This window comes from Corvus moneduloides, chromosome 18 (assembly GCF_009650955.1).
Source record: "Corvus moneduloides isolate bCorMon1 chromosome 18, bCorMon1.pri, whole genome shotgun sequence".
In the NCBI taxonomy this organism is placed as follows: Eukaryota; Metazoa; Chordata; class Aves; order Passeriformes; family Corvidae; genus Corvus; species Corvus moneduloides.
In genome coordinates this window covers 12,975,326-13,263,683 of record NC_045493.1, presented here as the reverse complement: position 1 = coordinate 13,263,683, position 288,358 = coordinate 12,975,326, and the positions used below count along the sequence as shown (strand labels likewise).

The following is a 288,358-nucleotide window of genomic DNA, read 5'->3' as shown; positions in this document are numbered from 1 at the left end:
AGCAGGGTTCGTTTTCCCTGTGTGTCTGTGGCATTACACAAGGGATGGTTCTGGCCCAGTAACTGAGTACCAAACGTTCTGGTGACCTGCAAGCAGCTCCAGACCAAAGACAAACTTGCTTGCTTGGGGCAATTGGTTACCTGCAGAGGAAAACCACATTTGCCTGGTTCTTTGGGCAGCACTTTGGATCGTGTGAGTCCCTGGTGAGTGGGTTTAGAAACGCAGCTGCCAGTGGAGAAGCCCATTCCTGTAAACCACAGCAAAGCAAGCCCTCATTTCAGTGGTTTTACGAACCAGGAACATTGATCTGTCCTTTATATTATTTCCACTGACGGCTGGATCTTTGAAGTGATGCTCACTGGTTTTCTGCTGGTGACAATCAGCTGGAAACACACCTTGTGGAAATGCTTTAGTGCCAGATGAGAGATCCTGACAGGCTGAGGGTCCCAGCAGCTCCCCAGGCTGTAGGTCAGAATTTTATTCCTCAGGCATTAATCCAGTTCCCAACATTAACAATCAATACTTTATTAGAGCAGTGAGGTTTCCTGCCTTTATCCATTTTTTTCTGTGTTGTTGCACTGAGTGGATGTATGAATCTGGTTGTCTCGAGACAGGTTGGTTGGGTGAAGGTAATCACTTCCTAATTTACTAATCATATCTACAGCTTAAGGGGAAAGGCTGGCAACCTCAGATGGAAGATTAAATGAGTGAGACTCCCAGAGATTCCTTTAGTTGGAGAAATTGATTTAGAGCATGCAGGAAAATCTTTCTTTTGGAAATTGAATGAGCAGGTGGCTGCAATTTATATAAATTAAACCTTGGGTTTGTTCCTCTGGCTTGAGTGGGGTTTTTTTCCGTGTTTTTAACAAAGCTACTGGTGCATAAATAGCGTTTGATTCTTCTTCTAAATGTTGGTTCTGTACAGTTGTTTTTAATCATTGAACCTTTTGGAATCAATGGTAGGATTAATCTAATTGCAGGTTCCTTGTGCTGTGGAGCACAGTGCAAGAGAAAAGCTGTGGCCAGGGAGGGAAACCACAGCTTTGCATTCTTGTCTTGTGTCACTTTTCTCAACCAGTCTCTGCTCTATCATTACAATCAAAATTCTTTATCCTGAAAATTGCAACATGAAATTTTAGAGCTTAAAATAGCACTTCTGTAAGGCAGAGATTAGATTATGCAAAGTGTTAATGCAGCATCAACTGAAGAGTCCCAATTAAATAATTATAAATAGTTCCAAGTCTAGTCTCTTTCGTTCCAGAGCACTGGAGTTTAGAAGTTTTGCACTCTGACAATGTTCCTGCCAGTTAGGAAGGACCAAGACCTCTGCAGCATTTGGTTTTTCTTCTTTTTTAAAATGGAAGACAGGAAATTTCAGTTTTAAATCTAACAAGTCTTCTCTTCAAATAAAGTGATCTCTCTCCCTGAGGCACAGTCAGCGGTTCAGACTGATTTTCAGAGGCTCAAGAGGTGCCTGCTGACCCTGGATGGTGAAAGTCCAGCACAGTGGAAATCATGTACGGTGAATAACTCATAGACATGGACAAGGTCAAGACCAGAGCTCTGCCTATTCAGTTGCCCAGATAAGATATTTTAAAACCATGAAGTGTTCTGGATTTTGAGCACCTCTTTCAGACCCTCCAGGCACTGTTTCAGGGTCAGGAACACGTTCATACACGAGGCTGCAGGTGTGGGTGTGTGCGCTGCAGGCATCACCCATAAAGCTGAGCAAAGCCACATCCCCACGCTCCTGCTTCCTCAGGGGCTACTCAGGAAATCCCAGGAAACAGGAGGTTCTCGACATCCTGGGAACGGGATCTGAGCAGGAAACCTCTGAGGTTGTTTCCTGCCTGTGGCTGTTGTTTTTCCATGGTCACACACAGCTCTGACTGTTTCTTCTCACCCTGTTCCTCACTGCACCCTACCCCAACAGAGCATTGCCCTTTCAGTCTGGACCACGGGGTTTGCTTGTCTTATTTTAGGTACTGAAAACACCTTTTTATGACTCTTAGGGAGTGGCTGACGTGGCAGTTGCCTACTAAAGTGTGCTTCTGATCTGATGGATTCCTAAGTTAAACCCAGCTGCTCATGTATGACCCTTTCCCAGCTTGTTTCCTTTCTTAATCTATGCAGCAAAATCAGAAAGAAACATTGAGATGATTGTTTTACTCATTAAACTAAAAATCTAATCACAGAAGAGTATTACACGTCAGGTTCAGGAATCTACAGCATTTTTGCAGGCTAGCAAACCAGTTCAAGCGAAGAGATAATTCCTTTTTTTAAATTCAGTGCAAACCAAATATGCCTTGAATGCCTGTTTCATCTTCCTTTGCTCATGGAATATACATTTAAGTAACAGTTTCCTGAGCAATTAGAGCACAGTCATTTACAAATATTAGCATTAATATGAAAATATGGAACTCCTCATCTCTTATTCTCCCTGCTGGTTTTTGGCCTCAGTAGCTCTGCTTGTGCCCCAAGGGGGAGCAATGGGGAGTGGTTGCATGCCTTTGGAAATGCCCCCAAAGCATTCCCCAAGTTCTTATGGTGTTTGATGGTGGCTGGATCACACCTGGCATCGTGTCTACACTGCCAGGACTTCTGCAGACTCTCCAGGGCTTGTCCAGAGAAGCATCAGCACTGCAGAAATACCAAAAAAGAGAAAAAACAGAAGTTACTTGTTCCAAACCCTTGCACCTCATGGTGCAGGGTCAGTCAGATGCCACCAGGTCTGTAAAGAGCCAGGGCCAGTGGCCACTGCTGGAGGCTCCAGACAGCTCTGGTCACTTCTTCAGTGCTCTCTTTTTGTCCCTGCTTCTCCACTCTGGATGTGCAAGAGGAAAAGCTGTTCTATCCTTGCCCAGTCTCTGGTGAGGTCAATATCCCTCAATGGTGTACTCTCCCTGCTGGGAAGGAAAAGCAATTTCCCTTCTCCACCAGCCAGTGATGTCTTGAAGACACACAATTAACTGTTTCCCTAATCTCACTAAGCATTAGGTGAACACTCTCTGCACGAGATCACTTCCCAATTATTTAGCCAGTAACATCAGCAGCACAAGCCCACCTTGCCTGGGAGTGGGAGGTGCTCAGCCATCACAGAGCCCTTTGAAGCAGGCTCTGAATCCTGCCCAGCTCCCTGAGGAGGGCAGGGCGATGATTTCACATTGCTGCAATCACGGCTTTGGCACGAGCAGCCCTTTTATTTTTTCCAGTGGTGGGAGAGACCCGCTCAGTTGATACACTTGTTATGACCCCTTGCATTCCATCAGGGGTTCCAGTCAGCTGGAATATCATATTTTCTTTTCTGCAGAGCCAGGAGAATAAAAAACAAACAGCAGCACGGGCTGTAATCTGTTTCCCCCCCATGGATGTCTGAGTTATGCTTGAACGATTGTTTTTGGCTGAAGCATGACAAGTCACCTCTGATTCACACCTTGTCATGGCAGAAGGCAAGACACTAATTATTTACCTAAGCTGTTCCTTGTCTCATAATAATGTACTTCACAGTTTATTATCCTTCCTCCTCTCTGCAACACCATCTTCCCAAGGCCAGCTTTTAAAGTGGTATCTAAAGATGTGGTTAACCACGAGTCATTACCACAACCTTACCACAGCAGAGAAAGAGGGGGAGAAATCTGATATCAGAGGGGAGATGGGACAAACCAGAAAATGAAATTTGCATTTAGCATTAAGAAACAGGGATGTAATTCCAGGTTGGTGGATAAAAGCAGTGGGATGGAGAGTGTTTGAACTCTATTAAGGCAATCACACAGGCTGCTGAAACATTTGCTTGCTGGTAAGACATCTTGCTTAATTGCTGAAGTGAAAACTATTTATAAAATGGCCCTGTTCCTGGAGGCACAGGTAAAGGAGAACAGCTGTTCTGCAGGAGAAAACTTCCCTTTTTTTTTGTGTTTTGTAGAAGTTTCACCTCAGAGATCCTGATGTGTATCTTGGTGAAGGCATTGTCTCAAGTAATGTAATCGGAGCACGCCAAATGGAATTTTAGGACTCCCCTCCTGGGGCTCTGGGTCTGTGGTACCTGGGAAGGCAGGGATGCCAGTGAGGCATTTACTCACTCAACCTTGGTTGGTATTTTAGTGGAAATGGTTGAGGGTGCAAGTGGACACGTTTCCAAACAGAGCTCCCGTGGTTGTTCCCGTGAAATTGTCACAGCTGGGCAGTGCAGGGCACCTGTTGCCTTCCCTTCTGCTGCCTCTGGAACTGCCTTTGTGGAGCACTATAGAGTGCATTTTGACTTTCCAGGTAAATGCATTTAAAATGGCAAAAAGGCCTCTCTTGAGTCTTTACGGTGGAAAAATTGATTAATCAAGTTGAGGTGGGAGTGGGAGAAAAGAGGAGACCTTGCTTTGAAAAGCAGTGCAGTCATTACCATTGAACTAGAATCTGATAGTTATCAGAGTATTGAATTCTGTCCTTTCGGGGGATGGATTTAGTTTGTTGGGGTTTTTATCCCGGATAGCAAACATTTCTCAAGTCCTCTTATGAGGAATTTTCACATTCTTTTCCAAACCCACATTCCTCAGGGGACTGCTGACCCCTTTCCTTCCTTCTTCAAGCTGGATCTCCAAAGGCAACACACGTCTCCCAACACATCCCTCCCCTTGACAGGGAGCAGTTCTGACAAGATGGGAAAGCCTGGGCCTGTAACTGGTCCCTGCTGCAAACTGGTGTGTGCTCATCCACCAGTTACCCACAACTGGGGTTTATTTCTGGGGCAGTGTTATCTCACTGATAAGGCTCCAGGGTCTGGTTCTGGTACCGAGCTGCTGTGGGACATTGGCATTATCCCTTCCCTGCTCTGCCTCGGGTTAGGCCTTAACCCTTTTTGGCTGCTGAGGAATGAACTGTGGTGGAATGAGGGGGGATTAAAGGGTTTTGGGTTTGTGGTTGTCACTGTAACACTGATAGTATGTGAAAATAGAGCATAGAAGATGATTACACCGAAATAATAAGATAAATGATCTTGTTAAATGCAGTAAAAGGCAATGCAATGGCTGTGGGCTTTATCATTAAATTAACCCAGTGTAACTTTGCAATTTTGGGGGATTATTTCCTACAAGCAGTGAAATTTCTGCTATTTGCTTCACCAAAACTTAGGTGCTGCATCATCTTTCCTGTTCCCCTCTCGGCAGGACAAGATAAATGGTCATAATGTTTTCTCTGTAGTGAAATTTCAAGATGTAGCGAAATATGCTTGAGGGCTGTGAACTGACTGACCTCTGGAATACTGTTTTTCTGCCTGACCTTCTTTTAAAAAAGAAAAAAATCAATTCTGTTGTGTCTAAACATCTCAAGTTTGAAGATCGGCATTAGATTGTCATAATCTTTATTTAGTACAGTGTTGTGTTGAGTTATTTGTTTAAAGCTGACACTTCCTGACAGTATTAGGTTAGGTCTTAGGGAGATGCTGTGAGTTGTGTTTGAAGCTGCATCTTGGATTTACTGCAGCTGCTGTAAATACCAGCTAAGCAACCTTCCTAAATTATGCTAAAGGAATTTCTCAGTTATATAAGAATTATTCTGGTATGGAAATTAATATCTGCCATCAGATACTTGCAAACTGAGATAAGGCTAGTGAAAATACGGCATTGAGACTCAAATATTGAGGAGTCATTGCAGTTTCCAGCAGGATGAACACACACGTGCTGCGTTCTGTGCACCCGCGCTGGAATCGACTTTGCCACTGGTGTGGCTGCTGCAGCCTGGCACAAACTGCAGCTGCATTAGAAACTGGGAAGGTTTGTAGCTCAGTTGGAGGAAGAGGTTTCCCAAATCTGCGTTATAAACACGCTTCTCTCTGGGCACACAGAGCTCACCAGGCAGCGACAAGCTCAGTATTGCAACAAGCAGACCCGGGTGCTTTTGAGCTCACTGCTGGGTGAAGCTGCGGGACAGAACCCAGCACGGCACAGAAACCACTGCTCAGCTTCCCTTTGGGGTTGGGGTGGTGCAGCCTGAGCCATGAGGTGCATTTCACAGGGCAGGGCCAACAGAAGTTCGGCAACTCCTCAGCTCCAGCAGGAGCTGCCAGCCAGATCCCAGGGGTCAGTCATTCCCCACGGACAATCCTTAGCCCCACCATCGAGGGGCTGGAAGGACAGCTCATTGCTGAGTGCCATCTGTTGAAAATGCAGGGCACTGAGCTCAGCCCTGTGCTGCTGGAAGCACAGGTACGCTCCCACAGACCGCACTGCGTCGCTCCCTCGCACTGGTTTCCCTTCTCATCTTTCACTCTCGTTTCTGATGACAGGAGAGAAATGACAGGAGAGAAAGAGCCTCGGGTCAGCTTTGGTGTCTGAAGACACAACTGATCAGCTGGCAACAGATGTCCCCCAGACAAAGTGCCCTGTGCTCTATCCCAGAGAAACAAGACAGTTTTATTCGGCTGCCCCGGGCCTTGCAGCGGCCTGAGCTCTGCTGCACAGCTCTGGGAGAGGCTCCTGGTGGATGAAGGGTCCAGTTCTGGATGTTGCAGAAGACACTAAGAAAATACAGGCACCAGGTTACTCAGCTTAATACAATTTTGGGCCACCCGGGTATGTGTAGAGAAGGGATTTACAAGGCCAAAGACACCTGCTAGTGGCAGACATTGTAGGAGCCCTGTGACAGTCTCGCTGTAATGAATCCTGTCTGGCCCTCCATTATCAGAAAGAGCAGACTGAAAATGAGCAAGAGATTGGAGCAATAATAGACTCTCCAGTGACACAGAAATGATGGCAGCTTAAAGGCAACTGCTGGCTGGCTGGCCAGGGAAAGCAAATATTCCATAAATCACCTGGCTGCAGAGCTGGGCTCCAGGCTGCTCGCTCAGGCACTCAGCACTGTTTACTTTCACTCCCCCAAAAGCTCCAGTGGCTGCAGTGATTGCACAAGGAGTGCGTAATCCTCTCTTCTTGTCCATCCCTTTCCACTGGCAGCCCTGGGATTTCCAAATATAGGCCAGGCTCTCCTCCTCTGCCTCCCCTTTACTGTACAAAACAAGGCCAGACCTCAGCACTGCCCTCCTCCCTCCTCTGGTGACAGAGCAGCCTGGATCTGTGAGTTACCGGCCCCTCATGCCATCAAACCACATTATTTTATTGTAAGCAGAGCTCTGTGGAGAGGCTGACCTGCCTGTGCCTGCCTCTGCCACTGCGAATCTGCACTCAGGGATAAATGAGATACATGGATTGCCTCTGTGATGCATTTCAGAGCTGCCCTTGCACCGAGGGAACCACAAATCCCAGCCCAATACAGGGATAAGAATTCAGTAATTAAGTGCAGAGACACAAAATGAAAACTTTGGAGTCATTGCAAAGAACCACCTGCCCATTTCGCACCCACTCCCCAGTCCTGTGGCTCCTCCAGCCCTGGCTGGGCTCAGGCTGTGCCCACACGTCTGCGTGTGTAAGAGCTGGCAGAGTGAAATGCCAGGAGGCTCGGAAATAAATGGGAGGAAAGGGTGACAGTCAATTATATTTACAAAGGGCCTGATCCCAGGCCCATTACAGAGCCTTTCTATTAACTTCAACAGCAGCTTTGGACTGAAGCCAGGCATATTTGCAGTGGCAGTGAATCTGTGATTGCATCTGTGTGAGAAGGAGAATTCTTGCAGTGCAGAATGTACCGAGCCATCACCTGCTTTTGGCAAAACCCTGTAATGTAGTTTTCCTGTAATAAAAACAATAATAATTCTTCAGTCATAGCTTTATGATTAAATAACACTGAGGCAGTGCTTCTTCTCTTCTCTTAATTTGCATAATTCCCAGGCTGCAGTGCAGAGAAACCTTTCGAGATATTAAGTATATTATAAAAACGTCATGTCAGATTTGAAAACTGTCATTAACACGGGACTTTTAATTATGAATAAATTAAAAAAGAGGCACCGCTTTTCCCGTGGCCATGAGCTTTTGTGTTATGCACAAACACTAAAGCTTAGAAATGTTCAAAAGCTGAAAAGTAAAAGTGAGATAAGAGAATGGATTATTCTGGAAAACAGGCAAAAGTAAAACTGATAAAACATTACTATTCAAATGATATCTTTACAGGAGTCATTACAACAGAATTACTGTTGTTGGAACACAGAGAGAAGCAAGGCTATAAACCATTCAAGCCCTTCCACCAGAGATTTATTTCAAGAAATGAATCCCCGTGCTTGCAGCAGCAGGCTGGGGAGCAGAGATCCAGCAAGGCTGTGCAGGAAATGCACAGGATGTGCAGGAAAAGCACAGGAGCTTTCCCCCAGAGCACTCACAGTGCTCAGCAGTGAGGAACTCCTTCCTGCCTGGCAGCAAGAGATGGTCTGAGAGCTGGGAAGGGTGGGAAGGGTGCTCTGACCCCACTGAGGCTCCTCACACCCTCCAGCTCGTTGCCAGGCTCCGATGTGTGTGCCTGGCTCTGCCCCTGAGTGTTTGGCTTCCCTTAAACTTTTGGTTTCCCTGGACATTTATCTGAATGGGACATGAGCTGCCCCACTCCTGCATCTGAATTAGATCAAATCCGTGTTCTTGGTGAAGGCAGGAAAGATCTGCAATTGTTAAGATATCCGAGAGATGATTAATTTAAAGCCCCCAAATAAATAAAATCATTAGTGCCACCTCTTCTCCTGACAAAGATTTTTCACCACAAGAGACTGAGCACTAGCAACCCCCCACATTCAGGTGGGAGCTGCAGTATCTGCTGAAGTGGTATTTCATGTTTAAACAGACTTAAATTTACCAGATCTAATGGATAACAATATTTCAAAAGAGACTTAATCTATTTCATTGCATTTTATATTACTTTGTTTAATAAATCATCTTCCGCTAGAAGCCCAGTCTAAGATGAATTTAACAGACCTTATAAATGATGGGTCAATATCAGCTTTGTCATAAATTCATTTTTACTTTGGATACAGGCCTGGTGGGTACTTCTGTATTGCTTTATTTCAAATGATCCATAATTCATAGTTAACTTTGACTTTAAAATGTGACAACTTTTTTTTTTTTTCAAGAATGGGGTCTTTTCCCTTTTTCACTGAAGAAAAATTAATACCCCTTTAATTAGAGGTTTAGATAATGCTAATTTCAATTTATTTTTCTTTGTTGCATAGGGTGATTTGAAATCCATCCAGCAGCAGGAAAAACAGGATTAATAATGAGCACTGGCAAAAACAGTGCATGAAGGAACAAGGGTAATGATTGTCAATGGCTCGGGGAGCTGCAGGGGGAATTCAAGTTCCTTAATGCAGACAGAAGTGTTTGTTTCAGTTCTCTTAGTACTCAGATACTGGCTTTTACAGCAAACTTCACCATTTTTGTATTAGCAAGGAGATGAGGTGCAGGCAGAAGGGTTCTTGTACTGATGAGAGCACTGACTGGAAAAATTCCATCTCTGTGGAGGACTGGAGTGAATGGGTGGTGGCACAGTGCGGAAGGAAAGTCACCTAAACAGATGGAATATTGTCTTCAACCATGTGTTGCACAGGAGTGTGGAATGGGAACAGAAATAAATGTAAAAACAACATACAGAAATCTGCGTGAGGAAATCGTTTGTCAAAGGACAAAGTCACAGAAGTCGACTGAGATCTGAATATCCTTTTAGGCTCATCACAAGACTTGAGCAAAGGCTGAGTTCTCTGCCTAACAAGGATGTTCATTTAGTTTAGAGAAAATTAATTGCCACATCTGAGAGCAGAATCTGCTGCAGGAAGCAAGGCAAGGTCCCCCAAAGGTGAAAGGACGCGCTGGAGGTGTTGCTCCATGGCAGACCCCACAGGCAGACTGTGGTGTTTGTACCAAGTTCCAAACAGAAATGGAAACAAAGAAAAGAAACCAAAGAAAAGCAGAAATACAGAGGTGCAGAGAGGCAAAGCTGGGAGCTGCAATCACCCTGCTGCACGCTGCTGCCTTGTTCTGCTCACAGTCATCTTCTCCTCGGTCAGGTGGGGAATAAAAAAACCCGGGAGTGATGTGCTTCACACTCAGAGAGAGGGCTCTGGCAGGGAAATATCGAGTGTGGGGTTCAGATGAGCTGTGCCGCAGGTTCCTCGTGCCTCGGTGAGCACCATTCCTCTGCTCATTGTTCTGCTCTGCCATCCCACACCTCCCCAGGCAGCTCTGAACCACCCCACCATGGACTCCATTTCACATTGTCCCACATTGTGCAAAACGCCTTTGTTGGTGAATGGTTGTAGGAGCTCTTTGATCCTTTGCTGAGGTGGCAGCCAGTAGCAGCTATCAGCACAGAGATGACAAAATCCGTATCACATTTTCTCACCTTTTTTCTGGTCCTTTTTAAAGCATAACGTCTCCGCTTTCCTCGCCGCAGCGACTCCACCTGAAATGAGAGTGGTTTGAGGTTTCCTTACCTTGTTATCCTATTTGGCTGCGCTTATCAGATCACAGCCTGGGAGGGATTCTCTGAGGAGGTCTTTTGGAGGGGTGATGGATGAATTCCAGAGGAAATGAGCAGGAAGCTTCAGAGGGGCTGGACCTGTTGTGTGCTCTCTTGGCTGGGGCACTGATGTGTTCCGAGGCTTTTTTACAGTTCCCCTACCTGGGCACTAATGCTGTTTGGCAGCAGCTCTCTTTTCTCTCCCATTAATCATCTCTGGCACAGCACTGCATTTTGCTTTTTCCCCTGTGCTCAAGGACAGCCTTATCCCACGACAGAGAAGCACAGGCTGTGTCTGTCAGCCGTAGATCTGAAGCTGTGTGGAAGATGTGCAGCTTTATTTCTGAATCTGTTTCATGCAAGAAATGTTCTGCTATTGCAGCTGAACCTCCTGCACAGTAAGTGCATCACAAGCACATCAGCAGACACTTTCCAGCTTTTTTTCCCCAAAATTCTTTTCTTTTCCAAGGGAAGATTTGGCTGAGGTCAAAGCTGTCATTTAGCTCCCAGGCCCTCATGGAATGTTTGCTGGTGAATCCTGCAAGAGCTTTGAGATGGATTTTCCCAGGTTTTCCTGCTTGAATTGGATACAGAAATCCCTGGCAATGACTTTATGTGCTCCCTTACTCAAGGCTTGTATTATCCAGCGTTTATATCAGCTTTTAATCTGAAGACCCCAAAAATGCAGGACTTTAAAACCTAAGTCAGTTAGGAAAATCCCATGTCTTGGCCAAGGATCATTGCAGTCCTGTGAGGACAGGATGCTGTTTAGATATTTCTGTTGTAGTTAAACATCATGAAAAAAGTGTCTGAGCAAACAAACACAGATCCTTTATAATCTAATAAATAACACCGTAAATATTATTTATATTATCTATCAGGTTATTTATACATCATAAATAGTATTTGTATGAATACAGAAACTGATATTTCAAAATTCCCCAGGGAGTTTCGGGGAATGTGCTTCTTATTCCAAAGACCTTTGAACAGAGCTACAAAACTGAATTACCAACCCTTTTTCAATTCCAGAAAAAAGTTTAGTTCAGATTCTTGGACAAAACCTCTGAGGTGTTGTTTTGTATTCCTGTCACATTTCAGACTGGCTTGGAATGTCATATTTAAACAGGAGTTCCATGTAGATTTGGGCTGGCTGCCATTCTCCAGGCAGGATTCTCAAGTATCCAAGAGGGAGGCCCAGCAGAAAGCAGCCAGGCAGAGTCTCTGGAATTTGAATAAGTGACAGAAAACCATTTTTCCCCCACTTTTTGGAAAAGTCAGACAACATTCTACAGATAAAAAGTGAAAATGTTCTGCCTGATAACATAAACAATTGATTTTGCCAACTTTCCAGCAGCTGTAATGGGGAGAAATATTTTATCACCAAGGGCCACAAGCTCCTTTGGAGAACTTTGCCATTTAATAGCTCCTAAGTCAGGAGAGCTGAGGGAAGGCAGGGACGAGATGTGACAGGCTGGCACAAGTGCTGACCCCGGGCTGAGGTGATTCTAATGCAGGGAAGCTTTAGAGCTTTTCTCTTTCATTAATATAAATCCAAATCTACTGAATGAATTCACCTGCGCTCCTGGATTTGATTATTCCTTGGCTGGATGAGCAGAGAAGAAGTGATTAAATTCATTGCTGATTTTTAGGTACACAGTTTTCCTTGTGCATCGTCCTTCACTAACCAAACTTGCTTGTCTCATGGTGTTGAGCAAATCAAAAATAAATGGAAACCAAAGAACTGGATAAACACTATCAGTGGCTGGCGAGTTGCTGGGTGCAGTTATGAGTTGCACCTATGCAATTGCTCACTTGTGGTTTTATTGGGGTTTTCTGTTGTTTTTTACAATTCCAAGCTCTCTTCTGCCCTCCCTGGATTCACTTTCTTTACTGGAAGCAATAATGAGCTTTGAGATATTTGTACCGTGACAGCCTTTTTTCCCCAAGTCTCTCAGATATCTTGAGAGAACGGTCCTGGAAGGGAAAATGTGTTGTGCTCCTAAAGTACAGGAATAGATACTTCACACTGGGTGCTACCCTCACCTGCAAATTTGGGATAATATTAATATTAATCATTCCTTTTCTCCTGTCCCTGGGTGTTTAGGTACAAAACTCAGGAGAATAAAAGTGCCTGTGGTTTTCCTTGTGGACGATGGGACTTCGATCCCGGTGAGGCCTCAGCAGGCTGTGACCAAGTAAAGAAAATTCTCTCATCGTGGTTATGTCAGTGGTGACTCTTAGCCTTGGACAGGCCCCTCAGAAGTGCTCTGCTTCCAGCTGGAGCTGTTCAAACTGAATGAGTGAATTTTGGCTTGAAGGGGATATAAATTACTTCAATGGGAGGCAAATTAGGCCAGCTTGAGAGACGTTTAGGAATCCCAGTAATGAGGTGCCACACCAGCTTTCTTCTGAGGTACCAAACTGGGCTCTACTGGTTTTGTTTACAGGTGCCCAGGGGTGAATTTCACTGTGCTCTGGTATTGCAAACCCCTCGTGGATACTGCAGGATTGGAACAGCAGCATGGGAAGAATTCAGGCTGTGGATTAATGGATTGGGTTCTGATGGAGCTGATGGGCACCAGGTTTGAGTAACACCTGCAGGACTTGGCTGCAGTGTTTGGACTGTTATTAATTTGCTGTTGTGTGTAGTAAGCAATTTTTCATCCTCAGGTTTTGTGACATCTTGCCATGTCAGCAGAGACAGGATTGATGCAGGAAAGGACATTTCAGTTATTTTCCCTCTGACTGTACAGCTCAGGAGTCTGGCATTTCTGACATGAGTGAAGGATTAAAAAAATGAGGAAGGTTTACACTTTTACTCACAATATGCTACACACAGCAACCAGCAGATAAATTGACATATATTAGATTTCACAGTTAATCATATCCCTGGCTCTGTGCTCAGTCATGAGGAAACAGCTGAGGATAAGGGTGACATAAATCCAATGGCATTTTGGCCATACTGTACCTGTGTGACACAGGGAATAGGGAAGGGAAGAGCACACGATAGGATGGGACAATCTCCTGCTGGGCAGACTGGATTCTTCCCACTGTAGCTTTTTCTTCCTGGGTTTGTAGGAGTGAGATTAGGTCTCACTGCAGTATTGGTTCAGGCTGAACTTTACACTGTGTGATAGAAAGTGAGGTTTAGTTACTGGGAGAAAGGAACAAATCACATTTACCGCGTTCTTCTGTTGACCTTGTGAGCATCCCAAGGTATTTTTAAGGTAATTTGATCTCCCTCATTCCTGGTTTATCACCTCCTTTCCCTCTGCAACACAAATAATTAATAACTGCACTCTGCCTCCACTGAGAAGTTTGGAGTATTGCAGAGCTGAATTTGTGCTCAAGGATCTTAATGCTGGAGTACCGAGGGGTTGGGAGAAGAACGGTTTTCTCAGAAAATCGTGGTCTCTGTGGTTCAGCCCAGCATCATCATAATTATTTGGGCATTTAGGCATAGGCATTAAGTTCATTAGAATCTGGGTTTTTTCCTCTGGCATGGAGAGTGGAAAGCATTGTGATAAACAGCTGAAAGCAGAAGCATCTGCTGTCACAGTCCTGGTATCAAAGTAGGCACCAGGGCAGGTTCCATCTCGGACACGTGAATGTGCTCCCCGATTTCCTGAGTTTCTATCTTCAGTGAGAGCTTTAATCATCAGGGGCTGATGTGGTCTGTCCAAAGACTGGCCTCACTTCCAGAATGACAGCAGCGTGTCCCAGACAGGGAGGTAACCCCAGGTGCTGCAGGCACAGCAGTTTGTGTTTGTGGGGTCACACAGGGACACAAACCAGGAGCACAGGTCCCTCTGAGGGCAGGGGGTGACAGGAGCTCTGTCCCAAGTGCCAGGGCAGGATGAGCAGTGGGGAGGCACACTCTGCATCCTGACTGTAAGGCTGTGCTCCAGGGCTGCCCTGGAAGGCAAAAGGACAGAACAGACTCCATTTCAGAGAGGATTTCTTCTCACTGTTATCATCTCCTGGCATCCGCGGCAACAGGATCCTTGGCTAAGCAGGTCATGTGTTTATTTAAGGGATGGTTTCCTCTGTATCCATGGAACATCTGGCTGAGCACATCTGTCCCTTAGCCAGAGGCTACAGGAGGGTTTGCAGTTCCAGTTGTGAGCATAAATATAGCTCTAAATAGCATCTGGACCGTGAAACCAACTATAAAATACTGAATTGCAGGCATTTAGGGAGAAGGCAGCTTGACTAAGGCTCAATAATCACCAATTTCAAATGAGAAGGAAAAAAAAAGACGAGAGATTATGGAGTGATTCTCAATTTCAAAGTAATTGTCATAGCACAAACTCTGGCAAGTGAATTCTGTTTGTGACTGAAATTGAAGCAAAATTAAAATTTTCTTATAAAATGTGAATTCCTGTAGCTGGCTTCATCCTTTTCCCACATCAATGTAACTTTCTGTCCTCAAGCTACAATCTTCCAAGCAAAGCACAGAGCAACAAAATAAAACTTCAGAAAAAAAAGCTTATTTCTTTTTTTTTTCCAAAATCACAAGCCCTGGTTTTCAGAAAAAGAAGAACAAAAGTGATAGCTTTAGGACAAAGGTAGTCAAGATCAAATGAAGCCAATTTGAGACGTGAGTAAAATTAGAAAAAAAAGAGAAAAAATAAATAGAAATCTTAATGGGAACATTCAACTTTTTTCCTAGAAGAAGGGTCAGTGGATTTAATGGAAAATATTTTACTTTTAGATCTTTGTACATGGATATCAGTAATAGAGCCAAGCAGCAGCACCCATATATCATGGTGATGGCAGCAGCTGGGTAGAGAAATGTAAGAAAATTCTCTGTATGTGAAAGTTTGTTCCCAGTAAAATCAGAGAAACAAACCTCCAGTCAGCTGCAAAGGAAGGGAGGAGGAAGATTTGACCTGGAACAATTTTTTAAGGCCCATTAGAAGAAAGGTTTCCTACTGCTTATCCACAGTTTATGAAGATGGACTTTAAAAAAAATCTTAACTAGAAATGTCAGATATCCTTAAGGAACTCACTGAGATGCTCTTGTTTAAGCTTTAGCAATTGCACTGAAATTGTGGGTGCTGATCACTTGCTTCAGCAGTAACCTGTGCTTCCGTCCTGTGTGCACACAGAAATTCCGGTGCTGCCTGGCACAGGCACAGCAATTCCTCCTGAAATTTAAGGAAAACCGTCCCCTCTGAGCCCACTCTTCCTGTGCTGCTGAGGAACAGGAAGTTCAATAGGAAATCTGTTCCTGGACACAGCCAAACAGATAAACCTCTGGCATCTTCCACTGCAGAATTTATACACCCTTAAAATACGCTGTAAAAAAAGCTGAATTTAAATCAGGGAGAGGCAGTGGAATATCAGAGATTTTACACGAGGTGAAGAAACTTGGAGCCCGTTGCTCTGAAGGACTGTGAAGGAGATTGTCTTTGAGCAGCTCTCCCTAAATCGTGGGTTATTTCCTTTTCCAGCTACGAGTCCCCGAGCTGGATGTGAGGTAAATAAAATGTTTATTGACACACCAATGTGCCACTCTGGGATTTTCTCTGAACGTTTGGGAAACCCGCAGAGGAGTTTCTAAGATCTCATTATATGAAAGAAAAAGTGGTTTTAGTTGCAAGATGTGAGTTCTATGGATGAGTGAGCATCAGCAAGCAAGCTTAGTCTGAACTGCTACCTTGGAAAACCAGCTTCTAAAAGCAATTAGTGATGAATTGCTCTCAGCACTTGGGAAGGTCATTAAACTGTGTTCCCAACATTAGCAGGTACAAAGAACATTCCCAGCTCAAAGATGGGGGTGGAAATCTCTCAAGCATTTTCCAGCCGAGGAAATTTTCAGCTCGGGAGCAGGAAACAAAGAGCGTTCCTGCATGTGGTGTGAACAGCACAGGAGTTCAAAGGGGCCAGAAGGTCCATAAAACAGCAATGCTTTTCAAATCCTCCCACAGCTCTCAAGCATCACATTCATCTTAAAAATATTTCAGGATTCCAAATGGACCGAAAATTGAGGTCAGTATTTTTGTGCCACTCCAGCAGTTCCAAGCCTCGCCCATTTGCACCCTTCCTATTTCGTCACCACCTCGGCACTGCTGAGCCAGAGAGGAGAAAAATGGGGAGCCCATGGAATGAGTGCAATAAATGCACAGTGGGAATTGCAGCTGAGGCAGTCAGTTTGTAAAATGGCCAAGGAGGGGATCCCAGGGAGGGAACCTCTGCACGGTGTGTCTGCTGCGCTCGGACCCTGATGCACCATTTACAGGACTCAAGGCCGAAGCAAGGAGCCACTTGGATTTGTTTGGTTGGTTGTTTCAATAATTCCAGTTGGGCTGGGCGCTGTGATTCTGAAGGAAGCAACGCTCTCTGGACTCAGGAGCCTTCAGATGCAGACTCAACAAGTTCACTGTGAATCAGCAGCGTGGATTAAAACATCAAATTACTACCCCGAGTAAAGAGGGCACTTATGGTTAAAACAAGGGTGGGGAACACAGCTCAAGTTCTGGGCTGAAGCTGCATTTTTGTGTTCCCTCAGACTTCCTCTGTGACCTCCCTGGCAGTGAGAAGAGGCACAGGAGCTTCGTTTGTCCAGGGTCACGCCTTTGAGTGCCTTGGGTGTGTTTGGATTGGCAGAGGGGATCCTGCCCCCAGGGACAGCAGCTCAGCAGTTAATCCAAAATACCACCAGTGTGGGCTGCCCCGGGGGAGCTCACCTTGGGGTGGAGAGAGAGGCAGAAGAACCTCACCTGAAGAACCAAACCCTTCGGTGTCTTTGTGCCACCACAGACCACAGGGGCAGGACTTAGGAAAAGTTCCTAGTTCAGAGCAGGTGCTGCAGGTGTGAAGTCCATCTGAATACCAAAAAGTTTGGACTTGTGAAGGCAACACAACGTTGTCACTGAAACCCAAAAACTTCCTGGAGACCCCAAAAAAGCCCTGGAAAAAATCCCGCAAGATCTCTTGGAGACCCCAGAAAATCCCTTGGAGAGCCCAAGAAAATCTCTTGGAGATCATGAAAAAGAAAAAAAAAAAAGCCCTGGAAACTCCAAAAATCTCCTGGAGATTCCAAAAAATCTCCTGGAGATCACAAAATACCCCAAAAACATCCTGAAAAAACCCTGGAAAAACCACCTGGAGGTCACCAAAACCCCCTGGAGACCCGAACTCCTCCATAGGACCCCCAAAATCCCCTCTGGAGCCCTCCTGGACATGGAAAACCTCCCAGAGAAACCTCTCAAACACCCTCTAAAAACCCCCAAAACTCCCTGAAAAATCCCTGGAAAACCACTTGAAAAAAACCCAAAATTCCTTGGAAACCCCCTGGAAATCCCCAAAACTCCTGGATTCCCCACAAATCATCCCGAAAGGCCTTCAAATCTCTCCTGGACATGGAAAACTTCTTGGAGAACCTCTTGGAAAGCCTCAAAATCCCCATAACAAACCGTGAAAAAACCCTGGGAAACCACTGGAAACCCCCAAAACTCCTGAATTCCCCCCAATAGTCCCAAGAAAGGGACCAGATCTAAGTCCCAATTGAAACACAGAAAAATCACAAACTCCTCAAGAGGCTCTGCTCAGCCAAGGGGTCTCTGGTATGTCTGTGAGAGAGGGGAGAAAAATGCAGCTCTCTGGTTTTCCTAAACATTGAGCAGTGCAGTTATTCCCATGATAGTCTCCAAGTTCAAGCAAAAAAATAATTAATTAATCTCTGATTACTGCAAACTGTCCTTTATTTTTTCTGCTTGGTGACAGGCAAGCACCAGTTTATATAAGATTCAAAAGACTTCACCCCTTGCTTCAATAGGCTGTAGTAGTCACTGAGTTAAGTCTAAAAGTAATGAGGTATTTGAATGAAATTTAGTCCAATTGGAGAGGTAAAGCCAGAAGAAAAGGCAGTTACAAGGCAGAAATCTCTCTACAGCTGTTACCTTCTGGTCTAATAGATTGTAATGTCAGAGGATGTTCTGATCTGACCATACATGAGAGCAGGGGATGTTTAAAAAGTTCTCATTCCTTCAAAAGTCTGATTTAAGTTGGCAAAAAGACAGCAGTGAAATTTTCCCCAAAGCTCCTGAGTGTATGTAAACAACTTGGTGTCTAATTCCATTCGTACCTCTGACACTGGCTCTTAAAAGAGCCAAATTGGGCAGTTTTTCCTTGGGTAAAACACCCAAATAAATCAGCACGTGGAAGGCACAGGGACAGAGGAAGGAATGAAATCGAGATCCTTTGGGCTACAGAATGTATGAATTCCTTTTAATGAGATTTTGATTACCAGCAGTAGTGCCTTGGAGCAAGAACTACAGCAATAATCTCTAATGTATTATTTTGCAGGAGAAATTTAAACATTCTAATGTTAATCCAATGAATGTCCATTTAGGCTGGCTAATGATGAAACACTGGATATTACACAGTGCTCACACGAAGATGAGGAGAGATGTCCTTTATGGGATCATATAAAAAGAAATCAGTTTCATCAAGAATGCAGTTACTCACTTGGAAACCTTCTCATTTACTGAGGCTCAAGAATCATGGGGGATCAAAAACTGATATAATGAGATCATTTCCCCCAAGTAAAAATGCAATATGTGATTAGCCGTTATTGACTATTACACAGAATGAAAAGGAGTTCAGTCCCACACCCCTATCCTCTCACATGGTGAAGTCTGGTTATAGAAAGAGCCCTATAAACATCATTTTTTTGACTGGAGCAGCCAAGGTCTTTCATTATGGAGACTTATTTTAAAGGGAAAGTGGTGTCATTATCCAGTACTGATAGCTTTTTCTGAGAGGAATTCTAAACTTCCAAAATAAACCCCAAAATGTGTGAATTCTCAAGGAGTCGATCACACCATTTGTGTAAATGGGAGTACAAAAACCCCCGAGCTGCCTTTTATTGCTTACACTGCATTTTCTGTGTGGCTCCAGGTGAAAGCTGCTGATGTGGGGTGTTCTGGTCTGGGGGTGTGTGAACTGAACCAAACCCAACCCCGCAGCCAGGCTGTGAGGCTGTGTGATGTAAAAGGGTGCGGGGACAGAACGAAGGCTCACCTGAGCACCTGACCCCGAGCTCCAGACCCAAACCCTCCTCTAAGAGATCCTGATACAAATCTCAGAGCTGGTACCCAAAAACACAGTGTTAGCAGCATCCTCAAACGTGGAAAGCCTTGCACTGCTGAAGGCTAATTCCTTTCTTTTGTTCATTTCCCTGTGTCCCCACAGCAGCAGAACGAGTACCCAGAGCTATTTCAGCCCACACACCCCAGCAGAGTAGGAGCCATAGGACAATTTTTCTCCTGCCTCTGCCATTCAGAAAAGAGGATGAGGGATCCAAGGATCTGGACCTGGACCAGGTCTTGCAAGGAAAGAGTCTGCAGCAAGGAAGAGCAATTTAGCTTTTTTTAAATTTTATTTTTACAGCCCTCTCAAGCTGAATGAAGCAAATAGAGGAGAAAACTGCACATCTGCCACGAGAGAATAAAACCAGAACGAGTTGCCATCTGACGTGCCTGCAGCAGGCCCCAGACAAGAGCTGGAGCGGGCCAAGGTGTGTCTGGGCACCCTGGGTGTGTGTATGACATCCCGAGCTCTCCTTTTCCACGGATGTGCTTTCCCCTGGCACAGGGAAAGGAATGGCTTCCCCATGGTGGCTGAAGCAATTGCTCCACAGGCCTGTGACTTTAGGGAAATATTCGCTGCTTTTCTGATTTGCTCTGGTAAGGTTTAACTGCTGGGGATGAGGGGAGCCACTGTGTGCCTGTCAGAGCACTCCGGAATGCTGGGGCTCCTCTGGAAACCCAGCAGAGTGGGAACTGCTGGTGCTGCAGCCCTGCTGCTCGGAGCTCATCGCTCTGCTTATTTAGTGCATCACATGGGGCACTGCTGAGGCTCAGACACGGAGCCTGAGCTCCACACGGAACTCCATCTGCATCCTGCAGCCCCAAATCTACAGCAAACGCGTCCTCACACAGCTGAGTGGGAATGACTGTTGCTCCTGTATTAAGATGCACTCAGAGACGTAGTGAAAAACACTCCTGTGCCTCTGGATAAATTAAAAAAATAAATGAAGGAGAAGAAGGAAAAGAAAAGCTTTTATTCTGTAGGCAGTGAGTGCAGAAGGAATGAGAGGAGCGCTGTGCCAAGCAGGAGATGCTGCAGGACATCAGAGGAGGCCATCAGTGCTCTGTGACCACTGACACAGTGGGAAGAAATGCTGGGGCAGTGCCCACGACATTCACTTGTCAGGTCCCTGCTTCCCCCCCAGAGGGGAGTTCTGCCCTGGAAGTCAGGTTTTGGTTGGGTCACAGCCACTCTCCTGTTGCTGTTAATTCTGTAGGAAGCATTTTGCATCACTCTCTGAGCTCTCAGTCTGTTTGCTGCTGAATTTTTAACACATGCAGTTGGTTTTGGCTGGAGAATCTTTAAGTGGGATTACACCTGCCAAAAATCAGAGGCTGAGGCAATAAGCAGGCAGGTGTAGAGATGGGGGGAGCTGCAGAAATTAGGGATATAACTGAAGTCAGGCACGCCCTTGGCAGGTGGTTTCCTTCTCATGCTCAAGGCCTGGGTGAGAGGTGGGGGTGATGAATGAGTGTGGTTTGGGATGCTGGGCTCTGGGGGGTGGGAGTGGGGACTGCAGCCTGGACTGGGCTCTCTGCCTTTTCCTGTGCTCCTGCTCTGGGCTTCCATGAGCTCCAAAGGTTGGAAATTGTCCATGGGATGGCACATTTACTGGCAGTGTCAGCTGATGTTTTCATGATATAATTAAATAGCAATTATTTCCCTTCCTTCCTTCCTTCCTCTTCTGTCGTCCTACAGCGAGCTGTGAATAGAGCATGTTGAGATCTATTCTTGGTAGAACTACAGTTGTGCTTCTTTTTTTTAATTATTATTTTAGCAGACACTTTCTCTGCATAATTCCAAAATAAGAAACTCGGCAGCACATATTTGAGGCTTCCAAAATCTGACATTCGCTCTCCTGGGTCAGAAGCAGTGCATTAGTAATGACTGAAATAGATATTTGTTGGATTTTTTTTTTTTTCCATATTTGTATCCTTTTACAAAAATAACAGCTAATTCATTGGATATTAATAGACTACTGGTTTTGGAATTTTGTTCTTGCTGTAAAATTTGTTTATTTGGGTTAACTTCACACCCAGTTGTGCTTGTCTGCAAAGTTCATGGAGGTTTTGTGTTGTCAGATGACAAATTCAAGGTAGTTTGTGATGGTCAGACTGATTTGCTCATGTCACACAAGTGTTTCCATAGATGCATTTGTGTGTGTATGACCTGATAAGTAGAACTTCACTCTTACTGGAGTTTATTCCTGGGCTTACTTACCTCACAATCAGAAACAAGGAAACTTGAGATCATTTGTCACAGAACTATGACAGGTACGAAGTCTGAAAAAAAAAATATAAAGCCAGACTGTGCAATGTATGAAGAGAAATGAAGCTCACTTACCATCAAGTCATTAAAAACAATCCCAGCTGTCCTCTTTTCCCAAGAGTTAAATCCAGGCTGTTATTCCTGACTGCTCTGAGCTCCCCTGGAGGCACGGCAGTTTCTGCCAGTTGTTGGTGTTAGGTGTCAAGGTTTCCCTTTCCATGCAGAATTCCCTCATCTTTCATTTACCTTGTGCAGTTCTTTAAATGAATAACCCTTGTCTACAAGAAAAAATGATAAAAAAAAAAGGTGCTTACATCCTTACCCTCGAGGAAAGAGCTGTCTTGGAATGGAAAGCTCGGCCAAGCTGGGGCTCAGCGGTTTTGTTTCTCCAGCGCTGCAAAGTCACATCAGTTTACCGTGCAAGGCATCAATCCTAAAGAATTTAGCCAGAACAGGCTCCAAATCAAATGTTTCCAACCAATCCAATAGGAATGTATCAGTTATGGGGTTTCTCTCTGCTGTGTCCTGCCTGAAGGCTGCAGCACTGTCCGCGTTTAGTGCTTGGTTTCTCCTCTGGGCTTCGAGTGAGGTGGAAAATGAAAGAAACGGGCAAGGTATCCTCAGAGTCCCTGAAGACTGAGCAGAGCCAGCTTTTGGAAAAGGTCTCTCCTGCACCAGGACCTGTGGTAAAGCCACATTTGGTTTGTGGCTGCGCAGCTGGAAGAGCCAGGGGATGCTGCCAGAGGGGAAATTGAGCCCTTGAAATTCTGGTTGTGATTTTATTCATCCCTAGGACTAAAAATTCCCGAAATCCAATGGCTCCTCCAGAGGAAAAAGGGTTTCTAGTTTCTCTCTCAGCTCATCCATGAGCGCTAAATGAACTTTTACTTTCTAGACTGGATCTCACTGGAATGTGTGGAGGAAGGAAGAAATACATTTCAGGTTCAGTCTCTGAAGGAAAAATATCCGTGCCATGACTCAAAAACATGACTGTCCTAGACAGGTTTAGTGACTATGGGAATAAATTTTTCTTTTTTGGTCGTTTACATTCTTGTTTTATATCTGAAAGGGGGTTTATGTAGCATTTGTCTTTCTCTGTATCCGAGCATTTGGTTTTCCGTGTTTTTTGAGCTGAACATTATTTCAGGGAAGCACTGGCTGTGGTTGTGTCTGTCACTGAGTATTTGGGATTTCTCTGCCCCACTGAAATTCCTGCCATTGTGTATCAGCAGTCAAAGTGCTTGGGTGCATCTGTGAATTTATTGACTGCACAGGTTGGTGGGAGCGCCAGTGGAACAGCAGCAGGAAGATTCTCCCAGCTCTCATTACCCCTTCAATCAGAGTGAGCAGAAATAAATATAATGGAGGCTGTTCAATCAGACAGGAGCAGTGCTAATCCAGCATTAAGATTCCTCATTCTTTAATGACAATCACACAGTGCAGGTACCATGGATACATCTCATTACGGCTGTGACAAACACATTTGTTTGCTCTGCTGTAATTTACCAAATTGGCAGATTCTAGTGGAGGACAGAAATGATAGGTTAGGCAGGCGTGCTGTTTGTGGCATTGTCCATAGAAATGCAAAGTGGAGCAGAATGAAAATGGGAAATTTTTTAGCTTTGTGGAAACGATGAAATTCAGACTGATTTAAACTTTTCTTTAAAGTTGCATTCAGGAAATGTAAACTTCTTCCTCATCAAGGTTTTGTTTTGAGAAGCTTTCCTTCTTTGATGTCTTCTTGCCTTATTTTTTTTTTTTCAATAAAAAAGCAGTAAATGAAAACTAGAGCCAAAATAATTTCAGAGAAAAATGTTAAAATTTCACTAGAATACTTTTGGAAGAAGCATTTTTGCATTTTCAAAAATGACTTAAATGTGAAATCTGGTGGAACACTTGAAATTTCCCATCACTGTGTGGAATCAGCGTGGTAATTTTCTGAACAAATCTTATTAAAATTTTTGGCTGGCCAGATTTGATTTTGTAGAAATACAAAGAGAGAGAGAGAGAGATCCTTGACAAAATGATGTCATCCCAATCCCACTCCCCTCAGAGACTTCCTTGCTTTTCTAACCCTTCCAGTCTTGGTATTCCACTTCCATCTCTCTGCTTTCCCCTCACCCAAAGCTGTAGTTTGGCACCAGGAAAAAAAAAATATATGGGAGATAAAACTTTTAAAATCTGTTCATAGAAATAGTTTAAATCACAGGAATAACTCTGCACAGAATGTTCCTGACTGCAGGAAACAGAATCCAAGTCGAACATTGTCAGATTTCTGGGATCAGAAGGAGGGATTGAATGCTGGAGGGAGTTCAGAGGGAAGAGGGAGCTGTGGGGACTCGGATAAAAGCAAACATTAGAAGAGTGGAATACACAGAGTTTGGCTGAGCAGAGGCTGCAGAGAGACAGAAGAGCACACAAATGTTTGAGGCATCGAAGCACCAGAGAGGCAGTGGAATTCTGAATGCTAAAAAAGGGACTTTTCTGGGAGTAATGGCTGAGGCTTCGTGCACCACTTCAGGAAAATCTGAGAGCCCTCAGCTCTGCAATGCTGGGGAACGAGCACACCCAGGGAGCTCTGAAGAACCACGGGAGAGGGGCCACCAGAGGAACTTTTCACTTTTGCTTTCTGACAGGTTGAATTCTCTGGATGTTGTTTGTTGCTCAGTTTGGGGGGAAAAAAAATGGGGCTGCCACCTCAATCAGCTTCTAAAATGTTTTTATTTTAATTGTGGAGTCTGTACCTCCGTTAATTCCAAAGAAAGCTGTTTTGGTGGTGGTGAACCAAAAGAGTCTCACACAATCCTTTATCCTGTGCCAGTGCAGGGCCCCACTGACCCCCACCATGAGGAGGTGCATTAGAGACGCAAAAGAGCACCTGAGCTACAGGATTTACCCTGAGGATGGAGATGAAAGCAACCACCTGCAGCCCCTCTTTAGGAAGGAGAACACACCAGCACCTTTTGAGCTACAGAGAGCCTTCCAAGCCTTGAGGACTTGACCTTTAACTGAGATCAGCATAACTTTGTGGAGTTTCCAGGGAGGGGTTAATCCCCCTGACACAGGATTCTGCTTATTGAGTCATGCATAAAACTAGACAAAGCCCTGAATGTCCTGCTGGACCTGTTTTTATTGTCAGAACTGTTCCATCTGATTTGTGTAGGTGGGTTTGTGTGTGTATGATGGGCTTGCATCTCTTTCAGGAGCAGCTCTTTTTAGCAGGACATTTTCACAGGCTGGATAAGATAAAATCTTGCATTACTTCAATGGTTGAATTAGTAACAATTCGGCAACTGAAGGAGAACAGCACTTCATTGTGAAAACGCTTCTGTAACCATTAGCAACTCTGATTTGGTGTCAGGCTTAACTGTTCCCTAAAATTGAAATTACTTGTCCTTGGAGATGCTGAATAATAGCAGGTGTCTCTGGGAGTAAACCATGCCTGTCTGTCTTGATATTGTGCCTCTTTTAAAGGTAGAGGGATTCTTTGACATGGTAAATACTGCCCACAAAAAATGTGCAGCAGGAGAGACAATCTCAGATAAAAATATAAACACTTTCTACTTTGATCTTTCAGTCACTTTTCCAAGGTATTGACAGAACAATAGATTCATTAGCAAGGATGGTTTTATTCAGTAGATGCAAACTGCCTGAAGTCTTCCAGGGAGTCTCACGAGAGAGAGATTAGTGGAAATAGGTGGAATGGGGATTTAAGAAAAAAGGCAAATATCCAAAGGCACGCAGGAGAAATGCGACTCTGTTGTCAGGAGAATTGTTCCATGGAGAAGGGCTGATTCCTTTCGAAGGAAGCTGGGAAAGCTTTGCCAGTAAATTCACTGGTAGCAGAATTTGTTGCCTTTAGGATACAGGGCAGTGCTCCCACCCAAAGATAACCCATCCAGTATAAGAACTGCTGGGAGCAGGGCTCCAGAAAAGTGGGAGTTCCGTGTGTGAGGAGTGGAGAATGTCTGGAGCAAGCCAGGCCTCGGGTCAAGGAGCTTTGGCATTGCAGTTGTTGAGTTTCCTCTTTGTCCTTCGTGTAGCACAGAAAACCTGTAAGTGTGGAAGCGGCTGGGCAAGGAGACCAACTTAGTGAAAAATTATTTGCCACAGATAAGACTTCAAGTCCCTTTTATTGGTGGGTCTATAGCTATACTATCTTTCTTTCTTACTAGAGGTCTCTCACCTCCTTAACTTTTACTGGCAAGTAATTTTTTTGGAGGAGAATCAACTTTTCAAATCAAAATAAAGGACTTAAGATGAAGATTTTTTTTTTTTTTTTTTTTTTAATGCTTCAACTTCCCCATTGAAAAGTTGAGGGCATAATTTGTTTGCTAAAAGCTATATTTTCCTCATTGAAAATCGAGCATTTGGCATCATTTTGGCTTGTGTTTTCATCCACAAATGGAAAGGCTTTCATTGGAAGCTTTAGGGACAAAACCAGAAGCATTTAGAAGTTCTCTTGGAAAATGGTATGTGTTGCTTGGCCAGAAGTCTTATAATGCAATTAAGACAACTTGTTCAGGCAGAGAATTATAAATGCTGATCTCTTCATGGTCTTGTTGAAAAGCTATAATATTGCCCTGAGGTTAGTGGTAAAGTTTCAGCTCAGTGTTTACCCTTTACTTTTGTTCACAATGAAGCTTTCCAGAAATAGGGAGAGATGTCTAAAGTGTGTTGTCTTTAAAACGCTATTTATAACACACACAGGAGTGTATTTATAGTCTTAGAAGCGCATCTGGAAATAAATATTGTCCTGAGAACGGCCCAGTTTTGATTTATTCTGGGTGCCTAATAATGAGTCCACACCCTGTTGGGAAAGTATCAGGGATTTATCATCTGCCCTGGCAAAGCGGAGACAAGGCTGAGGTGTGGACCTTGAACCTGCCTGCCCTTAGTTATGTAGGTCAGGACAAAATCCAGGGGGAGGAGCACCTTCCTGGCAGGTTTGATGTTGGTGTTGCTGCAGGGGGGGCTCAAACCTTCCCCCATGCCCGATGGATAACCGCGGCCGTGGAAGCAGAAACAGCAACCGGGAACGCACGGGAGCAGCGTGGGGAGCTGGGAGGGGCCCTGGGGACAGCACACGGAGCTGCCAGCAGCAGAGAGAGGGGAAAGCAAGCAGAACATTCTGCCCAGTTCACCTAAGTGTGTCACAAAAGGAAAAGGAGTCTCACTTCTGGCAGCAGTGCACCCCCAGTGCGTGCACACGGTGATCGAGGGCCGGCACGGTGTGAGAAAGGGAAGGGGATGCTGCTCTTGGGGATGATGATGGTGCTGGGAGCTTGGCTGGCAGGTGTTCCCTTGGGAAAGGTCGTGGCTGAGGGCTTGCATTAGGGGCTGAACAAATCAGAGACCCTCCGTTCCTCTCCTCAGGTCTGCTTCTAATCAGCTGAGCGTGTTTTCCCCAATATGTGGTGTTCTTTCACTTTTTGCCTCTCACCTGCCTTGTGTAAATCTCCAGATCTCTCAGGGAGCATTTGATTCAGGTGGCTTCAGCCTTGGCTGGGGCTGGAAAGTGTCGTTATAATACAAACAATAGCTCATAATTAAGAAATCCGAGATAACGATATGGTAAAAATTACCCTGAAAAATCTGTCCAAATATCAAAATAATATGGACAAGTAAGATAAAACTTTTTCAAAGCATGTGATAGCTTTTTGGGAAGGAAGGGGTCTTGCTGAAGTCCTGTTTGCCATTCTTTAACACCACAGCTGGCAGAAGTTTGGACATCTGTCTCATGAGATGATGTAAAAAAGTCACAGATATGGCCACCTGCAACCTGTGAAGTGAAATTCATAAAGCAACTTTAGATTACAGAATTTACAACACAGACTTCTTTTTTCTTTTTTTTTCTTTAGATGTTTCTTACCTGGGTACCCTGAAGGAGAAAAGAATTTGTGGTGCAAATGAGAAGCAAGTCTTGAAATACCAATATTTCCTGCAAGCTGAAAATCCTGGAGTGTGACTCAAGCCTGTGGTGATCCAACCCAGCACGGGGTGAGTACTGCATGTTCCCAGGCCAGCATGTGCTGCATTCTTAACCATCCAAGCTATTAGCAAAATATGAAGTAAAGTTTAAGTTGTGAAAGAAAATGGGCTTTGGATTCAAATTAATGATAAAATTAATTTTATATCCAAACTATTGGACAATGGCCCCCTGGAGAACAATGAAGAGAGTGAAAATCCCTCAGACAATGAATGTTGAAAGCTGCATAATAGTCTTATCATTTCTCTACAGCCTTGGTTGAGACAGCTGTAATTAATTATGAGAAAATGACAAATGGTCAAGGCTGTGCTGAAGGCAGTGGCCCTGGTACTTGACATTGTAATGCAACTGGGGAAAAGCTTGTCAAATCAAGGTTGTGTTAATTTATTAGGCAGCCATTTGTGTCAAGTTGAATAAAAGGAAGAAAAAAATAAGAGGTGAAAAGCTACTGCAAATATGAGGTATTTGGGTGGATTTTCATACACTGTAGACTGTAAGAATGCAGTTATTTCATTCATCTGACTTCTGCTCCAGGTCCTTGTTCCCTTGTCACTCACCCCTCACACAGTGAGCCACCGCTGGAAATCCATCCAGCATTTCTAGTTTGTTGTACCCTACAGGGCCAGTGGAGCCAAATCTTAGTTTGGGGTTCCTCTTCAGTAAGCTACAAGTCTTTCCTACTCTTTCCAGTTTAATTTCTCGTCAAAAATATATGTTTCAAAATACTCCCTTCAGCTCCTGGGATCCTTCAGACCTGTGCTGAGCAAAGCAGCAGCAGAGTCCTGTGGTCAAACTGTTGTATCAGTGCTCAGGGAAGGGGGATTTCAGCCTTGGCTGGGCTCTTGACTTCTTCTGTGCACTTTTGCTTCCTTCTGCCTTGCTTGTTCCAACCATAATTCCTAAAAACTGAACTTTCTTTAGTCCTTCGGGTCCCAGCAAAGCTTTCAATTGGTCCAAACTTCTGCAAAAGATTAATATTTGTAAGTCAACTGAAATTTGGTGTTTGCTTTCAGCACAGCCTAGCAGCCTCGTAGGGGGGATTGGGGTTTTTTGCAGTCACTAACAAACATGGCAAGAGCCACTGGCTGTGGCCAAGTGAATAACATGTGACAGGCAGTGTCCAAGAGTCCCGGATCCCTGTCTCCTTCCAGCATTAATGTGCAGGCCTTGGAAAATGTCACTGTGCTGTCAGTCCCCAGAGAGCATCAGGACACTGCCCAAATGGGTTTGTGTGGGAAATGGGCCCTAAAAGGCCAGGAAACATCCTGGTAATTCTCCCTGAACATTAGCATATGGGCATTCAGCACAGATGCTGCTCTAATTATGATGCATTAAGAACTTTATGTCAATAGTCCTGGGCTCCGGTTACACAGCAGAGAGTAGGCAGCAGTTGTTACAAAACATAAGGGTTCTTAAGAGACCCCTAATCTTCATTAATCTCTGCATCTTGGGTGTTTTTTGAAACTTTAGAAAATGCTGTAAGGATAGAAAAGGACCTTTATATATAAGAACACACTTATAATTGTCTTTATTTTTCTCTGAGCGGTGTTTTTTTGGCTATTTAACCAGTGAACTCCCATTTGACCCTTAAACCTTAGAGCAGAACGTGGCAGGGTGTGATGGTGCTGCTCTGCAGCTCTCCAGGTGGCTGTCCCCAGCTCATCCCCCCTGTTTGCACCATTCATTAAATTATGCTGGGAAGAGGTGACTGATCTAACTGCAAAATAACCCCTCCTCAAAAAATCAGTAATTTTTTGCTCGATCAGTTGATTGCTGAGACTTGTGTCGTTTTGTAGCACGGATCTGATTAGAGACACCTTTGGCTGAATGTTAAGCATTTATCTGCTGTGATGCAATTCTAAGCAGGGCTATAAATCTGGCTGTATACAGATGTTTAATGTGTTAAAAATTGCCCGAGGTGCCGATTTATACCCTTTTGCAGGTCTTTGTGTTCAGAGGATTCATCCCCCACTTGGACCCGGCCTGGTGTGGGCATTGTCCTCTGGGCTGTGGTGCTTGGTTATATTTTATATATTTATGTGTTTGTGTGTGTTATGGTGCTTGCAGATAAACGCTGTGCGTGCACTGCTTTGGGATAAACTGGGATGAACTGGTGGGGAAATAGCAGGGAATGGTGCCACAACCCATTCAGAGCGTTCAGCCAAGGGCGTTCTGGACGTGGATGTCAGTCCTGGTGTGGGGCAGAAGGACCTTCACATCAGTGGTGCCATTAAAGTTGGCCCTGAAGCAACTGGCGAGCTGGGGTGAGGTTTATTTTCCTAGTCCAAGTTTTCTGACTGAAGATGATGAGTCTGTGGTTTTATTTTTTGTTGTTGAGGCTCAAGACATGAAAACGTGTCTGAAGTCTTTCATTTCCACCTATTGAAAGTGCTTTAAAAGGGAAAGGAATAAACAGATGGCTCTCATTAACACAGGAGTGCTTTAATCTTTTTGCACATTTTAAATTTTATTTTCCTTTCAATGTTTGTAAGTAAATTGGTATAAAATTAAGACTTCACCAGAGCAATTGAATTTCACACATTTCAATCCATGAAAGGAGAGGTGGACTCTGTCCAAATTGTGACAACTGATGTAATCCTGGCATCACCATTATCTGTTATGATCCACGAATGCATTCGGAGTGAATGAAATGCAGCGGGGCTGGCCCTTGCACATCTCCCTGCAGCAAGCCTCCTTTGAAAGCCCCGTTTACAACTGGGGATCTCCCCTGTGCCATTCCACCAAACAGCTTATTTTAAGCTGCAAAAATACAGAGCTCATGGTTTAGAGGAACACGTGCAGGAACTGTGGACGAAATATGCTCCAGGTATAAACTGCAGGGACACCGATGGAGCTCTGCCATTTCCACCACTAAACAATCTGTAATGTGCTGGGGCACCACCTGACAGAGGTGGTGAAACACCACCACTTCTCATGGCTCAGGAGCTCAATGGTGGTCAAGTGACTCCATCCCGAAGAAGCAGAGGTTGCTGCAACCTCCAGCTTCAAAACTTTGTGTTTTCACCTCGTTCTTCTGCGATTCCTGCTTAGCAAATTCTGTTTCAAGCCAGGCTGCAGGGCCAGGGCCGGACCAACTGCTGCCACAGCTTCTGATCCTGCATCAGTCAAAGGTTTTTCAGTCCAATCACAATTCTCAATTCAATTAATAGGGGATAGGTACCTGTTCTGAGGGACTGGGAGGTCATGGCTTTGCTCCAAGTGCAGGAGGTGTCGGAGTGCCGAGTAAGGCTGGGCCAGATGAGTTTCCTTGTGGCACTGAGGAAATCCCATTGTTTGTGACATTGGTACAGAGCAGTGACATTGGCACAGAATTGCAAATGCAAACAGCAGATTTCTGATATCTCCCCTGTAAATAGAATTACATTCTTTAAGGCTTGTTTTGTAAGATAGAAATCAAGGTCTGATCCTCTCCTATTTATTTTCGGAAAAAAAGATGAAAATTGGAGAGCTGCTAGACTTGCAACATCAAAAAATGAAGACTCTTGGGGAAAAAAGATTTTAATTCTGTTCCTCTTAAAAGAGAATTGTGTATAAAGTGGCTTTTCTACTTCCTAGGAGCTTTCTTCATTTCTGAAAAAGAATGTTTATTTTTGGTGGCAGTGTACAGCATACTGATTAAAATAAAAAAAAAGGCTTAACATTTCCAGTTATGTTGAGGAATTTTGTTTTGAGCCTAACCTTTTCAAATAGTAGATGTTTTAACAGAAAATGGAATACATCTCATTCTGGAAAGTTATTTTTAAGTGGGGGAAAAAAGAGCATTCTCACTTGGCTAATATACAGTTTTTCAGGTTTTCCTATCTAAATTGGATGAGGGAAAGTGTTTCAAAAAATAGCGTGTCAAAATCTGAATAAGTTGAAAGGACTTGGAGTGTTGCTCCTTGGCAGACTTGATATTTAGACCAAAAAATGTTCTTTCCTAGATGCTTTGCACACACTTCTCAGGACAAAGTCAGCTGCTTTGTGTGGGCTCCTGGAAGGCCAGAGAACATCAGAATTTATTTTTTTTTCTTTCAGGATTTCGATCCAGAATGATTCAGGCATGATTCACACCAGGAGAAATTATCTTTGCTGCCTTCCTGTTGCTTTTTAGTGTTTAAAGTCAGGTGTAAATGACACTTCTGCTGGCATTTCTCTCCATGGGAGGAGTTCAAAAGTCATCCTGGCCATTTTCTAGGCCTCACAGCTTTATGGATGTCAAGAGGTCTTTCTTAGACAATCTTTGGGGGTTTTGGCAGCCGAGAGAGAAGAGTTTTAATTTCTTATTCCTAATGCTCTGCAAAGGTGAAGAGTCCACCCATTGTCTCCAGCCAATTTGTGCCAGTGCTGAAATAATCCTACATTTGAAAGCTCTTCAACCTCTCTGCCCTGCAGCTTCTTGGCTCTGTTTTTTTAACCTTATTGCTTTTGTTTCATCTTTCACAATGAATGTTCTGATGCCCCGCTCTTAACAGATTTCAGTGCTGCTTGCAGATTTATTGAGCAGGCTCAGAGGGGCAAAGAGAGGAGGAGGAGCACAAATGAGGTCCTTAAGAATCAGAATTTCAATTGGAATAATCGATTTTTTCATTTTGTCGGGGAAAAAAAAGAGAATTTTGAAAAGTCTTCTTCCTTTCCCCCTTCTCTGCTCCTGTTAGCAAATAGAAAGGAACTACTTTTATTTCCCTGCAGGTGTCTGTGAGCTCATGAGTTCATGAAAAGGTAACTGAAATGATGACACCTGAACCTTTAAGGGTAACAATTTATTAAGACCTTCCCACAAAAGACTGGCAGTGTCAGTTGTATTTGTCATAGATATTTATAGAGGGATTTTTTGATGGAGATTGGCACATATTAAGCCACAGGCCCAAATGTGTTTCAGGCACGCTCAATTGAGGGGAAAACGTGCCCCGAATTTTGCAAATGTCACAATATTTTACAAACCTTATCCAGATAAATTTCATTTATGAGGGGAATTTGAACCTTTAGAATGCTATGTTTGAATACCACACTTGATAGAAACCATCTATGTTTCCTTTGACCATACTGAGAGAAAAATCTGAATCTTAAAATCTGGGAAATGGGCCAAAATCTCAACCCTGCATTAAAAAAGTTCCTGCATGAAAGCAGCTGGGAATGGTGACTTGAGGGTCTGTCTGATGGAGGACTTAAAGCAGTGACCTTGTCACCCCTCCTTCATTCGTTGTCAGAAAATTTTGCACTGATGGTTTAAGTCAGGACTGCTCTCCCCATATCTGAATAGTTTGGTAGATGTGGATTATCAGCGAGGTTCCAGCAGATGCCAGAAGAGAGAGTGGGGAGAGAGGCTGGAGCAACCAGAGTTTTACCTGGCCAAATATCTCTGTTTAAACCAATTTACTGCTTAATCATTAGTAAGATGTTGAGAAGATTCATTCCTCAGTGTCAGAGACAGTTCTGAAGTTGGGGCAGGTTCCCTTTCACGTTTCCCTGTAACTCAGAATTAACTTTCAGCCTAAATGCTGGGGCTGGTGGTGCTGGCTGGGCAAACACTGCTGATGCTCTGGAGAGAAAAATGTGTCTGTTCATCCTCAGCCAACACATCTGAACACTTGAAATGCTGAGGGGAGTGAACGCTGGAATTAACCCCTCCATGGCACTTGGAGGGAGCACAGACTCGCTAAAGGAGCTCTTTCTCTGGCCGAGAGATGAAGGATGGGAGGAATCCTTAACATCTGGGAGCACAATTTCTGCAGGTGGTGCTGGAATGTAGAAGACCTTGACCCCCAAGCTGCCCCTGGCCAGGCGAACAGGGTGTCCAAAATGTGCCCTCTGCAAAGGGCACAGCTGGAGCTGGGCAGGAGCAGCACAGCCCCTGGTGCCCTGGGTGGGGAAGGGAGCCAGCTCTCAGGAGAGGGCAGCTGCAGGCACAGGGCCCCAGCCCCTCACGTTGCTTTAGGAGAAGAAAATAATACTTTAAAAAAAAAAAATTAAAAGGGCTTGTACTGAACCTGTGTTGAAGTTCAGCCCGAACCAGCACTGAGCTGTTAGGTCTGGTCCAGAAGCAGCGTTTCAGGCAGCTTTTGTTGCAACAGTGGGTCCCTGAGAACAGGGATGGGAGGAAATGAGCAGAGTGTGCCAGTGCCTCTGTGACAAAACAGCAATCCCACCTCTTCTTCAGGAGTTGTGACTTTCAGAAAATAGTTCAAATCACGTGTAGAGTTTGCCCCTGTCTTTTTTTCCCAGCCAGCACTAACCAGTGCATTGCAGTAATGTAATTGGATGGGTCCACCTTTGTGTTGTGTCCTTTCCCAGCTCAAACATAACATCAGTTATGGTTTGTGCTGGAGGCTATGATTATCCTCCACAGATAGAAATGTTCTATTGCCTGAGTCAAAGGCGTTTAGTTCGTCCTGAGAAGTTATTGTTTGGAGGCCAAAATGTCTCCAGTTCATATCCTAGTTCTTTTTTCCATTATTGTATGTGTGTGATATTAATTTCTGTCTTTGAGGGGAAAAGAAATCCATCCAGTGCCATGAGAAGAAGGCAGAAATGAAAGGAGTGTCTGAGGACATCTCCCCTGGCATAACTCTTCATCTTGGCAATAGCATATGTTGAGGGGCTCCATTTAAATTCATAAATAATTTTTTCAAAAGTGTTGGAAGGTATCCCAGATTTTATCTGAAATAATTTTATTTTCTTCACTAGGGCTTTTTTTTGTGTTAAAAACTAAGAAATTAAATAATACTGAGGAACCCAAAAATCCACCATGATGGATTTTTGAGTATGAGAGAATTAACTTGCTCTGGTGGGGCCTCTTCTAGAGGTTTAATCCAAACAGAAATGCAGAATTTTGCTACAGGAGTTGGTAAACAGAAACTGGGAAACAGTTAAGCTGAGTTCCAAAACAACTGCTATGATTTATATTTACTTAGGGAAATGCATTATAGTCATCATTGCCTTTTATCTCAGCCATAGTGTAGAAAATTACCTTCCACTGCCACAATTTATAAAATACTCTTGGAATGTTTATCACCAGTGCACAATCATAACAACAGCAGCAAATGGCAGGATTCTCTTAACGGCCCTTCATGATATTCAAGAAATCCATACTAGAGGTAGCCAGTAATTGGCAGAGATGGAAAAAAAATGGTAATAAAGTTGTTGAAGTTACTTTCCACTAATGAAAACTCCATTACTTAAGAAACTCAGAACTTCCTGCAAAGGGTGACGCTTGTCAAGTAGGTGTGAACACTTAGAGAGAAGTGTGAGACAGAGGTCCCAGAATGTGCTCAGGATTGCCAGACTGAGCAGCTGCAGATCCTCAGAAGTCCAGCTCCCAGCTCTTTCCTCAAGCAGGCTTTCCTTGCCATCTCTTGGCGTTACTGGAAAAAAAGATTTTCCTTTTTTTTCCAGTAATGTTTGCACTTAGAAGCTTGCAAATTTGGCCTTAAAAGTTCTACCTCTGCAATACAAATCTGCTTGTTTGGCATCCTTCGCCCATCCCCGTCCGCATTGAGGTGTTACTGCCCAGCTGCCAGCGAGCCAGAGCAGCCTGCTGGAACAGCCCCACACGCGCACACCCCACCAGTCTGAGGGCACAGAGCACTCCAGTGCCACCCTCTCCTGCCTCTGGGGAAGGCAGCCAGGTAATTTATTTAAAATAAAATACTTCAGCCAGCTGCATAGTGGCACTTGGCTGCCCTTGCAGGGCCTCCTTGGCATTTACTTCAGCCGTGGGTAAGTGAAGCATTCCGAGTGCGTGGAGGTAGCTGCTGCCCCTCAGGCTGTACATGGGATGGGGATATCCAATACCCTGGAAACGAGGAGTTCAGCACAGGGGACTCAAACACCCCAGCCTGACCCTTCTTGTTCAGCCAGAGCGTTTGTGCTGCTGTTGGAGTTAAAGGCACAAGTGCCTGACCACCCCCAGCTCCTGAATATTCTCTGTTCTCTCTTGCTTTGTGTACGGACAAAGCAAAGATTCCTGTTCTTTCATTATGGGATTCGTTACAAGGGCTCCAACCTTTAAAAGTGCATCACAGCACTGAAGTTATTTAAGCAACTATTACCCCAATTTCTCCTGTTCCTTAGGAGAGATTGATGTATTCAAGGTCAGCACTCATGCTGCATCGATTTCTTGCCAGGGGATTTAGACTTGAAGTGATGGATTGTGTGGCGAACTGATAAATTTTTTTAAAATTAGTAAAACTTCACAGTGTAGCTTTAATTGTTAGTAATTTCTGAGGAGGGAATGTATCACAGCTCCGTGCCCTGTTACTGCTTCCTTCTGCAGAGAGCATTTGGAAGGCCAGAGCCGTGCTCAGTGGCCTCCCACACTGTTTGGTGCCTTTTGTAAATGTTTTCAAGAATTATGAACACGATGAGCCAGGTCTTTAGCTGCTGTCAGTCATGGCCACCCCACTGGGTTGTACCAGCTGCTGCTCTCCACGCTGGGGTCCAAAAGAGCCTTTCCCTGGCTCCTGGCAGGTCCAGCTCGGTCAGTCTGAGCTCTTGGTGGCTCTGCATGAGACCCGCCCCACATGGGCTGAGTTTTGCAGCATCCAGCCTCGATTTTGGGCACTGGGAGGCTTTGTGCAAGCCAAAACAGGACCAAACAGAGCCTCAGTGCTGCTCCAGCCTCTCCTGGGAAAGAAACTCCTGCAGTTTCTTTGGGTGGCTGCATTCTCACATGGAAATACAGCAGGAGTGTGGCCCTTGAAAAGCAAAATCCCATTCTCCTCCTCACCTACTCACTGCTCAGCATTCACCACCACGTGTGGCAGTGCTAAGACTCCAATAAGATTTCATCAGTCATGGTTTTGCAGTCCTGCTAAAAAAAAAAGAAGTTCAGATTTCATTAAACAATGCTGTGCAATGAATGGATAGGGTAAAATTTAGTGAGATTAACTGGGCTGTATTTCAGATGCCAGTCATCTTTAAAGCAATGAACAATGTCAAGATAGATGAAATAGGAAGTCCTGGAGAAATGTCACCATTGGGAATGAGACAGGGACTTCCACGTAGAGAGGGGGATGTATATATTTGCTTTAGTAATGTCTAAATGAGAATCTCAGATTTAATTTTTCATAGTATCATTAGGCAGCTTTTGAAGGCTGATGTTATTTTTCAGAAGAGCCTCATCTCTCTTCTTCTAGAGGTGAGCAGGAGAGAAACCCTTCACCAGCCTGCTCCTGTTAATTGTAATATTATTCACATACTCTTGTAATTATTTCAGGATCTGTTCCAAATATTTTTTAGCTGGAACCTGATGATAATGAACTTCCAAGGCCTGTTTTCCTCCAGCTTGCAGTGTCATGCTAAATGGACTGCAACAAGAAGTGTTGCTGTGCCTGAGCTGTACTAGAGCCAGATCATAATTTGCAAATGTGTTTTTTGGGAGCTGCTGATATTTCTCACCACCTCCTTGCAGAGTGAGCAGAACACTTCCCACTGCTGAAATCTGAGAGTGAGAACTTTTCAGGCTGATCTTCCTGACAGTGACCAGTAAAGCATAAACCCCGGCTTTAAAGAGGGTTGAGGAGTCTGGGGTAATGCAGCTCCCTTTTGTTCTCTGGCAGCCACTTGAAGAGGCACCTGGTATTTTGGAAGGACAGATTATCTGCCTTCTAACAAATAAACTCCACCTTTGCTATCTCAATTTCCCCACAGAAAGCGTCTCCAAAATCAGCACTCTTGTAATCACAATATTACTGCATTATTTAGTTCTTGCCTAGCCAAGTGTGTGTGTGTGTCTATATATAACATTTTTTTTTCACACTAGTTTCCCTCTGTTGGCTAAGATTGAGGCAGAAACGGTGAAGAGTAGAAGTAGGCAGTTCAGGGATTAGAGCACTGATAGAAGGTGATTCATAACTGAGATGCTTCAAACCAGATGGAGTCCAGGAGGCAAACTGTGAGCTGGAGCTGCCCTGCTGCAGCCAGGGAAAGGTTAATGCCCAGGTGCTCAGGGGTGCCCCAGCCTCAGCTCCTCAGGATCAGGGCACGCTGTGGGCACAGAGGAGGGACAGGCTGTGGGTTCACCATGTGTTTCATTGGCAGCATTATAGAAGCTCAGGTTTCTGCAAGGATGAGGAGGATCCCGGAAACCATTTGGATGGGAGCGTCTCGAATTCATTTGGAGGCGGTGTAATTATCTGGAATGTCATTTTTTTTTTTGTCCTTCTGAGGTGGTTGAAATCTTGCACATTTCCCAAAAAAAATGGAGCCAGCCACACGCAAAAGAAAACAACTTGATTTAGTCTGGTGATATTTGCAAAGTAATAAAAGCAGCAACATTCTTAGGTGAAGTAATATAATTAACATATTCTTTCTGTGCGAGGACAGCATGTTTTTTCTTGTAATGACTTGGGTTGCTTGATGGCAAAGTTATGGGAGGAAGGTTTATTCTTGCTCTTCAAGGGCAACAATATGCTACAGTGAAACCATGCCATCATTTTTTTTCCTCCCCCTTATCAGACATTTTATTGTTCAAGAAAAAATGTTTCAGGGAAAAAAAAAAACCGTAACATGGGGTGAATGAACAATGTGCCTGCTGTTTGTGGAGATAAACACCAAACAGACAGAATGGAAATTAAAGACTCTCATCACAAGCGTCATTTTTTACGGCAGCGGAAATGTTTTCTTCAGCACCACAATAGAAACTCCTAATGTCAAATATTAAAACACTGCCTCAGAAATAAATCCCAGTCACTTTACAGCAGGTAGATGTGATTTGATGGCTCTCAGCACATGGGCCAGAAATGCTCTTTAGTAGCTGAGCTCGTTATTGTTGCTAATAGCACCTTGCCCATGAGTTTTTCCTGGGGATGCTCACTCCCTGTCCCTGCAATGGAGCCATGCTTTGGGATCCACCCTTCAGGATTTTGAACTTCCACCAGGAAAAGCAGATTGACAGCTCTTGTTTTCAGCACTGCTCTATTCTTAGAGAGGAGCTGCATTAGGAGGATGAGTCGTTTCAAAGAGTTTGCCAGCAAATGATAGATCCTCTTCTGGGTCACGAATTCTTGTCACCTTGTGTATTAATAGGACCTGCCAAGGATTTTTCCTGAGTTTCCTTGCTTGCAGTCAGTCACATGGGTAACAGAACCACGAAGAGCTGAGCATCTGTGACCCATATGCTGGGGAAGAGAAGGGAGGAATAGCCGAACAGGGACACAGTGCTGGAGTCAGGAGCTTGATTGGTTTGGCAAAAATGCTTGTGCAATGCTCTGGGAAATCAGTGGGGAAGGGCTGTAGAGTGCGAGTGGTGTGGGGTTACCTCAGACACCACGTGCTGCCCTCACACCAATCTGTTTGTGCTGTGGGAGGTTTGGGGAGTGCCACGCTCAAACTTGGTTTTCTCCTGCTTCAACGAACAGGAATTTATGGAAGCCTTCAGCAAATGTCTCGTGCGTAGGGTCACAGAAGCCAGCTCCAGGCACTGACAGTCCCAGTGCTGCTCCAAGTGGTTCATGCTGCTCATGCTGAACAAGAGGAAAGTTCATTTCTTGGTTGTGTTTGCTGGCACTGTGAAGGGTCAGAGGGCAGGAATGGTCCAGGGCAGGGGTGGAGCACCCTCACCCCTGAGGGACTGGCAGTGCCGGTCTGGGGCATTACCTGGCTGCCAGCCCCTGGTGCTTGTTGCCAGGCAGCCAGAATGCTTTGTACCGCTGAGAGACACAGCAGGGAAAGACTTCCCAGCAGGGACACCCAGAAGGCCAAACCCTGCGACCACAGTGACACCAGTGACTTGGAAATTTGAGGTTGTGGTTGAGTCACTTTGCAAATCTAATGGAAGCAGCAGAGTGTGCCCAAGGCAGAGATCTCCTGTGTTAGAATGAGGGTTTTTCTCTTGGTGGTAATGCAGCTGCTGCTGAGCAAGGGACAGATTCTCCACTGCCCTCCATGGCATCGCATCCTTCCAAATTATGGAATAACTGAGACTGTCCTCTCCTCACCCCTGGGCACCACCAGTATTTTTCCAACCCTGACGACCGTGGCAGTGCTCCAGTGTCAGAGATGGGATTGCCCTGGTGCAATAACCTTCCCTGAGCTGTCCAGTGCCGGCATCCCCCGCCTGCCCCTCCTCAGCAGCAGGAACAAGCAGTCCCTCAGATCTATTGATTGGTCTTTGGCATTCACGACCCAAAACATCGTTCCGTGGAATAAGCCTGCCTGTGGATGGCAGTATGTAGCAGTTAGCTTTTAAATTGAACGGTAAAGAAACAAATGAATAATTAGCATATAGATAATGTGAATTAGCCCTTATGTTATACATTAAATTCTGTTCCAGTTACTGCACTGTAGTGCTCTGTTGCAAAGTACTAAGCTGAAATCCATGCCCTAATTATTTGCCATGATGTGAGTGTCCCGGCTTTTGTACTAAATGAATGTAGGTAAAGATAAAAACGTATTACAAAAAGCTAGGATTCTAATGTAAGATAGGCCAGTGCTAATTACTGGCTAATCATTGTGTTAGAGTAATTATATTACGTGCTTTCAAAGCCTTGGTTAGTGCCAAGCTGAACACTAGCATATAATTTTTCAGAGAGGAGTTAATTTTTCTTGTTATCATAACAAGAGAGCATTTTCCCTTTTTTTCCTCAATACTTTTCAGGAGTGTATGATTTTACCACCATTGTGAACGTTTTTCCTCTCTCGTTAGACTTAAGGAACTGTTGAACAAATGCTGTTGGGGTCTCATTTAGGGCAGGTTTCCTCCTCTGCTGCACTAACGGGACAGAGCCCTGTGGCTGATCAGTGCAGTGGATGCGATCATTATATTTTTTCAACACGATTACTTTCACTCCTGGCCTCCTTGCTGGAGCCAGCCAGAGCTTTTCCCAGGCAGGTACAATGGCAGGGAGCCTTTTTTTTTTTTTGCATAGCCAGTATGGAAAGCTCCCAGGCCTTCCCTTCCTGGGCCCAGAGCAGCGTTGTCCTGTGCTTAAAACACACTCAGCATCCCTAGGTACCTGAAATAAATACAGTCATGAGAGCTGATAGCACTGAAAGGCAACACAGTATTTTTAAATAGCTGTTTACCACGATAGCAATTATGGGAAGATGGATGGTTTGAATCTCTAGAGCAAGCAAATAGTTAGAAATAGCTATATTCTTTGCTTAACTTCTGTTACCATTATTCCACAGACATGTGGAATATATCATTAATTTTAAAGAGGGAAATAAAACCAAATTGAAGGGCCTAGATACAAAGGCAGCACCTAAGCATCACCATTTATTCTCTCAGTAATGGCTCGAAAATCTGTGTTGAGCTTCCTATGACAGAGCTGGCAGAAGAGTGCTTCCAATTAAATACAGATTCTGTGTGGATCAAATTTAGCAACTTCTACTAGTTGAAGGCGCCTGTTAAACTTTGTGGGGACAAGTGATTCTTGGATCCCTAAAAGTCACACTGTATCTGCTTTTTATATATTTATACAGGCAGTTCTTTCTGTCTGGTTCACCTAATATAAAAACCTATTTTTTTTTTCTTCTTATTCAAAAATAATGATTTGATTCTGTTTAATTTATTTCCTGCAAAATCTTTCGACATACCGAATCCACTTCCTTATTTAGACCTCTGTGATCCTGGAGAAATGGCTGGGTTTTGGTACATTTTTTACAGTTACAGCTATACCTGAAAAGTAGTTCTGTTTCTGAAGATTTTGGGGCAGGTTTTCTGCGTGTTGCTCATGATCTCTAATTGGAATTAATCTTCAAAGGAGCTCAATATCTGGCACTCTTTTATGAGAAGCTGGTCCCTTATTTTAGTGCCTGAAAAGATGAAGAGCCCTTTTGAGAAACCTGGCCCCAGCTGTGAGTGCTGATCACATTTCAGGGTCTGATTTGTTGTTTTCCAGCCTGCAGCCAGTGAGATAATTCCCCTTCCCTGGCGTTAAGAGTGAGGGAGAACCAGGGCACTGCTGCTTGGCCACCCTGAACGTCCCCTGGTGAGGTTGGTGTAGCCTGGACTTGCTCCACACAGGACCTGGCCGGGTTTGGAGTAGCCCAGGACCACTTCCACTGTGGACAAAGCTAACTGATGTTGTGGGACAAGGGAATTAGTGCAGGAATGAGAGCTTGTGCATTTCTGGGGTGAGGGGAGCAGAGGGAGGGGGAGAAAGGCAGGGTTTGTACGAGCTGGTATCCAAACAGGCTGATGGATCAGCCAAGGAACTGATGGGCGATGATGCTGTTACTGGAGAACTCTGGGGCCTGATTTAGCTTTACCCACTCATAATGATCGATTCCTTTGTGTCTGCCTCTTCCTGAATGATTTATTTTTTTTGTGAGAGGAATATGCTCTCCTAACACTGAATGAAAAGGCAGCTGCCTTCCCGGATTTGTGGGGAGTACAAATCCAAACTGATGTCCCAAAGGCGGCTTTTAGAAGCTCTTCCTCACTTTGGGAGGCTTCCAAGCCTCCATGTCCAGGGTGACATGGAAAGCTGGTGGTAACGGGTGCCCTAAAGATATCACTGGAGGTGGCTGCCGTGGCAGGCAGAGCGTTAGAGCTGTCTGTTTATATCTAATATTGGTGCCTCCACTTTGGGAGAGGCGGGGTAGAATCCAGGCTGTCAGCAAAAATGCCCCCCTTCCTCATGTGCTGCATCTAAAGAAGCGTCTGCACCTGCCAGGGGAATCTCATTAACGGGGAAAATGCTGACTTGGGAAGGCTCAGACAAATCTGCGGTGGGAAATCTCACCTCTCTTTCATGTTTGTGTTCTGAGCAAACGTCACCGCCGAGACACCACGAAGTTTTGCAGAGACGTCAGAAGCACCCTCTGTGCTATGGGAAGTGTGTGGCAAGGCTCAGGGACTGAAGGTTTGGGTTTTGAAGAGGCAATTGCTGTTGGGTGTGTAGCCCCATCAGCTCACACAGAGGCGTTCGGTGCTGCCTCTTTCCAGCTCGACCCTGCTGATTGCAGAAACCGTAGCAAAACGTGAAGTGGCTTTTTGTGAAAACAAAGGCAGGCCCTGAGACACAGTGAGGGCTGAAGCAGTGATTGCTGTGGTGGGAAAGGCTGGGCTGTAGCGCTGACCTGCAGGAAATTCTCGGACAATCCTTCCCCACTTCAGGTTTCCATTTCCTGTCTTCCAGTGTTTGCCTGCCTGGATTGCCAGGCTCTGCAGGGCAAGGACTGGTTCTCATAATGTTTGCTCTGCCTTTTCATAATAGAGTCTGGCTCTCAGGTGGCTGCTATTAATCATGAATTATGTATTAATGGTAATGTTGTGGAGTCAACTCACAAAAGCTTACAGTAACTGGCACAGATGAGCCTTGCAGGCTGTATTTTACAGGTGTGCAAACTGCGCTGGAAGTGGCAGAGCTGGGGGATTCTGGGGCAGCAATAGCGCAGAGGGAAGGCAGAAAAAGGGCCTTCATGTTTTATATAGCCCATTCTCATGCTCTGTGATGTGAAGAGGGCTGGAAGATCAGTCAATCCACCGTGCAAGGTCATTTTAGTAATGATGGGAGGGAGTGGGAGAGAGGAGGTGACTCCCAAGGCTGTAATTTTGAGGAGTTGCTCCAGAGTCAGCTGTTGTGGCTCTGGCTGTGGAGCTGCTGCACAGAAATGGCTCTGGCACATATGGGAAGCTCTGGGAGGGAGACAAAATGCAGATTAGTGTCTGGAGTTTGACACAGATACCGAAATAAGGGAAGGGAGAGGACACGCAACACAGGGAGAAAGAAAAGGAGAAACCTGCTCCTTGTTGTAGGTTCCTGACATCTGCGGGTAACTGCATCAGAATTCTGATTTAGATTTGTGTGTGTTTCCTTTGCCGTGGAATTAATGGAAAATATTATAAGCAAGGAAAAATGTAAATGAGCAAAAAGGAAAATGGCTGATACAAATCAAAGTGGAAGCAAGGAAATCTGCAAATAACATCAGGAAATAGATTAATAGAATCACCTTTTCCTGGAAGAGGTGTCCTGTTTCATTCTGACAAAATTCCCTGGCAGGTTTACCCCTGGGTGGAAGTCCCAGCGCATGGACCGAGCCTCTGGCCCCAGTGCTTGTCCAGGATTCCCCCTGGGGGGAAGCTGGGCTGGATGCAGGAACCCCTCAGGCTGCTCAAGCGCAGGAGAATGGAACAAAGCAATCTGGAATTGAAAAAATATTTGGAAAGCCACAGTCAGACCTGAGATTCTGCATGTTCTTATGGGTAACAATTAACAAAGTGTTGTCAAGGTGTGTATGAACACACTGAGGCCTTTGAAAACCAGGAATTCCTGCACTCTGCCTCAAGCAATGGGCTGGTTTGATGAAAAAATGAGCACCATACAACTCCAAAAGGTATCTCTGATACAGTGGGAATCTACAAGGAAAGCCTGGGCTGGGGGATGCTGTGCTTAGCAGCGTTTGCAGAAATGGGCCCTGAATATGACCTGCTGCTTATCCGCGGCTTTCGGTTCCGTTTGCTTCCTGAATTTATTAAGGTACCAATGACACCGGCTCGCTCAGGAGCAGCAGGCAGCCTGCAGCTTATAGCCAGCTCTTCAGTGGAGGTTTTAGTGTCCTGCACTTGATCCGGGGCCTGGCTGGTTGCTTGACACCACTGGCACAGAAGAGGACAGAAACCACAACACTGATGTGGCGGTGAAGGTGGCTCTTTGAAAACACATCTCAGGGCCAGCTGTAGTGGCACAGGCGAAGAGGGTTGTAGGAGTAAGTGGAGGGAGCAGAGGGAAAGTGCTTGTGCTGCCCTCAGTGGGTGCTGCCCCCATCCCCGGCTGGAGGGCTGTGGCCAGCATTTGCCACCACACCTGGACAGGGACAAAAATTTGCAAGGCAGAGAAGATGGTCAGGGGTAAAATGTGGCTTAGAGAAAGGGAGAAATTAGGGCAAAACTGGAGCTGGGATAGGTGAGATGTGTAAAATTATGAAGGAGCTGCAGAGAGAGAGAATAATTATTCTTTCTTTTTCTTTGTGGCACAAGGCACAGGTTCCCAGTGACACTGCCGAACTGTTGGCTCAGAATTAAAAAGAGGAATTAATATTTTTTACAAATTGTGATTAAACTGCAGATCTTGGTACCACAGGATGTGGTCAAAGCCAAAAGTGTAAACAGTGTCAAGAAAATTCATGGGAGGCTGGCGGGGTGCAGGTGGCTTTTAAGGAAAATGGTCTGGTGGCGTTTTCCAGCTGAAGAAGTCATCGAGCCACGGACTGCCAGAGGGAGCTGAGAGGCCTTGAAGGGGATGGGATCACTTGTCTGGTGTTCTACAGACTCTGTCTGGGCCGTATCACTGGCCCTGAGAGAGGCAGCCCTCTGTTGTGCTGCCCCGTTGCTGTCCCCATGCTGTCCCTGCCCATGTGGCCCTCGGGTGGATGTGGCAGCGCTGCGTTAACATTGGCCTCAGTGATCTCAGAGGTCTTTCCCAACCCCACTGATTGCACCAAAAATCCCAACTTTGGCCTCCAACTGATCAGCAGAGATGAAGACAAAACCCCCTAATCATTTTGACTCCAGAAATGTAACTCAGAACTGTATTTTCCATGCTCTGCTGTGGGGACGGAGACAAGGCTGGGGTGGTCTCTGGTGGATAACGATGACAATTAGCGAGACCCCCTCTCTGCAGGGCTGTGGCTGCTGGGACAAACCGGGCAGGACACTCCTGGTGATGGAGGGGAGGCTCTGGAAGGCTTCTCCCCCGCAGGATTTGGGGCGGTGGAGGGGCAGGACACGCCCTGAGCCCCTTTCCCCGAGGGAAGATGCGTTAACCCCGGTGCTGTGCCGGCTCCGGGCCAGCCGGCGCCCGGCAGCCAGCGGATGGCACTGTTGTTGCAAGGAAACTTGGGGGAGAAAAAAGGAAAAAAAGGCAAAAAAAAAAAAAAAAAAAAAAAAAAAAAGAAAAAAAAGAAGCCATTTAGCACTCCAGAACTGTTTGGATGGAAGTTTTCCACTGAAAACAGTTTTGCCGAAATGGAAACGTTTCATGGCACATGCCTCTTCTCCATGAATTTTTAATGGAGCAAAATGCAAATTAATTGGTTTGGCTGTTTAATTGTGATATAGCTTGTTTTTCCTTATCGTGTTGAATCACTTTTTTATTAAAAAGCTATTATTAATTTATATGGGTACACAATTTCAATATAATTCTTGGTTTTATAGGGGCTTTTTATCCTAGTGATACAAAATCTCAAAAAGTGAACAGAATTGTGTTGTAGAAAGGAAGAAACATCTTGGTATTTTTAAAAATAATAATACCAACAACTTTTAAAAGCCTTTCAACTGCTGTCCCAGGGAAAAAAAGTCATATTTGATGCTTAATATGAGCCAAAAATATGTTTCTGAAGGGTTGGATATTGTATGGGCTGGGTGATCTGTGTTTGGATCTGCTCTGAATGGGTCTTCTTGCCACAAAAAAGTGCTTTGAGAGGCTGTTTCTTGGTGCCATGAGAGGGGCAGTGCTGCCCAGCAGAGCATGTGCTGCAGAAGGACATCCCAGAACAGCCCTTTATGCCCCTGTGGTGCCACACAAGGGGACACCATCCCCTGGCATCTCTGTGAGCTGGCCAGGGCAGGAAATGGTGCCAAGGTGGGGCTGCTGTTTTGGGAGTTCCTGCTTTCTGAACACAAACCGTGGGGTCTGGCTGAGAGCAGCTCTGTTGCTGTGGTGGCGGAGCGAGGGCTGCCTGCAGAACATCCACGGGACAGTGGAGCTGGGAGGCAAAGGGAAAGAGAACTTGTCAGATTGGAGAGGGAACACCTTCCCTTTTCTGTCTGCCAGGATTAAAAAATACCCACAACTTATTCCTCTGTGGCCTGTCTGGTGTGTGGTGGCAAATGAGCCAAACACGGGGCTGTTCTGCACAGACAGGGTGAGTTATTTATAGGGACTCCTCATCCAGTCTCCTTGGAGGGAGCCCAAATTCCCCATCCTGCTGTGTGCAAAAGCTCCCAGAGTTATTCCAGACTTCTCAGCTCTGCCCACTCCGTGTCAAGGCAGCCTTGCTGCAGCTCCTGTGTGCAGAGCAGAGGGCTTGGAGTGACACTCACAGAGCCCGGGGACAGGGCATGGGCTGCAGGGCTGCAGCCAGCACCCATAAATACACCTGGTTCCTAACTGGGAGTGAATAATGGCCATGGTGAGCAGGCTCTGTCCCTCTGCAGTGCCTGGCCCCAGCCCTGCAGCTCCTGCTGCAGCCACCTCGCTGAAACCCAGCTCCCCAGTTAGGTCAAGGCGAATTGCAGGGAGGTGTTCACAGTTAGTGTGTACACAAATGGTTCTTAGATCAGGGTGTGCAGAAGGACCTCTGGCTGTCCCACAGGAACACCACAGTTTCTGTGCTGCCTTCAGGGGCACGGAGCTGTGCTTTTGTTCCTGGAGGTGCTGCAGAGAACCCTTTGAGGAGGCTCAGCAAGGAAGAGCAGCGCATCCTTTTTTGGGTTTGTGTGCCACAGTTACTTTGGTGACGGTGTCAACAGTGCAGAAGGAACCAAATCGTGTTACTACCTCTGTCAGTTCTTAAACAGCACTGCAGAGTCCCCTGTCCTCCCCAAATGAGGGAGAGAAATTCACACTGTAATATTAATAACTGTGGGGGCCTTTAGCCTTTAATAATTAACAAAGTGCTAACTGTAGCTGAATGTTCCTTTTTCTGATGCCAATTACAGACCCATTTGGCCCAGGCTCAGCAGAGGGAAGTGGCTGAGCAGCAGTGTTATAAGAGAGACCCAGAGCTGAGAGAAATTGTTCTCCTTTGGCCCACACAGTAGATTAAATAAAGCTTTGGGCTCCAGCAGTGGGGAAGCCAAAGCATCAGGTGCCACAGGAGGCTAAAGTCCTTCTGTACCCCTGCCATTACAAACCAGGGCCTGCTCTAACATCAGAGCCCATTCCTGGAGCCTGCTGACAGATAACCTCACCTGGGCTAAGGTGGAATGAAATGTTCCTCTCAGTAGGTGACAGCTGCTCATGCCCTTGCCACTTTTCCCCAGAGCTGTGCCGAGTAGGAGTCTCTTGCTTGTATTTTCTGTCTGAAATAGAGTTGCTAGTGCAGCTCTAACGAGAAGTTCAGCATTTGGAAAACCTGCTATGATCTTTGCAAGGTGATTTACAAGCCTTGAATAAATGTTGGGAGTGTTTTGCTGCACCACGGTGCTGTTCTGGCAGCGTTCCTGCTCCCCCAGACACTGCTGCTGGCAGAGAGGCCGATTGCACAGGCACAGCTTCCTCAAACCCTGCTTCCAAAGGGCCATTGTGCAACCAGAAGGGAAGGGAACCAGTGAATTCCGAATTGTGGTTACCTAGCAGCCAAAACGGAGTGATGGAGGCTGCCGTGGATTCTGCCCTCCTGCCTCTGGTTGTGCAACCCCACACCTTCCCTTCCCTGACAAGCAGGAAGGTGCAGAGGGCTAATCCAGCTGGAAACCAACCCAACAACAATAAAAATAATCAGGTTTTGTTGGTATGGCTGCCCATCCCTGTTTAGATCAGCTCAGGCAATTATAGCATCATGCCCAGAATTCATCAAAAGAGGCCTGGAATGGTACTGGATACATCACATCGTGGCTGTTTTTAATAATTATAACTCTCAGGGTTACAGCATCAATCTTGTCCGATTCTTGGTGCAGTGTTAGCTCTCATTGTGTGCCATGGCCATGGCTGTGCACTTTTCCAGCCTCCTGTTAGCAATTAATGAACCTCTCAGGGGATTTTCTGATTTTCAATTTGTTTTCTCACCGCTTAAATATGAGGAGTTGTGAGGTGGAAGCAGAGTAGGGATAGAGTGAGAAATCCTCCTGAATCGCTCCTGAGTTAATGAGGGATTATAAATGGGATCTTCACCTGGATGCAGGGAGGAAGTGGAATTCACCTTCCTTTGCAAGCGTGGAATTTTCAGTAAAAAGCTGAAATCAGGTGTTCTATCCCTATTATTTAGATTTTAGTTTTATTTTTGTAGGTAAGTTTCTGCTGGCAGGGTTTGTTCAGGGTCAGGCTGTGCCTCCCTTGAGGGATCCCTGCTCAAACCAGAGCCTGGGTAACAAATCCTGTCTGGCAAGGGTCCTGGAAAGGTTTGGGCCAGGAGAGCTCCAGCCATGGAGGAGAGCAGGAAAAAAGCAAATAAACTCCAGTTCTCTAAGGCACAATTGCAGTATTTCAGAATTAACATGTACTTCGTGTTGGTGCTTCAGCCCTTCAGTAGAAAAGAGCATTTTCTGCAAAAATGTTGCTTGAAACTGAAATTTCCATGGGAAATCTGGCTCTGATGGCAAAATCTCTGATGGATCTGTGCTTAGTCCTTCTCTGTATTTCTTAAGCAAGAACTGAAATTCTCACCAGTTTCAACAACAGTGTTGCTCAGTGGCTCAATCTGTAAATGTAAATGAGAAGTACAATCACAATTCTATTCTGTGGAAATACAAAAACCATTGGAATGGATGGAAATCAAGAATCTAAGACGGGTTAAGCTTTGAGGATGATCTGATAATTCTGAGAGGACATTAAAAAATTTTAGTACTTGTACAGAAAAATCCAAAACAAAAGTTTTTCAGGTGTTTTTTATCAGAAGAATTCCAGCAAGCTCTAGCTGGGAGAAGTGAGTACTCATATGCAACATCAAAATAGACAGGATTGCTTCCCACATTTTGGACATTTTGGTAAAGATCATGTTTTGGTTTCTCCAAGCCTGTTCACCCATCTGTGATCTCTTCAAATGCCATTAATTGGAAATGTTGCACCAGTAGTGAGAGAAAAACCAAAACCAAACAACTTGTTTTAAAGAAAGAAAAGCAAGTTGTTTGCCAAAGTAATAGAGCAGAAGAAATCTGACTCCACAAGAGTGCAAGAGAGAACAAAACTAAAGCTCAGAGGTCACCAGGCTGATTCCTGAGTGCCTCAGAGCCACTTTGCATGGTCCCACTGCTCCTCCCACCACTCTGGGTATTCCAGACACAAGGAAACTGGAACTTGGTTCCAGAAGGAACCAAATCCATGTGAATATTCTACCTGCAGAAATTCCAGCAGAATCCTGGCTTCTCGCTGTGAGTGTGGGGAGCAAAGCTCAAGTCCCTGCTTTTCTGTTCAGGTTCCCACAGCCCCTGAGAGGGGAGGGGCAGCTGAGCTTTTGCTCCAAGTTTTGACCAGAAATTCCAGCCCAGGCTTAGCCAGCTTTCCCATAAAACTCATCAAAACCAGCCTTTTGTTTCTGAAAAGGCATCTCCTAAGAAAATACTCAACCAGCTTCTCTCTGGGTATGTGGCATTAACTGTAAGCAATAATTATGAGGAGAGGATTTAAAAAATCTCCGCAGGTTCTGATTAGGATAAAGACCTAGATTAAACTTGCCTGGAACACTGGAACCCAGTAGTTAAATTCTCTGATAGCTTTGTTGTGTCTGTTTCTTGGCCATGAAGACCCTGGAAAAGGAGAGGGTCAGGAGAAAATGCTAAACCAGAGAGGAAAAATTGCTCTTTAGGAGACATTTGAAATTGTTACACCAGAGTTATCCTTGGTGAGAGCAGAGCTTTCTTTGACTCTGAGATCTGTGGCATAAGATGTTTTGCCTAAATTTTCTTCCACAGCTTTTCAAAAGCCACAAGAAGGTGCAAGCCACCACCATGGGAAGTCAGGAGACTCCTGAGGAAAAGCAGCCAAGAGACATTTTTAAGATAATCAATGAAGAATAACCCATGAACATAAAAATGGCAGCTGCTTAGGAGGCGGAGAGTTCATTTTTAATCCTGATCTCTTCTCCCTGCAGAATCTTGCTCCCATCTTATCAATATTTTAGAAAAGAAAGAGAAACCTTGTGCAGCTGCAAAGGCAATTTGGAGGGATTAAAAATTTATCCTGTTTTGAGCAAAGCTTTCAGCAGGTGCTGGAATCACTCAATCACAGGTGGGTGACCTGCACAGCCCCCCTTTCCCAGGGCTGAAACTGGAGTGAGGGTCCTGGGAATTCTTCTGTCAGGTCCCACTTCTAACTCCAGCCATAGTGAGTCACACACTTGGCCTGGAACAGCAAAAAAAATCAAGTCTAGGATGGAAAAGTGACATTTTCCCTTCTGGTTTCTTTCCCTTGGTGAGGGAATGGAGTCAAGCAGGTTACATCAGGCTTTGAATTTGGCTCAATAATTAAAAGGGCTGATTAACATCAGCTGAAACTCAGAATTTGGGCTCTGCAGGAAATTTGGACAATCCCATGTTGACTTTCATTCTAGAGTGGAAAGAGCCATGTGGATTAGAAATTTCTCTCCAAAATATCCCCCTCACCAAGCATTTTATTGAAGTGAAGAAGGAAAACAGGAAACCTCCAGCTGACACTCAGAAATCAAAACAAGACTTTAATTACTAAAAGCCTTTAAAACATACGGGGTTTTTTTCCCCATTGCTAAAGGAAACCTAACTAAAACATTTCCTTTCCGGAGTTTTTCAGGGAAATTCCATCGTGATTATGATGTCAAATGGAACATTTTGCTTAAACAAACCAGGTGTAGAAAGAGGCCCCACCTGGGAGCTGGGGAGACTTTTTCCTTTATTTCCTTGGTCCGTTTGACACTGAGACAGTTGGGTGACAAATCCCTGAGCAAATGCTCACGGCCAAGGACAGAGCCTGGGAGTTTTCCCTGCTCTCAGGAGAGCAAGTTGGATGTGACAGAGATGGAGGGTGCAGAGTAACCCATCCCCTCTGTTTGCAGAGCTGCCTGTAATTTCCACCCACCAGAACTAATTGCTTTTATCAACACCAATAACAGAGGCAGCAAAGAATCATCAGATTTCCTGCCTGGGCATGGTGGAAGCTGGTGTGTGACTGTGCTGGGACAGGTCAGACGAGGGCAGGGTGCAATTTGGAGAGAGAATGTAGGCAAAGATCTTGCTGGGACATGGAAAAGTGCTGATTGCAGCTTCCTGGTGGGAAACCAGCCTGGAATCCATTGGTACTTGTCATGGTCATTGTCCTTAGAGCCCTCTGTGAGCACACGCTGGGATTCACAGGGATGCTCCCATCTCGATTAACCTTTTGGTGGGAAAGGTTTCTCAAGCAGAGAATGGCCCAGCAGATGGGAATCAGTCTGGGCCAGGGGGAACAGAGCAGCTGGGAGGTCAGGAGAGCCAGGGGGAGGTCAGGAGAGCCAGGGGGAGGTCAGGAGAGCTAGGGGGAGGTCAGGAGGGCCAGGGGGAGGTCAGCAGAGCCAGGGGGAGGTCAGGAGAGCCAGGGGGAGGTCAGCAGAGCCAGGGGGAGGTCAGGAGAGCTAGGGGGAGGTCAGGAGAGCCAGGGGGAGGTCAGCAGAGCCAGGGGGAGGTCAGGAGCTCAGGGCACAACCAGCCCTGCAATGTCTCCAGGCACACAGGAGCGTTTCCATCTCAGGGGGTGCAAACCCTGTCCCGTGGTGTCCATCAGCTTTGATAAAATAGGGATGTGTTGGAGGGCTGGAAAACAATTCCCAGCTCAGTTTGGGCTCAGTGAGCCCACGAGCAAAGAAATCCCCTCCCTAAACCCTGTCTGGGAGGACAGATGCTCTCCTGGACATGGGAAGTGCCCAGGCTCTGCTGTTCCACACACCCAAACTGCAAATGGATCCAGCCTGGGGAGAAACAGTCCAGTGAAGGGGGGAAAATACAAAATAGGTATTTTTCAGGCAGAAGATTTTAACTTTGTCCCTCAGTGCTGGGCAAGTTTCTGCAGCATTTGTCACAGGTAATAGTGGAAATCTATTCCTGACTAAACTCTAAATAATTGCTGCCAGAATGGCATCGTGGTGCTGATGAATATTTCTCCAACAGAAGAGAAACAGCATGTTGATTCTTGAACCACAGAAAGCTATAATTGTAATTTAAAATCTGGCGTGTTGTTTAAAATACTAAATTCTTTATCTTTCAGAATCTTTATAATTATACATCTAAACTGTCACTCTGAATACATTTGCAAGTGTTGTTCCATTTTTAAGATCTTCCCCAATTTAAATATCAAGGCCCGAGAGAAAAATGAAATTAAAAAATCCTACCTGCACGGAAAGCAAAGCCCATTCTGTTTCAAAGCTATTCATTCCTGTTATAGTTACAAAGAGAAAAAGAGTTATAAAATTGTAACACTTATTTGAAATGTCTTTTCTCACACAATAGCAAATGTTCCTGCTCCTCCTCTCACAATAAAACCACCATATCAAATACCTTTTTTCATGAAATTGCAGAAGTGCTAGGGGAAAAAACCCATAGAATATTAAAACTTCTCAGCTTCAGAGATGCGAAACTGTTATCAAGGACTGTGAGAGGGTATAAATTTTCAGAAATATTGAGAGGAGAGGGGGGGAAAAAAACCAAGCTTTGACATTAACAAGATGATAACAGCCATTGGCTCTTGTTCACACCCCAGAATTTCAGCAGTGAGATAATCAGGCTTTCAGTGACTCGTATGGAGATGGCTCTGACATGGATCAGACTCTGATCTTTGGCCTGGCTGTTATTATGTGGAGTTATGCGCTGGAAGAGTTTTGACAAAAATAATAACCCCCCGAGTGGGGCTTTCAGGAGCAGAGACTGTGTCAGACAGGTAAATCACAGAGCCCTGAATTAGCTCTGCACTCGTGTGATGTCTGGGTGTAAGCAGAGCTCTCGAAAATCCAGAGCTTTGGAAGTTTGGGAGGCTGGAGGATCTCTCTGGTGCTGATCTCAATGGGAAACGTTCTGCCAGTAGGGAAAAAAGGAATCAGACATTGCTCTACTCTAGAAAGTGTTGTGGCTTCATGCTTTAAAGTGGTATTGCAGGCATGGAAGATGCTGTCAGAACCTGAGGGTTCATAAAATTAATTTCATGTAATTTCTACCTGTGGCAAATAGGAACCAAAAAGCAGTGGGGAGAAGAGCTGCAGATCTTCTTCCAGATATTTTTCCTGATCTGATTTCTGACTCTGTGGGTTATCTATAACCCAGTGGTTAAATGGTAACAGTCAAAAGGTGTTGGGTACCTCTTCTTGTTGTAAATAATTGGGACACTGGTGCACATTTGCTTCTTTAATCAAAAATTCCTGGTTTTGCAAAGCTTCCTCAATGCAGCAACACCTCAGTGATGCTGAGTTAATTAATAATAACATGCAAGCCCTGTGTTCAGTGACTCTTGAGCAAGGAAATTCACGGAATTATGTCCCCTGAAGTTTTCTCTTGCTGCCTGTGCCCTGCGTTCGGGCAAACCCCTGGAATGTGCTGTTCCATCCCTCCACCTGCAGAGCATCCCTGGCCGTGGCTGGAGGCGGCAGCTCAGTCAGTCCTCGTGCCCATCCCACTGCCCTGCTTCCCGCTTCCCTGCAAGGAGAGTTCTTCCTTGGAGAAGCCTCCTGTTCCCTGGAGGAGCAGCAGTTTGGGCTTTAGCTGGGATCACCCTGACCATCCACAGGGCTCTGCTGTCTGTGACTGCAGCCCTGGGGGGAACGGGCAGCCGAGCTGACCTCGGCTGGCTGGGTGGTATTTACCAACAACAGCAACTTACGGTGCCCAGATCAGTGGCAGGAACGTGGCCGGGGACTCTCAGGATGTGTCTCAGACACCCCTGTGTGCTGGGCTCGCTGCAGGCAGGAATTTCAGTCTCCTGTGGGCTCACAAAGGCTGCAGCATTTTAGGCACCCACTACAAGGTGAAGCCCTTGGCACAGCCCTCTGCATTCTTTGTTTGCCTGCGCAGCAGGGAAAGGTGCAGCTCCTGGAAAAATCACATCAGTGCTTGTGAGAAACCTCAGCCTCACTGCTGTTGATCATGAATTTTGTGATAGCTGTGTTTGGGTTCATTCATCACTGACACTTAGCCCTAAGACACAACCCAGTCTGCCATGGAATATCCCAAGTGCTGCTTGTGTGTTCCTGGTGCAACCCAGGCATTTTTGGCTGATTGGAAGAAGAGAAAATACCATAACACTTTGCTTAAAGAGAAGTTCTTTCAAAGTCGTGATGCATAGGAGCAGTTTATGGAGAGGAATTGAGCTGAAACCGTCCTACAGTGACATGCTTGATTGCTGAGGAGAGGAGATGTAATGATTTTGGACAGCAACTGTCAGGGTTAAGAAAGTTATTTGTTCCATTGGTTTATGGCACAGACTAGTAGTATTTTACTGTCAAACAGAATTAGTTTTATATCAAGAAGAGTGATTACTTGGGTTCACTGTGTTTGAGATTAAACTTGATGATTTCATGTCCATTATTGATTTAGGCTTTACATTCAGAGGAGTAGCGGTTTATATTTTACTTAAGGGGATTTGATCACAGTAGATGGAATCTTCAATGGTTTCTGCACATAAATTAGTAAAGTTGCAGTGCCTTTTACAGTAAATGGAGAAGAAAAGAGAAAGGGGCTTTAGCTCAACAAAAAAAAAGTGCAAAAAAAGGTGCTGAAAACGCTGCTGAGCTTTTGCAGAATGCAGGGGACGGGGTGACACCTCAGAACAGGGTGCAGAAAAGCAGGAACCACCCAGGGGATGCTCAGTCAGTGGCACATGGCAGCTCCAGGCCCAGATGATGCAGGACTGACAGACCTCAGTGCGCTTTATCTCCTGTAACTTATCCTGAAATTACACCAAAGGAGAGAGGGACATCCAGGGGGCTTCCCAGGGTCAAAGGATGGCCACATGTGGGTGGGATCTGTAGGAGGCAAATGTGCAAAGCGAGTAATACCTGCCACTAAAGACCTCCCCCCCTGAAACGCTGTAAATCTGACGGGGGTTTAGAACCAGCCAAGGATCTGGGTCCTGCTTTGCTGCTGCTGCTGCTGCTGAGAATCCGTAGCCCAGAGAAGACAGATGGTTTGTGGCCAGCCAGGGCTCTGCTCCCCTGGGCAGCAGAGCATTCCTACAGCAGCAGAGGAAGGGTTTCATGGGAGGACTGTCAGAAGTAGGGAATGCCAGCCTGAGAGCTCCACGTGCAGCGCTCCCCGGGGATGGACGGTGTGGGATGTCACCCACTGCACCTCCACCCCGAGCACCTGTGGGAGCACAGACAAGTCCTGCCAGCTTTGTTTAGAGCTGTCACATTCAGACCATCAGGATTCCAGCTCCTGTGGCTTTCCAAAGCCGTGCTTTGTGTGAGCTCTCCTCAGACACAGCTGTCGGGGTAGGTGCTGAGCCAGCACTGCTCTCGCACCAGGGCGGGCGTTTGGGAGCACTGAGCAGTCCTCACTGCTTTCCTCTGGCCACCCTGTTGGCTTGAGCATTGCCTGTGCCCCAGGCACTGTCCAAATGCACATTTTTAAAGGCATTTAGACTCACCTGGCAGCACTGTGCACAGGTTGTCACCTGCACGCTTGCAGGGCCTTGGCCTCGCCAGCATCGCTCTGCAGCTGCCCCAAAAATCCCCCGTGCCTGCAGCCAAGTCTGGCCCCGCGTGGGATGTGCTGAGCTGTGCCTCAGTGCTGCATTCTCAGCTCCCAGGAGTTCTCCTGGCTCCATCCATGCCTGTACACTGCCTGTTACTACGAGATGGTGATTCAAGGAACAAATCCTGTTTTTTCAAACACCCTCTGTAACCAGCACTTGTTGCAGCTAAACATTCCCAGCACCAAGATGGATGGCAGCTGATGCTGGCCAGGGCTCAGGTAATGATGTTTTCCCTTCTGTACCTCGGGTCACTCGCAGTTCTTTGCTCTCTGCAGTGTTTGGTTCATTAGGGACACAACAAAGCACAGCTCTGCCTCGTCTGCAGTGTCCCCAGGGGTCAGGTGTTTACTGCCTCATTTTTTTCTGAGTTTCAATTAGTGCCCTTTGCCTTTTGTCCTTTTGCTGAAAGACACAGAGGAAAACCTGGCTCCCTTTCCTTTGCTCCTTCCCATGCAACACTCACAAACATTGTTAGGGTTTCTCCTGAGAGCCTGAGGCTGCTGGAGCTCAGCAGAGCAGCTCTCAGCTCCCTGCACGCCTCAGGTGCTGCAATCCCTCAATCATCTCCGTGGCCATTCCCTGGACCAGGATGACCTTGTTTTAGAGTGGGGCATCCAGGACTGGGAACAGTTCTGCAGGTGTGGTCTCACCAGTGCTTTTCCTGACTTTAGAAAGATGTCTCCATTCCAGTAGAGAGAGAAAAAATGAGGAGGAAGCAGATGCATGGCTTTGAAACTACTCGGATGCATTCATTGAGATGGGTGTTAAAAAACTGTTGCCAAAAGCATTTTATTTCTTTTTTTAATTTTTTACTAATATGGGAGCTTGTTTATCATTTTAGTTTCTCTGTCCAGTGAACTGGTTCATATTTAATGGCTCACTAAGTTATGCCTACAGTGGAGATGACAGAGCATGTGTTTTCTAATTTAGGTGGCTGGACAAGTGCCCTTTTTTGCTGGAAGGAGAACAAAGCTCGTGTTGCTCAACAGCAAAGTCATTGACCAAAAAGCTGCTCAGGATAGGGGGCAAAGTGTGTGGCAGGTGTCTGTCACTGTGCTCTGAGCAGCTTTTCTTGCTGGAATGCTTGAGCACAACCCTGCACTGTGACCAGGTCCCTCCTGATGGGCAGGACAAGGCCATCAGTCACTGGGGTGCTGTGGGGACCTTTCCCAGGGCTTTCAGGAAGGTTCCACCTTCTCCCCCCCTCGCAGGATTTGTTAAAGGGATTTGGGTACTGTAGCAGATGCCAAAGACTGTTCTAAGTCTGAGCAGCTTTTTGCTGGTGTCCATTCCCAGCTGGGCTGGAGCCAGTTGTTGTCTGTGCTCAGGGCGCCAGGCTCTGGTCTCCACCTCGTTTCTCCCTCCCTGGGTGCTCCCCTTCCCCTCCAAGAGCAGAAGGGCCATTACTGACCTTTCTCTGGGGCACTGCAGTGTGGGAAGGAACTGCCACAGATTTTGTTTGTGAGTTCACTTTTCTCCTCACTTCAAAGCCAAACCACCCTCACCTTGAAGACAAGCCAGGTACTAAACCAGGCAGAAATAGATTCAGTAAAAAGCACATAGTTCTAAGTAATGAGGGGACCTGGCCCACCTCTAAAACACTTCACCCACCCCAAAAACCCTGCACAGTGAATCTATTCTTCTGATTTCCTTCCTTACACTGTGCAGATAATTGCATGATGCATCATTTACAGGGTGTGATGCTGTTTTTCAGAAAATGCCAACCATTCCCAGCTCCTGTGCTGATGTTGCTCAGTGTTTCCCTGTTCCTTCAGTGTTTTATTCCCTGGCAGGAAAAAAAAAGAAATGCTTGTCTAGTGCTCCACATTATTACTGTTCACAAAAAGAATTTCCAAAAATGATGGCAGAGACTTTTTTTTTTTTTTTTTTTTAAATCCATGAAAATTGCTAATCCTTTAACTGCAGAACCACCTAAAAGCTACAGAACCTGCAAATCTGAGGCATTTAAATGTGAGTCATACCAGCCTTCCTAGCACAAGCCATCCTCTGGCTTGCATTTTTGAATAGGAGGGATGTTGTTTGCTAGAGGCTAACCCAGGTCCTGGGAGAGGGGCATTCTCTCGGGGAAGAGTCCTGGATCCTTGCAAATATCTGTGAACATAAGCAGCAGGGGATGAATTGTAGGCAAAGAATCCAAATTAATGGTCAGTTTGAATGGTTCCAAGGGCCTGTATGAAGTCACTTCAAAATTTTCATCTTTAGAAATGGTAGAAAGTGGAGGCAGAAGGCAGCCCCAGGGGCTGGGGTGTCCCTAGGTGGGGACACTGCCAGCTCCTGGCAAGTAAAGGGAAGCAGCTCCCTTACAAACCCCACAATACTGACAACAGCAGACTCCCACTTTTTGGGTTGCTGGTATGCACAGAGCTGCCTCAGATCACTCCCATCTCCATTTAAAATACTCTAAATCCTCATGAGTTCGGTGACCAAGAGCATGACAAGGTAAGAGGCAGTGAAAAACCAGCAGCACAGCAGAGTAACAGCTGAACATCCAGCGAAATCCTGGCTGTGATCCTTGTTTGCCTTCAGAAATACAGAGTCAAGAGTCCTTATTTAAATGAAGCTTACTTTCAAGTGGCAGCAGTGCCTCAGGAGTGCCTGGCTGGCTCCTGGGTGAGTGACAAACTCAGAAAGGCAAGGCCTGGCTGGTTTGTGGGTTGTTGCTGCTGTGCCTCGCCAGCACGGGAGGCTGCTGTGCTTCTGAGCAGGTTTTGTTCTCTCCCTGTGCTGCCCCTGCCCGATTCCTGCTGCCCCTCACAGCCACTCCTGTGGGCAGGTGAGTGCCCCTGAGGATGCCCAGATCTCTGCAGGTGGTTGGCATCAGCGTCTGCCTATTGGAGAAGTAATCAGGAATCCCAGAAAGGCTCCTTGCATCCCTGCTGTGATCAGGGACCCTGCCAGGTTCCCATTTCTGATGCACTTTGTGCTGGGGGTGTCAGGGGAAGGAAATGCAGCCAGATAGGATGAACTCTTTTCAAATTAGGGAATGCCTTGAGAAACTTTGGCTTTTAGAAGCCGTATCTAGAGGAAAGCAGCTTCTGTGGGGCAGCAAATTAAATGGCTTTAGCTGTGTGCTCAGGTTCTTCTGGCACAAGCCCTAAAAGCCTGAAATCTTTTGCTAGTCTACACTTGGTGATGTGATGTGTGTTGTGGTGCTTTTAAAGCATTTGTAAGTTTTGGTGATGCATTAGGGATGGCTCAAAGCCAGAAAAGGGCTTGAACAACCCTGCCCTGCACGGGCCAGATCTGACAGGAGTAAACAGAGGCCCCCCACACCATAGGTACAGATGTGCCGGACAAAGGAGCTCATTTTAGGCATTTATTTCCACTAATCCTGTACCTCAACAAGTGTCTCCCCCTCCAGGTTTTACCTCATGAATGGAGCAGTCACTGCATTTGCTGTGTTGAGACACAGCCTGTATCCATCCAGCACTGGCTGCAGATAAACACGGGTTTATATTGGTTTTGCAGGTCACTCTGACAGAGATGTCATTGCACACACCCTGCTGCAGCTTTTGTGACATTTGCTGACTGATCTCCCCGTGGTTTGGGCTCCAGCAGGATGTCAGTGCTTGGTGGCCACTGCCATGAGCCAGCAGCAATTTTCAGGTTAGGTTTTTGTCTCCGAAGCCTGACCTCTCTGCCATTTTTGTGTCACACACTGGGACCTTCAGGACACTGAAATAACACCAGTCTAGACCCCCAGACAAAGACCAAGAAACAAAGAGCCACACCATGGCAGTGTGTGCCCCAGGTTTTGTTTCCTGTGGCATGGGGCACTCAGTGGCATCAGCCTTTATTGAAATGGCTGAGGATTTTTCATTTTAAAATCCCACTGATTAAAAAAAAACATTCCTACAGATAATTCCATGGTATAAAGCGTGAATTCTGCTCTGCCTACCACAGGTTTAAATTGGAGGATTAAAAATATTCATTCTTCATTTCCACTAAATCCTAAGCTCCTTATTTGGTTTTTGTGTCATCAGATCCCATTGTTTTTTAAGCAGACTAACCCAAGATTATCAGAAGGAATGGTACAAGCCTTCATCTGCATTGGTTTAGAAATCCTGATTCTGATTTTGGCATAACATATGTTTTCGGAAGCAAGTAACACTATGATACCCTCTGAGAGTTTCAGAACAGGTCTCAAAACATCATCCACTCTGCTTTAATTTCTTAAGCCAGCTGCCTTTCTCACAATAAGACAACTCAATTTTATTCCCTCAGTAACCAAACTTTTGCAGAAACTGGCCAAATGGATCAGTGGAACAGAAAGGCAAAGGAATACAAAGTTCTGCTGCAAGGACTGCATGGGCAGGGCGCAGAATTGCTCATTTTGCACATTGGTTCCACTTTCAGTGCCCAGCATCTCCTCAGCCTCACACATCCTGCCCAGTGCAGCGGGTCCCCAGTCACACAGGCTCTGAGCAGCATCCCTGCTCTCTCTGGAGGTGCTGCTGATGGGAAGCAGCAGGGGCTGGGGCTGTGTAACACGAGGACTTCTCCAAGCTCCGAGGCGCCAGACCCAGCTGTAATTGTCTGTCTCTGGTCCTGTCTCAGTCCAGCTCCTAACAAGACCAGGGGGAGTTTCAGCTGAGACAGCCTTCAGGATGTGGCCTATTTAATTTGTGACAAATACCACTCTGCAGAACTCCTGCCTGCCAAATCCTGAGGGCTCCCCTTTTTTGGAAGGAAAAACCCAGTTGTATTTGTTGGGCTGTTTCTTTCCCAGATGAATGCAGGTCGTTATTTTCAGTTACACAGTGCACACGTATTGGTGGTTAAAATGTACCCCTGTCAGGTGTTTTGGGCAGTTCAGTGTGTGTGTGCATGTGTTTGTGTGTGGATAAAATATAACTAAAGACAGTTTTTCTGTAAAAGATCTTTGTCTGGTAGCTTCAGCCATCCTGAGTAGAGCACTGGGTGTGAGTAAAGCCCCTGGCAGCTCTTTAGTAGGATGCTGCTAAGGGGATGGATGTCCCAGTAATGGTCAAAGAGGGACCAACCAGAACTGCCAGGACACAAAAAGTGTTATTTCTGAAAAACATTTCTTATTTCACTGTTTAGAAAACACCAAGTGGGGACCAACTGGAATCTGTGCCTGAAGCATGCCAAAGAGTTGGTTCTCTGAGGCACTTCCTAAATCACATTTTTCAATCCATTTGTCCAACTGGCTTTATATAAAAACACATTTCAATACATTAGAAATTCCAATAGTGCTCATTAAATCATTCAGGTGATGGTAAATTGCTCCCATTAGTACAAAGGCAGCCCTTGGCTTTGCAGTGAGTTTGGACAGCCAGATCTCAAGTGTGGGCCAGCTGAAACCAGCAAAGGGATGAAGGAGGCACCTCCTGAGGCTGATTCCCAGTGCCAGAGGAGGCCCAGCTCCTGAGGTATCAGGGGGCTCTGGGTTTCTGGCTCTGCCAGAATTTCCAACGCCTTGAGCAAAAAGACTGAGGCTCAAATTTCCTTTTTTAGCATTGGCAAGGTACTTTCCTGCAGCTCTTATGATGAGGTCAGTGGTCACTTAAGAATTCTGAGGCTCTTTGAGTCTAATGGGAACATCAGAGAATTCAGAAGGCTGAATCCAATATCTGACCTGTGCTGATTCCCACTGGAGAGCTCAAGGGACGCATTTGGTTTGTTACCTTTTCCTTTAAATGTAAACATGTTCTTTGCAAGGCTCTGCTCATTTGGGACGTTCTGCTCTTCACTTTTGGTGCAGGGAAAGGATGGCAGAGCTGGAGCAGCTTTTGTAGGGAACGCTGGGTCAAAGCCTAGGGCTGTGTAATCCAGGGATTTGTGTTGCTTTGAGCAAGGAGACACATGAGCAATCCACGCACTGGTGACTCTGCTGATTCCTGGTCACCTGGCAGGGGCACACCACCCTCAACCCAGCCAGCAGCTCACCCTGACCAGCATTAACACAAAATGGTGTAGTCAGTTTAAAAAAAAAAACAACCACATGAACATTATGTTTATTTCTTCAGCAAAATCTGTTTCTTTCAGTCTTTCATTTGCTTCTCCTCCAAAGACTCAAGTCTTTATTTCAGACATCTGCCTATAGAAAATAAGTATTTTTTTAAAGGGCACATTAAAAGATGAAAACTGAAGCTTGAATAACTTAATCAGCATACAAATTACACAGATATAAAAGTTCTGTTTCATTGTCTTAACTTACAGTTTATTTTGTACAGAATTCATTATGTTATACATCTAAGACTTATTATATCGTATAAATATCTCGGGTGTGATGTATATACATATCCAGTGTTATAATTCAGCAATTAATGTATGCATTTCACAATACACTGTCGTGTATTTCAATGTAGTGCACATGATTTATATTCCATAAAAGAGCACATCCGCTATGAAAAATCAGCATTTCATTCATAGGGTGTTTATTCCACCTTGCAATACAAGGGTTTTCTCCATTGTATGATGGACTCTTTGTACTGTGTATGGCTGTAGGATCTTCTTGTACATTCCCCAAGATGAGTTAAGAACCAGCAGCTCCAAACATGAATGTGTGAGTGTTGTACAGCGGGAAGAGAGCGGGGCAGGGTCCCTAAGCTCTGCCTGGGGTGGGAAGGGGCACAGACAGGCCCCGAGAGCAGGGCAGGGTCCCTAAGCTCTGCCTGGGGTGGGAAGGGGCACAGACAGGCCCCGAGAGCAGGGCAGGGTCCCTAAGCTCTGCCTGGGGTGGGGAAGGGGCACAGACAGGCCCCGAGAGCAGGGCAGGGTCCCTAAGCTCTGCCTGGGGTGGGGAAGGGGCACAGACAGGCCCCGAGAGCAGGGCAGGGTCCCTAAGCTCTGCCTGGGGTGGGGCAGGGTCCCTAAGCTCTGCCTGGGGTGGGGAAGGGGCACGGCCAGCCCCAAGAGTGGGGCACTGTGGGATGAGTGAAACAAAAGGTTCTGCACACACGAGAATGTCCCGCTCTTGCTTCCCTGTCCTCTGCACGCCAGGGCTTGGCTGGCACTGCTCTCTCAGCTGCCATGGCCAGAGCTGAGGGCTGGCATCAGCTTTGTGTTTAAAGTTTGCAACTCCCCATGTCCCATTAATCCACCCTTTGCTCATAGGGCTGTCCTGGGTGTGTCCCCCTGTTGGATTTTCCTTGGGAGCAGCAAAGCTCCCAAAGTCCTCTCTACACAGGCCAAAAGTGAGATGATGTTTGTTTGGTATTAAATTACAGGTATTGCTTCCCTAGGCACCTACTGAAGCTTAATTCTAATTAATCTGACAGTACAGTTCCTATTGTTCAGACAACTCTACTTTCCTGCATACATACTTACATACATACATTTTGTGCCTTTTGATCACTTGGCTACCATTGCTTTGTTCTCTCAAAAGCAGAGACTCTTTTATCAATGTGTAAATGCTGTTCAGTTAGCAGCAAAGTGGAATATTAGCTATTCCATGAATAAAATATTTTATTTAACAGCTTCACTGAAAAATATTTAGGTGAATAGGAAAATTGAGGGGGCGGTGTTTAAAATAATTTAAAACTATATTTGCTTAAAGTATTTAATTTTGAAATTAAAATTTGAGATATTTAATTTAAAAGGAACTGATCAATTCAGAACTATTTTGCATCAAATATATCCATGTTGGATATATTTTCCTTTCATCTTACGAAAAGTAGCATAAATGCTCAAACCGGGATAACTCCAGAATAACTCCACTTTATTGGTGCTATCCCAGTTTTACTGAAAATACAGAGTTCTCTCTTCCCCCTTCTTTTCTTTTTTTGTATTGCTGTTTTCCCATGGTTGTATTGCCATTTTTCCATGTAAGAGCTTTCATGTAATGACATGTGATGGAAAAGAAAAACGTAAGTTTATGAACTTGCAGATTTCCCTTTTTTCCCCCATTGCAAGATTTGGGGATTGGGTCTTTTTGTGGACAGCTGTCCCCAGTTCCAGTGTTTAACTGGTTCCCAGTAGCAGCTGTGTCCCTTCCTGATGGGCTCTAATTGTCATTTAACTTGGGCAGGGGATGACACCTCTGTCTGCAGAAGTCCTGGCTCTCAAACCACCCCGAATTCAGCCCCTGAGCCACCAAAAACTTCCCTGGGGACCTTCACAGCCACACTGAGTGTCCCCAGCTGGGACTTCACCCCTCGGTGGCAATGGAACACAGCCCCAGGCGCCTGTGACCTTCCAGAGGAGATTTGGGATCAGCCAGAGCCCGGGAGCACCAGGAAAGTGCTGGAAAGGCCGGAGGCATCCTCCGGTGGCTCCCACAGTGCCCACACTGCCCGTGGCTCTGGCCTCCCTCCCTGAGTGCCCAGCCACGGCAGACAGCCGGGGATTTGGCCTCAGGGACAAGGTCAGGGACACCCCAATGGGACAGCAGGGAGCCCCTGAACTTTGGGGTCCTTCTCTTTGGAACCCTCCAAAGGAAATCTTCCGGACAAGTGAAGGCGCTGACTTCTGTTACCGTGGGTGAGGCAGAGGAGCAACCCAGGAGCCCTGCGAGTCCCTGAGCTGCTGTGGCACCGAGCAGGGACCCTGCAGCCGCTGCTGGAGCCTCAGCAGGAGGGGAAGGAAAGGTTTCCATGGGGAAATGGGGCCCTCAGCAGGAGTGGGAAGGAAGGTTTCCATGAGGAACCGGGTCCAGCAGCGCCGTGCTCTGCTGTGAGGCCACGGCTTCCCTGGCACACTGAGGGGTTTGCACTCAGGAAGAGTTGGGCTCTTTGCCCTCTGCAGCTGCCAGCAGCACCTTGGTTCCTCTGATTTCAAGACTAAATCTATTCATGGTCAGTTTATACTAACTGTGCAAAGAACCGTAAAGAGATTTTTTTGGTTCTGCTCTGTGGTTGGGCCAAATACAAAATAGCACGTTGGGAAGAGAAGTTAAATTCCAAAAAGGGGTTTTTATGTTGTTAGTGGTAAGAATCATTGTAGGAATTCATTTCTCCTTGTTTCCTGGATCATTTAAAGGGGAGAGAACATTTGTTAAACAACCCAAGACCTCATCTGACGCAGAAGTGCTGCATCCCTTATGAAACAGAGGCAGATCTGTGCTCTATTATTTTCTCTCCTTAAAATTAGATTATAACAGATGCCATCCCCTCCCTGTGCAGTTCAGTGCCAGCAAGTTTCTAATCACTTAGATAAGCATGGTGTCCTCACTTTTGGGCTCAATGTTAAAATTCCTGTATTTTGCAGTAGTTACATTGAACACGTTCCCAGTTGTGGATTAGGACCCAGATGCAGAACTTCCCAGTTTTCTGGTTTGTTCCAGTATCACCACTAAACTATAAATTCAAATTCTGCTTTGATCTACCTAAAAGATGGGAACTCCAGTACGTAAGCTGGTTGTAATTTGGCTCTTGTGGTTATTGCACAGGATCCATGACAGGAACATGTGCTTTATTGGGGGCGTTAGGTATTCTGCAGATTCAGGTTTTTCCTAAATGTAATTTTCAATTTATCGCAGTCATCCTTCAGTAAAAAAATACATTTAATGCATATGAAATGGCAGCTTTGAACTTCCAGCATGTTTTCCTTGCTAAAATTGGGAAGTCACTTGTGTGACTGCAGCCCCAGAGTGTCTTTTCTTCCCTTTTTAATGAAAGTTTTTCTCTTTAATGGCTTCATGGCCAGGGATGTTTTAGACGAGGTCTGGGGCTGTTGAGCATGAACCTCTCTGGCCTGCTGAACTCTACCACCAATGGATTAATTAATACAGAGTAACAGTGACTCCAAGCTTTGCTTATTTCCTAGGAAATTTCCTTCCTATTCCATGCATTTCAATACCACTTTTGACTTTCTCACTCAGATAACAACATGTATTGACAACCAAGCTGCTGTTTCAGCAAAGCATTTCCCTTTGAAGTATGTGCTGGTTTTTTTTACAAGTTATTTTTTCATATTTGCAATGACAAAAGTGAACCCGGGGCTACTCCTTGATTTTTGTTTTCCAGGGTTTATTATTATATTTACAGTTCCCTGTAAGAAGACACAACCCTTTTCCCAGTAAGAGTTCTAATTCCTTCCTATGTTTCAAATACTAACGACCCATGCACCCATCTGGAAAGGGGGAAGACAATCAGTGATGAAGGAGATACCTCTGGGGGCTGAAGCAGATGAATAGAAAACTCAAATCATTATAAATATTACCATACTACACTTTGGTACAACTGAAAAAAAAAAAAAAAAAACCAAACCCCTTCAAAGAAAATATTTAATGTTCCCTAAGTCAAATAAAATTCACAAACAATATAAGAGGAAATTAACCACATGGGGTTTTTTATAGCTGTAAAAAATAATAAGACTACTTGGCTGCATTGCACATAGGCAATAAAATGAGATTCATTCCGATCCCTTTTTCCGGGAGCCTCCTTGCAGGCTGTAAGCAAGAAATGTCCACTGTGCTTTACAAAGGACGACGACTAGAAAAAATCAATGCAAACAAACATCCCTTTCTTTTCTGATTTACCATTTATCATGAGAGATGACAAACAAATGAAGTCTCCTCTGAGTCTGAGCGCAGTTGGATTAGCATTTCGCTAGTACCAGGCAGTATACAAAAACAGCCATCGTGTGTGACACCTCCGACACCTACAGGGAGCTGTTTTAGGGGCACATCCTGGTTTGTGGTGAAACAGGATTAACTCAGCCAGCCTCTTGTACCTGCTCTCTGATATCAGGTTATCATCTCAGTACCTCCAGGGTTGGACTGTCTTGTTCCTATTGCTGACTGGACTGACTGCTCCACCATCCATAAACAGAAGGCATAAAGGTGATTACAAACATAAGAAAGTAGTTTTACATATTGTCTTGCAGTCTTTCCATATAGTCCCTAAGTTCCTTGGAATCACCAAGATTCATATCTTGGCATACCCATTTAATATTATCATCACTGTCAAATAGAATTGAGTTGGTGTAGGGGCCTCCATCCTCCGGCAGTATTGTTGTATATGAAGTGAACTTTACTCGCTTCTGCTTTGGCCCAGAAGGATTTATAGGTTCACTTTTAACTTCTTTTTCACAAAGGTACTCAGAAGATCTGAGGATATGATTATGAAGAGTCTTCTGAGAGCTCCCATTAAGGAGAAAGTTGCTTTCTTCAAACTGCATCCCTCTGTCAATCATAGTAGTGCACTCCTCTGACGGGAGTGAAATGTCCACTGGGTTTTCCAGCAGCTCCACCTCATTTCCAAGCCAGACCCAGTCATGGGAATGGGGGATGTTGCCTTGCTCACTCACAGCAAACCTTTTGTGCCTGTACTTCCAAGCAAATGCCACACAGTTAATCAAAAAGACCAAGATTGCCAAGCAGAAAACACAGAGCAGTGCGTACATGCCAATCTCCAGGTCTGTCAATCCTCTGGAAGTCAATGAGAGATCACTGGGATTGTTTTCTCCTGGTATTTCTACTTGTGTAGGGAAACCTGTGAAGGCAGTTGGGTTATTTTGGAGCTGGCCATCCTCCAGGGACTCCTGATCAATGGGAGATGTGAAAGTTGTGCTTTTGTTTGCATTGTCCTCAGGACCGGACATGTCCTCATGGTTTTTGGACCAGTCTTGTGCTGTCCTCTCTTGTTCTGCAGCTTTCTCTATAGAATTGCTTGCATGGCTTTTGAAATCTTTCTCCATGTCATCAATGTCGTTGGTGCTCCCTTTTTGGTCCGAATCTTTTTGACCAAACTTCACTTTGACGTTTCCTTTCCCGACAGCCAGGACGCTCTTCCGCTTGGTCTTCTGGCAGGGCTCACTGATGACCATCTCAATTTTAATCAGAGGCCCCTGCCCGTCCCCTTCCGCCACCACGACAGGCCAGAGCGACTGAAGGTTCTGGTGTGACGACACCACCATCTCATCCAGGGAGGTGATGGAGATGGAGAAGTCCTTGGAGTCGTAGATATCTAACGGCGTCACCGACCCGTCGCTGAACAAAATCCAAGCACTCACCACGGCCTCCTGGTGGGGAGAAGATGAGGGGAAAAAAAGGTGTGAGAGAGAGAGCACAGATCAGACACTCTGTTGTTAAAGTCTGGGAAAAAATACAGAGTTTAACTTTGGGGTTTTCTGAAGAAAATGTAAATGCCTACTCTGCTTCTCATTTTCTTGCAGGCTTGTGTTCTCTAGACCACTGAGGCATTCACCTCATCTTCAGGAACTATCAAAGAAACACTTCATGTAAATTTAATAGAAGTGCTGGAAAAAACAATTGACGGTTCTTTTTTCTCAGTCTGAAGTGAGAAGCCTCTTTTGAATGCCAGAGCCTCATGATGAAAATAATCATATTTCCAACATCACAGTTAATTAGGTTTATAAAGGACCTATAATGGGGAATTTCTCTAATGCTGCAGTTCCAGTGCCTTACGTAATACAGGGAGCAGAGCTGGAATGTGTTGGGCCAGTGAGCCCATCCAGCCCATGGAACAAACTGGGATGAGAACAAATCTCAATGCAATACTTTATGTCTTCTGTCATGCTTTCAAATATGCAGGACTTGAGATACGCAAAAGTGATTGTGGTCTTTCCTGGGAACTACAGGAACACTCATAAAACCCACCATTTTTAAGGATGTTTTGACCAAACCAATTTGTCTTCTTTCTGCAAATTGCTAGGGCAAAAAATATAGTTACACTTTCTGCACTGATGTAGAACCTCAGTTCTATAAAATTTATTAAAAATAGGCATGGAATTCGTTCTGTGGTCTCATTAAAAGCTATTTAATTCCTCGGATTATATGGTTCAAAGTAAGCACAAACTGATCAGTTTTCAGCAACGCAGGTCATGAAAACTTCTGTACCTGCAGCCAGAGGTCATTTTGGCTGAGCTGACTTTGTGAGACAATTAAGGCATGGGATTCCCAGCTGTGCCTGCACATCTAGGCTGTGTTTTCCCCCAGAAGAAGTGTCTTTTGCGGCACATCCATGCTTTCCTTGGCACTGTGCATTCCCAGACATGTCCATCCCTTTCCCTGTGCTGTGCAGGTCTCCAAAGCAGCTCTGGAGAGTTTAATGGTCATTGTGAAGGCGTGTTGGCACCGTGGGGTTGGTGAGGAAGATGAACAGCCTTTACTCCGAGAAGTGACTGCTTTTCACAGCCATACATTCATTATATCTGCTGCCAAAAATTTACAGCAAATTCCTCTGACAAAGCAGAGCAAACACATTGATTAATTTGATCTGTTTTTTTGGAGCATACCTGTTTGGGACTATGCAGGATGTCGTAGGCAGAGGTGGTGGAAACGATGGCTCTCTTATTTCCTTTGCTGGTTTGTAAGGACACAGACAAGCCTGACACCAGCTGCACTCCCAGGTCTGTAATGGTCACACGGTCATCCAGAACTATCACTGTCTTCTCTGCCAGGATGGAATCCGAGAGAGGGGACAGAACCTGGGAAGAGAAAGGAAACACCTTGCATGAAACAGCAAGGAATTGTTCCCTGAACAGAAAAGCAAGGTTAGCCCCTAACCAGCACACCAGATTAATCCTGGGTTTGTCACGTCCATGTCTAAGCCAGAACTGATGTTTCCCCCAAGACATTGCACTCATTTGCTGCTAAATCACTTTATCTAAAAAAAAAATTTAATAAAACAACAAATCACTTCAAAATTGCAGCTTCATCTCAACAAAATATATATAATATAGAATAAATTAAATGGATTTCTTTTTTTAAAAAAGAGTCATTTTTGTGGGGTCTGTAAAACTCCCTGGGAGTGCAGTGCAGCACAGGACAGAGTGTGAGACACTGATTAACACTGGAACTCAGTGAGGGGATAAATAAGTGTACAAAGCCTGGCTGATAGGAACTTGGCCTGTTGCCTTCCTAGGGACAGAGGACCTGAATGAAATGAAAGTGAGACTTGCAAAAGAACTTTGAAAATCCCACTGGGTGCCTGCCTGCATTTTTTCAATGCCAAAACCCTCCTGCCAGCTGCTCTAAGACCTTGTTTCCAGCATGCTCAGAAAGAGAGAGTCATCTTTATACTGGTGACAGAAACAGCTGGTTCGAGCCCAAAATACTTGAGGTGTGATTTGTCTAAACCTGCACCACAGTTCCCTGCACTGGAGCTTCCTGCTCGGTTAAAGTCTCTGGAGAGAAAGAGACATTTTGAGGGCAGAAATCCCTTGACCTGTCTATCCCATTTATTTTAGGTTGAAGGGAGTAGAGCCCTAAAATCTCTGGGGTTTTGTGTTGACTCCAGAGGGTGACTGGAGCATTACAGTGTTTGCAGCCCCTGAGAAGAGCCCCAATGCTTGCATTCCTTTATTTTGATTAAGGAAGGTGCATGAAGTTGGACAGAGTGAGGTGGGGAACATGAACGCTCCCTGAAAGGAGTCCAAAGATTACTTTTGTGTCCATGGTTTGTGACCAATTTTGGGAACTTAAAGGGACTAATTTTTCAAAGCTGTTTAAGCATATAAAGATGAACGTAGATATTTGGTGCAATTTCCCAACATTTATGCTGTTATGGCCCCACTAAAGTTAAAAGGAGCTGGCTCTGTGCCTTGTGTCACCTCTTTCACCAGCCAGGAAAATCTCACTGTGTTCCAGTCACACTAAGATGGATAAATCCCTTCAAAAGCTTCACCTAAGGGTATTTTATGGAAGTGACAAATAGCCACAATGAAAACCCATTCAAACTTCCTTTTATGTTTAGCATGCCCGGTTTTTTTTCAGCTTTTTTTTTTTTTTTCTGAGATCAATGAATTTTCTAAGCTGACCACAAGCCATGATCAGGCCCCCGTGTGTGCACCCTGAGCTCTCTCTGGGGGGCTGCAGAGGGCCCTGGGCTGTACCTGCACCGTGGTGATGCCTTGCTCACGACCAGCCAGGACTCGACCCTCTTGCAGCTTGGCAATCCTGGGTTCTTCCACCTTCATGAAATCAGCCACGAGGTCGGTGATGTCGAACTGCCACTCCGAGCCCAGCATGTAGGTCAGCTGGCCCCCAAACTCCGAGGATTCAGCCACAAACTGCGTGAGGACTCTCACCGTGGCGTGCTGGTACTGCAGGGTGCAACCTTTGCCTTTCTTCTCGTCATCTTCTTCATCCTCACTGTCACGGGTGGGCCTGTGAACACATCCAGCTGTGTTACCTGCAGGGCCCTGATCCTCCACAGCCCTGCAGGGCTTCAGCTGCACCTCATTTTCCATGAGATAAATGTCATCACCTGCTGCTGGGTGAGACAGGAGACCAGGCTTTGGATGGGCAGGTTACTAAATCTTGGGGAGATGCTTGTGCAGCTTTTTGGTGCTGTGCAATTTAAAAGCTACTGTCACTTCTTCCAGTAAATCCTTTGTTTGTGTGGCACCTCCCAGCAACTTGAAAATCTGTCTGTCATTGCTGGGATCTCAGTGGAGCCACTGCCTGTTCTCCAGGCAGCAGTGAAATTGTGCAGAGGGCTCAGGAAAGCAGTGAAATGTTTATGAGAGGGCAGCTGTGGAACAAAGCCCTGTAGCAGCTCCTCAGGGGTGGGAGAAGGTGTTTACATCCTTTCCTCCACCTTTGCCCCTAACATTCGTATCGCTGTGCTCATCCCTTCCAATCTCCTCTAACACCCCTGGCATTCCCTGCTGAGGCAGAGCTGCCCCACCTCATCCCCATCCCCATCCCCATCCCCATCCCTGCTGGGGTTCATTGAGTCCTCTGCTTTTGAGAAATATACCTTGATTTCACCTTAAATCCCACACAGTTCATGCACTGTCTGCTGTGTTTAGTCATGCACTGACCTCAGGTGGCTTCCCAAAAACCAAATCAGGCACTCAGGCTCCCATTCAGGGCATGGGTCACTCAGATTACACAGTGCAGAAACACCTGCAGCATCACACACACTCCTTCAACATTTTCTATCTGTCCCCCTTTCAAAATATAACCTGTGAAATAAAACAGCTTTCCCTAAAGCTCGGAGAAGGCATCACAGTGATTTGTACATGATGGCAGCACTGTCACACCTCACAGAGCTTTGTCTGCTTAAAGACCCAGTTTACCACCACTATTAATTTTTTTTTGCTCTCGTTCTTTGCCTGGAACAAACACATGGATCCTCTTATCTCTTCCAAGTCAGGTATTAAGCACTAGGTGGTCACACTTTTACTCATTATGCCCCCATGCTGTGGACTCATTGCTCAGAAATAATTTGCCTCCCTCCTTTATTTATTGAGCCTGAAGCCACCTCTATATCAAGGGTGGGAAATACAGGGTAAGTCTCTTATTTTTCAAAGTATTGTGGGAGGTATTTTTGTGGTTACTGTGTTCCTTTATCGTCTCCTTTGAAATAGCAGCTATGAAAAACTATTATAAAACAGAATTGCTTCTGTTATAAATTGTTTTATGACAAAGTTGGCAGCCAGTAAGCTGAAAACACATCTAAGAAAAACCCTTTTGCTCTTCAAAGTGATTGAAAGTCCCAATGTTACAGAACCTAATCCACTGGAAATACATTTTCAATGCATCACTTGGTAGCTGAATATTTATATTCAGCATCAAGTAAATGGTCTTTGGTACCTTTTGGTTTTGTGTGTGTAAAACAAGTGTCCATCATTACTTGCTGAATGAAACATCATTGAATAACAATGGAATTGTTAGGGAAAAAGACAAGGCTACCAAAACAGGATTTAGATTTCCCAAATAAATTTGAGTAGCTGGGTATTTCAGGGAAACTTTCAGTTGTTCTCTCTTTGCCAACACTGGTGTCAGTCTGAAGTCAGCTCATAGTTGGCAAAACAGCCCCAAGGAAAGTTCTAGAAGGGGGAATATTCACAGAGCTTTTGTGGCCCATATCCATCTATGCTGTAAAAGAATTCATGAACTCCTTAACATTCCCACTTTCAATTTGTTCCTGCATTCTGCCCCTCTTCAACTCAGCTAAGCCACAATCCAGCCCTGAACAATCTCAGACTTTGGGAAAACCAAGTTCAGCTCAGGGATTTTGGGATTTGGACCCTCTTAATTATCCAGATAGTAACATTAATGCCTGTGCAGAATTGGAGAAAAATGTGCCAAAGCTGCTCAGCTAAGGAGCACTTGTGGGATTTGGGGCAAAAGAGCACAGAACTGACGGGAACCAGTCCTGTTACGGGAAAGAGACCCAGAACCAGTGTTCTCTGCCTTGCAGGAAATGTCCACATATCCATTCCCACCAGCATCATTTTGCACAACTCCCTTTCTGCTCCTGTTACACAAGCTGCTGTTTGTCCCTGCCCAGGGCAGGGGTTGGAACAAGATGATATTTAAGGTCTCTTTCAGCTCAAACCATTCTGTGATTCAATGTTTTATTCAGATCCAATGAGTTGCTGTTATATTTATTTATGTGCTTGTTTATTTCTACTTTCACTGTTTAAAACTTTACACCACTGGATTGTCCAAGAGCAAATCTATTCAAAACAACTGGAGGGAATCATTTTTCAGCCCCAGCTCATAAATATGACCTGTGGAAAGAATGACCAAAGGGAAGAATTGTTGCACAGAGGAACAGAGGGAGCACTCCAGCCCTTATCTCCAGGACTGTGTGGGCAGCCAGCATTTACCACAAAAAAAAAGATGATTCAAGTCTAACCCTTTCCTCGGGGTATCTTTAACAAACAAATGCAAAGGCTCAATTTCAGCACAAAAACATTTAGAGATGTTTATATACTTTTCCTCAGGAATATGTTTTCTATGGCAAACAAATGGAGAGCATCAGAAAAGCATCTCCAAACCACAGAATGAGCAAGGCACGTTCTTATGTCAGTGCAGAGGACAGGGAGGTGTCTGAATTTTCAGCACAAACTTTGCAAGTCTGCTTTACCAAGTACCAGCTCAGGTTCTTTCTCTTTTTTTGAACAAAGGATATAATTTTCCACTCTAAAGCCACAAAACCAAGATTTAGGCAGTAAGTCAGTGTTTTGTCTCCGTGCGTGCAACAAAATGTTTGAGATCCAGTGAATTGCACAGTTCCCTTTAAACTCCTCATTACAGTGTTTTCAGTAAGCTTAAAATCCTTCATTAAGCAGGGAGCTCATTTTCTGTGTAAGACCAGTCCTGGTGAATATAAGCTGTTGCTGCATATTGTGCTTTTCTCCCTTGGTCATCTCTGAAAATCTCTCCGAATCCTTCTTACCCTATTTCTTGCTGCTTGGCAAACTTGCTTGGAAGGTTTTTGCTTTTCTGGAGCGAGCCAAGGTTGCCAGAATTACATTTAATTTACATTTCACAGAGAGAAAGGCTTTGCCAGAGAGCTGAGTTAAACCAGCAGCCCTGTTCCAAGGGTGCCTGCGAGCACTGATCTAATCAGTGATCTGTCAGCTCGACATTACAGACATTGTCTCTGAGCAGTTGAAGTGTGTCTCTTTTAATTTGCACCCCTCTCAAACCAGGCATCAGTTCTTGGGCCAGATGCTAATTTTCTGTTTAAAAAAACACCCTAAAGAAATCAGTTTTGCTGGGTTTGAATTTGAAATACTCATTACAAAGAGTTGTATATTTAAAAAACATTTGCAACGCCCTAATTGAAAAAAAAAAAATCTCTTTCAGATACAAATTACAAACCACTAGAAGTTGATTTAGTGGAAGCTACAGAAAGAAGCTGCACATAACTCCACTCATAGTTCAAGAAGAAATGTAATTGGGTACTCTTTCAGATCTTGAAAATACAGCCTACCTATTAATAAAAATCTCCCAGGCCTTATCTCCATAGGACATTAAAGTCAATTAACTAAAGGAGCAAATTTACAGCATGTTCAGGCTTCGTGCAGATGCTGTTACCCACAAATGGAATGGTTTGAATCCAGTGTCACTTAATTTGCCCTAAAGTGCAGCTTTACTTCTGAGGGGCAGCACTCACACAGGGTTTAACTAAAGCAGTTTATTTTGTCCTGCTTTTAACTCAGGCCAACTTTCCTGCTTTTGTCTCCAGAATTGGACAGGACCAGAGCAAAGCTGGTCAAAGCTCTGGGCCTGAAGTGAAGCCCCTGCTGGTGGTGTTGGGAGCCTCCTGAAAACAATGTCCTATCCCAGCTGCAAATATTTACTGAAATTAAATTTCCAGCTTGTTCTCTGAGATTTTAGCCATGCAATTCCTATTAATGCAAGCTGAAGCCACTCATCCCATGTAAATATGTGTGCACAGAGCTGGTGCAGGAACCTCAAGAAGAAGGTAATTATTTTGCAGATGCACAAGGAATAGAAATAAATGTTCTTGTTAGACTAGCAGTGTCTGCCTGGACCTCTTCTACACTCTAATATTTGACTTTAATTTAAATATACACCTATTGTTTGCTGAGGCTGTGGGTTTGTGCAGCCCGTGCTGGCGCAGGCACCGCGTTCCCTGCCTCAGGCAGGAGACGATCGTGGAGCTGAATTTCACCTGCCAGGGGGCTCTTCCTATCTGCAGCAGCGCTCACCAGAGATCAAGTTCTCCTCTTGATAACATTAAAGATTTGCCATACATTTTCAGGCTGATCTGGTAAATTGTATTGCTGCTCTTACACAGGGGAGATGAATTGGGTTTTTTTCCAGTTTCTGGCATAAAACCAGCCTGTCTTTTCCTTTCTGTTCTCTAACAGGTTCCTGCTCTTGCAGCTCTTCAGACCAGCTAAAAACCAACACGGTTCAAACTGTGCATTTAGGGCATTGTAAAGGTTTTGTAAAGACCCTGGGTTTTCCATTGCTTTGTGGAAATTGTTCAAGAAGTCAGATAAGCAAACACGTCTGTAATCACATGTATTTTACAATTACAAGCATGGCAGGGTTTATAGGGAGAAGCAAGGCATTTTATTGGATCAACAACCATCACTGGAAGGAACAGATGTGATTTGGGGCATATAAATTCTTTTTCAGGTCTGAAAGAGCAGCTATATTCAGAGGAAGAACAGCCATGCTGATGCACTGGTTTCACAAACGTTTCTTTTGTTAACAGCACTAATAAAACCATTTAAAAGATTATTGTAAACCCAGTTCTATTTTGCCATCTGGCTCAGCCCCTCAGACAACTGAACCAGCACAGCCACACTGTGGGTGTGGGAATAAGGCCCTGGGGCAGCCAGAGGAGCTGAAAGAAAGTTTGGAGGTTGCTGAAGTGTCTCTGCACAATCCCCATAAAAATGCTCCAAAATTTTACCTGCTGTATGGTGATGAATAACTTTATAGCAATGTTTAGTTCCTGCTGAGAAGACAAGGAGTGGTGTGAGGGCACCAGCCCAAGAGGATGGGAGGAAAGTGGAAAATTGTTTTGCTTGTGGTGAGGTGAGCTATGAAGAAGCCACACTGCAATCCTGCCATGACCTGAGCAGTGACAGTTTCAGCTGATTTTGGGCTATGTCTGACTGAACCTAAGTTTAAGGCTGCCTAAGGCTGTTGTCAGGGACTTTGGAAAGAATCCTTGAGTTTCCTTCAAGGGCAGATATCAAAAGCCTCATGCAAATTGCCAATTCTGGCTCTTACATGAAGGTGAAGTTGAAACAACACAATGCTGTGGCTTCACAGCTGCTGGGAAATGCTTGGATTTGGGGTTTTTGCAAAGATAATAGCACTCTGCTCGCTCTCTTTCAAACCTACATCTCCTGACTGCAGTCCAAATGTCTTGAGTGCTTCAGTTTATCACTCAAAAACTCATAAAAACTCTCCCATGTTTAGGATTTGGGGAAACACATAGGAGATGGAGGTACAAGCAGATTAAAAAGTAAAGAGAAAAGTCATAATAATAAAAAAGAACCAAAATGAAAAGCCACTAAATCTCAGGTAAAAATCATCCAAATCTAAAAATAAAGGAAATGTAAAAACCTTATGTACAAAGTAAATGTCAGAGTGAGCACAACTAATGCTATCTCTGAACTATTGGTTTAGAATAGCCCTGCAAAGTTAAAAAATCCTCATGAATGGTCAATAAAACAAGAGATCATTTATTTCCTGTTGAAATCTTTCCTGTTCTCATGGGCACGGAGCTACCAGGGGGATGGCACAGCATCCACACTTTCTGCCCCTCCTCCATGGAAAATGCCAGCAGTCCTGGCACAATCCAAGCAGCAGCAAATGCTTTGCACCAAAACTCTGTAAAGCCTGCCAGCTTGCAAGCAGAGCAGACTCTCAGACCATTCTCTTTATTTCAGCTGGCCAAATAAATCAGGAGACACCGGGGGTAAATTTCCAGCACTGCCTCTAATGGGTTTAACTTGAGGATGCCCACGACTGCTAAGCACGGCTGAATGTCTCAGTCACTGCAAAGTTTGCTCCTGCAATAAACACCAGCCTAATCCTGCAGCCGTTTGCTCAGCAAAATCCCTGCTGCTTTTAGCAGGATCTGTGCCTCAGGGGTGGGACAGACAGGCAGAAGAAGGGAAGTTCAGTGAGGATGTAAGCAGTCAGCTTAAATCCTTTCATTCCTCACCTAGCACAGCTCTTCCTGCCACGAACAGCAACGCTGCCTCTGTCACTGAAGCAAACACACCGATTGCTCTTGCGCCAGATTCTCATCACCTCTTCTGTCATAGCCAAAAAAATATCCACATAATCAAGCAGTCAGTCATTCCCCTTCTCTGGAGCTCATTATCTGAGTATCCTGCAAACTGTGTCCCATTGCCCTTAGGTTTATGCCCTCATAAAGTGCTGGGTAATTCTCCTCCACTGTTGTCTCTCTGGGCTCCTTAGGCTCTTCAGTAGCTGAGATGTTCTCCTGGGCACTGGAGAGCTTTAGCTGGAACTGCCACAGTGTTCAGCACTCCACTTCCAGCTGCCAGCAAGGCTTTTTCACTGGGTTATAAATCTGAGCTGCTGTCATGCCTTTTCCCCGCTAATATTTTTCAACTTCGCCTGAAATCCACCAACACAGCAGCGTTCCTGGAAGTTCTTATCTTGCAAATTGTGCAAATGGTGGTTATTACAGAATGGGCATTTCCAGCAGGGAATGACGGGATCAGAGCTCAAAATCCCCACTCCCTTCCCCCTCCTTTTTTCCTGGTGGAACATGGCCTTCAGTAGGAGTGCAAGTTCTTACTTAATTCAGAGCTGCTAAGTAATGCTGCAGCCAGGTGTGCTGTTCAGTGCATGTGCACAGACTGAAAAACCACCCGAATTCATGGAATCACAGAAGGTTTGGGTTGGAAGAGACCTTGACTGGTGACCTACTCCAGCGCCGTGGCAGTGACATGGACCTGAACCCTTCCTTGGCCCTGTCATCTGTCACAGCAGACAGGAGCTGAGGGCTGGCAGTGCTCAGTGTCTCTCACACACACAGAGCTGTGTTACACCAACCAGACAGGTCCAGGTCCTTCTCCTCAGCTTTGCACATCGGAATGTGTGATACAACTTCCTGAGATTGTGTGGAATTGATTAATGCTCCGGGCAAAGCCACTGACTTTTAAACTGTACAGATCAGGACAAAATGCAGCGATTGTTGGATGTTTTAACAAAGGCTGAGGCAGGCTGTAAAGCTGATGGCAAACAGGAGAATTTAGATTCTGAGGAATGTTCTAAAAATGGCTGTGTTCTAAAAGCAGAGGCCCTGGCCACGTGTCTGGAGTGAGGCAATGCTGTGAACATACCTTTTGTTGGAGGTGACAGGAATCCTCCAGCCTTTGATCTGGCTGAGCTCTGTGTCAGAGATCTCAATCTGCAGCGGGAGCCTGGGAACCCAGACCGTCACTTCTAACTGGGTGGTAAAATGCTGATAAGTGAAGTTAACAATAGTATCCACTTTGCTTTTCATTTCCTTGCCATTAACGAAGATGGAGTCACAGCTGTCAGAAACCTTAAAAAAATTATAAAAAATTAGGAAATGAATAAAAGTTCCTGAGGAAGAACAAGGATGATACATCAGTCCTAAGACAACACTGAAAATGTAAGTCATGCATATTGCATTTCCAGTTTTCTAATTAGAAGCAAACAGTGATAAATGGACCCCAGGGAAAGAGTTCTGCTTTCCTCAAAGGATACTACTCAAACTACAAAAATAATTTAATGATGTTATATAACCTGTGTGAATCTTTTATACTAGGCAAATTAAACTCTTCATGAATCAAACTCCATGTGCATCAACGTTTATGTTTACAACTTGCTTAAAGAACCAGGGAAAAATGGGGCCATATGTTAGTAAGAAAAAGACTGACTCAGAACCATAAACCAGAATCCTTTCCCTTTTCCTTGAGCACTGTAATGCTGAAAGACAAATATCCCCTTATGGCTCATGAGCAGAAGTGCAGCAGAAGCATTATTTTTTAGAACTTCTCAGTAATTGTTTTAACAAAATGTATTCATAGTTGCTTTGTGGCATCCCATGAAATCACAGCTAAAATGAGCATGTGGGCTGTGTACTGCAACTCATCTGCCCTCTTGGGTTCAGGGATCTTCTGGCACGAGATCAAGGTCCTGAGCACAGATCTTACTTATATAAAACCACGACGTAGCAACTAATTTAATCTTCATTCTGGAAGACAGGACTCCTTCTCTGTCATATTTTTATGTTTATATATTTATACGATATATAAATATATCTCTGATATATTTATAAATACGTGTGTGCATACTTTTAGATTATATCCACAAACACACAGTCATGTGTAACATTCATGTGTACTGTTCATGTGTAACATTCATGTGTAACATGGATTACACACCTGAGTACCTGCATGTGTACACGTATTTGAGCTAGTTACAATTTATCTACATACAGGTTTGCATTCTGCTTCGAAGAGAGAGAGGTGATCGTTTCCCACAGAGCCCATGTAGTGTGGTTTTAATCTTTTAAACCCACAGCTCATGGCATGTGGTTGTGTTCTTGAAATGCACTTTGTTCTCCTGTCAGGACTGGTCTGTGTCACGCTGTACAAGGCGCTGGGACCCAGATCCAGAGGGATCCTGGCTAAGCCCGTGTTTAAGTTCTGATTTCCTGGAACTGCTGAAACACAGGTTGTTTTCCCTCTGCAAACTTACCTCAAATCTTTTCAGATATTAACAGGGATTAGGGGTTACTGAGCCAAGAAAAATTAGAGAAAATCTCTGGCAGATGCTTTGTTTTGCTCAAAAAATACACACTATTCAGATACGAAGTAAAAGATCTGTCCTTCCACATTTGCCATTTTCAGGTCAGCTTCTCAGATCCTTCTCAGTCTACGGAAACTACAATTGCTGATTTACAGAGGGGCTAAGGCAGGTGGTGAGGGGTGGGGCAAAGGAAACTGAGTCACTCTTCTGCAGAGAATACTCCTCCACGTAAATGCCTAATGAGCACAAGAATATAAAAATATTAAATCTAGATAATCTGATAAAGACCTTAAAATGGACTTGAGGCTCAGGAGTACCACAAATGAGATGGTGCATACTTGGAATCTTTTTTCCCCTCCCTCATAATATGTTACAAGTGTCTCTGGAAAGTTTAAGCACATTAAGCAAGCCCATTAATTGAATGAGCAGTTGAGATTCTAAACCATAAAGCTTACATCTAGGGAGTTATGTGAGAATTAAGACAAGACAGAAATAATTAAGGAAACTCAAAGAGGGAGGGATAAACATCAAGGCCGGATCAGGGGAATAGCTAATATCTGACAAGACAGCAGCTAGTTTTTCAGACTCTCTTCTTGCTGCATCAAATGTTCCTGTCAGCAGGCAAGAAAGGTGCTAAATTAGGGAACTGAAAGACGGACATTAATTGTAGCTATAAAAATATCAGTCTAGGCTTACAAATTTCACAGATTTTATGTCTAGACAGAGACATCCAGTCATTTATATACTGACCAAAAGGTAAGTACAAAGCAGGATATATAACTATGCTATAGTTCACCTGGTGGTCTTGTGTATTGTTTAGAGCCCAGGATTCACTGAAGTGTATCTTCCAGAAAATAATCCAACCTGGATAAGAAAACTTGAAGAGAGCCATTGTCGTTTCAGTTCTCTAGCTGGAATTTGGGTTTACTCTATTAGGTACAAGCATACCAGATAATGCAAAGGGAAATCCAGCTGAATCCCATGATAAAGTAGGACAGACTAAAGCTCACATGAGGAAGCCTCTATTTCACTCACACATATTTAATTACTGCCGTTTCCTTCACTAACCTTACTACACTTGGTACTAGAAAGTAGATTTGGCTCATCGGAAGGAAATGAGAAACCTGTGCATGGATAGAAAATGTCCAGCACTCCTGTTTCACTTGGGACCCGCTACAGACCCAGGACAAAGAACTGATTCCATCATGGGAGCTGTGATTCCATGCCAGCACCATGGGACACTGCTCTGAAGAGGGAATGAAACACCCGCTGAGCCTTGGGGACTCAGTGCCAGCTGTCCTTTCTGGCCAGTGGCCTGCAGCAATGTGCCCCTGCTCTTTCTCCCCTTTTAGTCCCCTCCATGCTTTTCCAGCCACACTCTGACTGTCAGAGCTGGCTGGTGATGCTGCTGGAAGGGCAGCTTGTCCAAGGGCTGCTGGGGTGTGGGGAGGGCCTGCCTGTTCCCAGCAGAGCGTCCATGGGTTTGCCATGGGCAGAGCTGCCTTAGCAGGTGACTTAACACAGAATTCTTTTGAGCTGCTGCTTCTGAGGGAACAAAGAGGGAAAAGACTCTTAAATCTCTCTTGCAAACACTACACAGTGAGAAGAATCAGCAAAAGCTTAGAATGCCACCCTCTCATCTAAAATGCACGGAGCCAGGCTGTTTAAAGCAGTCTGTCACCATCCATTGTCAGCTGCCTGACAGCACCAGAAAGTGCTGTTTGAGACAGTTTGCAGGGGAGCGGGCCAGCCACGATGTGCTCCCATATGCAGGTCAAGAGAAAGAGAGCTGCAATTAACCTCTCTGGGCTTTGAAGCAGGTGGTTGGCTCCAATCCCCACCAGTAATTGTAAAAAAGCACAATTTGCCCTGTAGAGTCTGTCACAGCCTCCTCATTTTAGGCTAATCCAGAACAGAAGTAGATAGCAGTTCAGGAGGAGTAACTGGGAAACCATTTGATGTTCAGATCACAAAGGTTTATGCACCCTTTGGGTGAGCAGGTAAAACAGAGGGAATATGAACTGACAGGAAAACAACCAGTGCTGCTTGTGGCTCATCTTTGCATGCAGGGTCAGTTCCCAAGCTCATACCTCACCCTTGACCTGCAAGTCAGCTTGTAAGAAGACCTCATGAGACAGAAGACAGTCACATCCCTTGTGGCTGTTTACTGTTCGGGAGTTTTTGGTCAGGCTGAAACCCTGCTTGGCACAACCATTTTTCTCCACACTTTTGTGGGGGGGGAGAGAGCAAGATGCTTCAGCAGAGACCCGGCCACAGGGGCATCCATCTCCTGCCAGCAGCTCTTCAGGGCATTCCCAGCCTCCACCTCATCTCCAAGTTCATCTTTTTTCACCTTCAGCCAAACACTTCTCACTGATATTTACATACGCTGTGTATGGACATGGATAATGAATTATAAAGGAAAAACTCCTTCCCAAAGGAAGGAATTCTGGTTAATGCAGTGCAAAGCACCAGTGACTAAGCGGATGTAAGTGTGAGACCAAGCACAGTGCAAAGCTGTCTTGTGGCACTTTTCTTCTGTGGATTTTTGACACACAAACCCCAAAGGGATGGCGGTATTTCACAACCCATTTAAAGAAAACTGAGGCATACACGATGTGTATCAAAATTTGGTCTAACACAGCATCTTTTGAGCTGAAAGACACAGACATTTGGTTACCCAGTCAGGTCCCTGAGTGATTTAAATTTGAAGCTCAAATTCACCCTTGAAAAGAGGTCCTTGTTACACTTGCTGCCACAAGAGCATTCACCAGCACTTCAGAAACACTGGATTTACAAGAGGAGTTTTTTGCTTGGAGTCAAGATCTACTTGTCTTTAAAAATACCTGAGTTTAATGGGATGGGCGTGCAGCCCTCAGTGCTGTAACCCTGACTTGTCTCATTCCAGTGCCTGCCTGACAGAGCCATTTCTGATGCCCAGCCCAGGAGGCAGAGCCCAGAGCGGGTCTGGCTGCAGCCACCTGCATCCTCTGCACACCTGCCCACCCAGCAGGGCTCTGTGGAAACAGGGGCAGGAGTGACTGGCCTGGAAGCTGCGATGTTCAGGGCAGGGCAGGAGGAGCAGAGCACAGCGATGCTCTGCAGCCAAAGTGTGGGGATGCAAAGGGTCATTAGTGGCTGAGGCTATAAAGAGAACAATTGTGACAAGATTATGGAGACCAGTGCTGAGAGTGAATGGCTCCTTCTCATAATAATCTCACAGCTGTAATTTTGTGGTATTTCCTGAATGCTGCCTTTTCCACCTTTTCTGTGGCATTGTTCCTGACATTGTTGTTACCACATTAGGAAGGACTTGCTGAGCTACTTGCTTGCTCCTTCAAACCCTTTCACTGAGTTTATCTTTTGCCTCTTGCATCTTTTCATAAGGCTGTAGCATGGCTGGATCATATTTTTTTCTGGTTTGGATAATTTTCTATTTTATTTTTATTTTTGCTACATTTGCTTTAGAAGCACAGTCTCTGAAATCACTTTCTCAGCCTGAGTCTTAGTGTTTGAGTAATAGTTGAAGACAAAAATAAACATCATTCTTCCCACCCTTTTATTTCTCCCTCTATCAAACCGCTGGTACCCCCATGCCTTCCCTGCTCCTGCCCCTTCTGCACCTGAAGATATTGCTGCAGTCTCTCCTAAACCAGCAAGGGGCAGAAGAATGTGCCTCATAAGAAATGCTGGGTTTATTTAAATTCAGAATGATGCCTGGCAGCAGTCAGTCTAGGAACTGCCAGGCTTCTTGTTTTGGCTGCAGCTCGTGTTATGTCACGACATGACAATTAGCCAGTGCACAGGATTTGCCCATACTCCTGTGTCGAGTGATACAATCAGAGTTTTTCATTAGATTTTGTTACCCTTTTAAAGTTAAAGCTAATTGGCCACGTTTGAATTACAGTTCTGCCCACAGATGACAAACATATTGTCCCCTTTTGGGTGTGTGTGGCAGTGCCAGTGCACTGTCCCACCCTGTGCTGTTGTCACCTGCTGGGGCTCCTTGGGCTGAGCCCTGGGGCTCCTGTCCCACCTGCACGGGTGGCTCAGAGCGTGTGGGGCTCCCAGAGCCCACCAGGATCCAGCCAGGTGAGGGGCACCGTGTGCTGAGGAGGCATTGCCCTTGCCCTGGCACCTCTGCCCATGCCCCATGCCCCTCACACCGAGTCCTGGGTCCAGTGCCCCTCGCAAACTGTGAGGATCAAAGCCCTGGATGTGGCCTGCCAGGCCTCACAAGGATCTATTTCAGCCTCTTCCACAAGCACAGATTTTTCCATGCAGACAATTCTCACAATAGTTCTTCCTCCCCCTGCCCCAGCTCATCTTGTGCACTGGGGTCTGCAGATATTGTCTGCAAGCAATTTGAGGCAAATGGTAGATTAAGAATATATAGAGTAAAGGATAGCAAATGACAAGATGCTGGAATTTAAACTAATAAAACAAGAGGTTTTATTCCCTTTTAATCTTCCACATGTGCAGAATAGTCTTGGAAGTGTCATTTTTGAAACATCCTTTTCCCGTTAATTTGTTTTTATTGGCAAATCAGTTCTCCAAGTACTGTTCTCTGGAATAGCTGCTGTAGTTTCAGATAGAAGTGTTGGCTTTAGGAATCCCCTGAGATATATTCTAAGGTTTGTTTCCTACTTAGAAACAATAGCAAGAGTTTAAGTCGAGTATTCCCCATCCCATGTGTTCGATCTGTGTTTGTTTTTCATCTTATCATTGAATAATAACATTACACAGAAACAGGATACAAACTGCCCGACTCAGTGCAGTCCAACAGCTACACTTACAAACAGGATTAGCCTGATTTCCCCCTCTCTACCACCAGCTTTCACTGGAGAAAAGGCAGAAAATGAGATATGTCAAGGTGAGCCTGAAGCAGTTCCAATGCTCTTCATCCTAAGTGGTCTTTAATTGCAACATCTACCAAGAATTAAATCACATACTTCACACTGAAACAAGAAATTTGGATGGAGGCAGGGGAGTTTGTTCAGCCCCGTCAGCACTATGGTATCCTGTAAAAACTGGCTGGCCACATCATCTGTCACAGGAAGAGGGCTGTGTTTGGGTTGATTATTTCAGATACATCTGCTCTTTTTTTAATTACCCAAAGGCTTGATCTTAAAACTGCTGAAGTGAATCCAAACAAATCAAGTGGAGGATGATCCAGCATCAGAGGCCAGAGTTTCCCTGGTTAGCAGGCACTTCCAAAACTACACAATCAAACCCATTGGGAAGTCCAGGCCATTTTGAAATCCTCATTTTGTAATGGTCTTTCTTCCTAGCTTTATTGTTGTAAAGGACTAAAGCAGGAGACTCAAAACCCATTATCTGGACTCTGAGTGTCTCTCATTAGAGACAGAAGCACAGCCTGGCAACTGCTTGCCCTGACAGGAGTTAGGGGGAGCACACAGCCCAACACAGACCCAGTCTAAAGCCCCCAAAATAACCCCCATGGCTGCAGTGAGCTGCAGGAACATCACAGATACAGACAGTAACAACACCGTAACTGTGTGTGCCAGACAGGGCCTGTCCTGAAGAGCACTTCTGGCAGGGGTACAAAATCCAATCTGGGATTTACACTCAGGCCTCACTGTAACGATGAGGAGTTAGAAGCAAGATTGAAAGGAAAATCCTTCATCCAGGAAAGCACAGATCTGGAAAACCAGATAATTTACTGAAGTGCTGTGTGTTCAAGAGACCAGAAAACCACGGTGGTCTGAGCAATGGGTTTGTGGAGGGGGAGCAGCAGTTACACAGAGCTCCATGTGGACACTGCGGGACCGTCTGAGCAGCACAGGGTCACCGACACCTCGGCGTTGTGGTGAAGAAGCCACAGCTCCTTTTCTCCATGGGTCACTGTTTCACACAGCTGAGGAAAAGAAGCAGGAAACTGAGGGAGGAGGGAGATGAGCCCAGGTGTAGCTGGTGATGATGTGAATGGGTGTTAAAGTTTTAGAGCAGTTTAAGCATTTAACCCCCACTGAGACGCACTGAACTAGAGGGAAGGACAGCATGGCAGGCATTAACATTTTGGTTTAACAATGCAGACAATTGCTGAGGCTTAGAGAAGGTGCAGTGATCCATGAATGCGCGATAGAGTTTAAAAACCTGCTGAACAGAATGAAGTGTGTGCTATTCAAAAACTGTTGATCTGTGCAAAATTATTAAACAACACATGAGATGTGCCAGGATTCCAGTCCCAGGTGCAGAGCAGCTGCTCCCGTTCCCTGCCTGGCATCGTGCAGGGGCGTTCCTGCTGCAGAGGAGAAGTTTGGTGGGGGCACGGGTTGAGAGGGGAGGGCCAGGGAAGATGGGTGTGTGCTCAGACTCCAGCCTGCTGCTGAATTCCAGCTCAGCAACAATCACTGAGCACCCACAGCAGCGGAGCGAGGGCAGATGCTCCAGTGTTTCCTCCTCATTGATTATGGAGAGGAAATACTGAAAACAAGTAGGGGGCAGCTAAAGCAGTACATGGGGGCTGCCAAAATGTTCTCTGCTTCACATAATGAGGTCCTTTACCCATCAGCTGAGCTTTTAATTGCACTTTTTCTACAAAAAAAAAAAAACAAGTTGAGGAATTCTGTTGGAATTAAAAGTTACTGTTTCTGCTCTGCCCACTGATTTATCATCACGCTGTGCAGACTGAGAAAGAGAGATCATCTTCATTGGGTTAAATCCATGGCCACGTTAAGATGCTGGTGTCTTTGGAGGATAAGAGAATGCCTTTGCTCACGGCACCTGGAACAGGCAGTGGTTGGTCCCCCAGGAATGTCACCTCCCCTGCAGGAGAAGGAATGCTGCTTGATGCCAATAACTAAATGACAGTGGTGGCTGTGCTGCTGTGGGTCTGAGCTCAGGCATTCTGCAGTGGGTTGGGAACAAGATGGGACTTGGCTTTGATGTGTGAAAGAGAAATGGGATGGAACTGGGAGGGGATACAGCCTTTGGAAACTTGATCCAACCCTTGTTGAAGTGAGAGACTTTCTACTGCTTTACTGGCCCCAAACCAGGAGTTTTCAAGGCTGTGAGGACTTCACTGTCTATTGTAACGCAGTGACAGCCAACTGTGACACAAGCTTGGAACAAAGACTTGTAGGCAGTGTGCTTTTGGAGGCTCAAGTTCTTTGGTATGTCATACTTCAAGTTGTTTGGACAAACTGCAATTATCCCTTGATAGAGCAGCAGTTCCACTGCCAGGATGCAGCAGAGCAGGTGCACATGAAACTTAATTTGTGTGCTTCAAGCTCATTTCAATCTCGGCACAGTTTGTGTTTGGGGAAAGCTTCAGGAATGCTTTTTTTTTCCCATTCAGTCACTACTTTTGTTGATAATGAGAACACATGGAGCAGAGCTTAGAGCAGGATCTCCTTTCTTTCTTATCCACTTGTGATCGAAATCATGTCAGTCCCATTCTCGCTCCACGAGTTTCTGTTTCTTTAGAGTAATCTCGTATGCAAGTCAGCCAGGCTCCTGCTTGCCTTGTCACCATGATGCAGTGCCTCTCCTGGGCCAGCATCCTTCCCAGCCAGGCCTGCTTATCTCCAGACAGACATCTTCATTCTCTGCCCTGAGATAAGGGATCTCTCGCCAGCACAAATTCCAAGCACAGGCTCCTCTGAGGTGGAATTGCTTAAATATTTGATCCTTCCACTTCTACAGATTAGGCATTACCAGCACTTGTTAGTTTATGTAAACATCCACATTCTTCATATTCATCAGCTGCTATCCCAGAAGGGCTTAGGAGCTGTTTATCTGGTGAAACCCCAGCAGATGGTACCAGCTCTTTCTTGCACCCATCTAATTGCAAACACTGAACCTGCTCTGTAAAAGCTGTTAATTAGGTGAAAATAACACATATGTTTGGGCTATAAGCTAAGGTGGGTTTTTCCCCCCACTTGAGTTGCTCTCACAAATGGGGCTATAAACTGACAGAATAATTTGCATGTAGGTGAGAAAAGCAAGAGGGGAAAATATTCAGGCAGCATCAGATGTAACGTTCTTTATAAAATAATGTGCTTTAAAAGTAATTTTCTGAGCACTAAGTAAACTTAGTGTTCATGATTCATGGCTCTAATCCCTGTGACTGAAATTTAAGACCTAAGGCTCCATGAAATTAAAGAAAAAGAAACAATTACATGCATATTCATTCGATTTCATGTATTGCGTATCCTTCAATTTTTCCACTGTAGAAACAGAGGTTTCTACAGACTGCGTACTTGAGCAAACCCAGCAGATCCGCTGTACCTGCTGAAGCCAACCCACCCTTCTGTGCCTGCTGGCTTCTCAGCCTTCCTGGGGAATGCAAATATTCCACAGGTGTGACAACACGGAGTGCAGAAAGCTCAAGGCCACCGAGGGTGCAGAGCCCTGGTGCAGGACAGCGGCCACTCAGCATCCCCCAGCTGCATGTGGAGCAAAGAGGAGGCTGCTACAGCAGGGCCAGTGTCCATCGAGCCCCTGTGCTGCTCCTGGATTAATCCTCAAGGAAAAGGAGCCCCATGCGCTGTTCCTCCCACCCTGGGACAGTGCATCCCTTCCCTAGGGATGCCACGGGAATAGATGGCAACAACAACAACACTGCAAAGCCCCCACGACCAGACAGACAAGCTGTAAAGCTTGGGAGCTTAACAGTATTAAGAGGAATGTCTTAAGTCATGAATATTTGCCACACTAATCTAGCCCTTAATCTTGTCCCAGTAACACAAGGATACACCATCGTTACCCCAAAGGATCAACAGAAAAGCAGAAAAAATCCCCATAAAGCTCTTAAATACACAGCAGCACACTTCTGGTTTGTAGAGAAAACTCTGGTCCTACGCCTAGACAGTGCTGCATCGACATTCATAAGTGTTCCCAGTTAGTTTTTAGTCTCTGAGCAACAAATAATTCATTAATTAAAAAAGGAAAAATGGGACATTCAGAGACACAACAAAAGCAGCCCTTAAACTGCATTCATTCAGCCAAGTGCTTCAATAGAACTATTTGGAGAGAATGTCAAGAGTCTTTACCTAAGAAATTACTTTTCTTCTCTGGTCCTATGAGACTGGACTATACTGGACTGTCTTGTTCATCTAATGCACGATGGCACAGAAGATCAGCTTTAGGAGAGGCTCCCTGCTCAGAAAAGGGCTCTGGGAGTTTCCCACTGGCCTGTGCCAGGCCACATCCTCAGTGCCTGCCCCGAGCTGTGCTCCAAGGACAGCACCACAGAGAATATTCCTGGGTACTCAGGGAAACACAGGGAGCTCCTTTGGACGAGAGCACTGGAAAGAAAAAGTCCCCATGTATCAAAAATATGGAAAATCTGATCTGCTCACGCCAGCAGCTGCCTTTGTGTTCTGCACCTGGAGCAGGAGAGGAGTGAAACGTCCCTTTGAGGCTGGAAGGAGCAGAGAGTGGAACAGAACAAATCCTGCAGGAACAGCCCCATTTGAGGACAAAGCTCAGGGTGACCTCTGCTCTGCTCTCTCTGTTCTCTCACTTTCATTGTGTCAGTAAATCCAAACTCCAACAAGGGTCAAAGAAGCACATCCCGGCCTCTGCGGAGCAGAATATTTTAATAATTACAAACAATTATTTATAATTACATATATTTATAATTATAAATGTAATTATACAGGCATAATTACAAATGCCTGCTGCAATTGTAATACAAATGTTTGGCTGCTGCACTGACAGCAGCGAATAAGCTGCACTGGAGAAGGGAATGTTCTGTCACCGCCGTGCACCGATGCTGTGTGTGCCTCCGTCGCGAAGGCCTGCAGGAGTGAGGGGACACTGACACCTCCTCCCACCCCCCACCTTTACTTCCTCCTGCAGTGACAGGCTGCAGCTGCTGACCTTTAGGTGCCTTGCACCACGGGCAGGGGACAGTGTTGGGGAAATGGCCTTGCCAAGTACCACAGCTGTCCCTGCACACTGCTGCCCAAACCCACGGATCCAACCCCACGCACCCGCCACGAGTCACCGAGCGGTGCTTACGTTTCTCTGGAGGTTCTCTGCAAGTCATCCCAGTGTATTTTACAAAAGAATTAACTGGCACAATCCTTCTTTTTCCCAAGAAGGGAACACAGCCTATCAAACCCCTCAAGCAGAAGAGGAGCCCTGAGGACACACCATGGGTGGCTCAGAGGGACATGTGTGGCCTCTGGGCAGGTGGTCCTGCACTGGCAGCACAGAGGTGGCAGGTCCAGAACTCCCAAAATCACAGCAAAATGATTCTGCTGGAGGTTGCAGACCTCAGGGCTATGAGGGTCTGCAGAAAACAAAAGACACCACACAATTTTCCTCTTTCGAGGAGAATTTTTAAAAACCACGAATCACTGTGAGAAAAATGTCAAAATGCCACATTCTGGATGACACAAAATTTGCCTTTTTTCACAGAGCTCTTCAGAAACCATGACTTATTGAAATAAATACTTTGCTATTGACTTTCCCTTAAAGGCAGTGATTGAATTATCAGAAAAATCAGTGCAGAGCTACCTGACTCCTCCACTGTCCTCTTCACTGGGTCATTTTTAATCCAAAGCCTGCATAACACGGGTGGACTGGGCTTCTCTCTCATCAAATAACACCCTGTTCAAATCCAGCTACAAATGAGTTGGCCTCCCTATCTGTCAGTCTATCTGCCATCCCCAGCCTCAGTCATGGACTTGTATGAACCCTGTCTAAATGCCAAGACAGATCTGTAAAGTTCTTCAGTTTCCCCCTCGAATCTGGGCAAAAAACAACCATTCCCACTCATGCATGGAAGGGAAGTGACAAACTGCAGAGTGCTGCCGTAAGTCTTCTGTTGTACTTTAAGGGTTTTCTCTTTTCATTTGTTTTTCAACATCTTCCCTCAGGGCTGTGTGGATACAGAAAAACATGCCACAGTGAAAGAACAGAAAAACGTGGGAACAGTGGGAAAAGGTTTCTACCTTCTCTTTGCTTCATCACAAGAGAAGTTTATGTAAAAGCTATGTGCGACATAAAAATATGTCCTTGGAATCACCAAAAGTGGATGAATCTGGCTCTTTTACTAGAAATTATGAGTTCTCTTTCCTAACTAGAAAAACCTACAGGTGCCACGCAAAGAGATTGTGTCTGGAAAGGAAATGATGTCATTTACAATCCCCAGGAAAACACATAGGAAAAGCCTATGTTAGAAATGCCTAGAAGAAGAGGCAGAGAAAGCAAAATGAAAACAAAGCAGCCAGGAAAGCAGAACACAGAGCAGGCTGAGAGCACCAGCAAAGGTACCTGAATGAGCTGGACATTGGTCAGCTTGGATCTGGGTAAAAATGGGTTACAATTTTCCAGGTACTGCAGGCTTGGGTCCATTAGCCCAAGGTGAATTCTTTGCTGTGGGTGCCACCCAAACTGGTTAAAGTAGCAGAGATTTTATACAAATTTTTGTCACATTGGCAGGCCCAAGAGGCTTTGCTCAGAGGGACATGATCAGAGAACAACCACAGAGGTGCAATCCAGATGTGAATATTCCATGCACAGATACAGAAATTACTTTCCCATGAAATCCTAGGCCCCTCTCTTACTTTCATCTCTGACTTGCTAGAGCTACAAAAGAACGAATTAATGTGAGGAACAGATTCGATTTCTTAATTAATGCACAATTTTTCACTGCTGTTCTCTGGAGACACTTCCTCCCCCATCCCTCCAAACCGAACCGAGACAGTGCAAACCAGTGCTGGGACTGTCACATTTCTGCCCCAGCAGAACACAAGTCCTGTGCAACATTTGCATCCCAGGCATCCCCACTGCAGGGTAGCAGGTGCTGCACTGCGCTTTTATACTCTGTGCAATCAGCACTGAAGGCTGAATAGATTTTGCCTTTATTTTCTTTCAGGAACTCATGCTCCCTCGCTTCTTTTAAGTTTTTCTTAATAGTGGCTTCTCAGCTGACATCACATGGATTTTTTTCCCCAATGTTTGTGCTGCAGGTGCACTTTGGAGGCTGTGGTAGGACAGCTGTCATCTCCTCCTCTGCAGCTTCACTTCCTATTTCATCCTTAAATCTTCAAATAGTTTCTTGCCTTGATCTCCCACTTCTGTGGAAAAGGAGGGTTTGGTGAAGTTTTGTTTGGGAATTTAATCACGATTGCTGCCAAAACCCATACATCTTTTGCTGTCCATTCACCTTATTCTGAGATAATGTCATATTCTTCCCAGGACTTCAAGGAGAGCTCAGGAGTTTTAAGGAAATTCTCTCTGCCTGCCAATAGTCTCATCTTTATGGCACGACACCCCCTGCAGCAGGCAGCTCTGAAGTCAGTTTGTGGTGACCAGAGCTATCAGCTCATGTTCTCAGGAATAACTCTATTAAAGGCTCATGTTTTATGCAAGTCAGAGATGCAGCCCTATTGATTTCACTTGAGAGAGAACTCTTTTTTGTGGCAGGGAGATGTTTGTTTTTCACCACTTTGCTGCCTTCACTGTTGCCCAACAGTGCAGCCCCTGCAGCTGGTGAAGGTCACCAGTCCTCAGTCAGCTTGTGTTCAGTGCAGGGCATCTGCACTTATTGATTCAGCATTTGGGGCCATTCTCATGCAGATGGATTCTGCCTTCCAATGCCCATCCATGGTGCACCTCATCTCTGGCTACATGCTCAGGTTCAGGGGGATTATGCAGACAATATTTTACTCAGAGCAGAATAACCAAAGCTCATTCTGTGCTCCCGTGCTCCTCAGGAGCTGCTGGCTGGAAAACACACTGGCACTTTGAGGGTGCATCTCACACACCTGGCAGTACCTGAAAGGAGCTTCCAAGAGCCTCGAGAAGCCATGGAAAGGATTTTGTGCAAAGGATCCATTTCTTACGAGGTCAAACAGCCACCCTGGTTGTGACAGATTGTACTCAAAGGCATCTCCTGCTCCTTGGAGAGCAGCACATGCACGGTGCCTGCAGCTACAGCCAAGGGCTTAGGAAAGGTTGCACCAGCGTTCTGAGTTAGGGAGTTAGGAAGGGATGAGCTGCTCCAGTAGAGTTCTTGCTTTTCAGGATACTTTATGTTTCTTTTCCTTATTTCTCTTCTTGCCTGTCTCATCCCAGCCTTCTTTATTTAGAATCACCTTCATTTTCAGGTACCCCAGGCTTTTCCCTGAGCTTGCTGCAGCTCTCCTGAAGTCCCAGTGACAGACAGAAAAATAATTGTTTGAAAGGCAGCAGCAGCCCCCTCCAGGATCTCTTCAGTCTCACTGAAGAGGAGCCCTTACTCACACAAGGTCAGCAGCCTTCCCCAAGGAGCCACACTCCTGTACAAAACCATCTGTGCATTCCTCAAATGGGCCAAAGCTGGAGGCATCTTCTTACAAGAGTTAAGGGGATCAAAGTTGGCAATAATATATTTTTCCTCAGCAGAATTGGTTACACAAGATGAAAATATCAATAATAACAGAAGGCGATTAAACAAGCCCCACTGTCAAGTTAGTGAGGAACAGAAGGTCTTAGCAAATGGCTGTCTGTGAGGCTTCAAACTCACCAACAGCACTGCAAAGCACAAGCAAGCTGCAACTTAAACAATTCCAGTGGCGTGGTGTCCCCAGCCAGAGCTGGGGAACAGCCACACACCCTGGGCTTTCCCTTTGCTCAGGAACAGCACACGGGAGAAGCCTCCCGGTGTCTCAGGGTCTGGCTGGACCCTCCCCATCTCCCCAGGGTTATGTGCAATCAGGATCCAGCTGTGCTCCTCTGGGTTCCTCCCAGTGTCACCTTTCAGAAAGAGACCAAAAGGCACCGCTGGTGCTCTGCAGGAGCAGGGTGACTCTGGGGGTGCTGCAGGGTGGGCTGTAAGGAGGAGACACAACTCTGCTCCAAGGATACAGCCCCGTTTTTGCAGCTGCTGTTTCCCTTCTACACTTCCCTTGCTTCAGTGTCCCTTTGCCCCTGCTTTTTGTACTCAGATCCTCATCTTCACTTAGCAATTTTGAAATCATTTACTTGGCATTTATAGTGCACAAAATGTGCTTAAAAACACAGCAATGAAGCATTCGCTCCAAGGAAGGATTTTCTCATTTCACTCTGATAATCTCTCATGCTAAACTCACGGCAGGTTGGGGAAATCTAAAAGTCTCCAGCTTCTGTGTGGCAGGAACTATTTAAGTCTGCAGTTTTCCAGTATGGGTGTATTGAAATCTTTTATTTGTGGGGTGGCAATAAAAGCTGTGGAGAGAAAATCTCCCCTGGCAACTCCAGAACTCTTGAAAGGCCCTTTCAAAGCAAACATTCCAGCAGTAAGAAACACTTCAGCACGCCGCGTTCCCATCTTCCCCTTCCTTCCCTCTCTGCCTCCCCAGCCTGTGCTCTTAGCATTGGAATAATAAATTTCTTTGTGCCCCATCTTACAAAAGCGTTTCACATCACCTCCATGCACTTGGCTGGGGAAGACCTCGTAATCACAGGTTATATTCTCTCCCACAGCACTGCAAGTATTTCGTGTTTCTTTGCAGCCAAGTGTTATCAGCTGGCCATGCAACAGTCAGATTTTGGGGGAAAAAAAGATTATTGTATTCTGAAATACTGATTGCATCAAATGGCAACTAGATTGCGAGACAGTAATCATGCTGAGCTCAGGCAATTAAAAACTCTCTTGGAAAATTGGTGCTTGCTGAGCCTTTATGGAAAGAAATGAATTAAGAAGCAAAACAATAAGGAAGGGCATACATTAATTTGGCTCTGCAGTGCATAATGCTGATTGTAAGCAATCCTTTAAGGAAGAACTGTGTGTCTTAAGGATTTCCTCTTACGTTTTCAGAAGAAAACCTGAGAGCCACCAGAGGGGGACTGCAAATTAAATCCTAACAGTAATCTCAGGAGCAGCAATTGGGAAAGAACACATAAATAAACTATATGAATAGGAGCTAGCATTTCCTGCTAGGAACTTCTCTTTTGTGGCAATGCCTCTCAAACAAAGGGCTCCCCTTGCTGGCAGTCCTGCTGGGCCACCTCCATCTCCGTGCCCTGAGAGCTGCTGCTCCGCCCGCGCTGCTGAGCTGCGCTGGGTGTTTGCACAAGTAACTCAAGAAAGGATTTCCTCCCTCGTGTCTGTACTGCAGCCAGCCCCGTGGAGCTCCTGTGCAGCTGGGAGAGCTGCAGGGTGGGCACTGTGTGCACAGCACTGCCACGCAGGGCTGAGCACGCTGCGGGCACTCCGCAAACAGTCCATGCAAATAAACGCCCAAACCTCTGCCAAGAAGGGAAATGTTCATTTTACAGCCCCTTCCTGACACTTGCACCAGTTCAGGTCTCTCTGCTCATTATTCCCCTCTGGCCCACAATGGATTTTGGGCCAGGCTTATGTCTGAGGGAGGTTGCAACTTCCAGCCCAGGAGACTCCATACCCGTACCTATGGCCTTGCATGTACCAACATTTTAGCACCTCACCTTTTGCTGACAGACTCTGGTTTTGTTCCATATATTTGCTTTTGAATCTAAACTACCACATTTTTAAATGAAATCAAGTTTTTGCCATTCAGTTGTGAACAGAGTTGTACCAAATGTAAAATAAAAGTGCTGATCAGCTGTCTGGAAAAACCAAGGCGACTGAGGCTGCTGTTTGTTTTCCAGGGCCCGGGCTCCAGGAGATGGCACTGCCAGAGCCCAGGCTGGGAGCTGACTGCTTCAATAGAACACAAGCACGATGCCTATTTGTTCTAGAATCATGGAGCACTTCCAGTGCTTTTCCTCAGGAGAAATTCATCAAAGGAGTAAAATTCAACAACTTAATATTAACAAAAAGTGACTCATTTTCATAGTGAATTCGGTGGAAAGCTGCTTAATTCCCCAGCCAAGCATCACAGAGTTCCAAATCTGCCCCTTAACTTCTTGTTGAACAGATGCAAGTTTTAAAGCTTAATCCCTGCTTAACACTTTTGATATTTTTAACGATATACCTGGACCATTCTCCAATAGCCTGGCTCGACTCACAAAAACAACTCTAGCAATTCGAGAAGTCTTAAATGTGGGAATAAATCTTGGTACAGTGCCATGAGTATAAGTCAGACTTTAATAATTGACAACAGCAAACAAAATGCTAAATCCTGATATTTAGTTAACCACTGAAGCCCCTGCTCCCACTGAAGCTGAGGGAGCCTCTCACTGGAGTGTGTAATTACTCCTAAGAAGAGAAAAACCACACCCCAGCGCGACACTGCCACACTTCAGGCAAATGGAAAAAGAAATTCATTTATAACTTCACTTTGTTCTTCCACCCTTATTTAATGAGTTGTCTGATTCAATAATCCAGCATTAACTACTTGCTTTAAGGCTGGGTTTTCCCCATTCCCCTCAGAATCCCACACACACCCCAATCCTGATGTACAAAGGCACAGATCTGCCAAGGTATGTGTTACTTCTCCTCCTGTTCCTGATCCTATGAAGAACACCAAACTAGTTTTCACTCTGAATTCCAGTGCTGTATAATGGGAATGCGAAAATATAAATAATTAAAAATCTAGCAAGAAAAAGCCTGCCTTTGCCCACAGCAGAGAAAGGGAGCTGGTTACTGTCAACAGTAGGTGCTTCTTCTGCCAAATAAATTAACTGTACTTCAAAATGATGGTGCCGTGTCAGCCTCCTCTGACATCTCCAACTCCAATTCCGTATCTCAAAGGGATGCATCTCAGAACACTTTACTAAAACACAGGTGTGGGTGAGTTAAACCACAAAAATAAATACCCAAGCTGCCTTCAAAATCCACTGTGACCCACGGAGCAGGGGAACACAAAGGTTAGGCTGCTGCCAGTGCAAATCGCTGCTGAGCTGCCTCAGCACAAGGTTCTGTGGCAATGAAGCCACCTGTGGGTGGATTCAGCGCTGTGGGTGCATTTTAACACTCGTGGGTGCTGCCCAAACCCCTGCTCTGGGTCAGGATGGGATTCTGCCACCCAGGCAGCGCCGTGTGCTGCCCAGTCCCGTTCTCTCAGCTCTCACATCAGGGGAGAGGGCAGCAGATAAAGACTTTTCTCTCGTCCTGGAGCTGACAGCTAATGGCTGCTGTAAGTCTCACACGGAGCAAATCCTGCCCTCTGTAACGCCGCTGTCACTCCAGTGCCTGTCAAACACCTCCATGACTTCAGCTGAGAGCACAGCTTGGCCCCAGGGGTTTTGATGACAACGGGAATCTGAATTAATTTGCCCAGCCAGAATGATAGTTCAAGAGGTATAAAAGCCTCAGAATCATGAGGTTCAGATAGCTGCAATTAGAATATTTAAATCGCCAGCTACAATAAAGTTTACAAAGCAGAGTTTAGCATTGATTCTAATGAATTTCTACAGAATCTGGAGAAAAAGCCTGCAAAAGTTTGTCATTTTCTCCCAACAACAGCTACTTATTGCTGCATTTGTTGAGCCTGGACTGAGTTGTTTATTTACTCTGTGCATTTCTCAGTATAAAATATTCAAGAGTTTATCCTAAGCAATCCATGGTTTGGTAATGATTGTTTCCCAGGACTGGGATCCATGCCCTTTGCAGTTCTGCTCTCAGAGCAGCCAAATGCTAAGCCATAGAATTGTTTTCTTCCTCTGAAGTAGCAGCTGGTGCCTTGGAAGACACCATAAGCATCTCTGCCGAAATCTGTGTAATTGCACATGTTGGTGTGGTCTGTTCTGAACGTCTCCTTCTCCCAGACAAAACACTCTTTTCTCAAGCTGGCTTTGAAGACTGCATGTGTTCAAAAATAGCTTCAGGAAGGCACACACATATATTTTGCTATAAACTGTGTACAACGTGTGCTGTATACAGAATATTAATTCCTCAATATGTGATTTTGTGAGACTGCCTCTCTGGCATCATTATTGCTATACATGGAGCTGGTTTGTGTGCAAATATAACTCTAAACACGAAGTTTTAGCTTGGCACCATCCTGAAACAATATAGATTTCCACCTGTTGCTGTGTAACAAGAGCGGCTGTTAAGCTAAATCTTTAATATGCAGTAAGTGGCTGCGGTCCTCTGTTCTGATGATATTTTGTCAAGGTAGAAAACTAATTAGCAGAATCTGGTGACCAGGATGTCAGAACCTCTGATATTCCAACAAAGAGCAAAATCCTTAATTCAACAGCAGACATATTGTAGAGAGAGCTGATGGACTCTCCTGCCCATCTCTAATGACTCATAAAGATGAACTTTGCATGGGGACAAAGAGAATGGGGTATTTTGTCCAAAATAACCAGAAATCCTAAGAAGCTCTAATTTTTAAGTGTGATGAATTGCAAACAGCTCGATGATAATTCATTATTGCTCTAATTTAGGCATATCTGTCTACAGATACAAAAGACAAGATGTTAAGACAAGACAACTGTTTCTTGCCAATAAATCCTCCTGAGCCAGGAGCGTCCCTGTCATCGCCATGGCACTACTGAGACACAGACAGCAGCTCAGGGCAGGTCTGGAGTAAAGCACAGAGGTAAACCACAAGTCCTCAGTCCCAAAAAGACTCCTCTCCTTCCAAGTAATCCTCCTGCTCAGCTGAGGAATGTTTCACTGCCATAAACCTCCTGCCCCTGCCAGGCACCAGGGGAGTCATTATTTCAGGGGCTGAGCCCTGCACTGCAGAGCCCGTTCCCTGCCAGCTCCCGGGGACAGATGGGCACGGAGCTGGCAGTGACCTGGGGCTGCTCACAGCTGGTCTCATGGAGCTGGTGGCACTGACTCACTGGCACTAATCAGGTGAGATTAAAAGGACAGGATGGACGGGGAGAAGGACTCACCAAATTAAACACTCACACTTCAAAAGCTTTTTAGTGACACAGCCCCAGCCTGGCCCCTGCTCCGGGGCCGTCACGTCTCCAGGGCTGCCAATCCTGAACCATTTCTCTGAAGAAAATGATCACTTAGGAAGTAAGATCTAGTTCAAAATTAATTGTGCAACAAGCCAAGTGGCACCAAAGTAAATCCATCATATAAACAAGCAGAGAGGATTTTCACTGCTTCCAGAAAGAGTTTGGCCTCCTGGAGGAAGGTAATTTCTGCACGAGTGACCACAAAATAAAGCTCTTAGGTAATGCAGTGATAGGTACTCAAAAATATGATAGATGGAGGAACAAGATTAGCTCTACTTTATGTACAAGTCCATTACATTCTTGAGCACATACTTTAATAGCAAAGCAGCTGCAGAACTTGCAAATTACAAGCTCTGGCTTTGTTTTCAGAGCTGCTGCATAAATAGTTGTATTTAGCAACTCCAGGCAGGCGCTCCTTTGTGTAAATTGTCCTAAGAATGTGCTGTGAGTCTGCAGCAAGGAATTGCTCCCAAAAATTCAGTATCATCTAAATTGGAGAAGCTCAGTATCCTTCCGTTTCCCTGTTTGTTTTTTCCCCGTGGATCCCTGTAGCAGTTATTGTGCTGAGGTTGGAGATCTCTGTGCCCAGGGCTGTTGGATAAGGTCCTCAGTCACTCATCTGCTTTGTCTGGAATAGGGAAAAACTCTTCTCAGATTCAATCTATTTCAGCTATTACCCTTCATGCCTTTGTTACACTGTTTTTTCTGCACATTAGATAAAGCCTGGCTGGCTGCTGCCAGGAAAATTAGGTCTTCTATTGTTTTACCATTAATTATGGAGGGTTCAAGATAAGGTTTGTGTTCGGAAAGTAGAGGGCAGGAATGGTTTGAGTTTTACTTTCATTACAATTAGACAGGAAATTATGAAAAGGTGAAAAATAATTCATTGAAGAGCTTTCCTGTAGCAAGATAACGAGGAAGGCACATTCTGGCACAGATGGAGTTCACGGGGTACTATCGAACACCATTGTTCTCAGCGTGTGCCTCTGCTGGGCACGGGGAGCCTGTTCCTATTGCCACTCATGGGGGCAGAAATGGGCAGGGGGAGGCCCCTGACTCTGCTGTTCTACTGAAGGCCTTTTCTCCTACAAAAACCCCAAAAAATTAGGCTAAATTAGTCGATGGTGTGAGGCATTGAGTGACTGCAGAGATTAATTGGAACAATCAGTCACTTTCTGCGTAACTTGTGAAGGACATGGAAATATGAATAATCTAAGGATGAGTTAATTGGCAACTGTCTCGCTTTCATTTGAACACCACCGAGATAAACATTTGCACTAAGAAGCTGTCCTCATTAGAATTTCTTCACTTGATGCTGATGGCAATGTTTACAACTACCATGAAACTACAGAGTTTTCAGCGTTTTCCTTCATGTGGAATTACTGCGGTTCAGGCTTTTAAAGGCACTTTTACAAAGGAGGGCATGAACCTTGCCTGGAGCTTCTAACTGCAGGCTGACCATGCCAAAGCCCCTCAGGGTACATTTCCTTCTGCGATAAACCTCCTGTAATCAACTTCTGCCAAGTCTCCGCCATTTCTTTCTTTTCAGCTTCACAGCCCGTTGTATTTATTTAGGTTTCGCAGGAAAAGCAGGACCCTGGGAGAGAAGTCCTCCAAGAGAGTAAGTCTGTGGCAAAAGACCACTGAAGTCGATGAGGTGCTAGTGAAGATGAGGATTTTGTCCACTCAGAGTCCATAGAAGATTTAGAAACCACATAATGCAGGTGGAGGAGGGGAGAAGGCTGTATTTCTCTGCCTTATTAGCAGATAAGGAAGCGAGATTCCAAGGGGAATGAGTGATTTACCCACAGTCACACAGGAAATCAGCAAGAGATATGGAAATGAATGCTGAGAAGCATTTCAGTGTCTTAATCATAAAGCCAATCTTTTCCCTCAAATGCCAACAGCATTAAATGTTCCTTTTAAATAATGGAATAAGCATAAGACTTTCATTGACATACAGGAATGTTTCCATCAAAATATTTTAGAGGGCAGCCAGTTCCAGTGGAAGGGTTGGTCAGTATTAGGGCTTAGGTCCGGTTGTAGGAACCAGGGATTGGGATGAACTAAAGCAAGCTCAGCTGGCAGACTCCTTTGAGGATCATATCATGCTAAGGTCGAAAAATTCAAGGTCAGAAAAACTCTGGGTGTGTTTAATTATATTTAGCGCTAATTAGGGAGGCTTCGGAAAAAGGGACTGAAATATTCTCTCGTTGGGAAGCCATTAAGCTGTTAGGGGGTAGATGGTGAGAATAGGGAAGATTCACATCTCTGGCATACAAATCAATCACTTGTTCATCCCTTATCTCTCTGCCCATGTCTGAGCAGTGTCAGGTGGTACCGAGGCACCTGCCCAGAGAAACACATTTTGTATAAATACATAAGAGCCTGGGTGGAAGCCTGTTTTTATTTAATCTAGCTTCACTTCGTTGTGTCTTAATTGAAAATAATGATGTTAGAGCAGTGATCAAAGAATTGTCTCATTAATTGGCTATTAAATCATTAGCTATTAAACAGAAATAAAAGGTTAAGAATGCAACACTCTACTCTGCCCAAAAGAATATGAATATGTCACCAATTACAAAGAAACAATAAAGGCAGAATTAACAGTGAAAAGAAGCTTAAGATAAGGCAATTAGATCCAAAATGCCTGACAACTCTCATTAGAGGGTTTAGCAGTACAACCTACATGGAAAAGGCAACAGAAATTCAGAAGCAAAGTCAATATTGACTTTACCAAAGGGGCTTGTAAAGGGAATATGCATTTTTCTGAAAAAATATAGGCACATAAACCCTGTACTAAATTTTAACTCAGCTAATTAATTGTAATGGATTCAATCTTGCAACCAATACATATATTTGCAGTTAAAAAATTATGCCTGAACAGCATTCGGTCTGAGAGCCCCTCTCAGTAATTTGTGACTGAAATCATGCAAGTGTGCTGCAGTTTTCACAGAAATAACATTACTCCTGGTTTATATCACCAGGATGAGGCAGTATCAACAAAGACCGCATTCAGACTTCTCGGGTTTTCTCCTTGTGTCAAAATATGAGAGAGACAGGTACCAGGTTTGGGAGAAGGTCCCAGAGGCATTGCCTCTGTCAGTGATTTGAGACCCAAATAATTTCATAAAGCAGGCAAATGAAGACCTGATTTGTATCAAGTCACTACCAAAAATAAATAAATAAAAATTACAGTGCAAATCCTATCTGGTTCAGTCCAGTATTCTCAAACTACAGCAAGTCCTAGAAACACCAGAAACTCAATTAATAGAAATAAAAGTCCCCACACAGCATCTTTGAGATCTGGATCCGGTTTTCTGAAGCACAGAAAGAAGACGGGCTCAGCAATACATTTATGATGTACAACTTGGTGCTTGAGTTTATATATGAACAATTCATTGTTCATATTTATCAACAGATAAATAATAGTCACTAACCAGATAACAGCTGCATGCTGCACAGAGAAAAAATAAAGAATAACAACATTTATCAAGGCAGTCTTTTCCTTTGACAATTAATGTAGTCATAAACAAAGATATTCATCCATGTTACTCTGGGAAGGACCTTCAAAGAAATTTGGTTTCCAGAAAAAGAAAATGGGATTTTTTTTCTTTCCCTATGGATACATAAAGGAAAATATGGAACCCATAAATAATACCAAAAAAAACCCCCATCCCATACCAAATTCTCTGTGGTCAATTTTTAAGTTCACTTAAAACAAGAACACACCCAAACCACATAATAAAACAAATTAATCCATTAAAGATATTCAAAAGCATCTCTTTTATGCCTAAAAATAATAATAATGAGCTAAAAGCTGAAAGCCATGCAATGGTGTCAGAAGTCAGGCAGGCAGAGTCTTGATAAAGTCACATTAACGCAATTTTCATCACAGTGTCAGGGAGACAGAACCAGTTGAACATAACATTTAAAAAAAAAAGCAACACTAAAAAAAAAAAAACACTAAAAAACCAGCACAGCATTGTTTAAAAGCTCCCAGCTCTCACTTTAAGATTTTTGCAATATTGTTGTTATTTTCCATTCCTGCCACGCTCCTCCAGATGTTGGTACAGTTCCGAATCTTTAGTTCTAAGAAACTCTTGACTGGCGATGCAGCCAGAGCATGAAGGAACCTCCCTGCCCTCTGTTCAGTTATTCTGCATTATTGCTGTGAAACGATGGACACGGAACAGCCACAGGAGAACACAGACCCCTCTGGAAGGAGCTCACCTTCCTCTCATCAGCACTGGCCACCAGAGAACACCTGGGCAGCTCTCCCAGTCCCCCTGGCCCTTTCTGCCCGTGGGACAGAGCAGCACAAACAGCTCTGGATCAGCCACGGGACCGTGCTGACCCTGCAGGACCTCTGGAACCTCCCTCCTCACCACACCATGGGTGCCACCCTCCACCACAGCAACATCCAGCACTGGGAAACAGCTGGCTGATGGAAAATCCCAGTATGGGGGTGCTGGAGGGGAAAAGGGTATAAACCCCATTCTCCAGCTCAGGTGGGTGCCTCACCTTTACGACGTCTTCGTCAGCAGATCTGCACTCGGTGGAGTCCGAGACGTCGACCACGGATCCGTCCTCCTGCACGGCAACGACCTTGACTGGCACAGACACCATTCTGCCCGTGAGGATGGCCGTGTTGAGGATCTCTGTGTCCTGTGTGCACACACAAACACAGGATGGGTGTTAGAGGAGCACAACACCACAGGAATGCCACAGGGATCATGACAGTGACAGGTGCGAGGATGGGACCCTCCCTCGCACACACCCTTCAAACTCCCTGCAATGTTTTAGCAACTTTCTAAGCCAAAAGTTGCATCTGGACCAACAAGTCCTCGTTTTGACAAACGTGGATTTACTCTTTTTGAGCCCGTTTACAGGTTTGGCTGAGGGCAATGCAATCTGTAAGGCCATGAGGCACTAAGGGCTGCCTGCAGCTCAGCACTGCTCAGTAGGCTCTCCAGGGCATCAGCAACTCCTCCCACTCCTTTGCCCCAGTTCGTGCCAGTGATTTGGGAGCTGATTATCCACCATTACAACAACAGCATTTCTTCCTTACTGCTCCACTGCTCCAGCTAACAGAGCTGTGAGTTGACCATTTATTTCCATAAATACATTATGAGAAAAACTATGCATCCATCTACAACTTTTTTAGTCTTTCCCCATCAAAATCCCACCTAGAGATGCTTAACCACATTTATCTGTAATCCTGATGAATTCACAGTGCTGGCACTCTAATGACTCCATTAACACAGCCTTCCTCTGTGTCTCATATGGCTGCAGTTTGACTAATTACTCCAAATGAGTTGCTACAGAGGCCCCTGCCTGGCATAAGCAGGTAGAGACTGGAGGGGAACAGCTTTTGCAGAAGCAGTGCTGACTGCCAGCCCAAAAGTTGACACACAAGTGGGGCAAGGAATGATCTGGGATTTCACAGGAATTCATTCTGGCCATCTCAAAAAGCCTGTGATAGGAAATACTGCTCTGAATCAATCCCCTCTTCATTTTTCAACTTCCATAAAACTAATTGCTTGCCAGTTGGGGGGGGGGGGGGTTGGGGGGAGAATAAAAAAGTTGCTTCGAACTAATCTAACTTTAAATTCCATTATTAGAATTGGTGGAAGAAGAAATGGATTTTAGTGAAAAATTTGATGGCAGCTTGTATAGGGAGATATATTCACTATCATTTGCTCTGGCTGCTGGCTAGATTGATAGAGAGTAATGGGCATTGACCACAAGCTAAGGATAGCTGGAGAAGACCAATAAATACTTGCAACTAAGATGTATTATTAATCAATATTCAGAACCTTCTGCAAAAAGCGGCCTGAATTAAATGAGCTGGAGCACTAATAACAGCAGTGCAGCTACCTCTGAGAGCCCACGAGATGTTTATGGGCAGCCACAGCCCAGAAAAGCATCGAGAGCACACTCGAGTCCATTTCTGGTCAGAACAGCACTAAGAGGACGTGCTCAACTTCACACTCAGACTTCAATGTGATTTAAGAGTCATCCTGAGCAGAGATGCCTTTCCAAATAACACCTCAGGAAATAAGTACAGGCTTTGTTCTGTTCTCTGCGAGGTACAAACCAGACGTTTTACACAGTAAATGACTGTCTAGTTTTTGTTTCTGCTGAATGGGCTCATTTATTACCAGCTGCCAGCCACGAGAGAGGGACACTGGCAAAGAGAGAAGTATGTGACAGAAGTGGAAGTGTGAAAAAACAACCAGAAATCCTTTAGAAAGACTGAGATTTGAACAAGGCTGAGAAAAAAAATGTACTGCCAGGTGAAAGAAAGCACTTAGGTACACCTCAGGTGGAAAAAGGTTTTATAAGACAGACAAAGAGAAACTGAAGCTAATTCATCCACAAGTCAGAGAAGAGGTAGTTAGATTTCACCACTGTAAATATCCCATATATACTAAGCCATCAAATATCAGATGTTTGATGAAGACCTGGTGGTCCTGTGTCAAAAGGCTCTCAAGGAGCAGTTCTCCAACATTCACCAACAACAGGTCTCCTTCAGTGCATTTGGGGAAAATCTGTTTTGGCCAAGGTCACAAACAATGAAAACACAACAAATTCCACTTCCAAACTCTCTGTTAGCACAGCTGTGAACTCCCCCAGGTCAGGCAGGCAGCGCTTGTGTGCAATCACAGCCTGATCCAAAGCTCTACCGAGTCATGGATTAAAGGATTCTTTGGACTTTGGTGGACTTGGAACCAGCTGCTCAACAGGCCTGATCTATTTCTCGTTAGTTTTTTGTGCTGTTTGTTCTCTCACCCGGGTGTTGACCGTCGTGTGTGGCAAAGCACAAACAAACCTCCAGCCTCCCTTAAGTGCTGTTTAGCTGCCAAAGCTGCAGTCAGACTTTGATGCACTGAAGGACAATGCAAAGTTTATAAAAGCATTTGCATTCCTTTCATAAACTCCCAGTGAAGATAAGCATGAGACAAGCACAAGCACCGCAACTGTCCTGAACTTTCTCTGCTTCCCAGCACATACAGGTACCCACCGTGCTAATTAGCTGGTGCCGCCTCACAAACCGTGCAATTCCACCAGAGAAATCAATATTTCAGATGCCTGATGCCTGGACTGAGTGTTACACAAATATAAGAGGCTGTGTAAAGGCCTTTTTAAGAGCTGGCTATTTATAGACTGCAAAAATATATTTCCTCTGAGGAAGAAATATGAACTAATTGACTGTCCAGTAGATTTATAAACAGACTTTTTAGTGCTTCTTCAGCAAGTCATAACATTTCATGTAAATTCTGTAAAGCTTGGTTTACATTTCCACAGTAGGGTTTACTGCAGAAAAAGAGCTACTAAACTTTAGATACCTGTGCTGGTGATTACTAACAGCACCTGAAATGTAGAGAGGGGTCATTGTGTTGATTTACATGGGTAGGTCCTCCCACGTGGCACAGTGAAACATCAGACCCAGGACCACCAGCACAATCCTCTCACTGTGGGCACTGCAAGGGCCCAGGTGAAAAGCTGGAAATCCTTTCCCATCTCTTTTGTTGAGGGTTTCAGCTGTCAGACCTTGACCAAAACCCTCAGCTCAGCAGCCGGGGTGGGAGCTACACATTCGTATCACAGGCCCCATCCCTGAAAAATAATAATGTGTGTGTTTATCTCCAGCTCTCTCTGTACCTGAATGCATTAGCACTTCAGCAGAGCTCTTCTTAATTACAACTGTAACCTGCTAATAGCATTTCTTTGTTGTCTGAAGGAATCTACTTCTTATGCAGCCCAGGCTAAATTAAAATTTAATACAACATCAGGTCGCAACAGAACTAGGAAGCAAATGACAGCTGTTTAATTAAAACCTAAAGCTGATTAGATGGCACTACTGAGAGAAATACTCAAGAGGAAGAGCTGAAAACTACTGAAACTCAAGGCCAGGATAATGGCTTTATTTAAATATGAATAAACGCTGCACACAGCCGTAGTAAATGTTTGACAACTGGTGGGTTTGGACAAATGGGGAGGCAACGTGAATGGGAGAGGTGTCAGGAGTCATGAGAGAGCTTTGACTGCAAACACTGCTGTTACCCATGGATGTGGCCTGAAGCTGGGATTACTGAGGAGTGACTCCAATGGGAAGGCACAAATCAACTGAGGAACTCCAGGCACAGAGTTCCCAATAATTATGCTTTAAACAACACCACAGTGACCTAAATGCTCCTTAGGCAGGTGGTGACTCTATGGCAGCTCACCCAGCTCCCTTGAGCTGACACCATGCAGCTTCTTCGCCCTCTGTTGTTGAAAAATAAAGACATGGAGACATAGATGATACATCTCACAAGAAAGCACCTCAGGAGCCAGGAGCTGGGCCCAGGTTACCCAGACCCCAGTGCCTGATTGCTGCCCCTGTGGGAGCAGCCAGCATCCTTCCCACAAAGCCTGGCAGGCACTGCAGTCCCACACCAGCCCAGGTTCCCGTGACAGATATCATCCCTGTGATTAATGCACGAGCTGCCTGTGTTTTTCTAGAGGTTAACAAAACATGCTACAGTACACTAAACCCAATAAACACTCAATTGTAAATCAGGAGGGAAACCTAAAGCCAGCCCTATTCCACTGACAAATGCTACAGTTAAATGCCTTTTGGCATTTAGCTGAAATGACTGTCTTTAGTGAGGAAGGCAGAGAGCTGGAACATTTGTCTGTAGAATTGCATTCCTTCATTATTATTTCTTTCCCCAGAGTGTAGCTCACGAAAATACATTTGTAATATTAGAAGGAGTCTTTTAGGAACCAGTTCTTCTGCCTGGAAATGGCATCTCTTAAAAATTGTAAATTACAGGGCAGATTGTGACGTATGGGCTGGACTAGGGGAGGTTCTTTATTTGATAAATTATTCACCACCTTTTGCTTCAGATCAAAGAGCAAGGCAATATAAATCCATTAAGCAAGCTTAATATATAAATTAGATGCTTTGCTGAAATTATTATAACCCACAGCAGTTCTGTACTTTTCCCCCCTCGTGGCTGAATACCATTTTGGGTTTCCAATACATATTAATGAAGCCTGGGTGTGAGAAAACGATCTCTATTTCCCACCATTATATCAGGTAAGATACACCATTCTGTCACCCAAAGGCGCGCACAGACAGCTGGGATTATGTGTTTATGAAACATGAGAAAACATAAAGAATCTTGCAAAGAGACGACCTTCTTTGACCTTTTTTCCTTCCTCATTTCCTCTCCTTCCTCCCTCCTAATAAAGGGCTGAACTTCAGCTACTTCCTTACTCTGCAAGCATCATTTCAGTGGAGCCACTTGTGGAATCACCTCTTTCCCCCTGCCCTGCCCAGCACGTGTGCTGCTAGCAGGTCATTCCCCCTCGCCTCCAACATTCCCGTCTCTGCCTGTCTCCTCATCCCAGCCTCTCATCCAGCGTATCGCTGCTAGGAGGGATCAGTTCTGACAGATGGACAATCACAAACACTGCAGCCTCTCGTGTCCAAGGTAAAGGTCATCCTCCTTTCCTTTGTTTACCTGCACAAAGGCTTTTCTTTTATTTCAGATGGGGATCCCCAAGGAAGGGCAGGCAGGTGCATGTGTTCTGCAGGAGGAATTAGCGCAGACTGAGCCATACACAGGTTCCTAATCACTGCTTCTCACGAACAATGTAAGCAGCAGCCATTAGCCTAACTGAATATTATTCTAGATGTGTATCGGTGCTGCAAAAAGCAATTTGCTTTAGCACAAAAAAGCACAGTCCAGAAATTCCAGAGTCTCATTTCAGAACTTGTCTTTTTGCCACAGAGACACTGAAGGAAGCTCTGATCTTAGCAGAGTGTACCTGGCACACGCAGCCAGCAGGAGTGGTAATTCTGTCTGGGAGTTCATGGAGACCAAAACTGAGATTTACTCCATTTCATGTTTTTTTTATGACGGATATTCAGCTCATTTTGAGGTTTATGTAGGATGAATAAGCAAAACCTGCTGCTGAAGGTGAAACCTGATTAGACGCAGAGAGACTGTCAATTCTGTGACCTGAGGCAGTTTTGGGGTTTTTTTCATAACTCAGAACAGATCTGCCCCCATTAAGCAAAGGTTCAGAACACAGCCTGGTGCACTTGGCAGAAGTAATTGCAACCTGTCAGGCAGTCTCCACTGTGCCTTCTGCACGAGCAAACGCCCTTTCCTGAGCCTGGGCTCGTGTTACTTCTCTTCAGTACATCATGTCCAAACCTGCTTTGTGACACCATCGCTCTCCTGAGGTTGGAGGAGCTGGGGAGCAACTATTGTGTACCTGATTTTAGTTGTCTGCACAGAGGACAGACAGCAAGAGCTCCTGACTCATGCTTCAGGACCTTTTAGCCAAGAAACACAGGGCCTAAAGTCAGCCTAAAGGTCTGGTAAACTCTGCCAGTCATTCACACTGGAATTTGTGCTGTATTCAGAAATCTGTGCAGGATCTGAACATTCTCCTGACACACTCAAGCCAGTCCTTCTCAACAGCGGGTGATTGGGAACCATTTTAAAGCATATTTAGAGTTTCTCAGTTCATTTAAAGATATTGTTTTTTCTGTTTCTGTTCTACAAAAACATAATCATGTTCTGACTTAGTAAAATTGTGGCTCCCCTCCAACTGAAATCAAACAATATCCCCCTGCAAGTGGACACAAATCGGGCAGAGTCCTCTGCTCAAGAGCAGCGAGTATCCAAACTGATACACTAATGATTGTTTCAAATGGCCATGAAATAATTAATCTGAACATTCCTCAAAGGCATTGTTTTCTGGACAGAAGTCTAAGGAGGCCATGCCTTGCCATGGAACATAATTATCAGATCCACTTGAGTACCATCAGTAGTCAAAGATACAATTTTCTGGCTCTGTATGTTTGTCCCACAGACTCAATAATATTTAACGACATCTGGGATGGCCATTTTGAAAAGTTTCCTTCAGGCACTTCTCTAACTCTTTTCCTAGTCTTGACAATTTCTTTCAGAGTGGGTTGGAGGGAGGGTTTTCTAGAGGGAATTCTATGCCACTGGTGCAATGGGAGAGCTGGCAACTCAGTGGCTTGAAAAGGCTGCAGCTTCACAAGTGCAAAACTACAGACACTGGAACATAAGGTTGGGGATCACGTGAGTTTAGCGCCGCAATCTGTGTGCTCATCTTCTTCCACGAGCACTACCTGGGCAGAAATCCATGTCCTTCTGTAATAACAGCTGTTTAATGCTATAGAAGGTTGCACAAATTAATTACAGCATGTCTACACTACATCCCAACATGCTGCAGGAGCATCAGCACGGAGGGAGTGGGGGTTCTCCCCCTGCCCTGGACACGGTGACTTGCTCTGTTCAGCCATTCGCAGTGGCTGTGGCTTAGGAAAACCTGTTTATGAGCAGAACAAGATCCATGGGAAACCAACCATAACATTATGCAAAATCCTCTGAGATTTCCTGATAGCAGACAGGTGTCCAGCATTCACTAGACAGGGGGGTCAGAAGAATTTATGGATCTTATGTCTTCCCCCTCAGCACAGCTCAAACACTGGTGTAAGTGCTGGCCAGAGCAGGATGTATATTAACTATATATAATATATAGATAATATATATAGTTAATATGAGAAGTGCATGATGGAGTTTAAACTGGAACAGAGCTCTGTGAGATGCTTACATTCATTCTCCTGCAAAAGGAAGATTTCATTTTCTGAAGAACATGGATCTGGCAGGAAAGACTTGTGCCTTGCCCAAAGAATTACTATTTTTTGTTCTTGAAGAGGGGCTGTCTTATCTGTCAGGACCAGGCTGCTGTACTTACTTATTTCACCCATTTAAGTAATTTCATGGGCTTGCAGTGGACTTCTCTCAGATGTGCAGGGCACGCTCCCCCCTGCAGGACTGGCTCTCCACAGCCTGGTTCCACTGGGTGCTCTCTTTTCCTCTCCTCACTCAGGCTCCTCTCCTCCAGAGTGCCTGCACTGAGTGATTCATTCCCTGCCACTCCACGGCCTGGGACAGCACCAGAGACACTTTGATTTAACTCTCTCCATCACCTATTAAAGGGCTCAGATGTCTCTTTATACTCTATGTCAAGAATTAGGGGAGAGAATCTCTATCCCTCCCTGCTTTCAAAACTATAAACAGTCAGTACCTACACACAACTGTTGGTTCCTTACTCCTGGGAATTAAAAGTGCTCCCAACTCCCAACAGTTTTTTTCACCCCTGCACAATCCACGCAGTGACACAGACTCACAGATGATGCACCTTTTGCCTGCTTCCCTTAATAAAGCTTCCTACTGCTCTATGGGATGCAGGGAAGATAAAAAGAACACATCTGGAGCCAGTCCAGCTATCAGCCTTTTCTGTCCTTCCATGCTCAGAGCTTCCTGCCGCTTCTCTCACTGATTTTGGGAGCACCCGTCCACTGCACATTGCTCATCCTTGCACTGCTCTCCACTCCAATGAAGTGCTGCCTTTCAAGTCTTCAACACTGAGCTTCTACTTAAACAAGCACTAGAGAAGATCTCACCTGTCTGTGTTTGGCACTGCCTGGGAACACTCTTGGCTGGGACAAAACAAATTAGCTTCTTGACAAAACCGAAAAGTATAAAGAAGACAACTTTGAGAATATTTTCTTTGGAAAGAACCCTGAAATTAAAAAATGGGGGTTTTTTTTCAAATCAGAACATTGATTTATTTGAGGTGAGTTTTTGAGAATTTTCTGACTAATCTAAGAACTACTGGAGTATTTTTACTTCCTCTGCCTCTTCTCGGCTTGAGTTTTGTTCTTCACTTTAATTTGTCTGTCTGCTCACCTTGTGTGACGCTCCACCTTGTTCTGACATGCCCCTATGTCTGATTATTTCTTTTACTTCTCAACTTTCACAAAGAACAACCTCTTTTTTATTCAAGTTCAGAACAAAATCCCCTTTTTGTTTCCATGATTGAATTTCTCAGTGAACTCTTGTGCAGTGTATTTATTTCCTGCAGACTAGGACAATATTATCTGTGTTTCAAAAGCTGAGCTACTGCTGTCAGAATATCAATATTTTTCCAGAGCCCATCAGCTTTTAGGAAACACAGTTCCTCAAATGAAAGAATGTGTTAAGAATCTGTGAGAAGATAATAAAAGAACCCCAAAGGTTGACTGGAGGTAGTAACTATAATAAAGGCCAAGTATTCACACAAATGTGAAAGTGCTGTGAAATCAGCATCAATCTATTTAATTTTTCGTCTTTTCCCATCTCTCTTTCATCTGTTCTAAGAATTAGATATAGAATGATTTATTTAAACCAGTGCTTCCAGTATCTAGTCTTTCCACAATACTTCAAAACCAGTTCTCAGCTCTGCCAAAGACAACAGGACAGGGATTTTCATTACACATCTAAAACAGCTGAGGCAGAAGAAATCCCACAGGCCAGTGACAGATCAGGGAAACGATTCCATATTCCCCGGTCCCAGGTCCATGCCTTTTCCATGCTTACACTCAAACTTGCTGTCTTCAGGCTCCTGGTTCTGACCACTTTAAATACCAATTTCCACATCTTTCCTACTAAGTGGCCTTTTTGCATAACAAGCAAATGCTAAGCATGCAGCTCCTCAAATGCTGCTTTTATTGGCTGGCTCGCTGAAATTCAGCTGTGCAGAAAAATAGGTATCAGTGGCTGCAAGGAAATACAGAGGGCTCCAAATGCAGCAAGCAGGAACAGATGAAAGGAAAGGAAGAAATACAGCATGACTTGCCACCCTTTTTAAGTGGAAAATAATAATGGCATATGAGTTTATAATGCCAGTGGCAGCTGCATGAGTTCAAGGGGGAAATCACAGAATATCTCTTAATATGAAACTACTGCAAAATGTTCCACTTGGAGGGGGCTTCCAATGTCATCTCACAGGTGGTTTGAAGTAGGGCAGGGGGGATGGCATTAATGTTTCTCAGGAATAGAAAGTGACAGTATTATTGGTTTTCAATAGAAGTATTCTGTAAACAGACTTACTGTAAACAGTAAGTCTTCCACTTACTATTCTATAAAGGCAAGTAAATATGAAAATCACAGCACATTTCCTTGATAAAGGATTTTAACACTGGTTCCTTGTCCTTAGCCCTCAGCACCAAACCAAGACCAGGCTGGGATTCTAAGGTAGTTTTACATTTTTTCATTTTAAACTGTTTGTAAACTATGTGAAAGAGTGGCTGACTTGGTTTTCCAACAACAGACACTGAAGGACAGAAAGTGAAAAAAGACTTCCATCTTTGCTTCCAAGGTATTGTCTTCATAATTAGCCTCTAGAAGTCATTAAGACATGATTGAAATGCAAACCTCACAATCTGTTTCTTTAGAAGCCGTTCCATTATGAGAAATGGGAAAAGCACCGATTTTCCAGGAAGACAAACTAGGTACAGCAAGAGGGGAAAAAGAGAATTACCCAATTTGTGTTGAAGGACCCATCTACAAGAACTAAGGGAAGGAAAGCCTCTCCCATTTTCTGCTGTTTACCTAATGTGAGACAAAAATGCACACCCTGAGCTGCAGAGAGAAATCAGGTCAGCCCTGCTGGACTGTTCAAATAGAAGGAATATTTGCTATTCGCCTCCATTAAGGAAATTTATCTTCCTTAAAATTGGCTGTGTTAACCATTCATTCTTTACTTTCTCTCTAAAAATTGGCAGGTTTTCAAATGATAATACATTTATTTCATTTTCTGCAGTACCAATTTCAAATTGTTTACTGCTGTAAGGTGGGAGGAAGGCCAGGTGTGAGGCCGTGTCCTTTCCCTCCTGCAGCTGCTGGGGTGCCCTCACTGCAGTCATCGCTCCTGCTAAATGGACAGATGAACACAGCAGAAGCAGCTTTTTGCAGAAAACACAGCTGAAGAAAACACATGGTTCTCTGGCATTCTGACACATGATTTTAGCAAAGAATTGACAAAGGTGGAAGAAGTGCTGCACTTAAAGGCCTCCATAAACGTGATGCAAAATTCCAGCAGCAAAGTGCTTTCAGTTGAAAGCACCCCTGCACAATTACCACGCAGAGGAGAGCAAGCTCTCCTCACCTTCCACTTCTTATCACTTTGGCTTCTTTCCTTCTTTTCCCCCACCTTGAAATATTTAGCCATGTCCTCCCCTCCTGGTGACATCTCACCCCCTCGGTGTTGAAACACACTCGGCACAGATGTGGGGCAGTCATTCTTACAGCTTGTTTCCAAAGTGTTCCTCCAACAAGGGAGGTGCTTATCTAAATCAAGTTAAACATGGTGATTAAAGTATCTCATTTGAACTACTGCATTTTCAATTTTCCCAGGCAACAGGAATGATCTGACAATGGATAAGCTGGACCTTGAAACAAAAATCATGTTTCTGTGTATCTGTGCTCCTTTGTTACGATGCAAGAATTTTCCACAGGCCCAAAAATTGCTGCCAGAAGGCCCCCCTAATGAAAAGCAAAGCAAGGTAATCCAACATTTTCCTCTGCATTCTCTTGTGTTATTCCAAGTTCGTTTTCATGGCCAATATGATATAAAGTGATCAACCAGGGCCAAGCTTCTGAAGTCAGGGCAACTATATCAAACACACCTTTCTATTTGCTTTTAATTTTTTTGTTAAATGACACTGACATTCAGCTACCTACCCACCAGTTACACTCTTTCAAATGTGGCACTTCAGTGCTGGTTTTCTTCCTGTTTATTAATGAAGGCAGTTGTGCAAGTTGTTGTTCATTTAGTTTGGGATTTTCTCCCGGCAGTGTTGCAATTAATCCTGGTACACAGATCCAATGCAATCTGACAAAAGCTATTATGGACAACAACTTGGAATAAAACTGCATCTGTACTTCTTCCTAAAGACAAGTTGTGGCAGGAGTAGAAGAGAAGATGATGGTTCCTGGCCAGGTAATGTTGGGCTGTGTCACTGATGAGGCTGAGAAGCAACAGCCTGAGACAGACCCAGCCTAGAAAGCTGAGCAGGAGCATCTCAGGGGGCAGCCAGGGCTGGCAGCAGCTCCTCCTCTGCAGCAACATTCCTGGTTTGGATTGGCTTCTTTTTTCTTCTTTCTTGGAGAAGAATCTCAAAACCAGAGTTTCAATCTAAAAAGCCTCACTCCAGCATGCACTGCAATTCAGTCCAGAGGGGAATAAACCTATAATCTGGGGAAATCAGGGCAGAGGAAAAGACTTCAGACTCTATTAAGCATAGCTGTGTGTAGCTGCTGTAGTCTGTATTTCACCAACTTTTGTGATAGCTCTTCCCACTTATTCTGTGTGGTCTCTTGGGGTAAACAAAGCCAGAAACCCTGCATTTGACTGATAAAACATTGACATGAAAGGTGGCTTGGGATACGATATATAAAGATTTTGCTATTTTTACATGTGCAGTGATATTTAGAAAGGTTGGAAATTATGCTTAGATCTTACTTATTTCTGGTCAAATGGATTGCCAGAGGATTTTTCTGACAGTGGCTGTCTACAATTCCATGGCAGTGAATATGCAGAAAACGTGCGAGGTGCTGGGATTTCATTCATAAAATGCTGCAAAGTGAATTCAGCTGAGGTGGGAGCTGTAGCCTTTTCGCGTGTGCATGATTTTCAGAGCACAGCACTCCTGAGAACACACCTCTCTCCGGGGCAGATTGTTTGAGTATTGCAACAACCACATCTGTGTTAGTTTTACCACATCTTGTCCTCACCTCTGCAGCACCACGGGAAGGGGGTCAGTGTGTGACTTCCAGCTGCTCCAAGGGAAGCCCCCGTTTATCTCCCCAAGAGCCAGCGTCACTCTGAAGACAGAGTTTTTCACACAAAGTGTTCTGACAGGCGTTTCACCAATGAGTAAAACTTTACATTCAATATTTTGTTCACGTGCCCACAAGGAACAGTACAAACATGATTATACATTGAATAAAAATACACAATGATTAATTGAGTAGATTAACCTCCAAAACACTTGGACAGCTGTTTCAACATACTGTCTTTGAGGGCAATATGCTGAAACAGCTGTTCTTACACATAAGGTAAAATTGTCCGCTTTGTTTTGCAATGTGAACACTCAAAGCCTGTCTCGTGTCTTAGTGACTTTAACGTACACCTGGAGCATTGCCAAGGTTCTGTACAACTTGCATACATTGCTTTTTTTCCACCTTATTAGCAGCTTCACCAATGTCAACTCATTTGCTCAACAATATGCTCAAGTCAAGTGGCTTTCAGTCATCTTTACATGGGATCTGCATTCTCAGGCTGCTCCGTGCAGCAAGATCCTCACGGAGTGGATGAATGAATTTGATTATTTTTGTATGTGGTTTTACAATGGCACAAGTGTTCTTTAAATGGAAAGCATGTCCTGGTTCATGGCGCTTTCTCTCCTTGTTTCCAAGGCAACTCAATACACAGACACACGCAAACACACGTGCATGCTATTAATATTCCTTCTGGATGGGGGAAATAACTTCATTTATCAATGAAACACTCGACAGCTTCTGTAGGAGTGAAAGCCTCAGACAAACTTCTCACAGAGTCATTCACAGCAGGAAAACATTCAAGAAACTCTTTCCTTTGATTGTACGCTTAGACCACGTGTTTTGGAAAGTTTTTGCATCAAGATCTCCTGTCTCCTGCAGCCACATAAACACGGAACCCTGAGTCCACCTTGCTGTGTCCTTGTGCTACAATCAAGCCCCTTCAGTCAAGCTCCTTCAAAGAGAAGGAAATGACCTGGGAGCTTGGTTAGCACATTCATGTCCCTGTATTGCCTCCCAGGAATAAGAAGCTGACAAAAATGGTGATACTTTGTGCTTCAGGAGAGGTTCTGCAGCCTGTCCAGCCTTGCCAGAGCTGAGCTGCAGAGGCTGCACCTGACACTTGGCACTGGACCACAGCTGAACCAGTTCTGTGCTTCCAAATGAAACTCATTTCAGAACAAGTAAGGTCTAGGCTCAGAAATGATTTGTCATGCTCAGCACTCCATGCTAAATCACATTTATACCCTCTAATTCTCAATTGTAATCCTCTTTGGGATTCACTTAATTGTTCTGCTTTCCAGAGCGGGGGGTCAGGTACAGACACCGAGTGCTGAGTGAGAACTGCAAAGTCTCTGTCTGACTGATTCAGCTGTTTATCTGAGAAGGGAGATGTGACAAAGAAGGGAGGCAGCTGGAAATGGCAAGAGATATTTTCAAAGAAAGCACTTTGAACCATTGTCGGTTTATTGTTGTTCCCATCTATCTGACTTTTCCCTCAGCATATGAAAGGCCTGATGATTCCTGTTACTGCCTGGGAAGTTGGACTTGTCATTCCCACACTGCTTTGTAGGGTTTCAGAGCACATCAGACTTGGAGCCAGAGCTGGCTCTCGCCTATCTAAACGCCCTGTTAATGACAGCAGAATCTGGTGTCTCTTTAGGGGTCAGGTGCCAAGTCCAAAATAAAACCCACTTGCACAGTGCACCTCAGAGGTATCTGCAGTAACACTAAATCCCATGGCAGTGCAAACTCAGGGCAAGGCAAGCTCAGGCAAAGGGTCTCACTCACATCTCCTTATACCAGGTAAGGATTTGAAGGGACATAAATGTGATTTAGCTCCGAGCTTAACAGCCAGCAATTGTGCTGAAATGGGACGCTGCTTATACTGAATTCAGTTCAGTTTGGGGGTTGATTTAGAAACAGCCGGCTGTGATTTATGGTATAGGGAATGCAGCAGAATTCCATTAACATCAGCAGAACACCTCTGCATTTCACTGGGGAACCTGGACCTCTTTTCCATATGTGAACACAGGATGTTCCTCCTCCTTTGCATAAGTATTTGAAGCTGTACTTGACACAGCTCTACTCTGGAAAAAGAATTGAGCTTTATGTCACCTCTTGTTTGTAAATGAATTTTTACACAGAGAAAAACCTTCATTGGATGCTATGAGAAATCCCTGACTTCAATGGGAACTCCACCATCCCGTACTAAGAAAACAGTTTATGAACCCAATTCCCTTCATTCATGCACTCCCTAATTTTTCAATATTGCTACTATTAACTTGCACACCGTGTAGCCTTAATGATTTTAGGTTACATTTATACTACATGCTTCTATTTATAAATGGTTTCTACGGGAGAACAATCAATATTTAACAGACATTTTAAGTGTGCAGCAGACATGAGCAGCATGTGTTAGAGAAGGTCAAAGGCACATCAATAGCAGGGTTACAAACATCTATGAGCTCTGACTTGCAAATAACCCACTGGGCCAACAGGATTCTGTAACAATATTAATAGCAAATTATCCAATTAGTGACAGTTTCTTTAATAACTGTGTCTATGTAAACTATTTTAAATGTAATCCAATTACACAAGGAAGCAATTCCATGCAATTCCTGTGTGTGAGGTGACCTATCCCGTGACAAGCATTAGGGAGAAATCTGTGGGTTGGGGTTTTAAATGCCACTCTTGTCCCATAAGCTTGAACTAATACTGTAACATTTCCAATGCAAACACCATTACAGTGTTATTTTGGGATTTGGGCATTTTATCAGACATCCTTAGGGTTAAACTCTGCTCTAAGACACATAAATTCAAGTCTCACAGGAGCCTAGAGCTGCTTGCTGGGCGTATCTGTGCGTGTAGGAGGCCACAACTTAGCCTTTTTATTTACAGAACCATTAATTAAATTACTGCAATTAAATATCAAATCAAATTGCATTAAGATAACATTAAGCACACAGGAAGTCAGAATCAGAACTTGTATTAGGGTTAATGGGAGCTGTACGTGGGTAGTTTTTAATGCACCTCTCCAGAAGCCAGATCCCAAAGGATGCAGCTGACATACACAAAACCAACACTTTATGCAAATATTCTTTCCCAGTGTCCTAGTTTTTGCACCATTTCCAATTGTTTGTGTAGATTTCCTGCTATTTTCCTCTTCAGGCAAGTTACCCGAAGCGAGATGGACGAGCTTGATAAATGACAGTTTCTGATCAACTCAGAGCAGCTGAGAACCACAAAACTCCCAGCTTGCAATTAGTCTGCAGGGCACAAGCTTCAATAACAAATCCATCTGAAATTATGACTTTTCGACTTTATTTTCAATCTAACTCTTTTCTAATTAACTGTAATAGTAATAGAGATTTCTGGGGGGGAAAAAAATAGAAGTCAAGGGCCTAGAAATCCCTGTTTTCTTCATTATCACACCCACAGAAGTGACCAGCAGCTCCACCCAGGAGATCCCAGCAGCCACATTCCCCAGGCAGGGGGGAGAGGAGATCCCTCACTGCAGAGGTCCTGCATTGCCTGGGAAATGCAGGGAGTTCCCCCAAAATGTTGATTTTTTTGCCAGAGCGGTGAAGTGGGAGGACTTAGGTCTGCTCCCTGCACCCTGGGGAGCACCTTACAGCAAACTGCCACCAAGCACAGTCCTCCTCAAGGATCCAAACTTGCCAGTGGAAAATCATCACTGAAACAGAAGATATTCCTGCACCACGCTCCATATAGATTGTTGCTGTATTCTGAACTTAATGGTTTTCTTGAGAGTTTTACAGCAGAATTAAAATAATAATAATAATAAAAAAAGATGTTTGCTTATGCACTGATCAAACTAGCACAGAACTCTGTGTGCCTGTATTTTCAACTGGAGAAAAAACATTGAGGAGATTCAATATTTATGTAATGTTTTATGGAAGTTCAATAGAAAAATCCAATATAATTTCCCAATTAAAATCACCTGCTAGTTGAGTTACATCCATTACTATTATCTCAAGCCACTATATACTGAACCTATTCACACAATAGTGTTATGTGAACATGCATAGGTTAAAAATTAGTAATTACTGTCTAGACAATTCACTGTTAGCTATAGTTGAGCGAATATAATGAATAATTTATTTGATTAATTTTGCATTCCTTTTCCTCTTTGTGAATTGATCATGACCATGGAAAACTTGAAAATGTACTCATTTATCAGAGTAATTTTCTGTGAATAATTCTTAGCCTGAACATTTTCCCACAAAACAAACTATTCTTACTTGTGGATTGAAATTCGCATTATGGGATAGAAGCTATGGAGACCACTGGCACTGTCGTTCCTTTTTGCTTAAGCAGATCATCATGGAAATAGCAGCAGTGCTAAAGTGCTTTTACAAAAAGAGAACCCAAACAGTTTGATGCTCATTTTGCTGTGTAAGTTACATAAGAAAACTTACGCAACTTACGAGCAATAGCTAATACTTAATTTTAAACTACAGATGAGGTGGGAAGTCCAACATCTTTACTTTGAGTTTAAAAGCCCACAAGCAAAGGGGGGAAAATAAGCCCCAGCTGAACTGGGGGAACAGTGGGAAAAGATGACTTGCAGGACTTCACTGTCACGGGGCCATCACTTCACAGGGCTGGAGGGCTGCTTTTAACAGAAATTGCTGGGCGCTAGAAACCAGATAATGGTACAGTGTAAGCATTTCTTCTGATCTCTATGGGCAGAGTTGCATTTGAGCTGGCAATCTAGAGGCAGGAGACTAAACAACCATTACAGATGCCTATTCTGACATGGAATTTAATAGCATGTTTTTCCCTTTGAAATTTGCTCTTCATTAGGTGAGCTTCAAAATGGAGCCTGAAACAATGAGGGGCTTTAACTCTGCAGCAGATCAAATGCATTTTGACATCCATACACTTAGGAATAAATGACACACTAATGAGATACAGAGATCAAATGCTCTGTTTGCCACTTAAATCTCCAGCAATATGAAGTGCATCAAGGTTGTTAACCCATGCCTGGCACTCCAGGATGCTGCAGGGACCAAATGGCCCCACATTTTCTTTCTATCAAACTTAATTCTTGTTGCTCCTCCTCTTTCGCAGGGTCAAGGCAACGCTACAGGAATTATCTTGCTCCTGACCACAAGGAAACAAGAGGAGGAGAAAGAGGAAGGATTTGTGAAGGAATGAGGATGAATGAAGTTTGATTTTGGGATTATATTTTCTGCCTTTTTCCTTACACTCTTTTCAACATCCTTACAGGGAGACAGCACAAGCAGCAACAGCAAACACTGGCTGGGATCAGTGTGGAAGTCAGGGCAAGGAACTGAGGAGGGCAGGAATGGAGGAGAGCAGGAATTGAGGAGAACAGGAACTGAGGAGGGCAGGAATGGAGGAGAGCAGGTTTGGGTTCTCCCAAGCATGAGCACAGCAGCCTCACCAGCACTGCTCTCATGGCACTGAGGTTTTGGGCAGTGATATTCCCAGAAGAGGTGGAAAGCAGCTGGAATAATGAGAGTTGTTGCCATTCCAGTGCATTTACCAGCCCAGAATTCCAAGGTCCCAAAGATGATGCAAAACTCTGTTAGCTTCTCCCTGTCCTTGTTCCCACATTTGTGTGATGCCAACATTTCACCCTTTGAAACTCTCTGGATCCATTTCTTCCCCTCCAGCCACAGCATTTATTCCCTCCGGAACACCTGGAATTTGCAGTGCCTGCTCTCCCTGCCCTCAGCAGTGCTGGTGCCTCTCTCCCACTCCCCATGAGTGAGTGCTCTCTTCTGCCTCTGATGGATCTTGAAAGAGCTCACAAAAAAGTGCCAACCAGCACAAAATGCAGCTCGGCCTCCCAGCCCCACAGGAGGCAGAGCCGGGAAACTGCGAATTCACAGACTTCAGAACTGAGCAATGCAGAATATTCCAAAGCTGTCCCAGAGCACTGCACTGGAGCATCCTGGTTATATTAATAAAGCTGCAGCTTAGCATGTGCAGTGAAGCTGAGGCACCTTTGGAAGCAATTTCTTTGCACGTGATAGCTGCTGATAGGCTCCATTACAACTTCTAAAGCTCTTGGATCGCTGCTCTGCTCCATCTTTACGCTGCTGTTTTAATTTAATTTAAAAAATAGAAATTACATGAAAAATAATTCCTAAGCCCAACCGATACCGGGGCCATGTAAATCAGAATAACTACACTGAGGTCAGTGACAGCTTTGAACACAAGTTGTGCAGAACACAAATTTCCTTTAAAAAGGAAAGCATTCTCTGCAGCATGTACATAAGAAATATAGTGTGTGTATATAAAAATATATATCTATATATCTATTTCCACACAATACAAAGTTAATTTATGTAGAAAGGACTCATCTTGCTGTACGTCTTATAAATGCAGGCTGACTACCAAATACTTCTAATAATGCTTCCCCTCCAGCTAGCAGAACAGCTCAAAAACAAACATAATTTTGTTCATGTATGTCCATTATATTCATGTGCTGATTTAATTAACAGTGATTTCAGTATCTTGCAGAGTTTTTCCCTGTTTTACAAATGATGCCCTTTTGATGAGGGCTTTGGTTTGAATTACTGGCCAATCAGCTGTGGACCCAGACTGGAATGCTAAATTAATTGGCAATAAAAGCAGAGTGAGCACGCTGGAAAAACTTACAGATGAGCCAAATTATTGGGTAATTGCTAAGGAACATGAAGAGGTTTTAAGGCAGATAAAGTAAAAGCTTTGCAGCTCCCTCCAGCACACTCTTTCCTGAGTCTGGGTCTTGCTTGGAGCCCCTTCAGGCCAGCTCAGCTCAGCTCAGCTCGTCCCTCTGGCCATCACCCTATCAGGAGGGTCACTGTGCCCTCATTCCTGCCCTGCAGGAGCTCCCACCACTCCTGATCCTCTGTCAAGGGATGCCTCCCTCAGCCTGCACTGAACTCCCATCAGAAAATTTGTCGCAAAAGGAAGCAAACCTAATGGAGCAGAGGTATCCTCAGCTCAGCAGAAGACACCTCTTAGCATTTCCCTCTGCACCTTTATTATTGGAAACACTTACTCCTAACAAGAATTTAGTGCCTGTGCACCCTTGGAGAGGATTTTCTAAGAATAGTAACTGTCCACATGGATCAAAGAGACCTGAGATCATTCTGGCTGCAGGAATGCCTGGATGTCCTCCTACCCTTGATGTATGGTCAGCACGTTACCTCTTCCAAACACAGCTTTATTTAGAAACCCCTGACCAAAGCTGCTCCAGATATTCATCAATCAATTCTGAATCACAGCTTCTTTCCAAAAACAGGCCTGTGTGGTGCAAAGTTGGGGCATCATCAGTCTGATCTTCAGAAAGAGCTATCTCCAGAGCACGGCACTGTCAGTAAGAGGGCAGGGCAGGAAGAAGAGCCTCTGTGCCAAAGGGAGTAACCCCAGGAGCAGCTGCAGCATCGGGTGGGAGCAGGGGGACAGGGCCCTGCATCCTGCCAGGGATGGCCACCTGGAGGAGGTGTGATGCTGGGAGCAGGAGGGGGAAGAGAAGACCCCTTTGCCTCTCCCAGCATTGTGTGTCTGGGTGATCATTAATTAGCTCCAAACCTGCATTTTACAGCGATGACAAAGAGGAGGAGCAAGGCCAGACTTAGGACACCCCAGGGCCCATCATCCAAAGGCAGGTGTGGGTGTGAGCCCAGCGCAGGCATTCCCAGGGCACGGACAATCCTGCCCCATTCCTGTGCTGGGAATGCTTTAAGGACAAACGTGGGATATAAAAAGCCAGCCTGCCATGCTGGAAGAACCTTCATTCCATGAGGTAATCACCTGCATGCATCCAAACTGCAAACAGCTGATAATGTGTGGTCAAATCACTGTAATTTGGGGAGCTTCAGAGTGACTTCCAAGAGGTGGATTAGTGGGAAATGCTGCCTGTAGGACTCGATCCTAAAGGATCTGGAGCACTTGGCATCAGCCTTCTCTGCATGTTCATTAATATTTTGGATATGATTGTAACGAATATCAGCAAGTGTATCTAATTTGATGAAAGCAAATTATTGGTTCACAGTGGAATAACATGGTGCTTTACTCAAGCAAGCATAAAACATGAGGATGAAAACCTCGTATAATCTCCAGCTTTTGTCATTCAATGTTTATCATCCAACACAGTTGAATACAATTCTTATCTTTGATGGATGTGGCACACAATAGCTGTTTTCTTGAGTGCATCATAAATATTAATAGTATTCACAGAGCTTCTTAAAATTTGTCATGTCACATTGCTTTCATGGAAACATTTAAAATGCCATTATTTTTGTCCCACCAATAGCAAATTTTCCTTTCGTTTCTTTCTTTCTTTTTCACTCTCGAAATTAAATGGTAGAGGATGTTTAACTGAGCAGAGGAAAAAAAGGGATAATGGTTCACATTGAGCCATTCCAAAACCTACTTCAGATGCCCAGAATTAGACTGAAAGGGGAAAAAAATGTATTATCCTTTGGAAAACACAATCCAGTTAAAAACGAAACACTTGGTGAAATTGAGGAGATTTGTCTGGAATTTCATTTTTGGAAGAACACTGAGGAAGAACGCTGACATTACCAAAATGGGCGTACTCCACCATATTCAGAACGGGACATTTTCACTTCAGAATAAAAGTGCTTTTTTTCTCCCAAAATAAAATACTTGTACATTATTGTATATATCCTAGGCTGCATCCAGAGCAGTGTGGGCAGCAGGTCAAGGGAGATAATTCTGCCTCTCTGCTCTCATGAGGTCCCACATGGAGAGCTGCCCCAGCCCTGGGACCAACAGCACCAGCACCTGGAGCTGCTGCAGTGACTCCAGAGGAGCCCCCAGAGCTGCTCCAGGGCTGGAGCCCCTCTGGAGCCCGGCTGGCAGAGCTGGGGGTGCTCACCTGCAGAAGAGAAGCTCCAGGGAGAGCTCAGAGCCCCTTGCAGGGCCTAAAGGGGCTCCAGGAGAGCTGGAGAGGGACTGGGGACAAGGCGTGGAGAGGACACAGGGAATGGCTTCCCAGTGAGAGACAGCAGAATGAGAAATGAGGCAGAAATCCCGCCCTGGGAGGGTGGGCAGGCCCTGGCACAGGGTGCCCAGAGCAACTGTGGCTGCCCCTGGATCCCTGGCAGTGCCCAAGGCCAGGCTGCAGCATCCTGGGATAGTGGGAGGTGTCCCTGCCCACAGCAGTGGGTGGCACTGGATGATCTTTAGGGTCCCTTCCAACTCAACCCATTCTCTGATTCTATGATTTAATCAAGTTGAATCAAACACCTCAGTTCTACAAGGAAATAAGTTTTTCTGCTGTTCAACAGCTTTGGTCACTCCAGAATGGCTTTTCAGGGTGTCTGTTCCCAATGGAAGCTGCAATCCCCTGGCCTTGCTCAGTCACACGAAGCCCACGTGGACGTTCTCACAACATCTGCTCCCCACACATTTCTCTCCCAGCGTGTTTTAGAGTCAAAAACTTCCCCTGATCAAACTTAATGAAATCTTCAGTGCTTTGTGTTTTGGCTGATGTGTTTCAAGAAATCTTTTAAAATTTCATCTTTCTCCATAAAATTCACCCTGTGGCTTTCAGAGCATCCTGACAAAACAAAACCATTTAATTCTCTACGACAATTAATTTGGGGATGGTAATAATTGCACAAGCTCCTATCTCTGCCACAGAGACATAAAACACTCGCTATGGGCATGGGAAATAAAGTAATACAAAAGAAGAAGCTCTTTTTTCCTATTCTGTACTCTCTCCACAGTAGTTAATTTGCTCTGAGTTTAAAATCAATCCTTCCAGTGTGGGATTTTGGGAAAGCTCAAGGCTTCAATCCTGCTGCCATTAATCAGTGTTAAAATTCACACTGAAACCTGTGATCTGGGAGCCACAGATTCCAGTTTTATTTAAAAACAATGTTGATAATCCCCTAATATTTCTGGGATGAAGATCTACTCTATATTGAATTTACATTTAAATATTTTTTCTATGAAATGATGAACGTTGGGGAGGACAAAATCCCATTCTGAGCAGGTTCCTTTGCATGCAAAGTACAACAGAAAGGCACTCTTAAAAGGGAACTGCAGGGCCAAAGGTCAAAGTGATTTCAAGTAAGAAATATGCATTAAGTGCAACGGATAAACACATAGGGGACGTTTTTGCACATCAATGCATTTAACCAACTTCTAAAAAATATGTAAATCATCTGGGTTTGCTAGAAATTACTGATCCTATCCTGGTTTTTTTGTACATCAGGATTAAGTGGGTTTGGTTTTTATTTCTGACCCCAGAGCAAGCAAAGAAAAAGCTGCTAAAGTCTGACATTTTCCCATTTAGTTGAAGGGGAAGGTAAGCTGCTTTCTGAGTCTGGGTCAGCTTCCACCTTGGACTGAGTGTGCTCCTTTAATTGGTGTCTCAATATAAGTCCCATGAGCAAACCATGATTTCTGTAGGAAAAATAAATTCTTTAAAGTTTTTTTCCTCAAACAAATCAGGCAAGTGTTGCACCCAGCAACCCCATTTCAACCTGAGTTATAGAAATGGGCATCTCTAAGGACAATTTTTCTGGGTGTTCTTGTCTGGCAGCAGCCAGAAATGCAATTATCCAACGTCCCATTTAAAGGAAACCTCAGCAGAGCAAACACAGCCATCTGTGTAAGCAATTCACAACGTCAGTAAACCATTACTCAACCCATAGCTCACATTTTTGGGGGAGGAAACAAAATTCCTGAAGACATAATTCAGATACTATTCAGATTCAGATTCATAGTTGGAAATACAGCAACGTTTGAGGCTGAGGGGAGCAGAGTCCTGGGGAAATATTGATTGTTGCATTTGAAAACCGCTTTGGAATAATGACAGTCTGGGACTTAGAATTCCATTACTGCACCAGAAAGGATCTGCAGCATGGACATCTAAAAGAGCAGTGCTGCCAGTCACAGACCAAGCCATCATTTTCCCAGATAAGAAGACAATGCCAGGTATTTTTCTATTATTAAGTCTATTGTTCCTCAAGCCTTCAGCCTCAGCTGGAGCCCTCTTATAAGAAACAGCTAAAATACATCTCTTCAATGTCTTATTCTTTACTTTGACTAAGTTCCTGGTTGCCTAGAAACTCTCTAAAAGACCTGGACTTTAATTTTTTCTCTTTTTCTTTATATTTTTGCCAACTGTTAGATAACAGATTAATCAAATCACATTTGTTTGTGACAGAAACCTGGATGCCAGACTCAAAGCTGGGGAAGTGTTTGTTTCTTGCATCCCAGGAGTGCCAGACTCCACTGACGACCTTGCTACTAGCAACTTTCCACAGCTATGGAAATTGCAGATTATGTCTGCTTAGATCAAGAGCAATAACTGAGAATTATGGAATTGTATCATCACTGGACAGGACAGATTTATCTGTGGATTTATTCTGTAATTAGCAGGACACCCACTTCCAAATAATCTTTGCAAGATTATTATATCACATTTTTATATTAAAGCAAATCAAGGTTTAGAGCCAACTTTAGAATGTTCTGATGGACCTTCTGGATGTCTAAAACACCTTCTGTTGCATCAGACATCAACCAGATTCACAACTCCCATCCTATTTTAATGCCATAAACCTTATTTTAAAATAATCACCTGCTGTGTTTAGGGTCAGCTATTCTCACAGCAGAAGGCAGATTCTTCCCCTGATATTCGGTAACACAACAAACAGTGGAACCAGAAAGAGCTTTGGCTCTGCTCTCCTCTCCTTGATCTGCTAGTCTGCTGCATTTGGTGGAAATGGATCACCTTTGCTTTGGGGGACATTAGTTCCACGTGTTAATCTGGACACCAGGTGTTGGAAGAATCAATTAGCAGAGATGTTTATCACCAAAAAGAAGAGGAGATAAGCTCCCAGGAGCAAAACGGCTGATGAATTCAGCTGGCAGTGGATCCTGGAACGTTAAACTGAACAGCCAGATCCTCAGAGGTTCTCGGGGACATGTTTGTGCCCCACAGGAGGATGGTGCTCCAGCCAGAAACCTGCGTGGATCTCCAAACTTCCCTCCTCAGCACCTTCCAGACCCATTTCTAGAGCTAAAATCTCTCATCAACTCTTTATCTCAAGAGGTTATGACAAAAAACTTAGGTAAAACTAAATGTTCCTTCCACTCTCCTCCAAAGAAACCTCCTGGAATCCAATATTCCAGCTCCTGAGTAATCCTCCCATCCATGCTTTTTCACCTGAATTAAATCAGCCTAAAGTGTTATGCAGAGTTTAGGTGACAAAACAGCATTTACATCCTTCAAAGCCACTCATCCCTGCTGTCAGTTGCTCTTAAAGGTATAAATTCTACCTCTTTTCTAACCAAAACCATTTTTAGAGATAATAAGCAAGAGCACTGTAAGATTTTTAAGTGTTTTTAAAAAGTACATTTAAGAATATAAAAGGGACTTAGAAGTCATTCAGAAACAGGTAAAACTAAATTAGACTGACTTCATTTCCATTTAATTTTCTATTCTCATCAAGCTTAGTTTATTCAGGTCTGATTAATTAATGTCTGCAAAGAGTTCTGAAAATATAAAACACTACATAAATACTAAATAATAATAGAGTGCTTAAGGAAAAGCTCATTTGTTAATTTGCATGGAGTTTTAGGAATTAGCATTTATTTATTTCCTCTGTGCAAGCAGGCCCATCCAATCCCTTTTAGCTTTTTTAGTAGAAATTACTTTAGCAGCTACAGGACAATGCATCTTCATGGATTTTATGTGTTCCAGGTCACAGAAAATGCATTTAGGAGGACTTGCAAAGTTGTACAAAGTCAAACCCATGTCCCATCCATCCCACGTGGCTTTGGCTGGTGGCTCCAGGGTCCCTTCCCCCTCCAAACTCCTCCCAGCAGCTGGGAATGAGGGAAATGAGAGCTTGGCTCTGGATTTGCTTTTCCTTTCCATCCATGGTGCTCTGCACCTGAAACCACAATGCCATGTGCAAGATGTTCCTGCAGCACATTCTGTCATTTTTATATCTGATTCACCATTACTGTTTGATAATACTCCATCCACACAATTAGAGTTTTGTTTCATCTCCTACATGCTTCAAAAAAAAGGGAACAGAAGAAAATTCTCTCTTGACTTTTCTGCACATAATTTCTGCCCTATCACTGGGCTGCCAAGTGTAGCCTTTGGCAGTAGGAACTGGAAATTAAAATTATTTGGGGCCTTGTTTCCATTACAAGCATCTTTCCTTGCTTCTGGTCAAGCCAGTGGCCATGCAGAGGAAAACACCAATATTTGGGGGTTGTATGGTGTAATAGAATCAGCACAGACCAACTCAGAAAAGAAGGGTAAATGTTCATGAGGAAGCAAGTAAAACAGGGTGGGTGTTTCTGAGGGAAGTGCTGTAACATCCAGACTCTCTGGCTGTTTCTCTGGTTTTACACCTGAATTTCCCCACTGAAATCCCTGTTCATGTGTAAAGGTCTGGTACTAAAAAGTCCATCAGGCAAAACACAGGTCAAAGGTCCCTCCCAGAAAAGGTGCCTCTGATTTTACCAGGAGATATTTGCACTTTCTAAATAAATCATCAGCTTCAAGTTTCTGCACACGTACACCTCAAACCTTCTGGACACCTCCATCTCCAGAAAGTATTTTGACCTTTTTGTGTAACTCCAACCAGACCTTTTAATAAATTGACACTTTGCAGCTCACTGGACTATTGGGCTCTTTTGGGGAAAAGCAGAGCAGCAAACAGTCCAGTTGTTTGGTTTAGCAATGAAGTTTCCCACACATGCAATGCTAATTTATTTCATTGAAAATGTCCCCACTAATTACAACATTTACCCTCGGAGCACAGGCATGGCAGTGCCATTAATACAGCAGAAGACAACGGCTCCAGAGGAGCTATTTCCATGTACCAGGCCAATAACCCACAAATGGTAAAGGATTTTCACAGAAGACCCAAATGGTTTCCAAGGAGCCATTACGGCACATCAGGTAAATAAAATATTATTGAAATGGATTTTTTGCATTTAAATCACTTGCAGCAGGTGCATAGGAAGCAGCTTATAATAAAAAGGCTCCCATTCCCTGGAATACTAACGAGGATCAACGGAAACATTCAGCAAAAGGAAGCAGGAGCAGGTTCTTACCATGGCCAGAGGAACGATTCCCACAAACATCGTTCGGCTGACGAAGATCTCGGACACCATGAGCTCGCTCACGGAGTCATCCCGTGGATATTCCACCTGCCAGGTGATCTGCTGGGCCCCTGCCAGGCTGCTGGCGTTGTCAATCTCAAAATCCATCTGCAGGATCTCGTAGGAGGTCATGTTTGCTCTGGAAAACAAGGCGAAATTCCCCACAACATCATTAGGATGTTGATAACAAAATGGATTTTCATTTCTCTTTCCTACCCACCAGAAGATTCGCCATTAGGTTTAACATGCAGGCTTGAGACACTGACAGAAACCAAAATAAAACTGCATGTGGGCAACTGCAGAACTTTCTAAGTGAGGTGAAACTGGATCTTTTAGTTTCCTGAAATGGAGGCATTTTTCCCATTAAACTCAGGCATTCATTCTCCATAATCACAATGAACTTACAGAATACGCCACAAACCCTTGGAAAAGCATTGCACAGATGTTGCTAAATTATTTAATATACCATTATTATAATTTTGATGCTGCAGAACAACAGAATACTTGGCCATTCCTCATGTTGTACCAGAAATGAGCTCTTGTGGGGGGAAAAAAAGTCTTTCAAACCCAAACTCGTCTTTATCTCAGTGAAAAAATGGATTTGCAGAAATTATACATGACAAGAAATGAGGGGTAGATTATCTCTATTTTCAATTCATGCCAACATTCTCCTCATCAGTGGTGCAGACTTGTAATTATATGGCAATCCTGTATTTCTCATCTGGAAATAAAAGTTTAAAAGTAAAGAAATGGATGTAAATGCACAGCATTCAGAACTGAATTTAAGAATTACTTCTGCTTCCTTTCTTAACAACAACTCTTAGCACTTCCCTCAGGTCCAAAACTATGTAAATATTAATAATTAATCCTCAGGTTAGAAAAACAGATCTTGTTTTTGTGTTACAGAGAAGCAAACAGACGCCAAGATTTAACCAACAGCACTCGGCGTATCCACAGCAGGGATCTGTTTAGAAAGCAGACCTTTGCTCATCTGAACTTCCCCAAAAATTGAGTTGTTTTACAAATCACACAAAGTTTACATACAAATATTTACAAAGCATACAAGTTCCTGCCCCACCCTCCCAGACAGACCCTGCAGTGCAGAGACCTGGTGGAGGTTACAAAGCATGGAGAGGGGATGGAAATGCAGCTCTGACTGCAGAGGCAGCTGCTTCTTCTGTTGGAGAGACAGCTGATTTTATCAATATTGCTGAAGTTTTGGGGTGAAATCTGAATCTGCTGTATGCCAGGCCAATGGTACATTCATCATCTGTGTGCCCCTTCCCCAAAGCAGGCACTCCAAGAGCTGTGCTCACAGAAAGTTTTAGCTGTTGCTGCAGACAAGAGAGACTCAAAACATCCTTTTCCTCTTCCCAAATGCACAGAGGCAGAATCTGGGTTTGCCATATGTTTTTGAAGGAGCACTGTAAAGGAAAAAATCTGAGCAGGAATTATTGATTTTCGTGTTTTCTTTCTGACAACAAACTACCTAAACATATGCTTCAGTGCCTGGAGGATGAATACTCTCCACGCTGACAGAAAGATAATATCCACCTCCAGGCAAAACTAGAAGCTATTAAGGCATCTTTTGTGTGGCCAACCAAACAACCAGCAAAAACCTTTTAAGATAAATTTTATTACATAATAATAGGGATGTAATTAAACCGTTTCTGTTCAAAACATAACCACTGTGGGCACCAACTCAACTTCCTAGTTCTTTGTGTATCACCTCCAGCAGTCTGTTTTATCTAAATGACATAAAATTAATTTGCTCACAACACAGAAATAAGATTTAGATATGAGCTTTACACTAACTATGGATTTAGATACTGGGCCTGTCAAGGTGTGTTTAGGTTTGCAATTTCACTTCAGTCTGTTCAAGTCAATAGTTGCCACTCATAAAAACACTGAGGAGTGGTTTCAAATTGAGAACAAAACCACCAATGGAGGATTTGGGTACAGATCCACCAATTAAATAATAGGGCAGGTTAGCCTGCAGTGACAAATCTGTTCCACAGGTCCCACTGACCAGCACTTCTTTGAGTTCAGTCCACCACGCCCTCAATTTCCTTTCCTGTTTTTCTTTTTACACATCCAGAAAGAAACCACAACTGTGGGTTTATACCTTATACATAAACTTTCCTCAGGTCCACCTATATTAACTGTGAATTAAAACAAAGCTGCTCCCCCAGGCCTCGATCCTGGTTCCAAAGAGAATCCTTGTCATCACTTGGAAAAACAACGTCAAATGTTTGGCAAAGGTTTTCTGCTTTGTCTCAGAAGCCAATTATGTAGCATGACATGTTAATATTGATTAAAGAAGGCTCCACTGCTCTCTTGGGCTTCTGCTGAAAGAGATGGCCTTGAACCATCTTTCACCTACAGAGCCTCCCCTGAGTGCACAGCTTTAGCAAACCAGGATTCAGCCTTCTGCACTCTTATTCCCCAGCAGGTGAATGAATTTTCTCTAAAATTATGGTCTTCTTTTGTCCTCTTTAGAGATTCAGCCTTGGAGCAATGCCAGGTGCTGCAGTATCTGGGACACCGAGTACCCCACGGACGAATTCACCCTCTTTGTTCTGAGCCTCTTCCCCGGTTACAACTGTAACCAACTCGTGATAAAACCTGCAAAGTGAATTTCTTTCATGCTCAGACTAGTGCTCACCTACTGGCTGCTGCATCTCTTATCCTACAGAGGTTTCCTAGTAGAAAGACTGGTATTACATTCATAATTCTTGCAATTTATTAACCACCCTCTGTAATACCATGTGGGAGACCACTGCCTTTTTCCACTGAAATTGATGGAGGTTGCTAAAGTAAAACCAGAGATAAATTAAACCATAATCAAGACCTCAAATGCCAGCATTTACTTATGTCAGCTCCATTAGCTGATAAATTCACATCCCAACACCTGCATTTAAATTTCTCTCCTGGCTCTGCAACATATCACTGAAACCCGTTTTAAAAGCAGGAGTTCCACCCTGCCATGGCAAACCTTCAGCTTTTGGTCTGATTTGTGACTGGGGGTCAGAACCTTGGTCTTTGTAGCCGCTGTCGATCTGCAACTGCCTGGTGAAGACAAAATGCCACCAGTGGGAAAATCCACAAGCAGAGAAGACAAGGACTGTAACTCATGCTGTTATCAGCCATTAAATCCCGTTAAACCAAACTTTATTCTATCAAGATTTTTCAGCTTTTCCTGAAGACTTATTTCATTTTTCTCTTAAATAAGTTTGCACTCTTGGGGAGAGTCTGATGGAATCCAAGGACTATAAATCACTTCTCCTTTTCACATCTTTCCTCTCTTTTTAGTTAAATGTTTCTATTGTCCAGTGAAGTTTTTTCCCGGTTTAGGATTTTGCCAAACTCTGGTTTAGAGAAGCAATAAAAAATAAAAAGTCAAAATTACTTTTATAAAAAAAGATTATTTCCTGCAAGCACAAGGAAAAGACCTTATAATTTTAGGCAGCTGGCATGCTTGCTAATAAGTCCATTTCTATGGAAATGAGTTCATAACTATTAATTTTGCCTGCTCCTGATCTATTCTTGATGAGCCTTTCAAATTTAGAAAAGCGCTTCATGATTCTCTCAATTTGGTAATTACTAACTCCCTTTGATGAATCCAGCCCAGTGTTTCAGACGTGAGACATTCATTACACATTTTTCTCTCTGGTGAGAGGAGGAAAAAAACCCCATGGGTCTTTTTGGATTTATTTCCTCTCACAAACTCCTGTAAGTAGGTCCTCTTCTTCAAATGGTGATTTATAATCCTATTTGTGTACTTTCACAATCCTGTCTCTGCTAGGGGCTAGAAGAGTCCCCAAATCCATGGGATTTCTGCACAATCTCCCATTGTCTGGCCTCATATCTATCTAATGCATTTGAACCAGGTCCCAAACAGCCCAGTCACGCTTTGTATCACGCACAGTCCCCACTCCACACCCAGCTGTTGGGACCTGTGGTTGGGATCCCAGTGTGGAGTAGAGTCTGAGCACAGAAAGGCAAATCCATTCCAAACAAAGCCAGCCTTAGCTCCAACCAGCTCCAGAGCAAAGAGTTACTGGGACAGGAAAGTGTTTAAGTCCCAGAACTTTCCCAATAGACACATCCACGTGGGCAGTATTAAGTGTTTCTATGGAACTGGACAGCTCATTTTTATAAAATATTAGCTCACTGTGAGGGTCCAGCATAGCTCTGATGTGAGAGGTTTTAACCAGCACCATGAAACCACCCGACACTGAAATAACGACGAGTTTAATTTGTCCAAGCCCAACATGGAATTACTGAATTAATGGAATGATACTCAGTGACTGATGTTAGGGCAGCAGCAACAGCACAACTGGTTCGTATTTACCTTAACTAAAGAAATGCCTGTGAATCACTGTTAAGAAAGATTTGCATTGCTGACCAACCTGAAGGGCGTGCCCTGTGTGTTTGGGGGGAGAGAGATGCAGGATGACAGCTCAGGGCACTCTGCAGTGCCACACTGATGCCATGATGATTTTTGCCTTTTCTTTTATACCCCTGTTATACCTTTTTACAACTTCTGTATTCTCAGTGCTTTTTGCCTACATTCTTGGACTTGCTTTTTCAGCTAAGAGACTAAACATTTTAGAAGCTTCCTAGTTATGGATCAGTGTGCCCCAGAGCCCAAGGTCCTCTCCAGAACACATTCTGTAAACTGAGATAGAACCATCCAGGGGAAGGCTCCTTGGGGAGGGGGGCTCATTTGAGCCTCTCATTGGGGAATCCTTGATAGATCTGCTAATTAGTAACACCTAGAATGTTAGACCTTTTGGGGGTGCGCTGTGGTGTGCATTTCAGTGCATTCAACCTGGACATGTGCACCTAAGGATCCTTAAAATAAATACCAAGGTAAAATCCCTTTTTCCCTTCTAACCGTGTTTGACTCTTGATTTTAAGACCAGGAAAAGGCATCAACACCGAGGCTTTGCTGGCTCACACTCAGGGGTCAGCAACAACTGCGTTGGTAAAAGTCAGGGCCTTCTATTACTGCAGTTGGCTGTTACAGGAAATCACGAGTTCCATTCACTCATAAAACAATGTTTTCAGTAAATGGCAATTTGTTTATGAGACCCACAGCAGTGTTAACAATACCCTAAAAAATGGAGGTATTGGAAAATAATTAAATGTGTGGTATCGTGTTGCTTGAGAGTCTTTTTGGGGTTGATAATGGCCAGTTCTTACTCTGACAAAATGTAACCAAATTCAGTAAGAATTCAGTGACCTTACATTAACAAGGCACGTTAGTTTATAAAATACTTCAGTGGAAAGGTCTCACTTCTTTGATCTCAAGAGATTTAATTTTGTAAGTATGGTTTACAGAAGAGCAAACACTTACAAGAGGAGGCTTTTCAAAAAGTGATTGAAAATGCTCAAGACCCTAATTTCTTGCCGGAATCAAATGAAGCAGCAGATGGCCAGGACCTCTCAGGGAAAAGATCCAGACTAAAGGTCCTGACCTTCTCCCCCTGAGAAAATTAAGATCCTAGCAGCGTGAGATGAAGGAAATGAAAGCAAATACCTACCAAGGGCAGCATGCAGTTTCTGAATTATGAAGATTTGCATATTGACAATCCTTCTACCTCACTGGGTGCTGCCTTCCTGCACAGGGGCACCTCCGAACAGGAGCTGGCAGCAGCTGCCACCTTGAACACCTGGGTGTGTTCCCACAGCTACAACATCCTTACACCACCTCGCTGAGGTGAAGCACCTGGCGTTTCACACAGGGTTTGACTTTAGGAAGGCTGTCAAAACCTCAACCCTTTTCTCCCAGCATAAATAATTCCAATGAGGCTGTAAGGACACAAAGCTGTGCCAGAACTTGGAGCTGCTCTCCTGCCAGGGTGGTTTGCTGAAGAAGGGCCCTGGAGATGGAGCCCTGCAGAGATGAGAGCAGGGTCCTGCCAGAGCTGCAGTGAGGATGCACATCCCCAAAACCCAGGGCAAACCCCACACACATCCTGAGCACTCCTGCAGGCTCTGGCACCCACGTGCAGAGGTTCAGAGGGCACAGTGCCACTGTGCCCTATGCACAGCCCCCACAGGGTTTGTTCTGAGGGACACCAGGCAGCAAGGGAGACACAAACCCTGAGGAACGCCCTGCTCGTGCCTCATCCATGCCACAGCACAGCAGGGCAGGAGTCCCAAAGACAGGATGGCTGGAAAGTGGAAATGAAGTCTGCAGGGATGGAAGAAGTTTGCTTGGTTTCCTCTCATGATGCATTTCAAAAACTCAGTTTACCATTTGCTCTGCTGTCTAACTTGCTTTTGTTGTCCATATTTTCCCAAACACTTTTTGGTGCCTCATCTTGGTTTTCTTCACTGCCCTAAAAGTTCATGCTCTTCACAGATATATGGGCAAAGAAAATGGCTACAGAGGACAAACCCAAGCTGCTAAATCCATTAAGAATGTATGGATTGACACAGCAAGTTTTAATAATCCAGTAAAAGCCATAAAAACAATGAGAAAATATTTTTGTTCAAAACACACCACCAAGAGCAGGTATTATTATGTTATTTTGCTTAGCCAACATTTTCCCACCACTGAAAACAATAAATCTAGATAATGAGCAAACCTTTTAAGCTCCTCAGCTTCTTCCACTGCCAATTCACAACTGTGCTGCTCACTAACAATGTGCAATAGCTTCCACTTTATTTGATTTTATCAACATCATCATGACAACCCTGGAGACAACTGAGACAATTGCTTCAATTATTTTTATTTGCTTGCACCCTTGTGACAGTGCACAGAAATGCTTCTGGTAAAAGAGTCCTTAGATACTCTTTAAGCCAAGCTTTAACAAAACAACCTTTAGGACTGAACTCAGGATGAGTGTAATTGGTGAGCTCCACTGGTAGCATTGCTGGGCACTGGGAGCCCATTTGTACCTTTGTCATTACTCTCCCCTTTTGGAACAGTGTGCAGTCTTTTGGGGCTTAAAAAAGCATTTTGATTGCTCTGGAATATTTTTCTGACTACTATTTAGAACTTCTTTATTGCTGTGTTGTGTATTTCTTAAAATAAAGATTCTCTGTCAGGAGGAAGTATCTTGTTGGGAAACACAACAAACACATCCAGTAGGAAACTGGGGCCAGGGTTTAGCTGATGTTGGATGCAAATATAGAGGGAGCTATTGTTGTTTAAAAAATAAGAATGATTTTATGATGAAAGACTTCTGCTGAAACCTATCCAGTTAATAAATATCAACAGCCCAAATGGTGCTTATGATTTTTCTTTAACTATTGAGAAATTCTTACATTTTTTACATGCCATAATCACATGGTCTATTTTCAACATTGCTGTGAAAGCAGCTGAAATATATTATAAAGCAGAGATGAGTTTTTAAATAACCAATGACTGAAAATTAAGGATAATAAATTCAGTGACATAAGAAGCTCTTTGCAGCGCAGGAACTCACATACAAAGATCTCAGCAGACTCTCCAAAGGCCTTTAAAAGAAGCAGAGTGGAGCTCAGGGAGCCTGGATGACCCAAGGCACAGGGAACTTCAGCCAAGCTGAGCGTGAAGTTAATGCAGCAAACATTTCACTGCACCTCAGAGGAAACACAGGGGAGGGGCAGGGGCATCCAGAGGTGGAGATAGGAAGTATTCCCTGGAAATGCTTGGTGACACACTGGGCTGTCCATATTGCCACCACACGGGCAAATCCATGAGTTTCCTGCAGGTAACAAAGCAGAAGAGAAAGGCCACTCCTAACCCAGCTCCTCTGCTGTCCCCACACCGGACACCAGCTCAGCACAGCTGAAGATGCTTCATTCAGACTCTTGCTCTTCCCCAGACAACTGTTAAATGGAGACATGCAACAGTTTAATTTATCTGTACCTCTTCCAGATTTAGTGTGAGCCTCGGGAGGAGTGCTCCTACATGGCAGCTCCTGAACATGCACAATCACGTGAGGCTCTGGAGCTCTGCGTTAACAAATACTCACACAGCTTCCTCACCTTCCTAGACAGAGATGAGACCTGGGTAAGTGACCTGGAGACACCCTAACAGCTCAGACCACATCTCCAGCGAGATTCCTTGACATTTTAAACACTTCACTATTTTTATGTGACATTAGCATTATGTGATCGGACTTTTCCCTACCCAGCGATCCCATGAGAAAGGAAAACCCCTACTAGAACTAGGAGGAAGTTCCTTGCAATCCCGTTGCTGTTTTGATTTCAGAATTACAATTGAGGCTGACAGCTCAATCTCCCTGGGGAGAAAAATCAACCAGAGGGGATGTAGAGATGCAAATTCCCCACGCACCGAGTTTCTGAATGAAAGCAAAAGGGAGCCAGGCTGCAGCCTGTGACACGAGTACACCTAGAGTGCTGCAGGATACACGGAACGGTGACAAATGGGGCTCTCCTCCTGAGCATTCAAAAAGTCTGATTCAACACTTTTGAACTTAATCCTTTGCTTAATAGGCAGACTGTGTAAAAGACTAAATAACCAGTGCCAAACAGCAAAGACAATGGGAAGTTAAAAACCAGTCCATATATTCCTTTCTACGGCTTGCTAAGGCTGCACAGAACTCACAGATCTGCTGTAGAGGCTGCTGTAATGCCACCTGCATGAAATAATTAAAGAAAAACTCAAAATAGGGGCATGGCAAGAATTATTTCATGCCTCCTACCTTCTCTTCAGCTCCAAACAGGTTTAAGCACCTAATGAACTAGATGTGGCTTTCTTTGAATCCAGTGTACTCTTAGATGGAGAGGGAATGTGCAGGGTGTCCTGTGGCCAATTCACACTTGTGCTAAGAAATAAATGCCCATGGCAACATCCTCAAAGCAGTGAGGGCAGGGAGCAGGGCAGCAAATTAACATCAGCACAAGCAGGACCTCCTCTCTCCCCACTTCCCTGACAGACACATGGTGTGCACAAAATTGTTTTATTTTAAAGGCTGATAATTATGTTTTACAAAAGAGTTAAGCTCTTCCTCTCGCTGTTGGTACCAACTGAACAGACAGTAAAAACATGAAAGTGAAACTGGCACAGAAACACCAGTTTCCCATGTTTTAATTAATAAACAAGATTAATTCATCCAGCTGAGCAAACACAGGGTGGATCAGGGGCTGCATTCAGTGTATGAGCAGAAAGAGCCAGCTGCAGTGAGTCTCTGTACCTCCACCCTTTGCTAGCTGAGTTTAAAGTCCTGATCTTCACACCAAAACTACAAGCAAGAGATAAACAAAGAGTTCTAATGTAAATCACCATATTAAAAAACTATTTTTGTCCTTAAAATGAATCAGAATTTCCCTAGACACGCAAAGATAACTCCAAATAATAATGCAGAGGGGTGGATTTAATATTTCTCCTTTTAAAAATCATTCCACAATTATTTTTGAATGGCACAAAAGTAAGGTCAACACCACAGTCACCCGAAACATCTCCAGGTCACCTTTCCAAAGGGCAAGCACGACTTTGTCACACTTGCAAGACAGCGATTTTCCAGTGCAGTGACAGCTCAAGGGGAGCTGCTGGGACATTGCTCAAAGCCAAGGCCATACCCTGAGCAAATGGGGGCAGGCACAAGTGAGGAATAAGGGAGGTTAATTCATTCAGCATCTGAAAAGGAATAATTAGAAACAGAAGGGGGAAGTGGTGTTCCACCCGGCCTATCCTGCCCCCTTGGCTGTATGGTAAAAGCCAAAACATGATCCCAGAACTTCATTCCAATGGATTTCCTCAGCAATGAAGCCTTTAACAACCTGAGATGGACTGGGCTGGGTGTCCAAGCTGACCAGACACCTGAAGGTTGGGAAGAATCACACCGAGGACATTTCCATCCCAGCTCTTCTCAGGGAGTCTGAACAATGACCCAAAATGGCAAAATGACCCAAATACAACAGTAACAACAACACTGCTGTGGTAGATGTGGACATTGACTCCCTTATTACCCACTGTAATAGTCACACAATTTGGGCCCAGTTTTGCATTTTCATTTTCCTTGCTACTATCAAAAATTTTACCCAAGCAAGAATACCAGCTGTCATAAAGAACAAAGAGCCAGATAAAAGGATTTCTAGAAAAAGAAGGCAGGCTCCTGTAAGCACTGCAAATCATGCTAAACTACATAAAATATCCCTAACATCACGGGTTAATGTAAAGCAGAATGTACAAAATCATTCTCCTTCTATTCCTCTCTTTTCTGAATCTCTTCAGGATTTCATAATCTCTTCCCTTCTCCCGCCCCTCTCCCAACTCCCTTCCTCCCCATACAAGAATATGCTCAGCCCTGGAAAATTGTTTAGCTGAAATCCTTAGATTTTGTCGAGCCCTGGCATTCTTTGGACAGCTGTATTTACACCCGTGGCTGCTGGGTAGTCATGCTGGAAGCAATTAGCTTTCATGCTTTTTCAATATCGCCTTTCAAAAACTTTGAGATCCCTCATCTCCATTGATTTAGATGTAGAGAAGCACAGAAAAAAAAAATTTAAAAGAGAGTTCATCCATATGCTGAGCTCCTTTAGTCGAATTCAAATGCAGCAACTTCAGCTCCCCACCACCTAATGAATGCCACCACAGACACGTTCCCAGCCCAGCAGGGGAAATGCTCAAAGGCCTTGAAAACCATCACCACAACACTCAAAGCCAGCAGCTTCCAACACTGCTGGGTCCAGGAAAGGTTCAGCAGCCAGCAGCCATCTCTCATGGAGTGGGACAGGTCGCCTTTGAGCACGTCTGTGGAGTTTAACAACACTTTCAAGTGTGTCCTTTATATTTTTCTAAGAGAAAAATCTGTCACTGCTGGACTATTTAAAAGAAGAGAAAAAAAGGAATGGAAAGAAAAACATAAGACCGTAGCTAAATGTATACTGATTGCAGTAATTGCATCCATTCCTCTGCTGGAAATCTTACATTGTATTTCTAATATGTGCTGATAAGTGCATTCACAACATGATTAACTGCCTCCAGACAAGAATGGCTATTATGTTTAACAGACTGATTAGCAAGTGACATAGCTGCAAACTGTACTCCTGGTAAATTGGCTGCTTTTAAATTACAGCAACTTTTTTATGGTTCCATTTTTAAAATTCAATGGCTTGTTACACATATGCAACGTAAATTCCTATCTGACAGTAAGTAATAGAGGATACTGAGCTTTTAACTTTTAATCTTCAGATCTCAATTAAAGCATTGCTCATTTTCTTTTTAATTACACTGAAATCTGCACCATACATGGCTCTTATCAGGCATCATCTCATTTTCAATATTGGTCTCTCAAAACCTGCCCTTAAACACAGGGACAGTGATTTCATTCCATCTCTTTCAGAAGTTCTGCCTTATTTTTGCTGGTTCTGTAAGCAGACAACTAAGACAGGATTTAGTGTATTCTTCCCAGGATTTGATTAATTCCCTCTTCTCACAGCTACAGGCACCTTTCCCATGGACTCTCACAGAAGCCCTGGTGCCCTCAGAGCAGGGCAAAGGGAAGAAGAGCCAGGTCTGTCCCTGCTCACCTCCTGGAACTAAACCACAGATCTCAAATCCAGCCTCAGTTCAGGCTGGCCACAGCATGAGGCTCATCCCTGCTACAGCCGGGACTGTTCCTGCTTCAAGTGAAATGAGCTCCTTATTAATTCCCTGTATTTTATCCCAACAAAGAGTAGGATTTAGGCACCCAGCTCCTTGCAGTGCTACTGCAAATCCTGGCATCCAATACACGGCTCTGGTTTTTTTGATTGCTCTTATTTTTATCTCTGCAATGTATAAGAGCACCAGCCTTGTTTTGGGCTCTGTGCATTTCATACAAACACAGCTATAGAGACAGTCGCGACCCCAGAGAGTTTGCAGTCCACAAGACAGAGAGAGAAAAGAGATTTAACAATCTGCACCAATTTAAATTCATACAAAAGGCACAAACTCTTTAAGTATAAATTTATCTAGAGACTTTCAAGCTCAATGACACCATGTACTTCAAACCAACTTATTTATAACATAAAGCTTAGTATAACTTGTAAGGAGATAGAATAAATCAATTTGCTCTATCACAGAACTTCATCAGATACAATACAGATGGCTCTGCTACCATAGTTAAAAATAACCTACACATTTTTAAATCAGCTCAAGGCATTTATCAAACCAGGAAACTGGTGGAGGAGGATGCTGTCTAGCTTGTACACAGTAATGGGAATATCCACCCAGCAGTTTGGGGCTTTTATTAATCTTATCTCACGTGTTTATAATTTTATTCTGAACGGGGAAATTCAGTTTCCAAAATCATTAATCTTTGCTAAGTACCAGGACAGAGCAACTTGAAGTTGTCTACTGAATGTAGATTAAGCAGGGAAAAAATAATCCAAAGGGCAGCCTGATTGTAGAAGGGGATAGAAAACACTCGAGTAACAAACCCACTGTACAGCAAACCTGGCGTCCTGGCTGAGCATCCCACACTTCCTGCTGGGTAAAAAAGGATGATGGGAATTAGCAGACCCTGAGAGGTAAGCCCCATAATAAATTAATTGTCAAGAGAGATTGTGCCAGAGAAGTGGCTCTGCAGATCCTGGCATCCTCCTGCACGGTCCTCAGCCACTCAGCTTGTGTTTCCCATCTAATGTGCACCAGGCAGGGAGACAGAGTGCAAAAACCACACAGCCCTGCAAATAATGCTGTTGCAAGAATGAAATTCATTTGTTTCTCAGCTTTCGTCGCTCTTGTTCTCACATTCCACCCACAGAGGGAAAATTAGGTGTTGATGTTTGCTCAGGATTTATTTACTAAAGGGTTTACTGCAAGGTTTCTGAAGGAGAAAAGAAACAGATTCAGCTTTTCCCATTGGAAGGAAAACCATGATATCCCAGCACAGAGGGGACATAAAGCCACCATGAACGAAGGGCTCAGGATGCAGATGCCCAAAGAGACATTCTCTATGCTGGGAGGAAATGCCAGTACCTGTGCAGCCCCTGCAAAAGGAGGAGGGAGAGCTCATGCTGTGACCACTTTTTTACTCTTTTTTAAACCAGGTATAATAAGCTCCTGGGTCAGCCAGGGCTTTGACATCCACTGCCTAAGATTTTTCTTCATAATGAGCTCCCTAAAGAAGACCAAGAGCCTTGGTAGCTCAAATAAAGGCAGATTTCATCACAATAAACCTCGAATATGTAACTTACTAAACAGGGAAAACTCCAAGCGACTGGATCAAACAGAAGGGAAACCAAAAGCCGTGTACACAGCCCTCCCCCAGGCCACGGTGTCACTGCAGGCAGGCCCTCCACACTTGTTCCCAGCTAACCTGGAGGTTCCTGGGGTGCAGCAGAGCCTGCCTCTCACCTGGTGGTCCCCAGGGAGATCCCTCCATGCCCCCAAGCCTCCTGCTCCCTGTGCACCCCTGCTCCAGCCACCCCGACCAGCTCCCAGCCGTGGCTCCCCTACACTTCCACATCCCCCCTTCCCTGGGAGGTGTCCTGCAGTTCGTGTTCAAGTCTCAGGGCCAGCTCACCATTCGGAGCCTCCTTATTCCGTTATAATTTTGGCCTCCCAGTTCACCATTTTTATACATCAAAACACTGCCCAAAGTTAAGACCTAGCAGTTATTTGATCAAGAATTACCTGGGCGATTCCTCCCCCAAGCAGATGCTCAGTGCACAGGGCAGGAGCACACAAGAAATTGAACTCTCTGAAGGCCATTGAGCTTTACAGGCTGCTTTCAGTGGGCAGGAAAGGAAGATCTATTTCCAATCTAATCCCTGTTCCTGAGGACAGCCATAAATTTAAAAAGCAACAATCAAAGTATAAACAAATTCTGGCTAGAATATCAAGTTCAATGTTTACTTCTGCCTTTAGAAGATAAATTCAAGAAAACAGAGATACCACTAGAATTCATTAGATACACAACTTAAACTTCTTGCATATTAAAATATATATTAGTTGTTCCCTGCTACATCACTTTATCCACTGCTCCATGCCTGTATTTTGTTTTCCAGAGGATTACAACAGCACATCTAATTATGTGAATGCTTCTGCAGGCTGTAATTGGGAGTGAGATCAGTTGATTAATTGCTTTTAATAGGGATTCAAACAAGTACTGGGAGAACATGGGAACATCCCTCTGAGCAACCTGGTCTAGTGGAAGGTGTCCCTGCCCAGCTGGGCCTTGGAACTGTATGATCTTTAGGGTCCCTTCCAACCCAGGCTATTCTATAATTCTGTGATCTCATTTTGGTAATCTTTAGCATCTTACTTTCTCATCTTCATTATTCATGAAATTATCATGGATAATAGGCCCATGTCTTCCTCCCCCTCCATTTCATTATTATTTCATTCCATTATTTACCAAGCATCCAAAGCCCAACTGGAAATCTGCTCCCAGAAATGAAAAGATCACAAATCTGCTTCCTGAAATGAAAGAATCACGACAGGAAACAGCTGCAAAGAAGATGAATCGTACAGAGGTCTAGTGAATAACCCAGCAGGCCACAATGCTGCTTTGGAGATCTGCAAGCAGCCAAGAGATGACAATACTCTAATTAAAACAGCAAACTGCAAAATGTATCCAAAAGGTCTTCCTCCCCACCCACCCCTGCACAGATACCAGGCAATAAACTAAACATCAAGTTGCTCTGGGAGTTGTTTCCATAAACAAAATACAGATAATGAGGTATCCCTCAAAACTCTTCTCTTTTTTTAAATTTTAATTTAAAATTGAGAGGAGCATGTGAATAAAAGGGAAGGTGTCTGAGGCAAAAGGACAGATGGTTCTGCTTCCAGAGCAGTGCACAAAACTGAGGTCTATCACCAGCCTTTTATTTTACTTAGAGCTTTTTTACTTACTCTTCTTTCTCTCTTCACTCACCTATTCATCTCCCCCTCAGAGTACTGAAAACTCAAGCTCCCATTCTTCCGATTCAAATTCAAATTGAAGCACACACAAGCACAGCCCTGCTTTCAGTGCAGAAATTTGAAGGGTTCTGTTGCAGACTTTGGGGGCTTTTTTTTTTTTTTTTAAGTGTCTAACAAGCCAATTACAGTGGCTGAATCAGTACCTTTCAGATGAATACACAGGAAATGAGAGGAACATGGCAGTGGTGACACATCTTCCAGCCTGAGCGCCCTGGAACATGTGGCATGTGCTATTATTTTATGTATAATGAGTAACTGCTACTGTGTTTATCTCATCAAGAAAACCACTTTCCCCCTCGCTTTTGCATTCCCTGGGTGCTTAATGAAGTGGTTTTGCTTTTGATGAAGGTAAAGGCATAAATAATCTCTCAGAACGATGCCTGTGCTTTGGTCATGGTCTCTATGGAGGCACTCACATCCTTGGCTGCCAAGAGAAGCAGCCGAGGCCACCTGTTCCAGAGCCCGGGGTGCAGGAGGTTTTCCATGAAGCAGGGCAAGCAGAGAAGAACCCGTGCCACTCTCATTTCTGAAGATGTGCATAACATTATTCCCTTTCTATTAAGTCCCTGTTCAGTTAAACCCTCTGAGACCCCACTCACACAACGATGTTTAATGGGTTCATTGACTGGATTTCACCTGGCATGTTCCAGTGCAATAAAATGCAATGCTCCAATTCAGAGCAAATTTCCCTGAAATAAGGCAGTGCATGGATATCATCCTGGCTGAGCACTAAACACTTGAAGAAAAGCTGAGGTATCCTGGATTTCCTGTTGGAGATCCTATTGTTGAGCAGCTCAAGTTACCCCAGGGCTGTTACTGAGGTGGGTCCTTCAGCAGGGCTTTGTACCTTGAGCCCACAGGCTCTGGGCTTCTGCCTTGGTGGCCACTGGCACCTGAGTGTCCAGAGGGACTGGTTACCATGGGAGGCATCAGCCCCTCAGAGCCACACTGAGATATTCCACATTCATTTAGAATGGGAGTGATCATACCCCACAGAGCACAGAAAAGCTTTAGGGACACAGACATCAACCAGCTCACACATGGAACCAACAGCAGTGTTTGTGTGAGGAGACCTGCACAGGGTGCACCAGGCAGGAGAGCCATCATCTTCTGATTGATAAGGGAATTGTTCTGGTCCACCTGGGTCACTGCTCCAGTTCTGCAACAGCTGAGCAATTGTTACCAGCTGAACCATCAGCACCAGGATCAGTAGCATCAACACACTTTTCCTCTCACATCTAACATATTTCCTTCCTGTACCTACACTTTTTGGTCTTTAACCTTGGGGGGAAAAATTATGTGCATTATAATTAAAAAGAAAAGGAAAAAATAATTTAAAGCTAACAGTCATTGCAATCACCATAATAAATTTATAGGAAATACATGTAACTATTGCCATGGCAATCAGGAAACTGTTTTGTTATAATTAAAAGGATAATTACCTTTCTCTATTTTAACAAACTCATGAATTAAAAATTTAGGAGAGCTTTGCCAGAGTAAATTTATCTGCATACATTACAAATAACACATTCTCATGGCATTTTTCTCTTTAACTCATCGTGTTTTCTATAGATCTCTTTATGCCATGTTGTAGAATTCAAGGTCAGGTTGGACGGGGCTTGGAGTAACCTGGGATAGTGGAAGGTGTCCCTGCCCATGGCAGGGGGTGGAACTGGATCATCTCTAAGGTCCCTTTCAACCCAAGCCATTCTATGATTCCATGCAGTAAGAAAACTCCAAGTGTCTTATTTACCCACAAATCTACAGAATAAAGGAATTTGTGAAAGTTACTTGGCAGATAATTTCAAATTACAATAGCGTGCTCAAATCCCACAGAGCCTGGGAACAAAGCAAGCAGAGGCAAAGCAAAGCTTTTGCTACAAATTGTACATCCAGCTCAAGAAATCAGGTTGAATAACTCACTGTTATGTTTTGGTTTGTCACCTCTTATAATACAGCACAGAGCAAAATTCCTTGCTGAAGAATGAATGTAACCTATTTAGAGCTCCTTTCAGCAATGATTTTATGTTGTCTGCAGGTGCAGGTCACAGGTGAGATATAGACCATGATCCCTTTTATTTGAAATATAGATCTCTATAAACTGTCTTACAAAACAACAACTGTCAGGGAAACTGCCTCTTCTTTTTACTTTTTGTTGGTAGTAGAAAAAATAGACATATGCTTGTTACTTAGCTGAAATAAAGATGCTTCTGAAGACCATAAAGGGAAACAAATTGAAATTATAAGAAAGCGTGAGCTGTAAGGATATTTAGTATGTAATTATTTAAGTAGAAGACCTTTAATAAACTGGATGCTCAACCTCAGTTTATAAACTCAGTATTTAAAGACCAGTTCCCTTTCTGGGGAAAAACAAACCAGGACTGGTGTTAGATCAGTAATATATTTTAGCATGGCTTTTTCTTTTCTACTGTAAAAATGTCTAATATTAAATGTACAGTATTAAATTGGAAGAAAAGCAAACATTAGCCAGGGCAAAGAATCAGAAAAAAGCACCTAGAGAGATAATATACATAGGCACTAAATAACCAGGCAGAAAACTAGAAATAAAGGTGGTGCATCTCTGCTACAATAAAATCAAGAGGTCCAGGGAGCAGCGGAACTGATGAAAATGAGTTTCAAAACGGGATGTAGCAAGGTCAAAGACATTTCCTGGCTGTTCATAGCAGCGCTCTCCTTGGTGGCTTCTCTGGTACCCAACAGGCACAGAGATGAAAAGCTGTTGCTTTTCTGTCTGAAGGATTTTTAACCCAGACACTCCTCTCTCTCTAACATTTGTATTTCAGGAAAGATACAGGAATTCAGCATCTTGGAAAACCCTACCTTGGTCAAATTTGGATGAAAACAAGACACAGACCTCTCTGGGAAAACAGGCCAAAACCAAACCACCAGATTTAGATGACACCAAGGACTGAAACATGATTTTCAAACAGACTATGTGTGCCAAGAATGGATCAGCCCGAAGCTGCAGCCGTGGCAGCCCCGAGATCGGACAGTGACTGCCCAGGGGGCAGCTGAAGGGCCAGGCCCTGTGGAGGTGTGTGAGAAACAGGAATGGTGTGGCTGCAGAGTGCTGCAACCAGAAATAAAGGCAAGCTGAGCCCTGCTCCTCTCCAGAGCAGCCTGGGTGCAGGGGATGAGCAGCTGCACTCGAGTGCAGCATCTCTGCTCCATCCACCACGTGCTTCACAGCCAGCCAGCGTTTGCTGCTGCATTTCGGTGCTTGCAGCCTCCATCATCCCATGACAACGAAACAGAGAGGTTTAAACTTTCCTTCCAGGGATTTTCATTAACCCAGGCATGCCTACATCACCCTGGTTCTGCTTTAGAATTAGAGCTTTGCCTCAGGAAAATTCAAAGCCCGTGTCAGCAGTTTATCAGATGGCTTCAAGCTAAGGGACACAGTAAAGGACAACACCTGAATCTGCAGCCAAATGGCCCCGTGCAGGCCAGCGACCTGCACACTATAAATATAAATAACCAGTACCCAGCTAGGCTGAGGGGAGGGAGAGCTGCAAACATCCCACATGGAGCAGAATCTCCCAGTTGCTCAGCTGCTCCTTCCTTCTGGAGACACTGAAAGGAGAAACACTGTGGATTCAGCAGCTCACAGTCCCAGCTCATTCCACCATCTCAGAATAAATGAAGAAACAGGCCATGCTGAGCAGAGGAAGGAATGGGGACTATTCCTTTTACCTTACACCAGGTCTGTGCTGGTGTCACTGCTCTGGTTAGGGGGTCCAGTCAGATATCACTGTCCTCCTGTGATCCCAAAGATACGTGGGGAATGATGTCTACGGGAGCGTCAGGGAAAGCAAGCAGTGACACACGTGGGCAGCCAGCAGCCCACAGTGCAGGGACTCAGGGGGAAAAAAAAGAAATTTTTAAAAAAGGGAATTTTAATATTACTGCATAGGTTTTTCTTCTGCAAAGATGCCCCTTTCCTTTCCAAACCCACACAAACTTTTATAATCTACAACATCCTCTGGCATGGACTTCCCCAGGGTGTGCAGCTGGTGAAGCAGCACCTCCTTTCATTTTGAATCTGCCAGCTGCCAGTTTCAAGTGATATCACTAATTCTTTTTTGGAAAAGACAGTAATTTCCCTATTCACCTGCCACACCTGTTAATTTCTCCAGACCTGGCTCATTCTCACTGAGATGGGCATCTTCATGCCAGTGGATATATTCCCTTTCCTGCAGAAGAACACAGATGTTGCCTTCCTCCCTGCTAATTTTTATCTTTTCTCTTAATTGAAATTACTGTCTGCATCCCTAATATTATAACTAAATGTCCCATATGTTGATTATAGTGCAGTTTGCATAAATCCAGTTGAAGAAAGTCAGTAAATTTCTTTAAATAATAATTATTAGAAGAATATCCATTAGGGTAAATTGAAATTACGTTAGTTGGAAATTATATAGTTAAAATTATACTTTCTTTCAAAGTTACAAATTGTGACTGAATAATCCTTCAACCAGGCATTACAAGACAGGAATTCAGTGCTCAGCACAACGTAATTTTAGAGTGATGTGATATAACATAAGTGAATATACATGACTTAAACCTCTCTAACAGCTCCTTAACTATAACGTGTATTAAATGCTCAGAGAAATTCCTTCAGGTAGCAGTGGTTCAATGAATGTAAAATGCTTGCAGATCAAAAAGTACATGAAACTGTCTCAGGATCAGGAAGGCAGGGACACCTTCCACCATCCCAGGCTGCTCCAAGCCCCATCCAGCCTGGCCTTGGACACTTCCAGGGATCCAGGGGCAGCCACAGCTGCTCTGGGCACCCTGTGCCAGGGCTTGCCCACCCTCACAGGGAACCATTTCTGTGTATCTAACCTGAATTTCCCCTTTTCCGGTTTGAACCCAATTAATATTCCTTATTTAAACCTTGCTACTCATTTCACTCGAAGGTGAAATACAAAGCAAACATTGGGGATGTAACTCTGGGCAAAGCCAGAGAAATATTTGTACGTGTTAAAAATATTATCTACAGAACTACTGAGTTTGATATGGATGATTTCAGGAATGTGAGCTGTAACGAGATGTTCAGTGTAATAAACCTAATAAACACTACTGCCCGACCCAAGCACCTCTGGGGACACATGTGCGGGAGAGAGAAGCAGCCACTGTCCTCGACACCTCGGAACGAGGGCACGGAGCACTGCCAGCCCCAGGAGAGAGGGACAAAAGCGAAGCCTCGTTACCCGTGACTGCCAGTTGGAAGCAGACGGAGAGAAGGGGGGGTACTCCAGGCAGTGCTCGGGGGCACGGAGGGTGCCGCACACGGGCTCATCTGTGTTCCCTGCGCTGCATCGCGGCACCGGAGCGATGCCCGGCACAGGAGCGATGCCCCGCACAGGAGCGATGTCCAGCACAGGAGCGATGTCCAGCACAGGAGCGATGCCCGGCACAGGAGCGATGCCCGGCCCAGGAGCGATGCCCGGCACAGGAGCGATGCCCGGCACAGGAGCGATGTCCCGCACAGGAGCGATGCCCGGCACAGGAGCGATGCCCGGCCCAAGAGCGATGCCCGGCCCAGGAGCGATGCCCGGCACAGGAGCGATGTCCCGCACAGGAGCGATGTCCCGCACAGGAGCGATGCCCGGCCCAGGAGCGATGTCCCGCACAGGAGCGATGCCCGGCACAGGAGCGATGCCCGGCACAGGAGCGATGCCCCGCACAGGAGCGATGCCCGGCACAGGAGCGATGCCCGGCCCAGGAGCGATGTCCCGCACAGGAGCGATGCCCGGCACAGGAGCGATGCCCCGCACAGGAGCGATGCCCGGCACAGGAGCGATGTCCCGCACAGGAGCGATGCCCGGCACAGGAGCGATGCCCGGCACAGGAGCGATGTCCCGCACAGGAGCGATGTCCCGCACAGGAGCGATGCCCCGCACAGGAGGGATGTCCCGCACAGGAGCGATGCCCCGCACAGGAGCGATGCCCGGCACAGGAGCGATGCCCGGCACAGGAGCGATGTCCCGCACAGGAGCGATGCCCCGCACAGGAGGGATGTCCCGCACAGGAGCGATGCCCCGCACAGGAGCGATGCCCGGCACAGGAGCGATGTCCCGCACAGGAGCGATGCCCCGCACAGGAGCGATGTCCCGCACAGGAGCGATGCCCCGCACAGGAGCGATGCCCCGCACAGGAGGGATGTCCCGCACAGGAGCGATGCCCCGCACAGGAGCGATGCCCGGCCCAGGAGCGATGCCCGGCCCAGGAGCGATGTCCCGCACAGGAGGGATGTCCCGCACAGGAGGGATGTCCCGCACAGGAGCGATGCCCCGCACAGGAGCGATGCCCGGCCCAGGAGCGATGCCCGGCCCAGGAGCGATGCCCCGCACAGGAGCGATGTCCCGCACAGGAGCGATGCCCGGCCCAGGAGCGATGTCCCGCACAGGAGCGATGCCCCGCACAGGAGCGATGTCCCGCACAGGAGCGATGCCCGGCACAGGAGCGATGCCCGGCCCAGGAGCGATGTCCCGCACAGGAGCGATGTCCCGCACAGGAGCGATGCCCGGCCCAGGAGCGATGCCCCGCACAGGAGCGATGCCCCGCACAGGAGCGATGTCCCGCACAGGAGCGATGCCCCGCACAGGAGCGATGCCCGGCCCAGGAGCGATGTCCCGCACAGGAGCGATGTCCCGCACAGGAGCGATGCCCCGCACAGGAGCGATGTCCCGCACAGGAGCGATGCCCCGCACAGGAGCGATGTCCCGCACAGGAGCGATGCCCCGCACAGGAGCGATGTCCCGCACAGGAGCGATGCCCCGCACAGGAGCGATGTCCCGCACAGGAGCGATGCCCGGCCCAGGAGCGATGCCCCGCACAGGAGCGATGCCCGGCCCAGGAGCGATGCCCCGCACAGGAGCGATGCCCCGCACAGGAGCGATGCCCGGCACAGGAGCGATGCCCCGCACAGGAGCGATGCCCGGCACAGGAGCGATGCCCGGCACAGGAGCGATGCCCGGCCCAGGAGCGATGCCCGGCCCAGGAGCGATGCCCCGCACAGGAGCGATGCCCGGCCCAGGAGCGACGCCCCGCACAGGAGCGATGCCCGGCCCAGGAGCGATGCCCGGCCCAGGAGCGATGCCCGGCCCAGGAGCGATGCCCCGCACAGGAGCGATGCCCGGCACAGGAGCGATGCCCGGCCCAGGAGCGATGCCCCGCACAGGAGGGATGTCCCGCACAGGAGGGATGTCCCGCACAGGAGCGATGCCCGGCCCAGGAGCGATGCCCGGCCCAGGAGCGATGCCCCGCACAGGAGCGATGCCCGGCACAGGAGCGATGTCCCGCACAGGAGCGATGCCCGGCCCAGGAGCGATGCCCGGCCCAGGAGCGATGCCCCGCACAGGAGCGATGCCCCGCACAGGAGCGATGCCCGGCCCAGGAGCGATGCCCGGCCCAGGAGCGATGTCCCGCACAGGAGCGATGCCCCGCACAGGAGCGATGCCCGGCCCAGGAGCGATGCCCGGCACGGCACCAAACGCGGCTTTGGGGCACTGGCCCAGCCCTGCCGCTGCCCCGGGCACCTCTCACTCGGAACACCGGCACTTCTTCTTTGTGAGCAACCACAAAACCCCCTCTTTTCCGCAAAGCTGCTGAAATGTTCCAGTTGCGAGCAGTGCAATTCAGCCCCTGCTGGTACTCCAAGCTGTAATTCCTGTTTTCCTGGCAGCTCAGCACCTTTCCTCCTCCCGGCTGCCTGCTCCGTGCCCCCTTGCATTCTGCCTCACACCAAGTTCACAAAAGCCTAGCAGTAGGGATAATATTTTTGTTTCTACAGCACTTGTCATTTATAATTGCTCACCTCTCCAAGGGTTTGGAAGCACTACCTGCTGTAAATACCAATTCCAATGACGTTTAATTTTTGTTACCATTACAGTTCTCCTCTGTGACTTTTTTTTTTTTTTAATTTTTCTTTCCAACCCCTTAAATTTCATTTATTTTTTAGCTGTAGTATGTTTTCAAGAAAAAAAAAATCTGTATTTTCTTTCAGATTAAGCCAGTCTTCTGCACTACAAACCGTAATTATTTCATGTAATACACACACCAGCACACACATATTTCTTGTCACCAAGTACCTGACAGCATTTCAAATGCTGGGAGAAGTTTTTGCATTTAATACATGGAACAAACCTGCCATAGTTGATTTTATGTAACTTATCTTTATAAGTTTAATAAAAGAATCCCATCCCACATCTAGACCAAGAAATTTGGCTGCCACATATCTAAATTAAATGCCCAGTGGAGCAAACCAGCAGCAGATTTACTGAAAGCAGTAATGCTCAGATAGCCTGAGTGGGAACTTTTAATTGAGACTTATTAGAATTGGAGATGCAGGAAATGGAGGCCTGTGGATAATTTAGAAACAATTTTAACTGCAGAGCTCCAGGTTCTGGCTGGCACACATCACAGGCTGTCAGGGACTGGTGTCACTGCAGTCCCTGTCAAACTCCTTCCTGATGGCATCAGCCTGCATAAGCTCCACCCTCACAAAGCTCTGAGCAACGGGGAAAATTTCAGCATTAAAAATGAGACTCCCCCAAACACCTCTTTGCTAAAGGGAAAACCTCTCTGACTTTCAGGATAGTCAATAAATTAATTTTTCTGTTCCACTCAGGACAGAGAGAAGCGAACTGGCAGGTCAAAGACCAAGGCAAGGCACATTTTGCTTTCCCCAATCTGTGGCACTGCGATGTGCTGAGCCCTGAAACGGGTGGAAAGAGAAATCAGTGCCTAAACCAGCAGAACCACCCCATGGCAGCGCTTCCTTCCAGGCTGGCTCCTCATCCTCATCCCAGGACTAAACTGCTTCCTCTTGCACCTCTTCAAACAAAAACCATATCTGAGGTCCCCTCCTAGCAAAGCACAGGGACAGAGCTGGGCTCTTTAAAGATTCAACTCCACCAACCCTGAGTGCCAGGGAAATAAATATATGGTATTTTAGAGGCATGGGACATAAATTCTGGCTTGGTTTAGAACCCTGTGGGCAGTAAAGTGCTCTGCCCATTAAAACATAAATTATCATCTGAGTGTAGCTGATGAGAGGCTGGGACTAATAGGAAGTGGTGCTAAATAAGAATTATAGGAATGCTTTTTCCAGTCTGACTGCAGGAATTTACTCTCCTCCCTAGCACGCCTCAAGATGGCAGATGAAAATTAAGGCTGGTTTGTATGGGAGCTCAGAAGCAAATTGTTACCCTTCCAAACACATCCTTATCAATCTAATGTCTTCTTAATCCCATCAACTGTGATTGGAGAACACCTGTTATCCCCAAACTTCCAAACCTTTATGCCAAGAAATATCCAATCTCAGACCATCCCCTGGGTCAGGGAGCAGCAGCATTACCAGTAATGGTGGGTGTGCCAGGGAACTGGGCCTGAGCTGGGCTTTCAAACAAATCATTCCGTGGGGTGGCTCTGAATTTCCTTTGAGATTCTGAGCCTGTAACACAACTGAATCCCCTCAGAAACCCTGGCCCTGTGCAGCAGGATCCAGCACAGCATTAAAGACCACAATAGACCCAGGAATTTAATCCAGATCATTTCAACTTTTCTCTACAGTTTTAGCCCAGACCAGTTCTGAACTCCTCTTCTGGGAATTAGGAAAAAGTGAGCCTAACAAGTTAAAAGTGCTTCACGAGATCAAAACTGCCAGCTTATTTATGTTCTACAGATAAATCAATATATTCAGATAAAGTTTCTGGTTGCCAGTAATATTTTCTTTGACTCCTGAATTTACCCTTTTCTCCAGATGCTCATTTCTTAAGAAATACTAACTCACCTCTCTTATTTATGGTCCCCCTCTGCCATTTTTTGCTCTCCCTCTCCCAGCAGGGCTCACAGACACCCTGAGATACGGCTGCTGGAGAAATTCAAAGCATTGGCAGTGTCACAAAGAAGGATTGCACGAGGTCCCACTGCTGCAGCCTGCAATGCCTGGGGCTGGAGCTGTGTCCCTGGGCATTACTGAGAAAACAGGATTCTTGACACACATATCTATTTTTTAAATGAAGATTGAAAGCCAAAATAAGTGGACTGTCAGTGTCTAGGAACAGGCAGTAGCTATGGGTTCCCAGAACCCACGGCTGCTCTGATTGACTGGGGAGGAATCCTTTTAACTCCAGGTTTGGCCTCTTGCACCACATAGCTGAAGTTATTCAGACTCTGCTGGAGACCTATCTAGAGCCACAAGCTAAAGCAGATTACAATGGCTTCTTGTTTTCTCCCTACCAACACAGCGATGGCCTATTGTCCATTATAAATAAAGTGGAAAATCAGTCCTGCATTGAAACAGCAGCCTCTGCAAAGTGCAGCACAATTGGACTCTGTTTCCCTCCCATCTCAACTAAACAGGAGTGGAATTGTTACACAAGTCCCAAGGTGCCCACTGACGGGAGATGTGGTTTTTATGTATTGGAGAAGACACCTGCATACTCTGGGAAAAACTTATTTGCTGGTCTTAAATCATCCATGCAGGAACAACTAAAGAAAGCCTGAGAATACATCAAGAAAGCATTTAGGATTGAATAGGGAAAGACAGGACTGAAGAGCCCAAAGAACATGAGTGAAGAGAAGTTTAAGAGCCAGGGGTGAAGAAAGCCACGTATTTTAGGATGGAAGAGCAATCTTGCCTCCAGAGCTGCCCTGGGCACTGCACAAAGTCACTGCCACTGCCAGGGCAGGCACCAGCCACGAGGGGCACAGATTTGCCCCCTGCCCTGTGCCAATCCTGCAACAGGAATGGCACATGGAATTCCATCCCAGAGAGCACAAACCTGCCTGGCCCTGATATCATTTCCTTGTCGTTAATTCGGCCCCAGCACATCACAAACTTTTATTGGAAAGAATGCATTGGGAATTTAGAGGAATTCTGAAATTCAGCAACACCCAATATCGTGCTCGCTGTGTATCCTGCATGATACACATCCTGCATGATGCGTTGTTGTGTCTGTTTGCTGTTGTGAAGTGGCAACCCATATGTTACTCATATCAGGAAGATATTTAATGTATGCCCTTGGCAAACAGCAGACTATGGAGCATCTGAAATAAACAGAGCCATCGCCCAAAGATGAGACATATTTGTGTAAAAATTAAAAAAAAAAAAAGTTTCTTAAAAAAACACCAAAACAAAAAAGAAGTAGCTATTTACAGTAAATTAAAAAGATATCTATCAAGTCTCACTTATGGTAATAGAAAACTATTTCTGAACTTTAATTATTATGACAAACTGGTCTCCTGTGGCTTGTTCATTTCACGCAGCTAAAAAAAATTGTTAACAGTCTTCTAATTATATCAGTTTTCTGTGTTAAAAAAAACTGGCTCACACTTATTACTCTATCTAGAGAAGCTATGGATCATCTTGCTATTCACTTAATGCTTTTAATTTACATATCAGAAATACTAATAAGTGTGGTGCTATTAGATCACATTCCCTTTTGCTTCCAACCCAAGAAAATGGTTCATTTTGTTTGGCTGCTACAATTAAATTAATTTATTTTCCTATGGCATGGTTTTTGATAAGGGCCTTTATCAGAAGTTTGACTGTATTAAGCTTAATAGGACATCTCTCATTAAAACAAAATATGTTTCATTAAAATCAAACAATGGCTTTGCCCCCCCCACACCTCCATTTTGGCTTCATTAGCATATTTAATAGAGGAGATAATTGTGCCTTTCACTTGAACAAGAGGCACAATCTGAAGGCCTGGATTTGTTTAAAATTCAGCAGATTATTTCAGTCTCACGTGATGAGGGCAGTGCTTCGCCTGGAGGTGGCCAAGGTAGAAATCTGACAAAGAATTCAGATTTGGCACATTCTGGATGTGTTCCACATTCCCTTTCCGTGGTGTTTAGCAAAGTACCCAAGAATTTGCCCTTAAATTCCTGGAATATTTATAATATATCCAAATGATATCAGTTAAAAGATATCCTTTAGTCCCCTGTAGCCACTCCTGGAAGACATAGAAGAGTCTGTTTGAAAAGGAACTGATCCATAGCCTAGAAAATCAACTTCTAAATGCTCTGTATGGGGACAGCTGGCTCCTGTTTCCAACAGAAACAATCCTGATGATCTTTAGGATCATTAATGGTTAGGCCTCCAAAAGGAACAGAAAAATACAAATAATTTTTCAAAAGACATAAAAAAACCCCTACCAGAAGAAACCTCAACTTTCAGAATAAGAGAGAGAGACCAAGGTTTTGACCTCTTGCTGTTTCATCTGATTTCAGCTCCTGCTGTTCCCCTGTTTTGTGCAGGGGGACACAGCATCCCCTGCCATGCCTGGCTCTTCGGTGGCTCTGTGCCTTGGAAGTTCCCTTTCCATTCCCACTCACCAGGGATTGGGCACTCACCCCAAGTCCAGCAGACACTGACACTTGACAAAGGAAGGAATAACAGATCCTGATTTTGGCTCGATGCTGGATAGGAAAAGAAAAGGAGCGTAACAAAGATCTTGGGGTTGGTTCTGAGCCAGACAGAGATCCTTTCACAAAGCCAATGACTGGAAAAGGGTCTCAGTGTAGGTGGAATTTGTGCCTCTCACGGATGAGCAGAACCTGCTCAGGAATCCAGCAGCAAACCCTCGTGGCAGGGAACAGCCAGGCCAGGGCAATGCAGTGTGCAGATCAGTGTCGTGTACACTTCCCATCCATCATCACCAGAGAGTGATTTTATCCCAATAACACAAAGTCACTTTGGATCATTCTTCTGTTCTTCTGGCACCTACTCCATTTCTTTTGTTCTTCTGGCACCTACCCCATTCTTCTCAAGCATTTTCTGAGGTGGAAGCTTTAGTCTACCCAGCTCTATTCCTGCCTCATATCCTCTTCAGAAAGATCTCTGCTCCCAGTTGAACAGAAATTAGCTGCTGAAACAAAGCAGCAGCCCATGTGCAAAGTTTGTTTATTTGCACCATAGTATCCTGTGCTTCAGCTCAAAGCCAGAATGCCCATATGGCCACTGGAAAAAAGAAGTGGGAAAGACAAAAAGCCAGGAGAGTAAAATATTGAGTTGTTTCTGCTGGAAGGGAAGGGGGTTGTCAATACAGAAAGTGGGTTACCACCTCAGCAGGGTAAACACAGAGTCTGTCATTCTGCTGTACAATGCAGAGGAGAGGAGCTGAACAGACACAGCAATTTCTTCCTGCTCCTTCCTCTGTCCTTCCCTCTCTGGGCACAACCTCCTGCACGGATGGACCTGGGATGGAGCTGGGATCACAGAGGGCACATTACAGACCTGAGCAGCCCACAGCCAGCTTCTAAAGGCAAAATGGCACCCCAGGTTCGTGGCACTGTTTATGTAAGGCAGAATTTTTCATCAAGCTGTTATCAAAGGGCACACTTTGTAAACTGCTCAGATATCACATACAGTGCTGCTAAATAAAGAGGGTTGTCTTCAGCATCAAGATCAGTTTAGGGGAGAACTCAGGGTTTAAGCCTCACCAGAGCTAGGTTGAATTTTTACTCAAACAGCTGCTAAGATACACTCTTGAAATTCTAGCCCAAAATAACAAAAACAACCCCAAACCTTTCTGGGTTCTCTATATCCCTGGACATTCTTAGGGCTGTCCAAGAAATTGCCCCACTTTAACAAGCAGTGCTCTGAGAGTCCCAGCATCAGGAATACTCCAAGCAGGACTGAAAAGGCTGTGTTGGTTTGAGCCCTGCACTTGGGCAGGAGAATCACAGCCGCAGCATCACGAGGATGGCACAGAGGAAGCAATCTGCCAGCCCCTGTGGAGAGTACCTCGAGCATATGTTCAGTGCAGCATGCAAACATCTCTGATTGTCCCAGGCAGATCAACAATGCTCTGCCTACACATCTTGAACAGTGGGGAGCAGGAGATTGTGGCATGAGGCTTCTCTGGCTCTGCTGCTGCTGTCTGAGATCATTATATTTATACATTTTATGGATCATCACTTCTGCAGCTCTGCAGGTCCAACATGCTGGCCACAAGAGCAGAGCAGTGTGGGGCATCCAGCAGGGCCTGGGGACACACAGGATGGTTCCTCTGCTGCTGCTGCTGCACTTTCCTTCAGACTTGTCTCAAAGTTATTTCCATTTTCAGTCCTGCTGTTGCTTGTATTTGCTCCTGAGCCAGAGTGAATTCAGGTGTCCTTCCTGCCTGCCTGGGCAAGGTTTCCTTGCACCCAACCATTCGGGCAAACCTGACAGAAATACCAGCGCTCGATTTCCTATTGTGCCCTTGTTTTCTTCCCTAGATGGCTCCTAAGCTCAGTTCCCTGAAGACAGACCCATAAATGTCCCAACTACAGAGAATTGTGCAAAGAATTTATTTTTTTTAACGTGACTAAATCTGAAAAAGAGAAAAGTTGCAGTATTTCTTCAGATCAGACCAACCAAAATTAAAAATTTTATATAATTCTTTCAAGGTCAGAGCCTGCATATTTTAAAAAGCCACAGTAAAAATATTTTAAAATAAAATAACAACTTAAAACAAGGACATTAAAAAGAAAATAAATGAACAAAACAAAAAACAAGCCATCTGTTTTTCCAAGGTCTAGAGAAAACATGGGTCAAATGGTTTTCCTTATTTATAGCCTAAATGGTCTAAATATATAACTACTTCTGGTTGACACAATAACTCACTTTTTTCAGTGAATAAATAAATTTTTATTCAGTTCCACAAATAACTACAGACAACTGAGAACTGATGAGACTGTTTCAAAACAAAGCAAGTGAACCAAAAAAAGCAAGGAAATGAGACTACACTTCTGTCTTCTCTCCAGCTCCCCCTCCACCACAGCAGTTCCCAACTCCTGCCATGCTCTTTCCATGCCAAATTTTGCAACCACAATAGCAAGAACATAAAGATATTTAGTGTCATTCACTTGCATTTTGAAATGAAAATTAACTTCATAACCTTCATCAATAGCTTCAGATAATTGAAAAATCGATGGAAATGTTGATGTACAAAATGTGATTCCCCAAACCACAACTGGGCCAGGAGCTGGGGACTTACAGCCACATTTCTGAGAAGAAAATTACAACTTCTCTTGTTTCCAACTTCTCAGTATTATTGTCTTACCTCTCACAGCAAAAATTAGCACTAAACCAGTGTTTTATTTCCTTTTCTTCCCAAGAGGAAATGCCAGAGCTTTTCCTGGTGTACACAGCATTCCCCTTTTTAGCACTTATTCCATTGATTTTCTGAATCTTGGCAAGACACTAACCTAGTCTGTATAACCACAGGCTACAGTGCTTCAACTGCCAGACATTAATACATCTGTTTTAGTCACTCATCCACCCCCAAAATTGACAGTTTGAAAAATATCAGCTTCTGATACATGAAACATAACTAAGCCTGGACAGCTGAATCAGGGAACAACGCAGATTTCCATGTTAATACGACCTTGCTTGACACAAAGCACTTGAGGTGTTCTATCAGTTTGTGAAAAGCATTCAATCTTTTCAGAGGAATAAAGCAGGAAAAGGGAAGCCCATTTTGCCTAACTGTGAATTCACCATGCACAGCTGAGATGCAGAGCATCCATAACTGAAATGAAATGAGCCTGGCAGGTGTGCATTGCAGGCACTGACCACACTCCCTTCTCCCCTCCAAATGCTCCTCCAGTCCACTCACTCTGACACCTGTGAGAAATATGGGAAGTGTTCCTCTGAGAGCCATTGGAAAGCCTACAAAAAAAAAACTGAGAACAGGGAACAGTCTCACTTGTCAGTGCCCCAGGCCCTCCATCTCCAACCTGATGGGGAAGTGCAAACGTCCATCACTGCCATGTCCTGCACAACTGGGAACTGCTCTCCACATGCAGCTCCTGCTCCAGGCACATGCCATTCCCACTCCACACTGGCACTGCTTCCAAGTTTGGTCAGGGTGTGAAAAAGAGGAATGGGACACAGCTACAGAAACTGAGAAACAGCACCAAACACAGGAATCAGCTCCCAGCTCAACCCAAATCTCCTCTACCATACAGACCATCAAAAATGCAGCTTCTCAGGCAAAGATTATGCTGGCAACAATTGGTCAAGGCTGCAACAAGGCAGGGAGGCTCTGGGATCATAAGAAGCATTTGATAATAATGACAATAAAAACTTAAGTGCAGAGGAGAAAACGAGAAAACCAAAACAACCACCTTTTTCAGAAATGTTATAGGATGGCAAATGTTGCAGGGCAATCTGGAAGAGATTCTTACAAGCAGAGAACAAGAGACAAGCAGAGCTTTCAGTGTAAGAAGTCAGAGAGGCTTTAAAGTAAAACCACAGAGCTGCAAATTATTGCAGAATGGGGAAAAAAGACACAAATGCCTTGAACAGTCACACAGTGACAGCAGGACAAATGGTTGTGTGGCATCTTCCACCACGGAGCACAGAATGGTCATTATCTGAGATGGGACTCTCTTGGTCTGTCAGCAGGACGCCAGCACCTCAGGAAGTGCCTTCAGGAATTGTGGAGAGAAACAGGACAGGCAGGCAGGACAGACAAGCTTGAGAGGCTGGAAAAGAGGAGGGGTCAGTAACAATGAAGAAAGCATCTATTTTCTGGGGCACTACACAGCTATGACCAACACTCTTCTTGTTCAGTTGAAGGAGCTGGAACATTGACTTCAATAAAAATGAAATTTGGCCTTTAAGTTCCAATGAACTATTTATTAATTAGTATGCCCTAAATGTTCAGAAAAGGCTATTATTTAAAGTGCATCATTCCCCTCTCCAATCTTCTTTAAATGAAAGTTGATTAGATTGATGATAGGATTGAGAAATACAGACTCTTGCCATCTGAAGATGTTCTGTTACATCCTTTTTGCTTAAATTTCATCAAAAGCTAGCACAAAAGGGATGTCAATGACACAAGAGCAGAGCCAAATGCATCTGGCTTTACTGAGTATAATTGTAGCATCAAGTGCCTTGTTGGGTTGTGTCTTTTAGAAACAAAAACAATCCATTGTGATGCTTTGGAAAGGTTCCTTCTCATCTGCATGGGACTCGTTTAAAAAGGATGATTTAAAACAAAAGAAACATTATCCAATATTAGAAGTAACGGATAGCAAGGCTCATTAATGCAATGCAGTGAAGCCTCAGTCCCTGCCATTCTATGGCACAGCTAAACTGGTGTAATTAAACCACAGCTCCTCTGTGTTATTTAGCAAAGTAAATAATTACACCGTGCCCCTGAGCTTTGTTGTTAATTTACAGCATCAGGCAGAAGCCCTTGCTGTGGTTCCTGAACCTCCATTCTATGGGGCTGTGTCCCCGTGCTGCTGCCCTGTCCTGCTGAACATCAGAGGCGTTTCTGGACATCTCTGACGTTCCCCTGCTGGTTCCTCGAGCTGAGCACCAGGCCTGCCCTGCCTCACACACGTGTGTCCTCGTGCCCCAGGCAGCCACCAACACCTCAGCCTTTCAGGCAGCTCCTAAATACTCTGTGTGGGTTTATTCCACAGGGTGGGAAAGGCAGTGTTACCCCTAAGCACCAAAAAGGGTTGGGATTCACTCACTTACTGAAATTTAATTTATTTTTGTCCAGAAACATAAATGTCACAACAGCAGGACTACAGTCACTTCAGCATCACTGCTCTTTGATCAGTGTGGCTCTTCCTGCAATCTTGCTATCTCCCAGACAGCAGGGCTGCAGCAGCCCATTGAAGATACCCAGTTTTCTACAACCTGCTTATAGCTAATTTAACTAAAGATGAATAAAAGAGTGACGGGTAATGATAATAAAAAAAGTAAAATAAAAAAAAACTTCATTCTTCAACACTCCCTCTATCCCTGAAGATTTTAGGTCATGCTGGGGGGCACATATCTGTTCTGGAGGCCCCAGAACTAGAGCAGGGCTGGCAGGATTACAGCTTCATCCCAGCCCAGCAGCTGGGAAAAGGCTGGGACTGCACAAGGTGACAACCAGTCCATTTTTAATGGCACACTTAGACCAACACCCAACATCCCTGTGCCCTTTGTGAGGTTGGAAAGGGGAATCAAAAGCACGGTGCCCCAGTAATCTCAGATTCATGTCCAAAAACATTGTATTCACCAACATCCCAACAGATGAGACCAGTAATTCCCACATATCAGCAGGAAAATTAATCCAGGTGTCAACGTCAGTCCTTCCAGTCTGGGAGTTGCAGCGTTTGCTCCGAAGGAGGAGGATGTGGTTTCCCTTGTTTTCATGCTCCTCCCAGTGGCAGAAAGGAAAGGTCTGGCTGCTGGCAGCAAAGCACAGACTTCTCTTCCCTTCTGATTGGCCATTCCCACAGTCCCCTTTAGCCAAGAGCCGGGAAGGGCTCATCGTGATGCTCTACATGCCCAGGATGAAGCAGGAAAAAGCTCTTACATGACCATGAATTAATATTCCATTGCCTTGAAAAGCCTGTGACTACGTGTCAAATACAGCCATAGCAGAAGTGATGAAATAAAGGCATCAAAGATAGGGAAAACAAATTCAAGAAGGAAAGAAAAAAAAAAAAATCTTTCCACAGGATATTAGTTTTGTGTGAGAGACTCCTCCTATTTGCTAGCATCTAAATCAGCAATTTGTATCTCCTTGCCCAGGACAAGAGGTTCCGTTTCACTCGCTCCCGACAGAGATTCATGCGGGAAGCTGTTCCCAGCTGGGCTGATGCCCACGCACCGATAAATAACAAAGCGCTGCCTTTAAACCTCTGCCTTCAGCCCCGGCGGCCTCGGAAGCCGGAGCCTCGGCCAGCAGAGAGAGGTTGTGTTGAGGAGCTCAACACGGACAGCGGGGAACAGCCGGCACCATCCCCGCCCGGCTGCCGCTGCCGCGCTCCGGCTGCAGCTCGGCGTTCCTGCGCTCCCCAAGGTGCTCCAGCCGCAGCCGGACCCCCACGGAGCTTCCCAGCCCTTATCAAAGCCCTTATCAAAACCATCCCAGCTGCTTTCCAATTCTGCTCAGAGTCAACTCCCCTGATGAGTGGAAGGATCGCGTTGCCATCTCTCTGCGCTCTTCTGGTGAAACGGAGAGGGTTTATAAAAATCTATGTGCTGAAATAGATCCGTGTGCTCCCCAGAGAGCAGCCCACACACAGAGCACAGCCCTTACAGCCTCCATGGTGAAACAGCAGCAAAAGGCGCTTTGCACACCAGAGGAGGAAATGTCCATCCGAATTTGTAAAGGATCTGGAGATCCTTCCAAAGAAAGGACACTGACCTGTAAGATACTTCTGTGTGGTCATTATGGTGCGCCATCATTTCTCTTAGGAAACACATTTTGAAGCTGATATTCCAACATAAGTAAAGAGCTGAAGGATTTTTATTTTTTTTTGTCCAGATAAACCATTTTCACCTAAAAATTCAATTCTTAAAGGAAACAAAAATAGACTTCCTGCACAAGTAACACTGACAAGAGAAAGACATCACATAAAATCTGAACCTTTCTACAGCTGCTATTAATCTTAGTGGATCCCTGCAGCCCTGCAGAGCTAATTAGCAACATATCTGAGACTTGGTGTCTCTGGCTAAATTCCTATTTATAGAGTGATTCCTATACACCAAAATTTTACCTCTACAGGTAGAGTGTTGACTTTTAATATCTTTACTTAAGCTGACAAATGCTGTCACTGTCCAATCAGTCCCTCACTGCTGTCAGATCTCTGTATTCCCCAAGAAAAGAGAAAAAACAGAATATGGGGTGGCAAAAGACCACATATAAGCTATTATTTGTTTTATAGTAATAGGTTGTTAGAGTCCTTCTTTCAAGGTTGGCATTTACTTTAATGAATCACCTTTCTCCACAGTTATTTTTAATGTACTGTGCCATGTTTCTCATGGAGCCTCACTCTCTTTTCCTTAAATGCTCTGTTGGCATTTAATTTACTGAAACAAAAGGATTATCACTGTATCTTACAGTTAGATTGGGGTGATTAAATGCCTACCACCACACTATTTTTAAGCAGCAGCTCATTTAGCCTCAGTGAATTGTTACATGTACAATTCAACTTCATTGTGTGTTGTCATTGGAGAAGTAAAATATTGTCACTTCTAGCGTAGTTTAGGACACTCTAAATTGACTCAGAGCTTTCCTCATGCACAAGCAAGGACAAAGTAGGATTGGAGGTGACCCACTGGATCATCTGGGCCATTTGCTACCAGAGCTACCACGCTGCACTACCCCATTTGTGAGCTCTGCTTTAGCAGTGGTGCTCTGCCTGTTCCTCAGGGCCAGGGAATGTTCCAGAGTCTCGCTGCCAACAGGCACAAGGCTGTTGGACTGGAGTGGCTATTCTGTTGCCAAAATATAACACAACTCCCCCCAAAATGGCTTTCCGGTATAAAACTGCTTGTGAACCCTAAACACTCACGAAAAAGGTTGACATTTCAAACTGCAAGTGAATTCATTCACTTTGAGCTGCATAAAGTGCACCTCTCACAAGATAAATCTCCAACAAATGCCAGCCCCAGCTATCTCTCACCTCAGGCAAAACCAGAGGCTATTAGAGAACCTGTGTGCATGCTGTTGGTACCACATAAAAACAAACATTGCCTTGGATTTTGTTCAGGGGAGCTTCGTAAACACTCGGCCCTGATGCTCATGGTAACTGCAAGCCTGCAGTTAAGCACAGGTGGGTGTTTTCCTCTCAATTCCTTTCCACCTGGTCCTGTCCTGCACCAAAGTGTGACTCCAGATTTCTACCACCAAAAGTCTGATCCAAAAAAACAAGGAATCAGGGAAGCTTTCCCACCAGCTTGGCTGGAGGTTGGATTAGGACCTTTAAAAGAAGGTCCAAACACGTCAAGTTTGGATAAACGAGCCACTTACTCTTGGCAATTCGTGTCCAGTCTCCAAAACCCACAACATTCCTTTTCCAAACCTTGGGATGGATTCTCCTCTCTTTCTCTGGGTTTCTTATCCCTTGCCACTGTCTCTTTTAGGAGAAAAAAAAGGCTACAGAGTAGGCAAAAGTGGTCATTTAGACAGCTCTCCTCCCAGCCTGGGCCCGAAGTGACCTTGGCACAGACATTAACACACAGCCACTGCTGCTCTCTGAGCCCCTGACAGCTCTCCCATCGCATTCCCACAAAGCATTCCCTGCTCCAGACAAGTCTCCAGCTCTATTATTCAAACACTAAACGCATCCTTTGCCTTATTGGTCTTGATAAGTCAGATAATCTCATTAGTGCAGACACTTCACTTTTCCTGTCAGCTTCTGATTTCATTTCAGTAAGTGAAAGAAAGTCGAGGAGTTACATAAGGAAGGATTTGTCTTAAGAAGCTTTACAGACAGCAATCCCTCATCTTGATAATTTTTAACAGGTAGTTGCTTTCTTCTTTTTTCCCCTCTCCTCCTATCAGTTTCTCTTTTTATCAAAGCACAGTTAAGCAGGCTGACTGGACTGTAAAGTTTTTACAAGAGAAACCGCACTTCTCTTGCCTTTTTGGTTGATCTTTTCAAGCTTGTCCTTAAACAGTGCTTTTAAATGTTGTTGCTATTATGGGGAAAAAAAAAGGAAAGGAAAAAAAGGTCTAGATAGATTGCAGACATGGTCCTTGGAGGCTTATTCCTCACCTCAATCTCTTCAGAACTCAGCCCAACATTTCCTCTACAGCCAAGCTCTTTCCCCAAGGAACTGCAATATGCACGATATCTCTACCTTGTCCCCCTTTGTTCCCATTTCTATTTTCCACTTAAGCCCTGTGGACAGAAGCTTCTCAGGCACCAGCAGGAGGAGGGAAGGCAGCAGAAGTTCACACACCCTGCTACATTTGGGAAAGAACAGCATTCCCACAGGTGATGTGCACCACAACAGCAATAGGCCGGGGCATAAAATTCTCACTTCTACAACAAAAATTGAGTGTTCTCCATCTCAGCCATAAAAAAAAAAAATCCTTAATATGAAGCTTCCTTCTGGAGGCTGGCAGAATACCTCCTTGCCTTTTACACCCTCCCTGTCTTTGCCAAGTGCCCAAATCCATTACCTTGACAACACTGTGCATCACTGTAATAGCATGAGTCAGCCTCGCACTTTTTGTGACCATAACAAAAGCAGATTCCCATCGATTGGCGTGGAGCTCCCTGTTCCAAACTATAATTTCAGAAGGATACTTGCTTTAAATCTCATCGCTCTGTGCTTTGAGTCTTGCCAAACTTGTACATAGACCAAAACCAGTGGCTTGTTTTATGGTCTCATTTTAATGGGTTTGTCTGTATTCCAAGCCCCAGCAAACAAAACAGATCAAAACCCCTCCATTTAGGGTTCTCACTCACAGCTTCTTCCTCATCCTTCATGTGCTCAATCTTCACAGGCTGAGCTCACTGTCTGCACCGTCTCCCAGAGTTTCCAAGTGATGGTCACAATGTTCTGTTCCAGACTAAGATCCAAGCATGCAGGTGTTTCACTCAAAACCTTTGGCATCTGCAGAGCTGAACCAAGGGCTTAGAGCAGTGAAGGAAGGAATGAAGGGGATAAACCAACAAAACTGTACAGCAGGTTTTCCATCAGAGAAACTACAGCTCCAACAGGTATTGATCCAAGGACAGGGCTGTCTGCTGACCAGGACACCTGTGGCTGACAAGCCCACAGGAAAGCAAACAGGTTACAGTAATGTCAAAAAAAGTAACTGTCACCACGAGCACACAGCAGCACATCTTTTACAATAGCCAGGAGAAAAGGACTCAGATTTCTTGTGCTTTGGTTTCCTTCCCTTGTCAACATCCCCTTTTCAGCAGCTTTGTTTATGGACACATGACACAGGGACGCCTGTACACTTCTATGTTGTGCTACAAGAGAATATTCCCAAGCCTGTGGAGGGGTCCCAAGCAAAAAACAGTGTCTCACTGCATGGCAATGCACAGCCCACATTGCTGATGAGAAATCTGATTATCATTGGGCGTCCTGAGCTTTTCTATGTGCTTCTTTGGGACAGCATTGCAGTGTTCAGCCAGAAATTTGTAGGTTTTCATTGGATTTCTGATCACTAAGATGTGTTTTTGCTAAGCCAAAATCCACTCAGAAATCAGAAATCCTTGCAGGAAAAATGGGCAGGTCACCTCAGCACTTTGCCAGGGCTGCTGAGGTGCAGGGAGATGGGAACACTGCAGGGCAGTGAGAGCCTGCAGCACTCCACAGGCAGCAGAGAGCACACACCCGCTGCGCTTGCACAGCCTCACAGGAACCCTCGATGGGCATCACTGCTTTTGTGAAGGGGTGGAGGACTCTTCCTCAGGTGTCCCAGGAGATCCCAAGTATTTCACAGCCCTGAGCCTCCCATCTGTTCCTGAGAATGGGATGAAGGATCTAATTAAGGGGAGATTAACATGACAGGCTCGAGGCAGCAGAGTCTCTGCTGGAGAAAACTCAGTTACCTGCTGGAGCTCTCTGAATGAGTTAATGCAATAGCAGAGAATGGGGAAAGGAAACATCATTTTCTACATGTTTTCAATAATGCTCCATGTAATAGAGCAAAGGCCCTGTCCTGTCCTTAGGGGAAACTGTATATAGTTCAGAGAAAAAAATGAAAGAGAAAAAAGATAAAGCAAGACACAAATCAACTTCCAGCCCAGCATTTTGGGCTACTTAGTGATACTCAAGTAAAGACAAATCATCATGACCCATCCAAAGACAGGATGTTCCTGGCAGGACTTCAGTGACCCAGCCTCTACAGCACATGTTCCATCTCCAGAGCACCAGGACACCAGTGACCAGGGCGTGCTGGACAAACCAACCACCGCCAGAGAGGACTGAGAATTCTCCTGTCAAGCTCCAAGGGTGACTAATGGTGGTGCAAATGAGGCTCATGAGGCAATACTGCAAGGGAATAAACAGCCCTTCAGTAAAAATGAAAAGAATGACATAAGTGGCCACAAGACGGAACTGCTGAGGACCTGGCAGAAGTTTCTGTCACACTGCTGCAAACTTCAACAGGAGTTAGGTACAAACATTTCTAAAAATCCCAAGGAAGTTTATGCTCATCTTTAGGCAGAGGAAGGGAGTGTCCATTTTGCAGCGTTCCCTTGGTTGCCTCTCTTTTTGAGGCCATCAAAGACTTCAGGTTCAGCTGGAGCTTCATTGGGGAACTGAAGCCAGCACTTGGAACTGGTGCTTTAGTCTCCCTCATCTGAGGGCATGATCCAAGCCAGAGTCAGACTCAGGGGTGCTGCTCTCTGCCTGCCTGAGGAACATGGACCATTCTCCCCAACACGCTGCGCATTCAACTCCCTCTGATTACTGTGTTCCTAAGTCCCTTGTGAGAGAAGCAGATGTTAATATTCCCATTTTATGATTAGAAACTGAGGCACAGAGAGTCTAAGTGACTTGGCCAGAGTCACAGAGGGAGCATCTGGTTTAGCAGAGAGCTGACGCCCAGCTCCCCAACACCAGGCGAGCAGCCAAACTCCTGGAACAGCTTCTGTCAGGAACAATTCCCATATGGAAACATGCCACGAGCACAAGGACAGCCTAATTACAATTAAAAAGGAATCTTCCCATACACCAATAGGGTAGCAGTGCACAACGTATATTTAACCCCTTACAGCACTGAGCAGGAAGGGTCTCGCCATCCAGAAGGGCTTTGGAAAGCACCTGCTGCCACTGCCATAGCACAGAGGCCAGGCCTGGTTTGCTGTTCAGGATGGTCACCCACACCTGCCAGGCAGCCCTGCTTTTCCCTGCCCTTGGAGCCAACCCCACACCAACCCCATCAGAGAACTCTGCCCCAGCACAGCTGAGCTCGTTCGGAGCCTCCTCTCCCCGCCCCGCTGCCGCTTCCTGCAAATACACTTGTTCACCGTAGTTAAATCCCCTCTGTGCTTTCCTTCGGAAGGGAAGATTTCAAAATTTGATTTGTTTTAGTCACTAAGTACTCTGTGGTATTCCCAGCAGATCCTTTAGCTGACAAGGTTTGTTCTTGTCGCCACTTTGTTGTGGTTTATGAATAGGGCCCCAGCAAAGCCCCAGACAGCGTTTAGCACAGCGCACATCAGTCTCTTACCCCGCGCGGCGCCGGGATCGCTCTCGCTACCACAGTGTTACACAAAACGGTCCCTGCAGGCAGAGCACTCAGCCAGGGAGGACATTCACTCACCCCAGCAGAGCGTGTGACACAAATGCTGACGATCCCTGCAGTTCAGAGCAGGACTGATAAAACGTTTGTGCAGACCAGAGAGATGCTGACCCCGGTCACACCGCGGTGGCCTCGTGTGAGGTGCCCCGGGATGCCATGGGGAGTGTGGCAGTGCCCACCTCAGTGCCTACACAGGAACCCCTCCTCATGTGCCTGCTCTGGGCTTCCTGCTGCCTCTTCCCAAATCCCAGGCTGGACTGCCATCCATGGGAGGCTTTAAGGAGCCTGGGCGAGCAGGGCCTCCTGTTTCCGGAAGGTTCTGCACCTTCCCCTCACCTGTGCCCTGCACTGCTCACCTTGCCCACTGCTGGTTAAAGCATGTGATGAGCCACAGGAGGTTTGCTAAAATCCATTTAAATTGTTTCCTCCTCAACTAAAGACAAAGCTGGGCAGTCCTGATTTGCCACCAGGAGTCAAAAGGTGTTTCACCAGCACAGCGATGGGGTGAAAAACCTGCAGCAATCAGATCAGTTGCAATGCTGAGGAAGAGAGCAGCCCACAAGGAAGGTGCTGCCCAGCAGTGCATAAGAAGTTGATCCCAGAGCATGATCCCCATTGCAGGCAACTGGAGATGGCAAATGGCACAGAATACAAAGAAAAGAAACTGGAGATTTGAGCCAGTGTTCACCCAGCACACCAGCTCATCTCCCACAGCAAGCATGGAACAGAACCCCTGTATGAGGGACTTACAAGAGAGTTGTTACACAATCTGTATCCTCACACTTCCATGGGAGGCTGTGTCACCCGTGCAACGCTGCATTCAAGGCTGACAGCACAATCAGCAGCAGGACTCCTCACCCAAAGTCCTTAACAAAGTTTGCTGTCTTTGAAACTGTGTTTTGTAAATTCTGTTACACCGTGCTCTCTGCTGAGCATCTGTTCAAAGGGAAAGGCAGGGTGTCTGACAAACTCCAGTACCTCTGACCTTACAATCCTCCAAGTGCCTTATATTAGAGCCATGAATCCAGACAAAGCCACCCCTGCTGCTGCCTTGCACTGAGAAAATGTAACTGGACGAGAGCATTGCAGGTTACTCGAGTTCCCAGTGAAATTAGCAGGAGTTTTTTCACTCACCTCCTTAGGAACAAAACCTCTCTGAATAATTCCTGCCTCCCACCAGTCTGCTGCTCAAAAATCTTTTTGGCTAGGATTCATCAAAGCAAGCCATAAAATTTAAGTGAATTTAATTTATGCTTAGGGTCAAGTGTACAGCACCTTAAACCCCCAGAATCTTACTTTATCTTACTTACTTTACTTCCAATAAAATTCATTTTTCAGGTGAAAGTGAGACCTTTCCAAGTATCTCTGCCTTTAAAACTTGTGATGTACCATGTTCATTAGCATCTGTCACATTACACCCAGAGACAGAGTTTACTGTGAGTGACAGAGCACGGCAAGTCAGGACATGCAGGTGTGTGACAAACAAAATCAGTGTAATCATGAGGCTCAGAAAATTGCTTTTAATGTTATGTTTATATATGTAATTCTGTAAAATTACCTGGGCAGGATATAGAAGGATTTTGCTTTAAACAACTGCCTGGAAATCCTAAAATTGCAGGTATCAAGGTGGGACTTCACTCACATTTTACTGCAAGGACATAATGCAGAAGGTAAAGATGCGTCAAGCAGCAAAGTGACATTTCAAGTACTGGTAAATAAAATGGCATTCCATTCTTTCCAGTCAATGCTGGGAAAAGGTTTTAAATACAAGTAAAGGGTTGAGGAGGGGACTGGGAACAGAACCTTGCAGCCCATCCCACAGACAGTCTAGGACCTACAGCAAACATGTTAAAAACTTCACATTTGTAACTAAAAATAAAACGCCACTTCATCTGGTGGCTGTGCAATAGTGATTTTATACAGTGCCATTAAAAGTAAAATTCAAACAGGAGGAACTGCTGAGTGCTGCTAAACCCCAGAATTTTTAAGTTCTTTGAGGCAAGAACATGCCAATCTTTTATATGTCTGCGAAATGCCACTAACATCTATGGCAGTCTATAAATCATAATGGGAATGATACAAGTAAACAGGAATTATGGGATCTTATCTCTCTGGCAGATTTTGCCCTATGGATAAAGTAGCTTACAAAGCAATAATGAAATATTATCAGCAAAATAAAGTTTTAGTGGCTTTTTATTCTTAGCAGCATTTTCCTAGCACCATGTCAATAGAAGTGAAGCTTCATCTGGGACCAAAAAGTTCTGATTTGCATATGTTATCATGCAAAATGAGATTTTATTCTGCCCTTGCCTTCAGAAACACTGAGCCATGCATAAGATCAAATCACAAAATTAAAACAATTTATTGTACTGGAAGTCTCTTCTGTTAGCTTTGGCCAAGTTCCCAGTTCAAGCGATTAGTGAGAGCACAGAAATACTAATTAGCAGGGCAGGCTCCTCAGAACCCACCCAGTTTGTGTTCATGGGGTATTAACAGGTAGACTAATCATGCTCATATTAAAATTACTGTCTGCTCCATCATTAATCACCAAGACAGGAAATTCAATGAGCACTTTCAGAAGACAGATCATCTGGAAGTTTAAACCCTCCCTACCGTGGTGTGCTCCTTCTGCGAGAGCCCCGAGAGCTTCACCAACACACACACACCCCACATCACCCCCTGCACAGGCAGGAGCTCATCTTAAGGATTCCTAAAGCTCTAACTGTTCTTTCTTTGCTCTCATCTTTTGAGTCTCATGAAATTTTCAAGACTTTTCATCAGTCAAAACAAGCAGAATCTCACTTTTTACATTCAAATGCAAGAGTAATCCTTCTTCAAAATCACTTGACTCCAGAAGTCTGGGATTTAGAATGTAAATATTTGAAAAGACATGATAAAAAAAGTGACTTGTCAATATGCATCATCATCACTGCTTAATAAAACTCTGCTGCACATGAGAGTACCAGCACTGTCCTGGTATTTTATGGTGAATAGGTAGAACCAAAGCTGAAATAACAACCAAGTAATACTTTGATTAGCAAGAAACCAAACTAGATTAGCTATGAAGGGTAAGGGTCTTCCATATCATCAGATAAAGAGTTGCTTCCTGGGTTTTGTCAAACATCAGCTGCTGGTATGAATTCGGAGTTCCTCTCTCGCTCTCCCAAAATCAAACAGCCCCTTAAGGAAGTCTTGTAACATGAGACCTCCAAAAAGAAAACTTTCCACTTGCAAAAAGGGCTCAGGAAATAACAGCAGAATTGGCAGCACTATAGAAAATGTCCAAAAAGCAATTAAAAGGCTCCTCCTGGACTGGGCCCTAGCCCTGCCACATCCCAACTGCAACACACACTTCATATTCCAGAAGGCAGCTCCCACATAATGGTTCAGCAACCTACACTGTTGCCAGGAATAGAAAAGCACATCAGACTTAAGCAATTAAGTTTTTCTGTGCTACATAAGCCGGAGAAGAACCATACAAAGAAAATAGCAGAACAGAAAATGAACAGGATGAATTACAGGCATCAGCAGTAACAGATAAAAGAATAGCTGCTTTCTTTCATTCAATAATATATTTGGAGGAATAAAGCTTGTGCTGACAATGAAAAATGTAACAAGTGGGACTACAAATAAACTTGCAGTTAGCATTCATTTTGTCAGAGAGCGCCCAAAATTCAGCTTAAGATTCACATTTTGTAGAAAATTTCTACCTAGGTCAAAGACTTGTCCTACAATTCAGGGCCAACATAGACCTTTAAATTGAATTTTATTTGGAGTGGGAGGACAGATTGGGTTAAGGAAGGTCAGACTTGCCAAAAAGCATTTTAGTTTTGTATTTAAGCACGAGTTACAAGTGAGGGGGAAGAAACAGATTAAAATATAAACGGGGGCTTTTGTGTGTTACTATGCTTTGTTAAAAAAAATCCTTATCTACAGTACAAAAGGTACTAGAATCTAATCAACTGCTCACAGCAGGAACCCAGGAGTAGCACTTACAGTGTGCAGCACACTGACATATAATCATGGCTGAAACAGAATTACAGCTCACACAACCACAGCACTCCTGTTGATCTCTGCTGGAGCTTCGGGGTGGAGGAAGAGGTGGAGGGAAGAAGTCCAGCAGACATCCCCTCATCAAAAAAGGGAAACTAAAGGATTAACTGGTGCCAGCCCCAAAGCTTCACCAATTCACTGAATCAAAAGAGGCAAAAGCACAAATTGTCCCACTGCAGGTGATCAACTTCTTGTTCCATTCAACCAGTTCCATTCAATTCTTGCTCCCACCCATCCAGTTCTCCAGCTCTTTATACTATTTGTTGTTATATATATATATATAAAAAATATATATTTAAAAAAATACATCAGAGAGCTTGTTCTGTCAAACACAAAGAAAGGAGCCCTACAGTGGTTTTCAACACTCATGCAAAGAATAAAGGTACAAATGCCTGGATAGCTCCAAATCAACAGACATCTGCTGGTATTTTCAGCTTCTAAGAAAACATTTGGCACTTTTTTCCCCTCCACCACAGTCTTTTCAGAACATGTCTACGTTCATCTGGCTTGGGGTTACAATATATGTAAAACAGGAGTAATTGGAAAAGCTGAGCTAATTGTGGAGCAGCAAACAGCTCCTCAAAGGGAGTTCAGATCTTCAGACACAGCCATTGGAAAAGCTTTTTTGGGATGGCGAATATACAGAGATGAGGGCTTGAACTTCTCCTTCCCCATCTCCTTATAATGCATGAGAAAGGTAAGTGTTCCAGGGTGTGCAGTGAGGGACAGAGCACTGGATTCTGCCTAAATCAGATGCTGGGCTGGGACAGGTCCTATTTCATGCAAGCGTCAACTTTTCAACGTTACTGAACTCCAAAGAGCTCTCAGTCTGATATCCACATTGCTGGCCACACTGCAGAGGAGCAGGGCCTCCCATTTAAAGAAGAACCTAAATAAAGGCATGCAAAACAGAGAGAAAACTGCTCTCTGGCTCTGAGAGCATCAGCTGAGGTTCCGTAATGAGCTCCCCAAAAGTCTGTCCCTGAAACAAGCACAAGTCCACTGGGACCTGGGGAAAGGGTCCTGCACATGACTCCACACCCAACACAGGTACAGAGATGGCTTTTTGGAGCCCGGTGGTATTGACTAATAAACATCACATAACAATAACAGGATGACAACTGATAATCAAATGAAAATATTCGGTATGAAAGAAGTCATTTTCTCCTACAAGGTGTTGTTAAGCTGCAGTCACAAGGTGCTGTTGACTGAATAAATAGCAGTTTTCATTATTAAGGCATTCATAGTCAGCATGTTCCATACTCATCATTATCATTTTTATTTAAAAAAAAAATTATCTACTTTTTCTTTATGGCAAGGCTTGGGAATGACAGATGATCCATCAGCTTATCTGCTGATTTTTAATGACAGCATTTTGCATTCATTATTCCCTACTTAAATCACTCTTTTTAAAAGAGGAATAACTTATTTCTTCCTCTTGTCACCAGAGAAATTAACTGGTACACCATTAAGAAGTGCTTGTCTAACAAAAAGATACACCAGTCACAGACTTCGAAAACCAGCATGGACATAAATTGTCCGAGAGGGAGAGTGAAAACAGGAACCCATATATCCAAATATCTCCACTATTGCCTCACTGCTGAGGTCAATACTTCCAGCTTTAAATCTCTGCACTGAAAACTCCCAAGACAAAAGAATTCTTTTTGCTTGTGCAGTGCTGATCCCTCCCTTGGCTGAGGAGCTGAGGGGTGTGAAGCCTGCAGGTGACACAGGGTCTCACTGCCCCAGCTGCCAGGAGCAGGGATATTGCCCTGGGGAGCCAAGGCTCCAGCTCACCCAGCAGCTGCAGGAGTGCTGTGAAATCACTTCTCAGAAGGGGTGAGCACTGTCAGTCCTGCTACTGCCCACAAGCCAACACCACCCAAGCAGACCCCAAAAAACACAGCACCCAGACCACACATACAGAAGAGCAGCCCCCAACAACAAAGCTCTTCTTGGAACTTGTACGCGCCAAGCTTTTGAGCCCAGTGAGCCCAAGAACTCCAGAAGAATCAAACCAGTTCATTAATTATACCAACCAAAAAAAGAAAAAGGCATTTTTGCAAGATCAAGTTATTTGCAGCTGGTTTTAAGGAAAGCTTTTTTGCTAAAGCTTTAGTGATTTGCCTTAATGACTGCAATATTTCACAGCAAACCCCTTAACAAGTATCCTGGGAAAATCCACATGGACCAACAGAAAGAATAAACACAGCTTCCAAGTGTGAGTTCCCAAAGACAGGATGCCCAAGTTTATAATAAAATGGTACTTTCAGCCAAGGGGAGATTCCCCTGTTACAGGCCTGGTGAACAGTCCTGGTGCAAAGTGCTTAGCTCCCGCTTAATGCTCTTCTCAAATAAACACTGGGGTTTACAGGAAACAAACAGAAATCACATGCTGACACTGACAAAAGCATCAGCCAATTTCTATTTTTTCATTTTAAGAGACTTTATAACTTTTTAAGTTAACCATAAAAACATAAAACATAAAAAGTTTGTAACTTTTAAAGTTGTAAACACAGGTGAGGCATATTAATGGGAAAATGAGTGCAAAATTCTAACTACAGCAAAAAATAATTTATGCAAAGTTAATGCTGGGCTGTTTTATAATGTATTTGGCACAGATGATTCAAATAAATCAATGTAGCAAACTTAATATTTGCCTGTCTAGCAACAGCACCTCCTAACAATAAAATGAGTTTAAATTTTGGCTAAATGCCTAATAAAGGAGTTGTTAGCTTTTGTACTTTAATGCACTGGCTATTAAGTAAGCAAGTCAACACATCATGGATGGAATCCAAATGTGGGCAGTAGGCTTTGCTAAAAGCCAAATTCATAAATGGGTAAAAGAGGGAATTAAACACACCTCAAACACCAGCTCCCCGATTTCACATTCATTCAATAATCTTTTCCAGTCTATTATATCAAAGAACAATCCAATTATGGTACTTAAATCCCTGTGTACAGTTGCCAAAAATAAATTCCTTAGCAACACTTGAAATACACCCAGAAATGTTCCTGCGCTACAGAAAATGCCGGTTTCTGATTTCCACAGTATTTCAGGTGTGACACACTAATGCCTGTCATTATACAGAACATGGCTCACCATCAAGACTTATATTTTCTGCAGATCGGTGTCTCTAATTGCAGGCTCTGAGTACCTCCTTTATCATCACACCTGCCACACACAGAAACAAGGCAGGTACTTCAAACCAAGTGGGTACTTAAGTGGCACCCTACATAAAGCTGCTCTCCTGAGTCTGGAATAGGTTTGCAAGCTGGGAGTATGTAAAGAAGTACAATATTTACAGAACAGTCAGGTCATGCTTCTGTGGCATAATGGTTTGCATCACATCCCCACCTTCCTTCTGTGGTCTCCATAAGGGTCAGTGAAGCTTTCCCATCAGTGAGGTGATGGGAGGTATCTAAAGGTGCTGCACAGATACCTAAACATGTGCAGACCCCACATTTTTAACATGAACTGTACTAAGAATTGTGTTTCCTGGGCATTCAGCCCAGCAAACACCAAGGAAAAGGCTACTTCAAGCCATCAAGGGAAAAAGGTGATTAAATTATGGAAACACCCCCCCCAAAATCCAACACACAATCATTCTGTTCCTGGAGTCAGGACATCTGTTATGAGAGTGATGAATTCAGCAGCCATGGTTACCTGGGCTTTATCACCCAGACTTCAGTTATCAGTTAAGCACGGCTGCAATGTGCCCACAGAACTCTGCAAAGCTTTAGAAATTCCCCACAATGGCTCAGATTTTCGTCATGGACCTCCTGAGGCAGCCCACGTGTCATCCTCCCCACGGCCATTAACACATGCTGCACAGGACAGAGAGACAGGAAGCCAGCAGAGACTTGGAGAAGCCCATTGATTGTGAATATGTCATCATTCCCTTTGGCATCCAACCTGGAAAAAGCATGCAAGCTCCGATGGATGAATAATGATTGCAGCAGTCACTCACTCATCTGCATGCACTGGAAATTGGCTCCCAGCCTCCCCTGCCACGTTCTTGCAATCCTAATTATACAGACCACCCTACCCTGAAATTAAACTTTCCCAACTGTTACATCAATATTAAGCTTCATATTGAGGAATGATATACCAAAACCAGAGGTAATTAGGTCAAATTAAAAAACAAGACTGATTTCAGAATGATTTGGTTCGCTTTTCTGTTGCTCAGAATAGGCTTTGGATCAGGTTCTATGGACCACATTTGTGAAGAGTTTATTTAAGCCACTCCTCTGCATGTTCACCTCTGCACCAAGGAAGAGACCAAAGGGCCTGGAGTTCCACTGTTTGGGTTTTGTTGTTTTTTTTCCTAATATTTTTCTAATTCACTGTAGTCCCATTTAAAAAATGCTGCCAGAAGAAATTTTCTGCATATTTCTCCGTATTTACACAAAGCTTTCTACTGGTTTGGCAAGTCCAGAGATCTTTATCAAGCATCAATTTTCTAAGTAATTTTCATGCCTCTGTTTGTATTGAGTTCTTCCAACAAGATATTCCTCATTTTCCAAAATTTCCAGACAACAGAACATTGATTTTGCTGGGGCTTCCTGCACTGCACGCCAGGCTGCTCCAGCTGCCAAAGGTGCATTTGTTCAAAAAGATTCCCTTGGGTTATAACACAAGATGGAGTAAGATGGAACAAGAAGAGTGGCTAAGTCATGATCTTGGAGCCAGGAGCAATTATCTGCTCTAGCAGCCACTGTTCCCTCTGACCAAGCTCTGCTGGAGGTTCTGCCAGAGCAGCACTGAGCCCAACTGAGAGAGAGGCACAAACAGCCATCCCAAAGAGCTGGCTGGCCAGGAGGGAATTCACGTGGCTTCCAGGCTATTAGGCTCCCTACAGGAGATGGACAAACAACTTCATTGTTCTCGGCCTTGAATGGAAAAAAAAAAAAAAGGAAATAATAAAAGAGGAAGAAAGACCCTCCAGAAATGAGGTTTGATCCTCGCACCACAGTTTTCTACAATAAGTTGTCCCTCCTACTGCTGTTAATTTGTCTATTATTTTTATGTGCTCTCTAAGCTGCTGTGAGGTGTCAGTGCTTTCATCTAAAAGGAACATTTCCAAGCTGGCCTGGGTTCTTTCATACAAAAAGGCAGAGATGTGAAGAATAAAGGTTAAAGTTCCTCTAACTCAGGTTTTCTTTGTGACTCAGTAGAGTCGCTTATGTTTGAAAATGTGTGTAGATGCTTCTCACTGGAACGCTCTTTACACAAAGCAGAACAGACTCCGCCACTCACAATAGAGGTCACAGCCTGAAAACTGGTGCATTAAAGATAAAATCTCTTCATCAATGGCTCAGGAGACAGAGCTGTCTTGGGGGTAGCCAAAGGCCAGGGAATGAGCTCCTGCAGGATCTAAAGGCCATGGGCACCCTACACCCAAAGCAAATTTCTTTGCCAATGAGACCTCTGAGCTAAGGAAAGCAGCACGTGCCTGAGAAGAGGAGGGAAACACCCAAGTACACAGCACCACAGCATTTGTGGCTTCTTCCCACACCTTAAAAGCACCCCTAACTTATAATTTAAATATTTCCTTTTCAAACTAGCTGAAGTCTGGCTTCATGGAAATATGGCTTTTATGGTGGGAAGAGGTCCTGAGGAAGTCCAATGACTTCACCTACATCAGCCCAGTCTGGCAGGGAGTGACAGCAGAGGCTTTCCCTGCCCATCTCCCTGGCTTTTTTCCCTCAGCTCTTCTCAATTCTCTCCTGTCTGCTTTACACACCTCCTTGTGTTTCTTTTCTCCCTCTGCTCCTCTTACTCATTCACTCTATAGTACTATGTGAACTCCATGGCATCCAGCCCACTGCCTTTGCATGGCCTAAAATAAGACCGAGCAAGGCTGTCTGTCTGCACCAGTTACTGCTCCTTTGTGCACAGCAACACATGCAATTGATCTTCCGTCAGACAACTGCTGCTGCTGGTGGCACTTTACACACTCCGTGTCCTGGGGCCAAGAGAGCTCCTCTGGCAATAAACACATCAGGAAGTGTCTGAGTGCGTGGCCTGATGCCCTCCCCAGCGTGGCTAACAGCACTCTGCTGTGTGCTACAGCGGCTGCAGCCGCCCGTCTTTCTGGGCTTATTTATCTTACAGGAGCACCAAACTGCTCAGTGCAGCATCAGCCAGGCCTGTGCTGAGCTGACTCTGGGCACAGCCACAGCCCAGCCTCCAGAGGCCAAGTGACTGCAGTGGATCAGCTCAGCAAAGCCCTGCACTGCAGCAGGCTCTGCTGCGGAGACAGCGGGAACCTCTGCCCCACACTCCTGCTCTGGATGGCTTGGAGGCAACACAGGACCCAAGCGTGGGCAGAGTGCTGGGGGATTCCATGCAAAACACCTCCAAAGAGCCCTGAGAGAGAACTTCAGTCTGGCAGAGAGGGTGCTGAGTACCCCAGGAAGCCTCAGGTTCCAGGTGGAGCATTTGCTCGTTGCCCTCTGCAAAGTGGGGACTGGAATTGTCAGTGGGGAATGGGGCTCCCCACAGTGCAGGGACAACAGGCTCAAAGCTGTCCCTTGTGCCAGCTTTGCCACAAACTCTGGCAAAGTGAGCACAGAGAGGAATGAAACCCAGCTCTTGTTTTCGAGACATACCCAAAGCTTTGAAAACAAACCCAAATGATACATCTTTGCTCAGCTCATCATCCATTCCAATAAGACATATTTACTTTAAATAAATATATGCAGAAATCTTAACTGGCAGCAAATTTTATATCTTTTGGCTGATATTCCTGGTTCAAAGGGTAGTCACAAGCACAGGAAAATAAGTGAATTATTTTAAAACAGGAAGATGTATTTGCATGCTTATGAATACATAAAATAACGGCTTTTCCTGTTTTAAAGATATATATACACATTAAATTACAGTTTTATAAAATAATTTAATTTGGATTCTGTAAACACCTCTTGAAATAGTAAAGCAATTGAATGATCATAATAGAATCTTAATTTTTCATTCATGTTTAAAGACAGAGGATGTCAAATGTTAGAGTTGAGGTGGTCTGCATCAATTTATAAAATATATAAATTTCCAGGTAACAGAATAAGTACTTCTGAGGACACTTGAAAAAAGCTCTCTGAAGATTTCACTCTTTCTACTTCTGCATGCTGAGTGCCCCTCATGCAAGTTTAATTTATGCAGTGATGGATATCCTGAGAGACAGAAGACGTATTATAGACATGAAGATAAAATAATCCCTAGGTGAGAAGAACCAGTTTGGTCTCAATAACACTCTACTCAGCACTGCAGGTTAAATTGATTTTATTAACTTTGCTAGTTAGCATAAATATAACCTTCCTGATTAAAATACTAGTTTGTCAAGGATCAGACTCTCCTTACCTGGTAATAATCCAATGCAATTTAATGACAGTGTTCCTGAGGAAGGAAAGTGATCTCTCAGTATATTCCCTTTCAGAGCTGAGTTGCAGCTCTCTGGCCTCAGCTTTTGTGTTGGTGCCATCTCCTCTGTCCTGAACCAAAGGCTGGGGCACAAGAGGAGTTTGTTCTTCAGCTTTCCAGCAAGGAGAACACCGAGCACCATGAAATATGTCATATTCTGGAGCCTTTAAATGAGACCACGGACACTCAGCTCCTGCTCAGCACTGATTTGAAATAACCTAATCCTATAAAATGCTAAATCACTCTGGCAAAGCTCCTGAAATCCTATTCCTCAGGATGTCAGCCCTGAGTTATGGGGTACCACAGCTTGCCAAGACAGACCAGGCTCTCAGGGCATTTTTTCAAGCCCTCTTGCCCTGGTCCCACTGCAGGCTAATTTGTGGCATGTTCCTGAAATGCTTCCAGAGAACTCTCAGGAGCAAAGGACACGAGAATTGCAAGGCTCCATCCATCTTTTGGCAAATACAGTGCAAAAAGCCTGCAAGGTCTTTACAAAAGTGGGATCTGTTTTCTGGAAACCACCAGGGACTTGTGTCTGGTAGAGTCCCAAATTTTGGCCATGTATTTCAAAAGCATTTCTTGCACTAATTCAGCATCCAGCCCAACAGCACTCGGTGAGATCCCAGCCCTTCAGCAGCTCAGCTCTTCTGCACAGAGGGCTGAAAACACCTGGTTTTCAGCAAAGCCCACCAGCCCTGACTTTCTTGCAGGATGTGTCTGTACTCAAAGCAGAAATCCATAAAGATCCTTTCCTATGGAAGTGCTGTGTCCCAGCTGCAGGCACAAAGCAAAACTATTTGTGCTTGAAGAATAAACTGTGTCTTTTTGAGCCAAAACACTGCTACTTCAACTACCCCCACCAAAATGAGATTCTCAGAGTTCTACCCAAGGAGAGAGCACGAGGGAGAAGAGATGCAGATGGCAACAATCAATCTCCTCACTCAACAAGCTACCAGAAAAGTCCTTTGAGATAGCAAAAGTAAGGGCAAAGCAAGGCTCCACACAGATGAGAAAAGATGTGGGCACATATACTGGTGCATGCGTATTTAAAATAAATCTTGTCTTTTTATGCTCTTTGTTCAACTACATTATCAAAAAAGAGGTTTTAAATGCAAACTTATGGGACTACTAAAGAGGTGAATTGATGAATGTATTCCTAACAAAACACACTCTGGAAGGCTTTAATCTATGAATTGTTACAACCTGGGACAAAATGGATTTTTAATAGAATATAATGTAAACTGCCTGAAACATTGTGATAAGGAATTTTTTTTAAGTAATGCACAGAAAGGCAATGATGCACTCTGCATGAAAGGAGGAAAGGTCTTAATTTAAAGCATTTTAATGGACACTCAATTTGCGTAGGGAAATGTGAGAAATGGAGATGAAAAACTCACGATAGCAGTAACACTGCAGAGGGGAGAAGGAGAAAGATTAGAAAAGTAAGCAAATTTGAAAATGCTCCAGCTGATAACTCGGGCTGAAAGGAACGCAGACGGGATTAGGAACATGTCACAGCGCAGAGCCACGGCTCTCTCTGCAGGCAGGGTCTGTCAGGGGCTCTTATCAGAGCTGAGCAGCGGCAGCCAGAGCAGAGCTGACTCGGGCTGAAGGGCACCGGGAGGGCTCTGACTCGCGGGGGGTTCTCAGGTTCCCCGAAGCTCCCGGAGCTGTGCCAGCCCACGGGGCTGACAGGGCTTTCCCCCCCGCACAAAGCCCGAGGGCAGCTCAAACCCATCATGAACTCAGCCAATTCTTACCCAGAAATAAGCTAAGCTCGGCTCAGAGGCTTAGTCCTGGCTTACCCACTGCTCCTCTACCAGCTGGGCGAGTCAGCAGAAGTGAAATTAATTCCAAGAGAGAAAAAGCATCTCCCCCGAGGTGGATAGGATTCTGTTTACTAATGGCTTCTGCTCTGCCATGAAAGAGATTGCTCCTGCACTCTCACTCAGACATAAACTGCCTTTAATGAAGCTCCTTGGATTGCTAAAATGAGAAGCACATGAATGAGGTCTAGCAACAATTTTGTCACATTGACCTTAAGAGAAGCAAGTTCAGGTCTCTGATCATTTAAATGAAACAGCAGAACTTCCACATAAACACTTGACATTCTTCAAAAGAAACAGGAAGGCCACCATTGTGACCAAAAAGGCAAATTAAAGTAAAGATCAAAGTTAAATATTTACACTAAGCACTACAATATTTGCAAATCTGGAAGTGATCTTTCAGCAGTTTCTATTTGCATACTTTAATTAATCCAAAAATATTAAACTAATCTCACAAAGGAAAGGGTCAAAGTATTAATTAACTTGAGATTCATTGCTTTTGTGCAATTTAACAGTTCAACACAAAGAAAAACTCAGTTTTAATAAAAACTAAGTTACTGTGACAGGTATAATTTCATGGATTAGTGAAACCACATACAAGGCAGTAAGTTTCAGTGTTCAGGCTATTTTGTTTTTTTGGTCCAAATTTAAAAATAGTTCCTTCATTTTGATTTCAGTAACACCAGATGCTCTTTAGTCTTCCTTTAACCTCAGTATTTCACTTTTAAACTGATGGCTTTCCACCTCGCTCCAAAGAGAACAGAGGTCACAGCTGTTGGAGGAAAGAGCCCAGTGAGGGTCACAGGGAGCAGACCCTGCCCAGCCACCCACATCAGCCACCGGGGCTGAGCCAGGCTCAGCCCTCCCTGCTGGACCCGGGTGTCACCTCAGAGCTCCAGGACAGGCACAAAGGTCCCCTCCGAGCCAGGCCCCTGCACTCCCACCCCCCAAAGGGACCCACTGGCTTCAGCAGCAGCTGTGGGGGGAGCTGGGACACCTTGTCAGAAGACAGTGGACTTGGAGACAAAGTGCCAAAGGCAGCAGCCAGAGCTCTGCTTTATCACAGCAGCAGCCCACGAAACCCCAGCAAAGTAAGGATGGAAGGTGGCTGGAGCTTCCTGCATCACCTCAGAACTGCATCTTACAAATGTGCTTCAGAAACAAGAGGAGTCTTCCCCCACCTCGCCTTTTTCTTCTCTCCTTGCCTTTTTTCTTTCCTTTCCTCTCCCATCCCTCTTTTTTTCTTCAGTTGGGGAGCAAATGCATGGAACAGCTAATGAAGGGAAGGGCTTGCCTGGAATTCATGCCACGAGGCTCTGGAGCATCTCTGCAGAGACTCTGAGTGGGGAATCACCTCCCCTCACTTCACAGGCTTACAAGGCAAATGTCTGCATCCCACTCAGTCGCCTCCACTCTGCCTCGGTGCTGGAGAGACCCAGGCACTTTTCCCTTGCTGTTCACCAGGCCTGTTTTACACAGCCAGGAAAACTCTCCTCAGCAGTGCCTGTTGCTAAAAAGTAATTAAATATCTTTCCACATTAAATATCTTTCCCCTCAACACCTCTATGGCAGGTTCCCAGGGCTGGATGGGATTTGTTTGCTCCTCAAATACAGCTTCAGAAACTAAACAGAGTAGAAATTCTCTTTGTACTCCAAACCTCTGACAGTAACCTTCCTAGGTCTAAGCAATTACTAGCAATTGTCTTCCCCCCTTAACAGAAGTTTTCAGAAAAAAAGATGGATGCAAAAGACTCTGCGAATAAAAATTTTGACATAAAGTTTTGTGATTTCCTAATTATTATACAATTCCTAGCTGAGTTTATGCACGTGTACTTTAACTGCAGAGTAACTGCAGGATAATGGGGAGAAATTGCTTGGTTTGTACAATCCGTAATTCTGACTAACAATGTACATTTCTCATTACCTTTGATCCAGCTGGTGGGACCCTTCCCATAACAAACGGACGGAGCATTCTGAGAGTTCAGAGACGCTCAGAGGAGTTTTGCAGCAATAATGAATAACAGTGAATTGCTGTTACTTTCACAGCTTTCAAATAAAGAAGGCAGCATTGTCCTATATTGCTTTCAATTGTTCTCCATATTTCTCTATTTTAGTTCATTTTTTCCTGCTGGCTCTTTGGCAACAGGAATTCTGCTGCCCTGAAGGGTCATGAAAAGCAGATGTGAGCTAGGACTGGGGGCTGCCTCCAGTTTAATTAAATAATCCACTTCCAAAAGCTCGGAAGTGAAACAAAAGAGAGAAAAGCTTTCATCAGATCACCTACAGCTTTTCCAAGGAGGCTGAGGAGGAATATTATGGCTCACTGCAGAAGTGTTTGTGTGTGTCTGGCAGCATTTGGCACGGGGTCATGCAGGAAGGGCTCACCTGTCCTCGGCGCCGGGGTCGTTGTGCACACAGGTGAGGGTGGCCGTGGTCCTGGCGCTGTCCGTCTCCTCCTGCACCCCCCACTGGTCTGCATCACTGACCCTGATGTCCGTGATCTTCACACCTGGGGCTGTCCTGATCCTGTTGGGGAACAACAGGGACTGCCTTAGCTACAGGATAAACCCAGAGAGGTGAACAGAGAGGGTGAAAGGAAATACTCCTTCTCCCATCAATAACAGACAGGTTGCAACCACGAGTCACTCTGCTTTAAAAACATAAACCAGGTCCAATCATTTTAAAGAGCTCAAGTATGAGTTTCATTATGTGTAAAGCCACTCAACTTTAGCTCGAGCAGTGTGTAGAGAATAAGAATGGTTTCTGCTTCTGTGGCACCAGTCTGATACAAATGAAACAGATGTGACGAAGCATAAATTGATTTAATTTGCTGTGTCTGTCCTGCAGTTTAAGATGGGGAATAAGAGCAATGTGATATAAAATACATTCTCCTGCCTGCAAACCTTTGGGAGTGCAGTATCTTCTAATATTAGGAGTGTCTGCATGGAAAAAATGAGTTTCATTGCTCAAAGACCATAATGCAGGAAGGAGAGAAAAGGAGCGAGTTATCCTAGACTGAGGGAGGAAAATAATTATGCCATTGCACCAGGATCTATCAAACTGGGCACATCAGACTGATGCTGCTGAAAATAATATGATGCTGACATGGAAAACTTTGATTTCCTGAGCATGGCTAGAGTCTGAGAGCAGTGTGGTAGCTGGTAAATGTCATCATTTTTTGGCTTAAAAAAATTGCCAAAAATAAAAAGTCCATGCTCCAGCAAGGCTCAGCGTTAAGAACAGATTGCCAAGGAATAGGAAACAAACTGTTTTTAATAGCAGGAACTTCATTTGTGCAGCTTGACTCCTGAAACGAGCCTGGGATTACAACAGGAGTGCTGCAAATACGCCTGGAGAACAATTAGGCAGGAAGAAACTGCTGCAGCGCCACGCTCGCCACTACTGTGACTTAATTAATTAAAAGCAAAGCCAAGAGGGATCTTTTAGTTATATGGTGGAGTGAAACAGCACTGCTGAGACCTGGAGCGTTACTTAACAGTGAATTGTGATGGGTTTGCCCCATGCCTCATGGCCAGTTGGAGCTCGTGTTACACCATTAAAAATTTCCTTCAAGTTCTAGCTGGGTTCATGTGCTTGGATCAAAGTGAGTTCACAACTCGATGGGTGGTCTTTTCCTCTGAGAAGGAATTAATTCATCCTGCTTTTATGATATCCTTATTTTTGCCTGAAAGGCTTTACTGGCTTGATGGGTTAAATCCATGCCTGGCATAACCAATCTGATGAAAAATATTCTCTGTAACAGAATTTTACTTGCTATTTTTCTAATTGTCTCCTTCCTGCTTTTCCACAGGCATTCATATCTCCAAACAACATGCCTCAAAGCTGATGTGCCCCTCTCCTATCACGTCCTCTGCTTTTTTTCAGAGGAACATTCACTTACTCTGTAGTAATTACGCTGGACCAAGTAATTCCTGCAAGATACCTGCATGGCTTCATTTCAGACTGACTTCTAATTTACATGAGATAGAGAATTAGGCCTTCAGTAACGGATTCAGTAATTTTTTTCATTAGACTTAATCAACCACTTTTGAAAAAAAATCATTAGGGCTTGGCAAAAAAAAAGAAAAAAACCAAAACACCACTTTTTAAATTTTCTCTTTCCCAACCAAAATTGTATTTTTTTAACAAATTCACATCACCATTCCCTCAAATTCCCATGTTTTCCTTTATATTGTGTCTGAAAACTTCAAACCTGACTTTTCACCCAGGTCAAATCCAGGTTAATTAAAGGTTAATTGAAGGGCGGGAGATGCTGGCGGGACACACACACCAGGACAACTGGATCTCATCCATGACTTCAGGATTCATCAGGCTTTTTCCATCTGTCAGAAGCTCGTTATGTCCTCCTACACAGCTCTTGCACTACAGATATCTTTACACAGCTACTTCTGTCTATTCTGAACCAAATCTCGGGATGAAGAGCTCCAACAAGGATGAAGAGCTACAGGACACAGTTCCTGCACACCTGGGCAGGATTCTGGACCCCTGTGCAGCTCCTCCTGGAGCTGCTGCTCCCCTTTACCTCCATCAGTGGTCCTCACACAGAGCATGAGGATGCAAGAGCTCAAACACCCACATCCCTCTGCATACCCAGCTGTTCCAGCCTCTCTCAGACCCTCTGCACCCCAAAACACCGCCCTCCCCCTTGGCTCCATCCCTCAGCCAGGGAGCTTTGCTGTTCATCCTCTTGTGTCTGAGTGCAGCTAGGAGATGCTTTTTGCCATCAGCTGAGACTCTCCTGCTGACTCAAGCTTGGCTTCCCCTTCAGGGTGACCCTGTGGGTTTTGGCCGTGCTGCCCTGCACGCCATGCATGCCCTGCATGCCATGCATGCCAGCTTCCCCTTGCTGTGCATGCCCTGCCTCGATGGGTGAGCAGCAAGTGAACATCGCTCGCTGCTCCCCAGCCACGAGTTCCAAAAGCATCTCAGAATGCTGCATTTTAGGAAAAAATTCCAGTCTAATCCCTTGCATTGCATCTGCTCTGGTGGGCTGAGACAAGATGTCATTTTGCATTTTTGGATATCAGTAGAGCCAGGAAGGTTGAAAGAAGGAAGAAACTACATTCAGCTTCTCACTTAGGAAAAGTCAAGAAATTCAAATTAAACCAGCCTACATATGGGAGGTTTGAGCCTACTGTTCCTCAGATAAGTGATTCATATCTTTAAATCTGCCCCCAAATTCCACAGGCACAAAAATTATTCTAAGTGTTGGGGACCAAAGCTTTGAAAAAGAGTAAGAAATTCCTACCAGAGCTGACATGAGCTGGAGAAAGGATGGTGAATGGCACGTGTGTGGGCCCTACTCTGCACCAGGCTTCAATTAGAAGCTTGGGTGGATCATTTAGTTTTCTTATACCTCCCTTCCCCACGTATAAAATGCTGGAAAGTGTTGCTCTTCCAACTCAAAGGGAGCTGTAAGGATAAATGGAATTTCTTGAGAAATCTGATGTCCTTTCAGTTTGCCAGCTGACAAAAATTCTGCCATGTCTGTGCTTGAAAATATGGAAAGGAGCTGCTGAAATATTTCATAGAACCATGACCCAAGAAACAACTGTTACCACTAAGATGGCTTAATTACTTTTTTTATAATTTTGAAATGAGAGGAGGGGAAAAAAGGAACAAAACATGACAGCCAATTGGAAATGTGGCAAAACTGACGTTTCATTCCCATGAAATGCTTTCTGAAAAGCAGAATTGTCAGACAGAAAAGTGTCCTGTTAAAAAGCACTTGGCCACCTTTAAAACACTGCACCGTGCATGGCATTTGATGATGCAATTAGAGAGATGTGAGAGCGGGATCCAGAGGGAGCTGGGCAGAAGCCACCCTGCAACAGGGCCTGTTTATTCGGGATATCTCAGCCTCAGGGGTGAAGGAGGCCCCACGGAAATGTGCCCCCTCCAGCACTGCCTTTCCTGCCACTTTCTCCGAAAGATCTCCAGGGGAGGCAGCTGGGGGGAAGTGCCAGAGCTCCCCAGGACTGGGAATCGATGGAGCTGCTTCAGGGTGAGCGTAGCCCCCTCTGCAGCCCCAAAGGCACAAGGAGAAGCTGCTTGCAGCGTGGAACACATTTGGTAGCCCTGGCAGGACTTTGCCCCGAACAGTGTGTCCTGCATTTACTGTGCAATATGGAGATACAAACGTGATGGAGTGCATGGAGCAGCACTCCCAGCCTGCCTACTTGGAACGGGCACAAACTCGGCTAAAATGCAATCCCAGCCCGAAATGTATTCGACCCCGTGAATTGAGCCACTCTAAACCTCTCTTACTTCTCACAACACAAGGAAAGGAGAAGGTACAAGTAATCACCAGGGCTGGGAAGAAACTTAAGGGCTGCAAGAGGGATTTAAGCACCGAGAACTTAAGTGGAAGTGATGTGGGGAATTCCACAGCTTCCCAGTCAATTAAGTGCAAAATCTGAAAGGTAAATCCTTGCCACACACCCCCAGCCCCAATCCTGGCAGCAGGAACTGGGAGGTAAAGTCTTGGCAAAAGCAACTTTAAAATAGAAACAGAAGGAAAAGATATTTAGGAAATAAAACAGAGATGTGCTCACAGCAGATGGGAAATGCTCAAAATGATGAGAAAAACTACTTTTTCAGAGCGATTTTAGAAATCCGCTTATCCCCCCCTATTCTGTTATGGGGGAAGACATGATCTGAGCTAAATTCATTCTCAGTGACGTACTAATAATAACAGTTATGATAAATTCCATTTGTAACTTCCAAACATTTCGGTAGTCAGCCCTTCCACACGCATTTTTAGCCCAATTAAAAATAAAACCATTATCCTTCCCTTACAGGAAATCCAAGCTGTAACCAGTTTAGTCAACTTGCCCAAAATTATACTATCTCTGCAGAGCCAGAATGAGGGTTGATCCATCCCAATTCCCAGGCTCGCACTCCAGCTAGACACCCCTACCCATTTTAAGACCAAACCAGAGCTGAGCTGACTAATTCCAAGCCCTCACAGAGCATTTAACATATTTGAAGAACTGCACAAACAGCAAGCAATTAGTTCTGAACAAGGTCCCTGGGGAGTTCCTACTTAAAATACATGCGTTTTAGGATACATTAAACCAAGCATTATAAATTAAAATAACCACTGAACTCAGACATAACATCTGGGGACTTCTGGGTGTGGGCGAGATGGGCAGTGTTTCTATAAAGAATACAAGTATTCTCGTAGGGGTGGATGAAGGAGAGGGCGTTTGCTGGGAGATAGAAGGAGGTGTGTGATTCATAGTTCCCACACCCAAGTGCACTCTGTGGCATTTGGGAGGGAGGCACAGCCAGCCAGGAGTTCATCCCTGTGAGCGTGTGAAAGCAAAACCTTTTGGGAAATGCAGTCAGAGCAGAGGGAGGGCTGAGGTGGGAGCAGAGCTCCCTCTCTTCTGTGTCTTCCTGAGCCTTCTGGACAAATTCCTCCATGGGTAATCCAGAAATATGATGAAAATGAGGTGATGCAAAGTCACCCAGAAAACACATGGCACAACCAGGAATTAGACCTAGAGCTGCCAAGGAATAGTTTGGTATCTTCACCCTCCCCCCAGCCAGCTCTCCTGCTCCTGCTGCAGACCCACTGATAACAGCCAGCCATGAAAGACCAGTCCCTGGCAAATGCCCTTTGTGCTGCTGTGGGCTTGGAGTGTGCAGAACAGGAATCCTGCACTGCCTCACCTCTTATGGAAGTCAAATTTACAACAGCTCAGGGGATCAGGTCCTAAATCTTCACAAGCTAAGCAAGTGTTTATTTTCCCAAATATTTTTCCAAGAACTCCAGTTCTTTGTTCTTTTATATTTTTAAAGACCTGTCACAGATTTATGTTCAAATTACTTCCCCATCAAATTTTCCTTCAAATAGCAGCACTGGGCCAGCTGTGTTTGCTTCCGCAATTCCATATTAATGTCACTATAAGCACAGCTATTTTTCCAAGTATGTAAAATACACTTCAAAATACACAAAGATCCTGCAAAGACCCGAGCCCTCTCCAAAAGGTCACAAGAGTAGAAACACAAATAATACGCTCCTTTATAGCAAAGTAAAACAAGCAGCCTACACAGCCCCATGGAGAGGTGTAAGTAGAAGGAGAGCAGATGGCAATTTGGAAACAGCAACTGCGAGGCACCAAACTAAGGGGAACCCCCGGTAAAAGAGTTTGATGATGGTACCAGCAGGCAAAAGGCTCAGCGTGGCCCTGGAAAAAAGACAGTGCCAATAGGTGTTGCCAGTGAAATAACAGTGGGACAAAACCCCCCAGGTTTGCCCTTGGGGATAAAGACAGCTCAATATTCAGAGACAGAGGCAGCAACTTCCAAGGTCAGCTGCAGTTTTACTTAAGATTTGACCTCTGAATTTCATCCATGCTAAAAACTGCTCCAGTGACTGACCCCACAACGCGTAATTGGCTCAAATGTGTTTCCAGAACAAGACCTGGGTGTGCTGTGCTCCGCCGGCCTTGGCCCCATTTGCCCTGAAACACGTCCCCACTGCAGGGTCAGAACTTTCCTGGCCACCATGCCCTCGGTGGACTGCCCTTTCTGTGCCTCCTCACCTCAGCACTCTCCCACCTTTACACCATAGCAGGAAACGTGCCTTCCCCTCCCTCTGGCTTACCTCACTTCCTCCCTGCACCAGTTATTTTTAAATAACCTTTTGTAGCTGTCTTACTTAACCCTGCCAAGCATTTGGGGCTGCAGCTTCTCTGAGAGCAGCAATTACTGTCACACATCAGAATTTCTCAATCCAACACACACTCAAGGAGGAAAGGCAATGCCAAAGCTCCGGGTAGGACACAGCGGACAAAACAGGTTCAGGGACCAGCACGGTGCAAGGCAGGAACAAATCTGCTCAACACAAGTGGTGGCTGACAGGCGAAAAGCCCAATGCCTCAGAGAACAGAAAACCCTTTGAAATCAGGGAGGGGCTCAAATGCTGAAGATTTAGGATGATACAATTACCACTCTTCCACCCAAAAAGGTGAAGCTATCAACCTGGGGTTTTTTCAGCCCATCAAATGTTTCAAATTATGTAAAACATCAAGCTCACTAGCATATTGGATTTTGAATAATGAAAAGAGTAAACAGGATTTTAATTTGGATTCTGACAGTAAGGCGCTTTCCATGTGATAAATTAACTATTAGGGAAGACAAATTAACACAGCCACCCCTTGAGTATGATGGCTTATGATTTTGAGGAAGCTTTTACAGAAGCCTGATAAAAATAAGGCAGGATGAAAAACAGGATATGATGATGGAAGGAGAATTTTACCAAAAATTCTTCCTCCTTCTTTTCATCAAACTGTGTGTATAACTTCTCTAAAAAAAGTGCAGCAGCTTCTCTCAAGAGCCCCCCATTTTTCCTAAGAATGTCTAAACATTTTAGCAGAGAGTTCCTCAGCTGCTCTAGATGACCAGATTGATGAATTTTAAAGTGCTTGTTTTAACACTGAGATGTTAAATTTGACATCTGTGAAGCAAGGTCAGAAGAAGAGGTGTCACCCCTCCTTATGATTTTTTTTGAAAGGGAAGGTGTCTGAGAAACATTTTCTAGGCATAAGACTATGCTCATAAAATCAGCAAAGAGGATGTGATCAACTTCAAAGCAGTCAAGCATCATGTTACATTTCCATATCCAAAGGAAAACTCCCAAGTTTTGTCATTTTTTTTAAAGGAGAGAAGACATTTTAAGATTTCATCTTCACATTTCAGCAGAAACTCCATTTTTCAATCTGCTTGCTCTCTCTCAGGTAAGAAAATACAGCTTAGAAAAACAGCAGAAAGCCATCCTAATTGGCTTGAAATTAAAGCTATTAATTTTTATTCTTATTTATTCCTGTCACAAACCAGACCTGTTTTATCTGGTTTTCCAACACTGCTATGGAAACCTGAGAGGTTCTGAAGTCTTTATGTAACACGAGATGAAAATGCCGTCTCCCACAGTGAGCACTGTTTTCTTTGAAATACGTCAACAGTGGAATTTTGTCCCTCTGGGAGAAAAAGGTTGCCAGGCACTGAGACAGGAGACACCAGGTCCAAATCTATTGACTCAAGGCATGTTATTAACCATTTAACTCTCTGGGCAACTTCAAAATAAGGATGTTTACTCACCTTTGCTTGGAAATTCATACAAGGAGAAAAAACCCTACTATTTCTATGGAGACGCCATGTCCTTGTACACCTAAAAATTGTACAGATGCTGAATTTTAATATATTCCTGTAATTTTCCAGTAGTACTTAAAACTGAAGGTCAAAACCAACTCTGTAACAATTGGCATTTTCTTAATAAAACTAAAAGCCACTATTTATTGGAGTCCACCGGAAAACATTGTTGTGCCTTTGACATACAAATTACTTTAATTAAAATATAAGCAAGTGTGGGTCTAGATTGTGCTGAAAGCTCCTAAATTCCAGCAAACTCGTGACAGCAGTGGGACAGGCCTGATGTTTGGGTTGCCAGCCATGGCATCCCACTAGCCCAGCTCCAGAGAATCCTGCTACACCAGCACAGAAGGGGAGTGGGTCCTCTGTCCTTTGCCTGCCTGGAGGGCAGGAAAAATTGCCCAGAATTTGCAAATAAATACACAATTCCTACAACTGTTTGACTCTTTACACATTCAAAGTATCCAATAAACATGAATTAACCATTCCTACTATTAATCAGAAGGAGACAGGTCTTTTTCCAAGCCTGAATGATCCTTGTACTACCAAACAGCTCCTGACATCCCTTTCTTATTAGGGTGTGCAAGCAGCTCCCAGCCTCCCCTGAAAGAGGAGAGATGTTTTCCTTTATCCCAGCGCCTCCGTTGAGTTAACTGAGCTGTGATGTGCTGATTGTTTTTCCAAGAGCTCGGGAGTGCCCTCAGACATCTCAAGAACTGAACCAGGAGCCCTCTTCCCTCCAACACAACAATTTGTGCTAAACCTTCTCTGCAGAGAGACGAGGTGAAAAGCTGGAGTGGTTTTCTGTAACACATCTAGGGAACAAAAATCAAAGCCCCTTCAGTCTCTTCAACCTTTCTCTGAAAGATCTAAGACACTCAGACCACGTCCTTTACCTTGAAACCAATGCAGTGCTCCAAGAAATGAAACTCTTCCTTAAAGCCAAGAAGTTTTAAGGGAGAATATGCATTACCCAGCCTGAAGGAGTTCAAAGCATTTGAACTTGGAATCCTTGCAATCATGCAGAAACAGAGCTTGGGAAACCATAATGAAAAAATCAGAGTAAGTCAGAGGTTTCCTCCTGCAAAGACAAAGCTACTTACAGGTTTCTTTTTATTGAAAGGTTCCTTTCAGAAATCAGCACTGCAAAAACATTTGCAGCCTGAATAGATTCCAGGCCTCGTGGGAGACAAAGAATTGTTATAAAAGGGTCATTTTTCTGCCTCTACAAATAAATAAAAAAGCTCTGAAGGTCACAGGTTCTGGAAGCACCTAAACAACAACAAAGTAAAAAGTTTCCATCCCTCTCCCTGCAAAAGTAGGTAACGAGCTCCATGGCACTGTCCTGGTCAGCACAGGACCAGGGTTTACAGCGCTTAAAATAGGCCGTCACTGCAGCTGAATTTGCTCACCACCTTGGAGTCTCAGACATTTCCTGTAAGGAAAAGTTTATTACATAAAATATACTATTGTAATTAATTATCTTTTACCAGACATCAGCATACATGAACCTTCCTGGGTTGCTTCAAGCTGCACCAGCACAAAAATAAACTAAAAATGAGCATTCAAAAGAGCAGATCTTTGAAACACGTATACACCTCTAATTCCTCTGAACTCATCCCAACCCTTGGCACATCCAGCACTTGCTTAACAGCATGGAGTGGTCTTCATGGGATCTATCCTCCATTTTTCCATGTTTGTTCAGCACTCTGAATACGAAAGCAGCACAGAAAAGGTCATTATCAGGACCTCCACCCAGGCTGTGGCAAGGAGACACTGACCTGAGCACAAGGATGGAGTTAGATGGAAGTGTAAAAAAAGAACCCCAGCAATGAAAATTCTTCCAGAATTAAAAAGACCACAAGAACTTTGCCTGAACTAGTAGTTGTTGTTTTTATTGGATTATTTTATGGGGTTTTATGTTGTTTAATCAAAGAAAGAAAATGGATGCCATAAAATATGCAGAGCTAACTGGGGCTGCAGAGTACATTGCTGAATATTGCTAGTAATGCCATTTCCCCTTCACTGTCAAAAAATAAAAATATCCTTCTTTATATCCCTGTCACATGGAACAGCAGTCCTCTCACGCTTGCCAATCAATCATCCTGGAGTGCACCTTTACCTTGAGCAGTATGTGCTAGGACGGTGAATAAGGAAACCTTAGGAAATAATCTCCCTTTCCACGAGAGAGAATTCAATTTCCAGCATAGTTCAGACCAGTACTTTTCTTGAAAAGGTGGCACCATATATTACAGCAGAAAAGCATTTTTCAGCTGGTAGTGAAAACTTTAGTGAGCATTATGATTATATGGTTTGTACTCCAGGCACCAATGACCACCGAGCAGGCTAATAACGAGCAAATTCTGATGAGAACAGCCCTCCAGCTGGGATAAAACATCAAAGACTTTTTTCACCCTCCATTCTCCTTTCTTTACTGTAAGATTTTTTTTCATAACCTGCAGACAATTTGCCAAGATCTTCCCCAAGAGTCAGCACTTCAATCTGGTGCTCAGGTAGCCCCAGTCAGCCCTTTGGCCACGGTGCCAACAGCTTTTATCTCTGGCAGCCCAGTTTGCTTTCTGAAGGTGGTGCTTCTCAGGAGCCTTTTGAACACACTCTGCAGGTAGATTGAGCCTTCACCAATGACTCTTTGAATCCCCCTTTGGAACTCTGCAGTCTTGGCAAGGATTTTGCAAGTCCCAAGCTTTGTCTCTCGTCCGAGCCCAGCTGTGCAGCAGAGGCTGCCTGGGTCCATGTTCTACTGCACTAAAGTCCAGGGAAAGCCCCACAAATGGATGGTGCCAAACCTTGTCTGCCTGGATTTGCCTGCAATGTTTCTAACTATGAAGATGAACAGACAGTTTTTTGCCTCTGGATGCCCTGAAGCTCCAAGTCCCAGCTTTTGCTCTTCAGACCTGGCCAAAATATCATTCTGCAAGCTGATGCCTGACAGACAGACCCGAACAGCCCCAGAGCCAAAGATAGGCAAAGAGTTCAGGAGGATTCAGCCCTCCAAACTGTGTTGCTCACAGTGCTGCCACAGCATGGAAAGCTTATTCAGCCTTGCAAAGCTGTCAGGAAAATTTACTAGCCACCACACAAAAATTACTTGCTGTTTACCAGAGTGATTGATGGTAATGCAAGAAACTAATGGCATTTTACTTGCCTGTCGAAAGGAATTCCTCACCCTGGACCAGCAGGATTGGGGAAGGATTCTTTAATCCTTACAGTGATTTTTAAATTAAACTCTAGTGTTCATAGGGCTGAAGATCAGTCGCAGACAGCAGCTGGCTTCAGGATGGATTCCAACATGATATAGCATGGACAGACAGGTCTGGCACAGCAATAAGCAGGGTGACAGGCATCTGCACACTGTGCTTCTGAATTCTTTTTAAAACATTTGCAGATTTCAGGAGGCCAAATCCATTTCCAGATCGTTAATCTCTAACAAAGACCTAAATCTTGGCACCGTGCATGTAATAAAAAGTTGGGGACATAACAGGACAAAAAGGCCATAATCAAAAACTGGAGGCTTCAGAGGCAGAGGAACGTGCTCCCATTTTATCTCTGTGTGCAGAAGAGTACACCAGGATTAGGGGTTAACTCGCTTCCTGACTCAGAAGAGGTGAGAGGACCATTCCCTCTGTAGCGTTCCCTTTCCTTCCTAACACCATGCTAAAACTTCCTTTATCTTTTATCATTTTTCCTTTACCATTGCAGCTGTTGCCACCAGGATTTCTCTGTTCTGGTTTCACCTGCAGAAGCAGCACTCGCCCTGTAAAGACAGCAGATCCTCCACCATGGCTCAGTCACAATGTCCTTGTTAAATGGGTACTTCTCTAGTTTGGGGGTAAACAACATTCACTCAGGAGCATGCCAAGGGGGAAGGACTGCAAAAAGGTCCTTGAGCAGCAGCTGATTCTCACAAGCAGAAGCACAGGTGGCTCCAACACCCAGCACTGCCTTGGAGAACTGCTGTAAGACAAAAAGCAAAGGACAGCCCAACTTTTGAGGATATGAATGAGCCACTCTCACAGCTTTGATTTTGGATAGCCTGTTTTCTTCATCAGTCTTCATGATTCAAGCTCCTTACACATCCTCAGAAACCAGATGAAAAACCACCTCTGCCAAAGGTCACATTCAAAAAAGGAGGAGGAGGAACAATTCATGTTTCATGAAGACTACACAGGCCTAGGTGCTAGATACCAGGAAGCCTCTCAAACTTTCAGCATGTCAAAGAAAACACTGTGTTTGCAATAACATTCCAAAACCAGGCTTTCCCAGTGAGGGCAGTTGTGGGGCACAGAATCAGCTGCCTCAAAATCCAGCCACAATCCATTATAACACATCCAATGATTTTCTGTGAAAAACACTCACAGTGAGATACTGTATCCAACTGAGCATTAAGCACTTCCCATTCCTGTTCTGCTTTCCCAATTCTACTAGTCCCTAACTCTGTTAGTCGTGAATTCTTGATTAATGAGCCTTGTTTAGAGGATGTGAATACTGAAATTGCTCTGATACACAGGCTCTAACCACAGAAAGAACCTAATTCAGCGAGGGAATCTGCTGTGCTTAGGGGGGATTCCAAACCTTCAGTAAAGGAAATCAGCTGTTAAGTCATGCTAACAAGGGGCAGCACACTGTGCTCTCAGCTCCGTGGTGCCATGTGATGGCCTCACAGCTTGGCATCTGGGGGCAAAATCATCTTCATGTGTTAAGGATGTTTAACATCTGCTTGTAAATCTGGGGCCAGTTAAAAAACGGCTCTGAGTGGAGCGAGGATGGTGCCAGCGTGGTTTTACACCAGAATCCTTAACTATGAGGAACATGAACACACACACACATCTCCTGAGCTTGTACAGCAAGGACCAATAACCCAGGGCTAAACTAATTATGACTTGTTATGCTTGAGCAGGAAAACAGCAGCCGCTCCTCTCCTGCTTCAAGGGGACATGTAAAACAAGTGTCTTCGTGGCTCTTCTTCCCTGCGCCTGCAAGGCAAGAACTGTCTCTAGGGAGCCTTCAACTCCCAGGGTGTCCAGAGGAGCAGATTTCCTCCACAGCTGGGGACATGGGGATAGGCAGGACAGCTCTGCTCTCCAGGCTTGATAGCAGGGCTAGACAAGGCCCTCATCAGCCCAACCTTCCTGTTGACTCTAACATTAAAATGTATTTGTCAGGACATGAAAAATCTGATATAGCAATGAAAAACAAAAAGATAATATTTTTCATTAAATAATATCACTCCTCATGTGCCCATGAATACTCAAAAACAATTTGAGGGGGAAAAGGGAGACCTTAATTATACTTGAAATGGTTTATGAAATGCACCAAGATGGAAGAAATGTTCCTTGTTCTCCTACCGCAGGCACTTTCAGACATGTTTCAGGAGGCTACCAGGGGATTAATTCCTGAAGACAAGCCCTTTTCCCCCTGAGCTCCTCCCCAGCTCTTCAGAGAAAATGACCTTTTCTGGTCTTAAAACATCTTGAAAAAGACAGGAAGATTAATTATGCTCCTCCCTACTTCATCTTCACGGAACATCTGAGTGGTTTCTACAGCTGCAAAACCTTTATGTCCACAGTCCTTTTGACTGCACTGCTGAGATATTCAAAGACCCACTAAACCAAAGGGGAAGACCCATTCACTGAGACTTCATATGGAAAGGAGGTGGGGGAGGGAGGCTTAAAATTATCTTGTACTTAAGTTAAAGAGACAGTTGGAGAAGATTTATTCATAAATCAAACTCTCCCCCTTCAAGGAGTCACCAATTCTCATGGAGATGCTGTTGGGACTAAAAGGTTGAGAAATGCAGCCTGATCCAACGGCTCTGCTTGTTCCTACAGAAGATCCATGGGATTAAGAAGCAAAAGCAAAGCAATCTGCCCTGTATTTTTATGGACACAATTTTGCACCTACAAGTCACAACTGTTTTCCAGTTGCAACATTAACACCAAGCTGGAACTCACCTTTCAGAGCAGTTTCCTGCACAGGTGGTGTTTGTCAATGCCTGTGTGACTGTGGTTGTAATTATTTCCCCCAGGAATTACTGACCTTATCCTAGAGTCAAGTATCGAGGCATTCAAGGGACAGTGTCTGCAGTAATTGATGATATGAAGCCTTAGTCTCAATTACCAATGTCAATAGCTTGTGGATATTAAAAGTGAAGACAGTGTGTTACTGGGCTGAGATTGCTTTCTAGTCTGATATCTAGGCTATAAATGATCTGATTTGCTGATGAAGAGCTCAAATTACAAAGGCACCATTCAAAAAATCACTAAATATAAGACTGACATCTCTTGATTTTAAGTGGCGCTGAGAGTGCTCCGTTCCTTCCTGGTGGTGTTGCCTTCCTGACTTGAATCTTCACTGTCAAGACATCATCCTCAATTAACTTCAGGCACAACTATTCTCAGTTTTAACACTCTGCCCACCAGACTAGCAGTGAGTTCCAAAAATGGGCCTGAAAGCTGCAATCTCAAGCTCATCTATCAGAAATACCAGTATTATCCATCTTTTCTTCCTTTTGGAACAGTGAAACCTCAGAAGTACCACTACATTCAAGTTCTGACTTAGTCCTGGAAACATTCTGTCTTATTTTCACTTGGGGAGCCCCTTCTCTACTGAATATTCCTGCATTTAAGATCTCTCTGCAGTTTTACATGGAATTAAGTAGCCAGTGTCACACACATGGTGCTGCAAAGACTAAATTATGATATTAAGCAAAGTCGGGGTTTAATTTCCCTGCACGCAGCAGGTGAGATTGGGAAAGGCTAGATTTGGAGAATGTAACAGTCAGAGGTGAACATAAAATATAAATGCAAAATGCATTTCCTCATATTTATTGCATTTTTTACATCTAAATCAGGCAGATTTCATTTCACAGATTGAGACTGATCTGAAGTAATTTAGTGGGAGGCTGGTAGTTGAAACACATAATCACATTTCTAGAACAATGTAATTACATTGAATTTAATGTGATTTCCTGCCACAGGTTTAAAAGTGCAGCCTCCTCCACACTCTCAATTTATGCTGAACATGACACTTGATGGAAGACTACTTTCACATAGCCAGGTAGAGCATTGCATAAGGGGAGAAAGTACTCTGTGACCACTTGGATTCCCCAGGACCATCAGACAAAGATGCCAGTAATGAAGTACTATTAAGCTCAAATCCTAAATTTCTAGGAAGATGCTGTTTCAGCAGATGACCATTGATTTTAGATTTCATTTTCATTAAATGTCTCACAAGGAACAATTATGCCCACCTTAAGAACTTGTGCACAAGTCAGCTCTGCTCTGTGGAGCAAAGAAATTTGATTGGAAATTCATTGCAGAGGAGTTTTCAGGATTTTGTAGGTTGTAGATGTTTCAGAGAGTGCTATGATAAAGACTTTTGATAAAGAGCTGGCTAATAAATGGATAGGGCAGGTCATGCCCATTAAGAATTGCTAGGAAATGCTGGGGGAAGAACTAATTGCAACCTGAATGCAGACCAAGAGCTTGAATCCTAAAGCAAACAAGGACAAAGGGCTGGAAATGTGTCAAAGCTAGGAATAAAACAGCACAGTCATGGGTATTTATTTAACTCCTACAAATTAGTTAAAAGTTGATCTAGAGAAAGTGTGCAAGCCAATGCACCAGGACAGCCCGTGCTGCCAAAGCACTGCATAAACAGGAGGCTTACTCTTAAAAATAAATAACACTAAGTTACAGCTGATCAGATGAAATTCTGCTTACTATGAAACAACTTGAGTAATCTCTTTGCAGAATAATTCCAAAGTTGTACAAATGGAGGCATATTTACAAGCAATTTGCAAACAGAAAGAAAAATGAATAAATTGATCAAAAATACTATTTACTGCTGGCAGTTCATTTGACTTTCTGCAGAATGCTTCAACATTTATAATCCTTCATTGGAATAAATAAGTATCGAAATATAATGGATAATGAAGCAGATGCTAAAAGGCAAAGTGCACAGGATTTTTTTTTCCCCAAGACCAATGTAAATCTGAATGAAATAAAAGTTGGAAAGTGGATTTTAAATCTGGGGACTTTTATGAAAAGTAAACGAACAATGGATTTAAAGCAGTATAATTACTAATGAATCACAACGCTATGGAAATGGCCTTTGAGAGCTCCAAATGCATTATACACTGTGGAGGGGAGAGGAGAACAAGGGAGAAGACAACACCGAGCCTTCACTCAGCTCAACCACCCTGCACTGATGTAGCAACATCGGCTGCATTTAGGTTATAAAGCCAAATCTTAAGATTACCCCATGCATGGAAGTTTTCTTTGGCTTGAACAAAAATGTGGGAAAATTTCAAGATGTGCAGGCTTGAAACAAACCAAGGAGACCTCGATGCCTTGGAGGGGCTTTTTGTCACTCGCTGCAGAGAGCTGCACTGGGAAAGGCTCCCACAGCCGGCGACTGCGCTGAGGCGGCAGCGACAAATGCGGACGTGTGACAAAAACCAGGGGACAGGAAAGCTCTGTCTGGGAGATGACAGTGTGTATTATGGGTGGCTCAGTCACCAGCAGACCTCAGGCCCTTGGACAGGATAATGGGTCTGTCCCAGGAAGGTCCTGAGGAGGGTTGAAGGCAGGTGTGAGTCCCACAGGGCACAGCAGGATGAGCAGCACCAGCTCAGCCGCCACATCCACCCGCTCCCGACCCCACCACATGTCCAGCAAGAGCACAGCTCTTCCTCCTGAGCCTGACAAGCTTCCCAACAGCTGCAGCATTTCCAGACTTCAAACCCTTAGCAGGGTTTCTTCAAAGAGCAAATGCATTTGCTGAAATTAATTTTGGGCCGCAGCTTCTTAAAAGATGCCCATTCATACATCAGGCAGATTAGTGGCAGAGCCGGCTGGAAGTTGCAGGCTCAATCAAAACCAAAAATGTACTAAGCAGATTTTCCCTTTTGTTTACTGGAAAGCTACTTCCTTCAAGGTGACTCAAGACAAGAGGCAGTTTGCTTAAACAATAAGAGATTTGCCAGAGGTCCCCCCTTTCCATCCCTGATCACTTCCTACAGCTCAGGAAGAAGAATTCTGCACAGAGTACACAGGAGTACAACAGTGGAGTCAGAACCTTTACTAATGGAAATCATTCAGTTGCAAACCAGAACCAACCAGACACAAACACTTGGATTCAAACTTGGCCAAAAATGGTTAGAAATGAGAAACGATTTGGCTATGGCAGGATTACCACTACATTAGCTGGGAGGTCAACCCAACTGTTCAGAATTTCCATTATGCAGCAAAAGGAATGCAAATCTCTGCTTACCCATCACCACTCCAACAGTTACATATTCAGATTTCTTTCTGGAATAAGTGCAAATTTGCTTTGATTCTATGACATTTCATCACTTAATACATTTATAGCATGTCAAGGGAAAACTTGACTGAATTCACAATGCTGTACTGATTGAGTTCCTAATAGGAACAGCTGTCAGAAGGACTTGTAAGGATAAATTTCAAAATCACATTTCCTAGTTGGCAGAGGACTTTCTGCACTTTCTGTACCTATGTACAGAACTTTCTGGGACACAGAGATGGACAGCCCCTCTCTTCCCAGTCACCACCAGCCCATGACACAGCAGCTGCTGCAGCCACACCAGTGCCTGCACAAGACTTTTTCTCCAGAGTCCTGCACTTGAGTGTCACGGTTGTGGAGTCAGAAAAAGCTTTGCTGGAGATTAATGAACTGTGGAAAAGGAGTGAGAGCCCAGCTGTGGGGAACCCACCAAAAGGTCCCCCAAGTACAAACTACCCAAGCACAGGGCTCAGGTGTGAGCAGAGAACATGGGAGGCAGCAGAGCTGGAGGTCACCATCTACCTTAGCTGAAAATGGGGAAAGATGACACAGAAAACCAACTCAGTTCAAGTTTGAGTCCTTGGCCAGTGCCCCAACCTCAGAGCTTCCTGCTCCTCTCAATCACTACTTATGAATGAAAAAATATCTGGGGAGTTTTCCTCTGCTCCCAATCCCTCCTTGAAATCTTCACACTTACTTAGAAAGGTCTTCAAAATACAGCTTCCAAGTGAACCCAAACATTTCCAAATTCCTCTCCTACTCTGCAGAGACCTGCAAGGCCCTGAAATGACCTACCTTGAGCTCTCATGACATGGGTAAACACATCACCCTATTTTAATTAGGCAAAGAAGGGAAAAAAACAGGTTTTTTCAATACTTGAAACCAACCAGTTTCAAATAAATATTTAAAGTTGTCCTGATTGTTAGATAAGCAGCTCCTGCAAAGCGACTGCAAACGTTGCAATTGTTTTGCCATAGTGTCGCCAGCAGCTGGAAGCTCTGAGATGCCCATTTCAATCAGAAATTTTCCATTTCAAATGCATTTGGCAGTTTGTTCATAGTGAGAAATGCTTCCCATTATGAGAGCTTTCAGAAGACCCCAAGGAGTGGAGCAGGTGGCTTTTCTTGAAGTGGGGGTAAAGCACAGCTTTCTGTAAACACTCCTTTTTATCAGTAAATAAGTAAGAAAAGGTGCTGTGCCACACTTTCTGCACTGCTATTAGGCAGCTGAGAGGCTCCTGCTAGACCAGACAAAGCCTTCAGTCAGTCCCACAGAATATTCCCAAACAAATGGAAAGAACGGTGGGAGGAATTCACTTTAAAGTGCATTCATTGTACTTTCCTTTTCATTAAATATAATAATATGCAACTCCTTGTGGTGTTGAACGGACAATACTCTTCACTCTTTTTTCATGCCAGCACTTCAACCACTTGTACTTACATTCTTCCACCTAATCACTACCTCGCTGTTGTTAAAATCCATCATGCACTAGGGGCCAGATCTTGAGGTCCCCACTCAAACACTCCCTTAAATGAGCTCTTAGGAGGATTTTTGCATGATTAAGCATCACAGGTTTTTTTCCCTGATATTTGAACACAAGAATTGGCCTTGATCATTACCATAATGCTTTCATGTTTTCCACAATGCCACTCAAAAGCCAAAAAATATGGCATAGAAGCCCTGCAGGGAATTAATGCAAAGTGTCTGTATTTGCACCAGGAACCAATTGCTGAAAGAAAAAAAAAGAAGATATCCGAACTAAACCTGGAGGATGCATTAGAAGAAGCACTTGTGAGCAACTTGCCCTTTAAAGCACGCATGGGACAAATTCATCTTGAGAGTCACTTCAAAGGGAATGGTCTGTAATCAAAATTAATCACAATTAATTTGGCCCTAGGTTTCTGCCACAGAGTGCAGGCTCCTGCAGCCAGCGCTGCGGGCAGTGGATGGCAGGGATCACATCCACAGCATCCACCTCTGCTGATATTGCCAATTCTGCTCTGCTGGTGCCATCATCAAATGCTGCAACAGGATTCAGGCCAAATTTGCTTATCGGCTCTGAACCATGAGGCCAGCCAGCAATATGTGCTGAATGGAGCTCTTTTGGAGGATGTAATCTTTCTATTTATATTACCTAATTCTTCTCCTCCAGCTCCCCGTGGCAAACCAACAGTTGAAATCAGCCAGTATAAGCTAATAGGGTTATGTAAGTGTCCATTTGCTGTACATATGCTCTCTCCCCTAAGGCAGGCAATCACCATGAGAGAGGTGCTCCTTCCATTTTTGATGTCTAAGCACATCAGAGTTTTGGAGATGCTTCAGACAGGGTCTCCACCCTTGCTGGAGGAGGACATGTGGGGTCTGAGCAAGAAGCAAGCAGCAGAGAACTGTCACGGGGGCAGACTCAAACCCAGACAAGAGATGTTTCTGGACAGGACATGGATCCTCATCTGCCCACAAAACACAGCCCCACTAATCCAGGCAGAGAATGGCAGCTCCACATGTGGCCCCTCTCAAGGTATTGCTGAGTAGACACAACCCTCAAGCTTTTTGCCTGGGCTTTATCCCTTGCTGTGCCTGCACAAAAGCAAAGCTTTTCCTTGATATGCAAAGATGCAGCTTCCCTGTCTCTTGATCCCTCTCAGTCTCTACCATCTGTTTCAAAGTAAACTGGGTTTATGGACCTGGATAATTCTTTTGTTTCAAAAATATTTAACTTACATTTAAAAGAAACAATATTAATCCCTGTAATCCATGAATTATTGTGCCCTTCACCCCAAGGTATGTAAAAATGGCACAGGCCCTATCATATGAGGGACTGTTGGCACCAAATCTCATGCTCTCTGGAAGTATCCAGGGTTTAAAACCTCAAGAAAACTGTCTGGGAAAGCTGAACTCCTTAACACCAATTTAGTATTAAGAATATGACATGAAGTTTAAAGCAGGCATTTTAATCATGCATATTCACATTTTTTTGTTTGCTGTGTTCTACCATGAAACTTCCTCCGAATAGAGCTCACCACTATACAGCACTAAGGTTTTACCCACAGTCAGAATCTGTAAAGTCAGGTCCTCCAAGTGTTCAGTCATGTGAAGACAAAACAGATTCCTGATACCCCTTCTCCTATCTTGAATGTGTATTTTGGGAGGTGTATCCTCCCAGAATGTAGCAGTATCACTCCAAAAACACCCCAAGTTTTTGAATGTAAATTCCTGTGACATATGTCCAAGAGACGCAAAATTCAGCAACAGCAACTGGAAATGCTGGGTTCTTTTCCACAGAGCACTTGCTCCCTCCTGCCAGCAGATGGTCTCTACTGAACCCAGAGAAGATGATACGAGCCTGTGTCACACTACAACACAGCAGAAAAAGAAGGAGCCATCACAGCAAATGAGGAATGTGCCACTTTCCCCACCTTTCCTTGGGTGGTGAAACAGAAGCATAAGGAAAGCAAGCAAATCACTCACGACCACAGCAAGAATAGCACCAAAATCCCCAAGCACAGGACACGCTACATACTTGTAGTAACAAAAAATATATCTGTCACTGCATGTCACACGAGCTCATTCAAACTAAAAATTTATCACTTGCTTCGGACTCCAGCCAGGTGACAGCAAATATATCATGGAGCTGTCAACAATCTGCTAATCTGGGCTGTGAAGTGTAGGAATACAAGAAGCTTAAAAATATACTGCTCCTTCAGAAACCATAAATTTTGCTGTCTCTTTCTCACATACCACTGGGTAATAGGTCTACTCCAGCTCCTTCACTCCCACCTCCTGCAGTTAAACAGTTTCATTTTGCACGTCTATTTAGAGAGTGACAATCAGCCACACGAGCAATCACCCATGGGTATAACTACAAAGAAACACAGACCCTCTCTGGCTCTTTGACTGAGAAGAATTACCAGTGGCAGATTTAACTGCAAAGTTGGTAGAGAAATCCCAGGACAGACACAAGTAGATTTTCAGAGACAGCTGGAATAACATTCCTGCTCATTTGGAAACCTGGTCTGTTGTGGTCTTTGGAACAGAGAAGAAAGCAAAAAGAAGAGAAGGAAGACCTTTCCTCCTCCATCTGAAACCAAACCACATGTCTAGGCTGTACCTTTTTGGAGAGAGTGCAGAGGATGGCACAGTCCCATGAGTGAACACTCAAGCAAGGACTTCAGCTTCTCCTAGCTCATATATTGGACAAAAATTCAAACCGAAGTGGGGGAAGGAGCTTTGATCATAAACACAGGAGAAGTTTCAAAGAATACTTCACAGGTAACAGCTTGTTTGTGACATTTCACACTGGGCACGTTTCTGGGAGACTACAAACAAAAGCAAACTTCCTTGTTGTCCAAGTCATGATGCTTTATGGGCAGCAAGCTCACTAAGGATTACGTTATTGTGCTGAGCCTAATCATTCCTGCCCCTCCAGCTGTGTGACCTGGCCTGGCTGGAGAAGGCAGTTTGACTCACTTTGTTCCTTGTGCAAGTTCAGTTCTTTAACTGAATTTCTCTTTTGCTGAACACCTTGGTGTACCTGCCATTCTTCATTTCCTACTCCGGCCACAAACTTCCATTTTCTCTCCTCAGCACTTAAATAGCGCATAATTACAACGAATTATCGATCACTAAGGGATTACTAGTTGACAAATCCAATTTCCACAATGTTATCAAGCATGACTGACTGGGGCCCAGAGAGGATAAAAGGTACCTGTGCTGCTGTAGACACCTGCAGGTGGTCTAAGCTGGGTGGGACCAGCGTTGTCACTGTCACCAGCACTGAACCCATCAGGCTGCAGTGGCACCTGAAGGCTGATGTGTTTAGGGACCTGTTACACAAGATTCTGTAAATCTACACAAAGTGACAGTCCTCACCCCAAAGAGATTTTTTACAAGCCTGCAAAAGCCGAGCCTTTTACAGCTGTAAATGTATTCAATTCGGCTGCATTTGTACCACTTTTGCATTCCATTTGTGCAAATATCCTCACAAGCAAGAGAGCTGGTAGCGATGTTCAGAGAAACAGCTCATTCCAGGGAAAAAAACACCACTCCATTTTCCTCAAAGCAAATTTTAAATTTGCATGCTTTGGTGCACCTGCTGATCTCAACAGATTGGATAATGAAGGAAAGGGGAGGCTGCACAAGCCCGATGCCCCAGGAATGCAGCTCACATGCAGCCCATCGATGGCATTTGTGAGCTGCAGAAATTGGGAGTTTGCTGCCACGTGCTCTGGGTGTTGCACAATCGAGGCACTGTGCACACAGAGCATTTAAGAAAAAAGAATTAAAAAGAGAAATCTGAGAGAAAAATACATGGAGCTGCTCAAACATCATTGAACGGAGTAAAAAAGCAATGTTTTAATAAGAAGTCACATGATGAATTTTTTCCCAGTTGTACTTCAATGGAGTTATTCACATAATTCAAGCAGACACAAATCCCAGTGTGAAAATATCTGTGCTCTTGTAGCCCAGTGGCAGCCCTTCCAGCATGACTTACAACAAAAGGCTGAAAAAGTCCACTCCCATGGTACCCACAAATTGGTTTATTATTAGAGCTCATCCAGCACCATTATTTTCTGACAGTAAATGTGTTTTTAACGGAATTGAAATTGCCACGAAGAACATTTTTCTTGCAAATGTTAAACTTTTCTTTGGGGAAAAACCACATTTTTGTTTCACGTCTGTTTAACATTAAGACACATTTCCCTTTCCATTCTGTTCCAAAGAAAGCACAACACAATTTAGAAAATGCTGCACTAAATCTTCCTGGCTCCTAAAAGTAAAAAACCTGAGAATAAGCCTTACATAAAGAAAGATTGCAAGTGCCTTGCTAAGGACTTTATTCATTAAAAAAGACTCAAGTCTATTCTGTTTCTTATCTATGAAAGTGAAATATGATTTTATTAAATGAAGCCCTTAATATGTTTGCTAAGACTCTGTCAGGCCGAACATTAACTACATTTCCATTGTTTTCCAAGTCCAAAAAAGAAAGTTGTTCTGCAAAGAGACAACTTCACTTACAGCTTCTTAACCTTCACACCAGCAGGGAAATTTGCTTTATGAAGTGCATTTGCAATATCCAGTTCACGCAACAGGCACAGTGCATTCATAAAGAGAAAATGCAACAGCTTTCAGAAATCCTTTAAGGAAGAGGGCACGGGGGGGGAAGAAAGGAATAAACCACACTACAAGCATTTCAATTTGGGGTAGCAAATTGCAAATCCGAGCCCCGAGCCTGGGTGCACCCCAGGATGTGTGGAGGACAGCCCCCGCTCCTCACTGTGAGATCTGCCCTGCAGGCTGCCGGTCTCTGCCCTTCGCAGGGGCTTGCACAGCGAGGAACAAGTTGCTAAATGTCCCCCCACTGAGCCATTTTCAGGGGAGGTGATGCTTTGAGTTCTTTCCGGGGGATCACAGCCGAGACACAGCTTCTCTTCCCAGCCGGGACACCTGAACCCGCACCAAGCCCCATTCCTCCCAGAACGCTTCCCCTCCCACTGGTGACTTTTGCGGAGTTTCCTGCTCCAGACACAAGTCCACTCTGCCCTCTCCTGGCCTGCGCACACATCCGAGCCTGTGCGCGCCCTGCATCCCCCGAGCGGAGCCGGGATGGAGGGATACGGGAGGGCTGGCAAAGGCCGGGGTCTGGGCATCACCCTTTGGGGGGCACCCGCAGGATGGCACCTCCCTGCCCACCAACTCACCACCCTGCAGTCGGGTACTCTGTGGGCCATCCCAAATCTATTTGCCTTGGTAACAGACCCAAAGGACAAAGCAGGAGCATCCCATCAGCCTCCCAGTCCTTACTGAAAAATAACAGTTTGAGGGTAAAAGAGGCATTCCCTTCCTCCTTTGGGAAAGCATCTGCTCTTTGAGGTGTATCACTGGAACATGAGCAATAAAAACAGTGATTTGTAAAATGAAAGCAGTGACAGACATTTCTTGTACAAACACCGTGAGACATTACAGATAATGTAACGTTACATAAACAGGCAAAGCATTAGAACTATTATCACCAACAACAGCACAGGGGACACAGCAGTTTAGCAAAGGAAGTGAAAAATAGCGGATGTGATTTAAGAGGCAGAGAAAATCTGAGCTGGCAAGTTGTAATTACTGCAGCTGAAACCCAGCCAGGATCCTGGTTGACTGCCTCCAGGCTTAGGAAATGCAACCCGGCATCTTCAAATGACCGAATAACTGGGACCTGAGTTTCGTGTCCCCAGTGAGACACAGTCAGCGACGTGGCCATGCCAAGGTAGAGTCCCAGCTCTACCATGGAGAACCACAAACACCATCCTGCCTGGCACTCCTGACTGAGGATCTCTGCAACCAAATATTGACCTGAACCAGATCTGCTCTGCAAGGTCATTTTTCTTCCCACAGTGGTACAGCTGCAGGGCTTTTTCAACCATTCTTCAGCTTCAGCAGCCTGTAAGCATCTAATGTCTAGTCAGAGGACATCATTCATCCATTTTATGGTTCCCAGAATGCAAAGATATCTACCCAATTTCCTAAGAAACATTAATATTAAAGTATGGCTTTCTCAGCCCAAATCATGCAAGCTGAACAAAGTTCTCCTGACATTTTATGACAAGGTGATTAATAATACCAAGAAGAAGGATGAAATGATACCAGATTATAAGGTATTGTAAATCTTTCAGTCATCCCAGGAATAATGAATGTAGATTTCTTAGGAGAGCACGCAGATTTAAACAGAATCATTTCAGTTTTCTTGTCAATCTACAGGCTATTTATGTAATATCAGAAAGAGACAATGAACTCACCTAATCTTAAAAGGAGCATGTAGCACATTTCTTTAAAAACAAAGGATTCCAAAGACCATCCTAAGCTGGAATCTCCAAAATTGTTAAAGAAAATGTGGCACCTTAACCATTATTGTTGATCACTGACCTTCCCTTCTCCAAGCAAGAGCCACAATAACAAGAATGCAATTGGACTTAAAAAGGCTGAGCTCACATGACCAACCTTCTTCAAACACTGAAGTTTAAGGGTATGGTCTAAACTGTACTGGCCTAAGAGTCCATTGGACCAAAATGCCCCAAACTTCCTTGACACGGGGTTTGGAGTCAAGCAAAATGCAAATGGAAACTCTCACGAGTTGTTCTACAAATGCTGTTAAGTTTTCAACCCCGACATTGAGACAAAGTTTATGGCCTTACTCTGCTTGTGGCTGCACGGGGAACCCGGTGCCCTCTGACCCCTTGAGGCAGTCTGTCCTAGACATTACCTCAACACAATAGTTAATAAGTAGTAATACTGAATTTGAGCTCGTGGACTTCGCACAGGCTAAATGTTCCAAGGAAAAATGAATAATGCATGCAGAAGAGATTCATTTGGGGGAAAAAAATGTAACTTCAGTTAGAAATAAAGCCCTGGTTGCCTTGGCAAAGAGGATTTAATTGCTGTAATCGCTACATCTCACATAAGGTCGCTGTTTGAGGGAGTCCACAGTACTGCTATTCATTCTGTCTCTGCTCTATGGCAAATAAAGGACTACTGGTCCCAAGAGCATCAGGGAAATAATTCTGAAAAGGTTTAAATTATTTTTAAAGGGTTATTAGCTTTGGCAAATGAGTCAAAAGTCATCTTAGCTGAGAAGCATAGGTACTTACACCACATTATGGAGATGACAGCAGGAAATGCCACAATTAAGAGTGTTCTACTGGTGTTACTGTGTGTTGTTAAAAACAGAGCTCCAAACGTGACTGCTCCCTCTCCATCTGTGTCCTGCCCACCCACCCACTCGGGGTTGCCACTGCCCCTAACAAATTTCCCAGAGAAACACAAAGCCAGGACACTGGCACACACACATGTGCCTTGCACCCAACCAAATTCAAATAGTTTTACTGGCACAAATCCTAAGCAGCTCTACGGAAGTCAATTAAATCACCCCTCTTTTCTGGGTAAGACAGAGAAGACTCTGGCCAGGCAAATTAAATTAGAGATGGGCCAGAGCCAAACTCCCAGATCCAAACCAACCCAAAATTCACAATGCATTTGGATCCTGGTCCAGATTCTCACAGTCTGCTACTGCTTCTCCCTCACCCTCTGTCACCTCCAAAGACTGGACAAACTTTTCCAACTGTCCCCAAGCATCACTTGGTGCATTTTATTACCATCTTCCACCAGTGTTCTGCATCAAAGTGCTCATCCATGTGCTCCCTGCAGCTGCTTGGCACATTTCTTGCCCAGACCCTCGTTAACTGGAGCAGATACTGAGAAAGCTCATGAACAAGGCATTGCCTATCCCACACTTCTGCTTCTCTGCCTTTCCCACTTGCTGTCCTCAAGGACCAGCTCAATTAGAGATGGGGATTTAGTGAAAATGCATTTGAGGACTCCATTTATACCACAAAAGGTTGGGCCGCACAATGACAAAAAAAAGCAACTGAGAAAGTTCACTTGGCAGGAAAATTTTCAAAAGGATGTAGCAGGGGACAGGAAGGTACATTTTGGTCTTAGCAATTTAAAGGAAAGCATGTTGGGGGCAGAGCGCAGGTGACAGGTTTGCCCCACAAACATGGGGCTGCTTGAACATGGCTCTCCCAAGAGCACCCTCCTGGCTGGGATACCCCAGCAAATACTGCTGCTCAGAACAATTCCTCCTCTGCTGGGAAAACCCACAGCATCTCCCCAGGGATCCTAAGGAGGACAGATTGTAGAGACATTTCCCTCTTACGTAGTCGTACGTAACTCCCAACACAGGGTGAAGCACTGCTGCATCCAGGGCACTGACACCCAGCACTGCTTGGGGCAGGGGGTTGGGCTGGCAGGTCGAAAGCTGGGGGGAGATGAGAGGAGAGCCACAGCACTCAGGAGCAGCTCCCTGGGCTCTGGAAAGCTCAAGAAGAGCTCCTGCCATGGTGCCCCCTGTGTGGCTCAGCACTGGCCCCACTGCAGGGGCCTTGGGGGCTCTGCCAGCCCGAGGCTTCCCCATCCTGGCACCCACGCGGCGCTCCAGGGCTGGCAGGGAACGGTGCAAGGAGTGAAATAGCTTTAACTGTAAGCACCGTTTGCTGTGCCTCGGGATGGCAGACTCATTTGTCACTGTTTTCTTCTCCTGCAGCTCTTTTGATTCATCTGGGATCCAATAACTTTGTTAATATGATTTCTTTCATAACCTGGCCGGGTACAGCATCCAAGGCAGGCATGGGAGCTATTTGAAGCATTAAATACCTCACCCACAGCACAACTCCCTGCTCTGCCTTGTCCAAAACCATTTCTTACGAGTCCTTTATTGACATAAATTGCATGGGGAGCAGGAGCAGCACCCAAAACAAGAAGATATGTTGACAATTTTCTTGCAAAACTCTGTTTCCTGCTCTTTCTGAGAGTCCTTCCTCCCCAAAGCTGTCAGCAAACTATCACATTGGCCTTCTTCTGTCAGACCATGCAAAAACTCATGGGTAAAGACAAGGACAAAAGCAACTCTCTGTTGCATCAGCGGGGACATGAAGAAATTGAGATCAATGTGCTCACTCGAAGCAATACTTCATCAGTTTCATGGGAGAGTAATCTGGTTTTTACCAGGATGAAATGACAGCAATGCAGGGCCTAAAACTTCTCAGGAAAAAAGGAAATTTCAAAGTAGTCACATTTTTCTACTTTTAATACTATTCATTACTCTGAATGCAATGAATACAAGAAGTAACTGCATCAACGACCGAGTCACTGTTGTGTCTGACTTGTTTAAACAAGACTCTGATTTACTGCACTGCCAGCTAATGAAGAGCTGTACAAGAAGCTGATCAATGCCATCATTGTCTGGCAGCACAAAGCAGGGACTACTCAGCATATTGTCCAAAACAAAGGCTCCCCCCAAGCTCCCCGCCAGGGATTCGTTTACTAGGACACACAGTTTGCAGAGAGCCACAGTGTGCCCCAAACTTGAAATGATCACTCAAAGACAGGAACCTTTTCTGACCTGTGTTTCCAACCTGAGTACAAGGTAAAAAATAAAAGAAATGGATGAAGAGAATGTTTGTCTTGCAGCTGTCTTCCTTAAATTACCCTTTGTGATACTGTGAATTGAAGCAGTTTTGTCACCTCAAGGCATCTTCGTGTTCATTAACGGAGGTAACTGAACTCAGAGCCGGGTGCTCACAGGCAAAACTCAGCTCCTAATTCCATCTCCTGTGGTTTCCCTTCCCGTTTCATCGCTGCACCAACGTTAATCACAACAAAGGTACGACAGGGTAGCCCCCACCAAAAGCAAGTTCTGGAGAAGAGCAGTGGCGATGCCCTGAGCCAGCTGGAGAGGCTGAACCTTTGGGACCCCTCTGATGAAGCTCCTCATCCAAAGGGATCCCCACCCCACACACCCTCCCATTGACAGAGGAGTCTGAGCAGGTGCAACAAACCAAGGGTGTCCTTTAAGCGATGGTCTGCTCCAAAATCCCCATCCCAGGCAGGCCCAGCATGACAAGCATGTTAAGCACAGCTCGTGCCTTGCTCTCAGTGCAGCTCTGCTGGCAGTGCTCTGCAGATCCACACCCGGCCCCGGAGCGAGCACTGGCTTCTGCAGGAGCTGTCTGGAGTTAATTAGCAGGAGCTGTCATGGTGAAGCTTTTGGAGATGGGGCTCAGCCTAGAACAAGCTTGTAGAACCCAAACCATTTAAAAATGTAAAATCTCTTTCCATTACCAACAAGGCAGAGTTTGTGTCAAGTCACGTGGTGTATTGGCACCTTCCAGATCTATGGGAAGTGCTTTTCACATCCTCTCCTTTTGCAGAGCACAGCAATGCCTGCTAACAGGCTGGCAGACAAGAGCTCGTCAGGGCTCCTCTTGCAATCCTTACTTGTCACACCCGTGCCAAACGAGCTGATGTGTCAACAAGATGCAGAGCTACCAGTGACACGCAGCACCACGTACCCACTCGTAGTGCAGCACTGAGACACCTGCTCATGCACCAACCAACTTAAAATCAACACAATCACCTCTCCTTTTTCCTACTTTATGGTTCTGGATATGAGATACAGCAAATTAATTTACATGACATTGCCACATCCTTACCGCTCACAGGTGCGGGTGGGCCGATGAATGAGATAGCTGAGGTGCTGGCAGGGCTTGAATGGAAGAAGAAGTAGGGTTTCAAGGCAAACCAAACACCTCTTCCAGTGGGAAGTGGATCCTTGTTTCATTCCAGCTGTACTCAGTGTTTTACCACACACATGAAATATTACCAAACCACCAAAATTAAAAATAACTGGCAAACTCTTCACCTTCTCAGTGAAAAACACTGGTGGAATATGCACACAGGCTAAGTATTTTTAATTAATCTAATTCTGCATTTTGATCCACCCTCCCCTCCAACTCTTACAAACATTTCCCTGCTCCCATAAGAGAAGAGAACATCCCTGAGCCGAGGCTGTGGAGGCCAATGGAAGGAGCAGACAGTGGGGACACCTGCCACAATCACCAGGACCCCGGCGCCATCCTCTTTCCCCTTACCAGCGCCTTCATAACCCTGCAGGAACTTGCTTTGTGCACAAAGCAGCACGTCCAGAACCCCTTTTGCAGGGCAACAGAAATTTCCATCAGGAAACATCTCAATGAAAACCCCTGTTTTATCACCATGAGGCTGCAATCCTGTCTGGAAGTGCTTCAAAGCCAATATGCAACACCTGCCAGGGCTTCCCTCTGTCACTGGGGCTGCTGCTCTGCCTGTGCAGTGATCATGGACAGCTGATTCTTGCAGCTCATAGTTGACCTTTATCTAAAATTCCATTAAAGAGCTTTATTGACTGTAGTCTTGCAGGGTCTTTCAGGATTCACTGGATCATTTATTCCCTGTTGGAGATCCATCGCTTTTTAAGCTTTTAGAATTGTTCGAGCTCTAAGGAGGAGTTATTTTCTGTCATTTTGAACTGGTTTTAAGACTGTATGAGGGGGTTGTTTCTTTTCTTCTTTCTCTCCAGTGTGGCTAGGGCAGAGGAGGTTATCTTAAGGCACGTGAGAAGGAGAGAGAAGTTGCCAGTGTGGCACAACTCTTTCCAGGGTAGGTTGGCTTGTGGATAAATGTGCAGCAGAGCCATGCACTGCCAGCAGCTCCCAGGGAAGAAGCCTTTTTCCCTTCAGCCAGCAGAGATTCAGGTCTAACTACTTCACACAGCATCCTTGTGAAATTTATAACTCCATACCATCATGTCAGGTTTTCATCAGCTACAGCCAATTTTTCTGGGCCACAAGCTGGTCTCAAACAGAAATAAGAAAAATAAAAGAATGGTTCAACCTTTCCTGAAAGAGAATTTATAGAAATGGTTCATTCGAGGCAAAAAAACCCATTCTGGTGACAGCTCCCCAAGGCTTCATAGGAGTGTCCTGAAAGGATGTTACTCCCTTTCCCATTCAGTAACAAAAAGAAAAGAAAATAGTGGGAGGAAGACAATATAGGCATCAAATGAAGCAGATCTGGAAAAAAAAATACTGTGAATCTGGCTTCAAGGAATATGAAATAGTGCATGAGTACTTGGGGACTGAATTAAGGTTGCACAGACACATCTGGTATTTCCAGACTTTGCAGTGCTTGATATTTTTTATTACTACTATTTATCGCAATTTCATATTTACATTTAGTCCAATGTACATTCAGAGAGAAAAGAGAAACCAACAATCTCAACATTCATCCTGGGTTTATTAAAATCTTGGGCGAAAAACCGAATTATTCCCAAGCCACCAGTAATGCTTTATTTCTGTGATTATTTCTAAATCTGAACCAGCATTTCTGATTTCAGAAGAGTATTTCCTTTCCTTTCTCAACTCTGATTTCTGCTGAATTTTCATCCTAAAATGATGTTTCAGTTAATCATTTCTTCCTCTCTCCAGTAATAATGCCAGTAACTGCTTCCCCATTCCTACCAGCTTGCTTAGGAGTGATGAAGGCCATGTGGAGCCTCCTCCTCACAGGCAGCCAGGCTGCATTCCCCACAGTCTGTACTCTCTCATTTTCTATGCATTTCCAGATCCAAAACCTTCTGTTTTCTTTCCCTTGTTTGCTCTTGGCAGCTATTGGCAGGAGACATCCTCTTAATGATCTTTTTCTGGCCTTCTAGACGACTGCTCAGACTTCTACAGATCTTTCATTATTAACGCAGAAGCCTTGTAAGTCACTTCTAATGGTCTGTGCAATTTTTATTCCTTAGCAGGAGATGTAACCTCCTCCATATGGATATATGTTTATTAATATAAATCCTTAATATCATTTTGCCTAGTGAGAATAATCAGTAAGGGTCTCCCAGCATGTATTACACCTTGTCCTGGTCCATCCCCCAATCCAAAGGCAATCTTTGCCCTGCTCTGCGTGGAGCAGGGCAGGGAGGAGTGGATAATCCTTGTCCCCAAGGCAGCGAGTGACAGCGAGTTCCTGTGCAGGGTCCTGCGGTTCCCCTGCAGCCACAGCACCACATCCTGAGCACTGCCACCACTTCCACTCCCCTTCCCAGGCATGCATTACCTGGTCTCAGCCCCTTGCTGTTATTCCTGGAATATCTCCAATCTCCAGTTCCATTCTGACTGGGCAGAAGAGAAGGATGGGTTGTTGGTGTTGGGGACGTGTAAGGAATGCCAACAGCCCCACGTTTTGTGCGTGACTCAACAATTTGCTGTTAATGCTCAGCTTTCATGAGCAGCACGTCCTCACTGACAGTTTAAATGGGGAGACTTGGAAAACAGGCCAAAAATCCATTGTTTACTCCTAAAGTGAGTGTCCTTATTTATCTCCTATAACCAAGGGGCAATTGTCCATTTATTTCATTAAATGTTCTCCTGCTGTACAGATTGACTCCCATTTTTCTTTTAAATACATCCTCTGAGTCTCAAGATGGAGTTAAATAATAACAAACACCACAGAAGAAATAGAAGTCATTCCCAGTGCTATTAGATGAGATTTCTGTTCTTCCAGTTGAGCAGGAATTGTTTTCTCCTGTCTCTTTTATAACTCCTCCATGTGTATCAGGAGACTTCTCTGTTTAGCAATTAGCACTAAAGTTGCTGTTACCCCTTCTGTAGTCATGATTTCCATCTTCTCTTTCCTCATTTACTACATTTCATCTAAGTTTGTCAGTGAAACAGGAAACAGAGATACTCCAGCACATCAAAGGACAAAAAGTGCCTGAAAATTTGTGACACTGAAGTATGTACAAGTCCTGCTGGAATCTCAAAGCTGTCCTTCATTTTTACCCTTTTTTTTTTTAACAAGGTGGCCCATAAAAGAGTTTAATCACAGCAACATAGCCCATTGCACCTACCTTTACAGTTAAACTGTGCTTAGTGACAACCCACCAAACATAATGGGCAAAATTTATCTTCCCAGATGGTGAATTTTGCAGTACAGATCAGACCAGCAAGGCCACAAATTAATCTCCGGTGTCATAAGAATTTCGTCGCACACATGCATAGATCATCTGTCAACAAAGCCAGCAGCAATACGAGTGGCAGGCTCAGCAAAGGCACTCAATACACACTTTAGTCCCCAAATTCTGCCCCTTGACATACCTGGGTCCTTCACTGACACCAAGCCATGCTGGCTGGATTCCAGTATGAAAAGAAATTCCCCAGACCACAGCACCACTAGAGCTCCAGCTCCACCTGAAACTCGAGTTATTGAACGAAAACAAACAACCAAGACTTAGCTCAAGCCAAGCAAAACCAGTTTGGACTGATGGAAGGGACTGGAAGTGATAGCTGGAGCTTCACAAACAAGCTGCAGTGTCACCCTGTCAGTGACATTACTGGGAGGACGGGCATCTAACAAGTGGGTATCTTTCAACACAGCACATTGCTGAATCAAGGAACTGCTTCCAACTGCTTTTCAGTTTCCAAGCTTGCTTAAGAATCACAGATTTCACCAAAACAAAAAAGAATCAACTCCCATATGAGAATTGAAGTCAGTTCTGCTAGGAAAAAATCCAGCATAAAATAAAATACACTATGCAACACAGCATGAAATAGTAAAGAGGTGCATAAAATTGAGTGTATCTGTTCTTTTGCATCCTGTCAGAGCTCAAGGCTGGCATCAAATGCTGTGCTGAGAATGACTTGGTTTTGATCTATCCTTTCATATGAGCCAGACCCTGCTACACTTACAACAGATATGATTAAAAACTATCAGTTATATTAGGCAAAAATATATTTCCCAAGGCAAACATTCACTTCAATGTATTTTTCTGTGGCTGTAACACACAGAAATTCTATGTATGTAAGAACCTTCTGGGTTTTCACAGACATTAGCATTGAGCAGAAAAACAGGGAAAGCTGGTGAGGGAAACTGCATAAATTAGATGTAGGCACTCTAGTGCTTGTATTTCCCCCAGCATCATTCCCTGCCTTCCATGTAAACTTCAGCTGGAAAATCTCTCTGTGGACCCAACATATGTCATTCAACATAATCATAGCAACAGTTGCTGGTGCTCTTTCCTTTCTGAAGGACAGGTGAACCTCCAGCAGAATTGCATTTTGTCTCTCACTTTCAGCATTCAAGTGAACATTAAATAAAAATACTTTCAGTTTCTCTGATGAAAAGCACAATGCAAGCAAAGCCAAATAAAAGCCCAGACAGGCTAGACTACAAAGAGCCAATAGTGAACTTTGCAAGGAAATATTTCTGGGCACATAAAGCATGCTGACTTATTGTAACAGAAACATTTCCTGGAGATAACAGATTCCGTACACTTTTCGGAGAAGGAAATCCCCATGGAAACCTGACTGCCTTCCCATCAGCTCAGGAGCACCAAGATGGATGTTCCACATGTTGGGAGAACACCCGTCAGCTGGAGCCATGCAAGTCCCAGGGGCTGTGGGACGAGGTGAGGTCTCAGCAGTAGCCAGGCTCTTGTGGCTCATCCTGGGGCTCCCCAGCCTGGAAGCTGCCTACTCCTTTGTTTTCTGCTTCCCTGAGAACCCAGGTTAGCCACTTGCTCAGTGATTCCAGGACCTATTTTGCTTTTGAGAGACAGAATTTCAAAAGTGTCTCTTCAAGAAGTTTTTGATTATTTCCTGGCCAGCAGAAATATCAAAACTCTACCCTTGCACCACTTGTTAGGAAGTAAATGCCATTTTAGAAATTCCTCGTCTTAGGTTGTCTCTAATACCTTGGAAATTTTATCTGTGTGGGGAAGAGAACAAAAAACTGAGAATTAAGAGCTGATGTTAAATCCTTGCAGAGCCTTAGGCAAATTCTATAATCTCTGTGCTCTAACACTGAGGATCAATACACGCCTGCTGAAACCCAGCTTCTCCGTGAGGCCGGTCCATCTACTGACGGTGGATGCTGGCCAAATCCATATTTAGCAAATTAAAAATAGTAAATCCATGGAAAAGCATGAATAAGTTGTGTTTAAAGGAAGACCCTTCCTGACCCAAACCTTTTAAAGCTTGGTCAAACCCCATTATATTTCTCACCCATTTCCCCCCATCAGCAGCACTGCGCTCTGAGCCACTTGTCCCCACTCAGGCAGCAATTAATATGCATGTGCTATTTCACAAACGCTGAATGATTTGAAAGTGCTGCATAAGGTTTGCTGTCTGTTTTCTCAACATCTGTCCCCAAAGTGCAGTTCTGTCATGTTCTGCTCCCACTGTTCTCAGATGAAAAAGTTAGAAGTAAGGCACGAATCTGCTCTGGGGTTTCCTTGCACGGGCTGCAGCTCCTTCTTTCCCATGAGTCTCGCGTCCTCACAGCAGATGACACTTTCCAATTACCTTTTGGCCCTTTTATTCCCCCCAGTTTGGCTCACATTTCTCTCTGAATTTGGTCCCTATGCAGCTCTGAACCCAGAGTCTGACAGCTAAGGACGTAACAAATATGCAGCACTAACCCTCAGGGTGGTTAGAAATGCCTGAATTCTCCTATTACAGGCAGATTCACAAGTAAAGGTCAACAGAGAGTCTCCAAACCTAGAACAAAAATGGGCCACGAAACAAGCAGTGGAAAGCTGGAAGAAGCAAGATGGGCAGATCTTACAGGAAAACTGAAGACAACTTACAAAGTTTGGCCCCAAATCCCAGCTCTGCCAAAGGATTCCTACACAAGCTGAGGCACAGCTCATTTTCTCACCTCTCAGCTCCTCTCTGTACAACGCAACAAAAGAGTTCCTCACCACATTTGACCTGTGCAAGATGAATCCAATGCACTTTGGAAAGATGACAATAAAGTCGATAAAAACAGGGGAAGTTTCACCAAAGAAACAGAAAACCCACCTGCAAACTCTTTAGCAAAACACATTGCAGCAGTTACCCTGGCTGACTTACAGAGGCGGAATTTAAGAGGCAGAATTATGACTAGAAGCAAACAGAATTAAAACAAGAAATAATCAAACAAGCATTTATAGCTCACACTTTAGAATCAGTGCCCATGTTCCAAAAAGTGTCATCCACACAGATAATTCAAGACTATTTATAATTTTCCCCTGTTGAAGAGGAAAGGCAGAAGTTCTCTCAGGAAAACACTGAATATAACCAAAGATATTACACCCAGCATTGATTTGCCCCTATTTGTTTTGCATAAAACACTTTAAAAATTCTCTTACCTTAACACAAATTGGTCTGCTAGTGAGTAATCAGCCAGGAAAACATGGAAGGTCACAATGTCACCCTCTCTGACCGGGCTGAGTGGTAAGTGAATAATGATATTTTCATCCACCCTCAGCGAAGACTGCTTTAATTTGTCTTGATTTGGGTAAACAACGATGCTACCAATCCTCTCCATGGCTGACAAAGCTTGGTGTTCATTATCTTCACCTGCATGGATATTGTTTTCCCATTTTGCATCCTCTGGAGAGCATTCCCCATCCACTGTATAAATCTTATAGAAGAGCTCCACAGTAATCCCTTCCAGGGAGGCTATTTCCTCTGAAACCAGGGGTGGAGGGGAGCTGAACCAGCTGGGAGACAATTCCAACTCCACAACACATAATCCTAGGTGACCTGTCAATCTACAGCTGGCCACCACTTCTCTAGACTCCAGGAAAGCAAACATCTTCACACAAGGCAGCATCTCCTCAGAATCGTAGTCATCCCAGTCCTTCCCCGCAATATAGAACAAGGTTTGTATTTTAGGTTTGTTGGAATAGATTGAGCTGTTGATTATGTGAGATTTTAATTTCCAATTAAAAGTGAATTTATTTGTGAAACCAAAAGATGCAGAAGTCAGCATGAGGTCCAAGGGAACAGGTTGTTCAACAGAAAAGGGTCCATACGTGGCATTTAGGACAGGTGGCTGTTTGGCTTTGTATATAAAGAATGAATCCACCCTAGACTGCAAACTGGAGTTCCTCATGATATCCTGGTTGGCTTCTTTGAGGAAGAAGAAAATATCAGCATTGGAGATGTGAGGGCTCGCAGGGAGATATGTTGGCAGGTTTGAGAATCTCTGGATGCTGTCCATGATCCCTCCTCGGCTCTCCACCACTGCAGGCCAAAGAGAAAAGGAAACAGAAAGACAACTCAAATGTTTGCTTAGCATGGCCCTCGGTTTCTGACAAAAGCCATGTATTACAGGAGATCAATACTGCTGGCCACAGTCACAGAACAATCTGACACAGGTGCCATGGAATTACAGTTTTGGTTCAAAGCTCAGGCTGGAAACATCCCATTGCATCAGCTGTACAGCTCTCCTTCCACCTTCCCCAACCCAATATCTACCTGAAAGCCATTAATCAAGTACTGGATACCACAAAGAGGGGATTGATTGGCCAGATCCCAAATTAAGTTCCAAAACTTTTTACTGGCAGTCATTTTTTTTTTTTTTTAATCATCAGATGAAGCTTTCAGCTTCTTCTCACCCATGTTTCACTATGCCTAAGAGACTGGCTTCTTGAATATTAGTAGCAATAAAACAGAACAGTTTAAGCAGTAAAAACCAAATATTTTCTTTAATCTAACAATCACTAACACACAGTGCAATGGGGGGGTGAACATCTGCATCACTCCCAATCCATTCTGCCAGGTCAGCAGCTTAGAAGTTAGTAAGAACCTGATAAAAGTTTTGTGTTCTTGAAACCACAACTTTTCACACTAAAATATATGGGGTTTGATAGGGCTCTCAGTGGGATGGATTTAGAGGCAAGAGTGAACTTGAGAGAAGGAGAAATCCTTTACACACAGAAGGTCCTCAGGCACTCAGAAAGATTTTTCAGTTTAATTCCTGAGGAGAATAAAACACATTTGGAAACCACGGAAGTTTCTCTACAACACAATAGTCAATCCTCCAGCCAGCGCTGAGCAATTTTTCCCAGGAAAGAAAAGATTCCAGAGGGAGGGAGGGATCAAATAGACATCTTTGGTTTGGGCTGATCTCTAATTAATAGTGAGATATATTCAATCTGGGCTGTGATTCTACCAGAAACAGTGGCTCTTTCAAACTATCAATTCCTATGCTCCAACAGAAAGCTGGTGAATCCAAGCTCCTGGGACTGTCTCAGAGGAAACAAACAGAAACCCAATGAATTAAAATGCAGCAGTTCCATAATGCACAGAGATAACAAAGGCACAGTGACAGAGCCTAAGGTCAAAGCTCTTGTTGTCTCTCGCCCAGCTGAGTGGTGATTTCACTGTTTGTCAGGGCTGGGCACAGCAGATACACAACGCACAAACAATTACACCTGTTCAAGCCAGATGACTCAGATACTTGCAGCCATAATTTAGCAGAGATAAAAGCTCTAATATTTAAGGTATTTTTTTCAGGTTGTGTATTTTTAAAGCCTACATTTATCAAAGACAGATTCTAGGGCAAATCCCATCCATTTGACTTTGCCCCACTCTTGTTCGCACTTGAAATTCTGGCCATTTATTTGTCAAGAGTTTGATATTATCTACACTTGTTTAAATGCCTCTCATTTCACCACAATACTTTCGCCTTTACTTTTGCTGTATGCTTATGTGTTTCACAAGGGTTTTTTTCAGCCATTAGAATATTCTTTGTGGGAATAAGTAAACATGCAAAAATATACAAAAGCAGCCAAAAAAAAAATCTCAGCAGGAAACACTCTACCAACAATCTCTTCTCTCACCACTGCACGTGGGGATCAGATCAGGGTTTCCTCTCAGCTCTACAGCAAATGCAAATACAGCCCCACCTGGATGTCCCCTGCCTTGCTCTCATGCATAAACATCAGCCCCTCTCTGGAAAACACCAGCACAGCCCACAGTGAAATGCAGAAACCCAGATGATGAGAAACCTCCTCCTCCCTTCCCCCTGTGAGCCCTGACCTGGGCCAGCTGGTAGTGGCATCACTCATGGGACAACCAATATTCTGCTCATGAAAATTGACCTTGGTCCTTTTCCCCTCCCCATCTTTCATCCAGATGTGGATGATGAGCAGCAGGTGCTCTCCCTCCCCAGGCAGAAAGTCACCAAGGGATGTTTTAGCAGCCCCATTTCTGCTCTGTGGTTTATTTATAGGGCACTTCGACATGTTCTGCCATTCTGCAGCTGCCCAACTCAGGTCCCAAAAGAGAACTTTGCTCTTGGAAAGCTGAGGCAGAGAGGGAAGGAAGGGTATCTTTTCTTTGCTAAAAATTCAAATGCAGACAAGCCCCTTTCTGGATTAACTGTAAATAAACTGAACTACATTTGAAAGCAATACTTTTGAGAAGCTGCATTTATCATAAAAATTTTGCAGCCATACAGATAAGCAATCAAGCAGATAAGCAAGGACCCAGAGCAGCAAGAGTGCCCTCTGATTTCTGGAGCAAGAGCTAAAATCTCCTTCTCCCAAGGCACCCCAGGTTGCAGAGGAGATTTAAACACTGACACGGTTCCAAACCAGAAACAAGACAAGGCTTAAGGGCACTTGTGTTTACATTAAAGGACTCCCACACACACTTTATGCAGATATTTTATCTCTCTCAAGCAGTGATTTACAGGAAGTTTCAAAGGTATGTTTTTCCCTTTCCTCCATTTCGTTACAGTGGCAACTTTCAGTGCCTCTGCTCAGAACTGGTACGAGGACTAGGATATCATCCTGCTGTAACTCAAACAAAATGAGATACAAATTTTGTCTGAAGGCTTATATGGGAAGCCATAAACATCACTAGACAGGGCTGGGCTTTGTCCTAGAACCAGCCCGCAACAAAATATGATATCTGAATTTAGTAGCATTTTATGACGCTGTAGGAACATCTAAAAAGACATACTTCATACGATGGCAGGCCAACACCCCACCTTTTTAATTCAGCACATCAGCACCACAGCATCAATCTCCTTACAGCAACAATCAGAAACCAGACACATTTGGAGCTTTCTGGTGTGCAATAATGCGATGAAAAAATCACCTGCTCCTTTAAGGAGCACTCCAGCAAGATCAAAGAGGGCAGAACATTACACCAGACCGTGAGTTAGTTCTAATTAGGCACCAAAAGAGAGCAAGAGTTGAGGAAAAATAAATGGAGACCAAATGAGCATCCCCAGAGCCCAGTGCTTCCTCACTGGGTTTGCTCAGACTGCTGGGGCACTGGGGGTGTTTAGGAGAGATGCGTGGAAATAAGACACTGTTGGATGTGAATTGAGATATTTAGTTTGAATTTCTGAAAAACTTTTCCCTTGTAACAGGTTCTCTGCAGGTGCTTTGCCCCTGTTAAGATGCTTACTTGGATCAGCCAACTGCTGACCCCTAAAGCAACAGGTCAACTTTTAAAACCTCATCACTGCAATTTTATACCTAAAATCCTTCCCTCCAGAGCTGGGCAGTATCCTCACAGTCCAGCTCATCCTGCAAACTCTGAGAGTACAGATGGAAAGAAAACACCCTTGTGATGTCTCTGAGGCGCAGAGAGAGAGGAGGCACCAGGCACAGAACTGAGCACGCAATGCTGTGCATCAGAGATGTCCCTTCCTGGTTCTTACCCTGCCCAGCTCAAGCCTCAAATGAAACTTCTTTTCTCTTCTCTTGATAATTTTTTATCTAACCATAAAATTATCCACCAGTTTTGGTTTTAATCTCACTTGACCCTGGACTGCCGCCACAAAAAGCAGCACAGGACTAAAACAGATGCAAAGCCACAGCTGCAGGTCAGACTGTGCAATAAAAATCTGCCATTCATGGAACTCAAGATTTCACTGAAGCTCCATTTCTTAGATTTCATACTTTTTAATAAGAAATAAAACAAGTATCCTGCTGGGAGATAGTGGTGGCAGTGGCAGATCAGAATTAAAAACAATGAATCTATTTTAAGTTGTAGTAAGAGGAAGGTCTTTTAAAATCAGCATTTTGTAACTAGAAAGGAAAATAGCTCCTGATGGAGCATAAATCCAAATTTCACATCTAAATCTTCTCTCTGCTTTAGTGAGCTACTTAACAGGAGCCAAGTCTTCCATAAGCCATCAGTAATTCTGAAGCTGGAGGTGCAAGGAACAACAACTGTTTAAAATTGCAACTCTTTCAATATCCTTTTTCTCTGAAAACAAACAAGAAGCCAATCCTGCACCTGTGGAAAAACTGTGAAAATGTTAAAATTCATCTTTCCTGCAGCATCATCAGAACTGTAGAGCGAGATCATACAGACACTCCTCTTTGTAAAAGAGGAATAATTTCAAGTAATGTGGTGCCAGTAAGTGCTATGATGTTATCCATGACTCATAGAGGCAATCAATGGCTTGTCTGTACAGGAGAAAAATCACCAGGCCCTCCCACCAGCCCTCACTGAAACACCATAAAGATACAAACTACACATGTACATTATTCCGCTATAAAAATGGCTCTATTCATAATAATGATTTTGTTCTGGAATTGCAGGCATTAGCCTTGAATAAAAACACACTGTATCCCAGAAAAGGGTGTCTACACAAGGAAAGCTATTCTGGAACTCATAAACTATAGGAAAATAATTCATTCTGGACCAGCTGTGTAGGTCACTTTCTCTCATACAGCCAAGGGATGCTGTTCAGAGACCCCAGGCATGAGAGGTTGTTCAAGGTGGTTTGGCCTGGCTAGAGCTGGGAAAACTCTGACTCCTAAGCCTGGCAGGAGGAAAAGGAGGAGGACGATTACACTGTGGAAGTCTACTACAAGTTTAGACATCATTTGAGCACTATGAGTAGGCTAAGTCTGGGTTGTGCGAGGATTTAGGGAGCCTGGATGAACACCCGCCTCGTGCTCTCCCTGACTCACCCAAAATTGAATGAAACACCCAGGAAAGGAAGATGTCACTGTTTACTTCCCACATTCAGAGCCCATCCTGTGACTCATCTCCTCAGTTTTACATTCATAAGGAAAATGAGAAGAACCCTCCATGGTCCCCCTGAGGGGTAAATTTCCATCACCCAACTAAACTAGGAAAAATTCCATCACCTTCCATTCACAAACAAGCCTTACTCCTTTAGTGCTTGACATCATTATCCAGTGAACCACACTGGCACAGAAAAAGAGCCATAATGACAATTAGTGTTTTCAGCTGTAATAATAGTAAGAATAATTTGAAAGTACAAACGATACTGCAAGAAAGAGTTAAGAAGAGCTCCCAGTACATTTTTAATATTAAAATCAGACCAGAAGCTGTCAAGATATAAAAAATAATAGTGTGAGAAAAGATGATAAAATCCCTTAAAGCTCTTCTCATTCTCTCTTCTTCTTACCCTAATTTGATGTAAGGATAGAACTTGATGTAGGACTCACAGCCAATTCACAGTCCTTACATTCAATCTTGATTACACATTTGTGGAGACAGAGATTTGCTTTGCAAAACATTGCTGGTCCAGCAGCTGGTTTGGAAAGACAAGAAAAAGGATGCAATTCAAAAAAAAAAAAAAAAATTCAACTTAATCCAAACATCTAAAACTGAAGAGAGGTTAATTAACTTTTGTTGGCTTGGGACAATGTCTCACATCCTTATCTCCAAATGCCTGAGTCAAACTTCCGTTGCCCAGACTCCTCTGCAGCTGCACATTCTGGCCACCCTCCGCAGGAGTCAGCCCATCTCATTCCAGAAGGGTGTCAAAGCCCAGCCACACTCCAGCCTCCCTTTCAGGAAATCAGGGTATGTCTGGAATTCGTTCATCCTCTCCCAGACACTGATACCTGCAGGGTGAGAGATCAGCCCTGGGAGGAGCCCATTTCCACCCAGGAACTCGGGCGCCGAAGGTGGCCAGTGCAGACACGTGTGTGGCAGGTTCAGGGGTCCATGGGCAGAGCAGTCCTGCCACATCTGAGCTGTTGGCTCCCTCTTCACTAAAGCTTCTCCAACCAAAAGTTTTAGAGGCTTTTATTGCTCCCTCTGAACCCTGTAGAGCGCGAAACATAACTAAGGCACCTGGTTTTATGGACTGGAGTAATAGAGAAACCACATGCCTCTGTTTACTGAGCACTCTGCTTCCAAAAAAGCTTTAAAGCAACATCTCTAGCCTCATAAATCTTTTGCCTACTAAAATACGTTTTTAAGTGCAAAATTAAACCATGCATATGAATGAAACCCCTGATCAGGCCACACATTCAGTCATAAATTGTATTATTGTGTTCCAAAGCAAGACAAGTGCTTTGCCTGCTTGCCACTGCCAGCAGATTAAGTTGGATGGTGAAGTTTCTGAGCTGGTGCTTATTAGAGTTTTTAGCTTGCCTGCATTTTGCACAGTCACCCATACTGAAAGACATATGTGCAGCAAGGCCACCTACAGATAGTAATAAAACCCTGCTGTCTGAAAGGCTGCCTATAAATCTTATTAAAGTAATCCCTTCCCTGAACCCAGATTATTACATTCACCTTTATGGTAGAATAAAAATTAATTTTCTCAGCTATAATAAGTGTATGATAAGAAGGCATCGCTTGGGACTAAATAAAGATTATAATTAACTCCAACTGAATAAATCTAAATTTAGCTTGGACTAGCAATTTGCTTTCATGCATTTTCCTCTACGACTGAGTGAAAAGGTACAGAAGGATTAGCATCCCATGCCAGTTCCAGCACTGCTGTCACAGAAAGGACTGGGGCAGAGTGTAATCCAATACCCAAAAGGCCTGAAGATTAATTCAGGGTTCTCTATCAGCAAAAGTTTGGAAAACTGTAGAAAAACAAAACGGCTCAAAATTGCCATTAGCCTGGCAAGGACAACACAAAGCATCGGACTCCAGAGGGAACATCGCTCCCTGTGCTCCCTAAATCGGTGTTAGGCAAAGGCAGGAGCTCCGCCCCAGGCTGCTGAGAGCACTTTTAGGGGAAGCACTGTCTGTGATTGCTGGATTTTGCTCTTTCCTACCAAGCATCTGCTTTTGGGTGCTGTTGGGAAGGGGCTGCTGGGCCAGATGGGTCTGTGCCCTGACCTGGTACAGTCACTCTTAATTTGCTTTCCCTCACCTGCAACACGTCACAGGTGATCCCAAAAGCAACTGCAAAACAAGGTGCCACAACATTAAACAAGGACATTGAAGCAAACAAAATAGGGTGAAGTAAATGCATCAAACAAACATGCAAAGTTTACCCTGGCTTTTCACTTAGTTGAAAATAAAAACCCTTACAGCAGCGCTATACCCAGCAGATTAGAGACTTATCCTTTTTCGAGGAAACAAGGCTCTGCTAATAAAGGGTTGAGGAACTGCCTTGTTAAGCCAGTACCTCATTATTTGTGTTCTCTGGGAAGAGGATTGTTAACAGCGTTATTACTGGGAAGGAGGAGGCCCAGCCTGTTCATCAGAATGGACCCTGTATTTATCCGAAGCAGGGAGCAGCGTGCAGCCCAAGCAGTAAAGCTCCTGTGCCACCTCCTCGGAATTTCATGAGAGCCCATGCAGACCTCAGATTTGCCTGGATAAGAAGATTTTATCAGGTATAAAGCTGCAGCTGAAGCATTATCTTTACAGCAGAATTGTTCTCCAATTGGTACATTTATTTCCAAGGAATGGAGTTCTTTTACCTTAAAGGTGACAACAGTCTGAAATTTAAAAAAAAAATAAAAATACTAGAATGAAATGTAAGTATGTGTGTAATGCACCACTCCACTCTAACACCTTAAATTCACCTCTCAGGAGGGTTCAGCTTTCCTAGACAGGACACCCATCTGCCACCCCAGCACCATTATTTCTTTTTGAGAACAATTCCTGCCCAAATATGAAATTACTCAAAATTATGTTGTCCAAACCTAAGGAGAGCAAATTCCTCCTGAAAAATTAACACTGCCTGCTATAGTTAAACTTGTCACAGCTCCTAATCCAAACATCCAGCACCTCGATAGTTACAAAGTGGAAATTTTATTCTATCAGGGTGGAGAGAGATCCCCTTTGCTCTACAGGCTACCATCATGTTAAGGCCTGGAAGGACCTGAGATACAGGACATTGAACCTGTGGCATGTGTAAGGAAGGGCATTTCAGGTAAGTTTTAGAGGCATTTATTGCTCCCTCTGAACCCCGTACAGTGGGAAACATGATAACCAAGGCACCTGGTTTTATGGACTGGAGTAATAGAGAAAACAGTCGCAATAAAAAAAATTTAAAAACTCTTTAAACATCCCTAAAATAGCTTTTCCTGAAATATAGGGGGATGGTTTCACCAGCTGTGAGTAATGTGCCCATGCCAAGACCCCATAAAAATCTTTATGTCATCCCATGTTTTATTTACTCATCTCTGCCTCACTCTCATTTCTGGCCAAAATCTTTGTTGTTCAAACTATTTATTCAAACATGTCTGATAGGAAAATCTAGAAGTTGGGTAACACATACCCCTGTAGTATTGCCTGTATATTGGACAGAGGCACAGTGAGGTCCCATCCACGGACTGTACAACCCACAGGATAATGGTGTTCCTAAGCCAAGTGTTCGTGGCCTCACAGGGAAAGGGAGTTCTTGCCCAAATCTCCTGGGTGTAAAATATTCTTTCCATTAAGGAGAAGAGGATCATTTCAATGGATGAAGGACACAGAACAAAGACTGAGGGTGAGTCTATAGAGGAAAATTGTGAGCATGGAGAGAGCAGGGGGACACAGTGAACATTCCCTCTCCAAAAGCCAAGCGGAACTGGGAGACAGTCACGGGGTTTGTCCAGCTCCTGCCTCCTCTGACAGAGGCAGTGTAGGTGTTTGCAGAACTAACGTTTCCCTGCCCAGACCAATTCCCTGAGTGGTGGAAGGGAGTTTCTCCCCACATCACATCAGCACAGCCAAGGCCACCTCAGTGCAGACACCGACAAAGCTGCTTTGGCTGCCCCCACCTCAGAGCAGGGAGGGTGCCCAAGAAAGGACATCCCCCATCAGTTTTCTCATTTACTGTGGCTGTTGCAACGGCTCAGCTTGCCCTGCTGGGCTGATCACTGGCCTAACTTGCCATTTTAGTTTCGACCAGGGTTGTTAATACCGTGGTTAAAAGTCAAAGGCTGCTCTTGGCAAGTTTCTCTGTGTCTCTTATACAACAGCAACAGGGAAATTGTCCTGCCACTTACAATTAGAGGCATTAGTACAGTGGCTAAAGGTCACAAATTCATCAGCTGAAAGAACCGAAGGACAGAGCTACTATTGCAAGTTAAACTGAAGTTTAAAAAACACCTGATTAACCATGGAGAGGTTTTGTTCTGGTTACCTGGAGAGGAGAAACAACTGCTAAAGCAGCTGCCAGCACTGATAACCCCAGTGCATCCCTCCTGGTGATGCCATGAAGATTTTTGCCTTTTCTTTTATACCCCTATTACACCTTTTTACAACTTCTGTGTTCCTAGTGCTTTTTGCCTACATTCTTGGACAAACTAAGAGACTAAACATTTTAGAAGCTTTGTAGCCAGGGATCAGTGTGCCCCAGACCCCAAGGTCCTCTCCAGAACACATTCTGTAAACTGAGATAGAACCATCCAGGGGAAGGCTCCTTGGTGTGGGGGGCTCACTTGAGCTTCTCATTGGGGAATCTTTGATAGATCTGCTAATTAGTAAAACCTATAATGTTATACCCAATGTTGGGGGGGGGGGGAGACACAGAGACACAGAGAGAGGGACACAGAGATAGACTCGGGGGGCTGCATCTCGGTGCATATGACCTGGACGTGTGCACCTAAGGATCCTTAAAATAAATACCAAGGTAAAATCCCTTTTCCCCTTCTAACCGTGTATGACTCTTGATTTTAAGACCAGGAAAAGGCATCACTGGCACCTGATAAATAAGGTTTGTCATGGCCACTGGAGGTTCTCATTGCTAAAAAGAAGGTTAGGAGAGGGCTCCCTACCATTATCCGAAGCAAAACTCATTTTCCCTCAGTGATATTTCATAAACAACAGAAAATGAATACATGTATGGGAGTGTGTGGATATATTCTTCAAATAACAGAGAAGCTTTACAAGGCAAACACATTCACTAAAGGCACCAGGTGATTGCAAAAGTAAATCTTTTAAATATATGCTCTAAACCATTAGCCAACTGTGAAATATTTGTATTCAGTGTCAAAACATCTACACGTCACACAAAGCCAAGAGACTGACAGGAGAAAGGGCAGGATTTATGTTAGCTGGGGTCCATCTGTCATGGAGATAGGAAAGCTGAGAGAGAGTCCTTTTATTAAAATCACTCTCTGGCTGCAGATATTGATCTAAGCAGCTACTGTTGGACAGCAAAGTGCGTCCCCATTGCTCACGAAGTTCCTCCCTGGCAGAGCAGGAAAGGACTGGGGTAAATGCCCTCCCCCCCAGCAAATGGCACCCCAAATGGATGGGCAGGCAGCAAGGGGCACTGGCATAAACAGCACCCCACAACACCACGGCACAGGTGCCTTCCAGGAGCTAGGAAGTCCCTCTCAGCTCCTCTTCCCAAATTTTCAGGAAGCCTGTTTTGCTCCCAAACCACCGAGGCAGGTTGCCATTACTCTCAGATTGAGTTCAGCTTTAAAATAACGCAGAGAAACACAGTGCTGAATGCATTTCCTGCAGTCCCATTTTAAGGAGCAAATGTTATTTCAAAGGGATCCTTCCCTAAATCTGCTTCAGCATTTTCCATTTTTCCTCTAAGCAATAATTTTTCCCCTGGTTTGGGCTGATCCCTCCCCCTCAGCTCCTGAAGGACCCAGATTTTGGCTGTGCTTCTCTTTACAAACCCCAGCTTCTGACTGTATTCAGTGGCCTTGAGCATTACACCTAAACCCAAAATTAGTTCCTTTTAGTTTCTGCTGCTGTTTGTGGGCAAACAAAGGAACTTGATGTTCTACATACTACAGACCTTCTACATTCCTGCATCCACAGGTTACACAAGCACATCATTTTAGAGCACTTCTGATTCTCCCCATGTAAGCATCTCTCTTTGGAGATATTGGAAAATTCCTTGCATAAGCTGAAAATTACAGGATATTAAAATGTTGATTCTCCAGAGGCACTGTCAGAAAGCAGGAAGGTTGGTCCAAAGCCTTTCTCCAGAACAATGGGCTTTCACTGGATTCTCCATCCTGTTGTTTCAAAGCTCTTGGAGGAAACGAGCTCTGAACTGATGGGCCCAAAGAGCCATGTGAAACCACAAAAGCAGCTTACAATAAACCCCCTGTAAAGTCATTAAGAACACAGATATGTCTTGAATGCACAGAAAATCCTCTGTCTCACCAGCACACATCCATATCCCACTGTGACTGTAATCCCAGGAGAGTCTATGCCATGCATGGCCCTGCTGGGGACTGAGATAAAACAGAACAGAGACACCCACAGCAAAATCCAGGTGGAGCAGCAGCCCCTCAGCTCTGCCTGAGCACTGGGAGCAGGTTGGTGACCCTGACTACCCATGCTGGTTTTGGGGACCGCTAGCAGCGTAGACAGTAAATTCCTGGCTAAACCTTTGCAGTGTTTAGGGCTGTGGAAAGAAGTCAGCTTTCACTTAGGTCTCGCAGCTGAACTCCAGAGGTGCAGGCGGTTGCTTCCAGCAAGGTTTGTGTCCCCATCCTGCAAATGCACACGCACAGATGTCATTTCAAGTGTGTGCAGCCTCCCTGTGTTAGGGAGTTTTCCCACTGGGGAATTTAAGCACAAGCTACAAAGTTCCAGGACAGAGACCTGTGAGGTCATGCAGCCTTTTAGCTGCTTCAAAATAAAGCTGCACGGCTTTACAGAATCCCCATTATTAGTTCAGAGATACCTGGGCCTTTTTTCTCTGAACCCAGGCTTCAACCTGCACTTTGCATTGCCCTCACCAGCAACCAATACTACACTAAGCAGACTCCCAGAGCAATATACGCTCTCTGACTCCCACAGGAGCAACCACACGGGCCTGATTCTGCAGTCCAGACATCACTGAGTTATCAATTCATGTCTGCCTCTCAAGGAACAGCACATGAAAACACGAATCCTTCCTTTCTAATGACAGCCTGGTTTCTTTTTCCGCTGCCCAAAATATCCAGAACAAAAGTTTCTGTTTTGTCTCAGATTTCTTTACTTAATTCAACATTTTATTTTTGGAATGACAACAGCCGCGAGCAACTCCGTTAATTTGTTACGGAGTGAGAGAGCTTTGCATTCCAAGTGTGATTGCTGACCTGCTCCCCTGCTTATTGAAACAGTCCTGCTCAAGCACATCCCAGTACCAGAACAAAGAATAATTTCTCATGCTTGAATGCATTATTTTACTTTATGAATACACATTTGACATATTTTACAAATTTATGGTAGATGCTGTCAGAAAGGACAAAATAACCCTCCCCCGGTACCACTCTTCTCTTACTACAGCAATCAAAGGCTGCAGCTTGTCAATCACACGTGGAGAACGGCTCCTCTCGGGGAGAGCAGAAGGAGCCTGCAGCCTCACCCAGGACTTCTTGGGTGTTTGTTTCTCTTTCTGTTGCCGATTCGCAATTTGGAGTTTGATTTTCTAAGCACAGTGAAAATTCCCAATAGCTCCGGAGGAGGCAGTTCAAGGAGATCTTGTCAAAATATTTGTGTGTAAAGAGAGTGAAACCTTATTATGACTTTCATGCTGTGAGGCACCAAATACAGTTACCTTGCTCACAGACAATTACTAACTTACAGGCAAAGAATAAAAACTCTTGAGCAAACCCAAAATTTGTATGAGGTCATACTTGCTGTGTGGTTCACTTGTGTCAGTGTATTAATGCAATAAAAGATAATGAGCATTAGCTGACAGCATTTTCAAACCCTCCAAGAGTCAAGAGGAGTAAATTAGATCAGATTTGAGATTGCCTGGGAAGGCAAAAACTGGATCTAATTCTTTTCTCAATGACAGGGGAATTATAAAATTGAATAAGAGTCACAGGACATCACTATCACAGCCCAACATGCCTGGGCACAGCATTTGGGTGTGCTGAGGATGCAGCTCATCACAGCTCAGCATCTGCCTATTTGAAAATGCCATCATGGGCAGCGACAGGGACAGCAAAAGAGCCGTGTTCACCTTCTGCTTCGTGGCATCACCTATAAACCTCTGTGTGGAAAAATCACAAGTGCAGTTCAAGCTTGAGTCAATTCAAGTTCAAGTCATATCTTATTACATCCAGTACTGCTCACCAAGCCACAGCCTAGAGAATAAAATTCTGCAGAAATTCAGCATCCAGGTCACTTCAGCACTCTGCTTTGTCTGGCATTTCTATCTAGAGCCAAGCACATAATTCACACTGCATAATTTATCCATGGGATTTTGCCCATGGAACAGCCAAAGCAGATAACAATTTCTTCATACTTACTTATTTTTTAGAAAATTCCGTCAACTTCTCCTCTGCTTCTGCAAAAAGATTATGAACCTCTGGTTTTGCTCTTCCAAAGCCTGAGCTCTCAGCTAGCTGTGATCAGACAGATTAATTCACCTCTTGTTCAATCTCCTGCCTTTAGCTATTCTAGTTTCCTGAGTGGAGGGAAATGTGTACAAGCACTAAATCTCAAACATGCTATTCTAACATTTGGATTCCATTATCCTAGAGATAACATATAATCCTATAATGATATGTAATAAATTAACATTTAATCTCATATCAGAGAGTTCAAAGGGATCAGAGCCAGCTGGTGCTAAAATAAGCATTTGCTAGAGGCTGCGAGACTGGGAGCTGAGGATGAGATGTAAGATCTGAGCTGCTCTGATGCTTTGGCTTGGCAAGAGTGGTTGGCAAGGAAAGGATCGAATAAACCCTGGAAATGAAGGGGACCATCTCTGAAGCCAACCAACCTGTGCCCTTTCACTGTCAGTGAAGTCCTCGCAGGCCTTTCAACAGCAGCAGAGGAAGATTCCCCCCTCAGAGCTGACAAGCAGAGAACGTGATCAGCACAGCGCTGCTCTGGGGATTTGGTTTGGTGCTTCACTCATTCCCTATTTGTCAAGGGGCCTCGAGATGTGATGAGGCTGGGAACAAGCACCCAAGCTGGGGCTGAGCTCTCTCCAGCTGCAGAGAACCACAACAATCCAATCCTTTCCTCTGGCCCTCCCTTATGCTCGCACAGAACTGATGGAGGATGTACAATTTCAACACAGAGAAGGCAAAAATAATTTTTCATTTTGTTTCCCTCTCACATGCCTTCACCACAGAGCTAGTACACCGACCACTGCACAATCTTCATTAATAATGACAGCTGTTAATAAAGTTTTATCCATAGAGACTTCCTTATTAAACGCACACCGTGGGTCTGGTGTGAGGGATTTGTTTCTCTGGAGACAGGCACAATTAAACCCCGGGAGAAGACGCAGCCTCCCGAGACAAGCAAGGCAGTGACAATTACCAAGGGCTGCTGACCCAAAAAAGAGCAGAGAGAAACCCCTGACTGGATTCCAAAGTCTCTCCAGCTTCCACCAAGCCCAGATTTCACTGTTAGGGGAAGGGGATAAAGAATTGTCTTTATCCTCCCACGTGCTCCATGTGCCACCTTTCCTCGTCCCAGCCATGTCCATGGCCTGGAACATTTTTCTGGAAAATTGCAGACCTTAATCTTTGTTCGTGGGCAGCAGCAGGAAAAAATCTATTGCCATCAGTGAGATTCAGGTCTTTTTTCTGTATCCAAAGACACACTTCACTGCTCCATCTCAGACTGAAATATACTGTAAAAAGAACACTCTCAGCCAAGAGAAGCAAGAATCCATCAGACACAACAGTATTTTTTAATTCCTGTCAATTCTCTCTGTTAGTTTTTAGCGAAGACACATCAACTTCACTGCCAAATTAACTCGAAAGCAAAGGCAGCTAAAAAAAAAAGAAAAAAAAGAAAATCAGACAGGACAGCCCATAAAAATATACCGTGAGAGAAGTTTTACAACTTGACACTGACCACAGTTCTGTATCTGAAGAAAACTTAATAAATAAAAATAACACAAACATTTGAAGTGTTACAGAGTTATCTTTGCTCTGGCATTTAACACACAGTTCTATTACCCTTTCTCGATTAGCCAAATGAAGATCAATGTATCTATAAAACTCAATGTCATGTTAATGCAAACCTTAAAAAAGATAAAATGTCTTTTATCTCGGTCTTAGGAAAACCTAATAAAGAATTAACAGTCCATGAAGCTGTGGAATTTCACTCAAGGCTTTACTTTATGCCAGGACTTCCTACTCCATTATTTTTTAATGGACAGGTTTCCCCAGGCTTTGGAATATGTCAGTACAATTGTACATTGTCATTAAAATTGGTCCTGTGTTTTCCTTCAGAGCTGGGATAGGAACTGCATTGTAGTATGTGAACTTAAAATACAGAAAACACCCACAGTGGATCAAAAGTGCAGATCTAGAGCAAGTGTGAAATAAATATGGAAAAAAATGTAAAAAGTAATGATTTTGATAATGATCTGACAATTTATGAGGCAAAATTTCCACCTGCAGGATGAGCACTTTGGATCAGAACTCATTTGGAACATCAGCATTTCAAATAAATATCAGAAGCAACTGCCAGGAATCTACTAACAGCACACTAGATGTTGAATCTTTGAAGGGAAGCAGACAAATATTAGTCTAGGACTTTGCTCAAGATTGGTTTTCAGAATTAACAAGCCTTCAGTGAGTGACACAGGCCACGCCGGGAGCTGGGATCCGTAAAGCCAGACACCCCCAGGCTCAGTGGGAAACTGGTGCCATCCAAGTTCCCATCTGTACTTGTTTCTACTGACAAACACACAGCAGCAACATCAGAAATCTCAAATGCCAGCACTTAAAAGACAAATCAAATCCAACACTTCTGCACACATTTAAAAAGTTGCTTGTTCTCAAAAGGGCCTGAACACTTGCAGCTCCCACTGAGACTAAAGGAAATGCAGGTGCTTCCCACTTCTGCTAATTGAGGTGGGCTTGGCTTGCATGCCAAGGAAGGGACCCACTCGTTTTAGATACCCACAGGTGATTCGAGGCCACAGTGCCCAGCTGCAGCAGGATGCTTGTCAAGGGGGAATGTGCCAAGAGAGAGGAGAGGCACAACACGGAGCCTGAGCTCAGATACTCTTCAAGGCTGACAGGTTTGGCCTTCTGAATCAGCACAGGGAGAAAAGAGACAGCAGTAGGCAGGAAAAATACTCCCAAGGAAAAGCAGGAGGCAACAGTCCCGGAGAGAGCAACGGGAAAAGCAGTGAGCAAAGAGGAGGTGGCAGGAGCAGAAATGAAGTTTGACTGTACACAGACTGACAGCTCACTATTTCCATTAAAAAATACCCCCAATCCATCAATGATTGGTCCAAAAAGCTAAAAGCCACTTTGAAACCTTTCTTTCCCCTCTGGGATAAGGATGTCTTGCCCTTAACCCAGCTGAGTCAGGTAGAAAAACTTTCCTGCCTCGAAAGTCCCTCCAGCACTGCATTCTCCCCGAGGAGCTGTGCTATTTGTACCAGTTTACTTGGGACCATCCTCACCTCCCCTTCTACCCCTGCTTCTCCCTCTGCTTTGGGAGAACAGCTGCTTCTCCCAGGCACTCTGAGATTAATTATTCTTGGCTCTTCTCTTGCACAGTGCCTTGATCTGGAAAATTTATTTAGATAACTTCTCAGGCAGCGTATTTATCTGCTGGCCTCAACATCTGCCTGAGCATAAAAGTCAACATCTGACTGATGACAAATGTCATGCCAGTTAGGTATTGTCCTCTGCCAACCTCACCACCTTTGTTCTGGAAGACTTGGATCTCATGGCAAGGAGCCTGAGTGTGTCCCCTCCTTCATCCTTGAGGAACAAGCACAGGTCTCAGCCAGAGTGAGAAGGGGCATGGGACAAGAGGAGAGGGCACCTTGTCCCGTCAGGACACAGGGACAACGCTGTACTCAGCCCTCCAGAACAACAGCACTGCTCTGTCAGTCAGATGTAGCACCAAAGAGATGAGACCCAATTTGGGACAAGAAGAAAGGCCACCAAACACACCAGGTAGGGGGAAACCCACACCATCCCCATTTCTGCAGTGCCACCCCGAGCACCGAAGACATTCAGGCTCCCTCACCACCCCCACTGTCCCATCATTTCAGCCCGGGGTAAGGAGTTGTCCTGTTGCGAGAGGACGGGAACAAGGCTGATGTACTGAGGCACAGGTGCTTCTGCCTCTCCGTGCATGGATATGGAATAGCAGCCCTGGATGCATCTCGCCCTGCAAATTCATCTGCTGGCAGAAAAGCTTATTTTGCCATCTTTACTCACCCATCCTCTCATACACAGCAAGTACATTTGGATCACCAAGGTGGGATGTTAAATTAATCAACAGGAAGCACTGGCTCCCCAAAGGCAGCCTATTCCAGATCTATTCCTGGCCAATCTTCAAGGAATGTTCTTCTACTCATACAGAAAACATTTAAGAACTGCAAACACAAGAAAATACTGCTCTGTGCAGCAGGGTTCAGACCAGCATCCTTTGTTGCCTGACATGGAAAATTCCATCACTAGACCCCATCTGACAAAAGTCCCTTCCAAGAGCCACAACTTAGAAAATTCTTATAGAATTCTTATAAAAGCCTGCTGCAAGCTTGGAAAAACAAACAAACAAAAAAAAAAAAGGTAGAGAAATAAAGACTTAGTTAATAAAAAGCAAAAAATCCTAGCCCTTTCCCTTTCAAACACACCCTTTGAACCTCACCATCTCCACTGAATTTTAGATGAAACTAGAGCCAAATATTTATAGGCAGCCAACTGTGAATGACCCTCCCCACCCTCCTGGCCCTCAGAGCGAGGCTGGGCAGACAGAAACATGAAGATGGAGGGTGAATTAGCTCAGGAGGGGGAACTTGTCAATCAAAGTTGCTAATGCAAGACCACGGCAAAACTCGGGGTTAACCTCAGCAGTGACCACCTGTCAGAGTGTGGCACTCCGACTGCTTGTCAGCGAGCTGCTTTCAAGGACAAGGATGCTGCTGCACAAGCCTTCCTCAAACTCAGCAAGGAAAATGCACCTGTCTGCTGGGCAGCCATCAAGGCTTCCCAAAGTCTGCAACCAAGTGAATTCTCAACAATTCCCAAGTAAGTTACAGAGAAGAAAAATGTGCAGTATAAAGGATTAATACAGATAGAGGCTCCACAATGCTTCCTTGGGCTCCTGGCACATCATTTCTCAGGAAAATCAGAGCACTTCTTGTATAAGCACATCTGACTGAGGCACAAGATTGCACATGGAGAGATCAAGTGTGTTCCCTCACATTTAGCATCAAATTTAAAGCAATTCCACACAGGAATGCAAGGTCCACACACCAGGGAGCTCCCCAGCGTGTGTCCAGACAAACTGGAGGTGTCTGTGAGGGAATGGAGGATGGCCCAGAGGAGGTAACATTCTTCTTCTTGGCTCATAGCTGAATTTATTTGGGTTTGTCTCTCCATACCAGGAGCAGTGCAGAAGTTTAGTTGGGCCCCTGACATAGACTACAAGCAGGCTTTGTTTCAAACAGGTTCTTTACACCAATACAGACCTAGAGCTCACCCAGTTTTTTCCCTGTAACGTTCCTGTCTTAGAGACCTGTTGTCTGAACATCAGTAACTGCACGATTCACCAGAGATTATAATATTTTAAACAGAATGTGTTTGAGGTTTTTTCAGGAGTATTAGTTTTCAGAAATGCAGTATATTTATTGATGTGGTTAATTACATAGACCGTGATAAAAACAAATGCCTGGCTTTTCTTCTAACTGTAGGAGTGAAAAGGAAAAAAGTTCAACTCTAACTAATCAACAGCCTCATCCTACTCTTTCCTCAGTGTTTCATCAAAATGTTTAATCAGCATATACAGCTTGCAACGAAGACCCAAACAAGTTAATTTTCCTTAAGCAAGAAGCATTGCAAAACCTGCAACGCAAATAAGCTTCACCTTCTGAATAGAAAGATATCCCACAACAGCAGGGAATTGAATCCCAGGAATTCTGAATTCCTGACAGTACCAGGGCCCAAGCATGGGGGTGCTGGGGATGGGAGCAGCAGTGGGAAGGGGACAGTGAAAGTGGAATCCATGCCCTGCCACAGCCCCGTGCAATTCCCAGCTCTGGGACTGTGCCTGTGCTGCCTCCCACAGCGCAGCCCACTCCAGCTTCAGCTCTTGTCATTTTATCAATGAGAACCTGAAATTTGTGAAGACCAGCTTTCACTGCACTTCATTATGTTTTTAGCACAAACTAGAAATCAATTGTGTCTCATTAATAAAATTCCGCCACAACAAACTAATTAGAGAGCCTCATTAATTTTTTATGCACGTTACTCCTGTGCATGAAGCCGCTGACCTTTCAGTGCCTGGTGTCGCATACATTACACACTTCATGTTTTCTGCCGTCTTTTCTGTGATTTACAGTACTTGCAACACGTTTTCCAAAAAGCAAAGCCTGTTTTTTTCAGCGAAGCTCAGAGCTGGCTTCTCCCTCCTGCCACGTAATTCCTAATCACGTCTGCCTAGTCCAGCATGGCCAAAGGATCAGGGAAGCAGAAAGACACCTCCAAGCTACTTCCACCTGCAGAACAGAGGCAAGCAAAGCCTGGGTACACCTGAGGGCACGAGGAAGCACAGGGATTCAGTGGTCACAGAGAAAACCCATCTCTGCAGGGACTGAGGATGCGCAGCCTCTGTCCTGCTCAACCCCAGGATGATGCCAGCTTCCGTCCCCCACAAATACTCTCAGCCTGATGGTTTCATAACCAAAGGTCTGTCAGTCCATCCCAAAGCTGGCCGCAGCACTGACCAAAGCACAGGATGTGCCACTACCAGATGGTGCAAGTGGCCATTAAATCCATAAAGCAGAAATAAAAGAATTTAGGAATAAAATGAAATTTCTGCTTGAGCGAGGTCTCCTGGATCAGGCATTAAATCTGCTTGGTATCTCTTTCCTGTGCCATTGCACACTTATTTTCTCCTTGCAAAGCACAGTATTGATTTTTAAATGTTTTCATTCACACTTAGAAGCTTTCCAAGATTGGACTTTATTCTTCAATATTATCCACTGAACGGTGAAACACTGAAACAGATTGCCTGGGAGCACCACCAGGTCTTCATCACTGGGAGGCCACAAGGACAGGCTGTCTCTAAGGAACTTCACAGGTAATGCTGAGCTCTCCTTGGGACGGAGGCATGTACAAGATGATCCTTTATGTTCGCTCCCAGCCCTATTTCTCTACGAACACTCAAGCACACTCTGCACCTGAAACAACCAAGGGAGTTCACCTGCCCTTTGAGACAGCAGCAGCATCTCAGCAGTGGGGAAGAAAACAGGTTATCCTGCTTTATGTCATCCCTGCAAAATCAGCTATCTCAGAGCTTATCTGTAAGCCATACTCTGAATTTCTCAGATCTTACCAGTCACCACTATATATTGTACAAGAAGAGTGGCCACTTCTCACAACTGAACACCATTTACAACAGAATTCCCTGAGTCCAAGATATCTCATCCTGATACTGGCCTGTATTCACCATGGGCATCAGCCATATTTGGAGGGTTAGTTTGTTAAAATACAGCAAAGTGGCAAGTACTAAGAAGCATTATCCAAGTGACAAATGCTTATGCATATTTTCTGAAGCATCTTCAACCACAGTTCAATGTATCCAAGAATACTTCTGAAAAATGGCAGATTCTGGAGGGGATTTGGAGAGGAAATGACATACAGAATAGGAGGACAGATGTTGCTAATTTATGATGCAAAGGCCTTCACTGAAAAGTGCACATTTTGCTTAAGATTCTCTACAAATGCTATTTTAATGCTGATTTCCTCCTCTTTAGAATTTCACGAACTCTTGTCTGTAAGAACTTCAGCTTGGCTCAGAAGTTTAGCTTGGATCAAAAGCAGCATCTGTAACCAGCAATTAAACTGGGGCTTCGGTACTGTGCATGTTGTTAAAGCATACCCACTTTTTAACAAGACCACTTAGAAAAACGTGGCTAAGCTGTACATTGGGAACGTGAGAGTGCATTCTGCCTCTCTGTCTTCCACTCTTGCCAGGCTTATTGGGACTTTTTGACCCAGGACTAAACTCAGAACAGCAACAGAGTAGGAACCATTGAGATGGATGGATCCTAATACCCAAAGAGGTTAGAAAGCAGAAGCTAGATCATCTCTTAAAAAAAGAAAAGCAGGATACATTGTCAGGCCCAAGTGCTTCATCAGTCATTCCCAACGCCTCATACATACAATCTTGCTTTTCCTATCAACACTGAAGGAGCATTTCGAACATGAATCAGTTGGTTCTCCTCCCTTTCTGTTCTACCCCAAAAAGCTTGGACTACAAACAGGGAAGACACTCATGTCCCACATGCAGGAACCTGCACAGATCCTTTTCTGCTTACCAGCCCCTCCACAAAGATGTGTGGCTTCATGCCTCCTCTGCAGCTTTCCAAAGACAACCACTACAGAGCAGATTATTTTCTGCAAGGCTGCGACAGAGGGGTCTGTGAAATCCTCCTTGTGTGTAAATATCAGTTAAAAATAAAAAAGGAGAACCATGCACTGACTTCTCCTTCTGGCATTCATTTCAGATCCTGCTGGATCATGCCAAAATGCAAATAAAAGGTAGACACCATCGTGTGCAGACACTGCACTGAAAAACCTGCATCAATCCAGGGCTTTCACTCTATCGCAGGGCAATGTTTGCTCCTCAGTTAAGGCAGCATAATTATTTCACATAAGGTGACATTTAAAACTCAAACACACACCAAAAACCCCCACAACCTGACAGTTACATAAGTAAGCAATCAAAAGATTTCAAGAACTGGGGTTCCCTGTACAACCACACTGGAGATGGGAGCACCAGGGCTCAACTCCAGAGCTGGGACAAGCCAAAAGCCTAGAACTCCACCCACAAACCCAGGCACATGATTTGGGGTGCCTCAAGCTCATTTCCTTGCTTGCACTGCACAACAGCATGAGATCAAATCACAGCCCCTGCATTTCACTTCCCATGGAGCCTCTCGGCTCTGCTGCAAGCCAGGAATGCCGAGGTGGGACCCCAGAGAACAAGGCAAGCCAGCAGAGATCGCCGGGGCAGCATGGGCTGCACCTATTTCCTTGGCACCACACACCAAACTCACGGTGAAGGATTCATAATCCATAATTCAGTGGCAGTCTCTACGCCCATGGATCGTTGCAGCCCAAACAATTAATGACCGTCAGCGTTAAAAGCTGCTGACAGCCAGATCCTGAGGAGCTGCGTGGGGAAGGCAATGCTAATTATAAGCAGAGCTGATATCTGGGCCTCCCAAAAGCAAAGGGGACTCTGCTCCTCCATCAGTGCTGCCTGGGGCGCACTGTCCAGCCCCAGGTCACACTGTCACAGCCACAGGGCCACCAGCACAGCCCTGGGAAGGAGGCTCTGTGCGAACCAACACCCCACCAGCACCAACTCCAACCAGTTGCTGCTGCCCTGGTCCCCGTGCTGGCAGGGGTGTCCCCAGTGGCAGAGGGCTCTGAGAGGGTCTCCAGGCACAGGCTGCGCTCAGGGACCTGGCCAGACCCAGCTCAGCCCTTGGCAGCTCAGGGCTCTGGGAGCTTGGCAGTACTCCATGCTCACAATACACCCACGGTGCTGCTGGAGGAGAGTGATTACCCTGCACAACACTATCTCTCCCATCCCAAGCAGAATTTATTTACTCTTTTTTTTTTGTTTTAATCTGATAAGTTGAAATTTCAGTGCACTTGTCTGCAAAAACACTGCATTACAAAGACATACAACAAATACTGACTGTTTATAGACTCTGTTATTTATTCCCAGTGTATCTTCCTACCTTTTACTGGCCACGTCTTTTATCAGCAATAACCAAGTACCTTTCAAGTTGACAACCTGTTTGGTTTACGGCTGGAAAATGTATCCAAGTGTCTTCCAAGCCTGCTGTGGCTGCACAGAATTCAAATAGCTCAATGAATGCTGTTTTTGCAAAGTTTAGTTTTGATATTATTCACATTTTGCTTCTGGGTTGGTTTTTTTTTTTTTTTTGTTAATCAGCATTGTCTTAGGATGGGCTTCTTAAGGCCATGCAAATTTTTCAAAATTGACAGTGTCAGTGCCAGGACCAGGTCTCCCAGTCTACATATCGCCCAAAATTATAGTGTCTGAAAAGAACAATCATAATCAAGGTCCAAGCAATTTCGAGATGATGGGCCATTTCTAGTCAGCATTAAAGGGAGCTGGGCCACAAGGATATAGGAAGAAAATCAGCTAATGAAGAGCAACAAAAGGAAAGAAAATAGTTAGAAGCTGACTTTGTGGCAGCTTGCAGGGACACCCAGACTGCTGGCACCTGAAAGGCACACACACAACTACAGGATTTCAGAGCAAGAGGAGAAAGCCCAAAAAACCCAGAGACCACGCATGTGCTGTGCCTGGACACTCAGACATGGACTCCAGCCATGTCCACTGGAACAGAGGAGATGGTTTCACTTGCACATATGACAAAAGCAGCACTGGAGTGAAGGCCAGAGGCTCCTCAGGATGTGTGGTCACCCCGAAACCTGCTCGCCTCCTACACCCAGGTACCAGCTGGCAGGACTCTGCCCTCCTCCTCCTCCTTCCCTGCCAGCCCTCCACCTCCTCACCAAGGGCTTGCTTCACATCACTATTTCCTTTGGAAAGTGCTGATTCTCAAGCAGTAATCATGCTTTTGTGTTTTAATGTTTTGATTGCACTCAGTCCCCCGCTCTCCCCTAAGCCCCCTCCAGGTTCACGGCAGCGACACCTTCCCTTCAGACTCCCTCTCCAAGAGCCATCATTTCTCTCCCTAACTGAATTGTTGTCATGGAAATCATTCCTCCTCTCCATCTTCCTGAAAGGCTTTAAAAAAGCAGCCCCTCCAGCAATCAGCCACACCACAGCTCCTCTCTGAGCACGCCACAGCCCCAACAGCTCCATGAAAGCCCCTCTCCCACTGCCCCACCCAACCCATGGGAATATCTGGGCCCCAACACAAGGGATTGTTTTCAGACCCCGTTAGGGTGATTGCCAAGTTTGCCACAGCACTTTCGTTCTCAGAGGTGCAACCCCCTCACAGCTCAGGAGCCATTAGCTCTGAAACGCAGGGTGCAGCCACAGCCACCTGTTCCCTGTCTATATATACAGATAGGGATGGAAAGTGTTTGAGGATTTTGTATAAAAATGTTTCTGCTTACATAACAGGCAGCAATTCTGCAGTCAAGAAATTCTTCTTGTTTTTCCAGGCTGGAAAGTTAATTACTGAAAATCACCTTTGATGAACTTCCAAGACAAAGGCTGCTGGCTCCAGAAGCAGAGCACGGCTGAGCTGGTTCCAAAGAGAGGAAAAAACAACTGTGCCCAAAATAAAACCCATGAAACTGCTGCACTGGGCACCTGTGCCCAGGAGCTGGGGGCCACTGTGAGGAAAGGCTGGGGCCACCAAACCCAGGCCACCTCCTTCAACTTTATTTGACTAACACAAAGCCAGAGGTCAGTGTGAGGCCAAGGACAGCTTTTAGCACTTCCTAACAGGCAGGACCTGCACACAGAACCAGGATTAGAATACCCTAAATCCCAGCTAGGAAGACACAAACAGGCATTCAGCCATGACTAATACCCAAATATTCTCAAGATGGAAAACAAGAAATCTCTTCCATGATCATTCACTCACAGAGTCCCATAAAGCTACTAATTAGAATGGTGTTTACAGTCTATATTTCATTTCATCTGATGTTTTTACTCTGATTAGTTATTCTATCACCTGCAGAGAGCTAGTTAGCTGAATGCAAAGATGGCATTGGACTTAATCAAGTAAAGTAGCATTTCATAGAGGGAATTCAGCTAGCTCCATCCTGCTCAGTGCTGTTACCCTGTTAATACCTTCTTTTAAAATTAAAGTTGAATGAAAGCTAAGAAGAGTCAAGTTAGGCCAGTGCCCAGAAGAGAAACATTTAAAAAATGGGTGAGACGCAAAAAAAAAAGTGCATTTCTGATTCTTTCTTCTGCATAAACACCTCAGCCAGACACCAGAGCTCCTGGAAGAATTACCAAACAAGGTTTAAGTAGTCCTGCGTTCCCAGACTATCCTGTGCACCTCCTTGGAGCAGCAACACTCCTCCCCCAGTGTCTTCTCACCCTAAGCCATCCAGACTACCTGAATTTCAGATTTCAAATATGATGGGAAGGTGTTCTCTCCCTCGCAGACAGGGTGTCCGTGATCTCAGTCTCTCACACTGTTCCACATCCTGCTGAGCCCTCCCCAGGGCTGCTGGAGCAGCAGCATCACTTTCCGTGCCTTCCCTGCACGCAGCCCTGCAGAACAGCTTTTTGTCATCCCATGACAGGCTGATGTTTGTGCTGCTGAGAGCCCACTGTAACCCCAGATCCTTTGCCTGAAGTGCTGCCTCACCTGCTCTTTGCCATCTGTTGCAATCCTCGCCCCAAGCTATCACTTGGCCCTATCATCCCTTGTTCCAGATCACCATTTCAACCTGCCCAGATTATTTTAAGAAAGTGCTCTGGTTCTCCTTCCCCAAGCATCTGCAGTCTCTCCCGACTTTCCATCACCTGTCAGTTTAACAAACCTACTCTCCATTCCATTACCCAGATTGATAATGAAAATATTGAACAGAGATGGACAGAAGCCAGCCCTGCAGAGCCTCACAGATTTTTCTGGGAATTCAAGATAAATGGGCTGTTCCATAAAGCCCTCCCTCCCTCTCTTCCCTGTGTTTTAAACCCCAGTACCACTTCCATCATTATCTGTCCTCCAGGCAGCTCCCACACACACACCTGATGCACTGTCCCATAGCACTGCCACACTGCAGCCGCATCTCTGGAGCGCCTGAAGCTCCCAAAACCCCTGAAAATACCTCAAATCCTAGCGGAGCTCTCCCCTTGCTCAGAGATGCTGGCACCTCTGGCCTTTCCTTGCCAGGGAACCAGCGCCCTGGCTGGTGAAAGATGCAAACATGCTTTGGCTTTAGAACAAAAATTGTTGCCTTTTTTCCTCCATTTAGCTTCCTAATCACAGTTAGCCAAGCTTGAAAACGCTATCGTGCATTATGCAATAATCCACTGAGAGCAGGGGATTTTGCATCAACTGTGTGCTGTAATGAAAAGCATTCCCCCCTCCCCTGCCAAGGGGCAAAAAACCCCCAACCCACACAAAACAAACAAAACCTCTGTCCTCTGAGAGACTTTTGCCAGTTCTTTGTTCCATTTTAGTCGTACATCTACTGAAAATTCTTCTGACAAAAGCAGAGCAGAAACAGCTCAATTTGCAAAGAGCTGGGCTGTGTTCACCTCTACAAAAGCCATACACTGATTTGCCCCAAATTCCACTAAGAAAACCTAGTAAAGGCTGCTTCTCCAACTGAGGGGCTGGGATTTCTTTTTTGAGGGAAAAAAGCCATTATTTAGTTATTAGAGTGGAGAAATCTCTCTCTCTACAAGACACAGAGCACCAAAATGTTCTAAAATTAATAAACTGCTCCACTTGGTGCATTTTAAAATTAGATTTCCTTTTTCAGAGAACCTGTATGCAAAGTTGCAGCCTGATGCAAATTGAAACAGTAATAAACACTTCAAAAACACGTTTATAATAGAAATGCTAACAAATCCTTAACTGTAATGATAACGGCTTGCTAGGCAGCTCTATAATGTAAAATTAATCCTTAACATGTCTTAATTTTTTTTTCCACTGGGTCATTTAATAATGTGATAACTCATTTCTTTCCTCTGCCTTCATCTCTCACATTGCCATGGAGACAATTGTGAATCAGATATAAATAAAAATACTCTAACACTGTGGCACCACATGTTCGTTTGATCCATTGCCAACATGATTTTAAAATTACAGGAATTTACAGGAGCTCAATAATTAACAATTCCTTTGCTAAAAAATCACTTCTTTTTAGCCAGTTTCCTGGTGATTTGCTAACTCAGGAATGCTCACAAACATAAGCAATGAATTAAAAGTTCTGTATTTCCTTTCAAGTATCTACCTTGCATTTCAATCAGCAACTCAGAGGCAAACAATTCTTGCAGGCCAGAGCCCAAGAGCCAACACTGCATTTCCTTTTGTGGTCTCATCAGTCTCAGTGTGATTCCTAATGGGAACTGGTTTTAAGGTAATTTTTAATTGTTAGAGCTCAGAATTTACTCACAAGGAAAACGAGAAGTATGCAGTGAACAAGTTTAGTGCTGGCCTCTATTATCTGAAGTGTCGAAGCGAGGCCACGGATCCCTGCTTCTGTATTAGTTTGTTAAGTACATAGAGCAGTAGAAAGATTAAGATTAATTATGCATTAATGATCTTGACACCCCTTAATTGCTACCTTCTGACAGAGGCCATAATCCCTAATATTATCCATGTTCTCTGGAATTCTGATGCAGAACTCTCCTCCACAACAACACCGCCATGGATTTCACAGGGGCAGGGCTGGGGCCAGCAGCTTCTCAGAGCAGAGGCTGCTGAATTCCATCCGTGCTGAGGAGCCACGTGGCCTCCAGCACCTGCAGCGCTCACACACCTGGTCACTGTCACCGTACACGACCTGGAACAACATGAGCACAGTCCTGGCACTTCACAATTAAGGCACTGAGCTTATTAAAGAACTCAGCTTAAACCTTTGAAGTCAGGGAAGAACTCACAGTTGCAGGTTTTACAAAGGCTTTTACGCAACCCCAGCATTTTTATTTGCAGTTATATAAACCCCTCAGTTAAGCAGCATTATTACACCATTTACGTAGTGTTCTGTCCAGCTTCACCAGGTACTCCCAGCCCGGCATCCCAAGGGGAGATGTGCTTCTCTGCACAGTATTTTCCATTCTCTGCTGCCTTAGAAGTGGAAGGGCCAGCGTGGGCTGACCAAGTTATTAATCATTGCCACGTCTCTTCCACTGAAACATATCAGCTACAACTCTACAAATACCTCTGTGCATCACAGGGAAACCTCACGTACACAAGGTCTTGTAAAAAAGCCCCCAGCTCCAATAACTGTTTTGTCCAAAAGGAATCAAAGTGATTTAAGAGCTCAAGTCTGACTCTCAAGAGCAACATAAACACCTAAAGAGTTTAAATAATAGTGAAGGCTCAATGGCTCAGAGCTTGCCTTCCCAATATAATTCCTGCTGTAACAGCTAATTATAATTAGTGATACACTTGATACCAGCCCCCTCCTTCTGGAGACTTACAATGATCGGCTTCTAGAGCCAGCTAGGGGAGAAAAAGAAAGAAAAAATTAAAAATAAAAAAAAAGGAAGAGAGGAAAAAAGGTCACTCCCTCCCATGACAGCTGCTTAGAGCTGGTCCATGGGGAAATAACACATGTCGACCAGCCCCACCAGCTGTCTGCAGACGGAGAGCTCCAGAAGCAGCTGCTCCAGCTTCGGCTCTGCCCTCTGCTCTGGCTCACAGGTGGACACCTCCACCAGCCAGTGCTTCCAGAAATGGGACAGCAGAGCACCTGGGGCAGCCACCCTTTCTCTGCCAGCAGGTACAGGGCAAAGGCATTGAAACCCTGCTTCGAATCCAAACCCAAAATAAGTGCAAGAGATAATAATTGGAGAAAACCTAGTAGGGAACCTATGGCTGGCAACCAGCATGGAAATATAAACACAGAGCACCGATTTGGTAGAAGGCGAATTCAGTGTTTTGTGCCTCCCTGCCACTAAGTCTTGGTATTTTATCAAGCAAAGCCAGCTGGTAAATTAGTGAGGGACACAAATAACCCCAAAATGCAGTGAAACTGCCTGGTGTTCAGTTCTGCACAGTGGATAAGCCCAGCCCCATCACCACAGGGCATGTGAGCAGGGACACACAGACCTGCTGCACATTGTCACACCACCTTCAGCTTCCTGGGAAATGGCAAATGACCATGGGAGGTGCAGAAAAATGAAACTCAATTGAGAAGGCAAAACACAGGGACAAAGAGGGGTCTTCTTCACTTTTTGCACAATTTGACCTAAATTATGTGCTCACTCTAAACAGCCAGGAGTGGATTTGGGGGAAAATAGTTACTAAAGGGCTTTAGCCTCCTGCATAGCTCTGCTGCAGAAAAGCTGCACGACTTCCATATCTCTTAATGGGCAGCTTTTGCCTACTACCAGTATCCAATTTCTCCCTTTGATCTGGCCCAGTAGTCTAAAAATAAAGTTAAATATAAACATCGACATCCATACCACAATGTCAAGCCAGGAGGGAATTTTTAGTACAGGGAGAGGGCTTAATGCACAAAATAACTTCGACATTTTGTTGTACTTGCTGAAAAATTCTTCAACACCTACAGCCTGGCTAAGACATTTGAAAATACAGATGATCTTCCAATCAATACCCAGCCTATCCTTGGGAGGAAAAAGGCATAACAGTACCACGTTATATATCAACTATCCCAGTCAGACAAATCAATAATTCATTCTTTTTCTGAAGGCCAGGCCGTACCACAACCTTCTTCCTCCTTACTGGTGCACAGGACTCTCAATTAGCCTGGAAGTATTTCCACAACAAAATGAACCAGTATGGTGACCTGACCCAGCCGTGGTGTTTGCTATGAAATTTCACAGTTAAGCCCAGCTTCAACAGGAGGGACTCCAGATAAATGCACCCCCCCGAGGAAGCTCCCACTGACAGGCAAGACTGGCAGTGCTTGGTCTGAAATCCCGTCAGCTCCAACTGTTGAGGCTGGAAAAGAGAAAACCTAATAAAAAATGTACCAAGAGCTTTGGGGAGACACAAGAAGGGAAGAAACCTCAGTCCTCAGGGATGGGGGTGCTGGAGTAAAGGCTAAGTCAATAGGGAAGATAGATGTGCGCAGAAGTTTTCCATCCAAACAACCTCTTCTCCCATTATTCCTTGTTCCTACAGTTTGCTTTGAAAACAGTTGCACAAAATCAGATTCCAGCTGGGGAGCTGCCATGCCCAGATGCAACTACAGGAAAGAAGAGAGAAATTATGGGATAGTCCGCCCCTAGAGCCCCTGTCTCACCACGGGGGAAACCCATGGGACAGCAGGGAAAACTCAGGGATGGAACTAACACAGATCCAGAGGCAAACAGAGCACAGGGCTACCTGGGCAGGGAAGTTTCCACTGTGGAGGTGGCTAAACATGCTTTAACAGAACAACTTTGAGGGAGGACTGGTGGCATCCCCTGGCCCTGCTGCCCACCCCAGCTACTGCCAGCACTGCCTGTGGAGCCTGTCTAGCATGGGAAGCCAGCAGCCTCGTGGTGGCCCAGCCAGCTGGAGTGCCCTGGGCCAGGCAGCGGGAGAGAAGGCAGTCAGAGCCATCAGCTGCAGGAGTCACCTCGGTCTGGCCTGGAGCAGCCAGGCAGGACCTACAATGGCAGCCTCATTTTGCACACATTATCTCTGTTTTACGACTGGAGAATTGAGACACACAGAGATGAAGAGTCCGCTGAAATTCAAAGCCCAGCCACTGTGCAGGTCTTAAAACATCTCTTGATCACAGCCTAATAACTTAAAACACAAGAGTGTGTCCTGCTCTCCTCCAGCCAAATACCTCAGTAGCCATTAAGCATTCAAAAGGGAGCAGCAAAGCCTACACACCAATTAAATCGTGTTTCAGTAAAATACCATCTTTGTGATGGTATCCTGAGTGCACCTTCTGTGGGTGCTTTTCATCAGCTGCTGTAGCATGGGATTTCTAACACACAAATTCCCACTCTTGTTAGGATTTTGCTGCCTGTGTTCTCTCACAACGGCTCTCCATATTTATTAGCAGTTTGATAACAGAGCGAAGCACTTGTGAAACTGGCCCCAAGCTCCGCTCGGTGAACTGTGAATTAACTGTAAATATAATTAGAGCTGTACCTCACACTCGGGACTGGGAGGAACAGGAGGTCTGCCCCAGAGCTGTTACTACAGCAGTACGCAAGTCCAGGGCTGATAAAAATAGCAAAGCCCAGCTAAAAGAGCAGAATTAATTACATCAACTGTTATAACAAGCGACACAGAGTGCTTGTTCCTCTACTCCAAAATTAAGAGGAAATTCCTTCCTGCACTGTTTGGGAAACAAGCAATGATTTGAGCAGCCACAGTCCCTTCCCAGTGTATGATGGATTTCCAGGAGGTCTGACTCCATAAAGCACTGCTCAGTCATGGAGAAAAATTAAACCAAAATTTTCTTAGACAGACAACCAAACTGTTTTTCAAAAGTACCCATCTGCACCCTTTTAGGAAAGTCTGGCCTTCTGGTAAGATGATGAACACAGCCATCGTGAGCACCCTCAGGCAGCTCCTCCCCAGCAAGGGGACCACTGCTCTCCTAAGACAAGCAATAAAAGATGAGCAGGGAAGAGTGGAAGGGCAAAGAGAGGTGTGAGCTGTGACAGCTGAAAACCTAAGATATTTTCAGGAAATTATGTACTGTTCACCCTGTTGGACTGGGGGAGCCTCAGCAGGCAGGAGGGAAGGTGATAACAGGTCAGCAAGGACCAGAGGCAGCAGAATCAGCTCAATTTGAGTACAATAAATAACAGATTGAGTGATCCCAAAAGGGGATCTATCAGGAAAACTGCAGCAACAGCCCAAGTCACAGTTTGGAAGACTTAATCTAGGGGTCAGGAAAGTTGTCCCTTAGAGAGCACAGGAACAGGCCCCAGGGAAGGGATGAATCTCCTTCCCAGGAGAAGAGGTTTTGTGACTCAGTTCAGCAAAACCACTGCTCATGTGGGCAACTGTCCTGCTCCAAGCAGGAGGCTGGAAACCCCCAGAAGATCCTTCCAGCTGATGTTTCTACAGTGGCAAGAGATCCAACCTGTGCGAGATTAAATGAGCTGCATATGGTAGGGGCAGGATGCAGGAAAGCACAGGCCATGAAGAAAAGTGGGAAGCCAAGAGGATGAGATTCCTTTCTACCAAAACTGCTTTTCTATGAAACAGTCGGATCTTTTACAGGGCATCAAGCTGAGACCCACAGCGAAGGGGAAGCTGAGCCAGCACAGGAGTCCCTTCCCACTCCTGCCGAGGACAGAGGCTCCAAACCCTCACAACGGGGACAAGCAGCACAGAGAGATTCCCATGACCCAGCTGCCTCCTCCAGCCCCCAGCCCATCACAGAGGCGTTTCCCACCCCCAAGCTGCAGCAGCAGCGGGGAATCTCCGGGTAATGCTGAAAAAAACAGGACACTGCAACCAAGACACTGCACCCATCCACACATTTCTGACCTAAATCCGTGCCAGCACAGGCAGCAACACCATAAATCCAAAAAGCCTTGTAACATAATGTCTCCTTGTGTTGCCTTCTTCCATAAACAAGCAAGATTTATGCATTCCTGGGGCTATTAACAAGAGCCATTTGTCTTTATTTCTGCATGTAACTAATGGAGACACCAGCAACATTGACGAGCCACATGGGATTAATTAATAAAGCCATTTTCAAGGGGGTATCTGTGGACTTGGTTTCTCTCTCATACTAAAGGAAACGTCAAAGCGTTTTTTCAAAGCCTAAGATGAAATTTCATTTAAGAGACCAATGTGAGTGCAATCATTATCCAGCCTAGCAAAAAAATTATCAGTGTCCAAAAGGCTGATGACTTTCTCAAGTTTTCTTTAATTACTGTGTTTTACAGTTATTAAAGCAGCACAGCAAATCAAACCCAACAAGACCACAAAAGGTTAAAAAAAAGGGAAAAAAAAAAAAAGCCAGAGGGTCCATATGGCTCCACTCTTGAGTTGCTGATGGCCAAAACCAAGGTGGTTCTTTTAGATACCCATTTCAAACCAGTCAGGATGAACCTGGAATTCAGGAAAGTCCTCTTTCCCAGGAGAATCACACAAATCAGAATAAAGAAAAATAGCTAAAACCCCTCATGGTTCCACAATAAATCAAAGGTTGAGCATGGCTTAGTATCCTGTAGTCTCACGTTCTATATAGATTCATCTTCCTATTGAGTGTCCAGGTTGGGACATGAGATAACCAAATGAGGGGTGGAAGGACAGGACTGACCAGAAATATTGGAGACAGTTTAAACTTTGTAAATATGAGCTTTCACCAAGATGACACAAACAGAAATGAGTCATTAACTTAATTCATTTTATGAAAAAGTTGAATAAAGGTTAATAGAAAATTAGTCATCTTTCCTTAGGTTTTTTCCTATCCATCCTACGTAATTTAATTAAAAACGTGCTGTAGAGTTCCAGAGGATGATTAAAAATAACCTCTCATTTTCCATTAAACTCCTTAGGTTTGTACACGAATTCCTATAGAACCTTATTAAATTTCTGTTTACCTCTGCTGCATTTAATTTCTATTCTGCACATCTTCTCCTTAAGTCCAAAGGGATTTCATGATGGTGGTGGTTTATTACATAAATATTCTTTCCTATGGCTAGCAGTTCACACTTTAGATCAGTGCTGAACACCAGTGTAAAAACTCTTTAAAAAGCAACATTAGTAGCTTTGCTTTTCTGAATGGAACACAGGAAGAGTTGAAAAAACTTTTCTAGCTATCACTGCTGTAACTTAGCACAAGAAGGCAGGAATAAGGTTGGTATTGGTGTTGTTGGTTGGAGTTATTTACTTCTTGATATTTTAATTTCACAGTGCCACATGCAAGAATACAGCCCATAGCAACTCAGTCACTCTGCAAAATCTGAAAACCGAAAACGTTTTTTCCCAGTTTTCTGTTGCTGTGGAGCTACAGTACAGAGCTCTGTAGCATTTATTAAAACAAAGCTAAATTGCTTTACAACAGGTAGGATATATTCAACAAAACCCTAAAAGTCCAGTGCTTGCAGGCATACTAAACCTATGAAAAATGGTAGAACAGCTCTGATTTCCTTACTTGAGCACATCCCTCTTGCTGTCAGTCTCCTTTAAAATTTGACCCAGCTAAATTCACTCAGCTGTTCCTCTGTTCAGTCCATCCAGACTAAATCCAGACAAGTCAGAAGCCCAGAAAGGCTTGTACAAATTCCACAGACCTACTCCAATTTTTAAGGAGCAAAGGAACAGCAAACCTCACATCCAGCACCCACCCTGCTGCACATCCAATGATGCAACCGTGAAGAAGTGCCTTTGAGGCTGGAAGACCAAAGTTTGATATCAAGAGACTCGTGTGCAACTCTGGTCAAATATTATAAGCTTGACTTCACCAAAACAGGCTTGCTAAAGATTCTAACAGGGCCTAGGTGCTCAAATATCTTACTGGAGCTTCATTTTTTCCATGCTGCTGCTTCCATCCCATGTGAGCACATCCGCATTTCCCAGGGCAGATAAGAGGTTAAAAATCACCTGTGAGCAGCCAGGCACAAATTTTCACGTGGGGTGGGAGGCAGACCTGGCACATGGCACATGCTCACCACCAAGGCTTCAAAAAGAGCCCCCCAAGCAGCAGTGCCAAGGTCTTTGCTGGCCTCCCCAGCACAAGATTGATGCCCAGGAAGAATGTGCCTTTTTGAAACTAATTGCACAACAAGAAAAGATTCTTTAATATCATGCAGCCAATCCTAAGGGGAACAATTACTAGGAGATAAAAAGAACGGGGAAAAAAAAAAAAAAAAAAGACAGATTTACAGTTTCTACATTTCATTAGGAAAGCCTGTGGATTTGACAGTCACCTTGAGCAGCATTCAGGAGCAAAGGGAGGAGCCAGTAAACATCCAGAGGCTGTAACATTGTAGTTCTGCCCTCAGGTAACTGCGCTGCCATTAAAGGCCAAATCTAATAAGAACTTGTTCTGCCTTGCAAGCCAGCAAAAGCTTCAATAATCAGTTAAACTGAGATAAGACTGCAGCTGATTCCATGTACACAGACCGCTCAAGTCTGGGTCCCTCATCAGTTTTCTGAGATCAGTATTCATCAATGCATGGTGGTCAAGCACATATCTATCATCCTAAAGGTTGGCATTGAACACCAGGGCTCTGAGCACAGAACAGGAACCATCCCTTATTTTTCATTGCAAAGCCAAGACAAGGTTTGAACCATTTTGTTCCCCAGGAATGGCAGAGAAGAAAGACTGAAGAGAAACCTTTTGGTTTAGAAGGATAAATTATCTGAAAGGGGCCTCTATTCTTTAAGATCCAGAATGAGAATCCCAGCCATAATGAGTATGCTAAGGACCTTACAGCAGGTGTGTAACTGCCATGGACCCAGTTCCCTCACGGTTTTATTGCCACTGAGCCTTGCCTAGCTTTCCATCCTAACACAAGATTTTCTTTTCTGAATACAACAGAATAATTCCTAATTTGAATTCCACTGCACAACAGAAACAGCCTGTAAAATCTTAAAAAGAAGCCAGTTCCCTCTAGCAGAATAGAAGATATATTAGGCTTCAGGACTGTATAGAGCAAAACATAAAATTAAAATAACAGACATCATAGAGTTTGATAGCATCTTCCAGTCTCAAAGATCTCAAAATACATTACTAAGTGCAACAGCCATTGCTCTGCTAGACAGCTGCACATCTCCAAAGTGAATCACATATTCAAGAGAGAAGTTGAAAAGTCTTTATATAAATGGAAAGTACTTTGTTGATCCACAAAACACTACCAGCTCTAGGAGGGAGCACAGCAGCACAACACAAAGGTCATAACATTCACCACAGGTGTGCCTGTTACTCCAGCTCAGTTTGGACAGCAAGAGTAAATTAGCATTTACTCTCTCACCAGCAGAGAAAGATCATCCCATAAATGTATTTTCATCAGCTTTATGTAATTCAGAATCTTCACTTTCTTTGCTCCCCGCGGTATTTAGTGCCGAAGGAACAGATTCTGTGGTTAAAAATTGGTATTGCTATAAAGCAATGTAATAATAATATCCTTTTTCAAGCCAACTCCCACAGGCTCTTCACTAAATGGTTTAATCGAAAATGATAGTTAACAGTTGACTCAGTGTTTTCATTAGTGGCTACTTTTTCCTTTTTTTTAAAAGTTTTAGTTTTACAGAGATAAAAAGAAAGCAAGCACAATCTGTTCTAAAAAGTTTCTGAAGTTCCCAGTTCAGTGTTGTTGATTCAAAGCAGTCCAATAGACCTTTTTTTTTTTTTAAACTCTTATTTCTTCTTTTATTATGTGCCTTCAAAGAATAAGCTTGGTTTATCCTTTATCCTCTTTCTGCAGACACAGGAGAGCGAGATCTATACTCAATATCCAACTTCACCAAACAGAAACTCATTCTAACTGATCTTTTTTTTAAATGCAAAACCTAGAATTCAATTTTTAGGTCTCTCAAATACCTCCTGATGCTGATAAACAGGAGCATAATCCAAGTAAAATAAGTGTCTCAAATCCTCACAGCTAAATTCCAATTTCTGTGCAAATTTTAAATGTTGCCCTGCAGGTCCAAGGAGTTACACGTTGCACAAGCAGATAGTAAAGGCACTGACCCGATTTGTTATGCCAAGTATATAAGGTGCCATAAAATACTGCAGAGGAAAGCTCAAAATTCCAGCACCTTCATAACCAATGGAAAAAAACACAGGACTCTCCTGAGCCACCAAGCAGGTCTCCAAACTCTGACATTTTCATTATGAGAGCTTGTTTTCCAAGTCATTAATTTGTCAGCATTTCTACAGTATTTCATAACTCCACAAGAGCAGCAAACTAAAGCAACTTGAAATCAAATGCCCAAAGATTTCCCATCCTTTGCAACCCACAGAAAACAGCTGGGTTCCACCTAAATATTCACCAGAGCACAGCCGTGCCCTCACCCCCTGCATGAAATAACGCCCCTCAAAGCCAAGATTTGGGCACACTTTGCCTCCCCACTCAGCTCCAAGCACCCTGTCATTTCCCACAATGGGAGCAAAAAATATCAGCTGGAAAAATTCTGGTCGAAGTTGGAGACACTGAGCATTTGAGCATCCATGAAGACATTGCAAGGATCCTCTGGCAGCAAAGCAAAGAAAATCAGCATCCTGCAGGACTGAGCTTGACTCCCAGAGTTAGACAGGCTTTGGAAGACCCAGCCCTTATGCACTCATTCTGAGAAATGCCAGCTAAATTTTGCCATATTTGAGTGCAGGGAAAGAAGACTTCCCTGAGCAGAGCCTGTCAGACTTACTATTTTCTCTGCTTCCCATAAAACTTTCCAGCAGAAAATCCAAATTTTTATATGAATTTTTTTTAAAGGAAGCTAACTCTTAAAGCTGCCAATATAGCCACTAATCCCTAACCAATCCCAGAAGGCAATCTCTACCCAATGCTCATTTGGGCTGGAGAGTGACAATTCTGCATTTTTCCTTGACTTAAACTCCTGCTTGATGGGAGTAAGTTGGGCAACATGAGAAATATACAGGTGGCAAACCAGAGACACGTGCAAGCCGCGTAATCCTATTGAGGCTGGAGGCACAATGTGGAAAATCCTGCCTGTGGGAAAAGCACCAACTCCATTATTCAACACTGTCCTTGTGAGTGACATGACAAAATAACCCAGGATATATAAGATATATCCAGGAAGCACCTCCTGCTAATTGCCTCTGCTAGGAGAGGGGAACTATCTCAACGGGAAGAAAAATTGATTTGAGACAGGATTTTAAACCTTTCAGCTGCATTTAGTCCCCATACCCACCAAGATAAATCCAGCTTAGCAAGCCCCCATCCCTCCATTCAGGGCCTGGCCCCACACATTGATGTGAGGAAACGCTTGTTCACTTTCTGCTGAAACAAAGTATTAAAACCATCTGATGTGGCAACTGACAGCATCTTTCAAAAGACTGACCAAAAGCAGGAAAATACGTGGGATTTCCAAGTCATCCATTCCTTACGCACCCTGCACAGCAAAGGCTTGAGCACGTATCACTTCAGAGAGGCTTTTTTTCCTTGATATAGAGAACAGAGGAAGAAAAACACAACTGCCACATGCCAAAGCAGCTGCTAGTTGTCCACTGAAATAAAAGGGGAAATGCCGTTCCTGCTCCTACACCACAAGTGTTGCACCCCGAAGCAGAACACAGCCCTCAAAGGCAATTCCTGGCACCACCTTGTGACAACACAAGTCAGCAAACTACTTCTAAGGAGTTTACAGCCTCGAGAATACCAGAAGGTAAAAGGAAAAAAAGAAATACACCTCATTTCACCTGCATGTGCTGTACGTGCTCCGATACACCGTACATTTGTCATATTAGTGTGTGCATGTTATTATCCAGGGATACATCAGAAACTGCTACCAAGGTAACACGGATGGTAATAAACAGCAGCCAGGGGAAGCACATCACCAGGAAGACAATGCCTTTCCTCAGGTTATATTTTCACTCCCCCTCTTATAGCCTTTTTGGTTATTAACATATCAAATATTGGACTTGTATAATTTGACATCTTTTGTGTTTTTTGAGAATTAAGATCAGAGTCTTTAATAGCTCTGCTAGAAGAAAAATTCTCACTAAGGACTGAAGATGAAGTGCTCTGAGATTTCTCACACGAGGGACTCTCCAGAGGACACATATTTGTGTGAGTCAACAGCATATGTCACTCTCGGAAAATAACGCATTTGAATGTGACCTTTTCTCTACTAGTTTTATTTAATGAACAAACAGAACAAATCTTCAGCACTTCGTTTCAAAAGGGTGCAGGGCAAGGCACAGGTTAAATTGATTCCCAAACTTCACCACGACAGGCAGAGAACTTTCCAATTCTGGCACAGATCTGGGTAGAATGGCAGCACAGGGCAAACAAAAGGATTTATTTCCCTTTTTATGATAAGATGACAATTCAGGAACCTAGCAAATCCTTAAAAAGAAGTCTCTAGTGGATGGATGCAAACAGAAATGAGCCCAGGCACCTCTGCTGCTGTTTTGCCGATCACATTTATATACCTGGCCCAGATCAGCAAAGGGAAAATTGAGCTCTTTCAGGAGGCCAGATGGGCTCTCAGTCTCAGGTGTTGACAGTTTTCATTTCTTAACTGTTTTACAAATGAATGTGGATGTTTAGGGAAGAATTTCCATTTTTATTCAGTGCATGAGAATGGCCTTTCTGGATATAGCTGTCTCACAAAAGCAGCCACTGCTTGATCATGGCCCCAGCTCATCCAAAAAAAAGGCTGAGGACTGTAAAGACTTGGCAGGGGAGCCCTTGGGAAGGGCTGCTGCTTCCCCAGCCTCTCCTGCCTGTGTGCATTGAGTCAGATTCCCTGGCAATCGTGGCAGCCCTTGTATTATTCTTATTATTACTACAACTACTATTATTACTATTCCCAAGACAGCACCAAGAGCTGATATAATAGGAGGGAGGCGATCTGGGCCCTACTTTGCCCTGCTGAACATTAACATAATTACCCACGTCCCCGAGCGCACTATGGTGCCTTTGTGACTGGAAGTGATTCACAAGTCCAAAGGACCTCAACTGGAATTTAAATTCCCCGAGTAGGCCATTGGGTTTATAGACAAAAAAAAAAAAAAAAAGGAAAAAATGTAGAAGTCTCAAAATGGGTACATTTGATCTAAGTGCCTTGGAGAGACAGATATTGAACTCCACAGCACTATATTTAGACTCACTTTTCAAAGGATAAATGCACTTCAAATCTCTTCATTAGTTCCATTCTTCAGAGGTGGTTTATTCTGCCAAGAGCAAACCTGTTGTGCTTCGGTGAGGAACGTGGGGCCCACTCATCCCACAGAGGAGCCTGAGCATCCCTTCCTCACCTGAGAAACATTCCCATGAACACATGGCAGGGGAGGAGGATACTTCTCTGCCCAAGGGCTGGGTGAGGGCACACATGGGGTGGAAAACCCTGCCCAGACCAATGCCAGGGCTGTGCTCAGGGCTGCCCCTCTCCACCCAGCAGGACCGGGGATCCTGCTCCCCTGTGCACAGACACCGGGGTCAAAGCAGGACAAACTGCCTCTGAAGCAGCCCACTCCCCGCAGCGATTAAACAGAGAACCAAAACACCGTTTTAGGATGACTAATTGTTAGACAAGATACATCCCACATGTGGCATGCTCCTCCTCAGCACCATCAGCCCAAATTCAATATGCAAGGGGAAGCAAAAGGCACTGCTGTCTTTCGGCTACCTGTGAAAAACCTGGGCACTGATCCAGGGGTGGATCTTCCCTGCAGAGCCAAGCCAAGCTGCCTCTGGAGTCCTGTCCCCACAGCAAAACTGCTGAGCATCCACCTGGAGCCCGGTGGTCCCTGGGGATGTGGTGTGCAGGATCAGCGCTGGCACAGCAGCTCCAGCCGGCTCCGGAGGCAGGTCAGCTCCTCTCCGCTGCTCGCACAACACAAACACAAACGCAGCGCCCAGTGCGGGGGGTGTGGCCCATGGAGAGCCCTGCTGGGGCATGACCAGACCCCGTGGTGCCACAGGTCACCACAGCCCAAGGCCACATGGAGAAGCTGCCTCCCAGCTGCAAGGTGCCACACGAGAGCCTCTGGTAGCAAAGTTTTTACCAAATTTCAGCCCAGAAAGTCTGTCAGCTGCAAGGAGAGCATCCAATTCAAACAGGTCAGGCATTACCTGGAGGGGCAAACACGACGGACTCTCCTCCAACCGCTGCAATAATGCACTTTACAGAGAGCTCTAAGCTCAGATTTAAGAAGCTGCATACTTCAAATGTCTCTGAAGAATACTAGAATGAAAACTCGGTCACACTGCACTGTGACTACTGTGCAGCACTATTAAAGAGAAGCTAACATTTGTTTTCAATTACCCAGCATATATCTGAAAGACTAAAGTTGTCTCCAAAGTATTAGATAAATGCGTGTGTTTACCGTGCACTTGTGCATGGAAAAGGAAAGTTATCCGACAACCATTTCCAAATACCAATATTTTACCAATGTCATTATATCAACATCTAACGAGTCTCCCTGGGCTTTAACCCATGTTAAAAGGTAAAATTAGAAAGCAGAGCTAGCTGAACACTGCTCTTCAAGACATAGAATAAATGCAAATTTAAAAGCTAGGATTTTAACTCCCATATCTCCATTTTGTTCATAGCAGATCACATTTCCATTTTTTTCAAACTCTCCTGAAAAAAAAATGACAGAAAGCAGGAAGGTTTGTGGCAAATGCAGAATGACATCCATAAATTTATGAACTAACTAGACTGACATTCAGTGCAATGCAAAGTGCTTTCCAATCAATAGCCATGAGCATCCATTCCTCTCGAAGAGCATTCCTGTGCCACTGCCTCCCACCAGCAACAGGCAGTGCCATTTTCTGCTTAACTTCAGGCTCGCTGCCATCTCCCCCAGTCGATGGCACCGATGGGGCTGCGAGATGAGGAGCCGCGAGATGAGGAGCCGCGAGAAGAGGAGCCGAGGCGGCGGACAATGGGAAACGGGCGTGTGCCAGCGGCAGCGCGGGGCACGCAGCGCTCCCGCAGGGTTGCTTAGCAATAGTCCCTGCGTGCCCATCCCTGCGCTGCTCCTACGCCCAGAGCACAGAGATTCCAACAGCAATGCAAATACTGGTGACGAGGAGCAGTAGGAGTGATGGCATGCAAAATAAATAAGTTCTCTGCCTTTGCTATGTGATTTAAGGAAATTTAACTCCCAGTTCCCCGGAGCATCGCAGGATGCAGTAGATGGTGTTGGTTGACTTCAATGCAAAGCTTAGTGAGGGCAGAAAGAGACTCGAAAAGCAGCCTGGGAATCAGAGGGCTTGGGCACAGCCCCACTCCTTTGTGATCAATAATGGTTTTGCCTCTCTTTCTGCTGCAAAGTATCAGCAAAGAGTAAACTTCTCCCAGCCACCAGAAAGGTTTGCTCAGGATTCACTTGGGATGGATTAACAGCACCAGAGATTGACTTGAGTCACTGGCAGCAGTGACAAATGAAAAGCACCATGTTTGAGGGCTGCAGTGACAGACAGGGCTCTGGAGCAGTGCTCTGGGATGCGAGCGGTGGCCTACACTGTGCTTGCAGATGCGGCAGCCTTGCTGCCCAAACCCTTATCCACAGAGGTGGCTGCTTATACTTGGATAAAGGGAGCTGTGTAACCTCTTGCCTCACACAGGGGAGACACAGAACACCTGAGCAACAGCAAGTGAACAGGTTGTTTAATTTTTTGGTTACTCCTCACATGAAGTCCTTCAATTAAAGATTTAATTCAGATTTATTAGACACATATTAGGTGCTAAATTGCTGCTGATAATTGCTAGAAGTGACCTGCAACATGAACAACATAATCCTTCCATTTCTGTACTACCTCCAAATAGCCCCAAACAAGGCCATGGCAGAAAAAAACCAGCTTCTCAGTCCCCTTTTCGGCATCTGCTGCAAACAGGAGGTTTCTGCAGGGCAGCTTGCCCACTTTGCTCGGTTATCAGCACCTTCACTGCCCAGGACCCAGAGATCCCCAGTGGGGGGCAAGTAAATGGTCAGCAGGGGCAGGGCGGATTCAGCATCCCTGTGGAACAGGCACAAGGATGCCTCAGAGTCAATCACTGAAAATCCCTCTGCGTCAAACCCTGCCAGAGCAGTTAGACCATAAACTGTCAATCTGCATTTGTTTGCAATGCTGCGAAGAAGGCTTTCATAATTCTCTTAAAGATATAAAAGAGGCACTCTGATTTTGCTTTAAATGAAAGAGTGTGATAATGTTAGCTGCTGGTAAACCTCAAAGACAGTATTTATACAGCATCAGAAACATTTGCAAAGATGGAAAAGAAATGTCTTTGGGCTGAAAGACCTTAAAATCTACAGCCCATATTCTGCAAACTTTGATGCCTCTGCCTAAGCACGCTGCAGGATCTGTGCCTGTATCTTGATCACTCCAACAAGGCCTCACTGTATAAAGGAAGCTATAAAAGTCTGAAAGTGTATTATTCTTTTTCTTAAGGATTTCTATTTTTTTAAACGTTGAGGAGGATATAGTACGCCCAGAAACTACAATCTCCAGCTTGTACACAGGAGGCACAGCACAATAAAATGCCTTAAAGCCCTTTCCTAAGCAGAAGGCAAGGCAGCATTGCTAATTTATTGCAGAGCACCATGTTCTTCCAGGTACCGGGAGGGAAACATTGTCCCTGTATTTCATGCATCAAAACCTCCTGGAAAACAAATCAAGCTTGTGCCTGTGTGGTCAGTTTTTGTAGCTGCTGGAGGTGGATGGGCAGAGGTGGTACTGCTGTATTAACAAAGTATCTCACTCCAGATGCCAGGAGATGTCCCATCCCTGTGGGCCCAAGCAAGCCTGGCCTGGAGAGGGAGCAGTGACTAACTCTGCTTTGCTGGGTGGCTGCACAGGCCCTGCAAAGGAAGCAGTAACAGCAGCAGCATCACAGGCTCACAGTTCATTTTTATGTACCTGTATGACCTGAGCAGAACTTGCCAGTTCCATCATGCAAAGCCAAGCAAGTGCTTCTTAAATCCCACCTGAGTGTGGGCACATTAACAATGGAGAAAGGAAGAGGAGGGAGAACACTGGAGGAGAAAACCAATGCCCAGAGCAGGGGAGAAGATTCAGCCCCAGATTACTTAACTGGTAAGAGAGGCCAGACAAGCAGCCAAGTCTATCAAGGCTTCATGCCTCTGCTATACAAGGTGTACATAATCCAAAATATTCACCACTGCTTTCATTCCTGTCACACAGGGGTAGTTCAAGGGCAGGCACATAAAACAAGGTTGAGTTGAGCAGGATGGCAAGCTCAGCCCAACACCTCCTGCTCCAGTCACACAGTGCAGGATAACTCCCAGGCAGGGTTGTGTGGTGTTGTACAGGATTCAGGAGCTAAGGGCTCATCTCTTTTCCTGGCTCTGGCAGAGACCAAAGTCACTGCACATCTCTGCCAGTTCCCTCTACCTGCAGAACAGGGATAACTGTGCTTAGCATCCTTTTCCTGCAGCTTGCAGAGTGCTTTTTAAAAAGAAGCAGGTGTGGAGAACTGCTGGTAGAAAGTACTATAAAAAAAGCCCCTCTAGATAAAAATCTACAGTATAGCAAACTTACTAAAACAGGATGCAGCCTTTTAGCTACAGCAACCCTTTAGATTCTTTTCTCCCCTGAAGTTAAATTGAGGCAATTTTCATGAATACATTAAATTGGCATGAAAACTAAGAAAGAAGAACAGTTTGTTTCTGCTTTGGAAATCTTTCTCTCCTGGTCTCTTTAGTTTTCTTGCCCATACCCAGCATCTTCACTTTCAACTGTGTTATCACACATCCATTCTATCATTTCTTATTGAAAAGAAAAAAATATCAGTAACAATTGAGCCTTCCTTTCAGGGTCACTTAAAGGACATTTCAGTTGCCCGACACGATGCAGCTGAGGACTCCAGATTATTCACCTGTTGGTCCTGCAGGTGCTGTTTCTATAAAATTAAGTGCCTGTCTAGTGGAAGTGTTTCCAAGAAGGAGCTGGAGTGACTGTGTACAGGATGGTAGAGAGTGCACAAAGTAAAAATGACATCATCCTAGGGAAGAGGAAAAAAAAAAAAACCAAGGAGAATCTGGAACCACCTCCTTTTAAAGCAAGACAGAATTCTGCTGTGCTGAAAATACCAACTGGCTGCTTTCCCAGGTAAAATGCCATTGCTTGAAAGAAAGAGTCAGTTACTGCCTCAAGGAACCTCCCTGTTGAGGTAAAAAAGCTATTTCAGACCATGTGTTGAACCCTCTCCATGATTAGAAAAAGAGAAGAGAAGGCTGCCTGTGTGTCAAGCCAACACATAGGAAATACAGGGAGATGTGGGCACGTTTTTCACCAGAGGGTGGCAAAGGGGAGACACATTCTCTGCTCTGGGCTACTCCAGCTCCTCTCCAAAGCAAAGCAACAAGGACCAGCCCAATGCCCTCAGCATTTGGCAGAGAGAGAGTACAAAATACCTCGAGGGGACATGCAGAGGCTCCCCTCACCTTGCTCTCTCTGAGAAACTTGTCTTTTTTGTTTTAACCTCCTTCTCTGTCAGGGAGTGCAGCCTCCTGCAAAGCCCTGTCCCCAGCGGGCAGCTCCGATGGTGGGGCTATTTGAAGCCACAAAGGTCTCTCTGTGGGCTCAGGGACTTCCCAGGCTCTCAAGGAGGCAGCTGGGCTGTTGCCATTAACTAACCCCACATCAGGTCTTCTCCAAGGGTTTGGTGAACCTACACATGCACCCAGTGACCAAAATCCCAGTCAGGGGTGCAGGAGAGGAGTGCTCTTGCCCTTGAATCAATCCCAGTAGTGACCCCATCAAGGGGCCCAGGTGAGAATTTTATCTTCTATCATCTAACAACACTTGTTTTTGTTAAAGAGATGAGAAAGGCCTATTTTATCTGAGAGAGAGAGGAAAAACCCTATATATACACACATGTATCTCTGTATAGTGTGTGCCTGAATATATAGAACATACATATACATGCACACACTTCACAGCTTTCAGAGAGGATGACAGCATGTTTTCATACAGTACATCTGAAGGAAAGGTCTTATGTCAGTGCTACAGCAGAGAAAATTTCATCTTGAAACTAGGGAATGAAGGGAGAAAAAATAAAAGAGAGAGAGAGAATGTTTTCCTTCTTATCATGTCTGAGGAACTTAACTGTAGTGATGGGAAGATATAAAACCCCAGACAGCAGAACACTGTTCTGGAGACCACAATATGCATAAAAACTCCTGCAAACCCTTGTTAAATGTTCCTACCCTTCCTGCCCTCCAGTCCATACCTCCAGGGTGCAATTTTCAGGAGACAGAAAGATTTAATGTGCTTTGGTTAAAATAATCCCCTGGATTCTCACTGCAGAGACTGTCGTGACAGTGTGTTCCGCTGGTTTATTATATTAATAAGCACAGTCATTCAGCACTCAACATGATGTGACTCTCTGACTCGCACGTGACTCTATCCCCAAGCTGCAGCAATACAGAGGCCTCCCCCCAACTCCTTGCAAAAAAGGTTTATTATTTTGAGGCAAAATAACCACAGCTGCTTACAAACAAGGATGCACATGCAGCAGGTTGTGAGTGTGCAGAGGCAGCAGCTGAATGCACCCCCAGTCACCTCCAGTTTCCTCCCTGCTCCCTGTCAGGCTCCTTGGCATGCTAGTGATGTCCCCCAGTCCCAAGCCCACCATTCCACTCCCATGTCCATCTCATCCTGTGCACCCGAGGTGCACGCTGAACATATTTTCCACTGATTAGAGCCAAACAAGAGTGAAAAATAAGGCTATTAAAATGGTAAAACATCTCTTATCCATGAGCAAAGCTCTTACTCCTCTCCCTGGCTTGAAAAACACTGCTATCCTGGCCTGAAATCCCATGAACTTCCCCTATAAGCTCTGATCACTGCTCCCTGCCTTTATTTCCCAGCTGGGAGAGGCATGTGAGGTTTCTGCACCCCAGGAAGCACCACTGGCTTGGCTCTGAAGATGCCCCATGTGCGGCTCTACTATCACCACCTTTTTCTGGGGTGTTTGGTTCAAGCACAAGCAGAAAGGAGACTGCTCCACTGCTGCTGTTATTGACGTGTACTCAATCTGTTAGGACCCCACCTGATTTTCTGCTCCCCTTCCCATAAAGGTTTTCTATTTTTCCCCTAAGATGCAGCCTCAGGAATATGGTTTGTGGCAGAGGTTTTATACCATGTAAATGATGGATATTGTTTATGTACTGATTATGTTGAACCCAGCTGTTTACCTTTGCTAGGACTGCAATTATTTTAACAGTAATTGTAAAAATAAATTGGGGAGAAAAATAGTAGGAACTTTCTAGTTTGGTTTTCGAAACTAGAGCACTGCCAAAAGTGACCTGGCCTCAGAAAAGTCACATGTAGACACTTATTTTAGATATCAACTGAGCTCATCCATGCATGGAAAATAGAGTGCTCTGTAGGGTTCTGGGCACAAATGGGTCCCAAAAGGTTCAGAATTCAGCTCAGTCACATTTTCCTCATTCATCACCATCTGCTTAAGCTGCCACAGCACCCGGATCTTCCCAGCAGCCAACCAACCACATAACACTGACATCAAACCTGCAGAATAGGGTCAAACAGCCAACAAGACAGGCATATTGACCTCACCTCTCTTCCTTCTGACAGTTTCACTCTCCTCCATACAAAAATGCCAGTATACACCAAATATTTTTGAAGGTACCCATTTTGCAACTGGAGCAACCATTTCCCAACCCTGCATGCAGTTCCCCTGCTTCTCCTCCTCTCCCTGGATCGCAGACAGATGCCAAGCCATGGAAGTTATTCTTTCATTTCCAGCATCTGGTTCCTTGGCAGACTCCTCGGGTAATTATGTTCATAGCTTTAAAGCTGTCTCTAGCTCTGCTTCATGGGTTTGCTGCTTTTGGCTTGTAGCAGTCTCTTCTCATCTTCCCTGGCCATCACATGGGCTGAATGTTGCTCTTAAAATACAGGAATTAGACCACTTGCATCTCCGTCTAACCAGAGCACAAATAAACAATACCCCATATTGTTCTTTAAACACAAGCACTTGTTTTACTTTCACAGCCATTTTTGGGAGGCCCTGGGCACTCTCTTGGTCTTGAAGCACCATGTACTCGGAGTCACGTGCAAGCACTGACACAGCCTGGACAATTAAACCTCCATACAAAGCTAACAGAATTTTAAATTCTTTTTTAGGTGGGGAATGTTGCATTTCTGCTTGGATGCTCCTTCTCACCAGCAGCACCCAGAATCACTTTTCCCTGCAGACAAAAAGGCAGAGAAATATCCACCCAGCACCTTGGAAATCCCTGCCTGGAAGGCTGCTGGGTGAATGGGCTCTCTCACAAGGAAGGACGTAACCCAGCCTTAAAAACAAGGGGCAAGAGGGGATTAGTGCAGTGGGAATCCATGAGCCCCAAAGGTCCCCCCAACACCAGAGGAAGGATTTTGTATTTCCTGTTAGTAAAAGGCTGCAGATAAAAAGGGAGGGACAACATAGGTCCCTCCTATAGGTCCTGTCCCTCATCATCAGCCTGAAGTGCCCATCTCTTGGGATAAGAGAATAAGCTGATGATTGACCCTGGTTTTCTGATTAAAGCTGCCAACAACTACCAGAGAGCCACACACCTGCTCAAGGACCTGCAGCTCGTCTTGGATGAGCCAAGGCAAAGTTACCACAGGGTGACAACCTCAGGATGCCACTGGCTGGCATAGAGTTCCCATCAGTGACCCCAGAACAGCACCAGATTAGCTTTCAAAAGAAAAGGAAAAAAGTCCCATCCACCCTTCCCCAAAGACACAAGTCACCACCGTGGGGACTCAATAACAGCAGAACACATTTGGTGGCACACCAACTCTTAAAGAGGCATTTCAAACCAACTTCACACATTACCCTCAGGGGATGCTTCATGGAATCAGCACCTTTGCAGTATCTCACCAACAGAAATCAGCTGAGAACGGTTGTGGAAGAACACCCATCACAGTGGCTCCCAAAATGGTCTCTCAGAGGAGGAAGCAACAGCCTGGCTATTCCTCATTCATCCTTCCATCAATGGCTCAACACCCAGAGCACACTTAGTTGGCCCAGCCTGTGAGGGTGTCCATCCGAGTGGATGGTGCTCCTCTGCCTCAGGAGGAACCACAAACCCTTGTCTGGATCCCTCCCAGGACCACCTGGCTCACACCTCTCCAAACCTGGGGAATGTGTGGCTACAACCACAGCCATGATGGGAAAACCCACCATGTGACCCTTTTCCTTTGCTTTTAGCTGAAACCTTCTCTGCCTCTGTGCAGCTACAGAGTCCTCACCATGAGGAACTGAGGGACAGACAAACACTGACTGCCAGGCAGACTGACATGAGTGGTGCAGCCACAGCAGCGGCATCCAGCAGCTCTGTTCATTTAACAGGGTTGAGTAAATGATGCATGTGCTGGGCAGGTCAGAGGAGGAGGGGTGCTCTCCTCCCCTGGGCAGAGGGAATTTGGATGTTCTCTGTGTCCTCATGCCCAGCATCCAAAGGCCCCATCTGGAGCATGGAGCAAACAGACCGAAAATGCTGCTCCCTCAGCACAACGGGTGCAGCAGGGCTTTAGCACAAACCTCCCGTGTACCCTCCATGCTGCAGAGGTGCCAGAGCCCCACCACAGGGCTCATGGAAAGAAATCATCCTGGGCAGGCAGGGACTCTGGGCATAGTTAAGCTTTTTGAAGAAATAAACCCATAAAGAGAAAAGTACAACAGATTTAAGCATTTAAATGCATTTCCATAACTGTTTGCAATGATTCCCAGACAGCAGCCTTCATTAAGCTGGAGCTGAGGCTGAGAACACCAATTAGTAGGATTTAAAAAGAAAAAAAGGAACTGCTGCTGTTATCCCCAAATAACGAGTACAGGCCCGGCCTCATCTTCTATGCCTGGCTTTGCTGGAAACGATGGGAGGTTAATGCTCCAGGAAGGTGAAGTGCACAGTACTTGGGATGGGCAGCCAGCTCAGCCACACAGCCCCATTTGGCTGCTAGGAGAGGGAAGATGTAAAATATGGCAGTTCATCCTCACATCCGCTGCCATAAAAGCAAAGAAAGAAAGGAAGAAAAGAAATCCTGGCAAAGCACTGGTGGCCACCTCCGTCTGTTCATCAAGCCCCAGGCAGCTGGAGGAGGAACACGCTGAGAACTGCCCAGCAGGTCCCAGCAGTCACTCACACTCACTTTAGGAGATGTTTGAGCTACTTGAAAATCACATGGCAAATTAAAGTTACGCTTTTCTCCATTCATTCTGTATTCTATCAAATTCTTTAACTTTATGCTGTGCAAAACAGTTCTACCAGTGGACCTCGACAACAAGACCCTGCTTCATCCCCGCTGCTCAACTCCCAGCATGGGAACTGCTTTCCAAAGCAGTAAAACTACTTATCCAGTCTTCCTTTCCACAGACTCAACCTGCAAAGCCTGCATATCAGCTTTGTCCAGTTTAGCCTCAGACTGGCAGCAAAGACACTCAATAGTGCAAAACACAAACCGACAGGAAAGATCAAATCATCTATTTAAAGGGTGAGTGTTATGGATTTGCAGTTTTTCTGTAAAAGCCATGAGCAATTATTTTTGAGCACAGAGATCTTAACCATTCATTTATCCTGAGAATAAAAGTGGGAGAAGGGGAAACGATTGCTTTTTCATTATTTGTCACACTGCCAGTACTGAATAAAAGTCAGAGGACTGCCAAAAGATCTCCTTTGATCCAAATAACTATCATTCTTACAAACATTTCCACAGGGGGAAAACCCAAACCCCAGTCCAATCTTTCCACCATGATTCTAAAGATAAATATATAAACAACAAAAAAAATCCTCTTCCTCTACGCAAGTCTTTGCCATTCAAGCCAGGCACAAAAGCTTTTTAAAAGATGCTGTCGGGGGGGATCCAGAACTGGACCAGAAAAAGCCAAGCTTGAAGATTCACATCATCAGCCCAACACTGTAACACCACTCCACTCACAGTGAGTTAGAAAGATAAAATACATATATATATATATATAAAAAGATTTTACATCAGGAACCAATTTACTTTTGCTGCTCCACAGAGTAATCATGCCTCAGGACCCACAGCTAAATGGCTGGAGCTCACATAACTGGAAGAGCAAAGAAAGCAGCAGAGAACTTTAATGGCTTATGAAATTCAATTGAAATGGATGGTTGGAAAAGTGAAACATTTAACACCCCACCAACTTAACATCAGTGCACCCATGTGCACGGACACACAGACAGGTGCATGGACCAAACAAGGTGGGAGCTCATTTCCCACTCACCTATGTGTCCATGACCCCCACAGTGCCCTAGGGAAGAAGATGGCACCCTCACACAGTAATTTAAACAATATATACATATTTTAACACCTCCAGACCTTTTTCCACTGGAAGCTTTAATATAAAACCCATCTTTTGTGAAAATGGCAATGCATTATTATGACCTGCACCACTCATGCCTCTGAAATATTAGAAGCTGCATTCTGCATTTCATATTCAGCTGGAACAGGAACTCAAAAACCCTCCCTGCTATTTGAGATGACTTTGAATAAACTGTTTGCAGCTGATGTACTTTTCCAGCACGGATCTCTTCTGTTATGAAGCCTGTCTCTGATGAACAATAGAAAAATATTGTTGGCAGGGGTGTACTTTTCCATCAACTCAAAAATATAATTTTGCAGAATATTTTCACAGCTCAGCAGAAGGTGGAAAGAAAGACAATATTATGACTAGATAAGAAAGAAAAAAGACATTTGTTATAATTAGCTTATAGTAGTTTTCTTGTTGGTTTTGGCTTGCTTGAACAAGGTTCTTTACTAGTTAGAGCTCCAGTCTGACTTACAAAGCCTTCAGGCAAAACTCATGATAATCAAAGATTAATCTGGGTAAAAACAATCAGAATTTGACCAAAACACTTTAGAACAATGCTTATATCGACAAAGAAACAACAAGAACCACCAGTAATTTAACATCATGAACTTTAAGTGCTCCCAGGTACGTGGTCAGTCGGGTGCTTCAGGATGCATCACCCCAGCTCAGATGCAAAAAAGAATGGCCACATCCTGGCAAGGGTCACACTGGCATTTATCGAGTGACTCGGAGCACAGGGACACTGTTGCCTTGCAGAAGGACTGAAACACCAGGAACCACCTCACGGGAGCATCCATCATGCCCCAGGAGCAGGCGGGGACACGTTCACGTGGGCACACCGCACTGAGCTGTCTCCAGTGTGCCGCACCAGTTGATTCATGGGGAGGCTTCAATGTGCAAATTAATCATTATAACTTTCAACTGAGCTAATGTAAGCGTCATATGTTGCTAATTACACAATACAGGGGGAAAAAAACTGCAAATGAATTTAAATGCTTAATCTAATCAGGATAGCAAGTTGTGTTTTAATTACAAATTGTTGTGTAGTAGCAAAGCATCTGCTGCAATTCAGTGGCTCTGGTTCCACAGCAAACTCCTGCTGTGCCTCACTCATGTGCTCAGGTCCAGCTCTGACCCTGCAGCCCCAGCCACCCCAAGGCCCCCGGTGGCTGCAGCCATGGCTGGGGACAGCAGGGACGTCCAGGGGCAGTGGGGACGTGCTACCTGTGCCTGGCATGAGGAAACACCCACCCTGAACACCTCTCTCCAGTAACATCTTGCAACCAGGGCTCCTTACGGACACCTTCAAGCTCGGCATGTTCAAACACCCGTTTGCCACCTCTCCTTTAATCTGAACAAACATTTCTACACACAGAGGCAGAAATCTCTGTGATCTTCCTCCAACTCAATGTTTCTCATTTCACATAAGCAAGAATCAAGAGGCATCTTTGGAGCCTGTTTCCTCTATGCCCTCACAGTTAAGGAGAAAGGAAAAATAAAATGGGATTACAACAAATAAACAAACAAGCTCCCAAACTTTGTAGTGTCTGGAGCAGGTTTTTACAACCAAATTAAAATCCCTGAATGTTGTGGCTTTTAATGGAGACACTGATACAGCCAAGCAGCTATAGCATGGCAATGCACCTGCACAGTGCATCACCTTGGGAATGTGCCACTGTGAGGTTGGTGATGATGACACTGCTCATCATCCGACTGACCCTGCAGAAAAACATCCACTTACCAATAACTCCACTGGTAGTTAACCAGAGTGTTTCAGTGAGGACAGAAGACCTCTGAAATGTATGGCAGAAACATGGTTATCTAAAAAAGCAAAGACAATCTATTGTTTCTTACATTATTTTTAACTTGATACAGCCCCTACTTGTCAAAAAGAGGGGGGAAAAAAGCCCCACAGCCTCTGAGAATATTAATTTGCTTTAGATTTTGCCAGTTACCCACAGTAAAGCAAAAACCTGCAGTATTTTTGGTTGGGTTTTTTTTGAACACCAGGGGGCTGATTACTGTGAAATGATCTTGGGCTTCTCCCACTAAGTGGACAGATGGATTGCTACTTCTGCAACTTCTTTTTGCAGCCTTGAATTCAGTTGCTGGCGGGAGGCTCCATTCCAGCTCTCCCCAGCATCATTTCTCTGCTTGCACTTGTCATCTCACTTCCCAGCCTGAGGCTGGGGTATGGAAAAGGCTCTCTGCAAGCACAGGAGTGTGCACACACCCTCTCCCAGCTGAAGGCTGGACCCCCCTGTGTCAGTACCACACGGGCTCTGCACCTCTCTCGTGCCCGCCGTGGGGGAGAGGGAATGGCACAGGCACACCAGAGCCTCACACCTGGATTTTCGTGCCAAGGAAGCTGGTGGTGGTGAAACTATGGAGACAAATACCACCAGCGCTAGACAGAGCAAAATGAGGTCTCGCCGGCATTCCAGCAAACGATCTGCAATTTAGAGAGTTCTGCAAGGTGCGAAAGAAACAAAAGACACTGCTAGGCAAAAGTCATCTCCTTCACTTTTTTTAAAAAAGACAAGTTTTACAAAGTGCAAACCGAAACGCTGCCAGGCTCCATCGCTGCTTCCGTGACAAACACGGAGAGCCCGTTCAAAGCAGCTCGCGAATGGTCAGGAACAAGGTGGGTCTCAGCCCAGCAGCCTTTGCACTCACAACCCACCGCTCTCACAGGCAAAACACAGCTGGCCAGAAGAACTCAGAAGAAACTCCTCAGCATATAGGGAAGGGAACTGCTCATTCAGAAGGTGCTTTTTAGGAACTGATCCCCTGAGGGGACACTGCCTGAGGTGCTCATTGTTAAGCATCGCCCCACTGCAGCTCAGGGACTGCAGCCCCTTTAAGATGAAGACAAGGGACAGAAGGAGGAAACACTCAGTTTGATCCGAGGAAGTGAAAAACCTCGGGAAAAGCAAACTGCCAGCCCCGGGAATGACTAAGCACAGAGCCAGGCAATGCAGAGCTGGCTAAGGCAGCCACACAGCACTCATGCCCAGATCTGTGCCAGTTCTGAAGGTGTGCTGTATGGAAAAACCATTTCTGGGGAGAAAAAAACCAAACCTAAAAACAAGGACTCAATTCTTTAGCAAGCCACATGATCTGCCTGAGTGTGTTTATAAGCATCCCCATGTGTCTGTAACTGCAGCTGATGCGCAGATAGCAATATATGGGTCAATAATCGTTTATCTAAAGATGTGTGTCAGCCCATCTCTCCTCCGCTCTCTGACAAAAACCTTTTACAAGAGCCACTTACTTTAACCCTGAATTATCTGCCTCTGCTCATCTTCAGGGAAAATCATCACGGCAGAGAAAGAAGCAGGCAATTCCCTGTGATCTGAAAGCTCACTTCCTAAATCAAATCAATTTTTCTAACGTAATTTGCCTCATCTAAATCACTGACCCATGCATTTTCTCACTATCCTTTGACAAGAGCTGCACCAATTGAAGCAAAGCTAAAACACTTCAACCAGACCAATTCATAGAAGTCTTTAGAGGAATTCTTTCATCGCTGTAATTAATTCTTTAAGTACCACAGTGGGATGCTCTGAATTCAAACCCAGTCCAAGGAGTAATGATTATACTAATGGGAGAAGCCGCGCAGTAAATAAATGCAAGTGCCCTGCTGAAAGAGATAATTTTTAATAGGAGACTGCCATTGAGGGAGATAACTGTATTTTGGAGATAATAACTCAGATGATGAAGTCCCACAGACTGGAGTCTGATACAACAATTCCCAGACTCCACACATCTAAGGGACGAGCATTTTGACAGATACGCATTAGAGCTGGGGCTGCTCCAGCTCTCAGCCCTTTGAGGGGGTGTGGGGACAGAGGGCCTAGGGCAGTTTGGGAAATCATCTGAGAGTTTGCTGGTTGCTGCAGGAACCAAAGCAATGACTTCCCTTTGGCTTTCCCTTTTCGTTAATAGGTTAAATGCAAGAAAGCCTTCTTACACATTCAATGTATTGGGCTGCAATATGCTCAGAGAAAGGGAAGGAGATGCTTCAACTCTGGATGAGCAGGATACTTTGAGAGGACACAGCTGAAGCTGTACCCTGGAGCTGACACTTGTCCCCCAGCACTTACAGCAGACTTCAATAATCTCATTATGACACTATAATAAGTGAAATAAGGTGCACAACATGGACCTGTGGGGTTTAAAAGGGCATGTCTGAAGAACAGCTCCTCAGTGCAGTCCCTGAAAAGATGTCCCAGTCCCCATGGGCTGTCCAGCTTTATCACACCAAGGAGGTGATGAGATGAGCATCACCATCCGGGCTCTCCTCTGTAGGGCTGTCTTTGATTTTAGCAACAAAGAACAATAATTCCATCTCTTCATTTCTGCTTATGACTTCCCATAAAAATTGTAATGGGCTGGTGCAAATCGAACACAGCAGAAGAACCAAGTGGTGCCAACTCTGGGGCAGACAGAGAGCCCTTACAGAGAGCCTCAGCACCGCCTGCAGTTGGGGCTTGGAGGTGCCAAGCAGCTCAGGCACCAAAACAAGCCAGGGCTGAGACGTGGAGGAGGAGACAGTGCCTGAGCATTGCTCAGCACACCAGGGCCAACTGACTGGCCATGAACCTCAGCAACCTCCATCCAAGGTGAGCCTCACTCGCTCAGGAGTAGCAGCAAAACGTCAGCTGCCATCAAAAAATAACCCCAGAGCCCAGCTTCACACAACACCTCTGCTCTCCCTGCCAGCAGGGCTTAGGCTTTGGGCCGCTGCCCCAGGGCCCCTCATGGGGATTATGGAGAAGACAGACAATGGCTTCGATGGTACCCACTTTCTTCTCTAAAGCCCTTTGAGATCTACAGGTGAAAGAATGACAAATTATTAATATTTGAAAAGAAAAAAATGCCTTAACTGCAATAAAATTCATGCTATCTTCTGTTTATCTCTTGCTTGTTTCTCCTCTTTAATGGAGTTGAACCTTTTTTGCACCAATACCCATGCTAATAACTTTCAGTGGACTACTCCTAAGAAAAAAAACCCAAAATGAGTAACTGAGCAGCATTAAAAAAAAAAAAAAAGGGGGAAGAAACCTTTGTATATTAATTTTCATAGCTGTCAGAGATGAGGATTTAATAATGTTAATATCTAAGCTATTCCATTATTTCCAAACACCTTGGAGCAGAATGTCTTAGTGGGAGATGAATTAGATAGTGCAACTGTAACTGCCTTCTGAGTGTTTTCAGAGCATAATCTATGGCTCATCACCACGTGCATTTCAAGTCCTTGCCCTCTCTTCTCTAAATAACCTCCAGCTGTAAATGTATTTACACACTGGGTATTGACGTGCCAGACCCAGCTCCTTTTTTTGAGCAGTTCCCACTCACTGTTTAACCATTCGTCCCCATTTAATAGATTTTCCTGGGTTTGGCCTTGGACAGGTGATAGGGATGGAAGCTGGGAGCTCAGGTCATCCAATAAATGATGGCATGAAGCGAAGAAGGAAACCTGTAGGCGGAATACAGGAGAGGGCTAATGGGCTGCGAAGCTCTCTGCCAAGGAAGGCAGCAGAAGTCCTGCATCACTGAAAACCAGCCACACTCAGGAACAGGCTGTACCCAACTACCAGAGATGGCAAAGGCAGTTTATTTGCCAACTTTTCCAGCTCTAATTCCCATGATTTGGAGAGGCTGAGGCACACTGGCCTTTGAGCTTGCCCTGACAGAAGCTTGCTGCTTCCAGCAAGCTCTTACCACCCTCTCTGGGTGCCTCTGTTGCGACCTTTTAAAAGTCCCTTTGACTGTGTGCGTGTGCTGTGCCCTCTTTGCACTCAATGAAAGACAATCAGACCTTGTGTTGTTAGTCCCTGCTACCCCCAGCTCTCTGAGTGCCCTTGGAAACCAACAGTGACGTTTCAGACTGCTGTGGCCCCACAGAGTCAGGGACAGAGGCACTGGGGATGTATGGCTGTTGTCTCTCACCAGACCGGGTGCTCACACTGGCCAGGGACTTGCCCCAAGCAGACATCCAGACCAGCTCCTTCCAAAGCTCATCTTGGATTCGCTCCTTTTTCGATGAAAACTCTGGGTACCAAGAGCAGTCAGCAGCTACCAGCTCTTAGCTGAGTTTCTAATTGCTGCTCATTGCATAGAAACCTGCTCCATCTGCTCAAGGGCTCCCTTTTAGGGCACATGGGCTCTGTCTTTTCTTTGGTGTGAGTTTCATCCTTTTTTGGAGCTGCAGCATCCATTAGACAGCCCTCCTTGCCCATTGTGGTGAAAGTCTTGCTGCTAAGCAAAAGCTGTGGCTAATTGACAACAAATCCTAAACTGAGATATAAAGTAGCTGCGTCTGTCACTCACAGCAATGGCAGCTCAGCTGCTAAATAATGGAAAATGGTTCATTTTTCTGACTCAGGGAAGATCCTTTATGAAAGAAATGAATGTCTCCAGTGCTGTGGAGCCATGCCCTGATCATTCCTGCATCTTAAAAATCTAACATTGCCCATAAAATTCCTAAGTAACATAAACCCTGTTCCTTTCACTACTCTCCCAATCAGAAAAACTGGATTTAAATCACCTGCTGGCAGGTTTATTACAGGGCCCACAAGCAGATAAGGTCCTGTGCACCAGCCCTCTGCACTTAATGGGAAATAAATCTCTGCTTTGCCATCTGTTTTTGAAATGTTTCCATACAAGCTAAACAAAAAACCCAAAGATACGTGCACCTCTCATTTAACCTTCTAAAGGATTTTATTTCTGTGGTAATGAGGATGATGTTTCTCCCCTCTCTAGCAGAAATGCTTTTCCTCCTCAGGCTGATTTCACCCTAGGGCTCCCTCAGCCCATGACCAAATTCTCCCAACACTGTGTATTTAGGGCATGCGTTGCACCCATGTGGATAAAGCGGCTCGGGAGAGGGACAGCTGCTTGGCCAGAGGCACCATCTCCCACACCATCCCATGGGCCGATACAAGTGGAAACACCAGTTCTGGAGCCTCCTGAGCCCTTGGCTTGGCCAGAATGAGGATTTTGATCCCTGCCTCTCCATTTAGCTCCAGTTTGAATTGCATCAGGGGTTTTTTTCCCAGCATTTCTTTCCATCACCAATGCCAAGCTAAAGCTGCCCAACACAGGTGGTTTCACACCATCCCCTCCCCATAACCAGACCTGTGGTCCGTGCACAACCTTTAACCAGATGGCAGCACCATCCCCAGGCAGGAGGACGTGGCCATGCAACAACCACAGAGTGCCGAGCACCCTCTCACCAAGATTTAGCAGCTTTGTCACTAAAAGGCCAGGTTCCTGCCACTGCAGGTCTCCTTCTTCATTGCAGGGGAAGCAATGGGGCAGAGCAGCTCCTGAGGGCCAGCTGGTGCAGGCACGGTGAGATGAGCAGAGCTGGTTTACATGCAGTTTCCAATTAGTTTACTCAGCAGACGGCAGCCCTGTGGAAACCCCTCTGTTCCTGGCTATCCCCTCACCCCTCAGGGCACCCCCTTTGCTTCCTCTCTGACTACCACCATCACCGAAAAAAAAAATCAGGAAAAAGCCAGAGTTAAAATCAAGTGCTACACTTCATTTTCTCTCCTTGCCTGAAGTTGCAAGAGACAAGATAGGACATAATCGCCACTTTTAAAATCATCTCCTATGACAGCAAATTGATCAAGTGGAGAGGCTGGGCTGCTTTTGAACTTGAACAAACTGATTTTCCATGAAAGATGGTGTTTACATTGCCTCTCAATAGCCTGCTAAAATATGCATTCCTCCTGCCATTTCATCACCAAAATTTGGGAGGAAAGAATGTTTTTGGGGTAAAAAAGAAGGAAAAAAAGAGAAAAGGAAAAAAGAAAGTGCACTTGAATCTGGAGCACAACATAAATTCATGAAGCTTTCTGAATACTGTCAGTAACAAACATTTATGTAAACAAAGAAAAGTGTGTTGCAAGAGAATTTTTGAGTACTGTGGAAGAAACATTAATATTTACCTTGCACCTGAGACTGAAGTCCATTGTGTGAGGTACTGCCCAAAGAGCAAAGTCCTTCCACAAGGAGTTCGCCCACCACACACACTCCAGCAGCCCTTGCTTTACTTCCTATCGCAGCACTCTACGTCACGGAGGGGAATGGGAATAGCCAGGGAAAGCCAGACACTGAGCAATCCCATCCCCTCTGTAAGTTGTCTCCGGGGACCGCTTTGCTTGTAATTTCTGCCTGCCCATCTTCACATGGAACCGCTTCCTCTGAAATGCCAGCTGGGAAACTCCTGACAGCATGAAATCAAAGCATCTTCCACGACATCTAGAGCACCACATGGTAACTCACACTCCACAGCCTCCGTGGCACTTAATGCAAGAGGATCTGACAGCCGTAGTCGGGAAAGCACCACGTGCCAGCACATCAGTGAGCCACTGACAGGGCTAAGAGCTAAAACTACGCCAACAAACCAAGTCACCGCTCATCATTAACAAACATTAGTTATATTTAGGCAGGGAGAGAATGGGGAACCAAGTTCAGTGAATTAAATTTGTTGAGCTGACAGTATTTATTTCAGTGGGATGGCTTCTCATTCACTGGGAAGTTTATTAAGGCCAGAAGACCTTGGTTTAGCTTGTTTCATGCAGGATGTAGGGGGCTGCCACCTCCCCTCTGCGTCTCTGAGACAGGACAGGTCTGCAGGCACCTGCACAAGCGAGACATGGGGCTTGGTGAAGCCACCTCTCCATCACAGCAAAACCTGTGCTTCGTACCAGCATCAACCACCAAGGTCAGGACAAGCAGCACAAGTTGCCATGACCCAACGTTACCAGTAATGACACCTCTTCCTCCACCTTTCAGTAAGGGGCCCTGCTGGGACACGGCCAGCACGGGCCCTCTGAGCAGCCTGGCTGCAAGACACATTTCTAAGGAGCCACGGAGAAGGGCAGGATGACCCCAACTCAGCATGGGGTCAGCAGGGTGGAATCTCCATCCCACTGGCAAAACCCTGCACAGCCTAAAGCCCTGTGTAACCCAAATCGTTGTGCACCCCCATGGTGCACAGACTCTTCTCACCAGGCACTTTGAAACAACGGAGTCCTTGCCCAGGCACTGTGCCTTCCAGACTGCTGCCTGGGCTCAACCAAATCCATGATGGCAAACCCATCGCAGCAATTAAATAAATGGAGCCATCTCTGGCTCAGGAATGCATCCTTCATCCAAAAAATCCTTCCACAGACACAAACCCTGTCCCAGTGTTGGCAACTCTCTGCTCTGATCTCCTGCAGCTGCTCGTGGGCTCATACCTTCCTCGCCACACTAAACTGCTTTAAACAGAGATAATAGGGCTGGGAGTGACTATCATTCCCAGCAATAAAGTACAGCAGATTAATTGTACTTTATTGATATTTATATTTTAATATAACTATTTTGACATTCAAACCTCAAGAGACTCTATTGATCAGCCAGAGTCAGGTGTCAGTGAATGGAGTTCTGTAACCAAGCCCCACAAATTGAAGAAAATAATCAGAACCCAAAACCAGTGAGACTTCTGCATTTCAACTACACAAAGGAGGCTGCAGCACCAGTGACAGGAGATTTTGAAGTGAAAAATGCTGTGCAGGGCAAGTCACACAGTTGCCTCCTGCATTCCCAGAGAGCCCAATGCCGACCACAGCAGCAATGCATAAATCCAGAGTAGCTCCACTGACTTCAGAGCAGCTGTTCTAGATTTATGCTGATGGGAAGTAAAATCAGGGTATCTGAAATATTCTGCTCTAATGGATGCTGGAGGAAAAGGCACTATAATAATTTCAGACTTCTCCCCCCAGCCCACTATCCCCCACTTCACATTTGAACAGTCATTGCATAAAATGTTGAGATCTGCACTAAGCTGGGGAAAATAACCTACATTTCAACAGTTTGTACGATCATGTTCTGCAAGTCTATTGTACAGTACATAATACAGGTCTTTCATTTCTGTTCCTAAAGAGCCTCTGAATAAGATGTGTCTCCATATTAGGCAGAGTGATACAGGGACACATAATAAAATAAGCATAATGTCTCTCCACCCACGCCCCCCCGGAGCCAGAGTCTAAAAGCAATCGCGGGTCCTTCCTCACGCACAGCTGACAGCAGCCCAGGCACATCCTACAGGGGCTGAAGGAGGGTGTTCAATGAGCTCTGCACGCCCCGTTCCTGCGCTGCCCTGCTCCGCCGCCAGCCCCGCGTTCCCACACCCGCTCCGGGGTCCAAGGCAGCGAAGCGAGCCGGTGACACAGCACCAGGCAGGAAAACAAAATATTCAGGTAACTCGTCCGGCTCGCTCACAGGATACCTATTCGTATAACCTCAGAGACAGCGCCGCCGCCAGCGAGGAAGGCGGCCAAAACCTTGCCTAGATGCCAGCAACAAACGGGGGCCTGCTGCCAGCGAGAGACATCCTCGAGCTCAGCGTGAGCGGCCCTCGGCTGCCAAACACACACGCACACCCTCTGCTCGCAGCCGTGCGCGCCAGCAGCCGGGCCGCCAGAGACCCGGGGCAGGAGAGTGATCTCTTAATTGGACCTTCACAAAGCTATTTAGGGGACCTGCCTGACAGGCGAACAAATGCCACCCGCTTTGAAGAGGCTGAAGAAACTCAGCCTGGTGCATCTCCGGTCCCCGCAACGCAGCCTGCCCAGAGCCGGCCCCGGCAAGGGGGAAGGGAGGGAGCTAAGGCAAATAAATAGAGAAAAATGGCAAGAGCCCAACGCGACCGTCTGTAAGAGCTGGGAGCTTTGCAGAGATGGCAGCACCGCGGCATGACTCATGCAGGTGTCTCTCCCGTCTGCAACAACCCAAACCGAGATGCGGTTCGTTAACCCCTGTAATCCAGAGGAGAAAGCCGACTTGGATCACAGCGAGCTGCAGGAAGACCGGCACAGCCCCGGAGGGAGGCGTTCCCGGGCTCTGCCACCTCTCGCCTCTCTCTGAAGAGCTTTCACCAGATCCCAAACCCCCTCTCCACACGCAGACATTGCTGCGGTCCACGCCAGGGGTGGGACAGGGCAGGGGCAGCGCTCCGCGCCGAAAGCAGAAGGATGCTACGGCCGACAGAGGAGAGAGGCGCAGGCGGGGAACGCGCTCGTTATTCACAGCTCGAGCTGAGAGCGCACTGCGAGCTCCTAACGCGCACATTGAGCAGGGAGGGCTCAGCGCAGCGCAGAGGGATGGATACGTCGGTAGGTTTGCAGCCACAAACTGTTTCAAAGTGGGTTTCCATATGTTTAAGCACTCAGAGCGCTGGAAGAATTACACCCACAGCGCAATCTCACCATGGTAGCTACCCACACAGGAGGAGACAGGAGGGGGGAATATCGGGGAAAAGATTATCATTAATATGTCAAAGCAATAAATAAAAAAGATTAAAAAAAAAAAAACCAGAAAACCAAAAATAAAACAAAAAAAAAAAAAAAACAAAAAAAAAAAAAAAAAAAAAAAACAAACCACAAAACCTGCTCCTTTGTTGCGCCTAACTCTCTCCTGGATAAAAGGAGAGCCGCACGGCGTACAGGGCATCACAGTGACCACAGAAAGCCACCATTCCGCGGGGCAGTGCTGACCCATACGCAGCTCATGCTCTGTGTCCTGTGCCCGGTGCCCCACTCCCCACAAGCTGCACCCCACTGTCCATGCTCTGCACCCTGGTCCCCATTGTCCTGCTCAAGAAGATTTCCGAGTGCCGCCGTGGCTGCACAACCCCAGCCAAGGAGGGAGATGGAAAACGCTGTGCTTTTTGGAGTGAGCAGGGCAAGGACCCCTTGCTGTCCATCTTCTGTATGTCCCCAGGGCTGATGCCTCCTTCCTAGCAAATTGTTCCTGCTCTCCCTGTAGGAACCTTTCTAAAACACTTCCCTACAACAACACACTCCCTTGTGCCATCCCCAAGAACGATACTGCTATTACCCCTCCCGTGGATCACTCCTGTTTCACCTGAAATCCTTGTATTTAAGCATATTCCTAAAACCCCCGTGAAGTTTCCCCAGCAGCCCAAGCTCCACGCTAGGGCCAAACGCAAGCACCGTCCCGAGAAGCAGTAAACGCAAATGAATCCCCTAGCAACTTCAGCACCGATGCACCTTAATTAATTTGCTTTTAACAACCCCTATTTATTAGGAGCAGCATCTGCCAGGGAGCTCACGGGAGCACGCAGAGGAGAACGTCCCCAGAGTGAAGTCCTGCTAAAGACTTTCCCAGGGGCAGCGCTGCGGCTCTGCCAGCCTGGAGGTGAGCCCTTCCCCAACAAACACCCCCAACTGGGACCCGAAATGCTGCTCCCGAGTTCAGCTGGAGAGGGGGATAAAAAAAGAAAAATAAACGAAGAGAGGAAGAGCATCTCGCAGCCGCACTCCCTGGCCGGGCGCGCCGCCTCGCAGCTGGCCGTGATGAGGGAATCCCACCTGAACCCAATCAAGGGCCAAACGCCCCGCTCCCCGCCAGCCCACGGAAACCTGTCCTTCTCGGAATTAAGCGCAGGTGTTTTGTTACCGCAAGGATATAACTCCTGCACATCTTTCCCCCCACCCGCGCCCATGGAGAGCCAGAAAGAGCGAGGAGCATCAGGAAGGGGGGTCGGCCGCCCCCTGGGAAACCCCAAATCCCACAACCCTTCTCCATCCCCCAGAGGTCCGGCGAGCCTAAACTTTTCCTTTTTTCCCCCCCAAGTCAGCAGCAACGCACTGGCAGCGGCCGAAGCAGCGGGGCAGCCTTCGCGCAGGGGGCCGGGAGCCCGCGGCACGCGTGGGGACGGGGAACACACGGGGAGGCAGCGGGGAGCTGCGGAGCTGGATGGGGACTTCTTGGTGCGCCCCAGAGAGGGGGCTCGGAGCGCGTTCCACCCGCAACGTTGCGCGGAGCGCCGGGGGGGAGCCGGGGGAGGGAGGGCTGGGATGGGGGAAACGGCCATAAATAAAACCGGGGGAGGGGGGAAGATAGCAAATAAACACAAATAGTTAAAAACAAACCCAAAAATGAACACAAAAACCAAACCAAACAAACAGAACCACAGTGCCGGGGTCGCGGCCGCGGGACCGGGGTTACCTCGGCACAGGAGCAGCAGCGGCGCCAGGAGCAGCGCGGGGCCTCGGGAGAGCATCCTCTTTGTTCCATGCCCAGAAGTAGTCATGGTGCTGATTTATTTGGAGAGGGGCGGCAGAGCGGGGCGGGGGGGGCCGGGGGTGTCGCGGCGGAGCCGTAACCACTCCCCCCGCTCCCCGCCCGCTCCGCTCCGTCCGGCGGCGGGGCCGGCGCCCGCGGAGGAGGGGAGGGGAGGGGGGTCCCCGCTCCGCGCCGGCCCCGCGCTCACGGCCGCCCCCGCCGCATCGCCGCCCCGGGGGCACCGGCGCCGCCCCCGCCCGCGGCAGCAGCAGCGGCAGCAGCAGCGGCGGCTCCCCCGGGACAGCGGGCGCTGTGCCGGGGCTGCGGCGGCGCGGCCGGGCCGGGCAGGGCGGGGGCGGTGCCGCCGGGCTCACCTGAGCGGGATCGGGGCGCCCAGGCGGGGGCGGGCCCGCAGGTGCCCCGCAGCGCCCCGGGGATGCGCGCTGCCCGGGCCCGCGGGGCCAGCGAGCAGGGCAGCCCCAGCAGTGGCCTTTGCTCAGCCCGGTTGCCGGGGCCCGCGGGGTTTTTTGCCGGGGCGGGCTCGGAGCGCCCCGGGGCCGGTGCTGGGGCCGGTCCCGCTCCCCCGGCGCTGGGGGCCGTGAGGGGGGGGCGCGCGCCGGCCGCGAGCGGAGGGAAGGGCGCGTGCGCCTCCTGGCGGCCGCCGCTGTCACTGCGGGAGCGCGGGGGGGAAGCGGCGCGGCCGCGGCGGGAAAAGGGCATCCCATGGGATGTGAGAGCATCCCGAACGGCGTGAGAGCATCTCAGACAGGGCCAGAGCATCCCATGGGATGTGAGAGCATCCCGAACGGCGTGAGAGCATCTCAGACAGGGCCAGAGCATCCCATGGGATGTGAGAGCATCCCGAACGGCGTGAGAGCATCTCAGACAGGGCCAGAGCATCCCATGGGATGTGAGAGCATCTCAGACAGGGCCAGAGCATCCCATGGGATGTGAGAGCATCTCAGACAGGGCCAGAGCATCCCACGGGATGTGAGAGCATCTCAGACAGGGCCAGAGCATCCCACGGGATGTGAGAGCATCTCAGACAGGGCCAGAGCATCCCACGGGATGTGAGAGCATCTCAGACAGGGCCAGAGCATCCCATGGGATGTGAGAGCATCTCAGACAGGGCCAGAGCATCCCATGGGATGTGAGAGCATCTCAGACAGGGCCAGAGCATCCCATGGGATGTGAGAGCATCCCGAACGGCGTGAGGGCATCTCAGACAGGGCCAGAGCATCCCATGGGATGTGAGAGCATCTCAGACAGGGCCAGAGCATCCCATGGGATGTGAGAGCATCTCAGACAGGGCCAGAGCATCCCATGGGATGTGAGGGCATCTCAGACAGGGCCAGAGCATCCCATGGGATGTGAGAGCATCTCAGACAGGGCCAGAGCATCCCATGGGATGTGAGGGCATCTCAGACAGGGCCAGAGCATCCCACGGGATGTGCGGGCATCTCAGACAGGGCCAGAGCATCCCACGGGATGTGCGGGCATCCCGAACGGCGTGAGAGCATCTCAGACACGGCCAGAGCATCCCACGGGATGTGAGAGCATCTCAGACAGGGCCAGAGCATCCCACGGGATGTGCGGGCATCCCAAACGGTGTGAGAGCATCCCCGGGGTGTGCAAAGGACATCCCAAGGAGGGTGAGGGTGTGCAAAAGGCTCCTCAGAGGTGTGGAAAGGGAGTCTCAGGAGATTGAGGGCCTCCCATGGGTGCGCACAGGGTGTCCCAAGGGGTGTGCAGTGGCAGTGAGGAGCACGCCCAGGGCAGTGCCAGCCGCACCAGCAGCGTGCCCCACACCCCCCATCCCAGCAGGATTGCCCTCGGTGGCACTCTGCCAATGGAGCCAAGCGTTGCCTGTGTCCTCTCCCTTGGAATGCAAACATATCCCGAATTCCATCCCGCTGGAACTGGAATTTCACTCAAAATCCAATGAGCCCTCATTGCTGGGAGTCGTTACTGTGATCGCAGTAAAACCAGCGAGACAGGGAAAGAAAAGGAGAGGGAACAGTAAACCCATCCCCTGGGCTCTCCTGCAGTTTTGCAAACACGTCTCTGAGTTTGATTTTTTCCCCTCCCTGCATAAACAAGCTTTTCTGTAGTACTTACTGTAATCTTGTTTGCTCCATAACCACTCCTAGGAATGTCATAAAAAATTTAACTCTAATATTTTACCACTCCACACAAACATGAACGTGAATAAATGCTTATCTCCCATGTAGGGAAATGTAGAGCAGCGTGAGAGCACATGGGACTCAACCTCAGGCTGGAGGAACTGGACCCACACAGGTAGGGGAAAAACAAAACCCAAGGGAACCCAAAGATTTGGTTTCCTCAAAGAAGATAAAACCAATAAATGAGTATATAAAATGAATAAAAGGCAGTAATGAAGAGCATCTTGCTGTCTGCTCTTGGTACTTGATCTAATAAAATAAAACAAAACCTGAACATTCAGCTGCTACTGGAAATCTGGTGATCCAAAATAAGGGAATCAGCTGCTTTAGACATCCCATTTCTTCCTCGGGGAGTGTGGGGGGATGTTGGGTTTGTCAGGTGGAGGTACAGGGGCTGCCCCTGGCCCTGGTGGGTCACTTTGTGCTGCTATGAAAGAAATGTGCAAAGGTGTGTGCCAGGGGCATCCCAAAGCTCTGCAGCAGTGCAGGGCTCAGGGGAGTTATGGGGTGCACAGGGAAGTAGGAAACAATTCCCTTGTGCAGCTCAAACCCAGCGCAGACCCTCGGCTGGGGTACGCAGGACTCTGTCCCCCTCATCAGCCCAAACCCTGCCCACAGCCAAGGGCCTCACCTCACCTTTAGGGCAGCACCACAAAGCATTTAGACTTTACTCCATCACTGCTGCACGTATTTAAGTGGGATTTTATATCCAACACGTGAAAGAAAATCCGAAGTGAGAAATATTGCAGACTGACAAAGTGCTGACAAGGAAGCAATCCCACTTCCAGAGATTCAGGAGGAATCTGAGAGGTGCTCATCCCCCATCCCATTCGTTCCATGCAGGACTAGTCTGGTTCTTCCAAAACTTACTCCCCACACTGGTTCTTAGG

General features: G+C 45.0%; 1 protein-coding gene across 2 annotated transcripts; it reads right to left on the bottom strand.

Annotated features, from left to right (window-relative positions):
• Positions 1-63,805: 63,805 nt before the first annotated feature.
• On the bottom strand, positions 63,806-285,409 carry TMEM132B (transmembrane protein 132B). Of its 2 annotated transcripts, none has more exons than XM_032127941.1 (9): positions 285,229-285,409; positions 220,865-221,744; positions 185,203-185,343; positions 129,559-129,745; positions 103,277-103,420; positions 78,529-78,734; positions 70,810-71,083; positions 69,211-69,402; positions 63,806-67,974 (listed from the first exon to the last, which is right to left on the bottom strand). In XM_032127941.1, exons 1-9 carry the CDS (start codon positions 285,311-285,313, stop codon positions 66,820-66,822), a joined length of 3,264 nt encoding a protein of 1,087 aa, XP_031983832.1. In that variant the 5' UTR covers positions 285,314-285,409; the 3' UTR covers positions 63,806-66,819. The 2 variants fall into 2 exon arrangements, with proteins under 2 accessions (XP_031983832.1, XP_031983833.1); XM_032127942.1 differs by lacking the exon at positions 285,229-285,409 and adding an exon at positions 231,993-231,997.
• Positions 285,410-288,358: the final 2,949 nt, after the last annotated feature.

Excerpts from the sequence above, each read along its gene's own strand:
- TMEM132B (XM_032127941.1), bottom strand. The coding sequence starts at position 285,313 with ATGACTACTTCTGGGCATGGAACAAAGAGGATGCTCTCCCGAGGCCCC. Across the intron at positions 129,746-185,202 it reads GACCCCGGCGCCGAGGACAG|AGCAAACATGACCTCCTACG; the intron begins GTGAGCCCTTCC and ends CTTGTTTTCCAG. Across the intron at positions 78,735-103,276 it reads CTGACGAAGACGTCGTAAAG|GTTTCTGACAGCTGTGACTC; the intron begins GTGAGGCACCCA and ends AATTTTTTTAAG.